Consider the following 288,358-nt stretch of genomic DNA (forward strand, 5'->3'; position numbering starts at 1 on the left):
TCTTTCTGTAACAAAACAGCAGCAATAGTATGCTGGGAGGCAAAAGAAAAAATGATAAATTCTCTGTCAAATTGAGGATTGGTCAAAACTGGGGTTTGGGTAAGGGCCAGCTTTATACCTTCAAAGGCTTGATTGGCTTCAACAGTCCATTTTACTTTTGAATCTTTCTTTAGCATGTTATTTAGCAATCTGATCAATTCTGCTAAGTTTGGGATAAACCTTCTCAAGAAATTGATTTTTCCCAAAAGTCCCTGCAATTCTTTGATATTTCTTGGGTGGGGCATTTGTAGGATAGCTTGTATCCTGTCTGGGTCAATTCTAATGCCATCCTTTGAAATGATATGTCCCAATAGTTTACCTTCCTCTAAACCAAATAGGGATTTCTTGGGGTTCAAGGAGATTCCATATTTCCTACATGTTAAGAAAATCTGCCTTAAATGTTTCAAATGTTCTTGGTCTGATTTTGAAAAAGGTGTGAGGTCATCTAAGTAAATGACAAGAAAGTCATGAATCTCTTTGGCAAAAGCAATATCCATTTCTCTTTGAAAAGTTGCCCCTGCATTTTTCAATCCAAAAGGCATTTTTACATATTTGAAAGTTCCCCTTGGGGTTGTGAATGCAGTTTTGTCTTGATCATCAGGGTGTACTAAGATTTGATTAAAGCCTGAGAATCCATCAAGTAATGAGATCCTTGAGGCCCCTACCACTCTTTGGAGAATGTGATCCATCTTGGGTAAGGGATAATTGTCTTTGAGGGATACTTGATTCAAGTTCCTAAGATCCACACACAACCTTATTTCACCAGTTTTCTTTCTTGTAGGGACTAAGTTTGAAATCCACTCAGAGAATCTGATTGGTGCTATGATGCCTGCCTTGAACATTTTCTGTACCTCTTGTTCCATTGCTAGGAGAAGCATAGGATTGATTCTCCTCAATTTTTGTTTAAAGGGTTTTTTATCAGGCTTGAGAGGGATAGTATGCTGGATAACAGAGGTATCATAGGACTTTAGGTCCTCATAACTCCATGCAAAAACATCCTGGAACTCTTTAAAGAGGTCAATGTATTTAGGCTTTTGATCAGGAGGTAGAGATGCAGACAATTTAATTATTTTGGGCTTGTCAATGGTACCAATGTTGCATTCTTCAATGGCTGCATTTAAGGGCTGCATTTTTGGTTTTCTGGGAATATCGTTTGAATCAAAGATGTCCTCTAGTGGAGTTAGGCCTGTTGGTAGGAAATTGTCTTTCAGCTCTATGATGTCAGTTTCAGCATTGGTCACTTCTTCACAACTGATTGGTTGAATTTGCTGAATGTTTTCCTTGTTGAAAATAGTTGGATTTAGCATTTGTTTTGCTGTTCTAGGTGATATTGGGTGAGTAATCTTTTGAAACTGTATTTGTGATGGACTTGCTCCTTCAAATATTTGTGATTGACTTGCTTTGTCAAGTATTTGTGATTGACTTGCTTTGTCAGTGTCAATATTTAATCCTGCAAACTCTTGTTGCAGCGTTAAAAAATTGTTTATTTTCATATCATCCTCAAATACTTGCCAATCTTTAACATTGTTTGGAATGGAGGGTCTGTGTTTTATCTCAGCTGTGAAACAATTGTTAGGTTCCAATGGTAATTTGCAAGTACTAGCAAATGTGGCCAAACTATGAGCATGTAGATTATGGGTTCTAGGAATTTTGGTGATTTGGAATTCAGAGAAAAAGTTTAGTACCTCAGCAACAGCAGACCTATAAGACCTTAGTCTTTTGTCATTTGTGACAAAATTTCCCTTCACTTGTTGGATAACTAAATCTGAATCACCCATGATTGAAACCCTGGCAGCTTGCAAGAACTTTACTAACTTGAGGCCTAGTAAAAGAGCTTCATATTCTGCCATGTTATTAGTACATCTGAAGTTTAATCTATAGGCTCTGCCTTCTGCATGACTGTTTTCTTTATTGTGTACCCAAACTCCAGCTCCTGCCCCTAATTTGTTGACTGAGCCATCAAATTCAAGGAACCATAGAATATCTTGTTGTGAAGGAGATTTAACAATCTGTTCATGGGCTGGCAAAGTAAGTTGAAGTTCTGGTTTTTCATCTGGCCTGTCTTCTAGAACAGTCTCATCATTTGATTGAATATGTCTTACAACTAGAGCAGCAGTAGTGTCTAGTGATTGATTGGCTTTTGTTTCATGGGTGGTAATTCTTTCATTAGGGTCTTCCTCTTGTATGAGTATCTCAGTTTCAACATCATTTTTTGAGAGGGTTGTGCTGTCATTGAAGAGAATGTATGAGTCTATGTCTGAATGGACAGCATATATGGGAAAGTTTTGAGGCTTTTCTTCACTGCTGACCATGTATTTCATGAGTGTTTCTCTGTATAATCTTTTTGGTTGCCCAAAAACAGAGATGGTGGCATATGACATATCTAATTGTAGGGAGCCTTGGAGCTTAGCTCCCCATGATCTTGATAACAGCATCCCATACTTAGGTGGGATATCAGCAACTACAACATCCATTAGAATTGTTTTGTTTGGGTATTGAACCAGAGACACACATAAATCTTTTATAAGACCTAAACACTTGACTTGGCTGGAGTCAAAGGAAAACAGGTCCTTGTATGGTCTTGTTATATCTAGATTCAATCTCTCCATGACTGCTTTTGGCATGAGATTGTGAGAGGCACCTGAGTCAAACATTGCATTATGTAATATTTTATCATGAATATGTAGGCTGACATAAAAAGGTAATACCCCTGTGACTACTGTTTTTCCATCCACTTCTGGGCCAAACAGTAATTCTGGGGTGTCGTCCAACACATTGACATCATCCTTGTTGCTAGTGAGTTGAAGGGACTTCTTGATCTGTAGTTTATAGGTGTCATGCTTGGCTAGTTCTGAGAGAGGAATTGCTATTTTTAGTTTGCCAATTTCAGTTTCTAGGTCAAAGGGTTTTTCAGATTGGGTCTTAGGGTTGTGGATAACAGTCCTTTCCTTGTTCACTAGATCTTCTTCTTGATTTTTATCTTGATTTTGGGACTTGTCCTTTTTACTCATCTCTTGAGGAGTAATATTTAAATTAAGGTGGGAGGATGAAGTAGCCACAGGCTGCTGTTTTAAGGACAATGGTTCAGTAATCTCTTCAATAATTACTTCTTCTGTAGGTAAATTTGTTTTGTCATTAGGCTCTGTGACTATGGATCTTTTGGGCTGCTGATTATCCTTTACCTTTTCAGGCTGATTTACATTCACAGTTCTGCTCCTTAGCTTGTATTGTTTATGGACTTCATAAACAACAGTGTCATAGCCTTGTTTAAAGTCAAAGGATTCACCTGATTTGGTTTGGAACAGTTTGATTTCCTCATCCTCATGGTCTTCTTGTGTTAAAAAGACTTGACTTTCACCATCTAGACCCATTAAATTAATCTGAGAATCTTCATTGGGTTCAGTTGATGTGGAAGTTTCAGCATAGTTTTCCTGGAAAGGGGGTCTTATGTCTTGGTCAGCACTGGCCTTGCCAATGCCTAGATTTTGAGTTCTCCTGAAATTTGGATTCCTAGGAGGGTTGTTTTGTGGTGCTTCCCATGATGATTTTCTCTCAACCGATTCCACTCTATCACCCAATCTTTTCATTCCATTGAGTATTGCATCCAGCTTTTGATCAAAAGCAGAGGGTTCCTCTTTGAAAACAGTTCTCTTTTCCAACCTTGCTCTGTTTCTTTGGGCAATCAGGTTAGCTTCCACTGTGACAGCAACCCTTTGGGCCTCTGCAAGGGTTTGAGGGTCTCTTTCCTTTAACTGATAGGCCATGTCAGGGTCAAAACCATCAGGGAATTTGTACAAAGCTAGATCAGGAGGGGGTCTTAAATTTTGTGGGATTGCGTTATATACATTGTTAAATATTGCACAATACTCCAAAACAGTCTCTTGGGGACCTCTTCTGATAGTGTCATATTCACCAAGTATGTGCAGAGGATCCTTCTTCTTCTCCCATCTGCTAGTAAAGGCTTGATACAGTTCATCAGGAGTCGTGATGGAATTTGCATTCAGGGATCTAAACCAAGTTCTTACATCCCTAGTTAGGCTTTGAACAAACATCCTCATTCTGACACTGTCATCATCTATTTCATAGGTCTCAAAATGGTCTTGCATCCTTTTGGCATGCTGAACAGCTGTCAGAGGGCCATTGGAGTCAAAATATGAGATTTTGGTTTGGTAATCTTGGGGTAGAGCTGCAGCATTAGCTGGTATTTGCAAGGGTGCATATCTGTTAGCCATATTCACAAGGTTTGGGGGATTTACAGGGGCAGCTAGGATAATAGGAACAGTGGGTACCACAGGGGTAATAGGTAAGGGTGAACCTAGAGTGTTGGTCAAGGGGATATGTGCAGTGGATGAAGATGTGAGAGGAGGACTTTGAGATGTGGATGGTGAACTAGGGGAACTAGGGGTAGACTGGAAAAGGACCTTGCATGGAGTAGAGATAAGGCTGGGGTGATCCGAATCTGAGGTTAAATCAGCAGGCTGCTCCTGCCTTTGCTGCCTCCTAATGTTTCTAGGGATGGTATTTGGATTATCAACAATGATGGGTGGATTAGGGTCAGGATTTGCCCTAGTATGCCGTGGATTTTTCTTGGGAGCCAGCTTCTAACTATTTTTTAGGATTTTATAAGAAGTTTTTATATCAGCAAGGACTGGATAAAGATTTTGGAATGGCTATATATATTTCAAAACTGAGATGAAGATTCACTGAAAAAGCTCTTCCCTAAAGCTGTCAATGTGACACAGAAACAACTTTGAAGGCCTCCTGACTGATTTCAGGCTCGATCTGTAGCTTTGAGAGATGTATAGAAATTGGAAAATCCTAAGAAGTCCCCAGTGGAGTCGCCATTTATGTTAACACCCAGGTTTTTCCCTTTGACTCCAAGGGAATACGGCCGGGGTAACCACTAACCAATCTTTGGATTACAGCTTCTAGCCAGGGTGTAATCAGAGAGGGCTCTCTCTTTAATATTTATCTCTGTTTTGCGCTGATTTTAGGCTAGATATAAGGTCAGGTTTGTTTAAGGTTTTGGTTGGATGATAATTTCAGTCAAGGTGCTTATGCATTCTCCAAAGTGTTCTAGTCCATTGGGCTATGGAGTTAGGGGTCCTTTAGTTATTTTGAGGTGCTGAGTGATTTGCTGTAGTGATGCTGCAGAGCCAGTTTAGTGTCTGAGAAAAAACGTTTATAATAGTGATTGGGTGGGGGTATCCAGTTTAGGCAAGGCAATTAAGAATCTTACGGTAAACTGCTAAAGAAGGACAACGAGAATATTAATCTAGAAGCACTGAAGAATTTCTAGTTAACATTCACATATAGCATTAACAGACACATGAGCAGTTAAGAATTCATGTACATCATTAAGCTTGAAGATAAACATTTACAGCAGTAAAAATTGAGCACAAGGTGTAATGAAACAAATCCTGTACTAGTCTTTTTCTTCACTGCTAGCTTAGTACAATATGAGTATGGTTTGGAAAACATAAGGAAATGATAAACACAATAAACAGAGATTTGAGGAAAACTTGTTATTTCATCAGACAGCACAGGAATTCTGCATTAGCACATGTAGCATCATCCAGACATCAAAGATTTCAAGAAATCACTGAGCTCATCCGGCCCTTTGTATTAGATAATTCTGAAAGTGTACAACACATTTGTCTCATAGAGAAAATTACCAACCCCTTACGAGTTACTCAGGGGAGTATATATACAAAATTTACAAAAAATATCAGCGAATGAGTTAATATCTCATTTATGATATGCTAATCTCTGGAAGGCAGTAGCTGAAGGAGTGGATGCTGCAGTAATTCCTTAATGCCTCAGCTGTCAAAATAGTCAGAAGATATTTGGACTTTATGGCTGTTAGAGTCGGCCGGAGATGTGCTGTCTGAAACTTGGATAGCTGTCATTGTCTATGTGATGAGTCACTTTTTTAACTGCTTTAACTGCTGATATTTGTCATGTTATTTGTCTTGTAGTGACCTGGAGCTGGCAGTGGCCGAATGACTGAAGCTACCTGGCAAAATCTGAAGCATAAATTGCCACCAATCCTCTTTAGGAATTTGATGTCTGCGCATCTTTATCAATGTTTCCTCGGCCTCTGTATGTCTATAAAGATTGGGAGGGGTTTCAAACAGGTGATTCACTTCATTCTCAATAAAGAACAGGCCTTCAAGTTTGTCGTATAAGCTCTGCCCTGTGGGAGGCCCTGCTTGTTCAGATGAACTGCCAGATGCAATAATCTGATTTTCAATAGTGGTTGCCATTCTGTTGGCCATTTGATCTAGAGAGATCAGTTTTCCTGCACCACTTAGTAAGCTGGGAAGGCCTTTTGCTTGCAGCACTCCCATTTTAACTTTGTATTCCTCCACATCTGCTTGCATCTCATAGTACTTCCTCTCCACTGTTTGTATATAGTTCCTGAGAGTTAGTACCTTTTTGGTAGAGAGGACAGCCTCTGTTCTTTTGGGAATGCCTATAGCTGCCAATTCCTCCCTTTCTTTCCTGTTCAGGAAGTCTATCATTCTGTTTGCCTGCTCTGCTCTGTTCCCTAGCACTGTCTTGGCCTTCTGAATTTCTACTTGAGCTTGGCCCATTAAATCCATCTGCTCATGCATTATTTTTATTGACCTCCATTGCTGTTTGATGGATTGGCCAATTTTGGCCCATAGGATTCTCTTTATGTCGGCCATAGCAGTCTCTAGATTCAACTGTTTCTCTAAGGCATTTATCTTTTCTTTTTGGGCCTTTATTTCTCTACCCTGTTCTGCTACAGTCACTTTGGACTTGTCATACTTGGCATCCAGTTCTGCCAATTTTTCCTTGGCCTTCTTTATTTCATCTGCCTGGAGCTCCATTGCTTTGACGGCCTTGGTCAATTCCTCTACACTTGGGCTGGTATCTAGAGCTGTTGCTATTCCTGCTGCTTCTGTTGTGGCGGCCACTGCTGCCCCTGAAGTTGCTGTTGTTGTTGAAGTAGCTGGAGGAGCTTGGGAAGTGGATTCTGCCTATTTATCTTGTAGTGCTCCTTCCAGCTCTTTCTCCAATTCTCTGATCCTCTGGTCTTGCTGCATTAGGAGGTCTAGTTGGTCCTCAGCCTGTTTTTGCTTTTGAAGTTCTGTTGTTTGAGGATGCTCTGTGGGCTGCAGCTTCAACCTCTTCTTCAATGCATTCAGGTCATCATCTTTCTTCTTCATGAGGGCCTTCACACCCGTTGGATCACTAGGATCATGTCCTAGATCAATGATGATCTCCTCAAGAGACTTTATTCTATTGTCTTTGGCCTGAGAGGACATTCTCTCAAAATCCAACTGGGTGTTGGTGTTTTTTAGGGACTCTTTCAGCTCATGTGCCATGGTGGCCTTCTCCACCAAGGTTGCATAGACCATCTCCCAGCTTGCTTATGGAGTTCAATCTGGTCCATGGGATGTATATCTCTGGCTAGGACCTCCACCCTTGTCTTTACAAAATCTGCAGTTGTCGTAGGCTGCGGCCCTTTGGGCTTAAAGTGGCTGAAGATTATCTTTTCCTGTTGAATGTCATATACCGACATTAGCCTTTCTTGCTGGGCTGGTGTTGCATCTATGAATTTCTTGTAGACCTCAGCCCTCAGCAGCTCATTCTGAGCTTTTATTTGTTTGAAAGAAGCCTTGGTGCTCTTGGGCTTCTTGCTTTGTTGGGAAGAAGAGGACACCTCCAAACCGAGCTGTAAAGTTTGCTCCTGCTGAAAGGAGCTTGTACCTGTATGCTGACTGCCCTCCCTGTCTTTTCTTGCACTGTCCAAGACATCTTCAGTAATGTCTTCTACCTCTGGGGAGTCTGCTCTTTGCCTTTTGGCTTTTGGCTGGTGGGAGGATCCACTAAGAGGAGTGGACTCTTCTCTATCTCTTTTTGTACCCCTTTCCTCATGTGCTGGGGTCTGCAAAATTGGGGCAGTCAATGGCTCAGTTTGAGGTGGTGGTGTTTGCATTATTGGAGCTGCTGGCAGCTCAGTTTGTGGTAGGACAGTTTGCCCTTGCTGCTGTTCTGGCTGCTGCCCTGTTTGCTGCCCTGTTTGCTGCCCTGTTTTCTGCCCTGTTTGCTGCTCTGTTATAGGGGCAGACTTTTCCTTCACTGCTTCCTCCTCTGCACCCATTATGCCTTTGCCTTTGTCTGTCACCGGTGCTGATGTAGAGGGTGCCTGTGGTGTAGTCCTTGTGGCCGAGGTCCCTTCTCCCACTGAATAAGGCGGTCTGAAAGGTACCTGCTGCACATAGTCTAGGTCAATAGTTTTTTCAAGCTCCCTCCTATTCTTTAGCATTGTCTCTTCCTCAGTTAAATTTTCAACTAGAGTATCCATCTGCCATTCTTGTAGGTTGGCATATTTTTCAATGTGTGGGTACTGGCAATGCTTAATGCCTATCAGCCTATACTTGTTTCTCCTAGCAGTGATGAAACCTTCAGGGTCATAATGGACCCACCGAAAACTATAGGACAGCTTGTATTTATCCTTAAGGATTAGGTCTGCATCTTCCCACCCTTCTTTCTTGTTCATGATGAAGGGGCCCAACTGGTGTTTAAAATTGAGGTGGGCCTTCTTTTTGGCGCTGTGGAAATGGGTGAGGTCGGACTGAATCAACTGCCTGTAATACTCCAAGGCAAATAACCTCATAGGTACATATTTTGGGAGCCTGTATGGACAGAGCTCACAGCCGTAGATCCTAATGACAATATGGTTCTCATATAGGTACCAGTCACCTATTTTATATTTTTTGGAAAGCTGCAGAGCTTTCTTTATCTCATTTGATATTCTGGGAGGAGGGGACCTCATCAACAGGCAAGAGACTGGGTATACAAATTGGTCAACAAATTCACAGTAGGTATAGGGTGAATTTGTGACTTTGTGATAGACAGAGGTCCAGAAGATGACAGATCTTCTTTCCCCTCTGTGATCCAGCTTTCTGATGTAGCATGGGAAGGCTTCAGAATGATAGTACATGAATAGGTGGTAAATATAGGCCGAGTATTTGAAGACCCCTGTCTATCCACTCTGCTCAACTGATCATGAATCTTGTTAGCTATGAACTTAGCAAAGTTATATTTGCGGGCAGGGGGTTGGCGTGGGCTGTAAGCAGATAGCAATACCAGCATTGTTTTATCCACATGCTCACTCTTTTTGTATCCCAACACATAGGCAATCATGTCCAGTAAAAGCCTGCCTACATCATTGAAATGGACATGCAGGTAGGGAGGTGGCCCTGTAGGCTGGCACTCAGGTTTCATGAAATTCCTGGTAACCTTTTGAATCTCCTCACTGGTCATCTTGGCACCAGTGTCTAGCAAATAGTTCATGGAAAATGGGATTAGCAACTCTGTCTGATCAAAATGTAACATTTTTTTGATGGAATCAACATTAATGTAGAAAAGGATCCTCCCAGATGGAGTGCTAATAGCTCTGTGCTGCACATCATAGTTTTCAGCACATAGGTGAATGATTTCAGGGAAGACATTTATAGCTGGGAGACAATAGTATGTCAGGTTTGACTCCCATATCCCATGTGTACGATGACCATCCTTATAGTCCTTTCTTAATTGGTAGAAGGTCTGCAAGAAGTCCCTGTCACCCTCAAAGTCTTCAATAAGATAGTCCTTGTCAGCAAATGCCAAGGCCTCCAGCTCTTTATTTGGTGGATTTAATGGAGCCACACTGAGGGATGAGGATGCAGAAGCAGCCATTATATGATTTGATTTTGAGTAAAAAGGAGTTAAATGGCTTGCAAAGTTTTAAGAGCTCAAAATGCCAGGTCAATTGTGGTCAATATCTGAACTGTGTCTTATAATGAAAAACACACAGTCTTGTTTTTGCAGTTTTTTTAGCAAGTTCAGAGGGATTGTGAACTGCTCAGGGAAATTTGCAGAGGGTATGAGGAATTATTTAGGTGAAAGGTTGCAGCTGGTGTGTACACCCGGCAAAAGGGAACAATGTCGGGCGCTTCAAAGGTAATTTCACAGTTTTTACCCGCAAATTGACTGTTTCTATGTCGAATTACAGAGCTGGGGCAATGCAGATTGCCTTGGCTTACTTTAGGTAATAGGTGTAGAGATTATATGAATTTCAACAGGTATTCTAATGGCAATATACAGAGAATTGGTAAGCATGGGCCAAACAGAGGAATTACGGTGAATACCTGGACAGAACGCTTAGACAGCTTGCGGGCCGAACTCTGAAGGTTGAAGTGATGAATCTGAGCGGTTGCAATTTGAATTTGGAGGTCTGGAGTCACTTTGGTAGCTACAACGGCTATCTCCTTCTTCACGCAAAAATGACATTGAAAATGCCTCAAAACATGACTTTAACGATAAAATTTGGAAAAATAGGGTAATTGGCACCTTTCCGCCGATGACGTCAGCATGACGTCATGGCAGGCCCGGGTAAGGAGGTGACGTGGCAGCTGAGGTGTAGGCCAGGGTGGCAGGACACGGTGGCAGGTGGATAGGGTGGCAGGGTTACGTGGAGGGCCACACGGCGCAGGGGCGGGGAAGGGCGCTACGTCAGGATGACGCAAGCATGACGCAAGGGGGAGGCGGTAACGGGATGGTGGTAAGCGGGTTCCCCGCACCACCTTTGGGCAAAGGCGGTATCGGGGAGGGGGGCTCCGAACAACCCCAGCGCCTGCCACACGTCCCTCGTACGGGGCAGAAAACCGCTTTCCCCGGACGCTAAAGGTCGGCAGGTCGGGGAGTGAAAATGACCACCCACCGTTAGATCTGGGCGGCAGAGATCGGACGGCTGGCGGGTCCTCCGACGGATCGTGCAGGTTGGGGGGTCCCGCTGGTTTATTTAAATATTCAATTAAATACTTTTGGCGGAAAACTTTAGGATTGAGGGTTTTCGTGAGTTTTTTGGGGTTTTTGGGTTAATTTGTGAAAAAAGGGTTTATGGAGGGTTTTAGCAGAGGTGAGGTTAGGGCTTATGGAGAGGTTATTACTCCTAACGAGGGGTTAGAGTAATCCCTTGACAGGGTTGAGCATAGTCCCAGGTGGACTAAAGTCTCCCTTAGACAAACCTATTTAGCTATAATGCTAAAAGGAGGATATTTATAGAATGCTTGGGGGTTTATACACCATGGTGTTATAATAATAGGGAAAGGGCAACATAGGGGAATTATACAATAGAGTTAGGGGTTAATATGGATAGAAGAGGAGTGGATGAGGGGAGATACCACTAAGTTTGTTTGAAAATAACTTAGCTTAGGGAGTAGAGCAAAATGAAAAGAGTTTTAGACAAGAAATGTGGCTTTTAAATGAATAAGAACCACCATGAAACCTCAGATCCTTTCATCAATCTCCATGGATGAAGGGATGTTAGTAATAAGAGTGGAAGGGGAAATTTGGGAAGTTAGACATGCTTCCTTTCTTTGCTACAACCTAATGGAGGAAAGGAGCTTCTCAACCATTGATTTTCCTTTGTGGACATTTCAGCCCACATATATTTGCAAGGAATGATATTTCTGCAACCCCAGCTGCCTACCCATCTACTTGCCTAGCATTTTTATTTCTTCTTGGAGGGTGCACTTAGGCTTGCAGACCCTTACTTGCCTTTTCTTTTTTCTGGCTTTTTCTTTTGTTTTTCTATCTACTTCTACCCTTATTGCTTCCAAGGTCCCAGATTAAGCAGTTGGGAGCCTTTCTTCTCTACCTAAACTACTTGTCTGCCAAGATTTAAACAGTTTGGACAGACTTCTTTCTCTATTCTACAACTGGAAATTCAAAACTTGGCATGATCCAGATTAGGCTGTTGGACCATCCATCAAAATTTAGACAATCATCAAGCTATATACACAGATTGTTTTCTTTTGGAAATATGTGATCTTTGCATGACCAAAGCAGAACATATTTGGATCTCTTCATTATCAATCATGAAATATGAAACCTATTGGTATAGGTAGCTAACACGCGGGACTAGATCATATATCGCTCATCGAAATAGGGTAGGAATCTACTAACTTGGAGGAAGGATTACCTAACACGCAACTCTTTGTTATGTGCATCGCGTATGGTCATTTTGAGGATATATTACACTTCCTAACAATAAGAACTGCACTGGAAGGATACTTTGTCCAGGAAAAGAAGCAATTAGTAGTGCGCGCAATAGATTTCTCTGTCATTGTTGGGCATCTTTACAAGATGGGGACTGATGAGATACTGCAAAGGTATGTACGTGAGTTTGAATGAAGCAGCATCCTCACAGACACTCATGGGGGTGCTGCGGGAGGACATTATGCAAGGAGAGCAACTGCGCAGAAAATTCTACGTGATGGGTTGTGGTGGCCAACCCTTCATCAAGATTCAAAAGCATATTGCAAGGCGTGTGATGTATGTCAAAGAATAGGCATGCCATCGTGGAGGGATGAAATTCCTTTGAATCCACAAATAATGTTGCAACCCTTCAAAAAGTGGGCAATATATTTTCTAGCACCTATTTAGCCCCAAGAAAAGATAGGTGCGAGGTACATTATCACTGCGACAGAGTACTTGACTCGTTGGGCAGAAGTGAAACCAGTGAAGGATTGCATAGGCATGACTATCGCAAAGTTCCTATTTGAACATGTATTGATGTGATTTGGATGTCCAAGGATCATGATGAGTGATCATGGTACACACTTCCTGAATGAGATGATCAGTGCACTAACGGAGGAATTTTAGGTGTATCACCAGAAGAACACACCTTATCACCCACAAGCTAACAAGACAATGGAGGCATTCAACAAAGTGCTTGAAAACGCATTGACCAAGGTTTGCAATGCTCAACGAAGTGATTAGGACCTACGCATACCTGCAATATTATGGGTTTATCGAACAACATGCAAAACGCTGACGGGACAAACCCCATTTAGGCTCGTCTATGGTGTGGAAGTTGTAATGCCTATGGAATGCATCGTGCCTAGTCTGCGCATAGAAGCGCTCACAGGTATGATGGATCGTGGAGCCCTGGAAGAGAGGTTTGCGTAGTTGGATGAGCTTGAAGAAGAGATATTTTTGGTTGGATTTCATTAACAGGTCCAAAAGCAGTGCAAAAAAGTATCGCATGACCGACATATTAAGCTGCGCAACTTTAAGGTGAATGACTTGGTGCTGTTGTATGATAGTAAGTTTGATAAATTCCCCGGAAAAGTTAGGATGCACCAGTTAGGGCCATATGTTATTAAGAAGATTACCGGCGGAGGCACGGTACAGATGGTCAAGTTAAATGGATAACCCTTCCCAAGAAAGGTAAATGGCAGTCGCTTGAAGCCATACACCAGCGATCCCACCATGTGACTAAATGAAAGTAGCACAGTCTTAGTGCTTCAGGCAGCTAAAAGGAGGTGCAAGACTATAAACTACACTACCCGGGTTGGGAAGCTACGTGATTTCAAGACTGCGCGCAACAGCGAAGTGTCACAGGATAAGCGACAATGCGAAGAAAGTTGTGCTAGCACATAGATCCACCGGCAAGTCACCGTTAAAATCACTATTCACAATTTGATGGTCCATTTGAGGCCAAACGGAATGGGCGACAGGCATTTAAGGCAAAATTTATGGGTCAGATTCTTGAAAATCTGCCACCAATCTAGCATTAATGGGCCGAATGTGGGGGGAACGGTCGGACTTGAATTCAAAAAGCCCTATAAATCAGAGGTGGTCGTCTAGCGAAAAACACTTGCCATTTCGAAAATTCAGTTGTTGCACTATCAGGTGTGTATGGATCTTACGAAATTTGAGGATTTGAGAGCAAGTTCAATGTTTGAGAGATTGCCAAAAGAAATGCAGGACCTCTTGGTTAGAATGATATCGACACCCGAGGAAGCCGCACAGGAAATTGTGGTAGTAGAAACCCCAGAGAGTGTCGGAGTGATAGTGGAGGTCCCTAAATCACCCAGAACACCAAGACGAAAGAAGGATAAGCATGCTATGATCTCGGTGCGTGTCTCACCAAGAAACCCACAGAGAAGCAATCTCACCTTGCAGGAAAAGGGGAAGGCCATTAATCTGGAGGCAGAAGAGGAAAAATATGAAGAAATCCTGGTGGATGAGGAGGATTTGGAAATGGAAGTCGAAACCCAGGGTGCGGACCCTATTACTCGGTTACTAGAATATATTCCTCCACACAAGGGCGAAGCCAAGGTGTTGAAGGACATAGATGAGAGCAATAGCTCCCTGCAAACTTTGTTGCTCCCAGAGGACATTTTTTTAGGGGTCCCACTTAGGGCAAGTTCCTGTACTGAAATTCAAAGATTGGGACCTCGCAGATCACACGAAATTCCCGCATTTAGTGACTGAGCAGCTAATGCACCGACGGATTGACGCAACTGCTGGAACGATTGAATTGGAGTCGCGGACATGGCTCAAGGGTGTAGAGAAAACCGGGTTGCTCAACCTGCTCTGGGTGTCGCATTACCACCGTGCCCCAGTGACCGTCTTCGTCATTAGTTAGCTGCTCTGCTTGGTGCATGATGAGTGTTTGTGGTTGGAGGAGCCCATTCCTATCACAGACCACTTGATCCATCAGATCACATAGCTGCCTTACTCAAGGGAGGATGCAGCCAATATATCAAAGGGAAAAAGTGGCGAGTTGGCCCTCGCGGAAGCTATGAAGAAGAAATTCAAGTTGGAGAAGAAGAAAAGGGGATATTCCTTCTCCAACATTAACAACCATGTCGTCAAGGTTGCAACACAAATATTAGCAAGAAAATTGATGCGGAAGTGTCGCACGGATGAGGTGCATGCGCTTGTGATTGCACTAGCAGCCCAATGCGCTAAAGGAGTCTAGTTCAACTGGGTGAATTATCTATGCAGCGAGTTCCTTGAAAACTGTCGCGAGGCATAGGAGCAGGGCAAGATGTTCCACTATGCGTGGCTCTTGCTCTCGATTGTACTGGTGTTATAGACAATTTTGTGCCTTACAGCAATAAGCATGAATTGTCAATAATCCAAGGGATCCAAAGTTCCCTAAACATGATGTTCCTACCCCTAGAGGAACAAGGTCAGCAAACCAACAGCTCTCAGATCAGTTCTCCACCTGAAAACACTCAAAAACAAGCAATCCTGAAATCAAAGCAGGTGCTCCACTAGGCTTTTGCGCTGAAACACAACTGCTCCATGGTGTACCTGCGTTGCAAAGCAGGTAGAACAAAGCCCACCTGCGTTGGGCGAGTTTGGACATGTGGCACAGTGAGTCATTGCTTTGGAATCTTCCAAAAATGACACTTGGATCAGGTATTTCGCCTTGTGATGAGTCAGAGGCTTTGTTTCTCCAAGTGGAAGCAAGGTTCACCAAGTGGACTCAAGAACTGAAGATCAACTAAAGATTAACTGAAGAGAGAGAGGACACAAGGCAGCTACACATCAGTTGCAAGCTGACTCATCCTTTCTCAATTCATCTATATATTGAGCTCTCTCCTATGAGCTCGGAGGCTGGAATTTTGTGCAAAGTAATGATATGCTGTTGGTTTCATTCTTGAGTTATTGGGTGATTGTTTGAGAGAGGTGAAGAAGAGCAATTCTTTCTGCTGGGAGGTGTTGCTGGGTTGGAGCCTGCGATGGTTGTAATCCTCTCAGAACCTTTATTTCTTCATTAATAAAAGCTATTGGGGTTCTTCTATGTGCTCTTGTTTCAATTATGTATTGTGATGATTGCATGTTTGGTTTACACTAATCCATGAACCAGTTATGATTGCATGCCTCTTGTAGTTTCCTTCTTTGTCATTGTGCAGGATCTCATTGCAGCTGGGCGAGCAGAAGGACTAAGAGCTAGGAGCAAGCGGCCAAAGAGGAGAGTTTGGATTCGACATTAAGCGCAAGGCAACGGTTAGTGCTTTCTCCATCCTCTTTTGCTTTCATAAAGAAGTAAACCTTCAGTAGTTTGTTTTACAGTTGTTGCTAAGGAACTGTCACCCTTAGAGTGGGTTAGGGTCATCCGAGTCGGATACTTTTCCCTACAACAAACTGGCGACTCCGCTGGGGATCGTATCCGTTTGATTGTGTTTGTAGTATCTTTGCTATTCATTTCCTGAAGAAAAGAGTACCAAATCGAAAAGCTTTTGACTATATCAAAAGCGAAGTAGAGGGGTTGCTACTCTTGCTCATTGTCTGAGCAGATTCATGATTTGAAGAGCTGATCTACAAAGATCCTTGTAAGCTCTTAGTGATAGCTTTGCACCTTCTAAATCATCCCTTTGATTATGCTTGACTGAATGCTTCTGATTTGAGCAAAAACCGTGCATTTTTGAGAAAATTATGACCCGGAAACTGTGAAAACGCAATTCTCGTTTTCCAAAGCAGGTAGTACACAGGCTACCTGCTTTGCAACGCAGGTCCCGAACTGGCTACCTGCGCTGAGAGCCAGTTTGACTGTGCAGAGCCTGCGTTGGCCCAAATTTGCTTAGTGCATTTGGGGTTTCCTCCTTTCTCTTGCCTGTTTTCACTTAGTTTTGCTGCTAGGTGTCAGTCTTGTGCCTGTTTTGAAACCAATATTACTTGCCATCATTCTGCCTCTGTTATATAACGAAATTGTACTTGTTCTTTGTATTTCTTACTCATTTACAATTTCCCATAACGAAAAGTAAACTAGTCATGATTTTGGCCTCTTAGATCTGAACCTGTGTTAGGCGTTTTGCTGGTCTAAAGAGTTAGCTTGTTTGCTGTCCATAGCTGGTTAGTCATTTTACTTTCGTTCGTATGGTTTGATTTCATGTATTTCCAGTGATTAAGCAAGTGAATCTTAAGGTGTCTTTTGATTTTAGACAAGCTTGTTTACTTTCGCTTTAAATCGAAATCAAAGTTATATAACCACTTTCTTTTTGTATCCATCCACATTAAGAAAGGGAAAAGAAAATGCATGCATTGTGCATTTTGCATTTGACTGTGTGCTTGACGATTTAGAAAAATTTTCATTTTAGTGTGTGCTCTATGATCTGTGTGAAAAGATTTGCCTTTCTTTTCCCTCAGTAGTTAAGGTTTTCAAAGTTGAAAGATTGAAAAGTTTGCTTCTCATCTTAGACTGCATTCAGGAATTTGTTATATACATCTCGTGGTGATCCTTAAAGGCAAACTGATAAGCAAGATCAACATTAAAATAAATCCAATTTACATAACAACGCTTTGTAACATAACGTAAACATCTAGAGGTCTAGGTAGAGACGTGTTCCGGCGTCGTTAAACATAGTGACTGTCGATCTCTACGAAGGTGGGTGATTCCTCCTGAGAGTCGGTGGCACTAATACGGACTTGTGCTCCCACGTACCGTCGAGTATATATTGGGAGACCCCTATAGGCAATTATCCTTTATCCATAGGAAGCCGTGTCGGCCGCCCTACTGATCGCGATGCAGTGAACACAACATTCACGAAGATCGACCACCCGTACCGTAAAACGTATTCTGTGGTTTCGCGAAAAGTTTGGCACACCCTCTGCCTAGAACTCCAGAGCAGTTTCTTTTGGCCTTTTTCAAACTCTATAACTGAAAAAGTCCATCCGAGCATTTGTCACTTCGGGCTCGTTAAAACATCGAAGGCGACTAGAGTCATCTTTAGCTTTTTCTCGACTCTTAAAACATGAAAAAGCAAGTTTGTGTCTAAAAGCGTCGTTAATAAAATTTATTTTAAGCGGAACAAAATCACCTGTTATTCCCACGTTGATCTTTCAGTTGAAAAGTATGGAGCCCACCAACCAAGGAGGCAACCTTGGCGGAAGTCCAAATCCCTTCTCCTCTTGGGGAGATGTTGGTGCGCCTCATATGGCGACATTGTCACTTCCAGGATTGACAATTGGCCTACCTGTATGGCTCTTTTCAACTAATGTAGTCCAGATCGCCACTAATCCTGAGCAGTCGAATCAACAGTCAGACCAGTCTAGGACTACCCATCAGCCTTCCACTTCTTACAATACATCCTCTGATCTTTCATCTTCGCAAGGTAGAGCTGGCAAAAGTCAGCCTCCCAAGGAGAAGAAGGAAAGGAAGAAGAGAGAAAAGAAGCAGAAGGAGCCTATGGCGAAGGCGACTGGGGGCAAGCAAAAGACAGCTGACAAAAACCCACACACTGCACCGACCGGGCCTAAATCGCCGTGTGTCATTTGCGAAGGGGCCCACTTCCATCGTGATTGTCCTTGTATTCCCCGGATACTAAGGGACTGGTCCCCAAGATTGCACAATTCAGTAGCATCAACCTCTGGCAGTCATGTTGAGTGCAGTCCGTCAACTAGCGAGAGTGAAGGACAAAGAGGGAGACCAAGATCACCCTGTATATTGTGTGAAGGTGAGCATGCCATCCACAGATGTCCATTCTTAGATGAGGCAAAGAGAGTTTTGGAAGATCGTCCGGTTTCGCCGTTACGACTTCCTCCTGGATACCAAAAACTCGCGCCTAATCCCTCGATAGTTGAAAATCCAGTTGACCCGCCCAAGTGGTCAGCTGAAGTGTCGGTCATTGATAATGAACCTACTGAATCTAGACCAGACGAAAGTCTAAAGGTCGAAACGGCAGTTGACCCAGTTCTTCCTTCAGAGGTTTCATCGTCCAATGACTCCGTCATTGAAGACCCATCTTCAAATGACACCCTCACTGAAGAAGATAAGGATGACACCGTCCATATTCTTTTCATCAACACAGACTCTGATGAGCATCAGGGCAATGCGCCCATTCCTTTATCGCAGGAAGGAACATTGTCAGGGTCGTATCCGGCCGTATATTTGGTCCCACCACCAAGCAACCTAGTTGTATTCTTTGATTGGAATCAACTAGGCAGACCCCGGTTACCAGCCAGTATCCCATTCAGAATCATAGTCCAAATCTACAGAATGGTGATGGCTGGAACTATCATTGATGAAGGGGCATCTGTGAGTATCCTTTCCTCTGTTGCTTGGAAAGCACTGGGTTGCCCAGCGCTTTTACCTGAGATGAGAAATCTATCAGGTTTTGATAAAGGAACCAGTCACCCGTTAGGGATTCTCCCCAATGTTCCGGTTACATTGAAAGGGAAAACAGTTCGCATGAACATCATGGTCGTCCAGGGACCCTTGGCATATAACTTACTCCTTGGACGAGACTATATATATTGCATGGAGGCAATAGTGTCCTCACTCTTTAGAGTCATGTGTTTTCCGCATGAAGGAAGAATGGTCCAGCTAGTAGACCAACTTTCATTTCCAGGATCACGCATTGCAAATAGTCAAATACCATCCCTTAACGGTTTATTTGCTCAAGGAATGCCACCGCCCCCGGTTCTACTTCCCGATGAATGCGAGTAATTCGGAAAGAAAGAACTGGGACCCAGGGGGCATGCACCCTGGCCTGCCTCGGGCAGAGAAAACCTTAGGTATAAAGTTAATTTCAGCAGAAGGATGGACTAGTCCGTACCCCGTCCGACAGAGGAAGAGAGGGTTGTTCTAGAGTAAAATTCTTTTGTCAAAGTTATGTGAGCGAAGCAATCGCTCCCTTTGTCTAAAGAAGTGGGCTCTCCTAAGGAGGGGGTCTATTTGTGGCAGCAAGAAGCCACCATCTTTGAATGTCAAGCCTCACCCATTAAAACAAGCTGTTTTGAAGGATAAGTAGGGGCAGTCTTCAAAGAAAGAGATGAAATTGCTGCAACAAGTAGTCACCATCCTTAGCAAAGAGGGTTTAGTTTGCGGCAGCAAACAAAACCATTTTTCGGATAATAAGTAAGAGATGGCAGAATCTCGAAATTATACTTTATACCTGGGGGCATGCAAACCTTTTGGAGTGCAAGCACGGGACGACTATTTATTTTTTTAAATTTTTAGGTCCTCCCTTTAAACCTGTAGGTCTAACCCGTTAAACTCGTAGGATTAGCCGTTTCTAGCTTGCATAAAGAAAGGATGAAGGGCAAAAGTTAAAACCTGCCAATTTGGAGTAATTAGTGAGGTATCGCTCCTTAAATAAGATTACCTGACCTAAAGCATTCCTTGTATTAAGACTGGTATAATTCGAGCAGTTTTAGCAATGTTCATGCTCGTTAAAAAATAAACACAAGAATCGAGCAGTTTTTGTGCAGAAGTTCATGCTCGTTAAAAAATAAACGTAAATTGTGAGCAATCTTTCCCTAGCAGTTCAAGCTCATCCAGAAAAATGAACCGGTAAACAACCTCGAGAAATGTAACCTTTGAAAGCCATATTAAAAGCCCTTGGTCGTGTTTTTATGCCATCACCTCCATCTGTTCATTTGGCCAATCGTTCACCTCCATATGTTTGTTTACCCATTTTGAGGAACAGCTGCGAAGAGTGATTTCACTTAGCCATCCTTGTGACACTGCCGTGATTGGAGAATTCCAACCTGTACCTGGAATCTGCTGCTATCCCTGTTCATCACTCGTTCCTCAAAAGACGAGTCTTCTTTGAGCTCTTTTCACTGACTCGTAAAATATGAAAAGTTTGCCGAGTTTTGGCCTTCCAGCTCGTTAAAGCGACCGGAAAGCTATCCCTCCTCTAGATTTTAATCTTTTTGGACCTGAGGGATTATTGCACAAAAAGATCGAGCGCTTGTTTGTTCGGCTTGTTAAAGCAACCGAAAATTCATCCCTTCTGTATTGTTTTAAACTTTTTCGGACTTAAGGGATTAGATGATGAAAAAGGAATTTTGGAGTTAACTTTTCGTACCTTTTCAGACTCTCTAAAAATGAAAAGGACCGAGTTTTCCTTGTCGTTAGACTCGTTAAAATGATTAAATAGCGACAAACTTGTCTTTAGACGAGAACGAGTTTCCCTATCGCTAGGCTCGTTAAAACATAGCGATGGGCTTGCCCGAAGGGCAGGTTATAGAACAAGCATATGTTATCCTCCTCAAGCTTGACAAAAATAAAGAGGTACTGGTCAGCAATGACTGGGGAAAAATTGGGAGAACCTCACAGTATTAATGGTAGCAAGTCGCTCTTGAACATGACACTTTGTCCTCCGTACCGCATCGGGTTGGGTTGTTTCATTCACCGGTCGCAGAACCATGGTCCTCGCCACACCATCCACAATTGGGGTAATGCTACCAATCCATCACATCAGTGTCATTATATGTTCAAGAGATGTGGTTCTGTAAAGAGTCAACCGTGTTCCACCCACTGCCATACATTATCCTTCATCCACTTCATGACCGCCACCCTGAATCATACATCACAGTTTGTTTTCACCTCATCATAATCACTAGCTCCGTTCTGTGTCACTGATGTGGGATTCATTAAGGCCCTCCTTTGACGGATCGCTCCTTGTCCACATCAGCTCATTATCCAAGGAGTTGATCTAGGAACACCCCCCTCAGTACTTTGAAGCTTGCATGCCTCAATGGCAAGTTTCTCACTTCCGGCGACAGGTATACATCAATGACCTTCGACCAGAAGATTTTGCATGGTGGTCGACGCCAAGTCCTTTATTCCCACCATGTAGATTGTACTGCCGTACCTTGAGGGTCATCATCCTTATCGATGATTCCTCTCGCGCTTGTTAACGGTTTACATCATTGACCGGTAATCAAGCGATGTCTTTCCATGTTCGACTTCAAGAAATTCTCACATGGATCGACTTGTACATCGAGTGAAGATCGGAAGAGACTGAAGACCCCGGATCAAGTTTCATCCATCCGGGCTGCGATATATATTCAGGACATAAAGACATTTGATATGTACATCATTGCAACAGATGATCATCCTTTTCAAAGGATGATAAAATTCGGCAGAGAATTATCAGTCTAGCATCAGACGATCGTCTGTTCTATGTACCAAAATGTATTTATAAAGCTGAGCATGGGAATGCCCGCCTCAGCTAGATCATGAAAAATGTATGAAAAATAATGTATTGTATTGTATCTTATTACAGGACACTTCTTAGTAGATTGAATGAACTTCGGATCCTCTCAATAAAGCATTTCACCCGATAAACGACCTCATACTTTAGGGGGCATCTGTTATAGACAATTTTGTGCCTTACAGCAATAAGCATGAATTGTCAATAATCCAAGGGATCCAAAGTTCCCTAAACATGATGTTCCTACCCCTAGAGGAACAAGGTCAGCAAACCAACAGCTCTCAGATCAGTTCTCCACCTGAAAACACTCAAAAACAAGCAATCCTGAAATCAAAGCAGGTGCTCCACTAGGCTTCTGCGCTGAAACACAACTGCTCCATGGTGTACCTGCGTTGCAAAGCAGGTAGAACAAAGCCCACCTGCGTTGGGCGAGTTTGGACATGTGGCATAGTGAGTCATTGCTTTGGAATCTTCCAAAAATGACACTTGGATCAGGTATTTCGCCTTGTGATGAGTCAGAGGCTTTGTTTCTCCAAGTGGAAGCAAGGTTCACCAAGTGGACTCAAGAACTGAAGATCAACTAAAGATTAACTGAAGAGAGAGAGGACACAAGGCAGCTACACATCAGTTGCAAGCTGACTCATCCTTTCTCAATTCATCTATATATTGAGCTCTCTCCTATGAGCTCGGAGGCTGGAATTTTGTGCAAAGTAATGATATGCTGTTGGTTTCATTCTTGAGTTATTGGGTGATTGTTTGAGAGAGGTGAAGAAGAGCAATTCTTTCTGCTGGGAGGTGTTGCTGGGTTGGAGCCTGCGATGGTTGTAATCCTCTCAGAACCTTTATTTCTTCATTAATAAAAGCTATTGGGGTTCTTCTATGTGCTCTTGTTTCAATTATGTATTGTGATGATTGCATGTTTGGTTTACACTAATCCATGAACCAGTTATGATTGCATGCCTCTTGTAGTTTCCTTCTTTGTCATTGTGCAGGATCTCATTGCAGTTGGGCGAGCAGAAGGACAAAGAGCTAGGAGCAAGCGGCCAAAGAGGAGAGTTTGGATTCGACATTAAGCGCAAGGCAACGGTTAGTGCTTTCTCCATCCTCTTTTGCTTTCATAAAGAAGTAAACCTTCAGTAGTTTGTTTTACAGTTGTTGCTAAGGAACTGTCACCCTTAGAGTGGGTTAGGGTCATCCGAGTTGGATACTTTTCCCTACAACAACTGGTGCCATGGGAGATGCTAGAAGATAACCAATTCCCTTCGGTCACACTGGACCTTCCAGAGGCAGCAAAATATGCTTCGTTGTGGGTGACCAAGGACGTGCAGCGCGTAAAAGAAAAAAAGGTCTTTTGGGTCTTGATGGAGATGAGTATCCATATGGGGATCAATCGCAAGCCATGGTTGTCACCCATTGTATATGCTAGTTTGCAGAGCTTTGCAGAGTTCAAAGCAGATTTCTACCATGTTTTTATCAGGGCACAAAAGGACCCCATGAAGACATGGCATAACTTACCATATCTTGTAGAAATTTTGGATAATAAACACTTATTCATAGAGATTATCCTGATTATACACTATTGCGGAATGCATGCATAATACATAACCTCCTCTACGTTGATCATCAATTTAGCAGCATCAAAAACAATGAAACATTAATCGCATGCACACATTAACACAGTATGTAACCCGGGGAAAGCTTATAGCTGAAAACACCACACTATCTGTATATTAATGATTGAGAACATGTAACATTACATAGTACAATACTCCTCACAAGTATCCAGCACTATCTCCACCTGTTACACACAATACAACTTATATATGATCTCCAAATCTCCCCCACTACTTTGCCTGCCTCCACTACACAATCCTGCAAGAGAATGAATGAATCCAAACTCGTTCCAAGTTCTATTTACCTTGGAGAATCAATCACACTGGAAATAACGTGAGCATAGGCTATATCACTGGGCATATGCAATTCTCATGGGCATACTCAATCCTTTGATTGTGCAAGATCTCATGCACAACTATAGTCACAACTGATAGCAATCTCAACCTCTAACACCTATCTCCACTAAACTGTACATGCACTGAGTTAACTGATGTATTCTTCAGTTGCATTATGAGTTATTAATTAGTGAATTAATTAATAACTAATTCACACAACTCATCACTTAGTCTATTGGCCAGTTAGACTAAATACAACTAGTTCAACTAAGTAAAACTGAACACAACTCCATTAACTGCTCATCCAACTCCACAGAACTCAACCACATGAGTTCTAACTAATGTCCTGCATGCAATAGCTCAACTAACCCACAAATAAAGCGTATTTCCTTCTGACAGCTGCATGTGCCACATCTGTAGCTCAAACTGAAGTGCTCCAAGAGGATAAGATAAAGTTTATAGTCTAAATATTATTATGAGACAATAATATTGGACTTTTCTATTTTTGACTAGCAGTCTAAAAATAGACTCTGATCACTCCTACTGTGATCCAAAAATATAAGTCCATCTATTTTTCCCAACATGACCAATCATCCATAAACAATAAACTGCAACTCATAGACCGTGATCCATATGTCTAAAAATAGACATAGTCTAAAAATAGACTTTGCTCCAAAACTTTCCTGCGGGACCACTTAGTGAAGGCGACTCATTTCCACTAAGCTCCATCATCTTGTTGCATTCTCAACAAGCATTTCTTTTTGCACACTTTTTGCACACTCCCTCTCAACAAGAAAGGATTCCTCTCAAACCTGATCCTGTAACTCTGGAATGTTCTGCATGCAACACATCTGCCCAGTCCACTTTGCTCCAACAACACTTGGAACAAAAACACTCCCAACTGACCACTCTATTGGGCTAGGAACATACTCTGATGTTGAAGCTCTACCTACTGCTGACAATTTGCTCCCTCTCTGACATCTGCACTACTGCAACATCTCCATGCATCTCGTACCATTTCACACCTCTCTGTGCCACCTAGCACTGTGCAAAACACTTGTGCCTCTCTCATTGCTGCAGCCTACATGCTATGCATTGACCTAGGATTCCCTACACTATCGCTCTCTCTGCCGCTCCATCCGCATCTGTCTCTACCTAATCAGTCAGTTCCTGCTACTACACATTGGGGCTCCCGTAGCAAGGTCTCATCCAAGAGGTTGGGTACCTCAAGGATCCTGCCCCTCCTTCTTGGGACGATCAATCCACATCACCCCACCTCCTACCTGGAGGTATGGATGCATGTGATCCCTCAACCCACCTGGCTCGAAGTTTCCCCCTACTGGATGTCTTTGCATGAGTAGATGTCTCTACTTGATCTCCACTCAACTTCCCCTGTTGTGCCTGCTCCACAATCTCCTGAAGCTGTTGCACCAATCGTGGCTCCTCCACAATCGTCTGAGACTTCTTCTGGCTCTGCATGTTGAGAGGTAATATATGCTCCCTCTCAACCACCAAGTCTCCATCAGTTGCCTTGCTACTCAAGGCTTTGCATGCATCTTGAACCTCAAGAGCATACAGGTTCTTGACCCGTGAACCAATCTGCTTCACCTGTCTAGTGATGATGTGTCTAAGGAAAACCTTTCCCTTACTGAAGACTACATCATAGCATCTGTCTTCCAGCATCACGATCGACATCAAGTTTCTCTTCAATCCTGGTACATACTTGACATCAGTCAAGGTAAGGCGAGCTCCATGCTCCCTCTGAAAAATAACCATGCCTACACCTGAGACACTATACTTCTCATCATTATCCATGCCTATGAGTATCTGGAGATCTTTCTCCTCCAAAGTACTGAACGAACCTTTGTCACCAGTCATGTGGAAAGAAGCTCCACTGTCAAGAAACCAACCACTTCCCACCATGGATGAAACCATGCATGTGAAGAGTGTGAAATCCAACTCGAACTATGAAGCAAGTGCCTCACCTTCAGATCCTTCCCCGGATCCCTTCTTGGACTTCTTCTTTGGGCAATTAGTAGCATAATGGCCCAACTCATGACAACGAAAGCATCGCACCTTCAACTTGTCAACCTTCTTCCCATCATTGGAAGAACTGGATTCAGAAAGAGAAACCTTCCCCTTCCCCTTCTTCGCCTTACTCGCTATGGCACAGTTCTCCTCATCATGCATAGATGAAGAACTGTATCTGGTGCGCCGTCTAATCTCCTCTTGCACAAGATCCGACCAAAGTCTCTCCCATCCTGGCAATTTCTCCCTTCCATTCACCGAGTCCTGGTAGCTATTCCAACTCTTAGGAAGGCCAAGGAGTGCTAGACTCACCATATCCTCATCCTCAACAGTTACCCCCACACTTCCCAGCTCATCCCGGCATTGGGTGAACTTCGTGAGATACTGGGGCATACTGTCTCCATTCTCACACCTAATGTTTCTGAGTTTATCCTTGAGCGCCAACTTCATTTGGTCACTCTTGCTTTGGAATAATTATGTCAATGTTTTCCACATCAAATATGGAGAATCCTTTCCATGGAGGCTGGACACAATGTGATCTCTCACGCCCTCCAACAGAATCCTTCGACACTTTGTTGTCTTCTTTTTCCAATCCCCGACTTGAGCAGCATTAGTAGGTTTTGGGGCATCCGCATCTATGAACTCCTTCAACCCATTATCATCTAACATCACCTCCATCCTATCCTTCCATGCAATATAGTTCGATCTTCCCTCAAGGGCATACTCCAACCACAATCCGTTGAAAGACATTTCAACTTTGACACCAAGAAAACACTGCTGCAAATTCGAATTCCACCAGCTCAAAAAACTCAACTGCTTCTGATCTAGTATTCATGAGAACAAAGTATTTCTCGTACAGAGATTGACTGTATGGGATTTTACTGGATATCTCACCTTCCAAAGAAGGATGAATCCAGAGGCTACCTGGCTCGATTACAGACTCTACCTGAAGAAATAAAATGTAAACACTTTCTGAATAATAGAACTGATGATCAATCCCGCTTTGATATCCTGTAGAACTTTTTCTACAAATCAACCAGCTCTGATACCATGTAGAAACTTTTTCTACAAATCATATAGCTCCGATACCATGTACAAATTTTGAATAATAAACACTTATTCACAAAGACTATCCTAATTATACACTATTTCAGAATGCATGCATAATATATAACCTCCTCTATGTTGATCATCAATTTAGCAGCATCAAAAACAATGAAACATCAATCGCATGCACACATTAACAAAATATGTAACCCGGGGAAAGCTTACCGCTGAAAACCCCACACTATCTATATATTAATGATTGAGAACATGTAACATTACATAGTACAATACTCCTCACAAGTATCCAACACTATCTCCACCTGTTACATACAATACAGCTCAGATCTGATCTCCAAATCTCCCCCGCTGCTTTGCCTACCTCCACTGCACAATCCTGCAAGAGAATGAATGAATCCAAACTCGTTCCAAGTTCTATTTACCTTGGAGAATCACTCACACTGGAAATCACGTTAGCACAGGCTATATCACTGGGCATATGCAATTCTCATGGGCATACTCAATCCTTTGATTGTGCAAGATCTCATGCACAACTATAGTCACAACTGATAACAATCTCAACCTCTAACACCTGTCTCCATTGAACTGTACATGCACTGAGTTAACTGATGTATTCTTCAGTTTCATTATGAGTTAATAATTACTGAATTAATTAATAACTAATTCACACAACTCATCACTTAGTCTATTGGCCAGTTAGACTAAATACAACTAGTTCAACTAAGTCAAACTGAACACAACTCCATTAACTGCTCATCCAACTCCACAAAACTCAACCACATGAGTTCTAACTGATGTCCTGAATGAAATAGCTCAACTGACCCACAAAGAAAGTGTATTTCCTTCTGACAGCTGCATGTGCCACATCTGTAGCTCAAACTGAAGTGCTCTAGGAGGATAAGATAAAGTTTATAGTCTAAATATTATTATGAGACAATAATATTTGACTTTTCTATTTTTGACTAGCAGTCTAAAAATAGACTCGGATCACTCCTGTTGTGATCCAAAAATAGAAGTCCATATATTTTTCCCAACATGACCAATCATCCATAAACAACAAACTGCAACTCATAGACCACTTAGTGAAGGTGACTCCTTTCCACTAAGCTCCATCATCTTGTTGCATTCTCAACAAGCATTTCTTGTTGCACACTTTTAAACCTATCTGGCAACTGATGATGTTATTTTTGCAGTCCTCAAGTATTGGCCACCGTAGTGGCGCGCTCTAGCAAGGTCCGCGGTGGAAACAGACAAGTTTGCTATGCAGCGTAAGAAGGAAGAAACAAAGCTCTGAATGGTGCAGCTGGCTGAGAAGCACAGGAAAGAGGAAGCAGAGGCTAAGGCCCAGGCAGCGCGCGTCGCCATGAAATTGGTCGAACAACAAAAGACATGAGGAGAAGAGTGCGAATGCCAAAAGTCACCTTCGCCCAGGACTGAAGCAGAAGTAGAGGATCCAACAGAACATGGTGGTGTGGACCCACAAATGATGTCCACCAAACTCAAGCGTCAATGCCCAAAAGAGAAGGTAGTGCCACAAAAGAAAACCAAGGCATCAAAGACATCCTTCGACCCAATCACCCTCACTTAGGGGGATTTTCACGACATCAGAGAAACCATGAGGGATGTCACTGCGAAGGTCCTCCATAAGTTCGAATAATAGCAGCAATTGGTATTGGGGGCTCTCTGGACAGAGCTGCAGGAGTTGCAGGTTCGCACTCCACAGACTGGCATAGTGTCCACCAACCTCGCGATTGACACTTTAGCTGCCAAGGAGATGTTGCACACAAGGGTGACAAATGCGGTACTCCTACTTGATGGGTCACTCACTACAGAAAATGAGGCCGACAGGCCCATGGTTAGTAGTCTAAAAGGGGCAGGATTAAATATGGCTATGCTCCCTTGAGAGACGCTTTACCTCTTGCAGGATGGAGTCACCGGAGAACTCAGGGCCTGGGAGAGTCGCACTTTGTAGGTGATGAGACAATAGTTCATCAACATTGAGTAGTTGGGTTTGCAGTGCAATGAGGCAATGGAACAAAATAAGAATATCATGTAGGTTATGGAGGAGGCCTGTTAGATGGTCCCAGAGTTGGACATTCAGGCAGAAGAATTAGTTGAGGCGCACGTCCGCAAGTTGGCCATAGGGGTGCACGACACTCGAATAGAGATGTTGAGGGTTCAGTTGGAGCTGGACCTACAGATCACAGAATTGCAGTTGAGGGCTCAACCTTCAACTCCAACAAAAATCAGGGAATAGCATACCACTGTTGTTACAACAGCAATAGTGGCAGTCGGCAGTGCCGTAGCAGACTACACGTGACTTTTTGAACAAACATTCGAGGTCTTGACCACCTTGCAAGAGGACCCAAATGTAGAGCACCTAGAGACAAAGGCACGCGAGATACAACAAAGGTATGATGAGGTCAAAGGGACCACGCAGACAGTCTCCCTTACATAGAGGCTCGCACAGATGCATGAGGCAAAGGCGCTTAAGGAACAAGTGGATGCCGCTCGGCACAACGAAGCGGTCTTAAAAGTGTGCCTACAGCCATGGATAGACGAGGCATACACGATCACAGCTTCCATTGAAGAGAAGCTCGAGACACTGCAGGAAACTTAGCAAAAGATTCAGGGTAGCAGCTCAGTAGCAGTCACAAAACAACGTGTGGAAGAAGTCCAACAAGTGGTCACTCAGTGCGCTGCAGAAGTTGCGGTGGTCCAAAAGGAGCTGAGAGGTCTTCACGCTAAGATCTCGTCACCTGTAGAGTGACTCGACGGTGAGTCATGATGTTTGTGTTGGGGGCCTGTTGGGCGCAAGATCCCCCAAGGGCAGTTTTGGGGCTAAAAGCCCATATTTTGGTCAAATTTTGTAATCCAAATGTAAACACTCTGAATTTTGTGGTCACGGAGTGCGTATGTGTTAAAATTTCATAGGGTTGTCCGCCCTTATTTTGGAAATGTAATGTCAGTTGTAAAAGATCTACCCATGGTCCGTGGACCATGGGATTATATAAATAGAGTGAAGCTCTAAGTAGCTAGAATAAAGAAAAGAGATAATCAATGAAGGATTGAGTCATAGCTTTAGAGCAGAAGTCTAAGTTTTTGTTGTAGCATAGGTAGAGGTTCTACAGCTGAGTGCGTAGAGGCCTAGAAGTCCACAGCTGAGTGCACGGACAGCTACAGCTGAGTGCGTAGGGCAGGTTGAATCTATAATTGTCTGGAGTTATCAATAAAAAGAAGGATTCTATAATTTCTGCGTCTTTATTTCCTATTTATGCATCTTGTTATGTGGGTATGAATTCCACTTATAATGCTCTTATGATGCACAAATATATGTAAATGTATTGGTAAGCACAAGTAAGAACATCTATTTACGTGAAGCTAACTAAGATCAGTTAATAAGGTAGGTAAGACACTTAGCCTAGTTTAGGAGATATCGTAGTTCGCTGCCCTAGTAGTGCAAAAGTCCCTAAGCCACAAGTTAGGGCTGAGTGAAATCCAATTGTACCCTTTTGCGAAGGTACTAAAGAGTGGAACAAAGGACTAAGCAACCTGCATGAAGGCAGGTATAGCTGGAATAAACCGGCATCACATCCATCTCAAGGGTGTGGAAACTTGGCTCCACCATCCCCCCATACTGCTTCGAGTGAGACTTTAGTCTGCGCTCCGTGGCCTAATGCCAAAAGGGCCACTAGTGTAGGGATTTTTTTGGCTAACTAATGCTAAACCTGGGTCAGTCCCCCTCAAGCCAATAGCCTTCCTCTGACTGCATGCACCACCTGTATAATTTGGATGATTATACAACTGATAGTACACTACCCTTGAACTCCAATCTCAACTGGATAACTCATATATCACACATGCATGAGTTATTTATGGTTGAATTATCAGTTAACTAGTTGAACACTGGAGTTTCACACCATTATTATACATCCTACTAGTTCCTCCAATAGTTGGAACTAGTTTAACTGACTTTAACTCAGTAAAATTGAATTAATTAATTACAACTCAAAATAAACTCAACTAGGGCTCCTATAAAGTAGGAGACACTCTACCCGACTCTAGTTAGACCCTCAACTCGAATTAATTGAGTCAACTAAGTGAAATCAACTTAGTTAACTCTTACAAGTTGTCTTGTGATGTGGAATTATAATTTTTCTCCTAATTTAATTCAAGGGAAAATGAAATCATGAATTTTCTTGTTGCATTTTCAACAGGTCACAACAAAAATAAAGGAAATGAAGTTTTTGGAAAATAGTAGTAGCGACAAAAGCATCAGGAACAAGAGAAGAAGAAGTAGCATAATTTCAAACAATGGTAAAGGCAAGAGGGTAGTATCCCTAAGGTAGGATCGGTAGAGGGATTAATTCAAACAACCATGGAATTTTGAGAAATATAAATAGTATCATTCTTCATAATTGTATTTGAGTCTTGATAAAGAAAAAGGAAAATTATTATAAAAAGAAATTATTTTATAAGCATGAGTTTCATGCTTTATTTACTTTATTTCTAGGTCAAATCATCCTTTGAGTGTTCCTAGGGTTTGTGTCACACGTCATAGTCTTTGTCATCATGTAATAGACCCTTCTTGGGCTTTGTATATCAATAAATAAATTTGTAATTGAGTCAAAATGGCAAGTATAGCTTCCTCCACCAAGTCGGTCTTCCTATTCTTCATGTCAGCCTCATTAAGGAGCTTCAACCACTATATATACCTAACAATTCCACCTTTGTGACATCATCCATCCATGAAATTTGATCTATAATTATAGAAATAAAGAGGAAGTGTGAAATGCCTAAAGAAGAACCTATCTAATTGCAAGAAGTAAAGAAATCACAGTGAAGAAGAAAAGGCCTAAAATTTGTAATATTTTTCTAGATGTGCGAGAAGACTGAGGTAATGTGGTACTAAAGGTGTAAGACAAAATTAGAAAGACGAAATTTCATAAGTGAAAGAGAGGGTCGAGACCTTGGTTAACTTATTTTTACGTGCTTTAATCATATTGACTATTGAAGGGATTGACTATATTTTTCCTAGTATTTTCTTGGAAGGATGACTTGCAGGTTGGAGGAAAATTCTTGGTATAGTGGTATTATTTGTCTCATTTGATTTGGTTCTAAAATAAGACAAGATAATTTTTTGGGTTTTCTCCTAGAAGAGGGTTTTTCCTTGGCTGAGAGCCTACATCCTTTGTCCTTGTTGTTTTGATCTTCATGCATTTATGTTTTGGTAGTTGCTTGATGATAAAAAGATAAAAGAAGATAAGAAGAATACAAAGACATCACAAGTAATTATCAAGATAAGAAAATATTTCTACATTTGTGATAATCTAATATCGTATCTAAGGTTAAGAAGAGAAAAAGGAAACTTGAAGATCATTTGTTCACCAAGAAAGATTCAAGAAAGGATTTTGAACTTTTGTTTGGGCTAGTAGGACAAAGAAGTTAAAGGAACCAAGAAACATATTTTTGGATATTCAAAAGACTAGACTATAAAGCCAAGAATCTTGAAAGGAAGATATAAGTTTTGTGCATAAAGAATAGGGTCTAAAATCATCTCAAAGATCTAAAATTCTTAAGGCTTTGTGAGGGTTACAGAAGTAGATAAAAATAAATATGATCTAGAGATATAGTCATCTTCAAAAATATATATCATTCTTTTCCTAGGAACCAAGGGAGTAAAAGAAAAAATCATCTATAAGCACTGAGTATCTATAGAACTCTAACCTAAAGAAGAGAAATATATCATCTTGAGAAGAGCTTGTTTATAAAATAAGATCTCATTGTCATCAATAGGAAATTGCAATCTCTCATAAGGCATGTTTGAAAGGTTTATGAAGTTTTGTTCTAATAACCTAAGTAATATTCGAAGGAGAACCTAATTCTGTTCTGTGGTTATGAAAAGGATGCCCAATCCTTAAAAAAAGGATATTTGAGTTCTAAAGAAGGCATAAAATTTTGTTATAGAGAAGGATATCTTGCTTTGAGCATAATCATGTGTGAGAGGCATAATCAAGACATGGAAACACAAGAAGTAATACAGAAGTATAAAAAGAGCATCTTGACTTGGAATCCTTGAAGGAAGAACTAAAGAAGGTACAACTTTATACTTGAAAAGAACTGACTTGGAAGATAGGATGGGGTAAGACTGATATAAGGTACGTATAATTATTTCTATTCATGCAAGGTCTAATACATATTAGATTAGGGTTTTGAAAACTCATTTTTGTTTTTGTAGCCTTAATAAATTTGTCGGCATCTAAGTTCTTGTAAAATCTAGTTGAGAAACTGTAACCCTATTATATTTTGTTCTATCATAGAAACACTAGCTTTTGGTATCTAGGGTTTGTAGGTAGTCTAGGGAGAAATTGGAAACCCTAGTAAGTATAGAATTGGATTGAAAACCTTATAATTGATGTTTTGAAAGATAACATCTCGAAACTTAGGGTTTGGATTAGAAAACCCTAGGAATTTCTCCCTCTCTAAAGAGTCTATGAAATCCCTAGTTTGCAATTATACTCTTGTACTTGTATAGTTTTGGTACTCGTCAAGTAAATTTTGTACGTACATAAACTAAATGTTGATATTATGCAAAAGGAATCCCTTCAAGAAGAATCTTTCACGTTCTCAAAAAAGATAAGTAGTCTTTATCTCCTTCATTATTTTGATTTATTTAGCTTTATTATTGTTGCTCAAACATTATCCTTTCTCTTGTATTTTCCTTTGAAGGAAAGCTTGCAGGTATATTTTAAAGAATAAGGAGTGTGACTAGATTCAGAGGGAGTCTTTAGAGGGAGACTTGTAAGAAGCTTTGTTGCAGAGGGAGTCATGTAATAGGAAACCCTACAAGGTTTGTAAAAATAGAAACTCAAGGTATCTAAAATTGCAATATTTGTAGTAGATAAGAAGGTACGATAATTTTGAAATTTGCTTTATATTGTTAACTCCGTAATGTTTAGGGTTTTGCTATATAATCATAAAGATTTGTATTTTTTAGGGTGACTTATATTTAGATTAAATCAACCCTTATCATACTATCTATCTTTTGTTCACTTTGGTAAAACATTAACCTTAGGGTTCACTATAGAAACCCTAGCTTTTTAGGGTTTGTTGATTATATCTAGAACATATGATGAAACACTAGCTATTTACAATTTGATGAATTAGGGTTTATGAAAAAACCCTTATAATAATTAATGTAATATCCTAGGAATGAAACCCTAGGTGTATATGTTTTCATATTGTTGAAACCCTAAATTGGTCTATTTTTTGTATATCTAATGTTTAATATTAAAGTTTTGATGATGGTATCTTGGGTTTGTCACAAAACCCTAGCAAAGGTTATTATAAGAATCTAGGGCATGAAAGCCTAACCCCAGTTGATTGCTAACTAGGTCTATGATTTGAATATCTAAGTTTTGATAACCCTATATGATATCTTTGTGATAACATGCTAAATCTATATTGATAAAGTTTATTTAATGCTCTTTTGTGCTTAGTTATACTTCTTTTTTAGATTTGCAGGCACATAGTTTGCAAGAGGTTGTAAAGTTGTAGGTCTACCTCATGTTTGAGGATGACCTAGTAGAGAGCATGATGGAAAGAGGGAGTTGTAAGAACCTTGATCACATTGAAGTTTATATTGTACATTGAAAGAAGACTTTGTTTTTATATGAAAATTGATGTTTTGGAAGATTGAAGTTCTCTAATGATGAGATGATGCAAAAGAAGGAGTCTTATAGCTAGAAGAATATAGTTGTTGATGATAGACTTATTTCCCTTAGTTGAAAGGGAGCTTGGATAAAGGAAAGTGTATATCCTCGTTAATCAAGAACATAAAGAAAGAATGAGATCGAATAATTCTAATGCACTATTGATTTTAGTATTGATGTGTCGTTAACAAAGACTCAGATAAGTGTTGAAGTTGAGTTTAGTACTGCTGGAGAAATTAAATAAGGAAGCTTCAATGGAGATTTGTTTGGATGATATGATGAAATAAGTAGTACCATAATGGTTGAGGACTCAAGTTTTTATGCTAACATATTTATGATAAAGTACTAGTACTAGTTGGGGTCGTGAAGCTACTAGATGTTCTAATGGTTGAATGGGCAGTTGATGTGTGGATCTCTCCCTAAGAAGTTTGAAAAATTGATAAGCATGATTGGATTGGTGGATATCTCTCATTTGGTTGCATTAGAGAAATTTTGAGGTAAAAAATGTGCCTCAAAACAAAAATGTACAAAAATAAACTTTATAAGAACCAATAGAATTCAATATGATGATGTCAACCATGGTGGATGATTCACCATTTTTGGAGTACAAAGGTAAAAAGACAAAAAAAAAAAAAAAATACTTTTTCAACTTGTATTTTCAACTTATATCCCTATGATTTTAGTCAAATTTTGAGTGAGATCACTCATTAGATGCAAAATTTAATTTTGAACCCAAGGAGTACCCATGTTGTATACTTTTGATGGACCCTACTACATGAAAAATGTGAATTACATGAAAACATGTGATTGCAATCATGTTTTTTCATGCATTTCACACTTTTTATGTAGTAGGGTCCATCAAAAGTATGCAACATGGTACTCCTTGGATGAAAAATTAAATTCTGCATCCAATGAGTGCTCTTGCTCTAAATTTGAGTAAAATCATAGGGAGATAAGTTAAAACTACAAGTTGAAAATGTAGTTTTTTATTTTTCCCCTCCAAAACTTGATGAAATAAACTAATCTTATTTGATTATTTCCACTATTATTTTATATTATTTCTTAGGAGGCCCATTTTAAACCTCAAAATATCTCTAATGAGTGGGAGAGGTGAGTACCATAAAACTGCCTGTATGATGGTACTTGGATGGACATCTTGGTCTCATTAGTATTGAGATCTTAGTTGTTGTTTGGCATTGATTATGTCTGGATCTTGGTGTGGGAGGGTATCTTGGTCTTGTGGACCTTTGTTTTAGTGTTTGACCTTGATGATACCTAGATCCCTAAGGGTTGGTGTCTTGGCATCAAGGCCTAGATGGTATCTATATCCAGTTGGATTGATACCAGTGTTGTAGCCCAATGGTACCTATACTGGCAAGTTTTCTTAATTACACCTTATTCCTTGTTAGTGTCTTAGATCATTGTATTAGTGTCACGAAAATGACACTTATATCCTTGAGTCAGTGGATCTTTGAAATAGTGTCTTGACACTTGGATCTTTGATGTGATACCTTAACAGTTTGGTATCTAGCATTGCGTGTGTTGTTGTACTCTTCTTGGAACATTTCAAATTGAGGCCAACCTTGTTTCGATTGAACAATTATGGATACCTCCATATTTAAGAGGGAGTGTTGAGAAATGTAACTAGTATCGATCTTCATAATTGTATTTGAGCCTTGATATAGAAAAATGAAAATTATTATAAAAGGAAATCATTTTATAAGCATGGGTTTCATGCTTTATTTATTTTGTTTCTAGGTCAAATCACACATTGAGTGCTTCTAAGGTTTGTGTCATGATTCATAGTCTTTATCATCATGCAATAGACCCTTCTTGGGATTTTTATATCAAGAAATAAATTTGTAATTGAGTCAAAATTGCATGTATAACCTCCTCCGCCAAGTCAGTCTTCATGTTGGCCTCATTAATTAGATTCAACCACTATATATACCTATGAATTTCACCTATTGTGACATCATCCATCCATGAAATTGGATCTATAGTTATAGAAGTAAAGAGGAAGTGTGAAATACATAGAGAAGAGCCTATCTCATTGCAAGAAGTGAAAAAAGCTCAACGAAGAAGAAAAGGTCTGAAATTTGTAATATGTGTCCACACATGCAAGAAGACTAAGGTATTGTATGATTGAAGGTGTAGGACTAAAGTAGTAGGAAGAAAATTTTAGAAGTGAAAGAGAGGGCCGAGACCCTGGTTAACTTATTTGAAATGCTTGAATTATGTTGACTATTAAAGGGCTTGGCTAGATTTTGATTAGTCTTTCCCTGGGAGGCTGACTTCGTGGTTGGAGGAAAATTATTGGTATACTGATCTTAGTTTTCTCATTTGATTTGGTTCTAAAAGAAGAGAATATAATTTTTTGGGTTTCCCCTAGAAGAGGGATTTCTCCCTAGCTAAGAACCCACATCTTGTGCCCTTGTTGTTTTTATCTTCATGCATTTATGTTTTGGTAGTTTCTTGATGATAAAAAGATAAAAAATGGCATAAAAGAAGATAAGAAAAATACAAAGACATCACAAGTGATTATCAAGATAAGAAAATACTTCCACCTTTATGATTTTCTAACATGGAAGGCACATCAAGAACCAATAGAGGTCCTTTACCCTTAAGCACAAATTTCTCAAGGACAGGGTATCTTTAGGTTTAAAAAATTCTTCCATGGCTATTGTTTCTCTTCCAACATTTATGGTCATAAAGTCATAGATTGTAGATGGCATGCAAGAACGTAAAATGTGTTGGGTAGAAGTGACCCAATAATTTAAAAGATGCCCAAAAGTGGGTATGATAGTAGCAATAGAAGGAATGATTTTAATGTTCTTAGGTATAGCAATTCCTTTGCCCCATTCCTAAGTCATATTGAATGCTACACTGGTGGAAATGTTGGGCATAAGACAATGAGCTACATATATGAGAAGACAAGGAATCCTTCTCAAAATATGCATGCAAATGTAGTAGCTCAGTCTTTGAATATAAGAAGAAATAATAGTGTTGAAAAATGCAACAATAAATTCTCAATTTGATTTTGCATTGATTAAGGTGAGAAGATTTGAATTTCCATATCAGCAAACAACTTGGATGATGTTAACTTGTGTGACATGGCTTGTATCACCCAAATTACTTAGTAAATTTGAGTCAAAGGAGTTAGAGTTCAGTTCAACATGTGTGATTGCTAATTTTTATCAATCAAGGTTAGTTATCTTAGGTTTTTTTCAGTTAAACTAGTTCTAACTTTTGGAGGAACTAGTAGAAGGGTAGTGAAGAAGTGGGACTTCATTCAAACTTAGCGATCATCCAGTTAACTGATCAATCACCCCAAAATATCTAGTGCATGTAGAAAATTAGAGTTACCTAGTTGAAGTGGAGATTCCAAGGTAGTGTAACATCAGTGATAGACTATTCTTGAGTGTACAGGTGTTGCATGTAGTCAGAGGATCAACCTAAAGGAATTGTGCAATCAATTTTAGGAATTTCCTAAATAATAGGGGCATAATTTCTCAAGGAAAAATGCAAAGAAATAGGATCTCAAGTAGACGCACAATTTGACTAAGTCTAGGTCAGAGCCTTTCAATGAGTAGAGAGATAGGTTATGCACTTGCAGGGTGTACTTAGTTGAGCAAAAAATTTGTAATACATCTCTATTCTTCTAATTTAATGCAAGCATGTATTAGGGTTTTTAGAATTTTTTTCCCTAGGAAAATACTTGTTGTGTGCTTGTTATTTCTTATTGCATGTCTAAAACTTTTGTTCTAGATTGTGAATTAATGTTTGCAGAGTAGTAGAGTAGGCTAGTGTCTTGTGTTTTTGATTAATACTTTAAGGGAAGTTGCAAATATACATCATAATTTCTACATGGTATTATAGTAGGATTCACATTAGAGCAGGAATTTGAAGTTGTTCTCAAGAGGTTCAATTTTGGAGCTCAGTGCAGCAGGATTTCTTTAGAGTTGAGAAGATGGCCTTCAATGGACTAAGGCTAGAGTACGCCTTGGAAGGCACATCTAAATTGTTTGCATGGAAGGATCATATGGATGAAATATTGGATAAAAATGGATTACTATAACACATCAAGTCATATGTTGCAAAACCATAAGCATCTGATGCCCAAAACCTTGCTCAATGGAAGAAATATGTAGCCAAGGCAAGTAGAATAATTTTGGAGGGAGTACGAGATCCCATTGTCTCAGATATCCATTAAAAAAAACCTTTGTTCGCAATGTGGAAAGCACTAAAATAATTGTTTGAGAATAATAGTGACCACAAGAAGCTAACGCTCAGGGATAAACTTCGAAGTATCAAGAAGCAAAAGAATGACACAATTCTACAGTATCTGAGAAATGTTACATAGTGTTGTAATGAACTTGGCAAGGTCGGTGTTACATTTCTTGAAGAAGACTTGGTAAGCCTAGCCATTTTGGGCCTTCCCAAGAGTTAGAATAGCTACTAAGATCTGGTGAATGGGAGGAAGAAATTGTCAAATTGGGAGCACTTATGGTCCATTTGGTATAGGAGGAGATAAGGTGGAATACCAGAGATGGGACTTCATACAAGCACGAGGATGATGAAAATGTGTCTTTGGTTAGAAAGGAAAAGAAGGGAAAAGGGAAGAAATATTTATCCAAACCAAAATCCAGCCAAGGGGGCAAGAAGAAATATTTTTCCAAAATTAAATGCTTCCATTGTCATGAATTTTGGCACTATGCCACGAAGTGTCCACAAAATAAGGAAAGCAAGAAGACCTCAAGAGGAGCAGAAGGTGAAGCCTTGGCTTCACAATTCAAGCTTAAATCTATCCTCATTGCATGCATGGCCAACACAATGATGGGAAGAATGTAGTACTTGGACGCAGGTGCAACATTCCACATGACAGGGTTGAGAGACTATTTCAGTGACCTGGAAGAAAAATATTTGCAGACGCACATCATGATGGGGGATGACAGAAGCTATAGTGCAACCGTGATTAGTATAGTCACCTTTTAGATGGAATTGGGCTCCCCCCTAGGCTCAAGGATGTCTTGTTCATTCTGGACCTAAAGAAAAAACACGTTTCTAGTTTTAGGAGACCATGGTTATGATGTGATCTTCAACAAAGGAAAAGCATTCTTGAGACACTTAGCCATGAGACAGGATCAAGGTTTGTGTGAAGAACCCATATAAGCTAGATGTGGAAGATTTTTTTGAATTAAGAAAAAATGCAGAGAAGATTCAGATCCACGATTTCGATGAAATTTGGCACAAAAGATTTAGCCAGTTGCATCATGGCGTCCTAAAGATCATGCAACAAATAACCATAGGCCTTCCTAAAGGATCACTTGAGCAGGAGGATGTATGAAAAGGATGTACTTTGGGGAATTACACAAAATCCACATTCTGTGATGTTTGTGGACCTTTCTCGACAACTTCCACTATCAGGCACAAATATTTTGTCATTTTTATTTATGAATTCTCATATAAATGGTTGGATCTCTTCATGCGGAAGAAATATGAGACATTCTCCAGGATCATAGAATTCAAGGCATTGGTTGAGACAGAAACTGGAAAGAAGATGAAGGCTCTAAGCAACGATAATGGAGGTGAGTACATATTGAATGAATTTAAAAATTTATATATAAAATCAGGCATTCGATGAGAGTTGAAAGAACCCCACAACCCACTACAGAATGGGGTGGCTAAGAGAAATAACCATAGCATTGTGGGAGAAGCAAGGGTATTGTTTCATGACCAAGGCCTACCTCTATATTTGTGGGTTGAGGCATTCAACACAATAATATATTTACAGAACCAGATTCCTCATTGGATTCTTGGCATGATTACACTATAGGAGGCTTTTTCGGTGAGAAATTCATATGTGTTGCACTTCAAGATTTTTTGAGCCTATGTTTATTGCCATGTCTCCAAAGAATTAAGGAAGAAGCTAGAGCCGACAACAGAATTGGGGGTATTTGTGGGTTACACAAAAACTCCACACATCTATCATGTGTACTTTTCATCCCTCAGAGTGAGAGTTGTGTGAAGGGATGTAAAATTTAATGAGGAGAAAGCCACATGGTACTCTCTTGAGAGGGAGCTTCATATCCCACCAGAAGAGGATCTTTTAGCTCCAAAGGAGGAACCTTAAGAAGTTGTAGAGCAACCACAAATTGAGGAGAAGAGAGTGGAGATAGCCACTCAAGAATAACCATCGAGAGAAGGGAGAAGAAGGACTAGAGAAGCTAAGAGACTTGTGCAGGATGTAAGGGAGAATGTGGGTTCTCCTTCAAAACAATGCAGGTAGAGAAGGTCACCAAATCGGTACATTGGCTACATGGCTATAATGACTGGTCTTGTAGAGATTGTGCCATCCTTCTTCGAGGAAGCAGTAGATCAATCCGTATGGGTTGATGTAATGGTGGAGGAATACGAATCCATTGTAAAGAATAGTGTTTTGGAAGTAGTCCCAAGACTGGGAGATAAATCAGTTGTGGGTTCAAGATGGATCTTCAAGGTGAAGTAGGTAGCAAACGCAAGAATAGAGAAGTACAAGGCTAGATTTGTGGCTAAGGGATACTCTCAAGTTGAAGGGATTGACTATGAGGATATATTTTCTGGTGTGGCAAGGTACTTATCCATTAGATCAATTCTTTATCTTTTGGAGAGATGGGTTGGAAGATACACCATATGGATGTAAAAACATCATTTCTCAATGGATTTATTGAGGAGGAGGTGTACATCGAGTAACTAGAAGGCTTTGATACTTTTGATCGAGAGTCTCATTTGTGCAGACTCAAGCGAGCATTATAAGGTCTCAAGCAAGCACCCTATGCTTGGTACACCAAGATCAATAGTTATCTCACCAGTTTGGGCTTCACCAAAAGGGAGCTGAATGCAAACATCTATCATGTTTTGATAGAAGGTAAATTGTTGATTATTTTCTTAAATGTTGATGATTTGATTTTAACTGGTGATGAGCAGCTCATTAGATCTTGAAAGGAGGACCTTGCAAGGGAGTTTGAAATGAAGGACATGCGTCTTATGCACTACTTCCTCGACTTGGAAGTATGTCAAGGTGATAGAGAACATGGCCTAGTGGTCCCTGAATCGGACTTTGGATCATGGTAAAGCCACTGACCTAGTGACCCTTGAGCCATACTGCGGGTTACAGTAAAGCCATGATTGTGTTGCATTGGTGGGCCTAGGAATCCTTGCCGGTGAATGGTACGATATATGGTAAATCCAAGAGGTGGATTTCTCTCCGTTGGGCCTATTAATCCTAGGTTTGGTATATGTGGTAAAGTCTAGAGAGTGGGTCACAGTTTAGGGCCTAGTGATCTGGTGTGGATTGTGGTAAAGCCTGAGAGACTAGGAGACAGGAAAATTCCTCATGGTGTAAGTGGAGAAATCAGGTGGCATCCATGCTTGTTCGGCCTAGTGATTGGGTGGAGATCATGGTAAATCCTATTATGACATGTTGATTGTGTTGGCCCAGTGATACAGGATGGATCATGGTAAAGCTTGGTTTCTATTAATGAGGGTGAGGTGGTTTAGCCTTGGGATATCCTAGTTCGTTCTTTTGGTTTGAGTCCAAAATTCATGCTTGGAATATGGCATGGGGGTGAATGGTTAAAATTATATTTTGCTATGCCATTCTATGGTCGGGTGGAACGTGGTAGTCCCATCCCAAGTTTGGATTTTGCATCATCAATATAAGGTTATTTCTCCTTCTATTTCTATGAGTATTATAATGATTTATATGTGGATCATATGGTTGTGATTTCATTAATTAGGTGCATCTTTAGGTCTAAAATGGGCCTTGAAGGAAATTATAAAATAATAGTAGAAATAATAAAACAAGATTAGATTACATCATCAAATTGTAGAGGGAAAAAAAGAAAAAACTATTTTTTCAACTCCTATTTTCAAATTATATCCCTATGGGTTTACTCAAATTATGAGCGGAAACACATTCGATGAAGAATTTGATTCCTAATCCAAGGAGTACCCATGTTGCATACTTTTACATGAGAAATTAAAAATACATGAAAAATCTGATTGCAATCACATGTTTTCATTTATTTCTCATTTTTCGTGTAGCAGGGTCCATCGAAAGTATGCAACATGGGCACTCCTTGGATGAGGAATTAAATTTTGCATCCAACGAGTACTCCCACTCTAAATTTGAGTAAAACCTTAGGGAAATAAGTTGAAAAAGTAGATTTATTATTTTATTATTTTTTAATATTTTAACTTTTTTACGCCAAAAATGGTGAATTGTCCTCCATGGTTGGCATCATTATATTGAATCATATTGGTTCTTATAAATTTTATTTTGGTTGTACATTTTTCTTGGGAGGCCCATTTTAGACTTCAAAATTCCCTTAATGGGTATTCCTGCTGCTATTACGTTGGTTATGTATGTGTTTTATGACAATGGATATGTATGTCTCTCATCATGCTTTTACTTGTAAATGAATGGACAATGTATCTATGACCTAATAGATGATAATGCAGCAAATGATATGAGGGAACAATGTTTCTTAGAAATTCTCAGACAAGTATGAGACCCTTATCCTTAAATCTATTGTTTACACTTGTATATTACATATTTGTGATATGTTTGATGAAATTCCTTTCATGGCTAGTCAGGGTGTGGTTAAGGGCTTGTTCAAGTATTTACATTTTCATCATTGTTTCCCTATTATCTTGTTGTTTTGAAGATGTCATTCAATTCTGGGCAGTGACATGGACTCCGGGCCTGAAAAAGTGGCTTAAATCCCAAGGATGTTGGCACATAAATAAGCAAAATAGTCCCTGGACGTTGGCATGCCTATAGCATGAGAGCATCCAGAGCCTGTTGGACACTGGAAGGCCTCTAGCATGAGAGTGTCTAGAGGTCAAGTGGTAAAAAAATTTAGTGGGACCTAGGGGCAAGTTGCTTGAAGTGTTGGGATGGTTTTCAGGGGTCCTGTAGTTGATGTGGAAGGTATATATGTTTTGTTTCCATTGAATCCATTTCCTTAAGGTCACATAGGAGGTTGAATCTGATCATAGTATCTTCTCGTCGCATGTTTACCCCGGTTGGTTGGTTACTTGGGTAGATGTGGGAGGAGGGTGTTACAGAGTCACGTCAGATCATAGTTCACCCCTTGGACTAGATGGGTGGTGTTTTGGTCATAAATTCATGTTGGTAGCATATGTGTTCCTTATGCTTGTAGTCCACATGCTTGTTTCATTTGCATGGTGTTGATTATGGTTGTAGTGATGTCACCATGTGAAGGTTGATGGCATTGTTGTGGGATTTGTCATGATGAGTGCATGGTTGTTTATGCATTTGTTATGCATGTTAGTGTCCATATGGTGTTATGCATGCATTTTCATGGTTATGGTCATGCATGTATAGTAGGTCAAGCATGCATTGTGAGGTCATTGTATGAAATTAGGTCATCATTATGTTATTGGTATGTTATAATGCTAATGAGTTGGCTGAGATAGTGCAGAAGATTCATATCATTAAAGTGAAGTTGCAACATTGGATCTCGAGGCAAGAGCATGTCGTCATATGGGTATGTATGTTGGGCATGCATGTAGGTAGGTTAAGGATTTTTTTATGAAATAGGGTTATATACATTAGGTTTATGTACATGTCTATTGATGGTGTGGTTACATGCATGGTAGGTACCAGTTGGTTAGTGTAGTCATATACATATGTGTCAGATAGTCATTAATGGTAGTAACATGTGGTTGTATGCATTTCTATTGTTATTTTAGATTAGATAAATTGATGATTATGTTATATGTTGTTGATGAGTATGTTATATGTTAACTTGTTGTTGTTATATGCTATAACTTGATGATTAGGTTTATTACATTAAGATCTTGATGTTATATGTATCATACTAAGTTGGATTGGTCTATTCGAATGGTTAGGGTTATGACATTCAGGTATGAGTTAATATGATGTGATATTATGTCATACTAATCTAGACTGACAGTGCAGATGTGATTATTATGTGTGAATGAAAGTTGTTTATGGGTTTATGATGTGAACATTTTAGCTAGTGACTATTATGGATATCATGATCTTATTTATGTTTGAGTTGATCTATTGTGAATTTATATCATGCTAATCTAGACTGATTGTGCAGACAAGATAGCCTCCCCTGAGATACATTAACGTATGTGTTTTCTTATGTCGTCTATTTGGTGTTTGAATGTTTGACTATGTTGTTTATTTGGTGTTTGAGTGTTTGGTGTCTATTATGTCATCTATCTATTGTCTGAATGTTTGATTACTTGAATGATGTGAGTATGTGTCTATAATATTTCTTATCGAAATGATCTTGTTTTAAGATGGTTTTAGTCACGCATATGTGTTGAGATAAATGACATGTACTTAAGTGTAGTAGGTGACAGTTGTAGCATTACGTCTTATGACTATTAGTTGATTATTACCTAGTTGCTAGACTTAGTAAAGGTTGATTTCAAATTTATTGATATGATGTCTTGATTTGTGGAACATGTGACTAACATGTGTAAACAGTTGCAGGGAAACATGCTTGGTATTAGCATGACAAGTAACAATTGGTTTTCTTATATATACTTAATAGACAGATGAAGTCATAACATATAGTAAGACTCAGTTGTAGCAAGCTAAAAGGGTAAAAGAAGGGAATTGGGAAAGAATTCTTTGGCTATGTTTGGAAACTCTATTTCCAAACGAATGAGTGATTTTCATATAGGAAGTCTTCTTAGCCTTCATTTATCTGACATTATGAGGATATGTGTTGTATTCACAAATATGTATTTGACAGGTATAACAACGAGTTCTAGTTATGGCTAGATTGGTCAGAGGATTGAAGTCCCTTTCGAGATGGTGTGGATGTGTTCAGTTGCAAGGACCATGCTTGGAACAACAAGGTAAGGTAGAGAGTTTATTGTTATGTTTATTTATGCATTGACAGTTATGTGTTGATGGCAATATGATGCAGGGGATTGCATAGAAAAGAGGCATCCATGAAATATTAAAGAATGCTCGGGTTGATATTTCCTTGGGAATCATGGGATTGAGTCATGGTTTCAATTGTTAGTCTCATGTTTTTGGTCTTTTGTGATTTTTTGTGTTTGATTGTGACTTGTTTATGTCTGGTGCATAGTTATGCCACTTTGGTTATGATGTCGTATCATAGTTGGTTCTTCATGTTTCTTCTTGTTTGTTTCTTGTCCTTGTCTTTTTTGTTTGAGTCTCAAGAATTGGTTGGGAAAGAGGAAGGTTAATGGAGTTCGATAAGATTTTAATGAAACCCAATAGGTAATGTAAGGCATGGATGAAGCTCAGAGCATGATTAAAGGGCATTTGAAGGAAATAATATGACAACCAGTTAGATTGGTTTGGTCCATTGGGATAATGGACGGTGGCAGGACAATCATGAGAAAGGTAACAAGAAAGGTAAAGTAAATGGGCTTAAGGTAGCAAATGCTTTGTCTATCTTGGGAATTGTTGTCCTCAATGTTGTGCATGTTTTGTATGAATTAAGGAATTTCTCTTAACCTTGAACTTATGGTATCTAGTAATTATGTTATGATCGTGATTATGCTGATGTTTATATATGTTTACATGTATGTATATATGTCATGTCTTACGGGGTCATCATGGATCATGATTATTAATGCTAATATTTATATGTATATATGTGTATGTATGTATGTTTTTGTCTAACAGTGTCGTTAGGAATCATTCTTGTGGAGGAATGATTGCTTGCACATGTGAATGACATGAAGAGGTTCCTGGTTTATGAGGAATCGAGTGGGAAGAGTAGTCTGATAGATCTATGAGGTCAGTATCGTGTGGATAAAAATTGATATTATGTGATTAGAATATGTTTATGTTTATGTTATGGACAAGCCAATTCCGAGGGATACATCAACGAAATGAAAGCAATATGGTCCGTGACATGTTGGGATAAGCATGGATGGAGGAGAGACAAAGAAAGCAAGGTTGCTTGGTAGAGACATTGTGGTTTTGGATGCGTGGTACTACAATTGTGCATATGTTGTATATGTTGTACATGTTTCATCTATGATGTTGTGTATATATAGTGTGTGTACATGTTTTTTTTGCAATAATTATGTACAAGGTGGTATAGATAGTATTGTGTGAATGTTGCATATGCAGTGTCAGGTATAGATGGTGCTATGTACATGTTGGATATGCAGTGATGTGAACATATCATATTGTGCACATGCTAGATATGCAATGTTGTTTACATAAGGTGCTATGTACATGTTGTATATGCAGTGCTATGTACATATGGTGATTGTGTACATGTTGCACATATGGTGCTATGTACATATGGTGTCATGTGCATGATTGTATAAGTGGTGTTGTGATCATGTGGTGTCGTGTACATGTTGTACATATCGTGTTGTGTGCAGGTGGTGATGTGTACATGTCATGCATATGGTGTTGTGTACATGTGGTGTCATGTACATGTCGTGCATGTGGTGTTGTGTACATATGGCATTGTGTACATGTTGTACAGGTGGTACGATGTACATGTGGCATTGTGTACACGTTGTGCAGGTGGTGTCATGTACATGTGATGTTGTGCACATGTTGTGCATGTGGCTCTTTGTACAGGTGGTACTGTGTACATGTTGAACATATGGTACTTATGTACATGTGGTATTGTGTGCATGTCATATATTTTGTGTTGTGGGCATGTGGTACTATGTATGTGCATTGTGTAGTTGTGGTATCATGACATGTATATTCATTGTGTGGTACTCTGTGTATGTACATGTATTGTGTGGTGTTGTACATCAAGTATAGGTGTATGGTTTTATGTCATACACCGGTCTAGGTGTATGTGTGTGTTGTGTTGTACATTAGGAATTAGGTGAATTTTGAGGTCTAAAATGGGCCTTCTAAGGAAATTATAAAATAATTGTGGAAATAATAAAATAAGATTAGATTACATCATCAAATTTTAGAGGGAAAAAAGAAAAAACTAATTTTTCAACTCGTATTTTCAACTTATCTCCCTATGGGTTTACTCAAATTTCGAGCGAAAACACTTGTTGGATGAAAACGTTGATTCCTCATCCAAGGAGTACCCATCTTGCATACTTTCAATTGACCCTACTACATGAAAAATGAGAAATACATGAAAAATGTGATTCCAATCACTTTTTTTTTCATGTATTTCTCATTTTTCATGTAGCAAGGTCCATCGAAAGTATGCAACATGGGTACTCCTTGGATGAGGAATTAAATTTTGTAGCCAACAAGTACTCCCATTCGAAATTTGAATAAAACCTTAGGGAGATAAGTTGAAAATACGAGTTGAAAAAATAGTTTTATTGTTCTATTATTTTTTAATCTTTTTACTTTTTTACTCCAAAATGGTGAATCATCCCCCATGGTTGACATCATCATATTGAATCCTATTGGTTCTTATAATGTTTATTTTCATTGTACATTTTTCTTAGGAGGCCCATTTTAGACCTCAAAATTCCCCTAATGTCTAGGTGTACAGGTTGTATGTCAGGTGTAGGCACATGTATTGCATGGTGTTGTATGTCGTTTGTGGTTATATTTGTGTGATGCACATTATGTGTATGTTCACATGGTTGAGGAGAAGACACTGGGTATTTCTTGGGTGTGGAATCCAAACCAGAGTGCGTACGAAATAAGGACAAATGTAGAAGCTAAGGATTGATTAAAGGATAAGTACCCATATTTTATTTCAATTTTATTATGCATGTGATTTATGATTCTGGTCTATGATGATTACATGTGATCTATGATTCTGTTTTATGATGGTTACATGTGATTTATAATTTGATCTATGAGGGTTGTGTTTTGAGCTAACCTGGTGTGATATGTTTATACATGATTATTTGGTCAAATTTGCTAGTTTGACTTATTGTGATAGGAAGTGAATAGGATTGTAAGTGTACTTTATTGACAAGATACCAATGAGGTATGATGGGAATTTATTTCAATTTATTTTAAATCTAATGGAAATTATGTACTTGGTACAGAAATTCATGAGCATGCCTGATTGGGTGGTTGAAATCAACTGCAAGAATTTGCAACAACAAAAGGAATTGGAAAATGCAACAGTATGTTGTTAAAGTATTCAGGAGCAGGGCCATTGTGGGACACTAGTACCCAATAGTGTCCATTTATTTCCATGAGCATGCTCTGGTCAGTATGATGGTTTGAGGCAGGGATATGCCTTGGTTTTTGTATCTTCCAATGCGAGGAAGCCTTGCCAAGAGATGGATTACCTGGGATGGAGATGCTAGCAAAACTTGGAAGGTGTGTGACGACACGGAAGCGGATGACCTAATTGCATGAAGGACTATGTAGCAAATATGGGAAGGTTGGGGATATATTTTCTTTGGTCATTAGTATTTCCAAATGGAATCAAATGCACATTGGGAGTCTGCCCTAGAACAATGAGCCGGTAATTGTTCACTGAGAGAAAAAGTGGTGTAGGATAGGATTATAGCACTAGAAATTGGATGCATATTTGACTTTGTAGTGGATTCTGGACTTCCTGGGAAGGAGGTGAATCCGGTTATTACTTTGACGGTGGAGATGTGAACCTTTGGATTCCCTTCTTGATTGATAAGGGCATCGTATCCTTTTATTTGTTGGTTAAGAAAATGTGCATATGTGCATATCATTGTAAATATTGTATCGAGCTAGATTTATAAAGCTCCATAAACAGTATGGTTATTTATGTGGTTATTGTAAATATCATAATGAGTTGTGTTATAAAGCTCTAGTAAATGGTATGTTTGTCATGATTTAGCATATGGTAATTGTAAATACTGCAATGAGGTATGTTATAAAGCTCCATGGGTAGTATGTTTGGTTTTCAGAAGTCTTCCTAGTTATAGGTGTCATTGAACACTAAGGACAGCGTTCCCCCAAGGGGGAGGGTTCTGTAATAGCCCTTGTAAAAACTCCATGTAAAAATATATAAGACCACATTTTATGGGACACGTATTCCAAGTTGAATGGTGGGCAAGACATCCTAGTAGGTGTTCATTTGGTTTATTATAGATAAGGAAATTGGCAAAGGCAATGGCAAAGGATTTGAAAAGGAAAAATGGCATTTTTGGCACATTTACTTATGAAAATAATGGAAATTAGGAGAAAAGGAAGGTGAAAGGTCACATGTTACATGTGAGGTGGAAAATGAAGAAAATAGACGCCTTATTAATAAAAAGGCTTTTGAGGATCAATTGGTACATTTTTCCAGTTTAGTTTTGGAGCTCTCTCATTATTCTCTCTCTCTCTCTCACTCACTCTTGGACACATAGATTTTTCTTGGAGCATTTTGGCATTGGATAAAAACAGGAAAAGAAGGAAAGAGGAAGCAAATATCATGTAGGGAAAGGTAGGATCAAGTAGCTATAGTAGGATTCTTTGCAAGTATCGATTTATATGTGTGTTTTCCTTGCTATATTTGGCATGCATGGTATTGCGTGTGGTTATTTTTCTATTATGCCATGGGTTTTTCAAGGTGTGAGTGTTTTTAGACTAGCCTTGCCATTTATGGATAGCCATGGTGTTATGGGGTTCTCATGTTTTGGTTGAGTTGGATTCCCGGATGGATTCAAAGTTGAGTGAGTTGGATCTCTGAATGATAGAGAACATGGCTCAGTGGTCTCTAAACCAGACTATGGATCACGGCAAAGCCACTGGCCAAGTGACCCTTGAGCTAAACTATGGGTTGCAGTAAAGCCCAGATTGTGTAGCCTCAGTGGGCCTAGGAATCCTTGCTAGTGAATGATAGGATATATGGTAAATCCAAGAGGTGGGTTGCTCTCCATTGGGCCTAGTAATGATGGGTTTGGGATATATATTAAATCTTGGAGAGTGGGCCTCATTTTAGGTTCTAGTGATCTGGTGTGGATTGCGGTAAAACCTTAGAGACTAAGAGACAAGAAAATTCCTCACGGTGTAGGTGGAGAAATCTGGTGGAATCCATGCTTGTTTGATCGGGTGGAGATCATGGTAAATATTGTTATGACATGTTTATTGTGTTGGCCTAGTGATCCAGGATGGATCAAGGTAAATCCTAGTTTCTATTGATGACGGTGAGGTGGTTTAGCCTCAGGATGCCTTGGTTGATTCTTTTGGTTTGAGTCCCACATTCATGCTTGGAATATGGCACGGGGCTAAATGACTGAAGAGAGATTTGGCTCAGCCATTCTATGGTTGGGTGGAACCTGGTAGTCCCATCCCAGGTTTAGATTTTGCATCATCAATATGAGGTTATTTCTCCTTTTATTTCTATGAGTATTATATCAATTTATATGTTGATCATATGGTTATGATTTCATTAGTATTTCTGCTACTATTGTGCTAGTTATGTATGTGTTTTATGACAGTGGCTATGTATGGCTCTCATCATGTTTTTACTTGTAAATGAATGGACAATGTATCTGTGACCTAATAGATGATAATGCAGCATATGATATGAGCGAACAATGGTTCTTAGCGATTCTCATATAAGTATGAGACCCCTATGCTTAAATTTGTTGTTTACACCTATAGATTACATATTTGTGATATGTTTGATGAAATGCCTATCATGGATAGTCAAAGTTTGGTTAAGGGCTTACTCAAGTATTTACATTTGCATCGTTATTTTCTTATTATCTTACTATTTTGAAGATGTCATTCAATTCTGGGCAATGACCTGGGCTCTGGGCCTGAAAAAGCAGCTTAAATCTCAGGGATGCTGGCACAAAACTAGGAAAAATAATCCCTGGACACTAGCATGCCTATAGCATGAGAGTGTCTAGAGCCTCATGGATATTGGCAAGCCTATAGCATGACAGTGTCAAGAGGTCAAGTGTTCAAAAAATTTAGTGGGACCCAAGGGAAAGCTTCCTGAAGTGTTGGGATGGATCACAGGGGTCCTGTAGATGATGTGCAAGGTATGTATGTTGTGTTTCCATTGATTCCATTTCCTTAAGTTCACATAGGAGGTTGAATCTGATCATAGTAGCCTCTTGTCGCATCTTTGCCCCGGTTGGCTGGTTACTTGGGTGGATGTAGGAGGAGGGTGTTACACTCTCAAGGCAGGTATGCAAATGAGATACTACAAATATTCTGAATGGAAAGTTGCAAACCGATGGAGACACTTCTAGTGACCAACTAGAGGAAGGAGGATGCCCTTTCAGGTGAGAAAGTGTATGCTACCATCTATCAGTAGCTAATGGGTTCACTAATGTACCTTCTCAACACATAACAAGGTATGTGTTATGCAGTAAACCAATTGAGTCAATATAAGGTTAGGCCAACCAGATTATTTTCAAGGGAACTTAAGCATGTTCTACGGTACCTAAAGAGGCAATACCTATTTTGGACTATGGTACAAACAGATAAAGGGAGTGAAGATGTGCGACTTCATAGATGCGGATTGGGCAAGAATTCAATCAATATGAAAGAGTACATTAGGTGGAATTTTCAATGTTGGGTCTGCAGTGGTTTTCTGGTACATCAAGAAGTAAATATCTGTGGCGCTCAACTTGGCAGAAGCAGAATACATGGTTGCAATTCAAGAAACATGTGAGGCAATCTAGATGTGAAAGATACTTGTTAGATTGTTTGGTCAGATGATGGATCCAAATGTGATCTACTATGATCATCAGATTTGCATCAAGCTCTTTGAGAATATTTATTTCCACGATCGATCCAAGCATATAGATATTATGTATCACCATTTACGATACTATGTCTAGAGGCGGATAATGTTGTTGCAATACATTCTGATGGAGGAATAGGATGCTGATATTTTGACAAAGTACTTTTCAAGAGGAAAGTTCAAATTCTGGAAGTGAAGAATAGGAGTCATTTATAATCCCTTTCTTGCTGAGAGGGAGTGTTGAAAAATGTAGAAAGAAATTATCAATTTGATTTTTCCTTGATTAAATTGAGAAAACTCAAATGTCCACATCAATAGAAAACTTGGATGATGTTAAGTTGTGTGACATGGCTTGTGTCACCCAGTTTACTTAGTAAATTCAAGTTGGATTTAGAGTTTAGTTAAGCATGTGTGATTGCTAATTTGCAACAACCAAGGTCATTTATCTCAGGTTGTTTTCATTTAAACTAGTTCCAACTTTTGGAGGCACTAGTGGAAGTTCAATTAAGTAGTGGGACTTCAGTCTGTTGAAAATAGCAATAAGAAATCTTAAAAATAGAATCCATAAATTAAAATTTAATTTGTCCTTGAATTAAATTGAGAATTAAATTGTAATTCTTTTCACATAGTAGCTTGCAAATAGTTAATAATTTTAATTAACTTAATTAGCTTAGGAATTTCGAGTTGGAAGCCTTTTTTTATTCATGTATATGTTCTCCCTATGTTTTAGGGGTCCAGGATGAGTTTATTTGAGTTGTAATTAGATTAACTCAGTTTACTGAGTTATGGTCGGTTAAATTTATTCTAACTATTTGCGGAACTAATAGAGGACTAACATTTAGTTGGTGCACTCGTGCATCCACAAATGTTACTACAGTTAACTTAAGATTCCCTCATGAGAAACTCATGCATGTTAGTTCAGAGAAAGACCTAGTTGAGAGTAGAGTTCAAGGATAGTGTACTATCAGTTGTATGATTTACTGAGTTGTAAATATCATGCATGCAATCAAATAAGGACCTATGTTTGGATTGCGCAGTTTTGGAAGCATTAATTCCCTTTAGATATGGCTTATTCATCCTAGTAATTGCACAAAGAAATAGGGGCTTGGAGAGTTGCATAATAGGCTAAGGATTTGGGTTGAGCTAGCTTATGAGTTGTGAGTTGATTATACTTGTGACTGGATTGTTCTTGTGACAACAAGCATTGTATTTTCATCTTGGATTTCTAATTAATTCAATATAGATAGTAGGGGTTTTGAGTTGTGGCTTTCCCCAAGAAATATTGTGTTATGTGCCATTAATTATCTTCCTCTTATAGATTAATTTTTTCATTGATATTTATGAGCTTCCACTGTAAAGAGTAGAGTAGATTATTGCATTGTATTTATGGAATTACATGAGTTGTGAATCTACATGAAAATCTACACAGTCAAACTCAATGATCATCCAGTTAACTGATCAATCAGCCAAAAATAGCTAGTGCATGTAGAGAATTCAAGTTACCCAGTTGAGGTGGAGATTCCAAGGCAGTTTAAAATCAGTGGTATACTAGTATTAAGTGTACAAGTGTTGCATGAAGTTAGAGGATTACCCTAAAGGAATTGATCAATTTGAGGAATTTCCTAAATAATAGGGGCCTAAGAAGGCATTGGGGTTTTTAGTAGTTTTCTTTCCCCTCGAAAAATAATTATTGCATTTGTGTTATTTCTTATTACATGTCTAAAATGTTTCTTCTAGATTATGAATTAATGTCCGTGGAGAGGTAGAGTAGGTTTGTGTCTTGTGATTTTAATTAAAGCTTCATGAGCAGTTGCAAATATACATTGCAATTTCTACAAATAGAGAAATTGAATGTGAGTTTTTCCTCGGTGCTCTGTGTCAAGGTGACACATGCATTAAACATGAGTTTCAGGCAAGCAACATTAGCAACAACCCTATTATTTATTCCTTACTTAGAATGCAAAAGGGTAGCAAGAATATTCAGGTAAAGAAAGAAGAAATAAAGGAGGAGTGCCTTCTAAACGTGTGCAATTAATTTAAAAATCAAAGCTAAATGAACAAGAAGGTAAAAATTATTACTCTTTTCAAGAATCAACCCACAAAAATATGGAAAAAAAAATGATGAAAATCTATGCATCGAGAGTAGATGTACATTTTCTCTTCATTAAAAGAAGAGAATGGATTCAAGTGAAGCTCAATAAATCTGATGTAGGAATTAAGAATGATTAGACAGAAAGGTGCATCTGAATGTTGGAGCTAGCATGGTCTAAGGGGAAGAGTTTATATATTAGCAAGTTTTTATTGCATAAAGAAGATGGTCTATGACAGAAGTATGGAGTGATAAAAGGTTGAAAATTAAATCCAATCCACGGGATCAATTCCCAAGCACAAGCTAGAAGGCATATGTCAAGATATCGAGGAATAAAAAGAGAGCATGTGCTCATGGGGAGCTACAAAATTAGCAGAATCAGGCATCATCCATTGGTCTAACGAAGAGTGATTTCTCAAGAAATGAAAGGTTTGCATCTTATATGAAGTACCCTTATTTCATCTAAGTAGCAAATTTTATTATTTCTAGTAATCTTGAGTTCATGAAAACAAGTGGTTTGTTCTACATGTTCCTTGGTTATCATTTGGGATTTCTATGTCAAGTGCTAGCCCTTGGTTCAGTTGGAGTAACATTTTGTGTTATGGACATCTCTTTTTGAGAAAAAGTAATGGGAGTTTTCCTAGTGCATTGTCCAATTGTTACCAAGTTGTTGGTGTAGTTGGTGTAATTTAAGCAGCAATCTCTTTTTGAAGAAAAATGATCTCAGGGGGAGAAGAGTTGTAGGCCGGAATGGTTGATAAGATCAGTAGTAATGAGCACAGTAACTCAAGTAGAACTAGTGGAGAAGTATAAAGGCATCATCAACTATGGTAATTTCAATAGAAGTAGTACCACTTGTAGTTTTGATAAGTACATTTATGTAGTGGCAAAAGAGGGTGTCAATAGCCATAAAGTGTATAAAAATGGATAAACATTCAAAGAGGAGATGTTATATGTTTAGGGGGAGCATATCACAGAAACACACACACACACAATAATATAGAGTGGAGCAACAACTACAAGCAACCATAAAAGACACTTGTTCTTGATAGTAAGCATTGTCCCTTGCCATTGATGTCATAAAGGGAAGTTGTTCCTCCTTGGAGAAATAAAATGAAAATAAAAATCATGTGGTTTCTTCATTAATTTTCGTCTTGTAGGTAGCTTTAGCCATATATCATCTCTTGAAGAATGCACATTAGCAACTTGACCCTAAGACAATAACTAAAAAGGGAGGAGAAAGCAGTTGTAACCCTTTTCCTTTGATGTCAAAGGGGGAGGGAAACTTATTGGTGTCCCAAGCAGGGGAGAGAAATCTTAATGATATTTATTGATAGGAATGCTCATGTTGTCTGGATGAACCATGAGGAGTGGCCATCAATGTGGAGTAATGGCCAACAATGTGGAGTAACGAGGTGTTGTCATCAATTCCAAAGGGGGAGATTGTTTGACATTTGGTATCATTAGGATGGAAGGTAGCATCAAGTGTGTTGGCATTGATGTAAACTAGGTTAGGATGGAATATGCATAGTGTTATTGGCATTGATGTGGTGTGTTCCTATTGAGTTGAAGTTGAAGCCTTGGCCAGAGCTAAAAGGGGAGTTATAACTTTCAAGGCATTTTTTGCCTCAAAATATTAGTTCAGATGCTCCTGGAAATGGTGTAGTTGGATGGTGCTCAAAAATAACTTTTCAGTAGTATGCTAAAGTATATAAATGACCCCATGGATCAAAACCTATTACAGATCAAAGGTGGTAAATCAAAATTTCAAAGTTTGTAGAGATAAGTTTGGTGACAAGGGCTAAACTGGTGCTAGTTTGGAAAAGTTGTGTTTGTTGGTGGTAGTGGTAGAAGTTAGTGGAGAAGATGGATTGCCACATCACCCTAGTGATTTCAATTTGTAATAGTGACTGGTGACATATAGTGAGTGAGGGAATCCCATCGACACATAACCCTGGCATCTTCTCCCTAGCGGGATCCAAGGCCACTTGAAGTTTTATTTCAGGGGATATGGGACAGAGGAGAAAAAAATATTCATGTTTGTTGTTGCAAAAACTTCCCATCCTGAACAAAGGCATTTGACAACATGGACCAATCAATAGAAGACACATGACATATTCACATTAGCATACAAAGATGACGAGGAGCACAAGTGGCAACCAAAGTGGTGTGTGACATCAACATGATGTAAGCCACACAAAGGCCTGGGATGATGTCAATATGACATTAGAAGTTGAAGTTTTAGCAATACATGGCACTAGTCAGACAATTCTACATGGCATGCTAGTTTTTCATTTTTGAGTGATTAAGTGGGCCAAAAATGAGTGACACGTGACACCACTCAAGAAGCAACATGTGGCAGTGAGCAAACATGGTGGTGACTAGGTCAGTAGTGGCGAGCACATCACACCAACGATCGCAGACACAAAGTAGTGGGGTGACGTGTCAACATGTTTGAAATGATAGGTAATCCTAGCGATTTTTCTATTGGTCTGTGTCTTTAGTGGATAGTCCCATAAGTACGCATCACCTCGGTGGGTATGAAGGAGTAACAAGATTTATCCCCAGGCTAATGAAGCACCAGGAAGAGCTAGCAATATGAGTTGGAAATGTGAGGTGGGAAGCACAATATGCATGTAAAAATGAAAAAATCTTAGGAGATGCAACATGGTGATCCCCGCAGCACTTGTAATCCCAGAGGATTGACCCTAGTGGTATTCCCAACAGGTCTAAGTTTTATTTCAAGGGAAATGGGAATGAGATCTAAAGGAAAGCATGGGACTTTGTTTTGTTTATGTTAAGTTACCAAGGGCACAAAGGATTGTGCATGTTGTTTAAGGCCCTTAAGGCTTAGCGAAAGGGGCTCCCACGACTGGTTTTGTGGTGGTTTTTGTGTGTTATGTGATCGAGGGATTTCAGGCCAATTATAATGAAAAACAACTAAGGGAAAAACAGTCTAGGAATTTAGGTTGTATATAAAGCATTGTAGGATGAGAGCTAAATATAAATCAATGTGATTGTAAAAGAAATGAACGATTCGACAACGCATTAAGTTTAACGTGCTATATTTGGCAGTTCTACCAAATGTTGCATTGTTCTATATCGTGGTTAAAATGACATGAATGGATTAGCATCAATTTCAAGACTATGGGATATATTTAGCATTTTTTCTAAATAGGTTTGTTCAATAGAGAGGTAGCTACAGTCAATGGCGATGGTTCAGAACATGGAAATGAGGTAGAAGGACCATGATTTATAGAGTGAAATAATGTAGCTTGGTTCAAACAAAATGACTCAAACCTTAGTGCTTCTCACACCATGAATAACTTAATGATAATATGGACCGAGGATTAATGTGATTAGAAAATGCTCAGAGAATCCATGCTAAAGTACATTTTGAGCTCTATGAGCCTTATTTAATAAGCATTGAATGTCACATAGATGTTCAAAGAATTAAACAAGAATAATTTAATCGTGCTACTCGAATGTGTCGGTTGACTGAGATTTTATTCTTAGCATAGAAAAACACCAAACACCATTATCTGATTGAATATAGCTACAGCGGTTGAGTAATTGGATGTAACAACAAAATGGTTTGCGTTATAGGAGTACACTCTCGGGAAGAATGTGAATGACAGCAGAATGTCCTACATCAATCATTGCGTTACAAAGGAGAACAAAAGTAAAAAAAAGCATGAGTGCAAATAGGGTTATAATACATTTTTTAGGGTGTATAGTGTAGCATAGGGTAAAGAGTGATATGTGTGTGTGTGTGGGAAGCTAAGAAGGGTTGTATGTTGCAATGAGTATGTGTTTCTAAAGAGAGAGATGTGTGTGAGGATGTTGTTATAGATAAGTTAGAAGAGAGTAGAGGATTTTAAGGGTTGAGTATGTGTGAGTGTTGTTGAAGAGAACAAAGGGTCAAGAGTTGGAAAATGCAAAGTTGAGATTAGGAAGAGTGAGTTCTAGAACAAAGGGCCAAAATTTGGCTAATGCAAATTTGAAACAAGGCTAAGTGAGAGCCAATAATAGTGAATAGTAATTATTATTAGAATTTGGGTTGAAGCCTACAAAACAAGGAGTTGGTGCTTCTATCTTAGTGGATGTTTGAAGGAGATCTTAGAGGTCAATGCCTCTTGTAAGTGGGTGCTTGTATAAATCCATGAATTCGGTTCTTCATGGTAAGTTGATCAAGTGTCTGGATAAGAGGGAGTTGGTGCTTCTTGCTAACAATATAAGGGAGTTGGTGATTTTTGTGAGTGGTGGCTCACAAACAGATTGATGTAAATAGAGTAGGAGATCATATTTCTACATCATAATACAAATATGGCTTTGGTGGTTTTTCTCCCGAAAATGTTTCCACATTAAACCTTTGTGTCTCATGTGTATGTTTCTCATGGTGTGTGTTCATGTGTTGATTTATGATTGCTCTACATGTTTTTGTTGTTGATGACTTACATGAATGATTACTATGGTTAAATCAAAGTATAAAATGGCATTAAAATAAAAATTATCCTTAATATTGATTCATCCTCCTCTCAGTATTAATATTGTTTCCGACACTAGAGAGGAACACAACATCCCAAAGAGAGAGAAGATAAGGCTAGCAAAAAGGGAAAAGGAAAACGTTTTGCTTCAAGAGGAATAAAAACTAGAAGAGATGATGAGGCTCTAGTTCCTACTAATCTTCCAATCATCGTTTATGTTCAGACTTCCCTCTCTTTTTTCAATCTCAATGGCTTCTTTGAAATTCCTATGATGATAGTGTTGGATTTCATCTAGGATCTTGTAGTCTTCAATGCAAATGTGGTGCTTTGTTTTTCAGCGTGCTAGGCTAGAGTTGAGGAACAACACTGACTATGCTTAACTCCAACTATTATTTCCTGAATCCTTTGTTTAACAAATCGGCTTGCTTCACCAACATAGGGAGACCCACACGAGCAAGGGATTAAGTAGACCCCTTTCATTTCCAAAGGGTTAACAAGATCCTTGACAAACCTCATGATACTATGAACGTTGTTTAATGGCTTGAAAGTGGCCAAAACTTATTTTTTTCTTAAAATGCTAGTGATCCTATCAATGGTTCCTTAGATAAAGGGAATTTGAACCTTGGGGAGAGAATCAACAAGATCGATTTTTGATCTAGAACCCTAGCTAGCTTTCTAGAAATACTTGATGCCTTGGTATTTCTTATAGCCAGTTTTCACACAAAAAATACAAGAGGTGGTCTTTTTCCTCATCAATATGGTCTTCATCATAGATCATAAATTCCCAAGTGGTCAAGGTGTTTAATACCCCAAGCTTTTGGGCTAGATGATGTTCCATAAAAAGAGTCACATGAAGCAATATTTCCACCCTAAGTCCCATCATCATCCCACCCAAAAAAATGGGGTATTAAACACCTTGGCCACCCAAGAATTTAGGATCTTTGATGCAGCCCACCTTAATGAGGAAAAATCCCACCTATTGGATGTTTTTGTGAAAAATGGCTATAATAAATACTAATGCATCAAGGATTTCTATAAATATACTCAAGGTCATATATAAAAAATGGACCTTGTTGATTCTACCTTCAGTTTTGAGCTTCCCTTTATGCAAGGAACCATGAATAAGATTGCTCACATTTTAAGAAAAAAATAGTTTTTCAAGCCATTAAACCCTATTCATAGTATCTTGACATCATTCAAGGATCATCTTGACCCTTCAAACATGAAATGGGTCTACTTAATCCTAAGCTCATGTGGGGCTCCCTATGTTGGTGAAACCATTTGACATGTTAAACAAAGGATTTAGGAAGATATATCTCCTTGTATTTCTATGAGTATTATGATGATTTATATGTGGATCATATGGTTTTGATTTCATTCATTAGGGGAATCTTGAGCTATAAAATGGGCCTCCAAGGAAATTATAAAATAATAGTAGAAATAATAAAATAAGATTACATTACATCATCAAAACTTAGAGGGAAAAAAGGAAAAACTATTTTTTCAACTCATATTTTCAACTTATTTCCCTATGGGTTTACTCAAATTTCGAGCGGAAACACTCATTGGATGAAGAATTTGGTTCCTAATCCAAGGAGTACCCATGTTGCATACTTTTGATGGACCCCATTACATGAAAAATGAAAAATACATGAAACATGTGATTGCAATCATGTTTTTTCATGTATTTCTCATTTTTCGTGTACCAAGGTCCATTGAAAGTATGCAACATGGGTACTCCTTGGATGAGGAATTAAATTTTTCATCCAACGAGTTCTACTGCTCGAAATTCGAGTAAAACCTTAGGGAGATAAATTGAAAATATGAGTCCAAAAAGTAGTTTTACTATTTTATTATTTTTTAATATTTTTACCTTTTTACTCCAAAAATGGTGAATCATCCCCCATGGTTGACATCATCATTTTGAATCCTATTGGTTCTTATAAATTTTATTTTGGTTGCACATGGAGGCCCATTTTAGACGTCAAACCTTAGTGGGTATTCCTGCTGCTATTATGCTAGTTATGTATGTGTTTTATCATAGTGGCTATGTATGGCTCTCATCATGTTTTTACTTGTAAATGAATGGACAATGTATCTATGACATAATAAATGATAATGAAGCAAATGATATGAGGGAACAATGGTTCTTAGCAATTATTAGATAAGTATGAGACCCCTATGCTTAAATTTTTTGTTTACACCTGTAGATTAAATATTTGTGATATGTTTAAAGAAATTCATTTCATGGCTAATTGGGATCCAATTAAGGGTTTGTTCAAGTATTTACGTTTGCATCATTGTTTCAATATTATCTTGTTTTTCTGAAGATATCATTCAATTTTGGGTACTGACTTGGGCTCTGGGCCTGAAAAAGTGGCTTAAATCCCAAGGACGCTAGCACAGAAATGAGCAAAATAGTCCCTGGACATTGGCATACCTATAGCATGAAAGTGTATAGAGCCTCCTGGATGCTGGAAGGCCTATAGCATGAGAGCATCTAGAGGTCAAGTGGTCAAAAACTTTAGTGGGGCCTATGGGCAAGTTGCCTGAAGTGTTAGGATGGTTTTTAGGGGTCCTGTAGCTAATGTGGAAAAGGTATGTATGTTGTGTTTCTGTTGATTCCATTTCCTTAATGTCACATAGGAGGCCGAATCTGATCATAGTAGCATCTCATCACATGTTTACCTTGGTTGGAAAGTTACTTGGGTAGATGTGGGAAGAGGGTGTTACAGAGTGGTGTCAGAGCATGGTTCACCCTTCAGACTAGTTGGGCAGTGTTTTGGTCATGCATTCATGTTGATGGGATATGTGTTCCTTATCCTTGTAGTCCACATGGTTGTTGCATTTGTATGGTTTTGATCATGGTTGTAGTGATGTCTCCATGTGAAGGTTGATGGTGTTGTCGTGGGATGTGTTGTCATGAGTGCATGGTTTTATATGCATTTGTTATGCATGTTAGTTTCTATATGTTGTTATGCATACAGTGTCATGGTTATGGTAATGATTGTATAGTAGGTCAAGCATGCATTGTGAGGTCATTGTATGCAATTATGTCATTATGATGTTATTGGTATGTTATGATGTTAATGAGTTGGCTGATATAGTGTAGAAGATGCATATCGTTAAAGTGAAGTTGCAGCATTGGACCTGTTAGCGCTCAAATCTGCCTCAGGCTGAGGAAGGCAAAACTCAAGGCCACATCAAACCACGCTCAGCCTCGTAGCTAGCCCTACGAGGACAGGAGAGGGCTCTCTCCGGGTCTATCTCGGCAAAAGGTCTTCAAAGGAGCTGAGATGACTTATAATGGATATTGATTTTAGGATAGTAAATGGATAGGGAGGTTTGATTTAAAAAATTTTGGGGGTTTTTGTTGGAGAAACGGGAAAACCAATTTTGGGTCCAAGGATAAGGCCAGATCTTTGCAGAATTCGAGTTGGGGCGAGGTAGGCAGTAGTCTTGATGCCTTTGATCAGGTGTATGGATGGATCATAACGACAAGGAGCTGAAGAGGGCAAGGGAGAACATGGATCCTCTCCAAACTGGTGAAAACATGTAAAACTAAACAATTTTAAAGGAAGAGCACTGTAAACAATGAATTCAACCTCATTTACTCATTCATTTAGTTTCAGAAGCATAAGAAAGGAATGGCATACATTAAACATGAATAAACTTACAATAACTGAGAGATAACACCATCAAGAACTGAAAGCCACAAGAATCCCAACAGGTGCTGCAAAACCTCTGATCTTTCCTTAGCTAAAATATGAAAAATATGTACAATAGTGTGCCAAAATCTTCCCAAGAGTCCAACCCTTGCTACTGACTGAAAATTTACATAATATAGAGCAAGCCAACCCATTACCTAACCTCTAGGGGTCAAGATCCTCCTTCTAGGAGCTATTTCAACCAATTCTAAACAAGGAACTGAAATCTAGGTAGTCAAACAACTAACCCCTATATGCTAGGAAACTGATTCATTACATTAAATTTTTGCTATTTTGTGAATGAATCAACTAGAATAAGGTAAATAAGTGCCAAGTTACCTCATACACATCAAATTACATCAAGCTGGGTGAAAAATCACATCAATAAGTGAAACTGGTGAAAACTAGCCAAATTCCTGAGCTGGAGGATGAAAATTTGACCAAAAACCTCTATGCGTAGCGCCCTGATCTCTATGCATAGTGCACCTTTCAGCCTGTTTTTGGGGCACTTCCCGACATCAAAATCAAGCTCACAATAGCTGGTTGGAAAGCCCTGGATGTCTGCTATCCAGCCCAAGTGGAATTTCCCAATTTGGAGCTCATTTGCCCCCTCAAAATTGCATTCTCCCAGAAGTACTTCCTGCTGTTGCAAAAGGTGGCAGCAAGGTGGGTTTCATGGTGTTTTTGGGCCTTTTGATAATCTAGAACTTGATGAAATGCTTCGGCAATAACTGAGCATGCATAAATTACCATGAAAAAACCAAAAACATAAAGGTTTCCTCCAGCAAGTGTCCCAATCATAAGCGAGCGTGTCGATGCGCTACTCGTATAGCTAAAAAATCTGTTTTGGGACCAAAAAATTTCAAAATGACAAAAATTTCTTTGAATTTGCTCAAATTCGGAGCGAAGACCCTCCATCATGTATCATGCCCAGCCAGCGAAGCCTCGGCCAAAATCAGGAATGGATCAGGTGTTTCACGGCGCTTCAGTGTCCGCCTGGTGTATGCAGTTCAGTGGTGCAATCTTTGTCTTGGTTGTATGATGTGTTGTTGTCCACCTCCATGATGTTGCAAAATCTGTGTTGGCTTAAATGAGATGAAGAATGAGGATTTGGTGCTTTTGTTTCAAATGCAAAATGTGGGAGGAACTGTGGGAAATAGGGCCGTGTGAATAGTGGACAGCAAGAGAGTAGGGTTTAGGTTTTTTAACATTCATACTCTTACAACCGATCTTCAAACAACTCCAAACACTGACCAAAGATAATAGCAAGATGATTTAAACTTACAGGAGGCAAAGGAGACGAAGAGAATTTGAATTTTGAAGAGCAGTGGCAAAAATTTTGTGTTCTGGCCCAATGCGTAGCACTCCTTATATGCGTAGCACCAGTGTTATTTTACAAAGGCAGGGGAAGCTATATGCGTAGCGCTAGTGTTATTTTACAAAGGCAGGGGAAGCTATATGCGTAGCTCCATTTTGCAGGAGGCTTTTAGAGGCCTTCTCGGTGTCCAAATTGCACACAGGATAGCGTGTTGGAAAGGTAATTGAGTCTACATTCCAAACCAATTGGAATTGTTCAATTTGGAGTTCATTTGCCTTGTCAAAAATCAAATCTCCCAAGACTGGTCAAAATGTGCCAAATGAGGCTGCCTCAAGGCAGAGTGCTGTTGTAGTCAACTTTTGAATGCCTTCCTCAACTCCAAATTGAGCTCATGATAGCTCATTGGAAAGATATTTTTGTTTAGTTATCCTTTGACTCATCCAGAAATTTATTTGGCCAACAAAGCTAGGAGAAAAATTGATTTTCCCAAGGTCACGTCAGAGGTGCATCAATTCTCCCGAGGCGATTGTATTTTTGACATTTCTCCAAAAACATTATACTTGTGTAAAAAGTGAAGGAGGTTTTTCTTCCTTGGAATGTTTTGAACAAAAATCTCTCTCTGGTTTCCAAAATTCATCCTTTATTTCTCTGAAACATCATTTGAGTGAAACCTATCCCGATGTGTGAAACAAGGGATTTTGTCGAAATGAAGCGAAATGAAGGGGATAAGGGGCTTCTAAATTCTTGGGGAAATTTTTGGAAGTAGGGAGGGATGTTAGGAAGTAGGGGAAAGTGTAATCTCAGAGATCGAGTGAGGGGAAGGGGTCCAAAAGGGAAAAACACAGGCCTAGCCTAGAAAATTGCCAAGTTGTGTAAGAAACTAGGGTTTGTGCGAAAATGATGAATTTGGGGGATCTCAGTGATGGGAAGTGTTTAATAAGGTACATGAAGGATAGGGGAAGGTGTATGAACATCTGGATACAAGTTTTGCTAATGATTTGACCATTCAAGAGAAATTGCCTTCAAAACCCTATGAGAGGGAAATGAACCTTGCCTAGGCGCAACTGAAGCATGAACAAGGTGTAACATGACCCAATGGAACCTGATATGATGATAACAAACATATTAATGATGATAGACTCAGCTGAATAGTGACATAGACTGACATTTGGACAACTTTGAAAAGAGTCAAAACAAAGCCTAGACCTAATGCCTAGTGACCAAATTTTGCTTGAAGACTCTTTGAAATGACAAAATTTGACCTTGACACCTTAAAATCACTTTGTGAGAGAATGTTTGATCACTAGAGGAAGGCTGCAAAGTCTGACACTAACATTGGCTCCAATGGGGATGGTAGCTCCTTGGAGGTGCCAAGAACGACAGAACTTTGGGAGAGAAGACCAGTGCCTTCATCCATTGGGAAATGGAGTCAAAAACTCAAGCTGAAATGCATGACTGAAAACCGAGACAAACTAACTTAACAACAAGACTAAAAATTGATTCACAAATGACTCATGACTCAACTAAAAACTGACGCGATACTTAAACACTACTGACAAACTGAAAATGATGCTCAAAGGGGAGCTTATTCATCACAACCTACTCTAACAATTTCATTCATCACCTGATCAAGTGAAATGAAACAAGCAGTGCAACCAAGTAAGTATTCCATCTACTGTTTGAATTCTCTGCAAGTGCTCACTTATGAACAACAAGAGAGAACTACTGAAAGGAAACTCCCATGATAACTTAGAAACAGATCCGTTGAATGATATGAATTCTCTATCCACCTCCAAAAACACTGCATAAGGATCTTGAAATTCAAGCACACTGGAACTTAGCTCATCCAATGGATTACTTCTCTTTTCCTCATACCATGAATGCAAACTTTGATCTGAGCCTTGTGATGAGACCTCTGCTGAAAATGACAAAGAAACCGACTGCCTTGATCAAGTTTGTATCAATACACGTTTCAAGCTCACATATAGTCAATGGAGAAAGACTTTGACTTGCAAACCTCATACAAAACATCAGCTATTGGATCATGAAAAACTTGAAAAGACTGCTGCAAACCATTTTCTATTGGTTCCAATGTGATTACATGTTTGCCTACATGCTGCTCATTCCTCACTGAAGATGTACTATGCAAATTTCCCTTCAAAAACTGAAATGATTCAAAATAGAAAGGTAGGGAACCTTCTTGTATCATTTGATCATATGTGTCAGATTCCATGCCTTCATCTGCAACTTGAAAATCAATGGCATTCGGGGGCTGTAAAGCTGAATATGAGAAGTCTTGAACAAGGTTTTCATTGCCCTCAATATGGTCCAAATCAAGACTTGTTGACAGCTGATTTCTGATTGCATGGAAATTGGCTCTAATGAACTGACATGAATCAAAGCAAAAAGGTAAAGATCTGTCACTTACTTCAAAATTTGCTGCACTTTCCTCGTCACTGTCATAGTTGATATGTGATGGCTGAACATTGTACTCGAGCTGCTGTAAGTGAACTTCCTCCTCCCACAAACTAGTTGCTTGTTTGTCTGTAAGATTAGCTTTTGTTTGGAGAACATAATCATCATCATACTGATCAAACTGAGGCAAATCATCAGTATAAAACATATCGTCAAACATGCAGGTCATATCAACAGTTCTTTCTTTGCCAAGGTGATCTACAAAACAATCACTATGACAACTGGGATAAGAAACTAAATGTTTTGGATCAACAACTTGTTCTTCTTCAATTAGCGAGCCATGAGCTTGAACATCATAATCATTCCTTGCGTTGATGTTGTCCATCATCTCTTCTACTGCACTTACCAAAATGTCAAGCTTCACCTCTAGAGATGTTGATTCGACCGGATCTATGTTTTTCATCTCTTCTTCTTTCAACCTAGCCTGTCGGATCAGCAGATGCGCCTCTACATTTACTGCACTGTTTTGCATCTCGTGAAGTGTTGCAATATCCCTTTCTCTCAGCTAAAACTCCATCTCCGGATCAAAGGCACCCGGATAGTGCAAGAGAGCAGATCTAGGAGTAGGCCTTATCTCAACTAGCATTGAATAATAAACTTGATTAAATCTGGCCGAAAACTGTTGTACTGTCTCCCCTGGTAGTCTTTTCAGCTGGTTATACTCTTCTACAATCAAGAAAAGGTTCTACCCGATCATCCACCTGTCGAGAAAAACTTTGACGAACTGCCGGAAATCTAAGATGCTTGTATCAGGCAGGGCTTTGAACCAACTCTTCACTTTAGCTTGCAAAGAAAGAAAAAAAAGCCTTATACTGACATCTTCTTCATCAACTTCAAAAATATCTAGAAAAGACTCAAAATTCTACACATGTTTCTCAACATTGACATTCTTACTTTCACCATCAAACCTCGGCAAGTATAGATCATAGTTTTTGGGGAAAGCATGGAGTAAAGAAGGTAAAACAAGAGGTTTATACCGATCTGGAAATTTACAAGGTGTAAGGGTATGTACAGTAGGTATAGAATCAGTCTTGGTCTCTTGAGATTCATCAATTTGAAGATGGTCATCACAAAATTTAGAAGAAAGGTCTTGATCAAGCTCAAAGGTATGCAAATATTTGGTATTCACAATCTTCAAAGGGAAAGAATCAAATGCAGGCTTGGGATCTTTTCTCAAATATAATATACTTTGCAAAGCCTTCTTGACATTCTTGGGAAAAGAGAAGAAATAATTTATGACAAAGAACAAAATGTCTTGGATGAAATTCCAACTTGAATACCTGATCTGTCCAAGTTGTCCTTTCATGTTTTTGCTGGTCGGGATCATCCTCCAGTGGAGTCTTTGGTTTTGATCTCAAAACTGATTTAGAGTCGCCAGGTGAATGATTTCAGCCTTTCCAGTGTCTGATTGTTGTCCACCATCAACAATCAGATCTGAACTTGATACATGTACTGGGGCAATTAACAAGTTAGATGTCACGTTTACAAGATAGTCTGGAGATTGACTGAAGCGGCGTTTATCTACTTCCGCTAATGCAAAGCAAAAGCGTTTCGAAGGCTACCTGGCATAACTTCAGGCTCTGTCTGTAGCTATAAAACAAATGACATAAACAAGCAAACCATTTTCTTCCCCAGTATGGTTGCCACTATGTTAGCGCTCAAATCTGCCTCAGGCTGAGGAAGGAAAAACTCGAGGCCACATCAAACCGCACTCAGCCTCGTAGCTAGCCCTACGAGGACAGGAGAGGGCTCTCTCTGGGTCTATCTCAGCAAAAGGTCTTCAAAGGAGCTAAGATGACTTATAATGGATATTGATTTTAGGCTAGTAAATGGATAGCGAGGTTTGATTTAAAATTTTTTGGGGTTTTTTGTTGGAGAAACGGGAAAACCAATTTTGGGTCCAGGGATAAGGCCAGATCTTTGCAAAATTCGAGTTGGGGCGAGGTAGGCAGTAGTCTTGATGCCTTTGATCAGGTGTATTGATGGATCATAACGACAAGGAGCCGAAGAGGGAAAGGGATAACATGGATCCTCTCCAAACTGGTGAAAACATGTAAAACTAAACAAATTTAAAGGAAGAGCACTGTAAACAATGAATTCAACCTCATTTACTCATTCATTTAGTTTCAGAAGCATAAGAATGGAATGGCATACATTAAACATGAATAAACTTACAATAATTGATAGATAACACCATCAAGAACTGAAAGCCACAAGAATCCCAACAGGTGCTGCAAAACCTCTGATCTTTCCTTAGCTAAAATATGAAAAATATGTACAATAGTGTGCCAAAATCTTCCCAAGAGTCCAACCCTTGCTACTGACTGAAAATTTACATAATATAGACCAAGCCAACCCATTCCCTAACCTCTAGGGGTCGAGCTCCTCCTTCTAGGAGCTGTTTCAACCAATTCTAAACAAGGAACTGAAATCTAGGTAGTCAAACAACTAACCCCTATATGCTAGGAAATTGATTCATTACATTAAATTTTTGCTATTTTGTGAATGAATCAACTAGAATAACGTAAATAAGTGCCAAGTTACCTCATACACATCAAATTACATCAAGCTGGGTGAAAAATCACATCAAGAAGTGAAACTGGTGAAAACTAGCCGCATTCATGAGCTGGAGGATGAAAATTTGACCAAAAACCTCTATGCGTAGCGCCCTGATCTCTATGCATAGCGCACCTTTCAGCCTATTTTTGGGGCACTTCCTGACATCAAAATCAAGCTCACAATAGCTGGTTGGAAAGCCCTTGATGTCTGCTATCCAACCCAAGTGAAATTTCCCAATTTGGAGCTCATTTCCCCCCTCAAAATTGCATTCTCCCAGAAGTACTTCCTACTGTTGCAAAAGGTGGCAGCAAGGTGGTTTTCATGGTGTTTTTGGGCCTTTTGATCATCCAGAACTTGATGAAATGCTTCGGCAATAACTGAGCATGCATAACTTACCATGAAAAACCCAAAAATATAAAGTTTTTCTCCAGAAAGTGTCCCAATCATAAGCGAGCGCGTCGACGCGCTACTCGTATAGCTGAAAAATTTGTTTTGGGACCAAAAAATTTCAAAATGACAAATATTTCTCTGAATTTGCTCAAATTCGGAGCGAAGACCCTCCATCATGTATCATGCTCAGCCAGCGAAGCCTTGGCCAAAATCTAGAATGGATCAGGTGTTTCACAGCGCTTCAGTGTCCTCCATGTGTATGCAGTTCAGTGGTGCAATCTCTGTCTTGGTTGTATGATGTGTTGTTTTCCACCTCCATGATGTTGCAAAATCTGTGTTGGCTTAAATGAGATGAAGAATGAGGATTTGGTGCTTTTGTTTCAAACGCCAAATGTGGGAGGAACTGTGGGAAATAGGGCCGTGTGAATAGTGGACAGCAAGAGAGTAGGGTTTGTATTTTTAAACATTCATACTCTTACAACCGATCTTCAAACAACTCCAAACACTGACCAAAGATAATAGCAAGATGATTTAAACTTACAGGAGGCAAAGGAGACTAAAAGAATTTGAATTTTGAAGAGCAGTGGCAAAAATTTTGTGTTCTGGCCCAATGCGTAGCACTCCTTATATGCGTAGTGCCAGTGTTATTTTACAAAGGCAGGGGAAGCTATATGCGTAGCGCTCCTTATATGCGTAGTGCCAGTGTTATTTTACAAAGGCAGACGAAGCTATATGCGTAGCATTCCTTATATGCGTAGCACCATTTTATAGGAGGCTTTTGGAGGCCTTCCCGATGTCCAAATTGGGCGGAGGATAGCTCGTTGGAAAGGTATTCAAGTCTACTTTCCAAAACAATCGGAATTTGTCAATTTGGAGTTCATTTGCCATGTAAAAATTAAAATATTCCAAGACTAGTCAAAATGTATCAAATGAGGCTGCCTCAAGGAAGAGTCCCGTTGCAGTCAACTTTTGAATGCCTTCCTCAACTCCAAATTGAGCTCATGATAGCTCCTTGGAAATATATTTTTGTGTAGTTATCCTTTGACTCATCAAGAAAGTTATTTGGCCAACCAAGCTAAGAGAAACATGGATTTTCCCAAGGTCACTTCAGAGGTGCATCAATTCTCCCGAGGCGATTGTATTTTTGACATTTCTCCAAAACCATTATACCAGTGTAAAAATTGAAGGAGGTTTTTCTTCCTTGGCATGTTTTGAACAAAAAACTCTATCTGTTTTCCAAAATTCATCTTTTATTGCTTTGAAACATCATTTGAGTGAAACCTATCCCGCTGTGTGAAACAAGGGATTTTGTCGAAATGAAGGGGATAAGGGGCTTATAAATTCTTGGGGAAATTTTTGGAAGTAGGGAGGGATGTTAGGAAGTAGGGGAAAGTGGAATCTCAGAGATCAAGTGAGGGGAAGGGGTCCAAAAGGGCAAAACACAGGCCTAGCCTAGAAAATTGCCAAGTTGTGGCAAGAAACTAGGGTTTGTGCGAAAATGAGGAATTTGGGGGATCTCAGTGATGGGAAGTGTTTAGTAAGGTACATGAAGGATAGGGGAAGGTGTATGAACATCTGGATACAAGTTTTGCTAATGATTTGACCATTCAAGAGAAATTGCCTTCAAAACCCTAGGAGAGGGAAATGAACCTTGCCTAGGCGCAACTGAAGCATGAACAAGGTGTAACATGACCCAATGGAACCTGATATGATGATAACAACCATATGAATGATGATAGACTCAGCTGAATAGTGACATAGACTGACATTTGGACAAATTTGAAAAGAGTGAAAACAAACCCTAGACCTAATGCCTAGTGACCAAATTTTGCTTGAAGACTCTTTGAAATGACAAAATTTTACCTTGACACCTTAAAATCACTTTGTAAGAGCATGTTTGATCACTGGAGGAAGGTTTCAAAGAATGACACTAACATTTATGCATGTCAGTGTCTATATGTTGTTATGCATACAGTGTCATGGTTGTGGTAATGCATGTATAGTAGGTCAAGCATGCATTGTGAGGTCATTGTATGCAATTATGTCATTATGAAGTTATTGGTATGTTATGATGTTAATGATTTGGCTGATATAGTGTAGAAGATGCGTATCGTTAAAGTGAAGTTGCAGCATTGGACCTTGAGGCAAGAGCATGTAGTCATACAGGTTTGTATGATGGGCGTGCATGTATGTAGGTTAAGGATTTTTATATGTATTAGGGTTATATACATTAGGTTTATGTACACATCTATTAATGTTGTGGTTACATGCATGGTAGGTACTAGTTGATTAGTGTAGTCATATACATATGTGTCAGATAGTCATGAATGGTAGTAACATGTGGTTGTATGCACTGCTATTGTTATTTTAGATTAGATAACTTGATGATTACATTATATGTTGTTGATGAGTATGTTATAGGTTAACTTGTTGTTGTTATATGATATAACTTGATGATTAGGGTTATTACATTGAGATCTTGATGTTATATGTATCATACTAAGTTGGATTGGTCTATTTGAATGGTTAGGGTTATGACATTCAGGTATGAGTTAATATGATGTGATATTATGTCTTACTAATCTAGACTGATAGTGTAGATGTGATTATTATGTGTGAATGAAAATTGTTTATGAGTTTATGACGTGAACGGAAGTCATTGCTAGTTGGTTAGCCAATAGCCATGCATCAACAGGAGGCGGTCATTAACTAGAAATGACATACATAGCCCTTGACCCTCTACCTCCAACTCTAACCTCGAACCTCACCTCACACTCGCTGACTGAGCACATGGTATCTAAACTGGTCAGGTATAACATCGTCCTGATCACGTATCGGTACTGCCCACTGAACTAACAGATAACTAGTGACTATTATGGATATCATGATCTTATTTATGTTTGATTTTATATGATGTGAAGTTATATCATGCTAATCTAGATTGATTGTGCAGACAAGATAGCCTCCCCTGAGATAGATTACGGTATGAGTTTTCTTATTGCTCCTATTTGGAATTTGAATGTTTGACTATGTCGTTTATTTGGTGTTTGAGTGTTTGGTGTCTAGTATGTCGTCTATCTATTGTCTAAATGTTTGATTACTTGAATGATATGAGTATGTCTCTATAATATTTCTTTCTGAAATGATCTTGTTTTAATATGGTTTTACTCATGCATATGTGTTGAGATAGATGACATGTACTTGAGTGTAGTAGGTGACAGTTATAACATTATTTCTAATGATTGTTATTTGATTATTACTTGGTTGATATAATTGGTAAAGGTTGAATTCAAATTTATAGATATGATGTCTTGATTTGTGGAACCTGTGACTAAAATGTGTGAATAGTTGCAGGGAAACATTCATAGTATCATCACGACAAGGTAACAATTTATTTTTTTATATATACTTAACAAATAGATGAAGTGATAACACATAGTAAGACTCAATTGTAGCAAGATAAAAAGGTAAAATAAAGGAATTGGGCAAGAATTCCTTTGGCTATGTTTGGAAGCCCTAATTCCAAACGAATGAGTGCTTTGCATACTGGAAGTCTTCCTAACCTTGATTTTCTCTGACATTATGAGTATATTATTGAATTAAGGCTTCTGTGATCCATATCAAGTTTATTGAGACGTGTCTTCGGTGATAATCACATCAAAATTCATTTGTTGATGCATTTCGAACCAACAAGTGTGGTTCATCATCAAGACAAGATGAATAACTAGATCATGGCAATAAGTTAAATAGAGAGACCGATCATTCAACGACTAGAATAAAACAGCTGCTTTTGACCAAGGAAATGACTACATTTGACTGGGCAACAGATACATTTCACTGGACCAAGAAATAGGGAAATTTTATTAGGATATGTGTTGTATTCATAAATATGTATTTGACAGGTGTAGCAATTGGTTCTAGTTATGTCTAGATTCGTTAAAGGATTGAAGTCCCTTGAGAGATGGTGTGGATGTGTTCAGTTGCAAGAACCATGCTTGGCACAACAAGGTAAGGTAGGCAATATATAGTTATGTTTATTTAGGCACTGACAATTATGTGTTGATGGTAATATGGTGTAGGGTGATGGGCCTCAGTATTGCAACAAGAATATTAAAACTTCCAAGGCTACCGAATTTAATTATCAACCTGGGGTTCGTACAAACTTAAGAGGTATCAGCACTATATGTGTGGCATACAATGTGTCCTTCCTTTGCTGAGTGCATGTATCGAAGCCAAATCCTAAACTAATTGCAGAAAATGAAATGTTCGAAATGGAACCCTAACCTATTGCAAGAAAGAAAGTACAAGGAAAGAAATTGAAATCAAATACTAAAACACACCATTTTCTAACTAACTGCCAAAAAGCTTTTAAATAATGCTAAATTATCATGAACCAAATGCTACTATCTAAGCGTGGAAGTAAGAATCATCAAACATCACTAATGTGCAAGTAAAGGGACTGAAATAAATTTGTTTTTGTCTTTTTGTCTTTTCATGCAAAATCAAGTATGCAAACTAATTTCCTTTGGTGATGTGGCAAGTGAATTTAAGGATGTTGAAGGTTGGATGGAAGGGTTAGGAGATGTTTGGATGGTGTGGAAGACCCTTGGGATTATTTTGGTGACTTCCTAGAAGTTTTCCATCAATTCAGCCTCAAAACTGGCTGTTTCAGGAAAACCTACTGGATGTACTAGAAACCTACAGGATGATCTTGTAGGAATCACAAGAAACCTACAGGATACAACTGAGAGAAAAATGTGAGGTGTTGGATGTGATTGGAGGCTTAGGAAAGGTGTGTGATGGGTGGAATGGAGTGGGAAAATTCCTAGGATCACTCAAAACTCAAAACCAAAGTCAGTAGATGGATGGATTCGCTCAAAAAGCTTGGAGACGTTTCCTTGTGAAATGATGAAATTGGTGAGGGTTTAATGACAAAGAAAATCAAATCCAAATTGGATGGGATAAATTTTTTTATTAAATAGGATGTCTTAGTCCCCTATTCCAATTGGAATCACTGAAAAAGACCTATGTTAACCCATGCAAAAAAAAATAAAAAACATTACTAGTCGAAAATCTAGAAATTTGAGAATTAGTAAGCTAGTAAATCTAAGAAATGCCTAACCAAATCAAGTGAAAATGAAATGGGGTCATTTTTGTTATGAACTAGAACGTGTTTGTGATCAAATGCAAGTGGAATCAATTCTATTGAATCTCGTTAGCATGCTCTAAAAAATAGAAGAAATTTATTGTTCTTTGCTAAAAAGGAGGTCCAGCAATCTAGATTTGGGAATAAGAAGATTAATCCAAGCAGCTCAATGATTACTACGAACTTCCAAAGATTTTCCAAGGATGAAATAATTCTTTTGATCCTACAAAAGAACTTACAACAACCATTTAACTCTATCCTACAACAAGAAATCATTAATACTAAATGCAGAAATAGAAAGAAATAAAAACTAGAGATGCATGTGAATAAGCAATGAAAAGAAGGAAAGAGAATGATACAAAAGGGCTCTAAGGTTCCTGGGATGTCAAAGACCAAGGAAACTCAGAGATCTATGGAGGATAACAAGATTTAGAAGCTGAACATGACACCAATATTCATTATTTTCATCAATAGGATTACATCCCTGCAAGAAAATACAATGGAGCTACAAGAATACAAGCTCTCTCCACAATAACACTAATGAAAATCTCCCCCTAGAGGAAAATTTGACTTTTTACTTATACAAAATGATTAGGAATCATTCCCCATAAATGGAGGAAGCTTTCCCCAACAAAATCCCTTGATTAGTGGATCTAGTCCCCAATACTAGGAATTTGCTTTAAATGGCAAGGAACACATTCCTAGATTTTATCAATCATTCCCTAGAGGAAAATTCAACTTGGTACTTATAAAAAATGATTAAGAATTGTTATCACCCCAAGAAACTCTCCTAGGTTGTATCTCAGAGATGCTCGAGAACATTACAAACTCAACAAAAATGTTGGAAATAGGTGGATGAATGGAAGGAATGATGCATATTCAAGCTAGATAACCACTTTTACTATGCTTAACCCTAGACATGGGTGAACACCCCCAGACTACAAGGCTTTAAACCACCAATTACTCACAGTTTGAGTATTAAGTGAAGATGGAGAATACTGACCACACCAGCAGATGCACAAGACCATGTGATGGCCGGCTGCAACCAGTAAAGAGGTCTGCAAATCTATTTCCTAATGCACAGACAGGATGACAGCTCTCTAGCACTAAGTAAACAGAAACCTGCATAGCACATTCAATGATACATACTAGATTCTAACACAGAGGTGGGATGACAGCCCCTCTAATGCTAAACATCAAGAGCACATGAAAAATGTATAACAGGCACAGCCTAGAACATAGCAGAAATGGAAAGTGAGCAATTAACAGCAAAAGAAGCTTGTATTAGATGAAAATAAAGACCAGACGCTGCAGGTATCACAGTAGTTACAGTCTCCAAAAGTTGAACCTTACATCAAAACTACAACCATCAACCCTCATTACCTCTTGTTTTTGAGTATATATAGAGGTTGATTACTAAACTTGCTCTGCTATCCTATGCGTGGAGGGGTCATCACTGACCACCAACCACATTAAATATCTAAAATGGGCCACTGCTATGATCTACTGCTTCAATGAAGGAATTTTATATTCTCTGGTACTATGTTGTCCTTCTTGAGCAGGTGGAATGCAATATGGAAGACATTCCATAACTGATAAATTCTCAAATCTACTCGAAGTTGTCCTTTTTTCTCCTTGGCCATGCTTTCTTTTAAATGAGGTTATTGATGGTTAACTGTGCAGAGTACTGGTGGATGATCACCTTCGTCCTTCGGCAACGCAGAGGATTCAAGGGTGGCATAGACAGTATGGCGGAGGCATGACTATAACGGGGACAAAACTCAGCCGTTGGATTGCGTGGATCAACGGTGGGGATTGTTTGATAAGGAGTATCGGGAGCGTATGATATAGGGATGGATGAGGGCCATCAGATCCTATACAGCCAGATCCAACGGTGATTGGGGGTTAAAAGTATGTGGGGGTTAACAAGCGGGGATGGGTGGGATGGCAGTAAGTGGTTTCCCCGCACCGCTTATGGAGCTGCGGCAGCATTCCTATGCGGGCATGCGATGCGAATAATCATCCGACACATGGCATATGGGACCAGTGGAAAACTGCTTTCCCCGTTGGTTAACGAGTGTGCAGGTTATGGGAGCGGGAGGCGCGAATGTCGTCAGATCGCGGAGAGGGCTTGATCAGATGGCGAGGACTAAATGCACATGTTTATGACTAATGTAACAGGGAAATGGTAGGTTATGGTGCGTGGTCACGTGAATATAGTCATATGGTTTTAGACTTTAGCGCTGAGGGGATAGACGGAATAGGGGCTTACACAGGGTTTTGGAGGCAAAACAGAGTAAAACAGGGGTAGCGGGAGTTATAAGAGTGTAGGAAAAATGAAGGAGGAGGAGGAGACAGAATGCTATGGGCTCCTTTCTGAGCATAACACACGGCTAAGCCTATTCTATTCTTTAGAAAAACTTCGTCTTATAGCAGAGCTAACACTAGCTCCTTCTAGGGATGAGATCCTCCCTGTGAGGTCTCAAGAACTACAAACCAATGCCTTCATACAAAACCATCTTAACAATATTGCCTAGTATCCATTGGGCATGTAGTCTAATTAAGTCTATACTAAAGAGAACACAATTACAATATTAAGGCTTAAAAATAGCATAAATCTTCAAAAACTGGCCATCTGCTGGGCCATCAAAACTGTTTCCCTTCTTCTCGACCAGTTCATCATAGATCAAAAAAACTAGATTTATTTGATCCTCTACCTCAAAGAGTTTAGGGCATTTGACCTTATTTGGCAGATATGGATCAAATTTCATCCCCTCTCTGTTTGCTCTCCTCCTTAGATGTTCTTCATGGGAGCCTCTGTACACCTGCTGAATAACAATGGTTGTTGTGTACTTCTCTTTGTCATCTGTGGCCTGCACAATTAATATAAAAGGTGTACCAATGTGTTCATGTGTGGAGGACACAAAGACATCATCTGCTCCTGCATCTTGCTTAGAACAGTCCTCATCCAAGGAGGGGTCCCAAAACTGTGCACCCTCTTCCTCTGTCATCTGGCAAGCTACCTTTTCAATCTCTGTGGAGGCTACTTGAGCAAGTTTTAGAATATCAAAACAGATATTATGCATATCAACCTTGAGCATTGAATTTTGTCCTGCCTCAATATTCAAGGGTCAACTATGAGGGCTTGTTTCTTGAGCAGACAGAGGGACAAAAGATGATGGGGAGCTTTCCTCTCCCTTATTGATCACTGGGCTGGGGACAAAAGCAAGCTGGTCGATTGGCATATCTGCATAGTCATGGGAAGCTGGGTTGGCTTCCGGCTCAGACTCTTTGAGAATGAAGGGATCTGCTGCTACATGCTTCTACTGATGAGCTTATTGTTCTGCAGCTACAACAAACTGATGAGCAATGCCTTTAGATCATGCTTCTTCATAGGCAGCTCTAGTTAGGAAAGGGGCATTGCCCTTGTCTTCCAAACCATGGACCTCCTCCTCTTCTTCAGGCTGCTTTTCTCCCATGACTATATTCTAAAAAAGGGTCTTCACCCTTTGATCTTCGTTTGCATCTTTGCTTTTCTGCAAAATCTGCAACTACTCCTGAGAATACTGCTCAGCCTCCAATCTGGAAACTTCAGAGGCCAATAACTCTATCATCCTGGCCAATTTATCAATCTTAGGATCAGAGGATGATGAGGACTCACCTCCCTGTCTTCTTCTTTCAGTATCACCTTCAAGTCTTTCTACAGCAATGATGTTTGCTTCTACTTCAAGCGCTCCATTTTTCATATCAGCTAAAGAAGCACATCTTCTTTCTCTTAACAGTAGGCAGAACTGAGAATCGAAGGCATTGGCATAAATAATCATAGCAGAAGTAGGGGTAGGCTTTATTTGACATGGTATTCTGTTGTACATATGGTTGAATCTCTTGTTGAAATCAGATAGCAGCTCACCATCTTCTCTCTGCAAGTTCTCAAATTCAGTATGATAATAGAGCAGATCTTTATTATCTCCCCAGTTCTTTAGGAACACATCATCTAGGGCCTCAATGCTTCCAATATACCTAGGGGGTAATTCTCTGAACCATTTTCTAGCTTCCCCATCTAGGCATTGGACAAAACCCTCATCCACACATCCTCTTCATTGATATCCAGGTTATCAGCATAGCTATAAAAATCCTCAAGGTGCCCTTCAGCTGTTACTCCTTCTGTACCAGTAAACTTAGGCATATGTTCTTGATAATCCCCTGCAGGCATGGCATGCAAAGGAGTAGGTAAGACTAGGATGGACCAGTTCATCATAGATCAAAAAAACTAGATTTATTTGATCCTCTACCTCAAAGAGTTTAGGGCATTTGACCTTATTTGGCAGATATGGATCAAATTTCATCCCCTCTCTGTTTGCTCTCCTCCTTAGATGTTCTTCATGGGAGCCTCTGTACACCTGCTGAATAACAATGGTTGTTGTGTACTTATCTTTGTCATCTTTGGCCTGCACAATTACTATAAAAGGTGTACCAATGTGTTCATGTGTGGAGGACACAAAGACATCATCTTCTCCTGCATCTTACTTAGAACAGTCCTCATCCAAGGAGGGGTCCCAAAACTGTGCACCCTCTTCCTCTGTCATCTGGCAAGCTTCCTCTGTCATCTGGCAAGCTACCTTTTCAATCTGTGTGGAGGCTACTTGAGCAAGTTTTAGAATATCAAAACAGATATTATGCATATCAACCTTGAGCATTGAATTTTGTCCTGCCTCAATATTCAAGGGTCAACTATGAGGGCTTGTTTCTTGAGCAGACAGAGGGACAAAAGATGATGGGGAGCTTTCCTCTCCCTTATTGATCACTGGGCTGGGGACAAAAGCAAGCTGGTCGATTGGCATATCTGCATAGTCATGGGAAGCTGGGTTGGCTTCCGGCTCAGACTCTTTGAGAATGAAGGGATCTGCTGCTACATGCTTCTACTGATGAGCTTATTGTTCTGCAGCTACAACAAACTGATGAGCAATGCCTTTAGATCATGCTTCTTCATAGGCAGCTCTAGTTAGGAAAGGGGCATTGCCCTTGTCTTCCAAACCATGGACCTCCTCCTCTTCTTCAGGCTGCTTTTCTCCCATGACTATATTCTAAAAAAGGGTCTTCACCCTTTGATCTTCGTTTGCATCTTTGCTTTTCTGCAAAATCTGCAGCTACTCCTGAGAATACTGCTCAGCCTCCAATCTGGAAACTTCAGAGGCCAATAACTCTATCATCCTGGCCAATTTATCAATCTTAGGATCAGAGGATGATGAGGACTCACCTCCCTGTCTTCTTCTTTCAATATCACCTTCAAGTCTTTCTACAGCAATGATGTTTGCTTCTACTTCAAGCACTCCATTTTTCATATCAGCTAAAGAAGCACATCTTCTTTCTCTTAACAGTAGGCAGAACTGAGAATCGAAGGCATTGGCATAAATAATCATAGCAGAAGTAGGGGTAGGCTTTATTTGACATGGTATTCTGTTGTACATATGGTTGAATCTCTTGTTGAAATCAGATAGCAGCTCACCATCTTCTCTCTGCAAGTTCTCAAATTCAGTATGATAATAGAGCAGATCTTTATTATCTCCCCAGTTCTTTAGGAACACATCATCTAGGGCCTCAATGCTTCCAATATACCTAGGGGGTAATTCTCTGAACCATTTTCTAGCTTCCCCATCTAGGCATTGGACAAAACCCTCATCCACACATCCTCTTCATTGATATCCAGGTTATCAGCATAGCTATAAAAATCCTCAAGGTGCCCTTCAGCTGTTACTCCTTCTGTACCAGTAAACTTAGGCATATGTTCTTGATAATCCCCTGCAGGCATGGCATGCAAAGGAGTAGGTAAGACTAGGGGTCCATACCTGGCAGCTACAATTCTTTCTATCTTTGTAAGAGCTTGCTAACCTGCCATGATTGGGGTATATGAAAGGATACTAGTAGGCTGAGTGCTATGGATAAATGAAAAGGATAACAGAGACAGAGAAATATGATGGTCAGCATGGATGGCTTTCTTTGGACTGAGATCCGAAAGGGGAATGAATGAACAAGGAGCTTTATGAACCTCTGAAGGTGACTTCTTCACTTGTAGAGATACATGGGACTTCGAAGGCTTACCTGGTCTTGATGCTCCTTTCTACGATACTTTATTCTGCTTAACGATCTTCTTAGGATTAGGCACTGGTTCAGCTGGTGATTTCTAAAGATTTCTCCGAGCATGCCTCACAAACTGAGCCAGAACTGCAATGTGGAAACACTAAAGGTTGGCCTTCCTCTAGTGGAGTCGCCAAATAGATGATTACAGCCAAAAATGTGCCCAGACCTTGTCTATCATCAAAATCTGGAACTCTGTCATTCTCCCAGGGAAGCTGAGCTTCAATCTCCTCTCCTCAGCAACAACACCAATTAATGTTATCACCCCAAGAAACTCTCCTAGGTTGTATCTCAGAGATGCTCGATGTGGAGTACTAAAAAGGTATGTTTTTGATGATCATTTCAATGGTTTTTCAATGGAACTTGTGAACCTTTTTGCATCATGAACGTGGAAAACAATAAAGAATTATAACAAAACATGTGGGATTAGTATGCAAGACTTAATCGCTGATAGTTGTCATTCTCCTGTGCAGGAAGGGGTGAAAACGAGGAGCTGTTGCTCCAAAGAAAAAGACAAGAACAGGGTAATTGTTGTCCCTTTGACGAAGGACCGAGTGAAAACGAGGCTAAGCAGGTTGAAGAAAACCGGTCCGGAAAAGGAGGAAAAGGCACTAGCTCAGCGGAGGAGAAAAGAAGTGATTAAGGATTAACAGTTTGGCGAATCCCTCAGGATCTTTGATCCTGAGGGATCGCTGTTTATTTATCTTATTGCTTAGACATCTCCGCCATCACCCTTATATAAGGGACGACACTGTTAGATTTGGGGGATTATGCTTTTATGTAACTTTCTGTTAAAGATTGAACTTTGATCATCGAGTCTCGTTGAACTTGGCTCGTTGTACTTTTTGTTTTATGCATTAATATAAACTTGGTGATTATCTTATCTCTGCGTCTGGATTAACTTAAAACGGTGTACCCTTGAGGCTAAGGGCCCGGCCCCGGAGGACACTTGCTTCTGTATCACTACGATTTGATTTCCGCGTGGTTTGCTTATCGTCATTATTTGGTAATCTGATATGCTTTATAAGTTACATCATATGCTCTGGGTTTTTACAGACAATAACTGTTGTATTGACTCTGCATTATATCATTAATCCTTCCAGAGTTGATTGAATATCATTAGACTTAACTGAACATTGTTACTATTTTGTTACAGAGCTCTTATGCTGTATATTCGTGTTGTGGAAGTTATCTGAAAGTTGTGTTCTTTATGATTCAGGAGTAATGCTGTTCCATTTTGAAACACAGTGTATTCCTATTGATGATGATTGGTGCTAAATCAGATTACTCTTCAAGTGTGTTGTGTGTGTGTATGATTTCAAAACGCTATTCCATAAATTATTAGTAATTAATGATGTTCCATTAGTGTGTGCTGCTTGATTTGCCTGGAGAATTAAAGATTGATGCTTGATTACAACGAGTGCATTTGAGTTGGTAGGATAAAGCTTGATTACTGCTCGCGAAATTTAGTTGTTCGATTGCTGTTCCATTTCAGAATTGTTGTTCCATTTTAGCATTGCTGTTCCATTCTAGATTTGCTGTTCGATTTCTTATTTGTTGTTCCATTTTTCTACCTGCCGTTTCATTTACTCGCATTTGTTATTTTGGTGTGAGAGATGATCTGTGGCTGTAGTGAGCCTCGGTATTTACTGCCTAGCTCCGAGACCCGTGGTCCATGCTCTAATTTCCTTTCCATCAGTTTCCAAAGGGATGGGCTATTGCTGTTGAACCCTTGACTGATAAAGTTGCCTAGTTTTAGAGTGTGTGATTTATTCATTTGAAGTAACTTAGTTATAGACAAGCATCTGTTTACTCTTGTATTTTTGTTAAACTCTGTACTACGAGCATTACTCTGACAAGTGATACCCTCAGACTGAGTCACTCTTTGAAATAACAAAACACTCTCGGATTGACATATTAATGTGAGACAATTAGAGGTGAAAGAGACCCTTTTTATAGCTCTACATTTTGGCGCCGTTTCCGGGGAAAGAGTGTAGCCATTTGTCTTTTTCAGAGTAGTGTACGAACCTGCTAGGGAATAGTTGGATCTTAAAAATGGAAGGTAAGAACCTGCGTGCGGAGCATGTAAAAGCCATGCTCCACTGTCCGCTTTCCTAACAGATTTGCGGTTGCTTTGTTTGAATAGAATTTAGTAGTTCATTTGAGTGCATGACTAAGCAGAAAACCAGAAAAGAATATTAAGCTTCCATCCAAACCCGAAAAAGCTAAGGGGCCGGTGACCCTTGGCCAAACAATTTTCATAGACGAAATCTATAAGAAAATAGAATCTCAGCCATCAGTAGGCCCCAGGAAAATCATTTATAAACAACCTACTAGTTCCCTTCAGGCCACAGGATCACCATCTATAGCCTTTGCTGAGGTGCATAGTCAAATTGAAGAGCAGGACTTTCAAGAAATTGAAAATTCTACTCCAGAACTATTGCAGGAAGGGAATTTCAACAACTTTTGTGAAGGAGAAGGAGAAACAAGGGAAACCGAGGAACCAAAATATCCCATTGGAACAAATCAGCCATTAAACAGCCTAGATAAGGGAAGCGCTGCAAAAATCATTGTTGAAGGAGTCCAATCTCCTCAAACATCAGGTATTCCCCTTATCCCAGATAAAGGAAGTGCCATTAAAACTATCCCTACCAAAACCATTCCCTCTCAACCTAGGAATACCCTCCTAGATATCCCAGAAGGTTATTGGCATATATTTGATCCTATGGCTCAGAACCAGTGTCACAGTAATTAAAACTAACAAGTATCCTGTATCATACCTTACTGATAACATTAGATCTCCATTGACTATACAAGAGGCACTTGATTTTAAAGATCAAATAGAAGATGATGCCATTAACAACTTCATTAGTCAAACTGAATCCAGATCCTGCACACAATGTCACATGATAGAAGCAGCATTTGATAATGAATTAGAAGAAGATCCTCTGAAAGACACACATGATCAAACAATACCTGTTACTTCTGTCGCAAATAGTAAAATTGTGGAAATTGAACTGGGAAAAACTTTAAATATCAATGCCAACCTCACACCTGAACAAGAAACGAAGCTCATCCATCTGTTAAGAAAATATCAAGAAGCATTTGCATGGGATTACCCTGATATGAAAGGAATCGATCCACAATTGTGTACACACCACATTTATATAGAAAAAGATGCTAGACCTGTCCGTCAACCGCAAAGAAGACTTAATCCTCATCTAAAGGATGTGGTAAAAGCTGAACTTCAGAAACTTTTAGATGTCAATTTTATTTATCTTATTTCCGACAGTAAATGGGTCTCTCCACTTGTGGTGGTACCAAAAAAGAATGGGAAATGGAGAATTTGTGTGGATTACAGGGAACTCAATAAAGCAACACAAAAATACCACTTTCCTCTCCCGTTCATAGACCAAGTGCTAGATACTTTGGCAGGAAAGAAATTATTTTCTTTCCTGGATGGCTTCAATGGATACAATCAGATTCAGATTGCCCTTGAAGACTAGGAAAAAACTACTTTTACTTGTCCTTGGGGAACATTTGCCTACCGAGTTCTACCTTTTGGCCTATGTAATGCTCCTGCCACATTCTGAAGGGCTATCCTTAGCATTTTTGCAGATTTAATAAATGATGGACTTGAAGTATATATGGATGACTTTACACCATATGGAGATGATATCAAGCACTAAACACCCTAGAAAAAGTCCTACAACGCTGCATATCTACCAGGCTTTGTTTAAGCGACGAAAAATGTACATGATGATGACTGAAGGACTTATTCTAGGACACTATGTTTCAGCAGCCGGCATTCAAGTAGACCCGGCCAAAATCCAAATACTTTTGCTTATTCCCACTCCTACTACTCAAACAGAGGTACACAGCTTTCTTGGATTTTCTGGTTATTATAGACGATTTATAGAACATTATTCACACATTGCTGCACCTTTATATGCACTAACTGGTAACGTTGATTTTCTTTGGACAGAAAAAATTGAACGTGCTTTCAAGGATTTAAAGAAGCTCGTATCCACAGCCCCAGTCCTTCGAGGACCAAACTGGGATTTGTCAATTCAAATATCATCTGATGCCTCAGATACAGCCATTGGTGCAGTCCTTGGGCAGGAAGAGGATAAAAAACCATACGCTATCTATTACATCAGCAAAAATTTATCCCATGCTAAATTAAATTACACTGTTACTGAAAAAGAATTCCTAGCTGTAATACATGCTGTCAATAAGTTTAGACATTATATTACAGGCTATCCTGTTATCTTGTATATGGATTATTCCGCCATAAAATATTTAGCAAATAAGCCTGTCACAAATGCCAGAATAACTAGATGGTTGATCTTATTGCAGGAATTCGATATCACAATCAAGGATCGGCCTGGCAAAGAAAATCCTATAGCCGATTTTCTCTCAAGAATGCCAAAGCCAATTGATGCAGCAGCAGTTGAAGATCAATTTCCGGACGAACATATATTTTCTGTTGTCATTCAAACACCCTGGTAAGCTGATGTTTCCAATTACCTTGCAGTAGGTGAACTACCAAAACACCTAACCCCTAATGAAGGAAAATAGATTGTTCAAAAGAGTACTCGATTCTCCTGGATTGGGGGCTTTTTGTTTCACACATGGGCAAACATGCATATCAGGAGATGTGTTCGAGAAGATGAAGTCTTTGACATCCTAAAAGCCTGTCATGACGGACCATGTGGGGGACACTTCGCTGAGCGTAGAACTAGACACAAAGTATTACAGACAGGATATTATTGGCCCACAATTTTCAGAGATGCAAAGAAATTTTCCCAAGCCTGTGACAGCTGCCAGCGAGCAGGACGTCCTAGTCAAGATGACGAGATGCCTCTGAAACCACAATTAGTCATCGAACCATTTGAGCGATGGGCTCTTGATTTCGTTGGACCCATCAACCCCTCATCAAATCAGAAAACATATATCTTGGTGGCAACAGAATATGTCACCAAATGGGTTGAAACAGAAGCATTGCCAAGAGCCACAGAGGACTATGTCATACAGTTCCTGTTCCATCTATTTGTACGTTATGGCCTTCCAAGGGAAATAATTACAGACGGAGGACCACAATTTTCTGGCAATAGATTAGCTGCAACACTTAATAATTATCATGTCCAGCATAAAATCACTACTCCATATCACCCACAGGCGAATGGACAAGTAGAAAGCAGCAATAAGGTAATAGAATCAATCCTAACGAAAACCATTGCGTCACATAGGCGTGATTGGGCTGCCCGACTACCTGAAGCACTCTGGGCCTATAGAACAACATGGAGAAGCACCACTGGTTACTCACCTTATCAATTAGTGTTTGGAAAACAACCCATTTTTCCTATAGAATTTGAAATCCAAACATTACGAACAACACAGGAAGTTGGCTTAGATCTAACCGAGGCACAGATTAATCGACTACAACAGATCAATGAATTGGACGAAATTAGGCTCTCTGCACTACAAAATACAACACTGATTCAACAGCAGCGAGCTAAATGGCATGACGTGCTCATCAAAAACAAAGTCTTCCACGAGGGAGACTGGGCTCTGTTATATGACTCTCGGTTTCAGGACTTCCCTGGGAAACTCCAGACTCGTTGGTTGGGACCATACGAAATCCAGAAGGTACATGACAATGGGACCATCACTTTAATCACCATTGATGGTTCTGGATATGCCTTCAAAGTAAATGGCCACCGATTTCATCTCTATCGTAAACCACTCACTAGGGAATCCTTCTGCCAGCAGCTACACAGAGACACTGATATGGAGATTTTAGGAGAGGAAGAGAAGTCTTCCTCACCTGTAATTCATTAAGGAATTCATTTCTTTTTACAATTTGTACATAAGTTCTTTTCTTTAAGTCGTTCGTGTACATATGCTTGAACTAAATGTGTTCTTGTCATTTTTCTGCTCAAAGATTTCGATTTTTTCCGTTCCGTTTCTAAACGAATGGCATTTGCGTGTTTCTGCTGTTCCTTTTCAAAAGGAACAACATTCTTGATTTTTCTGCTGTTCCTTTTCAAAAGGAACAACATTCTTGATTTTTCTGCTGTTCCTTTTCAAAAGGAACAACATTCTTGATTTTTCTGCTGTTCCTTTTCAAAAGGAACAACATTCTTGATTTTTCTGTTGTTCCTTTTCAAAAGGAACAGCACTCTTGATTTTTCTGCTGTTCCTTTCCAAAAGGAACAGCACTCTTGATTTTTCTATTGTTCCTTTTCAAAAGGAACAACACTCTTGATTTTTGTTGTTCCTTTTTCAAAGGAACGACATTTTGATTTTTGTTGTTACTTTTTCAAAAGGAATGACACTGCGGTGTGTTTGCTGTCCCTTTTCCAAAGGCGCAACATATTTTTGATTTCTGTTGTTCCTTTTTCAAAAGAACGACACTTTTGTGTCTTTTGCTGTTCCTTTTTCAAAAGGAGCGCCATTTCGAGTGTTTTGCTGCCCTCTTTTTTTCAAGAAAGGTGGCATTTTTTTTATTTATTTTCTGTTGTTCCTTTTTCAAAAGGCACGGCATTGGTGTGTTCTGCTGTCCCTTTTTCAAAAGGAACGACATTTTCACTTTTTGAGACCTATGCTCCTCTGTTGTTCCTCTTCCCAAAAGGAACACTTCTAGCATACTTTTTCCCTCCTTGTGAAACAGCTTATCCCTTTTGCTTATCTAAATTGAGGATGCTTCTTGCTCCTGTTCTTTCAAAGTCTTTTAGAGATAGCTATGCACTTATGCAATGAACACAAAATTGCAACATACTAAAATCAGAAAATTATAAATCGCTATCTTTATAAGGCTCTGTATTGGTAAGAGGACAGAAGGAAGGACATACTTATTCATCATCTTTTGTTGTCATTGTCTTACTAATTTTGCCTTGATTGGTTATCTTTATCATGACATTCTCTTTAATCCTCTTTGATTATTGTTTAGGAATAAGGGCAAAGGGTTTATATCTTCCTATTGGGATGATAAGACTTCTTCCACCATTCCTACTCTTAAGGAGTGTTGAACCACCCTTTGTGTATAAATAAGGAAAAGTGCTTTATGAAAAAAGAAAGTAAAAAAATGAATTATAAGTTGTCAAATGCAGGATAGGGGGTCTCATCAAGAGCCAGCCTACCATGATCATGAGGATGGAAGTGAAGTGGCATTCCCACTATGGCCACCACACCAGGGATATGGTCCAAAAGGTATATCAAATAAACAAACCTTGGAACATGAGGTCTCATCACGAGCCAGCCTGCCCACTCTTCGCCCCCTCCTCGTGAATGGCATTATGGCTAACTGGTTACCAAGCCAGCATAATGGCCTACACTTTGACATTACATTCCTTAATATGCACATAAAGGATCATGGTTCCAGGGGTGAAATAAACAACTCTGCCAAGGTTATGGACACCTGTCGGCAGCAGAGCACTGTTAATGGTATTGAAGTCACATTGATTACACCAATAGGTAGGATACTAATACTCTTTTGTTTCTTATATCCTAGGCACTAATCATACATTATTTCCCGACTTATATATCGCATGAACATTTATTACCACCAATCATGGCAAAGGAGGTGACAATGACCACTTGAGATTTGGCAAGTACGATAGACGTCCTATCCCCAACCTCGCATCATATCACAGCAGCCTCTTACGTAATACGCAATCCAACTTTATGCCTCGATTTGGGTAACTCGTTGTTTTTCTAAACATGACATATTTTCATATGCTGTTCCTTTATGACTTGGTTGCAGATCGGGTGTTGCTCCTTTCTTTGATGGCTGGGACAACCTATTGCATTGAGGGGGGTAGGTTAACCTCATTATTCCCCGGGTTATGTGTCAGCTCACTATTCGGGAAAGATAGTGTACTAGGGAATGGCACGGCTTAACGGCATGATATTTCTATTTTTTACACAAGTTGTTGTTCATAAACCATTTATGTTTCATACACTGTGTTTTTTCAAAATCTTGCGATTATTACCCCCTCTGTATTTCAAACAGCACAAGCAGTTGCTATTCCATTGAGAATCCACAGTCAAACCATGGGAGGCAGGGCAATTCGAAGCGAACCTCAGGAGTTGACAGTCTCCGCTGCTGCCCAGAAGATCCTGGAAAGAGCAAGGTGGCTGACTTATCTCAGTCGCTTGCAGGAGTCTAATGAAACAATGGCGATGGAATTCCTACAGAACCTGCAGGAGGATCACTCCACAGTAAGGGGGAAGCAGATAGTGGTCACCGAAAATATAATCACAGAAGTCTCGGGACTACCAGCCACCAAACCTGTATGGGCACTAAAGAAGGAAAGATTACAGAAGATCATGGAAATTTTCTAGGATGAAGGCCAGAGCTTGACGATTAAGGGGAAGGGAGTTCTGCCAGCAACGCCAGGAAAACCCTGGGCAAAATTAGCAAGAACAGTGCAAAGCTACATCACCTGCGAGGGGAGAAAAGACGTGGTAAGACCACGACATATTAAACTCTTAGCTGTTCTAAAGCAGAAATGCTCTGTAAATCTGCCTGCACTTTTGAATTCATTACTTCATGACGTTGCATGGAGACTAAAAAAGGCACAGCATGTAGAGTCAGTTGTCAGCTACCATGGGTTAATTCGATTAATAGTTAGTCATAGCCTCACCCAGCAACAAAGCAGCTGGGAATAGCTAATTGCAATAATTGAGGGGAGGGCGACAGCACCATCCTTAAAACGTAAACATACTACAAGCACACCAGAACGTCTGGAAAAACGCAGAGAATTAGTAAAACAAAAACATGTTGCGATCACATCTGAATGACCAGAAACACACCAGGAATCAGCAAAGCATAAGCATGACACCGGTACACCTGAATAGCCAGAGAAACACAGAAAATCAGTCCGGTTAGCCCGGATAAGAGGAAGGCTGGAAAAGCTCCAGGAAAGCACTAGCCAGGCAGTGGTAATTGAGGACGAGCAATCCTCACGACCAGAACTAGAAGAAGAACAAGCTGAAGGAGAAAAGAAAGGAGAGGCCAAGGAGGCCGAGTAATCCGAAGAGGAAAATGAGGAAGAAGTTGAGCATTCTGAAACAAAAGCTGAGCATCCTGAAACAGAAGCTGAGCATCTTGAAACAGAAGCTGAGCATCTTAAAACAGAAGCTAAGCATTCTGAGGCAGAAGCTAGACAATCCAAGCAGGAGGAGGAAATGGGACAGCAGTTAGGTAGCCCACCACAGGACCCAGTGGGAGAAGCTGAATTGGCCGCAGTCTTGGCCAATATGGGTGATTATGGCCAACCTTCCACTCCATCAGACCTCCACGGCAAACCCCAGGAAGAAGATGCATCTGAAAAACCACATGCAGAAGAGGCAGAAGAAGGAAATCTGCTTGTTCATGATGAAGAGGAGATAGGAGACACTGAACGGGAACAATCTGTTCCCAAGGCACCAGAGGAAATTCTGGAGGAAGTAGGAATAGAAAAAGAAGTCGCCCAAGAAGTGACGAAACCAGTTAGGGTTCCTACCCCAAAACAGCCAGCACAAAACAGTGAAGAAGCACCCTAGGAGAAAGATCCAGGGACTAGTCACGGCCCAAAACGCAGCAGAAAGCTTGCTGTTCCTTCTAATAAAACGCTGGAAATTAGGGAATTACGAAAGGAACTGCGGAGATTATTGAACATAATAGCCCAGCTCCACCAGCAGATCAGGATCCAGAAAGCGAGGCAGAGGGTAAGGAAGACCGCAGGGAAGAAAAAGATGGCCATTGCAGTAAAAATCCGCAAGATAAAAAGGCGGAGGACCAAAAATCACCCTGCTGTTCAAAACCCTATTGAAGATCCAGCTGTTGTTCCAAATGATGCTGAAGATCCAGCTGCTGTTCCAAATGATGCTGAGGAACAGACTGCTGTTCCATTTGAAAAGGAATAGCAGCAAGCTAATATTCGTGTTAAAAAAGAAACGGACAATAAGAAAATTCAGACGGGGGCACCACCTTCAGGGGTGATAAGGGTTCTGAACTCGAAACAACGCAATAAGAAAGTTCGGGTAAAACTCCTGGCCTCCACTACTGCGAGAAGAGATCCAAAGATAGTGACCTTGCGCAAGGGATTGAAACAGGCTCAGCAAGAAGCAGAACGGCTTAGAGAGCAAACGGTCCCTCGCGAGAAGTATGAAGAACTACAACAACAACTAAGGAACGTCAATCAATCCGAAAGCCAGGCCTTTGAAGGGTGGCGAAAGGAACAAGGGAAAGTTGCAAAGGTAACTCGTAGGCTAGATACTGTTATCAAGCAGATGGATACCTTGTGTTCTTTATACAATGACGTTTTAGCATGTAGGGCCCCTGCCAAAAATTATGCTCTGTTTTTACTGGAACGGTACTTACAATTAAAAATAAAAGTTGTTAAAGCAGGCGCCCCGATACAAATTAACACTATCAATGACTTTATAGACTGTTGTAAATATTATGGGGTGAAGGTCCAGAGGTTGCTGTGTGAATTCTATTTGCATAACCTCGTGCTAGATCAGGAGACTGAACTGAACCCTGGCCCTTTTGTTGGAGACATCCAATTGCAAGCATTTATCTCATTCGGAGTTAATCAGATTAAATGGCTCAAAGCCTATAATACTTTCCAGAGGCAGGAAAATGGCCTAGACTTGTGGGTAAGGGCTGAGCCTAGGGACCCAGTACGGTTGTGGAAAGCACATAGAAACCTCATGCGAACTCCGGGTGTCATCGAAAAGTTAGGACCCATGCATGAGGCACTCATTCGACAAAGTTTAGAATATTTTCTTTCTATCAAAGACCTCGCCATTGATGCAGCCAAATTTTGGTACCGAATCTCTAATCCAAACATCCAGCTCAGGGAGCCATTTAAGTATGAGAATTTTCAATTAGCTGCCAACCGTTTGAACCTCTATGGTGAAAGCATTTTGAGGGCAGGGCCATCCTGGTTAGGATATAGATTCTGCAGTCCAATTATCTGGCACCCTGCACCCGGATATCAAGCCCTATATGAGATGCCTGAGGGTCAAACAGGCCAGTTCTTTGACTACCTAGTCACTCACCATGGTTGTAGGCCTCCGCATGAGATTCCTTCTCCAACCTATTCTCTCACTGCTTTGCATGTCAACTACAACGTTTTCATGAGGGCATGAAATAGGGTAAGCAGGGGGGTGTGTGGAGTACTAAAAAGGTATGTTTTTGATGATCATTTCAATGGTTTTTCAGTGGAACTTGTGAACCTTTTTACATCATGAACGTGGAAAACAATAAAGAATTATAACAAAACATGTGGGATTAGTATGCAAGACTTAACCGCTGATAGTTGTCATTCTCCTGTGCAGGAAGGGGTAAAAACGAGGAGCTGCTGTTCCAAAGAAAAAGACAAGAACAGGGTAACTGTTGTCCCTTTGATGAAGGACCGAGTGCAAATGAGGCTAAGCAGGTTGAAGCAAACTGGTCTGGAAAAGGAGGAGAAGGCACCAGCTCGGCGGAGGAGAAAAGAAGTGATTAAGGATTAACAGTTTGGCGAATCCCTCAGGATCTTTGATCCTGAGGGATCGCTGCTTTATTTATCTTATTGCTTAGACATCTCCGCCGTCACCCTTATATAAAGGGACGACACTGTTAGACTTGGGGGATTATGCTTTTATGTAACTTTCTGTTAAAGATTGAACTTTGATCATCAAGTCTCGTTGAAATTGGCTCGTTGTACTTTTTGTTTTATCCATTAATATAAACTTGGTGATTATCTTATCTTTGCGTCTGGATTAACTTAAAGTGGTGTACCCTTGAGGCTAAGGGCCCAACCCCAGAGGACACTTGCTTCTGTATCACTATGATTTGATTTCAGTGTGGTTTGCTTATCGTCATTATTTGGTAATCTGATATGCTTTATAAGTTACATCATATGCTTTGTTAAGATTCGTTCATTAAGGTTTTTACAGACAATAACTGTTGTATTGACTCTGCATTATATCACTAATCCTTTCAGAGTTGACTGAATATCATTAGACTTAACTGAACATTGTTACTATTTTGTTACAAAGCTCTTATGTTGTATATTCGTGTTGTGGAATTTATCTGAAAGTTGTGTTCTTTATGATTCAGGAGTAATGCTGTTCCATTTTGAAACGCAGTGTATCCCTGTTGATGATGATTGGTGCTAAATCAAATTACTATTCAAGTGTGTTGTGTGTGTGTATGATTTCCAAACGTTGTTCCATAACTTATTAGTAATTAATGTTGTTCCATTAGTGCGTGCTGCTTGATTTGCCTGGAGAATGAAATATTGATGCTTGATTACAACGAGTGCATTTGAGTTGGTAGGATAAAGCTTGATTACTGCTCGCGAGATTTAGTTGTTCGATTGTTGTTCCATTTCAGAATTGCTGTTCCATTTTAGCATTGCTGTTCCATTCTAGATTTGCTGTTCGATTTCTTATTTGCTGTTCCATTTTTCTACCTACTGTTTCATTTACTCGCATTTTTTATTTTGGTGTGAGAGACGATCTGTGGCTGTAGTGAGCCTCGGTATTTACTGCCTAGCTCCCAGACCCATGGTCCATGCTCTAATTTCCTTTCCATCAGTTTGCAAAGGGATGGGCTATTGCTGTCGAACCCTTGACTAATAAAGTTGCCTAGTTTTAGAGTGTGTGATTTATTCATTTGAAGTAACTTAGTTATAGACAAGCATCTGCTTACACTTGTATTTTTGTTAAACATTGTACTACTAGCATTACTCTGACAAGTGATAGCCTCAGACTGAGTCACTCTTTGAAATAACAAAACGCTCCCGGATTGACATATTAACATGAGATAATTAGAGGTGAAAGAGACCCTTTTTTATAGCTCTACACTCGAGAACATTACAAACTCAACAAAAATGTTGGAAATAAGTGGATGAATGGAAGGAATGATGCATATTCAAGCCAGATAACCACTTCTGCTATCCTTAACCCCAGACATGGGTGAACACCCCTAGACTATAAGGCCTTAGACCTCCAATTACTCACAGTTTGAATATTAAGTGAAGATGGAGAATACTGACCACGCCAGCAGATGCACAAGACCATGTGATGGCCGGCTACAACTAGTAAAGAGGTCTGCAAATCTATTTCTTAATGCACAGACAAGATGATAGCTCTCTAGCACTAACTAAATAGAAACCTGCATAGCAAATTCAATGATACATACTAGATTCTAACACAGAGGTGGGATGACAAACCCTCTAATTCTAAACATCAAGAGCACATGAAAAATGTATAACAGGCACAACCTAGAACATAGCAGAAATGGAAAGTGAGCAATTAACAGCAAAAGAAGCTTGTATTAGCTGAAAATGAAGACCAGATGTTGCAGGTATCACAGTAGTTACAGTCTCCAGAAGTTGAACCTTATATCAAAACTACAACCATCAACCCTCATTACCTATTGTTTTTGAGTATATATAGAGGTTGATTACAAAACTTGCTTTGCTATCCTATGCATGGAGGGGTCATAAGTGACCACCAACCACATTAACTATCTAAAATGGGCCACTGCTATGATCTGCTGCTTCAATGAATGAATTTTATATTCTCTGGTACTCTGTTGTCCTTCTTGAGCAGGTGGAGTGCAATATGGAAGACATTCCATAACTGATAAATGCTCAAATCTGCTCGAAGTTGTCCTTTTTTCTCCTTGGCCATGCTTTCTTTTAAATGCGGTTGTTGATGGTTAACTACGCAGAGTACTGGTGGATGATCGCCTTCATCCTTCGGCAGCGCAGAGCATTCAAGGGTGGCACGGACAATATGGCAGATGCATGACTATAACGGGGACAAAACTCAGTTGTTGGATTGCGTGGATCGACGGCGGGGATCATTTGATAAGGAGTATCGAGAGGGTATGAGATCGGGATGGACGAGGGCCCCTAGATCCTATACAGGCAGATCCAACAATGATCGGAGGTTGAAAGTACGCGGGGGTTAACGAGCGGGGACGGGCGGGACAACGGTAAGTGGTTTCCCCGCACCACTTATGGAGCTGTGGCGGTATTTGTACGCGGGTGCGTGATGCGAATAATCGGCCGACACATGGCAGATGGGACCGATGGAAAACCGCTTTCCCCGTTGGTTAATGAGAGTGCAGGTTACGGGAGCGGGAGGCGCGAATGCCATCGGATTGCGGCGGGGGTTTGATCGGACAGCGCAGACTAAATGCACACGTTTATGATTGATGTGACAGGGAAACGGCGGGTTATGGTGTGCGGTCACATGAATATAGTCGTATGGGTTTAGACTTTAGCGCTAAGGGGATAGATGGAATAGGGGCTTACACAAGGTTTTGGAGGCAAAACAAAGGAAAACAGGGGTAGCGAGAGTTATAAGAGTGTAGGAAAAATGAAGGAGGAGGAGGAGACGGAATGCTGTGCGCTCCTTTCCGAGCATAACACATGGCCAAACCTGTTATGTTCTTTAGAAAAACTTCCTCTTATAGCAAAGCTAACAAGAATCATTCCCCATGGATGGAGGAAGCTTTCCCCACTGAAATCCCTTGATTAGTGGATCTTCTCCCCTGATTGGTGGATCTGCTCTCTTAATTAGTGTAACACATTCCTAGATTTTCTCAATCAATGGAGTTCCACAATTTGTGCCATAATTCCATAATATCTTGTTGACTTATTATTTATTATTGATCCTCTAGTAGTGGGGAACAGGTCCCTAAATTATCTCCTCCTCCAACTCTTCATAGTCTGCCCAATATTCTCATAATATTCCATAAAAAATAAATAATATTAGGTACAAATATTCAATTATTCATAAACCTTCCTAATGAATATATTAAAGTTAAAAATAAATTATCTAATGCAAAAAGAGAGGTTTAATGTGTTGAAGGATGGTCATAGGCCTTAATTTATGTCTAATTTAGAGGCCCATCATACCCCCCTGTTGAAAGTGTTTCTCATCCTCTGAGAAACTTAGTGACCTAATTGTGCCTCATCCATGGCCCTTGTGGCCTCTCTCTTGTGCATTAAGAATCTTGGTTGTAAGCTCTACAAGGACAAGCCAAAAAACATATTTTTGCAAAGAAAAATCCTTGTTTCTTGAGACCATTAGTTTGCCTTCTTCCCCTTATTCAATATGGTTCTTGATTGTTTTTTTCTAGTTTGGCAAGGTCTTCCACACCCTTATCAACATTTTGCTACCTTGTTCCACCATTTATTTTCCTTAGGACTGCCTTCTGTAGGATTTTTGGGTCACTATAATTCCTACAGGATCATCCTATAGAAAACACAGTGCCAGTTTGTAAAATGAAGTAAAGGAGTGGAAAAAATGGCATAAATGGTGGAGGAATGAATGATAATGAGTGGTAAAATAAAAATGTGAGTGACGGGGGTCTCTTTGTGATCCTCCTTTGCTCTTTGACTGTCCTTCTTCCTGACTTGCAAATGGAAATTTCATGAAAATGGAGAGGATGCTCTCTTTGTTTTTTTTTTTTTCCAAGAATGAAATGGGATGGATGAATGATGAATAGATAGTGAATATGAAGTGGATGGAGGGGTTGGAGTGTTGTGGTGACCTTGGCCTTTGCAAAATTTTCTTCTTTTAACTGTTGTCCTCATTCCTTGAAATGATCACCCTTCATAATTTGACTTTTCAACATTGCATGAGTGAAGAAATGAGTTGCAATTAACTAGTTGAAGGCGGCTAAGACTGCTGACCCATCCTTAGCTTATAAAACCTCATCTCTCATGCACTGACAACAAATTTCTAACTATAATATGCTCAAGAGAAGAGGTCAAGAATATTGCATACCTGTACCTACCTGATGGTTGTTGGAGAGACATGCATGTTGTTGCTAAGCTCTGGAGGAGCTTCTTTGACCTCTAGATCTCCTTTAAAACTGATCACTGCCAATCTTGTAGGTGTTGTTCTGTATCATGTAGGTTTGCAGGACAGTGACTTGTTTTATCCATATGTCCCAAATGATAGAATGGATTGAGCTGAAACTTTTTGAGCATGTTGCCATCATCATTATGCACCTCCCCATAGAAACCGTTTGGTCAATGGATGCACGGATCTAGAGAAAAACTAAAAATGGCTGAAGATGATGGAGGACAATTTCTTGGAAACTGTGCACTAGAATTTGATGAAATAGATTGGGCATGTTACCATCATCCATATGCATCTCCTCATGAATAAATTTTTAAATGGATGCACGGATATTGAGAAAATGTAAAAATGTCTGAAGGTAATGGAGGCAAATTCCTTGGAAACCGTGAACTAGAATTTTTTGAAATTTCTTGCCTATGTTACCATCACCCATATGCATCTCCCCCTAAAAAATCTTGCCAAATGGATGCATGGTTTTCAAGTTATGGCAAAAAAAAATTCTGCTCTATGTATTTTTGTATCCTGTAGTAAAACAGAGCATCCTGTAGTTTTTTAAGATAGCAAGCAAACTGAACGGTAGAAGCTTGAGAATGATGGATGCGTAGTGAAAATAGATGAGGGTGATGGATTGACATGGCCTTGGCCTTCTTGGAGCATTTGATCAAAGGAGGAGAAAGGAAAAATTTGACTTCTTTTCACTAGGCTTGACCAATTTTCCTTTTGGTACAAACTTGTTCTTGTTGCTTGCAGATGTTGGAGAGTACATTCATTTATGAATGAGATGCATGGAGCAAGGATTTATTTTATTTATTTTCTCTTTTTTCTTCTAGGCCTACTAGCCGCCTCAATGAGGTTTTCAACTAGTAGGTCTTCCTAGGCACCTCAAAGGAGGTTTTCACCTAAGACCTTTTCTTTTTTCTCTTTTTTTTCTTTCTTCCCAACCCATTGACTGCCTCATGGAGGTTTTCAATCAATGAGCCAATCTGAGGCGCCTCAAAGGAGGTTTTCACCTGAGGTTTTTTTTGTTCTCTTATTTTTCATTTTTTTCCTACCCTACCCTACTTGAAAAACAAAATCACTTTAAGTATAAGAATATTTCCAATGGAGCCATGTGTACATCACGATGACAAAAAAAATGATGTGTAGGCTTGAGATGTGTGCTTTGACATTTACCTGAATTTGAGAGATAAAATGGTTTGACTTTGATGATATCAAGCACAATTGAAGAAGAGGGTATTGTTGCAACTTAATGACCATTTGGAACCATATTTAAATATAGTTGTGATGCCCATGGTCCACTTGTTGATTTGGATCATTCTTCATGTCTTCTTCTACCATGACCTTCAAATCTTCCTCTTTTTGCTAATTGTTCTCTTGAATACATGGAGTATTTGATGGTAGCCATGAGGGAGTTCTCTCGATCTCTGATTTTGATGTCTACTCTTCATCAATCGCAGCCCATGGTTCTGTGGTCTTCTTATTTGAATCTTCTTCTTTTGCATGTGGTCCTTCAATGATATCAAGATGATGTATTTTTTGCAATACTCTTCCTGAGCTATGGTGAATATCATTGATCTCAAGAGGAGATGTTTGGAAGTGTTGTACCTTAGCATTGTAAGTGGGTTGAGCTACTTCAATGTGTGGGTTTGGGAATGGTGGTACAGGTAGTTGAGTGGGAGTGTATATTTGAGATGGATGTGGATGGGGTTGTGATTGTGGTGGAGGTGAATGGTAAGGATAACATGGATTTTGGTATGGAGGATATTGATGAATATATCGAGGATATTGTGGATGGCTCCCATAAGTTCCTTGCCATCCTTCTTGCCAAGATTGGTTTTGGGGTTGAGATCACCAATGTTGCCAAGGAAAAGGTGTGTTCCAATTACTTTGAGGTGGATGTGCATAAGCTTGAAATTGTGAATTAGGCTCTTGCATCATATCAGGCTGAATAGGCTACCATGGTCCTCTTGGAGCTACATAACATTGTTGCATTGGCAATGGACTTGCTCCATTGTCCTCCTCGTGAACTTCCTTCAACCTTGGTAATGAGGAGCAACATTTAACATCATGTGATTCTACATGGACAACACAAACATCTTCTTTTTGCTCATTTTGTATTCTTAACATTTCTACTTTTTTGGTTAGATTTCTAAGAATTTTTGTTTTAATTAAAGTCATCAAACAAATTTCCATGTTTAGCTTGACTTACCGATCTTGATGCTGATTTACCTACTCTTGATTTTCCTCTTGATATTTGTTTGCATGTTTCACAAATTTTCTCAAATGATAATTGATATACATCACCTCTACTCATGAGATTAAGGAGATGAATCCACTCATCCCTAATTGTTCTAAGTAAGAGGGTCTTTAGTGTGTCGGATCCTAAATGATGTAGTTTTGCCCTCTTAACATTATACATAAACCTCTCTATTAGATACTCTAGACTCTCATATTCTCTTTGATTCAGTTTAAATATTTCTTCTTTAAGATTTTGATCTTTATATTTTTCTATAAATATCTTTTGCATATCATTCCATGATCTTATTGAATTAGTTCTTAAACTCATGAACCATTTAAGAGCTCTATCATTCAATGTTTCCGGAAACAATCTCAATTTTTGAGTTTTTAATAAGTAACCATAAGATCTACAAACAATTTCAAATTCAAAGAGAAAGGTTTTTGGATCCTCTGACCTTAGACCATGAAATTTTGGAAGAAAAGATGGAGGGATGTTCTTCATGTGCACACTATTGTCAATATCTTGAATGGGAAATCTGAGAGGATCTTCCTCATTGTCATCATCTCCATCAATTTCTTCTACATTCTTTGTCATTTTCTTCTTCTACCTACAAAAGTGAATGGCGATGTGGCTCTTACTACACCATGTGATCAATTAGGGGGGTGGGTTGGTGTTGGAGATTTATTTTTTTTGTTTTTATGATTGATGAAAACTATAATGCAATGAAATTTTCTATTTTTTAAATTAAATATGCCTAATGAAAATAATTTTTTTTGTTTTTGCAAAAAGTAAAAGGAAATGAATCAACTAGGGAAGAAAACAATGCATACTTTGACACCTCCCCAAAAACGGCGCCAAAAAGTGATGGGCCTCGGTATTGCAACAAGAATGTTGTAACTTCCAAGGCTACCAACTTTAATTATCAACCCGGGGTTCGTACAAACTTAAGAGGTATCAACACTATATGGGCGGCATACAATATGTCCTTCTTTGCTGTCATGATGTAATTGAGTGCATGTATTAAAGTCAAATCCTAAACTAATTGAAAAAAAGGAAATGTTAGAAATGGAACCTTAACCTATTGCAAGAAAGAAAGTACAAAGAAAGAAATTGAAATCAAATGCCAAAACACACCATTTTCTAGCTAACTGCCAAGAAACTATGCTTTGCAGTAATGCTAAATTATCATGAACCAAATGCTACTATCTAAGCATGGAAGTAAGAAGCATAAAGAAAACACACTTGTTGAAAATAACTGATAGTACATGAATTCACTTTACAAAGTACCCAAACATCACTAATGTGCAAGTGAAGGGACTGAAATAAATCTGTTTTTGTCTTTTTGTCTTTTCATGCAAAATCAAGTATGCAAACTAATTTCCTTTGGTGATGTGACAAGTGAATTTAAGGATATTGAAGGTTTGATGGAAGGGTTAGGAGATGGTTGGATGGTGTGGAAGACCCTTTTGAGGCTTTTGGTGACTTCTTAGAGGTTTTCCATCAATTCGGCCTCAAAACAAGTCGTTTCAGGAAAACCGACAGGATGTACTAGAAACCTATAGGATGATCATGTAGGAATTATAGGAAACCTACAGGATACAGCCGAGAGAAAAATGTGAGCTGTTGGAGGTGATGGGAGGCTTAGGAAAGGTGTGTGATGGGTGGAATGGAGTGGGAAAATTCCTAGGATCACTCAGAACTCAAAACCAAAGTCCGAAGATGGATCGATTCGCTCGAAACGCTTGCAGAAGCTTCCTTGTGAAATGATGAAATTTGTGATGGTTTAATGACCAAGAAAATCAAATCCAAATTGGATGGGACAATATTTTTTATTAAATAGGATTTCTTAGGTCCCTATTCCAATTGGAATCACTCAAAAAGGCCTATGTTAACCCATGAAAAAAAAAAAAAAAACATTACTAGTCGAAAATCTAGAAATTTGAGAACTAGTGAGCTAGTAAATCTAAGAAATGCCGAACCAAATCAAGTGAAAATGAAACAGGGTAATTTTTTCTTCAAAATATAATTTTTTTTTGATATAATTCAAGTGTAATAAATTATATTGAAGCTCGTTAGCATGCTCTTAAAAATAGCAGAAATTTACTGTTCTTTGCTAAAAAGGAGGTCCAACAATCTAGATTTGGGAATAAGAAGACTAATCCAAGCAGCTCAATGATTACTATGAACTTCCAAAGCTTTTACAAGGATGAAATAATTCTTTTGATCCTGCAAAAGAACTTACATCAACCATTTAACTCAATCCTACAACAAGAAATCATTAATACTAAATGCAGAAATAGAAAGAAATAAAAGCTAGAGATGCATGTGAATAAGCAATGAAAAGAAGGAAAGAGAATGATACAAAAGGGATTTGACGTTCTTGGGATGGCCAATCCCAAGGAAACTCAGAGACCTATGGAGGAGAACAAGATTTAGAAGCTGAACTTGACACCAATCTTCATTATTTTCATCAATAGAATTACTTCCCTACAAGAAAATACAATGGAGCTGCAAGAATACAAGCTCTCTCCACAATAACACTAATGAAAATATCCCCTTAGAGGAAAATTCAAATTAGTACTTATAAAAAATGATTAGGAATCATTCCCCATGAATGGATGAATCTTTCCCCACCAAAATCCCTTGATTAGTGGATCTAGTCCCCAATATTAGGAATTTTCTTTAAATGACAGGGAACACATTCCTAGATTTTCTCAATCATTCCCTAGAGGAAAATTCAACTTGGTACTTATAAAGAATGATTAAGAATTATTCCCCATGGATGGAGGAAGCTTTCCCCACCGTAATCCCTTGATTAGTGGATCTACTCCCTTGATTGGTGGATCTGCTCCCTTGATTAGTGGAACACATTCCTAGATTTTCTCAATCATTGGAGTTCCACAATTTGTGCCATAATCCATAATATCTTGTTGACTTATTATTTATTATTGATCCTCCAGTAGTAGGGAATAGGTCCCTAAATATATCCTCCTCCAACTCTTCATAATCTGCCCAATATTCTCATAATATTCCACAAAAAATAAATAATATTAGGCACAAATATTTAACTATTCATAAACCTTCCTAATGAATATATTAAAGTTAAAAATAAATTATCTAATGCAAAAATAGAGGTTTAATGTGCTGAAGGATGGTCATAGGCCTTAATTTATGTTTTAAATTAGAGGCATGGGCCTTAATTTATGTCTAGTTTAGAGGCCCATCACAGGGGATTGCATGGAAAAGAGGCTTCAATGAAATATTAAAGAATGCTTAGGTTGAGCTTTCCTGGGGAAACATGGGGATTGAGTCATGGTGTCATTTGTTAGTCTCGTGATTTTGGTATTTTATGATTTGTTGTGTTTGATTGTAACTTGTTTATGACTGGTGCATAGCTATGCCACATTGGATTCGGTGTCGTATCATTGTTGGTTCTTCATGTTTTTTCTTGTTTATTTCTTGTTCTTGTATTTTATGTTTGATTCTGAAGAATTGGTTGGGAAAGAGGAAGGTTAATGGAGTTCAAGAAGAGCTAAATGAAACCCAATAGGTAATGTAAGGCCTAGATGAAGCCGAGAGCATGAGTAAAGGGCAATTGAAGGAAATAATATGACAACCAGTTAGATTGGTTTGGTCCTTTGGGATAATGGACGATGGCAGGACAATCATGAGAAAGGTAACAAGAAAGGTAAATTAAATGGGCTTAAGGTAGCAAATGCCTTGGCTCTCTTGGGAATTGATGTCCTCAATGTTGTGCATGTTTTTCACTAATAAAGGAATTTCTCTTAACCTTGAACTTATGGTATCTGGTAATTATGTTATGATCATGATTATGTTGATGTTTATATATGTATACATGTATGTATGTATCTATGTATCTATGTATGCATGTCATGTCTGACGGGGTCATCATGGATCATGATTATCAATGATAATATTTATATGTATATATATGTATTTATGTATGTTTTTGTCTGACTATGTCATTAGGAAACATTCTTGTGGAGGAATGATTTCTTGCGCAGGTGAATGACATGAAGAGGTTTCGGGTTTATGAGGAATCGAGTGGGAAGAGTAGTCTGACAGATCTCTGAGGTCAGTATCGTGTAGATACGAATTGATATTATGTGATTATACTATGTCTATGTTTATGTTTATGTTATGGACAGGCCAATGTCGAGGGATACATCAATGAAATGAATGCAGTATGGTCCGTGACATGTTGGGATAAGCATGGATGGAGGAGAGACACATGAAGAAAGGGTGCTTGGTAGAGACAATGTGGTTTTGGATGTGTGGTACTACGATTATTCATATGTTGTATATGTTGTGCATGTTTCATCTGTGATGTTGTGTGCATCAAATGTTTTGTATATATAGTTTGTGTACATGTTTTTCTTGCAATGATTATGTACAAGGTGGTATAGATAGTGTTGTGCGAATGTTTCATATGTAGTGTCGGGTATAGATGGTACTATGTACATGTTGGATATGCAGTGATGTGTACATATCGTATTGTGCACATTCTAGATATGAAGTGTTTTGTAAATAAGGTGCAATGTACATGTTGTATGTGCATTGCTATGTACATATGGTGATTGTGTGCATGTTGTACATATGGCGCTATGTACATATGGTGTTATGTGCATGATTGTATAAATGGTGTTGTGAGCATGTGGCGTCGTTTACATGTTGTACATATCGTGTTGTGTGCAGGTGGTGTTGTGTACATGTTGTTCATATGGTGTTTTGTACATGTGTTGTCGTGTACATGTCGTGCATGTGGTGTTGTGTACATATGGCATTGTGTACACGTTGTACAGGTGGTACGATTTAAATGTGGTGTTGTGTGCACGTTGTGTAGGTGGTGTCATGTACATGTGATGTTGTGCACACGTTTCACAGGTGGTTCTTTGTACAAGTGGTACTATGTACATGTTATACATATGGTACTTGTTTACATATGGTATTGTGTGCATGTTGTATATGTTGTGTTGCAGGCATGTGGTACTATGTATGTGCATTGTGTAGTTGTGGTATAATGACATGTGTATTTGTTGTGTGGTACTCTGTATACGTACATGTATTGTGTGGTGGTATACATCAAGTATAGATGTATGATTTTATGTCATACATCGGGTGAAGTTTTATGTATGTGTTGTGTTGTACACTAGGTCTAGGTGTACAGGTTGTATGTTAGGTGTAGGTGAATTTATTGCATGGTGGTGTATGTCATGTGTGGTTGTATGTATGTGATGTGCACTATGTGTATGTGCACATGGTTGAGGAGAGAAAATTGGGTGTTTGTTGCATGTGGAAACCAATCTAGACTGCATACGAAATAAGGACAAATGTAGAAGCTAAGGATTGATTAAAGGATATGTATTCGTAATTTATTTCAGTTTTATTACGCATGTGATTTATGATTCTGGTCTATGATGATTACATGTGATCTATGATTATGGTTTATGATGGTTACATGTGATTTATGATTTGATCTATGAGAGTTGTGTTTTGAGCTAACTTGATGTGATATGTTTATACATGATGATTTGGTCAAAATTTATAGTTTGACTTATTGTGACAGGGAGCGAACAGGATTACAAGTGTACCTTATGGACGAGATACCAATGAGGTATGATGGAATTTATTTCAATTTATTTTAAATCTAATGGAAATTATGTGCTTGGTAACGAAATGCTTGAACATGCCTAGTTGGGTGGTTGAAATCAACTACAATAATTTACAACAACAAAAGGAATTCAAAAATGTAGCAGTATGTTGCTAAAGTATTCAGGAGTAGGGTTATTGTGAGACATTGGTACCCAATAGTGTCCATTGATTTCCATGAATATTCTCTGACCTGTATGATGATTTGAGGTAGGAATATGCCTTGGTTTGTGTATCTTCCAATGTGAGGAATCCTTGCCAAGAGATGGACTACCTGGGATGGGGATGCTAGTGGAACTTGGAAGGTGTGAGACTACATGAAAGGGGATGATTGAATTGCACAAAGCACTATGTAGCAAAGGAGGGAAGGTCAAAGATATATTTTCTTTGGTCATTATCATTTCCAGATGGAATAAAATTCACATTGGGAGTGTGCCCTAGGACAATTAGCTGGTAATTTTTCACTGAGAGGACAAGTGGAGTAGGATTATAGCGCTGGACATTGGATGCAAATTTGACTTTGGAGTGGATTCTAGACTTCCTAGAAAGGAGGTGAATTCGGCTTCCTACAACGAGCTATGTTATAAAGCTCCATGGGTAGTATGTTTTGTTTGCAGTGGTCTTGTTGGTTATATTTATTATTGAACACCAAGGACAGTGTTCCCCCAAAGGGGAGGGTTCTATAATAGCCCTGGTTAAAACTCCATTTAAAAATATATAAGACCACGATTGATGGGACACATATTCCAAGCTGAATGGTGGGCAAGACATCCTAGTAGGTGTTCATTTGGTTTATTATGGCTAAGGAAATTAGCAAAGGCAATGGAAAAGGCTTTGAAAAGGAAAAATGGAATTTTTGGCACATTTATTTATGAAAATAATGGAAATTAGGAGAAAAGGAAGGTGAAAGGTCATTGGTTGCATGTGAGGAGGAAAATGAAGGAAAATAATAGAAAATGGAGAAAATAGAGGCCTCATTAATAAAAAGGCTTTTGAGGATGAGTTGGTAACGTTTTTCCAGTTTTGTTTTGGATCTCTCTCATTATTCTCCCTCTCTCACTAACTCTTGGACACTTAGAGTTTTCTTCGATCATTTTGGCATGGGATCAAGAGAGGCAAAGAAGGAAAGAGGAACAGAAGATCAAGTAGGGAAAGGTAGGATCACGTAGCTGCAATAGGATTCTTTGCAGCTATCAATTTCTGTGTGTATTCTCCTTGCTATATTTGGCATGTATCGTATTACATGTGGTTCTTTTACTATTATGGCATGGGTTTTTTCCAAGTGTGAGTGTTTTTAGACTAGTCTTTTCATTTCCAGATAGCAATGGTGTGATGGGATTCTCATGTTTTGGTTTATCTGGATTACCGGATCGAATTGACATTGAGTGAGGTGGATCTATGAATGATAGAGAACATGGCCTAGTGGTCTCTCAACCAGAGTGTGGATCACGGTAAAGCCACTGGCCAAGTGACCCCTAAGTTAAAATATGGGTTACAGTAAAGCCCAAATTGTGTCGTCTCAGTGGGCCTAGGAATCCTTGTCGGTGAATGGCAGGATATATGGTAAATCCAATAGGTGGGTTACTATACGTTGGGCCTATTAATCTTGGGTTTGTGATATACATTAAAGCCTGGAGAGTGGGTCTCATTTTAGGTCCTAGTGATCCGATGTGGATTGCAATAAATCCTGAGAGACTAGGAGATAGGAAAATTCCCCACATTGTAGGTGGAGAAATCTGGTGGCATCCATGCTTGTTTGGCCTAGTGATCGAGTGGAGATCATGGTATATTCAACTATGACATGTTTATTGTGGTGGCCTAGTGATACGGGATGGATCAAGGTAAAGAATAGTTTCTATTGATGAGGGTGAGGGGGTTTAGCCTCAAGATGCCTTGGTTGGGTCTTTTGGTTCGAGTCCCACATTCATGCTTGGAGAATGGCACTGGGGTTGAATAGCTGAAGAGAGATTTGGCTCAACCATTCTATGGTCGGGTGGAACCTGGTAGTCCCATCACGGGTTTAGATTTTGCGTCATCAATATGAGGTTATTTCTCCTTTTATTTCTATGAGTGTTATATCGATTTATATGTGTATCATATGGTTGTTATTTTATCAGTATTTTTGCTTATATTATGTTGGTTATGTATGTGTTTTATGATAGTGGCAATGTATGGCTCTCATTATGTGTTTACTTATAAATGAATGGACAATGTATCTATGACCTAATAAATGATAATGCAGCAAATGATATGAGGGAACAATGGTTCTTTGCGATTCTTAGATATGTATGAGACCCCTATGCTTAAATTTGTTGTTTACACCTGTAGATTAAATATTTGTGATATGTTTGATGAAATTACTATCATGGCTAGTCGAGGTCTGGTTAAGGGATTATTCAAGTATTTAAATTTGCATCGTTGTTTCCCTGATATCTTACTATTATGAAGATTTCATTCAATTCTGGCCAATGACCTAGGCTCTGGGCCTAAAAAAGTGGCTTGAAACTCAAGGATGCTGGCAAAAAACTGGGAAAAATAATCCCTGGACACTGGCATCGTTATAGCATGAGAGCATCCAGAGCATCCTGGATGTTGGCAAGCCTATAGCATGAGAGCATCCACAGGTCAAGTGTTCAAAAACTTTAGTGGGACCCAGGGGCAAGCTGCATGAAGTGCTGTGATGGTTTGTAGGGGTCATGTAGATGATGTGGAAGGTATGTATGTTGTGTTTCCATTGATTCCGTTTCCTTAAGTTCACATAGGAGGTTGAATCTGATCATAGTAGCCTCTTGTCGCATGTTTACTCCAGTTGGTTGGTTACTTGGGTAGATTTGGGAGGAGGGTGTTACACTCTTAAGGAAAGTATGCAAATGAGATACTACACAGATTCTTCATGGAGAGTTTCAAACCCATGGAGACACCTCTAGGTACCAAGTAGAGGAAGGAGGATGCCACTTTAGGTGAGACAGTGTATGCTACCATTTATTGATAGCTAGTGGGTTCACTGATGTACCTTCTCAACACATAACAAGATATGTGTTATGCAATCAACCAGCTGAGTCAATTTATGGTTAGGACAACAAAATTATTTTGAATGGAAGTTAAGCATGTTGTACGATACCTAAAAAGGCAATACCTATTTTGGACTATGGTACAACAGACAAAAAGAGTGAAGATGTGCGGCTTCACAGATGCAGATTGGGCAAGAATTCATTTAGTATGAAAGAGTACACCAGGTGGAGTTTTCAATGTTGGTTCCATAGTGATTTCCCGATAAATAAAGAAGAAAATATCTCTAGTTCTCAACTCGGTAGAAGCAGAATACATGGATGCAATTCAAGCAACATGTGAGGCGATCTGGATGAGAAAGATACTCGTTGGATTGTTTGGTCAGATGATGGATCCAAATGTTATCTACTGTGATCATCAGATTTGCATCAACCTCTTTGATAATATTTATTTCCACGATCGATCCAAGCGTATAGATATTCGGTATCACCATTTATGGTACTATGTGCAGAGGCAGATAATGTTGTTGCAATACATTCTAACAGAGGAAAAAGATGCTGACATTTTGACAAAGTACTTGTCAAGAGGAAAGTTTGAGTTCCACAAGTGCGTAAAAGGAGTCATTTATAATCCCTTTCTTGCTGAGATGGAAAGTTGAAAAAGGTAGAAAGAAATTGTCAATTTTATCTTTCCTTGATTAAATTGAGAAAAATCAAATTTCCACATCAATAGAAAACTTGGATGATGTTAACTTGTGTGACATGGCTTGTGTCACCTAGTTTACTTAGCAAATTCAAGTTGGAGGAGTTATAGTTTAGTTAAGCATGTGTGATTTCCAATTTCTACCAATCAAGGTCATTTATCTCTGGTTGTTTTCATTTAAACTAGTTTCAACTTTTGGAGGAACTAGTGGAAGGTCAATTAAGCAGTGGGACTTAGTCTATTTAAAATAGCAACAAGAAATGTTAAAAATAGAATCCAAAAATTCCAATTTAATTTGTCATTGAATTAAATTGTAATTATTTTCTCATAGTAACTTGTAAATAGTTAATAAGTTTAATTAACTTAATTAGATTAGGAATTTCAATTTTGAAGTCTTTCTATAGTCATGTATATGTTCTCCCTAAGTTTTAGGGGTCTAAGATGAGTTTATTTGAGTTGTAATTAGATTAACTCAGGCTACTAAGTTATGGTCAGTTAAATTAGTTCTAACTGTTTGTGGAACTAATAAAGGACTAACAGTTAGTTGGTGCACTAGTGCATCCACAAGTGTTACTCCAGTTAACTAAAGATTCCCTCATGAGAAACTCATGCATGTCAGTTCAAAGAAAGACCCAATTGAGCCTAGAGTGTAGGGACAGTGTACTATCATTTGTATGATTTAATGAGTTGTAAATATCATGCATGCAATCAAAGAAGGAACTATGTTTGGATTGTGCAGTTTTGGAAGCATGAATTCCCTTTAAATACGGGCTTTTCATCCTAGGAATTACACAAAGAAATAGGGGCTTGGAGAGCTATAGAATAGCCTAAGGAATTGGCTTGAGCTAGCTTGTGAGCTGTGAGCTTTTTTATAGTTGTGCAGGGATTGTTCTTGTGAGAATAAGAATTGTATTTTCATCTTGGATTTATGATTAATGTAATATATATAGTAGGGGTTTTGAGTTGTGTATTTCCCTGCATAAATATTGTGTTATGTGCGATTAATTATCTTCCTCTTGTCGATTACTCTTTTCATTGATATTTATGGGCTTTGGCTATAGAGAATAGAGTATATTCTTGTCTAGTGTTTTAAGAAATTACATCAGTTGTGATTAGATTCTTGTCTAGTGGTTGGTTGTGTTATATTTTTGTCTAGTGTCCATGGTTTTGTGCATGGTTTTGTGCATGGTTTTCGCACATGGTTTTAGGCGCGATGCTTTTCGGTCCATGGTATTGGATGCTTCGGCATGTATATATATGTATTTTAATATTGAAAAGAACATAATGAAAAATCAATTTTGTAGTATCGATTTTGGAATCCAGGGGAAATCTTCGTGTATATTTGTTTTATGTGTTATGCTATCGTTATTGTTTATTTTCTATTTTTAGAATTCGAATGCAGGTAATTTTTGTATGGGGTTAAAACCTACATTCGGTATCAGAGTTGTTTTGGCTTCAAGGGGATGCCTTTGTTGCTGAGGGGTTTCGTTCGGGCCTGTGGTAGACCCTATTCAATGGGAGATCTACGTGATCGATTCTGGTGGTGAAAGAAGATGGTGAGCAGTGGAAAGCTAGAGATTGAGAAATTCAATGGTGAGAGTTTTGAGTTGTGGAAACTCAAGATGGAGGATCTATTGGTGGATAAATATCAGCTGATCACGGTAGATCCGAGTACTAAACCAACGGAAGTATCCGATGAAGAATGGAAGAAGTTGGATCGAAAGGCAAAGAGCACAATACGATTGTGTGTTTCAGATTCAATATTTCTGAATGTATCAGGGGAAGCTACAACGAAGGATTTATGGGACAAGTTAGGGACTTTGAACCAATCTAATTCTCTGGTGAATAAACTGTTCCTATGAAAAACGATGTATAACCTCAAGATGAAAGATGGAGACTCAGTGACAGAGCATCTGAATGAATTTAATACTATGGTAAGTTAGTTATTAAATGTTTATATTAAAATTTCAGATGAAGATAAGTGCATCAGTTTATTGTGTTCTCTACCAGATTCATGGGATAGTCTGGTTAATGCAATAGGTAGCAATGCAACTTCCTTGCAATTGGATGAAATAGTCTCATCTTTGCTGACGGAGGAGATGAGATGGAAAAATATGTAGAGATAGAATGGTGATGCCTTGTCTGTACGAGGACAGTCCCAGAATAGAAACAAAAATAAGTCATCGAGTGGGAGATCTAAATCTAGAGGAAGCTATAAATCTCCAAGAAAACCTATAAAGGTGTGCTGGAAATTCGGAAAGGAAGGGAACTACAAAAGGGATTGTAAATCTAAAGCTCCTAAAAAAGGAAAGGGTTCTGATGATGCTCCTTCTGCAGAAGCGAAAACCACCTCAGACGAAGGTGGGAATGTTTACTTGGCTTCTTCTTCAAGTAAACATGTAGATCATGAGGCATGGTCGATTGACTCGGGTGCATCCCTTCACTTCACTCCCCATAGAGAGTGATTCTACGAGTATGAGAAATACGATGGTGGTGATGTCTTCTTAGGGGATGATAGGAAGGCCAGAATCATTGGTCGCAGAAAAGTAAGGTTGAAGTTGCAAGGTGGAAGGATTAGAACACTTTCGGGTGTTCTCCATATTCCTGCATTAGCCAAAAGTCTGATTTCTATAAGCAATCTCGATAATGCAGGTGTAAAAACAGTGTTCGAGAAAGATACCCGCAAGATGGTTCAGGGAGCACTAATATTGATGCAGGGATATCGGATTGGAACTCTGACAAGATGCAAGGTAGCACTATTGTTGATGGCTGAAACAATTTTGTGGTTCCTAAAAGTGGAGTAGAAAATCTAGTGGTCTCTGGAGAAAAGACCATGCTATGGCATCAAAGGGCCTTCGAATACTTCATGGTAAAGGTATGGTAGAAGGTATGACTAATGGCTCTTTGTATTTTGATTTCTATGAAAATTATGTATATGGGAAGCAGAATGTTGGCATTATGGCACAGGTTTGGAGCTATGGCACACGTGTTGTCCTTGATGGCAAATCTCTTTGGTAACAGATCTCAGTTCAGGCTTTCAGAATGAAGGAAAAGACATATACGCAGGTTCATCTAGACGAAGACGCGTATACACGCGGGTTAGACGTTTCAAAGGCGCGTGTGCATATACACGCACTTTCATGCAAGGAAAAGCGCGTATATGTTGGAGAACTTACCTTTGGTCCGTGGTAGTTAGTCCTTGGTATTTGAACCTATGGTTTTGGACCATGGTACCTCGTCAGACGTGTTGATCCCAAGTATTGGGTCCATGGTATTAGTTTATTATGGTTTTGGACCGTGGTATTGTGGAAGGCCTAAAACTATAAAAGAGGAAGGAGATCATGTGGAAAGGGATCATCTGAATTGTTATTGAATATCTGATAAAGTGCTAGATCTGGAATATTGGTAATTGGGTTATGGTGCAGATCTGGATTTGAATGAAGGAGGAACCTTAGCACAAAGAGATGGATAAGTTCTATTGATGGATCATAATCCTTAAGCTTGAATGATAGTATCTTTGTATGATTTTGATCTATTATATGTGGTGCTTGCTTGATCTATAAAAATGATAATCTGGGTTAATTAGTGTTTGAATATTTGAAAGAGCGAATTATCCTTTATAGATATGTATGCAGGTTCAGTGAAGCGAAGGCACGTATACACGCTGGCTCAGTGAAGTAAAACAACTTATACGCAGGTTGTTCCATACGCAGAAGCGTATGCATGCAGGTTTCAAGCTATTAAAGTAGCATATATATTTGAGTTGTGATCTTGCTGCTTCTGTTTATTGCTGCAATGTTCTGGGTTCAGATTTGGTGTGTGGTTACTGTTACTGTGATCTGGGTACAGTCATCAGAGAAGTGTTTATTTTGATTCAGTTTTGATTGGTGAAAAGATGATTGGTTGATGCAGAAATTCTTGATGTTTGATTGATGCTATTTGTGGATCCAGTCTGAAAATTCATGAAACGTGGTCCCTGAAAGAAAGAGAAGGTTGTAGCCTTCTGTAGGCCAGCACCTACGTACTAGTATCTTGGCTAGTGCAAGAGCTAAGGGGGTTGTAGCTCCCTTCCAGGAGAAGCTGGAAAACGAGAGAGGGTTGTATCTCTCTGCAGGTTGCAGCCTACGTACTGGGAAAGGACTGCACTAGTACAATTGTAAAAATAAGTTTCTAATTAAAGAGAAGATAGAGACGAATTGCAGCAGGTGGTTTTCACCCACATTGGGTTTCCACATTAGATCTTGTGTTCTTGTGTGCGATTGTCTTTCTGCTCTGTTTTACTGTTTCTGGTTACTGGTTATTTGATTCTCAAACAGAGATTAATAATCATCATCAGAAAGATAAATTCATTTAAAAGTTTGCATTGTATACGCGGGTTTCCTTCTGCATAGTTGCGTATATATGCGGGTTTAATTAACTGAAGTAGCATATATCATTTGATTTTGAAAAAGGAATATTTGACTTGATAATACTGATTCACCCCCCCTCTCAGTATTATTTCCAACAATTGGTATCAGAGTAGGTCCTTCAGAAGAAGCTTGATCACTTGAAGGAAGATCTTTCATCATGAGCAACTACGAGAGGGAAGCATCAATCAGGCCACCGATTTTTGATGGGACAAACTTCGTTTATTGGAAGGTAAGAGTTACTGCCTATCTTCAATCTCTTGGTACAGAAGTCTAGGATATCATAGATACAGGGTATACTTTTCCATCAGCAACTCCTACAGATTCGACTGAGAAGAAGAAATATGAAACAAATGCAAAGGCGGTCAATACTCTATTAAGATGCCTATCTCAATCAGAATTTGTCAAGGTAATGCAGTTTAAATCCGCAAAAGAGATATGGGACAAGATTGTTCTGAGCTATGAAGGAGATGATCAGTTAAAACGAGCAAAACTTCAAACCCTCAGGATTCAGTATGAAAATCTCAGGATGTATAATGATGAAAGTGTGGCTAACTATTTTCTTCGTGTAGATGAGATTGTTAATTGTATGAAAAAATTGGGTGAAGAAATAAAAGAGGCCGTTGTGGTTGAAAAATTTCTAAGATCTTCGTCCCCTAGGTTTGAATCTAAAGTTTTTGCAATAGAAGAAAAAGAGAATCTACAAAACCTTAAAATGTCACAACTGCACGGAATTCTAACTGCTTATGAAATGAGGAAAGGAGGTCCATCAGACAAGAGAGAAGCTGCCTTCAAGGCTTCAGGCAAAGGAGAGTACTATGAGTCAGGACACGTGTTAGAAGAAGAAGAAGAATCAAATTTTGTCAGAAATCTTCAACAGCGTACTGGACGGTTCCGAGGTAAGTTACCTTTCAAATGCTTTGCTTGTGGAATAGTTGGTCACTATGCTATCAAATGTCCACATAAGTATAAGGTTGACAAAGGAAAGGAACCTGTTAGATGGAAGAAGAAACAGAATGCAACTAAGAAAAGTTACTACACTCATGAAGACAGTGATGGCCTATCAAATAGTGATGAAGATGAACGAGGTAATGATTATAAACTTTGAATGGCTTTCGAAGATGATGATTACATGGATGCTATAGATGTAGATGGTTTTTATGAAGAGATTTATAGACTCAAAACATGTTTATAAGAAAAGAATATGATCATTGATACTCTGCAATTCCAACTTGATGAAAAAGAAAAATTTCTTGAGAAGTTAGAATGTGAAATTGTTGGCCTTAGAAAAGAAATTGAGAAAACAAAGGCTCTTAATCTTAAATTTGTTAAAGGATCTGAAACTCTGGATGAGATTATCAATGTACAACGTTCTCCACTAATCAAGACAGGTCTGGGGTATAATGGATAAGCATCTCAAGCATCCACCTCAAAGAGTTATCTTGATGCAACAAGGAGGAATGAGCAAAAACCCAATGGAGATCACCTTGTAAAACAGGGACGAAATACATCAAGAATAAACAAAGACCACCAGGTAAATCAAGGGAAATCCATCTTAAGGGTGAACAAAAGCTACAACCAGCCATAAGTAAAAACTTCTCAATTTGCTTCAAGAATGGATGACAATCGAAACTACAATCATTTGGCTGGTAGATTTGATAATCGCAGAAGTTTCTTCAATGGCCAATGTTTCTCTTGCCATAACTTTGGTCACAAAGCAGCTCAATGTGTTTCCTATAAGACAATCATGACTAGAGAAGCTCAAAAACAAAGAAGTATGACTGGAATCACAAAAAGGACTTATAACAACTTTTCTGCCCTTGAAAATGAAATTGAATGTTCTATTTGTAATAACTTCGGTCATGAAGATTCTGAATGCAGGAGCAGGTTTTGGAAGACAACTCAGAAGGAACAAACCTCAAGTGCCAGAACATGGAGAATAAAGGAACCGCAACCAGAAAGATGTGGGATAGCTTTTTATGCAGAAGGACAGGAAAATCTATGGTACATTGACAGTGGATGTTCGAAGCATATGACAGGTGATAAAGAAAAACTTGAATCATATACTGCTTTAGAAAAGGGAAAGAAAGTTTCTTTTGGAAATGATACTCCTGCAGCCATAAAAGGAAAAGGCACTGCTCAGTTGAAAGAAAAGGTCAAAGCTGGAAATGTTTTGTATGTTGATGGCTTGAAGCATAATCTACTGAGTGTCAGTCAGATGTGCGATCAAGGAACCGAGGTAATTTTTCGATCAAATGGATGTAGTGTTCGTGATCTTGATACAGGAAAAATAGTGATCAATGGCAGAAGAACTCCAAATAATCTATACATATTTGAAGAAGGACAACAACAATGCTATTTGAGCAAGGATGATGAAGACTGGTTATGGCACCAGAGGTTGGGGCATCTAAGCTTTTCACAAATAAGGAAAGCATGCAAATACCAGGCAGTTCGTGGTCTTCCAGATATCAAAATTCCAGACAAAACCATATGCAAATCATGTCAGTTTGGTAAGAAAACCAGAACTAACTTCCCTGAGAAGGAAGGATCAGCCAGCAGGCCTCTTGAACTAGTCCATACAGATGTATGTGGTCCATTTAGGACAAGGTCACCTTGAGTAGAAGAATACTTTATATTATTGATTGACGACTTCTCGAGGATGGTTTGGTTAGGACTTATGAAGCACAAAGATGAAGCATTCGAAAAATTCAAATCCTTCAAAGCCTTGGCCGAAAACAAATCAGATCACAAAATTAAGTGCCTCACATCCGACAGAGGTGGGGAGTTTACCTCAAACGAATTTTTCGATTTCTGTGAAGAACATGGAATAAGAAGGGAATTCTCTACAGCTAGGACTCCTCAGCAAAATGGAGTGGTGGAAAGGATGAATAGAACAGTCCAACAAATGGCTCATGCTATGCTTGATGAGTCTGGAACTCCTGCAACCTTCTGGGGTGAAGCTCCATTTTTTGCGATTGTTATTCTCAACAAAACAAATGTCCGAGTGAACAGCACTCAAACACCTCATGAGCTCTGGTATGGTGAGACTCCTTCGGTAAAGCATTTCAAAATTTTTGGAAGCAAATGCTATATTAAGAACAATGATGAACAGCTTGGCAAACTTGAACCTAGAGTAGATGAAGGCATTCTCCTTGGTTATTCCCCCCACAGCAAGGCATATAAGTGTTACAATAAAAGACTTGGAAGAATTGTTGACAGCATTGATGTAGTGATTGATGAAAAAGGATACATTCCTAGGCAAGTAAATTATGGAAATATCGAAGAGGATGAAGACTACTCTCCAAATAAGACTGATGATGAAGAAGAACCTCAAGAGGCATCAGAGGAACAGATAAGGATAGAAGAAAAGACTCCATCTAGGTACGTTCAAAAGAATCATCCAGAATCTCAGATTTTGGGACAGAAAGAGGCAGGTGTACAAACAAGAAGAAAAATTGCAGAAGCCTCAAGCTATTTGGCATTGCTCTCCTCCACTGAGCCACAAAATGTAAAAGAGGCATGCAAAGATGAATGCTGGGTCAAGGCAATGGATGAAGAACTTGAGCAGATCGAAAAGAGAAACACTTGGGAGTTGGTTCCTAGACCAAAAGATAAGAATGTCATAGGGGCAAACTGGATCTTTAAAAATAAGTTGAATGAAAATGGAGAAGTAATCAGAAACCAGGCCAGACTTGTGTGTAAAGGGTATGCTCAACAAGAAGGAATAGACTTTGAAGAAACTTTTGCTCCCGTTGCTAGACTTGAGGCCATCCGAATGTTCCTTGCTCTCTCAAGCTTTCAGAAGTTCAAAGTATTTCAAATGGACGTGAAATCAGCCTTTCTGAATGGAGACTTAGAAGAAGAAGTGTACATTGAGCAACTAGATGGTTTCATTCTTGGGAATGATCCAAATCTTGTATGCAGACTAAAAAATTCTCTCTGTGGTCTTAAATAGGCTCCAAGGGCTTGGTACTGCTGGTTGGACAAATATCTTCATCAACAAGGTTTTTCAAAAGGATCAGAAGATAGCAATCTCTATATAAAAATTGAAAATGACAAATTGCTAATACTTCTTGTGTATGTAGATGATATTATCTTTGGAAGCAATGAAGAAGCTATGAGTCAAAGCTTTGCCTTGGTGATGCAGAAAGAATTTGAAATGTCCTTGCTTGGAGAACTGACATACTTTCTTGGATTGCAAATCCAACAAAATGAAGGCGGTATCTTCTTGTCTCAAACCAAGTACCTCAAGCAGATTCTGAAGAAGTATGGCATGGAAGATTAGAAACCAGTATGTACTCCCATGGTTACAGGATGCATCCTCAGTGCAAATGATGAATCAGCAGCAGTGCATCAACCAACCTACAGATCTATGATTGGAAGTCTACTTTATTTGATAGGTACCCGACCAGACATAATGCATGCAGTGGGAATAGTTGGAAGATTTCAGGCAAATCCAAAGGAAACTCATCTTCAGGTAGTGAAGAGAATTTTCAAGTATCTTCAAGGAACTCAAAATTATGGCTTATGGTATCCTAGAGATACAGATCTCACTCTTCATGCGTATACAGATGCAGATTGGGATGGAAGCGTGGATGACAGGAAGAGCACAAGTGGTGGTGCATTCTTTATGGGTTCCAGATTAGTATCTTGGTTCAGCAAGAAACAGAGTTTGATTGCTTTATCTACAGCTGAAGTGGAATATGTGGCTGCTGCATCTTAATGCACTCAACTTCTTTGGATGATGCAAACCTTGTAGGATTTTCAAATCACTTGTACACCACCTATCTCCATCTTATGTGATAATACAAGTGCAATCATCATTTCAAAGAACCCAGTCATGCATTCAAAGACCAAGCACATACCGATCAAGTATCACTTTCTCCGGGAACAAGTGTTGGAACAAAAGGTCAAATTGGAGTATTTTCCTTCTAAGGAACAAGTTGCTGATATTCTCACCAAACCACTGCCCAGGGAGACATTTGAATACCTCAGATAGAAGCTGGGAGTAGTTGATGCATCATATTGCTGGTGAATCTTGTCTGTTTCAGAGAAAAATGGGTGTACGCGAGTTGCTTAAGGAGGATCCGCGTACATACGCCAGTTTGTGTAGAGACAGTCGCGTATATGGAGTTTTGATGGATATCAGTAGGGACAGGTTGTGGTTGAAGATATTCTGATATGGGTCTGACAGAGACCATCTGGCACAGGTTCAGGGGGAACAGATAATCTTCTAATAATGCATTGTTGGCATTATCTTAGAAGCTTTTGGTTCTAGTTCACAGCTGTTGTGTGGTTTCAGGTGGAACAGAGGCAGAGGGAGGACAGAAGGAAATCTTGGTTGCTGATCTGAATGGTGATTGACAGATGCTGCTGCTATCAGTTATTGGTGACTTTCATAAGTCTTGTTCTAGATATTTCGTCTCTATGTCATATATCTCGTTTGTGGTATCTCCTTTATGGTATCAAGGTCATGTAACGGCCTATTTTGGTTTCCCCACTATGCCTGGGATGAACATGTAATGAACTTGGTTGTCATATGTAAATTTCTGACGTATCCCCACTTGGTTGGGTGATGGATGTATGTATTGAGTCTTTTGGTGATAGGAAGGTCTTTTATGATGTATAAGTCATGGTTCTTCTTGAAGAACATCTTTTGCAGATCTTGCCTATAGTCAGGGGGAGCATGGTCAGCATAGCAGGGCAGAAATTTCAGCATGTACTCAGGGGGAGCACAACCCTTTGCCCTTGATGACAAAGGGGGAGAATGAATTTGAGGATGTTGGGTTGCCATCAAGTCCAAAGGGGGAGATTGTTGGCATTATGGCACAGGTTTGGAGCTATGGCACAGGTGTTGTCCTTGATGGCAACTCTCTTTGGTAATAGATCTCAGTTCAGGCTTTCAGAATGAAGGAAAAGACATATACGCAGGTTCATCTAGACGAAGACGCGTATACACACGGGTTAGACGTTTCAAAGGTGCGTGTGCGTATACACGCACATTCATGCAAGGAAAAGCGCGTATATGTTGGAGAACTTACCCTTGGTCCGTGGTAGTTAGTCCTTGGTATTTGAACCTATGGTTTCGGACCATGGTACCTTGTCAGCCATGTTGATCCCAAGTATTGGGTCCATGGTATTGGTTTATTATGGTTTTGGACCGTGGTATTGTGGAAGGCCTAAAACTATAAAAGAGGAAGGAGATCATGTGGCAAGGGATCATCTAAATTGTTATTGAATATCTGATAAAGTGCTAGATTTGGAATACTGGTAATTGGGTTATGGTGCAGATCTGGATCTGAATGAAGGAGGAACCTTAGCACAAAGAGATGGATAAGTTCTATTGACAGATCATAATCCTTAAGCTTGAATGATAGTATCTTTGTATGATTTTGATCTGTTATATGTGGCGCTTGCTTGATCTATAAAACTGATAATCTGGGTTAATTAGTGTTTGAATATCTGAAAGAGCGAATTATCCTTTATAGATCTGTACGCAGGTTCAGTGAAGCGAAGGTGCGTATACACGCTGGCTCAGTGAAGTAAAACAATGTATACGCAGGTTGTTCCATACGCAGAAGCGTATGCACGCAGGTTTCAGGCTATTAAAGTAGCATATATATTTTGAGTTGTGATCTTGCTGCTTCTGTTTATTGCTGCAGTGTTCTAGGTTCAGATTTGGTGTGTGGTTACTGTTACTGTGATCTGGGTACAGTCGTCAGAGAAGTGTTTATTTTTATTCAGTTTTGATTGGTGAAAAGGTGATTGGTTGATGCAGAAATTCTTGATGTTTGATTGATGCTATTTGTGGATCTAGTCTGAAAATTCATGAAACATGGTCCCTGAAAGAAAGAGAAGGTTGTAGCCTTCTATAGGCCAGCACCTACGTACTAGTATCTTGGCTAGTGTAAGAGCTAAGGGGGTTGTAGCTCCCTTCCAGGAGAAGCTAGAAAACGAGAGAGGGTTGTAGCTCTCTGCAGGTTGCAGCCTGCATACTGGTAAAGGACTGCACCAGTAAAATTGTAAAAAAAAGTTTCTAACTAAAGAGAAGATAGAGACGAATTGCAGTAGGTGGTTTTCACCCACATTGGGTTTCCACCTTATATCTTGTGTTCTTGTGTGCAATTTTCTTTCTGCTCTGTTTTACTAATCCTGGTTACTGGTTATTTGATTCTCAAACACAAATTAATAATCATCATCAGAAAGATAAAGTCATTTAAAAGTTTGCATTGTATACGCGGGTTTCCTTCTGCATAGTTGGGTATATACGCGAGTTTAATTAACTGAAGTAGCGTATATCATTTGATTTTGAAAAAGGAATATTTGACTTGATAATACTGATTCACCCCCCCTCTCAGTATTATTTCCAACACAGAATCAGGTGAGTTTCCCCTCTGGTGGTAAGAGGGCGAAATAGATATTAGAGCTTGTGCATAGTGATGTGTTTAGACCTGTGAAGGTTCCATCACTGGGTAAGTTTGTGTACTATGTATCATTTATAAATGACTTCTCAAGGAATACATGGATATATTTCCTCAAGAAGAAATCTGAATTCTTTGACAAGTTTAAGGAATTTAAGGCTCTGGTGGAAAACCAGACAAAAAAGAAGATAAAGGTGCTAAGGACAAATAACGGTGGAGAGTTTTACAAGAAGGAATTTGAAGAGTTCTCCAAGAAGTGTGGTATAGCAGGACAGAATACTACTCAATACACACCTCAACAAAATGGAGTTGCAGAAGGAATGAACAAGACGTTGATGGAAAGGGCAAGAAGCATGCTCAGTGGTGTCAGGTTAGGATAGGAATTCTGGGCAGAGGAAGTATAAACTGCATGTTACCTAGTCAACAAATCACCTTCATCAATGTTGGAGGATAAGACTCCACATGAGGTATGGACTGGTAAGAAACCCTCTCTTTCACATCTGAGGGTATTTGGATGTAATGCATATGTACATGTTCTAAAGGACAAAAGAAAAAAGTTGGATAGTAAATCTGAAAAGTGCATATTTATTGGGTATAAGGATGGTTTAAAGGGTTATAAGCTTTGGAACCCAGTAACAAGGAATGTTGTGTACAACCGAGATGTGGTGTTCAGAGAGGTGAAAGAAGTTATTAAACATGAAGTCCAACCAAAGGAACCTGAGAAGATAGAGTTTGAGCTTAAGGAGGAAAAATTAGACTCTACAGCAGAAGAGGAGTCAGAAGATGACGAGCCACAAACTCTGGTTGTGAGAAGGTCGGTTCGAGAAAGAAGGCAACTAGAAAGGTATAGTCCATCTAATTTCTATTCAAATTTTGCTTTGTCTATTACTGATGATGATCCCAAAACTGTGAAGGAAGTAGTAAACTCAAAGAATGGAAAACTTTGGAAAGAGGCCATGGTTGATGAAATGGCATCTTTGCACAAAAATGAGACTTGGGATTTGGTGGAGTTGTCAGCTAGAAGGAAACCCATTGGCAACAAATGGGTGTTCAAGAAGAAGATGAATGTAGAAGGAAAGGTGGAGAAACACAATCTCGGTTGGTAGCAAAAGGTTATTCCCAGGTGTCGATAATTGATTTTGGTGATATTTTTTCTCCTGTTGCCAAGGTAGCTTCTATTAGATTACTTTTATATGTTGCTGTTGCTTTTGATTTTGAGGTAGAACAAATGGATGTGAAGAAAAAATTTCTTCACGGGGATCTGGAAGAAGAGATCTACATGAAGCGACCTGAAAGCTTTACAGTGAAGGGTAAGAAAGAACTGGTATGCAAGTTAAAAAGTTCTTTGTATGGGTTAAAACAATCACCAAGGATGTGGTATCAGAAATTTGATACATTTATACAGGGACATGGCTTCATTAGAAGCAAAGAAAATCACTATGTGTATTTTATATTAATTGGTGACCGTGTTATTTATCTAGTCTTGTATGTGGATGATATGTTGTTGGTTAGAAATGACAAAGAAATTATCCAGGATTTGAAGACCCAATTGTCCTCCAAATTCGACATGAAAGATCTTGGTGCTGCAAACTATATTTTGGGCATGGAAATTAAAAGAGATCGGGCAAAGAGGAAGGTCTGGTTAAACCAGAGGAAGTATGTTGAGACAATACTGCAGAGGTTTAATATGCAAGATAGTAAACCGGTCAAGATTCCTATTCCTATAGGTGTAAAGTTATCTACTGAATAGTGTTGCAAGACACAAAAAGAGGAAGAGGACATGCCCTGTGTTCCATATGCAAGTACAATTGATAGCCTGATGTATACGATGGTCTATACTAGACTAGACATTTCACATGTAGTGAGATTATTGAGAAGGTTTATGTCAAAACTAGGGAAGGAGCATTGGACAACAGTGAAGCGGGTTTTTAGGTATTTGCGTGGCACTAGTGATTATGGTTTGTGCTACCAAGGAAGACCAGGATTGGACAGAGTTTTAGATATTCGTGGCTTTGTTGATGTAGACTGGGCTGGAGATCTGGATTAGAGAAGATCTACAGATGGGTATGTGTTTAACCTATTTGGAGGTGCAATCAGTTGGATGAGAAAGAAACAATCTGTAGTGGCACTATCAACTACAAAGGTAGAATACATGGCAGCCACTCATTCAAGAAAGGAAACAGTTTGGTTGCAGAGATTGTGTTGAAGTATGGGGTTAGTACAGGGAGCTATAAGGATATTCTATGACATCCAAAATGCAATTTTCTTGGCAAAGAACTCTTCTTATCATTCAAAGACAAAGTACATTGATGTTTAGTATCAGTTTTTGAGGGATATGATAAAAGAAAAAAAGGTGTTCTGGTAAAGGTGGAGACTTTGAAGAATAATGCAGATGCATTGACAAAATCTGTGAGCTCTAAGAAGTTCTCTTGGTGTAGAGAAACAATAGGCATTGCAGGGCTGGATAAATGACTAAGCTCTCCTGTGGCCTCCTGTGGAAAGAAAACAACAAGTGGGAGAATGTTGGGTTGTGTTATATTCTTTCCATGGTTTTGTGCATGGTTTTCGCACATGGTTTTGGGTGCGATGGTTTTTGGTCCATAGTATTGGATGCTTCAGCATGTATATATATATATATATATATATATATATATATATATATATATATATATATATATATATATGTATGTATTGTAACATTGAAAGGAACATAATGAAAAATCAATCTAGTAGTCCCGGTTTTGGGATCCAGGGGAAATCTCTGTGTATATTTGTTTTATGTGTTACGCTCCCGCTATTGTTTATTTTCTGTTTTTAGAATTCGTATGCAGGTAATTTCTGTACAGGGTTAAAACCTGCAGAATAGGCTAGGGAATTGGCTTGAGCTACCTTGTGAGTGTGAGTTTTTTATAGTTGTGTAGGAATTTTTCTTGTGAGAACAAGAATTGTATTTTCATCTTGGATTTCTGATTAATGCAATATAGATAGTAGGGGTTTTGAGCTGTGTATTTCCCTGCATAAATATTTTGTTATGTGTGATTAATTATATTCCTCTTGTTGATTACTCTTTTCATTGTTCTTTATGGGCTTCGACTGTAAAGAGTAGAGTAGATTATTGTCTAGTGTTTTAGGAAATTACATCAGTTGTGAATCTATAGGAAAATCTACATGGTATCGGAGCTTATTATAGTACATTATAGGAGATTTAAAAGCTTTTGATTTCAGGTTTATAGGTGAAATTTGAATTTACAATACATACTTCAGGATTGACAGATGATGTTCTACAGTTTACGGCTCGAGTATGCCTTGGATGGAAGCTCAAATTACATAGCCTAGAAGGATAGAATGGAGGCCGTGTTGTAGGATAATGGCTTGAAGGAATTCATTGATCAAGGCATTTCTAAGCCACCAATATCCGATGCAAAAGATCTAGCCGAATGTAAGAAGTGTGTGGCAAGGGCAAGGTGGATAATCCTTTAGGGAGTTTGAGACCACATTGTCTTGAGTCTCCATGGGAAGGAAACTCCACATGCTATGTGGAAAGAATTGAAGGACATTTTCCAGAACAACAGTGACCATAGGAAGTTGGCAATGAAAGATAAACTTCGAAAATTCAAGATGGAGACGGGCAACTTAATTCCAAATTACTTGACGAAGTTCACTCATTGTCCGGATGAACTTACAAGTGTTGGAATCATTGTTGACAAGGATGAGATGGTGAGCCTAGATCTTCTAGGACTTCCCAAGAGTTGGCATTGTTATCAAGACCTTTTAAATGGGAAGGAGAAGCTTCTAGATTGGGAATGACTATTGTTGGATTTGGTACAACAAGAGTTTTGATGGAACACCAGAAATGGGGCCTCTTCCAAGGAAGTGGAAGAGGATTTTGCCTTAGCGAGTAAGGAAAAGAAGGCAAAGGGAAAGAATTCCCAAGGCAAGGAGGGCGGAAAGAAGATGGACTTGAAGAAAGTGAAGTGTTTTCACTATCATGAGCACGGGCACTATTCCAAGAACTAGCCACAGAAGAAAGCAAAAAAGAAGGATCCAACAGTAGTGGTAGCAGGTCAAGGTCTAGCTTCACAATTCAAACTTGATTTCACTCTCATTACATGAATGGCTAGCACTATCATGGGAGGTGTTTGGTATCTTGATAGCGGCTCCTCATTCCATATGATGGGGAATAAAGATCTCTTTAGTGATTTTGAGGAGAATACCTCAAGCAGAACATAGATTTTGGAGATGACGGGAGGTATAGTGCTACTAGATTGGGCACAATTACTTTTAAGAGGTAGTCTGGATCCCCTCTCAGGATCACAAATGTGATGCATTTTCCAAGACTAAATAAGAATTTTGTTCCGATTACAGTATTGGAATACCATGGCTATGATGTGATTTTTAGTAAGGGAAAGTTTTCCTTAGACACATCGCCAGAGGACAAGGGAAACAGATCGGTGCACAGCTCAAGAACCTATATGATCTTGAGGTACAAGATGCATACAAAGCCTTGAGGAGCAAGGAAAAGATTAGAGACTTGGTGGTTGAGAGGGAGAGTGAATTACCTCTCAACATGCAGCCCCAGAAGAAGCCTCAGAAGAAGTCTCACACAATTGTGGAGCAGCCACAATTGGAGAAGCAGAGAGGAGACCAAGTGGAGGCATCCACTCATGCAGAGACCTCTAGTAGGTGGAAATTCCAAGCCCAGTGGGAAAAGGGAGCACATGCAGCCATACCTCAAGGTGTGAGATGTGTTGATGTGAAGTGATAGTCCCAAGAGGGCTAAAATTGGGCAGGGTCCATTGAGATGTTGTCTGATGGATCGTGCATTGCTACAGTAGCCCAAAGTACATAGTAGCAGGAGGAATCAATGGTGATTGATGCAGTCAGAGATCAAAGTGACAGAGTATAGAGAAGTCAGATACTAAAGAGCAAAGAGATGGTTTGAGAATAGTGTAGAAAGGCAGAGTCAACAAAATCACAAAGTTTTCAGTCGACAGAGGTAGTCGCATTCAAAGACATTGATGACAGATGCATCATACTAATTCAGGTTGGATGTTTTTTTGTTTCTGGAGTTATTGTAGCAACAACACTAAAGAGAAGTGTTTCATGCAAAACATTCCAAAGCTTCAGTATCATATCGAGTTGAATTCCTTTCTTGTTGAGAGGGAGTGTTGAAAATAGCAACAAGAAATGTTAAAAATAGAATCCAGAAATTCCAATTTAATTTGTCCTTGGATTAAATTGAGAATTAAATTGTAATTAATTTCTCATAGAAACTTGTAAATAGTTAATAAGTTTAATTAGCTTAGCTAGCTTAGGAATTTCGAGTTAGAAGTCTTTCTATAGTCATGTATATGTTCTCCCTAAGTTTTAGGGTTCAAGGATGAGTTTATTTAAGTTGTAATTAGATTAACTCAGTTTATTGATTTATGGTTAGTTAAATTAGTTCTAACTATTTGTGGAACTTGTTAGCACTCAGAATGAACCTCAAGGCTGAGAAGAGGCAATTTCGAGGTAACCACAGACCAAGTTTTTGATCTGGCATCTAGCCCTACTAGACTAGAGAGGGCTCTCTCTTTGCCAACAAAACATGGCTACGATAACTGAATTTTAGGATAGCTATGAAGAATACTGATTTGGTTGAAAATTGTGGGTTGAAAACAACAAGAGAAGGGACTATTGGGCTATGGATTTGGGGCAAGTTTCTGCCGACAAACATGGGGCAAAGTAAGCACAATGTACAGCCAGATTAAAAGGTATAATGAGAGAAGAAAAGAGGGAAAATACCACTGCCCTGTAGGCATCAATCAAGGGATGGATCTACAATGGAAACTTTAGAAGAAAGAGAAGCACAGGATTACTCCACAGAGCATCTAACAGAGGATGGATTCTAAAAAGATAACCACTACATCAAACAAAATAATCATTGTGAAAGGAGCATCATACATGGATGGATTCCTAACACTTCCCTTAGAGAATTCTATAACCAAATTAGCAGAAAAAACAAAACATGGAAATGAATTTACAAGAAAAACATGTTGCACATTAAACACCATGATGAATCCCAAATTTAAAGAGCAGAAAAAGCTTCATTATAATAATATTAAAAGAAAACTTTACACAATCCAATGCAACCTCCCTCTGCCGCAAAAATCCAAGCATTACACTCTATAATTCATCAAATATATACAATTAGCTCATCCCTGTACTAAGGGAGCTGAGCTCAACCATCTCTCTCAAGATAGAATCAGTTACATTAATTTTGGACCGAATTTCTAAAAATAGGGCTCAAAGATGAACTCGTTTCGCTTGAACTAGAACACCTGTTAAAAAACTGAAAGAGGTTTTTGTAGATAAGGTCATGTGTGAGAAAAACCTCTCTTAAATTTTAGAAATTTGTTTCCAGTTGCTCGGAATCCGTGTCACACAATAATCTCTAAAACAGAAAATCACTAAATATTTAAAACTGTAAAAATAGCCTGTAAAGATCTAGTCAAATATTCCAACTCAGGACACCTAGGAATAAACTGAAAGAGGTTTTTGTTATATGGCGCGTGGTTGAAAAAAATATCTTTGGGTTTCTCAAACTTACTTTCCATATGTTTTAAAATGGCGCCGCACTATAATGACTAAAACAGTAAAACAAATGCAAAATTTGTTTTGTTTTAATGTAGGCTTAAAATACCACTGCATATCTCCCACATAGTAACACCTGTGCATAAACTGAACAAGGTTTTTTTATTTGGTATGTGATTGAAAAAACCCTCTTTCACTTTTGTAAACCCCTGTTCATTACTTCAAAAAATGATTTTGTAGTAAACTTGTCCCTGTGTGTAGCAAATGGCCTTAAAACATGCATAACCAAGAATCAATCATTCATTTCGATCATATCTTCTGATCCAAAAACTGGTTACGGGAGTGCAATATACCATTGGAAAGATATTTCCAAGCTTCTTCTAATAAACATACTTAGGATATGATTTGTGCTGAAACTCATGTGCAAAACATCTCTGAAAACTAGACATAGTAAGAGCCCATTTTGATCCCTGGTGACAGGCTCCGAAGACTGGAACTGACATTGGCCTTATTGGGGATGGTAGCTCCTTGGAGGTGTCAAGAACACCGTAGACCAAGTGCCTCATCCATTGGGCAATATGGTCACAAACAATTGCAAACCCGAACAACTTATACCAACCAAAAACATATACATACTATAATTTGTACATAAACAAATACCAAAAACTGAAATGTTGCCTCAGGAAGCTTATTTATATACAAATCTACCCTACTTTGTAGCAAAATCAATAGATCAAGTGATGTTGTAATGTTAGATCAACCAATCAAGTAACTATGACAAGGATATGGCTTGGAAGTGCTTGAACCAGGACACAACTGGAAATGTTGACAGCCATACATGCACAAAATGAGTGTGGTTGTGTAAAAGGAAATCAGGCTTGTTATTCAAACTGAATTTTTTTTCCATATATGCCGCAATAGGATTAAATAAACCAGTCTCTGGTTTTTGGCCCAACTCCTCAATACATGCTTCTAGCAGCAAATTATTAATGCAAACATCCAAGGGCAGCCTTACCTTTCCTTCCTTTTGCTGAAAAAGGTCCCCAAAGAATGGGACTTGACAGTCTAGATCCTGGGACTGTATTTGGGTCTCCAATTCAATTATATCCTCTTCAATTTTAATGGAAAACTCTTGCAAAAAATTGAGCTTAACTTCGTGGCCACATAGACAGGATTTCAAATAAGAAGAAAGAGTTGAAGACAAGTTCTCATCTACCTCATCGTTTTTTCACATATCTTCCCATTCTCTAAAGCCTTGAATAGAGGGCACCTCTATTTTGAATTCTTCCTCTTTCTCCATCCATGTTTCAAGAAAGATATGCCAAAAATCTACAAATGACTTAATAGATCTGATAGGAAAACCTTTAATCCATCTTCTACATTTGCCTTGAAATGAATCAAAGAACAATCTGATGAAGACATCTTCCTTTTTTACTCTAAGAATTTTCACAAAAGTTTTGAAATTTTCTATATGTTCGAGAGTCAAAGTCAGATCTTCCCAACTGAATTTAGGGCCATTGCTCAAAATATATGCATCCTTTGGTAATTGATTAGGAAAACCAGGAAGATTAGAAAAATCAATACATGAATACCTTGAACAAATAGAAACAACATCTAAGTCCTTCATTTAGCCAGTGGAGCCACCATCAATACTTTGAAACTCGGGATTTCGAACAGTGGAGTTGCCAGGCAGATGTTTTAGCCTTCATATGTGTCTAACTATTTTCCACCATCAGCAATCAGATCTGTAACTTGAACGATCTTTCCCGGAGAAGATCTGTCACCTCATCCTCGGCAGCGGCGCTAATATGTTAGCACTCAGAATGAACCTCAAGGCTGAGAAGAGGCAATTCCGAGGTAACCACAGACCAAGCTTTTGATCTGGCATCTAGCCCTGCTAGACCAGATATGGCTCTCTCTTTGCCAACAAAATGTGGCTGCGATAACTAAATTTTAGGCTAGCTATGAAGAATAAGGATTTGGTTGAAAATTGTGGGTTGAAAACAGCAAGAGAAGGGACTATTGGGCTATGGATTTGGGGCTAGTTTCTGCCGGCAAACTTGGGGCTAAGTAAGCGCAATGTACAGCCAGATTAAAAGATATAATGAGAGAAGAAAAGAGGCAAAAGACCACTGCCCTCCAAGAATCAACCGGGGGAAGGATCTACAGTGGCAACTTTAGAAGAAAGAGAAGCACAGGGTTACCCCACAGAGCATCTAACAAAGGATGGATTCTAAAAATATAACCACTACATCAAACAACATAATCACTATGAAAGTAGAATCATGCATGGATGGATTCCTAACACTTCCCTTAGAGAATGCTGTAACCAAATTAGCAGAAAAAACAAAGCATGGAAATTAATTTACAAGAAAAACATGCTGCACATTAAACACCGCGATGAATCCCAAATTTAAAAAGCAGAAAAAGCTTCATTATAATAATATTCAAAGAAAACTTTACACAATCCAATGCAGCCTCCATCTGCCACAAAAATCCAACGATTACACTCTGAAATTAGCTAATCCCTGTACTAAGGGAGTTGAGCTCAACCATCTCTCTCAAGATAGAATCAGTTACATTAATTTTGGACCGAATTTCTGAAAATAGGGCTCAAAGATGAACTCGTTTCTCTTGAACCAGAACACTTGTTAAAAACTGAAAGAGGTTTTTGTAGATAAGGTCATGTGTGAGAAAAACCTCTCTTAAATTTTAGGAATTTGTTTCCAGTTGCTCGGAATCCGTGTCACACAATAATCTCTAAAACAGAAAATCACTAAATATTTAAAACTGTAAAAATAGCCAGTAAAAATCTAATCAAATATTCCAACTCAGGACGCTTGGGAATACACTGAAAGAGGTTTTTTTTTATATGGTGTGTGGTTGACAAAAACCTCTTTTTGTTTCTCAAAATTACTTTCCATATGTTGTAAAATGGTGCCGCACTATAATGACTAAAACAGTGAAACAAATGCAAAATTTGTTTTGTTTTAATGTAGGCTTAAAATATCACTGCATATCTCCAACATAGTAACACCTGTGCATAAACTGAAGGAGGTTTTTGTTATTTGGTATGTGACTGAAAAAAACCTCTTTCACTTTTGTAAAATCGCTGTCCATTACTTCAGAAACTGATTTTGTAGTAAACTTGTCCCTGTGTGCAGCAAATGACCTCAAAACATGCATAACCAAGAATCAATCATTCATTTTGTTCATATCTTCTGATCCAGAAACTAGTTACGGGAGTGAAATATACCATTGGAAAGATATTTCCAAGATTCTTCTAATGAACATACTTAGGATATGATTTGCACTGAAACTCATGTGCAAAACATCTTTGAAAACTAGACATAGTAAGAGCCCATTTTGATCCCTGGTGATAGGCCTCAAAGACTAGAACTAACAGAACTAATAGAGGACTAGCAATCACTTGGTGCACTAGTGCATCCACAAGTGTTACTCTAGTTAATTTAAGATTCCCTCATGAGAAACTCATGCATGTCAGTTCAGAGAAAGACCAAGTTGAGACTAGTGTGCAGGGACAGTTTACTATCAGTTGTATGATTTACTGCATTGCAAATATCATGCATGAAATAATAGAAGGGCCTATGTTTGGATTGCGCAGTTTTGGAAGCATGAATTTCCTTTAAATTTTGGATATTAATCCTAGGAATTGCGCAAAGAAATAAGGGCTTGGAGAGCTACAAAATAGGCTAAGGATTTAGCTTGAGCTAGCTTCTAAGCTATGATTTGATTATACTTGTGCAGGTATTGTTCTTGTGAGAACAAGAATTGTATTTTCATCTTGGATTTTTGATTAATGCAATATAGATAGTAGGGGTTTTGAGTTGTGGCTTTCCCTGGAGAAATATTGTGTTATGTGCCATTAATTATTTTCCTCTTGTCAATTACTATTTTCATTTATATTTATGGGCTTCCACTGTAAAGAGTAGAGTAGATTCTTGTCTTGTATTTTAGGAAATTACATGAGTTGCGAATCTACAAGAAAATATAAATATTCAAACTCAATGCTCATCCAATTAACTGATCAATTGGCCCAAAATAGCTAGTGCATGTAGAGAATTCAAGTTACCCAATTGAGGTGGAGATTGCAAGGTAATTTAACATTAGTTCTAGACTAGTATTAAGTGTACAAGTGTTCCATGCAATAAAAGGATTACCCTAAAGGAATTGTGAAATCAATTTGAGGAATTTCCTAAATAATAGGGACCTAATTTCTCAGGGAATATCGCAAGGAAATAGCAGCTCAAGTAGAGGAAAATTTTGACTAAGTCTAGGTCAGAGCCTTTCAGGGAGCAGAGAGATAAGTTATGCACTTGCAAGGTGTGCTCAATTGAGCAAAGCAATTGTAATACATCTTTATTCTTTTGATTTAATGCAAGAAGGCATTAGGGTTTTTAGTAGTTTTCTTTTCGTGGGAATAATTCTTGTTGCATGTGTGCTATTTCTTATTACATGTCTAAAATTTTTGTTCTAGATTATGAAATAATGTCCGTGGAGTGGTAGAGTAGGTTTTTTTCTTGTGATTTTAATTAAATCTTCATGAGCAGTTGTGAATCTACATCTTAATTTCTAGAAATAGAGCAATGGAATGTGATTTTCTCCTCAGTGCTCTCTGTGAAGGTGACAAATGCATTAAACATGCATTTCAGGAAAGCAACACTAGCAACAGCCATGTTATTTATTCCTTACTTACAATGCAAAGGGGAAGCAAAAAGATTCAGGTAAAGAAAGAAGAAATAAAGGAGTGCCTTATAAACTTGTGAAATTAATTTAAAACTCAAAGCTAAATGAACAAGAAGGTAAAAATTATTACTCTTTTCAAGACTCAACCCACCAAGATATGGAAGAAAAATGGTGAAAATCTACTTAGCGAGAGTAGATGCACATTTTCTCTTCATTAAAAGAAGAGAATGGCTTGAAGTGAAGTTAAATAAATCTGATGCAGGAATTAAAAATGATTGGATACAAAGGTGCATCTGAATATTTGAGCTAGCATGGTCTGAGGGGTAGAGTTGATATATCAACAAGTTTGTATTGCATAAAGAATATGGTCTGCAATAGAATTATGGAGTGATAAAAGGTTGAAAGTTAAATCAGGTCCACAGGATCAGTTCCCAAACATAAGCTAGAAGGCATATGTAAAGATATCAGAGAATAAAAAGAGAGCATAGGCTCAAGGGGAGCTACAAAATTAGAAGCATCAAGCATTATCCATTGGTCTAAGGAAGAGTTATTTCTCAAGAAATGAAAGGTTTTAATATTAGATGAAGTACCCTTATTTCTTTAAATAGCAAATTTGATTATGTCTTGTAATCTTGAGATCATGAAAACAAATGGTTTGTTATACAGGTTCCTTGGTTATCATTTGGGATTTCTATGTCAAGTGCTATCCCTTGGTTCAGATGGAGTGACATTGTGTGTTATGGACATCTCCTTTTGAGAAAAAGTCATGGTATTTTTCATAGTGCATTGTCCAATTGTTACCAAATCATTGGTTTAGTTGGTGTAATTTAAGCAGAAATCTCAATTTGAAGAAGAATGATCTCAGGGGGAGAAGAGTTGTAGGTGAGGATGGTTGATAAGATCAGGAGGAGCAAGCACATTCATTCAAGTAGCACTAGTGGAGAAGTATAAATGCATCATTAACTATGGTATTTTTAATAGAAGTAGTACCACTTGCAGTTTTGATTAGTACATATATGCAGTGGCAAAAGAGAGTGTCAATAGCCATAAAGTGTATAGAAATGGATAAACATTCAAAGAGGAGATATTATATGTTTAGGGGGAGCATATCACACACACACACACACACACACACACACACACACACACACACACACACATATGATAATATAGAGTGGAGTAGAAACTACAAGTTCTTGTGGTGTTTTCTCCTCAAAGATGTATGAAAAGAAAACACTTGAGACTGTGGATGACAAATAGTCTCAACAACATAAATGCCTGCTAAACATTGTAGATCAGTAGCAACTGATAGAAACAAAACCTGCCAAAGTCCTGATCTATGCCACAATCAGAGTTAAACATCAAAATGAACTAGTAATAATAACTCCAATAATCCAATGGAAACTAGATATACAAAGAATATATTTTATTATAACACCTATCAAGGGAAAAAATAAATGTTACTAGCCCCCCTTTATGGGATGGGTTCTTGGCTATTGACCCTATAATGTGTAAACCCAACAAATAAGATGTTTGAGCTCAATGGGAACTCAAATTGAAGAAAAATGGTGTGCAACAATGATAATAATCAGAGTCATAGCAGTGAGTGCAACAATGAAAATAATCAAAAGTGAATAATGAATGGAAAACCCTTCTATTTGTAACAAAATATTGAGTTATCCTCTAATAATGAGCAATAATAAAATATTATTAACCCCATTCTAGGAATAGCCACTTGGAATATTTTATTGTATTTGATTAGGAGGGAAAAAGTATTTAAACTTTTATTTAGAAATAATAAATAAATAAATGATTTATTTATCATCTCAAGAAATATGGTTAAGGAATAATAAACAAATAATGATTTATTTAATTATCCCTGAGGGATTTAGTCAAACATGACAAGGAATAATAATTAATTATTCCTAGAGAAAAATAAGATAATTAATAATTTATCTGTTTATTTTTCATAACTAGGTCAAATATGACAAGGATTATTAATTAATAAATGGTTTAATTAATTATTCCTAGAAGAAAATTAAATAAATAGTGATTTATTTAATTATTCTTCATGGGTTTAATTATAAATTACTTAATAAATGTGGCTTCTTAAGTAATTTCTCACAGTGAAAGCAATTTTACTATGGTAAAATTGGCCTTAAGTGGTGTACTTCACCCCATCTACTAATTTAACACTAGATGATCAATTTTTTGGTGATAAAATATTGACCCCCAACATATGAGTGTTAGGAGAAAAATGTATGGTTGAAGTACATTGTAAAGAAATAAACACTAAACAACAAAGTGGAGAGGGAGAGAGAGAAATCGATAGAGCTTAAGTGAAAGAGCATAGGGATAGAGGGGGTGAGACCAATGCAAGTCTCCTTTTACATTGTGGTGCCAAATCTCAGTGAGGTGGGGGAGGCATACCTATACCTGTCGAGATAACTTAGTACAAAAATAATGATGCACCGAGAAACATAAAACTGAGCAATGAAGTACATGTTGAATGGTACATGACACGTTGGCATAACTCAGCCAGAAAATAATACAATGTGTCCCATATACATAATGCACCTAGAAAAACATGAGCCAGGACTAAATACAATAATATCTAAGTACATGAGATATAATGGCCATTCCCTCAAAAAATGGGTGGGAGGGAGGGTAGAAAAATTGAAAAATCCCTGCTAAATTGGGAAGGGCTCTGCAAAACTGAATGGATCATCTGAAGGAGATGTGCATGCTATGAACACTGCAATTGGTAGGAACTGAACCCATCAAATCTACAGAACTGCATCTGAGGTTGTAGAATAATATGAAGGCATCCTGGCATGTGGGGGGTTACCAGAAGGGTCGCCCCCTCATAAGGTCTGAAACATCTCACACATACTCGGGAATCACTAGTACAATCTGTTGTATCACTGGACCATCAAGTGTATGAATCAGGAACATGAAACAACCAAGTCAAAGGGAAATAATGAGTCCTTCTGCTCGATCTGAGGTATTGTTGAAGCCTCAGCTTTCTGCTGCTACAACATGGGGGATAACCACCCCGTCCGGACCTTAGAAAGAAGCTTCTTTTCTGTTTGGTATTGTGGCTCCGACTAGGGATGATGGGACCAGTTTCCCAATGTGGGTTTGAAAATGATGATGGGTGGTTTTCAAGTGATTGCAATAAGAATAATGATAACTAAATGACCTATTCTAACATGAAAATTTCTAATTAACTTAATCTAATATAAACCCGGGGTATTATGTGTGATATGCGATCTAAAAATATATTTTTTTGTTATGTGGTGATAAAGATCATTCACGTGTTAAACAGAGATGATAGCATGTAAAGATAATTTCTTTGACTAAATAGTTAGTTAAAGAAATGTGGAAATTATATCGCATATATTTAATGATCATATATGAAATTAAGCACTTTCATCTAAGTATTATACAATAGTGCAATTAACACATAATAGAAAGAACATACTCCATATATAATTCATGAAATGAAATGTTATCACTAATTTAGTAAAACAGAATTGATCATACAAGATAAAAGTACCATATGTGTGAGGTTCTTCTCATTTTACTAGTGACATAGATCAACTCCTTTCATCAGTCAAATTATTCTCCAAGCATACAGTAGTGCATCAACAATAGACAGTAGTTTGATATTAAAAAGTAATGACCACATTCCATAATTCAATCAAGGCATCTACAAACCTACAAAAGTGCATTCTTTGTAAATGTTTTTTGATAAAATCGTGGACCCTTCTCTAAATGCATGAGAAGGGTATAAATACTATCTAACTAAAGTTTCAAAATAGACTATACAAAATATCTGAGGAGGTTTCAAACAACATTCCTCTTAACTAGTAATTAACTCTAAAAATAAAATAAATTTGATGACTTGAGGTTATGAAAATGTCTTGTTGTCTGCCAGCTTTTCCTTGAGGTTGCATATGTTGGACATTGGTTTTACTTGAGGAGGTGCTCCGAATTGTGTTTTGACCTGTCCTGCAAAGATGGAATTTGTAAGAGGTGGCAACATTCTTTGCGTTGAATTGAGTGAACAATTCAGTGTCATAATTTGGTTGTGAGGTTTGACAAGAAATTGTCAATATGCCTCTCAGTTGGTCTTTGATAATTTTGTGATTGCCTCTCTTTGGATTTTCATCTTTTCTTTCCAGTTTTTTCCAAGTCTTTCATATCTGGCAGTGAATTTTGATCACCTTCTTTTATCACATTGGTTGTGTGAAAAGTATGATTGAATGCCTTTATTATATTCTTTCCCACTCTTATTGCTTTTGCTACTGCCAATTTTGCTTGCTTAATCCAGGCATCCCAATCTGTGAATAATATGTCTTTGTGTGTGTTAGGCCCCTATACTACTAGTGTAACCCCTTATTGTTATTAGTACAACCCACTTATTATATTGATGTACCCATGTAGTGCCCATATTGTTACTAATGTGCCCCATTGAAGCCCACTATTGTTATTATTGTGCCCTTACATTATTATTGTTATGTCGGCTCTGATTATGTTATGACCCCTTAGACTCCTATATATAGAAAGGAGGTCTTTTCATTTGTATCATCCAAGAATTGTTCATTTATGTAATGTAAAGGAGGTTACCCCCTCGAAGAGGCTGAATTCTAAGGCGTTGATCTATCTTTTCTATCTTTTCTTGAGCTGGTTTCATAACATTTGGTATCAGAGCTTTGGATTCTAGGGTTTCGCTGCTCCAAACAGGTCATCGTGGCATTTTCGCTATAACGTTTTTTCTGTGATGCTTCAGAAGCCACAAAAAGACCCCATTTGAGAAGAAATTGCGCGGAACCTTGGGTCCGAATTTCAGAGCTTTTCGCGCGATATTTGAGGAGATATGATCTGAGGAAGTTGGTCTTTTTGCAGACTCCTGAATTACATTCAAAACAGGTGACCTGGGGAAAATCGTCATAACTTTCTCTCTGGGGATCGGATTGAAATTTTTTAAGAAGGTACAAAAAGAGGACGGACTGTAGTTTCTTATATATCTTTTTTAGAGTCAAAATTCAAAAAATTGACACGTGGCACTTCATACAAGTTCGCTCTTCTGGAAAGGTCTATAATCAGGTCATCTTGGGAGATTGTGCATAACTCTTTTTTGGAGAATCCAATTTGGATCAGAATGGTGGCATTAGAAAGAGGACACAGAGGGCTACTACAGGTAGCAATGTCAGAACTTAAATATCTGCAAGTGCAGAGTTACAGTCATTTCAAGATCGAGGTCCTAAAATCAAGAAAAAGCAAGATGAGGAAGTTTGATGGCAAGGATCCGATAAATTGGATACTTCAGATGGAGCAATATTTTGATCTACATGGTGTACCACTGTTACAAAAGGTATGTATTGCATCTTCATATTTAGAACCGGATCAATTTTTATGGTATAAAGGGCTTTTTTCTCGGAAACAACTTGTTACGTGGTCAATTCTCACGGAGGAAATGTTAGCACATTATGAGGATACAAAGAGCAACACCTTCTTTAGAGCAACACCACAACAATTGGAAAGAGTAAAAGGGATTTGTGACATATTTGAAAGTAAAATTATGGCAACAAGGAATTCTACCCCTCACAACTTTAAAGATGGACGTGTTGTTTCTCCTAGCCTTCCACAACCTACAAGGGTTACACCACAACAATTGGAAGAAAAAAGAGAAAAAGGGCTTTGTTACAATTGTGACAGCAAATGCACTAAAGGTCATAAGTGTGCTGAGAAGAAATTATTTTACATAGAGTATGAAGAGGAGGAATAAAAGGATCAAGAAACATCAAAAGAAGAGGATATATGCTAGGACCCGACCCCAGAGAAAGAAGAAATGAATCAGAACATATCTTTTAAACTATTGGAAAGAATGACCACTCCTCAAACTCTCAAGATAGAAGGACATATCAAGAAGAAAAAGGTGCAAGAAGTGAAAGATCACATCAAGAAAGAAGAAATGAATCTAGCCATATCTTGTAATTCACTGGTCAGAATTACCACTCCTCAAACTATCAAGATAGAAGGACATATCAAGAAGAAAAATGTTCAAGAAGTTAAAGATCACATCGAGCATCAAGAAATGAATCCGACCATATCTTGTAAAGGATTGGAAGAAATTACCACTCCTCAAACTCTAAAGATAGAAGGACATATCAAGAAAAAAAAGGTTCAAGCAGTGAAAGATCACATCAAGCATCAACAACAGGTTCTCCAACTTTTAAAGGATAACGCCACTTTGGTGCAAAATCAAATGAAACAATAGGTAGATCAACATCATAGTGAAAAATGTTTTGATGTAGGCGACTGGGTATTTTTACTTCTACATCTAAAGCAAGCTATTTATGAGAAGGAAATGTTGGCAATACTACATGCACTTAAAAAATGGCAACCTTACCGAATGGGAAGACTCTTCAAGGATGAGGATGTGGAAGCATTGTTTTGTGCTATTTCTATTATCCAACCAGACTGGATAAACGAAGCAAGGGATGAATGGAAGAAGGACAAAGAAGTATGGCCACTTATTCAAAAGTTGCAAAAGATCCCAATTCAAACAATATTGCCAGATATTGAAAAGGAAGGAAAAATCATATTGGAACCTGAAGCAGTCACAGAAACAAGAACCCGATAGCTACGAAATCAATCAATTTCAGAGTATCTCATCAAGTGGAAGAACTTACCCGCTGAATATTCCACATGGGAGGAAAAGAATTTTATACAGAAGCATCAAGAACTACTCAAGCATTGAGGACAATGCTTTTTGAAGGAGAGGGGCATGTTAGGCCCCTATACTACTAGTGTAACCCCTTATTGTTATTAGTACAACCCACTTATTATATTGATGTACCCATGTAGTGCCCATATTGTTACTAATGTGCCCCATAGAAGCCCACTATTATTATTATTGTGCCCTTACATTATTATTGTTATGTTGGCTCTGATTATGCTGTGACCCCTTAGACTCCTATATATAGAAAGGAGGTCTTTTCATTTGTATCATCCAAGAATTGTTAATTTATGTAATGTAAAGGAGGTTGCCCCCTTGAAGAGGCTGAATTCTAAGGCGTTTATCTACCCTTTCTATCTTTTCTTGAGCTGGTTTCATAACAGTGTGTTTCTTCAATATCTCTAAGAATATTAGCACTTCTTCCTTCTTCAGATTCTTTCCATTCAATATAGTCAAAGATCTTAGTATTTAAGTCATTAAACTTAGTTCCCTAATCAATTTCCTTATCTGTTAATTGATCACAGGTATTGAAATAAGGGGTGATATTGGACATTTTCTAGTAGAATAGATCTTACTGTTTTGACATAATGGAGTTTAGCTCCAATTCCTCTTTGATGAACTCATCAATAGTGGGGACATCTTTATATTTCTCCATATTCTCTTGCAACTCTTGGATTTTCATATTCTTTGCTGAGATATCTGCTTTGTGGCTTATCCTAAGTACTTCCATACTTTGTTGTAATTGGACTGTTCATTTTGTGGCTTGCTTGTTCACATTTGTTTTCTTGATTTCCATTTGTTGTTCAAGTTGTGATGTCCCTTATTCTCTTTCTATTAAAAAAAAATATACTTCAGTGGCTTTATCAATGGTGGCAGTAGCATATGCCCCTGCAAATTGTGATAGCCTGGTTAAATTTTCAGTTGGATTTGAAGGAATATCCTTCCAGACTATATCCATTGGTTCATTCCCTGGTGGGATTTCAAGTGTTTCCACTCTCCTTCTCTTCCTCTGTATTCTTACTACAGCCTTATGTAGTGGGCTATAGAATACATCTAAAGGAGGTATTTATGTAACCTTTAGGATAATCTCAGATGTCGGAAATGTAGGTATGATTTCTGCATTCTATGAATTTGTCCCTTGTTCGTTCATTGGCTTAGACTCTGAAACATTCTGAGTTTGTTGTGGAGTATGATATCCTATAGTTTCTTGAACATATGTTTCCTTTTCATTATCTTGGAGTTTTTTTATTAAATTGGTCCCATTCCTGCTCCAAATCATTGATTTTTCCTTTGGGACCGGTATCTTGAGTTAGGTCACTTTTGGCCTATTTCTTGGCTGATTTTTTGCTAGATTCCATCATAACCTCTGTTTCCTGTGTCATCCCTATGTTCTGGGTTGCATTCACCTGAGATTATGTTCGAGAATTTGGTTCCTCATTGTTAATGGTCACACTAGGCATAGGTTTGTTATCAGTTCTTAACAAATCCAAAGGGATTGTTTCAAGCCTCTGATTTCTAAATTCCTGAAACCTTTCGAAGTCCTCAGGATTAAAATTCACCTTTGCCAAATTGAATGCTTTTTCAAATGACTCAGTTGATTGTGATATATCTTCAAATTCATGAACTTCATGGATAAAGGGTTTGACCTTTAATGACACAGTAAACCTATGTGCTACTTTCTCTAGGTCAAATTGCCTAGTTGGTAGAGTAGCCATCCTGAGCCTCTCTAAGTTTTGTAATTCTTTGTTTGAATGGTTGAAGTTCACTAATGAAAAAGCACCACACTGGATGGGAAAGGGTGGCCATAGTTATTTTTTCATATCTTTCAAAGTCTTGGTTAAGCCTTTTCCAACAGTTTGGTGAGCTATTTCTCTGGCTAACAGCTTATCAGGGACATACAAAGGAGGTGCATGTGGTTCTGTTGTACTACCGTAAACTTTGATATATGTGAACCATTCCTCAGAAAAGTGCTTGCCTACTACAAGAAGGCCTGTAGCAGCTTCCTTAGAAAATCTCAAGGCCTTTATATCAAAAGTAATTTGATGTAATGGTAGCATAACACCATTGCATATGTTGTAAAAATGGGGTATAAAATGGGATTCCCACATTTGTTTGTGACTGATATGGATGGGGTATGGGTCCTGCAAGGTCCATTTCCAACCCATAATTGGAAACTTAGTACAGAAATAGATAGAGTCCATGATATAGGTACCCATAAAAAATGGAGGAAATATTTCTTTGGAGGTGGATCTCCTTTGATGATATTCAGAAATAGCCATAGCTGAGTTGTCGGATAGGATAGTAGCCCAATTCATTATATGAGAATTCATACATGCATCAATTAAAGGGACCCATTCTATAGAGAACTTGGTATTATCAGGCATTCCATACAATCTACATAACATGGAGGCTACATAGTTATGGGGATTTTCTAAAGAAGCTATGGGGTACATATCCATCTTGTTATATTTGAATTTGTTTTCTTTGACTCTCCACCCCTGAATCATCTTAAAGGGTTCTTCATTCTCTTTCGCGAACTTGGCTAGGAATGATCTATCATATATATCCTGAGGGTTGGGAAGATGTTACATTTGTTTCAAATCTTTGGTTTTAAATGATCCCATCAACTCCATCGTTGAATTCTTGAATTGTATGTCTTCAATATTAAAATTCTTGACTACCCATCTAACCATATCCGTGTATGGTAGTATCTTGGCTCTTGCTCCTATTGTGTGAAGAAAAGAGCAAGGAACACCTCTAAATTGAGCTGTCGAGGGTAGTATTGAATTTTTTGTTGCCTTGGTAACAGTAACTTCAGGCTGCTCATTTTCAAGTCTATTATAGATAACTTCCCACGTTGTTGCTCCTCCATCAGCATTACAAACTGTATCAGAAAATATGGGTAGCATCTCTATAACCTCAGATTCCAAAACACTCTGTTGCTTCTGTTTTTGCATTACTTTCCATAAGGACATCTCTTTTGAAGCTTTCTTGAAATGAAAGAGAGATATATCAGAGTAAATACTAGAGGGAAATTAAGGCTGAAGATCGCTTTAAAATGACTTGAATCATGGCAATGTTTGAATGCGATCTCTATATTAACTAGCCATAACTTGAAAATATTAACTTCTCTCCTCGAACTGCTAAAGAATAATTGCTCTATCAACCCACTTGATATTTCATTAAAAACTCAATAACTTCCCACACTTTATGTCTAATTCGCCACATCGCTACTTTCAAACATTGCAACATAGCGATGTTCGTAGATAATAGGAAATGTAATTGTGAAACATCGCAATATCACATTTCACAATTTTTAAGCAATAACATAGTGGCATGCCTTGGTAAATTGCGATCTGTGAAATGCGATCGTATATTGTTAGAGTGTCACAATCGAAAAATCGCAGTGGAGACTTTATTGCATATTGCATTTCAAGATTTTCTTTAGGATGTTAATAATTGTCACATGGAAAACTGTGAGATGTGATTTGCGATGATAAAAGTTTTAAGTTTGGGTTCTATTCTAAAGGTTTAAGGAAAACTTTAGAGTTAGTGCTTATTTTCAAAAGCTAAAAATTTAAAAGGGTCCCCCTTTATATGTCAAATACTAACTATTAATCCCTATAAATGGGGGTGTTGTTACATAGTACAACAACTGGAGTTTCACTTGGGAGAACCAACTATCTACGATTGGTCTTTTGAAATCTCCAAAACTTTCAAAATTAGAAGAGTTATAGGAATAATAATTACATGAGTTACAAACTAGACAACATTTCTCTAAACTCATAATCAACTTAATTTAATTACTAAACTACTTTACTCTTGTAATGATAAAAATATAAGTGTTTACATCAGTCTATACTAAGATTTAAAGATATATAGTAGTTGCTTTCTATAGATTAGTTTTTATTGTTTACTCGTTTATCATAGATAGAGCCTCTGCTACAAGAAGGCATTCATAGCCTTGATAGGGTTATCTTTTAACCAACAATGATTCATTGTCCCATTCGAAGCAATTTTCAAAATTCAAAATGATATTCATTTGTTTTCTTTTTTATTTTGCATCTTGTTTTTTCTTTTTATGTAATTTTTCTTTTTAAGTTTCTTAAAAGACATTATCTAGGCTTGGTAACCCAATAATGACAATGTCATTCACTGGTTGTAATTAAACTGAACAAGATGGCTCTTGATGAGACCCATTTTCCTTTGATTGATTAGATCATTGGCTATTACCCTGTTTTGATATGAAGTATTGGTAATATCAGTTTAATTATTCCCCTATGATCATGGTAAACAAGCTCGTAATGCGACTTATTATCTTTTAAGTTTTGCATATTTTTGAATTACACTCTGAAAAAAAAAGGAAATTTTATCAGATGGGGTGAAGCACTAGCTCTTTTTAAGAGTTTTTGGATGATAATAATAGAGTTTTGAGATACTCATCTGTAGAGAGTCCTTACTAGGTTAAAGATTATTTTCTTCACTAATAACAGAACATCTATACTTTATAAAGATAAGAGTTTGTTCATAGAATAAGTTTTTTTAGCAAGGTCAAGTTTTTCCAAAGAAATAGGGTTCATTTTGATACTCAAATGCTCTAATTATTTCTTTAACTTTTCCTATTTATAAAAGTGAAAAATCAAAATATTCTCAGAGACTTTATTTTGAGAAGCCAAAAGTAAATACTATTTAACTTTTATTTTCCTAAGAATCTTAAAGGCAATATGTTACAAAATTAGAAAAGGTTGTTTTCTAAGAAAAGTATTTTTTCAAAATTTTCCCGTTAACGGGAAAATAATCTATTCTACTTGACAGGTCTTGTAAAAGAAATGTTGATGGACCAATTTTCTCAATGATTTGGAATGGTTCAAGACACGGTCTTTGGAATTTGGTGTGTTTTACCTTTTCCTCATGTGCTTTGTCCCATTTCAAAACCAAATCACCTACTTCAAAGGTTTTATGATTGGCAAAGGTTGTATCAAAAGAGGCTTTGACTAACTATTGATGATGGGAATCGATGGCTTTAGCTTTTTCTCTTTCTTCTTCAATATTAAGGATTTGAAATTGTCTTGTTTGAAGAGAAGAGAAAGGATTTTCATTAGTAAATTTCACTAGGGCGAGAGATGGGATTGTTATGTTTGTGGGGAGAACTAATTCTTTTCCACAAACTAAAGCAAAAGGAGAAGAACTGATTGAGGCCTTCTGTGTTATTTTATCTGCCCAAAGAGAAAATTTCAATGCCTTGTTCCAATTCCTGTGATTTTGGTCTATAGTCCGCTTGATGATTCTTATATGGTTTTTCTTTGTTGATTCGGCTAATCCATTACCTTGTGGATAATAGTTAGCTAAATACTTCAATTTGAAACCTCTTTTTAAGGCAAATTCTACCATAGTATTTCCAGAAAAATAAGATGCATTATCAAACATTAAAGCTGTAGGTAAGCCAAACCTAATGATTATGTACTGATCAATAAAAGCTGTAATACTTTCTGTGTTAGCTACCTTTAGTGGGGCAACTTCTACCCATTTCGTGAAATAATCAGTAGTTGTAAGGATGTACTTTTGTTGCTTGGAAGAGTTAGGAACAATCTCACCAATTATATTTAATCCCCATTGTTAAAATGGTTATTGAATATCCACTGGTTGTAATGGGAATGTCTTTTCTCTTCCAGCTATAGTTTGACAAATTTTGAATTTTCTTGCATAGACATGTGCATCCTTAAACAATGTTGGCCAATAATAACCTACGTGCAGGATTTTTTGAGTTGTGGTATTTCCTCTGAAATGACCTCCAGCTGGTCCATCATGTAACTCCTGCATAACCTTTTCAGCTTCAGGTTTATCTAGGCATCTTAATAATACTGAATCATAATTTTTTCTAAATAATACATCATCAATTAATTCATACTGATTTGATTTCAACCTTAAAGCACACTTTGTTTTATAATTGATATGCATAGGATCATATCCATTCTTTAAATAAATATTCAAATCATCATACTATAATTGTGCATCGTTGAGGCTTACCTCTAATATTTGCAATTCATTACCTTGGTCTTATTCTATTGATAAATGGGAAGCTCCAGTTAGCATTCTGCAAAAAAATTGGCCCCTAACAATTTTCGCTAGTCGGATTTCTACATCGTACTCTTGAAGTGCAGTGACCCAATTTTCTCTTTTCTCCCCCATTTCTCTTTGAATCAATAATTTCCTTACTACAGGGTAAGGTACTACTATTTTTGTATGAGTTTGGAGGAAAAAGGGTCTGAAATGTTTTAAGGCTTTAACGATAGCAAAATCTTGTTTATTAACAACTGAGTAGTTTAGCTCGGAACCCTGTAAATTGAAACTGAAAAAAAGAGATAGGTGCCTCGATGTTTTGATCGTTTAGCTATGTTAAAACTATTGCATATGATGTCTCATATGAAAATGTGTATAATACAAAAGGTTTAAGAAAGTTTGGAGTTGTTAAAGAAGGAGCATTGATAATAGATTTTTTTTTTAACTCAAATGACTCTCTTTTATTTTTACCCCATTTGAAGACTGCATTCGTTCTTATCATTGATTGAAGGGGTAAAACAATCTAAGAAAAATCATGAACAAATCTTTTTACAAAATTAATCTAGCCTAGGAATGATTGCATGGCCATTTTGTTATGTGGGGGAGGACTCTTTTCAATTTCTTGTATTCTATCAGGATCAATATAAATTCCTTTCTTGGACACTACGAATCCGAGAGGTTTTCCTTCTGCTAACGCAAAGTATGAATTTTTGGGATTTAGAGAAATGTCATATTTCTTGCATCTTTAAAAAATATGCTTTAGGTCATTCAAATGATCATTTATGTTCTTAGAGTAGACTGTGATGTCATCTAGGTAAATAACAACTAATTTATTAATCAGACCTTTAAAAGCAATAGCCATGGTGCATTGAAATGTAGCACCAGCATTGATAAGTCCAAAAGGCATCTTCTGATAAGCGTATGTCCCCCACTTGGTCCTAAATGTTTTCTTTAGTCTGTCATATGGATGTACAAGAATAAGATTGTATCCTGAAAATCCATCTAGAAAAGACATTAACTCAGAGCTTGCAAGTGATTGCAATATTTTCTCCATGGTAGGCAAAGTAAAGTTATCCTTTTGACCAACACTATTTAAATTCCTAAAGTCAATACAAATCCTAATATATCCATTCTTTTTCCTAACAGGAACCATATTTGATACCCATTTTGAGTGTCTAATAGGAAAGATTATCTTTTCTTTCAGAAGTTTGTTTAATTCATATTTGATTTGGCTTTCAAGGTTTGGATGAATCTTTCTAAGCTTCTATTGAACTGGTTTCTCATTAGAGGTCATCGGTATAGTGTGTTGAATTACAGAGGTATCATAGGTCTTGAGATCTGAATAATCCCAAGAAAAGACACCTTTATATGTTTTCAACAATTTGATGAATGATATCCTTTCTTTGGATGATAAACCAAGACCTAGGTTGACGTTTTGAGGCTTTTCAGATGTGCCTAGGTTTACCACTTCAAATCTCAAAGTAGAACTCTGAGTCTTGGAGTTGGTAATATTTTTAAATATGTCTTTCAAATCATAGAGATCTTCCATTTTGACTACAAACTTTGGAATTGGATTTTGATCTTGTTTATGGTTGATTTGCAATTCATGTCCATGTTCATCTATGATTTGTTCTTCATAAGATCCTTATGATGTAAGGAAATCAATTATATCAGCATCATTATTAAACACTCTCCAATTTGTTACATTATCTGGGATGGATGGTCTAAAAATTAACTCTATAGAAAATCTATCTGGACTAAATTCCTCTGAAGGTGTAAGCTTAGATGCTACATTGACAAGTAAATCAACACTTACATTTTGTAACCTGGGGACTGAAGAAATGTTAAAAGCAGTGAAGTAAGAAGTAAGACTCTGGGATAGGGATTGATAATGTTTGAGATGCCCAGACACACAATGGATTGTGTTTCTTACCTATTTAATAACTATCTCAAAGTCTCCATAAAATTTCAAATACTTGACATCAAGGCCAATGGCTTTATATAGCCCTTGAATTAATGCTTACTATTCTGAAGTATTGTTAGTGCATTGAAATTAAAGCTTGTAGGCTAACATGGTTTTCTCTCCTTGCAGGTTGATTAAGATACATCCAACACCTGCACCATCTTTAGACTTGGAACCATCAAAATAAAGAGTCTAGAATAATGAATTATCTACAAGTTTATCGACTACATCTATACATTTGGAAGCATCTGTTTGCGAAAATTTTTCTATCTGAGATACTATATCATTATCCAAAAAGGGATATATGTGTGTGTTAAAGGATCCCAAGAATGATTCAGCTGAGTAGTTTCCGATGATATTATTGGTGAAAGCTACTGGTTCATTTCTCCCCTCGAGATCAATGACTGTGTACTTCATGAATTTCTCACGGTCTACTCTGATTTGGTTAGGTTTACCATTGTATGGAAACCACATATGAGACTGATCAGTTGCAAAGTATCTGTGTAACTTTTCAGGACAATCCCTACTTAAAATTAAACCATAGAATTTAGGGATATCAGCCACTAGAATATTGATTACCTGTGAAACTTTGGGGTTGAAGGAAAGCCTGATTGAAACTGATATCAATTCTTTGAGTAATTATACTTTTGTCCTATCTAGTTGAACTATGTGTACAATAGATTTTTGAGGTGTGATATTTAATTTAGAGCATAGAGTTCTCGGCATAATGTTTGAAGAGGCTATTGAATTAATAAGGCAATTATGGACGTTTTTGTTAAAAATCTCATAAGTAAGAAGAAATGGATGAGTATGAGAGATAGATTTGTCACCTATTAGAACTAGATCTGTGGGATTTACTTTGTTTGAAGATTGAGGAGGCTTTCCCATATCTTTAGCAGTTTGAGTAACTACAACAGCTGGTAAAGGAGCTACAGGAACTCCTTTTAATTCTCTAAGTAAGATTTTTTTGTTGTTGTTTGAGTTTAGTCAATTCATGTAATGAAATATTTGCTCTCTTATTTTTCATATCTTCTACTATATTGTATTCCATTATATCCAAGATTACTAAAGTTTTAGAAGCAGTAGAAGGATCTAATGGAATAGCATCGGTTTGAGTAGTCTTGGATTTCTTGCTTACTGTTTTCTCCTTTATAGGAGTGGCAACGTTTTGTTTCTGATTTGATGTTGACATATCAGTAGAGCTTTTACTTGTTGTAGTTACTGGCATAGCTTCTCCTTCCTCTTCAGTTGGAAAAATAAAATCCCAGATTCCATTTAACTCAACTTCTTCCTTGATTTTTGCTTCTTCTTCAACTGATGAAGGTTCTTCTGGTTCTTGATCGGATTCATCATTTGAAATAGTATTTGCTGGCTGGGATGCATAAGAATGATTTCTTTTAAATGAGCAAAAATCTTTCTTAGGTGTAGATGATTCTGCAACATGTTTCTTGATTTCGACCATTTCATTTGACATGGTCTTTAGCACCTTTTAAAGGCCTTAAAGGTCGAAAGGGTCCTTTGGAGCTTTCTTTTTTGAATCTTCCTTGAATGTCACTTTCTTTGATTTCCTTTCTTCTATCTTTAATCTCTTTTCTAAGGCAATAATTTTCCTTTCTATAGACAACACCTCTTTCATGTTTTCTACAAGGGTAGCCTTATTGGCTCTATCTACAAAAAATGTGATATTAGAGGGAAGGGAGGATATGTACCACTCTATTTGTACATCTACTAGAATTCTAGAGGCAGCTAGGATTTTTTTCAATAACTTGTTCAATCTGGAGTTGAGTTCTTTGATCCTTTCATTTGAACTTGCTTTTAGGTTGGAAAGATCATTAATTAAATATGCCACGGTTCTATCATCACCAAATTTTGCAAGAAATATTTCTTCAAAAGCGTCCCAGGTTCTTATTGAGCCTGCTGGAAGGGAAAAATACCAGGATCCTGCAGATCCCTGGAGAGTATAAAGAAACAATCTGATAACAACATCTTCATGCGCAACTCCATTAAGGTTCATGGCTAACATAAAGTTATTTAGATATTCTTCAGTAGGAAGACCATCATCAAGATTATACTTAGGTAACCATTTTTCTAGGTTTCTTGGAAGAGCATTTGGATTAGCAACCAGTACAGCACCAGGGTTTGTCCAAGGTTGAACAAGTTGATTGGCCATAACTTGTGTTAAGGGTTGTGAAGATGAGGAGGCAGGTCCAGAAGTAAATAGGTATGGTGAAGAACTTACTACTAGACAAGTACTACTGGTAGCAACACTAATTGTTTGAGTCGAAAAAATGGATAGTTGAGAAGAGGCGGATTGAGTAGAAGTGAATGGGGGAGTATATGGAGGGAAGATGATGTGATCGCGCTAGTATCTGATTCTAATTTTGATGTGGCAGCTTTCTTACGTCATGAATGAATGGGAAACTCAAAAGGGGTTACTCTAAGATTTTCAGTTTGTAATCAATTTAATACACCAATATCTCATAATAGGCAAGTGAAACTTTCTTCAAAAGCTTTGGTTTTTCCAGGTTTCTCAGCAGAAATGGATATCTGTTCCAATTTTTGTATTAAGGCGTGAACTTCGGGAGACTCAGGAGTGTAATCTGGAGAAGTACGTGTCTTAATACTTCAGGAGACAAGGGAGAAGTTTCTACACCTTCAGATTTTTGATTTGGAGATTTTGAACGAGATCTAGAAAATGTAGAAGTTCTAGAGGGGGTTTAACTCTTATGAATGCTTTTCATTTGATCTTTAGATTTATATTCCATTCATAGCTAGATTTGCCCTCCTTCTATTGTCAAAATGTTGAAGCCTCAGATTTTTGTTGCTCCAACATGGGGGATAACCACCCGGTTCGGACCTTAGAAACAAGCTTCTTTTTCATTTGGTATGGTGCTCCGACTGGGGATGATGGGACCAATTTCCCAATGTGGATTTGAAAATGATGTTGGGTGGTTTTCAAGTGATTGCAATAAGAATAATGATAAGTAAATGACCTATTCTAACATGCAAACCTCTAATTAACTTAATCTAATTCTGTGTGATATGTAATCTAAAAAGATATTTGTTTGGTACGTGGTGATAAAGATCATTCACATGTTAAACATAGATGATAGCATGTAAAGATAATTTGTTTGACTAAATAGTTAGTTAAATAAATGTGGAAATTATATCGCATATATTTAATGATCATATATGAAATTAAATGCTTTCAGCTAAGTATTATACAATAGTGCAATTAACACATAAGAGAAAGAACATACTCCATATATAATTCATGAAATGAAATGTTATCATTAATTTAGTAAAACAAAACTGATCATACAAGATAAAAGTACCATATGTGTGAGGTTATTCTCATTTGACTAGTGACATAGATCAGCTCCTTTCTTCAATCAAATCATTCTCCAAGAATACAATAGTGCATCAATAATAGACAGTAGTTTGATATTCAAAAGTAATGACCATGTTCCATAATTCCATCAAGGAATCTACAAACTTACAAAAGTGCATTCTTTGTAAATATTTTTTTATAAAATCATGGACCCTTCTCTAAATGCATGGGAAGGGTATAAATAATATCTAACTAAAGTTCAAAATTAGATTATACAAAATATCTGAGGAGGTTTCAACCAACCTTCCTCTTAACTAGTAACTAACTCTAAAAATAAAATCGATTTGATGACTCAAGGTTATGAAAATGTCTTGCTATCTCCTAGCTTTTCCTTGAGGTCGCATATGTCGGACATTGGTTTTACTTGAGGAGGTGCTCTAAATTTCATTCTGACATGTACTGCAAAGATGGCATCTGTAACAGGTGGCAACATTCTTTGTATTGAATTGAGTGAACAATTCAATGTCATAATTTGGCTGTGAGGTTTGACAAGAAACTGTCAATATGCCTTCCAGTCGGTCTTTGATAATTTCATGATTGCCTCTCTTTGGATTTTCATCTTTGCTTTCCAGTTTTTATCCAAGTCTTTCATATCTGACAGTGACTTTGAATCACCTTCTTTTATCAAGTTCGTAGTGTGCAAAGTATGTGTTATCACTGAAAATTCTATTGCTAAAAATTTTTTTAGCCTAGCTTAAAGACAGGGTGTTTTCGCAGCGCATGAATTCTTTTTAGCAGTTTCGCAGCGCTACATGTTTAGGTGTTTTCGTAGCATGCTACGAAATGGGGGATTTGTTCGAATCCATAGTAGCTATCATGCAAAATAGTTCTGGGCGGATACATTTTACAGGTGGCATGTTCTCAAGAAGTCATTATCAATGCTTGTCATTAAGTTGTTGATGGTGGTTTTAATGTCTCTCAGTTAAGCTCTGTAGTCAATGTCTTGCGCCAAAGAAGCCCAAAGAAGAAATGGCCTCTCATTTTATAAAAAACAGAGAAATAAACATAATAAACAGCTGATTGAGGATTGGAGAAAAGCTGGTGCCTTGTGTACAACACCAGCTGGGTCCGGATGATTATTATGACAGATACTTCTCTATGAACCAGGCAAAATCTATCAGGTGGAATGTGTTTGCCGGGGTTGCGAGGCTCAATCCACAGGGGTTTTTCAAATGGATCTATCAATGCCACTCTGGTCTTTGTGTTGAAAAACAAGCCACTAGAATTGGTCAATGGGAAACGACGTTGCACTTTGAATGGGATTTCCTACCAAGCTCCTGCAACTCCACTCAAGCTTGCTGATCATTTTAATTTAACCGGAGACTTCAAACTTGATTTCCCAGACAGACAAATGAACAGGACATCAAAGCTTGATATGTCAATAATTAACGGCACCTATAAAGGATTCATGGAAATCATTCTACAGAATAATGATACAACTGTGCAAAGTTATTACATGGATGGCTATGCCTTTTTCGTTCTCAGGATGGACTATGGAGATTGGATCGAAGACAGCTGAGGAACATACAATAAATGGGATGGAGTTGCTCGTGCCACAGCACAGGTTTTCCCCAATGCCTGGACAGCAATTCTAGTATCTCTAGATAATGTTGGCATGTGGAATCTCCGAGCTTAAAATCTAGATACCTGGTATCTGGGTCAGGAAACATATGTAAGGGTTGTGAATTCAGAGATAAAACAACAAAACTGAGTTGCCTCTGCCTAGCAATGCTCTTTACTGTGGCGCCTTCTCGCGCATACAGAAACCACAATCCCATACAAATGATTAAAAAAGCGTCGTTGTCATCTATCAATGTTGGCATGGTTACATTGCTTGGCTTCTCAAGCTGTGTAGAGAACATATCACCAAATAAACTCAACTAAGCTGTGACGATGCTACACCTTTGGACGCTGTCACCATGATATATGTCTCAACTATGGAGGCCTTCAATCATCTAGTGACTGCTGTACAGTGGCATTCAGAGAAAAATACAGTTGAATGGGAAATACCAACAATTCCTCACTCTGCAGACGCAATTCAAGTAACTCAAAGCGTTATATATATATCTGCAATGATTCAGCAAGAGAGAGATGACAAGATGTACTGTTGTTTCTTTGATTTACTTTGGCATGAAACTGAGGGATATTAAAGTTGAGCTACTAAAGGGTTTTGAGGAATGACGGCCTGAACATAAACCACCAACACAAGATGAGGAATTTTATTCGCTTACTAGAGAAAGTGAAGAGAGTCTTTGTGAAGGGAAGGTTGTACAAGCAAAGGTTGTGGTGGTAATAAAGTGGACATAATGCACTTTTCAATAGGAACCGAAATTTCAGGTCGTTTGTTTGGCACCAACATAAGTGATAATACAGATGGCGCTGAAGGAGATAGGCTTTGGCCATTTGGTTGATCTATATGCGTCCACATAATCGGTATCATGATAGATCAGATCCTCATGACCGTGAACGGTGTACGAGAGCTAAATTCTTAGACTTTACAACAGATAATATGTTTATTTATTCATCACCCACTGGTGTTATGATTGCAATCGATCTTGCTTACAATTTACATTCTGCATTTGGTAATTGCTTTCTTGTTTCAAAGCCGCCTCTTTCGGCCCAAGCTATGAAAAAAATAATGAAGTCAGATCCTGCTTTGTATGGGTTAAGGAGCGCATAAGAAAGGGCCTGCAATTTTATTCTCCAAAGCCTACAGAATCGTATTTGTCAACTCCAAATTTTGGAGAGGGTTTACAAGTAACTGTTAGTGTGTTTGAGGGCTCTTCGATTCATATCCGGGACGCTTGAGCGTTGCTCACAAGATGATTCTCGAAAAAATCAGAGTTGTCTATGAGTTGCAGTTACCGGGGATCCTAATGAAGTTGTTTCAGATTTTCTGAATTTGGTCTCATATGGTGCTAAAGGTGTTGTCAAGCTTTGCGACTTTTGGATTTGCAAGAGCTATGTCTTGCAATACGATGGTGCTTCGTTCAATCAAAGGGACCCTGCTTTATATGACTCCTGAACTAATACGCGAGCAACCATACAATTATACAGTAGATGTCTTGAATTTGTCTGTTGCTGCGCGCCCAGGAGATAATAGATAGGATCCCGAGAACTCATTTCATCAAGTGTTTTGCAAAGTTGGGTTGTATTTTTATGCACATAGAGTAGGATGGGGGAGAGTTCAAGTAGCAGACAACAGAGGTGGTCGCTGCAAGGCATGACGGCCCTAGTCACTGGCGGTACAAAAGAAATTGGACGTGCTGTTGTGGAGAAATTGACTAGTTTAAGAGCTGCTGTTTATACATGTTCGCATGCAGAGAAGGGGCATGTCATAGTTCAGCAGAGTCTCGAGGATACTCCAAATTTGTAAAACAAGGTAAAAACAGAGTATATGACCAAATTTCAGAGTATACTTTGGGTAAAACAATTTTGTCGAGGATATGACCAAATTTCAGGACTTTGTGCATTGGCCCTCATACCGGCGCTCCTCTGCATTACAAAGGGCTTCCTTTCCATAGAGTTATCAAAGGTTTTATAATACAAGGTGGAGACATTTCAGTTCAAAATGGTACAGGGGGTGAATCAATATATGGATTAAAGTTTGATGATGAAAACGTTCAACTGAAACATGAGCGCAGAGGAATGTTGTCAATGGCAAACTCTGGACCTAATCCATATAATTTTGTGAAGGATCAGATGATGGAATAGCTAATTTTTTCAAAGATGGAGATTTGTATCCAGACTGGTCAGCTGATCTTGATGAGAAATCTGCAGAAATTTCATGGTGGATGAATGTAGTAGATTCTGCGAAATGTTTTGGGAATGAAAATTACAAGAAAGGGGATTATAAGATGGCTTTAAGAAAATACAGAAAGGCATTGCGCTATCTGGACATTTGCTGGGAGAACACCAAATGTTGAACGGATCACTGTATAGGTCCTTCTATTGGTTCTGTTTGTTGCCTGTCATTAGAATTCATGTTGGGTTTTCATTAGTGGCTGTTTGGAGGACACTGACATGAATACAGTCATCAATTATAACTACAGGATACCAATCATATTCATAAGCAGAGCTATGATTTTATGATGTTCGATCTTCTTTAAAATGATGATGATGATGGATCAATGATAATGCGACAGTACATGACATCATTACAACACCCATACTACAACTGCAATGAAATTAAGTGAAAGTTATGTTTTGCAAGAACCTGTACCAGCCCCAGTGTTATGCAGAAGATAGTAATGTTGTAAAGAGGAGGTTCAGTAATGAAGACTGTGAAGTGGAGCGAGCCCTGTTGTTGTAGGCCTGGGAAGTAGATCAAGATAAGAAAATCAGAGTGTTACCTTCTTCAAGCCACATTCTAGGATGTGTTTCAAGGTCCACGTTCTTCATAGTAGCATTGATATTGAACAAATAACAAGAGAAACTACAGGTCAATTTGTTTTCTTTCTATTGAAAGTTGCAGCTTTAGAGGTGGTATGAAGGACTTCTGAAGCAAAATTTCCAGTAGTATGGAGGGGTATACAAGGACTTGGGTTGCTTAAATGCCCACCTTTTAGCTGTTTAGCTGTTTGTTAAGAGCACACAGGAATTCTCAAGATTCTCAAGCAAATCATTTACCAACTACAGATTCATTTGCTATGGAACAAATAGAGGTTGTTAACAGCAGTTTCGTAGCGCGCTACGAAACTGCTGTAGGTGATGATTTTAGGCGCAGAGCAGCTATTGTGATACTGTGAGCGGGAGTTAAGGAAGAGAAACACCTGTCTATCAATACCACCTACAGCACATCAGAAACATGGCAGCATTCCATGCCTGGGGTTATTAAAAGATTTGGGAACATGCTGCTATACTTTTGGAGAATGTGGGAGACAGAGACCGTTAAAATAGAGCACATCTTTTGGTCAATTAATGAGCCATCAGCGCTTTCAAGCATCCAAAGTCAGCATTCCTTGCATCTTTAGCTCAGCCATCTCAGCCTAGCAGCAAAAGGACATGTGTCAAGAGCCAGAAAAGCATCATGCTACGAGGAGCAAAGATTTTGGATTTTGATTAAATGAAAACCATTTGTAATTTCAGTTTAGCCATTATGTAATTAATAAATTAGTTATGCACTAGATAGGGATAGTCAATAGCCACCTTCGAGGCTCCCCTCATGCTGGAGGAGGAAGCTCGAGGTGGTTAAGTTTGTTTGCCTATATATGGATCAAGGTTGGATGTAGAAAGGGTTGGATATTTTATACAAAAACAGAGTTTATTTGGGCCAATGTAAAGACTTATTACAGTAATAGTAAAACAGTGGTTGTTTCTTCTCAAGATTCTCAATGGATTATTTTGTTCAAATGTGATGGTGGTGTATTCTCTCAATGTTCTTTTACAGCCTTGTTATAGCATAATCACTCAGAATTCATTTTTAATGCTCTGACTTCCTGTATGTTTAACAAGCTGTGGTTTATGTGAAATATGTTTGAACATCTGATGCAAAGAGCCTTGACTTCCATGAAATGACTGTACTTTTGTTCATTAAATGTGTGAGACTCCATAGCCCAATGAAGACCAGATTTGATGTGTGTCCAACCAGCTTTGTTTTTATAAATTTGTAAAAAGTTAGCCATCTGTTGTTGTGATTGATTTCTATCAAAAGTCTGTGAGAGAGCCCTCTCTGACTAGGAAGGCTAATTCCTAGTCTAAAGTCTGGTTGAAAGAGTTACATAAAATCTTACTTGGTTGCAGCCCTTAGTACTGATTTTGTGATAACATTTTGGTGCGTCTGCCGGGAGCCTGAAGCTTATTCTTTCCCGAAGTTTTAAGATTGGATTTCTGAAGGTAGCAGGAGTTCAAAATGATTTTCGAGGCTGCAAAACTACCTTGGCGACTCCATTGTTGAAGAATTCAAGGTTTATATATTCATGGTGATTCCACTGGAGTTATGAAGGACCCAGAAGCTGCCATTCTTTGTTCAAGGTATGCATGCATAGATTTCTCAGGAATTCATGGTTTCCCAAATCATTTTCCCAAGGATGCATATTTTCTAAGGAATGGTCCCAAATTTAATGGAGAAGATTTGAGTTTAACTCTGAAGCATATCACAGATTTCTGTCAATTTTCAGAGCTTCTTAGGGTTAAACATGAGGATGTTTGCATAAGGTTATTTTATGATTCATTTCAAGGGAAATGCAAACAATGGATTGAAAGTTTTCCTATCAAATCCGTTAAGTCATTTCAAGACTTATGGCTTATGTTCTTGGAGGAATGGATAGATAGGTCAGAGGTGGTGGTGAACTCTCCTTCAGTTGAGGGTTTCAAACAATGGAATGATGATCATAGTAAAGAAGAAACAAATGAATCTTTTTCTTTGTCCTTATCCTCATATCTAAAATCCTTTGACTGCAAGTCAGAAGATAAGATGAAATTTTTTGATGAATTTGCCAAAGACATTGAGAAAGAAATTGAAGGTTTAGAAGGAAAAATTCAGGCATATAGTTTTCATGATTATGATCATTATTCTCAGAAGTTTTCTATGGCAGAACACAAGGAGACTATGCTGGTTCCTTTCTCTTTTACGATGGAGGAGCTGAACACTGTGGTTGAAGATCAGTTTGCACAGCTGGAAAGTTACAACGAAAACCAAGCTGATCATGTATTCTGGGATCCTGTAGCTGATTACATGGAAGAGTTTTACTCTCCAGTATTTCAGTTTTTCGAAGAAGATCAGAGGCAAATTCAGTGGCAGTGGTCATCAAACTATCATATTAGCTCTGAACTCCGATGTGGTCAACGGACTCAAATGTCAGATAAGATAAATGATTGGCTACATTGGAAATATCATGTTGCTTGAGCTACAAGTGGAGCTTGTAGCTGATAGGGTAGGTAGGTATAGGTAAATGCAAATAAGCTCAAGGTTAACTGAGCATTTTTCAATAAATGTAGTTTTCTTTCTCCTACAGTCATGCTTGTCAAGCAAATTTCTTAGAGTACCACAAGGCACTGGACCTGCGAGTTCTTAGAGTACCACAAGGGCACACTATCCCAAGTGGAGCCACTGTTATCACTGAAAATTCTGTTGCTAAAATTTTTTTTAGCCTAGCTTAAAGACAGGGTGTTTTCGCAGCGCATGAATTCTTTTTAGCAGTTTCGCAGCGCTACATGTTTAGGTGTTTTCGTAGCATGCTACGAAATGGGGGATTTGTTCGAATCCATAGTAGCTGTCATGCAAAATAGTTCTGGGCGGATACATTTTACAGGTGGCATGTTCTCAAGAAGTCATTATCAATGCTTGTCATTAAGTTGTTGATGGTGGTTTTAATGTCTCTCAGTTAAGCTCTGTAGTCAATGTCTTGCGCCAAAGAAGCCCGAAGAAGAAATGGCCTCTCATTTTATAAAAAACAGAGAAATAAACATAATAAACAGCTGATTGAGGATTGGAGAAAAGCTGGTGCCTTGTGTACAACACCAGCTGGGTCCGGATGATTATTATGACAGATACTTCTCTATGAACCAGGCAAAATCTATCAGGTGGAATGTGTTTGCCGGGGCTGCGAGGCTTAATCCACAGGGGTTTTTCAAATGGATCTATCAATGCCACTCTGGTCTTTGTGTTGAAAAACAAGCCACTAGAATTGGTCAATGGGAAACGACGTTGCACTTTGAATGGGATTTCCTACCAAGCTCCTGCAACTCCACTCAAGCTTGCTGATCATTTTAATTTAACCGGAGACTTCAAACTTGATTTCCCAGACAGACAAATGAACAGGACATCAAAGCTTGATATGTCAATAATTAACGGCACCTATAAAGGATTCATGGAAATCATTCTACAGAATAATGATACAACTGTGCAAAGTTATTACATGGATGGCTATGCCTTTTTCGTTCTCGGGATGGACTATGGAGATTGGATCGAAGACAGCTGAGGAACATACAATAAATGGGTTGGAGTTGCTCGTGCCACAACACAGGTTTTCCCCAATGCCTGGACAGCAATTCTAGTATCTCTAGATAATGTTGGCATGTGGAATCTCCGAGCTTAAAATCTAGATACCTAGTATCTGGGTCAGGAAACATATGTAAGGGTTGTGAATTCAGAGATAAAACAACAAAACTGAGTTGCCTCTGCCTAGCAATGCTCTTTACTGTGGCGCCTTCTCGCGCATACAGAAACCACAATCCCATACAAATGATTAAAAAAGCGTCGTTGTCATCTATCAATGTTGGCATGGTTACATTGCTTGGCTTCTCAAGCTGTGTGGAGAACATATCACCAAATAAACTCAACTAAGCTGTGACGATGCTACACCTTTGGACGCTGTCACCATGACATATGTCTCAACTATGGAGGCCTTCAATCATCCAGTGACTGCTATACAGTGGCATTCAGAGAAAAATACAGTTGAATGGGAAATACCAACAATTCCTCACTCTGCAGACGCAATTCAAGTAACTCAAAGCGTTATATATATATCTGCAATGATTCAGCAAGAGAGAGATGACAAGATGTACTGTTGTTTCTTTGATTAACTTTGGCATGAAACTGAGGGATATTAAAGTTGAGCTACTAAAGGGTTTTGAGGAATGACGGCCTGAACATAAACCACCAACACAAGATGAGGAATTTTATTCGCTTACTGGAGAAAGTGAAGAGAGTCTTTCTGAAGGGAAGGTTGTACAAGCAAAGGTTGCGGTGGTAATAAAGTGGACATAATGCACTTTTCAATAGGAACCGAAATTTCAGGTCGTTTGTTTGGCACCAACATAAGTGATAATACAGATGGCGCTGAAGGAGATAGGTTTTGGCCATTTGGTTGATCTATATGCGTCCACATAATCGGTATCATGATAGATCAGATCCTCATGACCGTAAACGGTGTACGAGAGCTAAATTCTTAGACTTTACAACAGATAATATGTTTATTTATTCATCACCCACTGGTGTTATGATTGCAATCGATCTTGCTTACAATTTACATTCTGCATTTGGTAATTGCTTTCTTGTTTCAAAGCCGCCTCTTTCGGCCCAAGCTATGAACAAAATAATGAAGTCAGATCCTGCTTTGTATGGGTTAAGGAGCGCATAAGAAAGGGCCTGCAATTTTATTCTCCGGAGCCTACAGAATCGTATTTGTCAACTCCAAACTTTGGAGAGGGTTTACAAGTAACTGTTAGTGTGTTTGAGGGCTCTTCGATTCATATGCGGGACGCTTGAGCGTTGCTCACAAGATGATTCTCGAAAAAATCAGAGTTGTCTATGAGTTGCAGTTACCGGGGATCCTAATGAAGTTGTTTCAGATTTTCTGAATTTGGTCTCATATGGTGCTGAAGGTGTTGTCAAGCTTTGCGACTTTTGGATTTGCAAGAGCTATGTCTTGCAATACGATGGTGCTTCGTTCAATCAAAGGGACCCTGCTTTATATGACTCCTGAACTAATACGCGAGCAACCATACAATTATACAGTAGATGTCTTGAATTTGTCTGTTGCTGCGTGCCCAGGAGATAATAGATAGGATCCCGAGAACTCATTTCATCAAGTGTTTTGCAAAGTTGGGTTGTATTTTTATGCACATAGAGTAGGATGGGGGAGAGTTCAAGTAGCAGACAATAGAGGTGGTCGCTGCAAGGCATGACGGCCCTAGTCACTGGCGGTACAAAAGAAATTGGACGTGCTGTTGTGGAGAAATTGACTAGTTTAAGAGCTACTGTTTATACATGTTCGCATGTAGAGAAGGGGCATGTCATAGTTCAGCAGAGTCTCGAGGATACTCGAAATTTGTAAAACAAGGTAAAAACAGAGTATATGACCAAATTTCAGAGTATACTTTGGGTAAAACAATTTTGTCGAGGATATGACCAAATTTCAGGACTTTGTGCATTGGCCCTCATACCGGCGCTCCTCTGCATTACAAAGGGCTTCCTTTCCATAGAGTTATCAAAGGTTTTATAATACAAGGTGGAGACATTTCAGTTCAAAATGGTACAGGGGGTGAATCAATATATGGATTAAAGTTTGATGATGAAAACGTTCAACTAAAACATGAGCGCAGAGGAATGTTGTCAATGGCAAACTCTGGACCTAATCCATATAATTTTGTGAAGGATCAGATGATGGAATAGCTAATTTTTTCAAAGATGGAGATTTGTATCCAGACTGGTCAGCTGATCTTGATGAGAAATCTGCAGAAATTTCATGGTGGATGAATGTAGTAGATTCTGCGAAATGTTTTGGGAATGAAAATTACAAGAAAGGGGATTATAAGATGGCTTTAAGAAAATACAGAAAGGCATTGCGCTATCTGGACATTTGCTGGGAGAACACCAAATGTTGAACAGATCACTGTATAGGTCCTTCTATTGGTTCTGTTTGTTGCCTGTCGTTAGAATTCATGTTGGGTTTTCATTAGTGGCTGTTTGGAGGACACTGACATGAATACAGTCATCAATTATAACTACAGGATACCAATCATATTCATAAGCAGAGCTATGATTTTATGATGTTCGATCTTCTTTAAAATGATGATGATGATGGATCAATGATAATGCGGCAGTACATGACATCATTACAACACCCATACTACAACTGCAATGAAATTAAGTGAAAGTTATGTTTTGCAAGAACCTGTACCAGCCCCAGTGTTATGCAGAAGATAGTAATGTTGTAAAGAGGAGGTTCAGTAATGAAGACTTTGAAGTGGAGCGAGCCCTGTTGTTGTAGGCCTGGGAAGTAGATCAAGATAAGAAAATCAGAGTGTTACCTTCTTCAAGCCACATTCTAGGATGTGTTTCAAGGTCCACGTTCTTCATAGTAGCATTGATATTGAACAAATAACAAGAGAAACTACAGGTCAATTTGTTTTCTTTCTATTGAAAGTTGCAGCTTTAGAGGTGGTATGAAGGACTTCTGAAGCAAAATTTCCAGTAGTATGGAGGGGTATACAAGGACTTGGGTTGCTTAAATGCCCACCTTTTAGCTGTTTAGCTGTTTGTTAAGAGCACACAGGAATTCTCAAGATTCTCAAGCAAATCATTTACCAACTACAGATTCATTTGCTACGGAACAAATAGAGGTTGTTAACAGCAGTTTCGTAGCGCGCTACGAAACTGCTGTAGGTGATGATTTTAGGCGCAGAGCAGCTATTGTGATACTGTGAGCGGGAGTTGAGGAAGAGAAACACCTGTCTATCAATACCACCTACAGCACATCAGAAACATGGCAGCATTCCATGCCTGGGGTTATTAAAAGATTTGGGAACATGCTGCTATACTTTCGGAGAATGTGGGAGACAGAGACCGTTAAAATAGAGCACATCTTTTGGTCAATTAATGAGCCATCAGCGCTTTCAAGCATCCAAAGTCAGCGTTCCTTGCATCTTTAGCTCAGCCATCTCAGCCTAGCAGCAAAAGGACATGTGTCAAGAGCCAGAAAAGCATCATGCTACGAGGAGCAAAGATTTTGGATTTTGATTAAATGAAAACCATTTGTAATTTCAGTTTAGCCATTATGTAATTAATAAATTAGTTATGCACTAGATAGGGATAGTCAATAGCCACCTTCGAGGCTCCCCTCATGCTGGAGGAGGAAGCTCGAGGTGGTTAAGTTTGTTTGCCTATATATGGATCAAGGTTGGATGTAGAAAGGGTTGGAGATTTTATACAAAAACAGAGTTTATTTGGGCCAATGTAAAGACTTATTACAGTAATAGTAAAACAGTGGTTGTTTCTTCTCAAGATTCTCAATGGATTATTTTGTTCAAATGTGATGGTGGTGTATTCTCTCAATGTTCTTTTACAGCCTTGTTATAGCATAATCACTCAGAATTCATTTTTAATGCTCTGACTTCCTGTATGTTTAACAAGCTGTGGTTTAGGTGAAATATGTTTGAACATCTTATGCAAAGAGCCTTGACTTCCATGAAATGACTGTACTTTTGTTCATTAAATGTGTGAGACTCCATAGCCCAATGAAGACCAGATTTGATGTGTGTCCAACCAGCTTTGTTTTTATAAATTTGTAAAGAGTTAGCCATCTGTTGTTGTGATTGATTTCTATCAAAAGTCTGTGAGAGAGCCCTCTCTGACTAGAAAGGCTAATTCCTAGTCTAAAGTCTGGTTGAAAGAGTTACATAAAATCTTACTTGGTTGCAACCCTTAGTACTGATTTTGTGATAACAATATGATTGAATGCCTTTATTATATTCTTTCCCACTCATGCTCCTCTTGCTACTGCCAATTATTCTTTCTTATTCTTTGCATCCCAATCTGTGAATAATATGTCTTTGTGTGTTTCTTCAACCTTTGGAATATTAGCGCTTCTTCTTTCTTCATATTCTTGTCATTCAATATAGTTAGAGATATTAGTATTTAATTCATTAAACTTAGTTCTTTGATCAATTTCCTTATCTATTAATTAGTCACTGGTATTCAAATAAGGGATGATATTGGACATTTTCTAGTAGAATAGATCTTGTTGTTTTGACAGAATTGCGTTTAGCTCCAATGCCTCTTTAATGAAATCATCAATAGTGGGGACATCTTTATATTTCGTCATAGTCTCTTGCAACTGTTGGATTTTCATATTCTTTACTAAGATATCTACTTTGTGGCTTATCCTAAGTACTTCCATACTTTGCTGCAATTGGACTATTTGTTATGTGGCTTGTTTGTTCCCATTTGTTTTCTCGATTTCCAATTGTTGTTCAAGATGTTCTATCCTTTCTTCTCTTTCTCTTAAAAAAATAGATACTTCAGTGGCCTTATCAATCGTGGCAGTAGCATATGCCCCTGCAAATTGTGACAGCATGGTTAAACTTTCAATTGGATTTAAAGGAATATCCTTCCAGACTATATCCATTTGTTCATTCCCTGGTGGGATTTCAGGTGTTTCCACTCTCCTTCTCTTCCTCTGTCTTCTTAACACATACTTATGTAGTTGGTTGTAGAATACATCTAAAGGAGGCATTTCTATAACCTTTAGGATAATCTCAAATGTTGGAAATGTAAGTATGATTTCTGCATTCTATGAATTTGTCCCTTATTCATTCATTGGCCTGGACTCTGAAACTTTCTGAGTTTGTTGTGGAGTATGATATCCTATAGTTTCTTGGACATCTGTTTCTTTGGAAGTATCTTGGAGTTTTTTATTAAATTGGTCCCATTCTTTCTCCATATCACTGTTTTTGCCTTTGGGACCGATATCCTAAGTTAGGTCATTTTTGACCTATTTCTCGACTGATTTTTTGCTAGATTATGTTGTAGCCTCTGTTTCCTATGTCTTCCCTATGTTCTGGGCTGCATTCACCTTAGATTCTACTCAAGAATTTGGTTCCTCATTGTTAATGATCACAATGGGCATAGGTCTAAGGTTTGTTATCAGTTCTTAACAAATCCAAAGGGATTGTTTCAAGCCTCTGATTTCTAAATTCCTGAAACCTTTCAAAGTCATCAGGATTCAAATTCACCTTTTCCCAATTGAATGCTTGTTCAAATGACAACTGATTGTAATAAAACTTCAAATTCATGAACTTCATGGATAAAGGGTTTGACCTTTACTGACATAGTAAACCTGTATGCTACTTTCTCTCGTTCAAATTGCCTGGTTGGCAAAGTAGCCAGCCTGAGCCTCTCTAAGTTCTATAATTCTTTGTTCGCATGGTTGACGTTTGCCAATGAAAAAGCACCACACTGGATGGGAAAGGGTGGCCATAGTGATTTTTTAATATCTTTCAAAGTCTTGGTTAAGCCTTTTGCAATAGTTTGGTGAGCTATTTCTCTGGCTAACAGCTTGTCGGGGACATACAAAGGAAGTAAATGGGGTTCTGTTGTACTGCCATAAAATTTGATATATGTGAACCATTGCTCAGAAAAGTGCTTGCCTACTACAAGAAGTTTTGTAGCGGCTTCCTTAGAAAATCTAGAGGCTTTTTTATCAAAAATCATTTGATGTAATGGTAGCATAACACCATTGCATATCTTGTAAAAATGGGGTATAAAATGGGATTCCCACATTTGTTTGTGACTGAGATGGATGGCGTATGGGTCTTGCAAGGTCCATTTCCAACCCATAATTGGAAACTTAATACAGAAACAGGGAGAGTCCATGATATAAATACTCATAACAAATGGAGGAAAGATTTTTGTGGAGGTGGATCTCTTTTGACGATATTCAAAAATAGTTGTAGCTAAGTTGTCGGATAGGATAGTAGCCCAATTCATTATATGAGAATTGATACATGTATCAATTAAAGGGACCCATTCTAAATAGACCTTGGTATTATCGGGCATTCCATACAATCTACATAACATGGAGGTTGCATAGTTATGGGGATTTGCTAAAGAAGCTATGGCATACATAACCATCTTGTCATATTTGAATTTGTTTTCTTTGACTCTCCACCCCTGAATTATCTTAAAGGGTTCTTCATTCTCTTTCGCGAACTTAGCCAAGAATGATCTATCATATATATCCTGAGGATCGGGAAGATGATACATTTGTTTCAAATCTTTGGTTTTAAATGATCCCATCAACTCCATCTTTGAATTCTTGAATTGTCTGTCTTAAATATTGGAATTCTCCACTACCCATCTAACCATATCCGTGTATGGTAGTATCTTGGTTGTCACTCCTATTCTGTGAAGAAAAGAGCAACCAGCATCTCTAAATTGAGCTGCTGAGGGTAGTATTGAATCTGTTGTTGCCTTGGTAACAGTAACTTTAGGCTGCTCATTTTCAAGTCTATTATAGATAACTTCCCACGCCATTACTCCTCCATCAGCACTGCAAACCATATCAGAAAATATATGCGGCATCTCTGTAACCTCAGATTCTAAAACACTTTGTTGCTTCTGTTTTTGAATTACTTTCCATAAGGTCAACTCTTTTGAAGCTTTCATGAAATGAAAGAGAGATATATTAGAGTAAACATTAGATGACAATTAAGGCTGGAGAGCTCTTTGAAATGACTTGAATCATGGGAAGATTTGAACACAATCTCTATATTAACTATCCATAACTTGAAAATCTTAACTTCTCTCCTCGAGCTACTAAACAATAATTGCTTTGTCAACCCACTTGATATTTCATTAAAAACTCAATAACTTCCCACACATTACGTCTAATTCGTTGCATCGCTACTTTCAAACGCTGCAAAATAGCGATGTTCATTGATAATGCGAAATGCAATTGTGAAACATCAAAATATCACATTTCACAATTTTTAAGGGATAACACAGTGGCATGCCTTGTTAAATTGTGATCTGCGAAATGTGATCTCATATTCTTAGAGTGTTGCAATCAGAAAATCGCAGTGGAGACTTTATCGCATATCGCATTTCGGGATTTTCTTTAGGATGTTAATAATTGTCACATGGAAAACCACGAGATGTGATTTGCGATGATAAAAGTTTTTAGTCTGGGCTCTATTCCAAAGGTTTAAGGAAAATTTTAGAGTTAGCACTTATTTTCAAAAGCTAAAAATTTAAAAGGGTCCCCATTTATATGTCAACTACTAACTATTAATCCCTATAAATGGGAGTGTTATTACATAGTACAACTAGTACCGAACAAGAATGGAAGATGGAACTAAGATACATTGTCCTCTAGGTCATTCTTTGGGAATAAAAGAGTTGATGTCGATAGAATAGGACCCATGATAGGTGAGGCAATGAGGATCCTCAACTAAGCCACGAGGGAAAATAATAATGTGGCTGATGGACTGACACCAAGGACAATGGAAAATGATGGGACTGTGGGACAAAGAGACGACTTCCCTTGTCAAACCATAAAGTGCATGCTTGACCTAGGAGAGACTAACTCAACTCTGAAGGGGATGGGAGACAGTATGACTTGATGCCAAAATGGGAAACACAGGATGAAATGAAAAAATGGATGGAATAATGTGACATGATATAATGGGACATGAAATAGACTCCATGGATGCAAAGATGACTCATCGCGGATGCTCTGAACAAGGGTGACTCAATGATGCTACCACACAGAATAGGCCCGGTGGGGACCATGAAAGCATGAGTAAATGATGGTTACTTATGACGAAAATTGACACGTGAGATGAAAAGTGCCAAGGGAAGGTGGTCCCCAAAGTACAAGTGTCGCATATGAAGAAATTCAATTTTAAGAGGCAACAAAGTGACCCTTCTTGGAAAAACGACTTCTGAGTGAAGTTTCAAATCATCAAAAACAAAGAAAGACCCATTATAGTACTCAATGAGATATTTCCAACAGTTCTGATGGTTAATCAAATGGAGCTACGATCTGTTCGTAATGTGCGACAGAAGCCCTATGGGTTTTTCTATGAAAGGATATTTTCCCTCCAATTTGAGAGGAGGAGAAGGCCCTAAACCTTATGGAGATCGTAGTGGAAAAACCAACCATCAGAATCGGGATCTGTGATTTTCAAGAAAGTTTCCTTACTTGTCTAAAGATGGCCTGAATGCTTCTTGGAACGATGGTTCCTGCTGAAGAATCAAGGGAAGAGGAAAACAAGAATAAACTATTAGATGAGGTCTAGAATCATTCTCACCCACTAAGTCAAGCATGGGTACTATGTTGACATAGAGTAGAAATTTGAAGATATACTATCAAACATCTACAATATGTGATGTGCATATGGCTCGCCAGAGAGGCCGGTAGGACAAACTATCTAAGGAATGGGAGGATAATCGACCATACCTAGGTCCAGTGGGATCTAGGCTAAGACTTATGTTAATCAATTAAGAAGATGGCAAGGGGAAAACCATCATTCCCCCAAGCATGTGATACTTCCCAGAAGCATATGTGATTGAGGGGATTGATCTGGTATGCAAAAGTGGGAATGATGCCCCTTAACAAGAGGATTTTGTGGAGCTCCATTGTGTTCCGAGTGCTTGAAAAAGGGATTCAAGCATCTTGGCCCAACTTGGCATGAGATCCTCCAAAGGATGATAAGGAGATATAGGAGCCTATGTGCTCCCTAGTATGCTATGGGCATACCAGATGTATTTAGAGTGGTGGACTCCAAACACATTTATTTTTATATGATACATAATGTGAGTATGCATCTTTATATGACAATGATGGTTCACCATGTGTTTTGTTTTATGGTTGTATTTTGTGGTATACATGTGATAAATGCCAATCTAGAATGTTATTTGCAATGGTATCTACATATTTATTTTGGGCTCTAGGAACATGACTGAAAGTAATGGTTTCAAATTCACGTACAAATAGCTTAACTCATAGGTATTTTTTAAATAAGACTTGATTATGCACATGATACACACCATTCAATTACATGACAAGTAGCAAGGAATCTAAACGAACATGAATATGAAGGATACAATGAGCGAGGGCATCGACTAACAAACCTATCACTGAATTATATTCGTCCTACTTGTTGGTGTAAGATCCAATGCACAAGTCATTCAAAAGGACTAACGTATGAAAGGGGGTAAAAATGGCCTAGGTTTCTGAGGCTAGATTCCTGGAGAAGTGACTTGCACCATCGCCATGACCAATATACGGCATGGATGATGGATCCATCTGAAAGGTGCAAAAGACAGTGGATGAGATGATGCAATCTACGTAACTCCATGATAGAAATAAAGACCCGCAAATCAAAGGGATATGCTATGAACAACATCTTGAGGTAGAGTGCACTAGGAGGATTAGGAAGGAAATGGCCTTTATAATCCTCCAAAAAATATTCCCCCTTGCCTAAGTGCAAGGGTAATCAGGGGTAGATGTATCTTCCATGATGTCCTTATTAGAATGGAAGATGGGTGGACTAGAGGAATACTAACTACATGATGCGGCGGTGGTACCTAGTGCATCAACCTAAGAGATAAGTTTCACATACGCATCATCTGGAATGGTAGACAACGAGCGAGTAGATGGAGGATATACGGATGTTGATACCTGGGATCATGTTGAAAGGGGTTTGATAGAAGTGCGCACAGAAACCTCAGAAAGGTTTTCCTGCGAGGAACTCAAGGATGACGACAGGTAAAGGATATGGCTCGTGGAGTCCGTCATCTCAGGATCGGGGGGAGTGACCATGATGGTGAGACCAGAGTCCCTGTGTTTTGGTTTACTAGTGGTACCAAAATCCAAGGGTAGAGTAGTAGGTGATCCACTATGAGTGGTTTCGTATTCGCGAAGCACCTCAAGGCAATCACAAAATTTGTCAAGATGAGGGAAATAATGGGAATAGTGACCATGACGATCGCACAAGGCACAAGGGTGATTTGTGTGTAACGTTCTGAGTTTCTTGGCTGGACCCGGTAAGGTAACATGGACTTCATGGATATTTGACTCATTGAACATTTCATGAACCAAATGTTTGAGGTGAGGGAGTTCAAGACAATTATTGGTGGTGTGCCCAACAACTTTACGTAAAGAGAATAGAGGTGACAGCTTTGGGGCCTTGGGGACTAGAGGAGCTTGGGGAGCCGTGTCCTTAGGTTCTTACCTCTTGGCTTTTCTCCCTTATCTGGATGCTTTTGCAACAAGAGCGGGTTCCTGTTGAGGTTGTGATGGAACTGAAGCAACGGCAAGGGCCCTAGGGACTGGTTGAACTGGGGTCAAAGTATGATAAGGTCTTAGCTGACCACGGGGAGTGCTTGCAAGGGGATCAACATACCATACTAGGATCCCCAAAGTCATGTTAAGAAGGACCAACAAAGCCATGACAGGGATAGAAAATATTCCTCGGGGAGGAAATAAGAAAGGCATTTAGCTTGTAGGGTAATGTCCTGGCGAAGCAACTCCTAGATGGTTGAGACCTGGAGAAACAGTTCCTGGTGGGAACATAGGAGAGGCACCCATAAATGGAGGAGTTCCTGGGGGGGTTGATCTGGATGGATCCGATGAGAGGGTAGAATCAGGGTGTTGAGGAGTTGGTTGTTGATCAGATGTACCAAACCGCTTTAGGGCAGCCCATGACGCTTGTAACATGCAAACACTCAAAGAGTTAGGCTCTGAGATGAGAGGGGAAGGACCAGGGAAAGCACCTAATAATGAGGAATCTTTGTAGACTACGGGTGAAACACCGATGACAAGAGTTGAAGACTTCTTATCTCACATTGATGAGATAATGGACTTAGGGGAGCTCACAGATGCTGGCTCGTAGTAAGTCAATTGATCGATGGTGACGATCTTCCCCTTGTGGGGGAAGCACATCTTGCAGAAAATCGTAGATACGATGGCTAACATGGCATATGTGTAACTACAACCCAAGAGAATGTTGTAATCTAAAGGGGCATTGATAACCTTGATGTCTACATGGACAATCTTGCCCGAAAGAGTCACTGGATAGTTGCGGTACATGCCAAGAGGCTGGGAGGAGTGTTTGTCCCAAGCACGCAAAGTTATGGTGGAGGGGGACAACTCAGGTGACTCGAGTTGTTTCCAAATGGCAGTGGACATCACATAGGTGGATGCACCTTTGTCAATAATGCATCAGGAGATGATGGCATTATGGACTCAGACTAGTATCTGGAAAGAAACATATGAATGTAATGGGGGATGTTCTGATGTATCAACTGGGAAGACAATCAAATGATCGTCAGAAGGATCTACTGCATCCAAATAAGTTAGTAGAGATTTATTTTGAGATGGGCATGAGTGGAGTATCTCCAGCATCGACATGGTAGTGGGTGATTGTACCAAGTCGTCTACTATACTGTATGTATGGGTAGCTCAATTAGAAGTCGTGTTACACGGTAATGGTCCTTTTGGGATCTTGGGAATTGCCTCAACTTTAGGTTGAGGGATTTGTAGTGGACCATTTGGTGTCATAAGAGGTTCAGTAGATTCTTTGGTTTTTGACTCAATGGCAGATGAAGTCCATGGCTTTTCATATTGACATGACCGAGTTTGCAGTTTGATATCGAAGGGATTAACCTCATCAGAATTCATCATGAGGATCTGGTAGTCACCATGACTAGAAGGTTGGGGGCATGGGCTTCTTGACCTTGTTGAGGTTGAGTAGCAACAAATATTTTCTAAGGGAAAGGATTTGTAAGCAATATCCGTTGAGATGGCACAAGATTCTGAAGTGATTGTTGACCTCTAGAAGCTGCTTGAGCTTCCTATATTTGGCACATCTGGGGTAAGAGACGACACTCATGTGTATAATGGCCATATACGCCACAAAATGCACAAGGCTTGTTTGTACAAATAGCCTTGTTCTTCTTGGGCTGACTACCCTGTTACTGGTTGTTGGTGTTAGGTTGGTTCCCCTGGGGTTCACTAGGTTGATTACCTTGATTACCCTAGTTATCCTTGTAACCTTTTCCCTTATTCTTTTTCTTCAAATTTTGGGGATTGGTCGCACTCTGTTGCACAAACACTTGACCTTGAGGGGGCATGGTTTTTGGGGCTAAGGATGCATGGGAGGCTGCGATGTTAATGCTTGAGGGACTGGAGCACTTAGCTGTGCATAAGGAGGAGCAACGGTATGGTATATAGGTTGAGAATTGGCTAGCCCTAAAAATATGTTGCTAGTAGGATGGGCATAAGTGTTTGAGGAACTGGTGCCCCCCTATAGATAGCCATAACTTTGTTTAGTATATGGCGAAGGGTGTGAAAGGGTTCCAACGATATTGTCAGTGGTGTGAGATGCCCCCAGTGCATTGGCACCTCTAGGACGAGGGAGGTGTCGAATGACGTTATAGACATAATTGGATTGTGCATAAATTAGGTCATATCTTAGAGCGATTTGGAGATCTTCTTCCTCTGTCTGAGGAAAATGGGACGTGAAATATTTTCCAATGGGTGATAAAAGGATCCTAAGAAACCAATCTAGATAGACACGGTCTTGGAAGGGTGGGGCATGACATGTGCTCCTCCTTCTACGCCACTCCTGAACATGATCAGAAAGGCGAGTGAAGGAGGATTGATGGAATGAGGTCAATAGATCTGTACTAGTGTCATATCGGAGAGGTAAACGAAAATATGAGAGCAACGCTTTAGCAAGCATTGCGAAAATGGAATGAGATGCAACAGGCTGGTCTACATACCATTTTGTAGTGTCTCCAGTGAGCGTGCATTGGAACATCCGAAGACGAATGGAGTCATCAGTAATGGAATTGCATGAACACCACATGTGGAAGGAGCAGACATGATTGGTAGGGTCCTCTCCAGAATTACCCTCAAACATTGGGATATCTGATGGAAGCTTACTCAGCATAGCAGGTCAACAAACATCGTGGTGTATAGGGTTATTTATGAACTGGATAAAATACAGGAGACTTAAACCATCCATAAAATGGAGCATGGGGGTTGTTTGAATGGTTCTTGAGACTGTTCCCCAAGATTTGACCACCGAGGTAGAATCGGAGTCAACACCAGGTTGGATTCATACACTAGCTATAGGACCATACATGGTGACAATATGTGGTGAAGGAGGCTCAGAATCAGATGAGGAATTAGATGAACCAGGAGAAGAGTCGATATGGGGACTCAGGGGACTACGAACTCGAACCCTGTGGGGAGGATTAATATGCCCAAGCGGAAACTAGGGATGAAGGCCTAAGAGTCTCCACGACAAACGCCTTGGTGGTACAATGGTGTTAAGACATAAGTGACATGGAAATGGTGAAGCGAGATCAACAATATGCCTTTGTCTCTATGAGGGGAGATAAATTTATTATGTTAAGTGTTGGCTTGGAAATGTAAACCAAGTGCCCTTCGCTTAAGGTGTGCTTATGTGTGTAAGTGTGTTTATTAATTAAGCCCAAATCGTGTTTGAAAAAAGAAAAGAAAAATATTATTCAAAATAGACTGAAATTAACAACAAAAAATAAACAAAAAATCATTTAACTAAACCCCACCCAAAATGGGTTTGAAAACACTATGCTGGTTGGTGGAGAAATCAACTGAAAACACACTAAAAAGTTCAAGAGATCTAAGTGTTGGTGTCATTGGGATCAAATGACACTAGGTTGTTGGAAAGTGGTGCAGCAACAACAAAAAACTAGAGAGGAAGATCGCTGCAAAAAGATAGGGAGATGGGTGTAAAACCTACGGCAACCGATGGGACCCTAAAGCAAATGACTAAACAAGGTTTGAAATGAAACTTTGGATGGAAACAACCTATCTTTGAAGATCTGAATCAAAAGGGTATAGATCTGGAAAATATGGTTGAAAGTGTTGCAGAAACTCAGACTTATTACTCAGCTAAACTCCTCCAATAAAGGTGGAAGCATACTAGAACCCCTAAGGGGCTAAATTCCACTTCGACGAGTAAATCAGAGTAGATAAAGGCCTAATCAGGATGAGACAAAGGTCAACCAACCTAGCAGACAACTCTCGGAAAAACCTCGAAACAGATCTGGCAAAAACCTAGAAACCCTAAAAATCGTATGTACTGACCTATTTTCATGTCGATTGCACTTTTTGGGCTGAAAGGTGCTCTCTAGACCTCCAGATCTCACTTTTTGGGTAGAAAAGTGAGATTTCTTCTCCTTGAGTCCCGGTCGGCAAGTCTCAGAAAAATTTATCGTCTCTATCATGGTTCGTTCCTATGACCTGCAGAAAAGACTAGAAAACTTCCAAAAGTTAGAAATTTGATAGATTTATGGTTAAAAAGCTAGTAAAAAACATTAAGAGACTGAAAAAAAAAAAAAACCCTAAGCTGAAAACTGAAGGTCACCCAAGTTTCTGGATCTGAAGTAAAAAACCAGCAGAGTCGCCAACTTTTTGGCAACAATCAGAAAATCCCCAACTGAGTCGCCAATTTTGTTGTAGTGTTTTCTCCTCAAAGATGTATGAAAAGAAAACACTTAATACTATGGATGATGAACAATATCAACAATATAAATGGCTGCTAAAAATTGTAGATCGGTAGCAACTAATAAAAACAAAAACCTGCCAAATTCCTGATCTAAGCCACAATGATAGTTAAACAAAAAAATGAACAAGTAATAATAAATCCAATAATCCAATGGAAACCAGATATACAAAGAATATATTTTATTATAAGACCTATCAAGGGAACAAATAAATGTTACCAGTCCCCCCATGCGATGGGTTCTTGGCAATCCTCAAACTTCTTCAGCTTGTGTAGAGTCTCTCTCCTTTATAATGTGTAAACCCAAAAAATAAAATGTTTGAGCTCAATGAGAACTCAAAAGGAAGAAAAATGGTGTGTGACAATGATAATAATCAGAGTCATAGCAGTGAGTGCAACAATGAAAATAATCAAAAGTGAATAATGAATGGAAAACCTTCTATTTATAACAAAATATTGTGTTATCCTCGAATAATGAGAAATAATAAAATATTATTAACCCCATTCTAGGAATAACCACTTGGAATATTTTATTATATTTGATTAGGAGGGAAAAAGTATTTAAAATTTTATTTAGAAATAATAAATAAATAAATGATTTATTTATCACCCCAAGAAATATGGTTAAGGAATAACAAACAAATAATGATTTATTTAATTATACCTGAGGGATTTAGTCAAACTTAATAAGGAATAATAATTAATTAGTGATTAGTTAATTATTCCTAGAGAAAAATAAGATAATTAATAATTTATCTATTTATTTTTCATAACTTGGTCAAATATGACAAGGAATATTAATTAATCAATGATTTAATTAATTATTCCTAGAAGACAATTAAAAAAATAGTGATTTATTTAATTATTCTTCATGGGTTTAATTATAAATTACTTAACAAATGTGGTTTATTAAGTAATTTCTCATAGTGAAAGCAATTTTACTATGGTAAAATTGGCCTTACATGGTGTACTACGATCCATCTAGTAAATTAATGCTAGATGATCAATTTTTTTGGTGATAACACAAGAAACCACAAAAGACACTTGTTCTTGATAGGAAGCATTGTCCCTTGCCATTGATGTCATAAAGGGAAGTTGTTCCTCCTTGGAGAAATAAAAGGAAAATAAAAATCAGGTGGTCTTTTCATTAATTTTTGTCTTGTAGGTATCTTTAGCCATATATCAGCCCTCGAAGAATGCACATTAGCAACTCGACCCTAAGGCAATAAATAAAAATGGAGGAGAAAGAAAGTTGTAACCCTTTTCCTTTGATGTCAAATGGGGAGAGAAAGTTATTGGTGTCCCAAGCAAGGGAGAGAAATCTTAATTGTATTTATTGATAGGAAGGCTCATGTTGTCTAGATGAAGCATGAGGAGTGGCCATCAATGTGGAGTAATGGCCAACAAGGTGGAGTAATGAGGTGTTGTCATCAATTCCAAAGGGGGAGATTGTTTGACAGTTGGTATCATTAGGATGGTAGGTGGCATCAAGTGTGTTGGCATTGATGTCAACTAGGTTAGGATGGAATATGAATAATGTTATTGGCATTGATGTGGTGTGTGCCTATTCAGTTGAAGTTGGAGCCTTGGCTAAATCTAAAGGGGGAGTTATAGCTTTCAAGGCATTTTTTGCCTCAGAAGATTAGTTCAGATGCTCCTAGAAATTATGTAGTTGGAGAGTGCTCGGAAATAAATGACCCCATGGATCAAAATCTATTACAGATCAAAGGTGGTAAACCAAAATTTCAAAGTTTATAGAGATAAGTTTGGTGACAAGGGCTAAACTAGTGCTAGTTTGGAAAAGTTTGCGCTAGTTGGTGCTAGTGGTAGAAGTTGGTGGAGAATATAGCTCGCCACATCACCTTGGTGGTTTCAATACGTAAAAGTGATTGGTGAAATATAGCCAGCAGGATAACCCCATCAACACACAACCCTAGCAGTTTCTCCCTAGCGGGATCCAAGGCAACTTGACATTTTATTTCCGGGGAGATGGGACCGAGGAGACAGAAGTATTCACTTTTGTTGTAGCGAAAACTTCCCATCCCGAAAAAAGGCATTTGACAGCATTGACCAATCAACAAAGGACGCATGGCATATTCACATTAGCATACAAAGATGACAAGCAGCACAAGTGGCAACCACAGTGGTGTGTGACATCAACGTGATGTAAGCCACACATGTCATGCTGGTTTTGCATTTTTGAGTGATTAAGTGGGCCAAAAATGATTGACATGTGGCACCACTCAAGAAGCAACACGTGGTAGTGAGAAAACATGGTGGTGACTAGGTCAGTAATGGTGAGCACATCACACCAACGATTGCAAGCATAAAGTAGTGGGGTGACATGTCAACACGTTGGAAGTGGTAGGTAATCCTAGCTATTTTTCTATTGGTTTGTGTGTTCAATGGATAGTCCCATAGCGAAGCAATTTTACTGTGGAAAAATTGGCCTTACATGGTGTACTTTGATCCATCTAGTAAATTAAGGCTAGGTGATAAATTTTTTGGTGATAACACAAGCAACCTCAAAAGACACTTGTTCTTGATAGCAATCATTGTCCCTTTCCATTGATGTCATAAAGGGAAGTTGTTCCTCCTTGGAGAAATAAAAGGAAAATAAAAATCAGGTGGTTTTTTCATTAATTTTTGTCTTGTAGGTATCTTTAGCCATATATTAGCCCTTGAAGAATGCACATTAGCAACTCAACCCTAAGACAATAACTAAAAAGGGAGGAGAAAGCAAGTTGTAACCATTTTCCTTTGATGTCAAAGGGGGAGGGAGAGTTATTGGTGTCCCAAGTAGGGGAGAGAAATATTAATGATAGTTATTAATAGGAAGTCTCATGTTGTATGGATGAAGCATGAGAAGTGGCCATCAATTTGGAGTAATGGCCAACAATGTGGAGTAATGGGGTGTTGTCATCAATTCCAAAGGGGGAGAATGTTTGATAGTTGGTATCATTAGGATGGCAGGTGGCATCAAGTGTGTTGGAATTGATGTCAAATGGTTTAGGATGGAATATTCATAGTGTTATTGGAATTGATGTGGTGTGCTCCTATTTAGTTGAAGTTGGAGCCTTGGCCAAAGAAAAAGGGGGAGTTATAGCTTTCAAGGCATTTTTCGCCTTAGAAGATTAGTTCATCTGCTCCTAGCAATTGTGTAGTTTTATAGTGCTCGGAAATAACATTCTAGTAGTATGCTAAAGTATATAAATGATCCCATGGATAAAAATCTATTACAGATCAAAGGTGGTAAACCAAAATTTCAAATTTTATAGAGATAAGTTTGGTGACAAGGGCTAAATTGGTGCTAGTTTTGAAAAGTTTGCACTAGTTGGTGGTAGTGGTAGAAGTTGGTGGAGAAGATGGCTCACCACATCTCCCTGGTAGTTTCAATACGTAACTGTTATTGGTGAAATATAGTGAACGGGGGAATCCCATCGACATATAAGCCTAGTAGTTTCTCCCTAGCGGGATCCAAGGAAACTTGAAGTTTTATTTCTGGGGAGATGGGACCGAGGAGACAAAAATATTCATGTTTGTTGTAGTGAAAACTTCCCATCCTGAACAAAGGCATTTGACAACATTGACCAATCAACAAAGGACACACGGTATATTCGAATTAGCATAAAAAGATGACGAGGAGCACAAGTGACAACCACAATGGTGTGTGACATCAACATGATTTAAGCCACACAAAGGCCTGGGATGATGTCAATATGACATTAGAAGTTGAAATTTTAGGCACACGTGGCACCAATTAGACAATTCCACATGACATACTGGTTTTTCATTTTTGAGTGATTGAGTGGGCCAAAAATGAGGGACACATGGCACCACTTGAGAAGCAACACGTGGTTGTTAGAAAACATGGTGGTGACTAGGTCAATAGCGGCAAGCACTTCACACCAACGATCATAGGCACAAAGTAGTGGGGTGACGTGTCAACACATTGGCAGTGATAGTTAATCCTAGAATTTTTTCGATTGTTCTGTGTGTTCAATGGATAGTCCCATAGGGACGCATCACCTCTGCGGGCATGAAGGAGAAGCAAGATTTATCCTCGAGCGAATGATGCACTGGGAAGACCTAGCAATATGAGTTCAAAATGTGAGGTGGGAAGCACAATATGCATGGAAAAATGAAAAAATGTTAAGAGATAAAACGTGGTGATGCCCAAAACACTTGTAATCCCAGAGGATTGACCCCTAGCGGTATTCCCAACAGGTCTAAGTTTTATTTCAAGGGAAATGGGAACGAGGGATAAAGGAAAGCATAGGACTTGGTTTTGTTAATGTTAAGTTACTAAGGGCGTAAAGGATTGCGCATGTTTTTTAAGCCCCTTAAGTCTTAGCGAAAGCGGCTCCCATGACTAGTTTTGTGGTGGTTTTTGTGTGTTAAGTGACTGAGGGCCTTCGTGCCAATTATAATGAAAAAAAACTATGGGAAAAACAATCTAGGAATTTAGGTTGTATATAAAGCATTGTAGGATAAGGGTTAAATATAAATCAATGTGATTGTAAAAGAAATGAACAAGTTCACAACGCATTAAGTATAATGTGCTATATTTGGATGTTCTACCAGATTTGGCATTGTACTATAATCGTGGTTAAAATGACATGAACGGATTAGCATCAATTTCAAGGCTATGGGCTATATTTAGCATTTTTTATAAATAGGGTTGTTCAATAGAGAGGTAGCTATAGTCAATGGCGATGGTCCAAAACATGGAAATGAGGTAGAAGGACCATGATTTATAGAGTGAAATAATGGAGCTTGTTTCAAACAAAATGATTCAAACCTTAGTGCTTCTCATGCCATGAATAACTTAATGAGAATATGGACCTAGGAGTAATGTGATTAGACAATGCTCAGAGAATCCATGCTAAAGTACATTTTGAGCTCTATGAGCCTTAGTTAATAAGCATCAAATGTCACATAGATGTTCAAAGAATTAAACAAGAAGAATTTAATTGTGCTACTCCTTGAATTTGTAGGTTGAATGAGATTTTATTCTTAGCATGGAAAAACACCAAAGACCATTCTCTGATTTAATATAGCTACAATGGTTGAGTAACTAGATGTAACAACAAAATGTTGTGTGTTACAGGAGTACACTCTCGGGAAGAATGTGAATGACAACAGAATGTCCAGCATCGCTCATTATGTTACAAAGGAGAACAAAATTAAAAAAAGCATGAGTGAAAATAGGGTTATAATGCAACATTTTTAGGGTGTGTAGTGCAGCATAGGGTAAAGAGTGATATCTGTGTGTGTGTGTGAGCAGCTAAGAGGGGTTGTATGTTGCAATGAGTATGTGTTGCTAAAGAGAGAGATGTGTGTGAGCATGTTCCTATAGAGAAGTTAGAAATGAATAAAGGATTTTCTGGGCTGAGTATGTGTGAGGGTTGTTGAAGAGAACAAAAGGTCAAGAGCTGAAAAATGAAAAGTTAAGATTAGGCAGAGTGAGTTCTAGAACAAATTGAAAAAAATTAGCTAATGAAAAATTGAAACCAGGCTGAGTGAGAGCCAATAATAGTGAGTAGTAATTATTATTATAATTTGAGTTGGTGCCTACAAAACTATTGTAGCTCTGATACCAATTGTTGTAGATCTAACCCGGAATATATGAGAAATAACAAATATACCCAATAATAACAAGATAAAATATAGATAAAATCTTCTTTATTGATCAACACCCTTAAGGTAGGGCAACACCATACATTCACTCCTTAAGGAAGGAGAACACTCCATAAGCCATATGCCTGTTCATACAAAAATACTTCTCTTCATCTTCATATGTGGAGTCTCTAGCCTTTATATAGGCCTCATACATACAATACCATGCATCATTACCATGGTTTCCTCATACCATCAACTAATACCATGGGCCCATTACATTATTATTAACTACTTGTGGTCCCTTACATGACATGGGTTAACCACCTTATTTATTACTATGGCCCACCTCATTATTACATTATTACCTTGGGTACCTCCCTTGGTACCCCATATTATCCCCCTAGGTATATAACATTCCACCCCCCTAAGCATGTTTCGTCCCCGAAACATGGGAAGAACACAAATAATAAGATCTACTCAAAAGAGTAGTCCATTGATACCATGCACGTGCATCTAGCCATCCAAGAGAAAGGTGAACCCTCGATCTCGCTGGTGCCTCGTTCGCTTGAGATGGAAGTTGACCGTGGCCGCTCTTCTGTGTTGATGTGTAGTGGGTGGATCTTCTCTCCTCACGATCCGTCATGTGACGACTTGGTTTCCATCTTGATGGTTGTCTCGCTGGGTGATGTGGGTGACTTCACCCTGTTGTGGTGCCTGTTGTGGTGTCTTCTTTGTCAATATGACTTCAACCACTGAGCCCTCCTCTGATGTATCATCACCTATAACCTTTTCTTCTGCAGCCTCTGTTTGTGTTTGATTGTCGATCATCAAAGGCTCATCATCTGATATGTCAGTCCCTTGAACATCTTCTGCTTCAGCCTCCATGTGCTCTACCTGTTTATGGATGGAAATATCCTGTAATGTAATTTTCTTCTTTTTATACCATAGCTTTAGGAATTTCTTCTGCACATTAATATTGATAGTACCCACAGATTCCATCCAAGGGTATCCCAAAACAACATCCATGTTATCCATATCTGAAGCATAAAAATCACCATGAAACACATACTTATCCATAGAAATCTTCAAATCCTTATACACTTGAACATCCTCATTATCAATCTGTGCAGTTTCAATGTGTTTTGCTGGAACTTGCAATCTTTTTGCCAAATTAATACTTATAAGATTTTGTTTGCAACTAGGATTTATAGACACAACGATTTTCTCCTTCTGAATCAATCCATGAACCTGCAATAAGGAGACACCCGTAGAAATTAACCCCTTATGTGTCTCATTCTCCTTTTTTCTAGCACGAGACCATTTGTCTAAAAGGACTTTTTCAAATTCTGCATCTGAGAGTTTGGTCAACTGTTTGTCATCAAGTGAGAGACACCATTTGTAAGCCTCATCTTTGAAACCCAACCGCCAATAATCCCTCCCAAATTTTTTCCATACCCACTTCTGTTGTTTTATGTATTCTTCAATAGTAGGACCATCATCTTTTCCAGTAAAGTATAGAACCTTGCTAGAAGCCATGAAGAAAAAATTCACTTACTTAGAGAAAATTTGCAATTGTCACAGTTTCGTCAATATTGCTCAGAATCTCTATTATAACCTATTTTTGGAAATGGAACAATCATTCTGCATCTGCCCATGTGATAGAAATTTTGATCCAGGCACTAGAATTCCAGATCTGTGCTGCAACTTTCCCGCCGTCACCCCAAAATGTCGGCAAAAAGAGCTGATTTTAAATCAGTGATATCTCCCTCATCCAGACTCCGATTTGACCGATTGTTTTTTTGAAATCGGGTGTTTTTTCCCAAAGAATATAGATCTACAATTAGATTTTGCAGATCTTGCACCAGGGCTTCTATATCTGCGCCGCAAACTCGCTGCCCTGAAAATTGTCTGCAACCCCACTGATTTTTAGATCAGCGATATCTCCTTCATCCGGACTCCGATTCAACTGATTTTTTTTTTTGAATTTGGGTATTTTTTCACAAGGAATACAGATCAGCAATTAGATTCTACAAATCTTGCACCAAAACGTACAGATATGATCTGCCAATTCGCCACCCAAAAAAAATCCTTGCAAAAATAAAAAAAAAAAATTCTCCACGGTTTGCCCAAGAAAGAGCTCTGATACCAATTGTTGTAGCTCTGATACCAATTGTTGTAGATCTAACCCGGAATATATGAGAAATAACAAATATACCCAATAATAACAAGATAAAATATAGATAAAAGCTTCTTTATTGATCAACACCCTTAAGGTAGGGCAACACCATACATTCACTCCTTAAGGAAGGAGAACACTCCACAAGCCATATGTCTGTTCATACAAGAATACTTCTCTTCATCTTCATATGTGGAGTCTCTAGCCTTTATATAGGCCTCATACATACAATACCATGCATCATTACCATGGTTTCCTCATACCATCAACTAATACCATGGGCCCATTACATTATTATTAACTACTTGTGGTCCCTTACATGACATGGGTTAACCACCTTATTTATTACTATGGCCCACCCCATTATTACATTATTACCTTGGGTACCTCCCTTGGTACCCCATATTATCCCCCCTAGGTATATAACAAAAACAAGGAGTTTGTGCTTCTATCTTAGTGGATGTTTGAAGGAGATCTGAGAGGTTGATGCCTCTTATAAGTGGGTGCTTGCATAAATCCATGACTTTGGTGCTTCATGGTAAGATGATCAAGTGTCTGGATAAGAGGGAGTTGGTGCTTCCTCCTAGCAATCTAAGGGAGTTGGTGATTTATGTGAGTGGTGGCTCACAAATAGATTGATGTAAATAGAGTAGGCGCTCATATTTTTACGTCATAATACAAATAAGGCTTTGGTGGTTTTTATCCCGAAAGGGTATCCACATTATACCTTTGTGTCTCATATGTAAGTTTATCATGGTGTGTGTTCATGTGTTGATTTATGATTTCTCTACATGTTTTTGTTGTTGATGACTTACATCAATGATTTTTGTGGTTAAATGAAAGTATAAAATGGCATTAAAATAGAAATTATACTTAATACTGATTCATCCCTCTTTCAGTATTAATATTGTTTCCAACACTAGAGAGGAACACAACATCCCAAAAAGAGAGAATATAAGGCTAGCAAAACTAGAAGAGAGGAAAAGGAAAAGGTTTTGCTTTAAGAGGAAGAAAAACTAGAAGAGAGGATGAGACTCTAGTTCCTACTAATCTTCCAATCATCATCTATGTTCATATTTCCCTCTCTTTTTTCAATCTTAATGTCTTATTTGAACTTCCTATGATGATAGTATTTGATTTTGGCTAGGATCTTGTACTCTTCAATGCAAAGGTGGTGCTTGGTTTTTTAGCATGCTTAGCAAGAGTTGAGGAATGACACCAACTATGCTTAATGCCAACTATAATTTCCTAAATCCTTTGTTTAACAAATCGAATTGTTTCACCAGCATAGGGAGCCCCACATGAGCATGGGATTAAGTAGACCCCTTTCATTTCCAAAGGGTTAACAAGATCCTTGACAAACCTCGTGATACTACGAATGGTGTTTAATGGCTTGAAAGTGCCCAAAAACTATTTTTTCATAAAATGCAAGTGATCCTAACAATTGTCCCTTAGATAAAGGGAATTTGAACCTTGCGGATAGAATCAACAATATCCCTTTTTTATCTAGGACCATGGCTAGCTTTCTTGAAATCCTTGATGCCTTGGTACTTCTTCTAGCCATTTTTCACAAAAAAATACAAGAGGTGGGTTTTTTCCTCATTAAGATGGTCTTCATCATAGATCATAAATTCCCAAGTGGTCAAGGTGTTTAATACCCCAAGATTTTGGGTTAGATGATGTCCATAAAAAGACTCACACGAAACAATATCTACACCCTAAGTCCCATCATCATCTAGCCCAAAATCTTGGGGTATTAAACACCTTATCCACACAAGAGTTTAGGATCTATGATGAAGCCCATATTAATAATGAAAAATCCCACCTCTTGGATGTTTTTTGAAAAATGGCTATAAGAAATACTAATGCATCAAGGCCTTCTAAAAAATGGGACCTTGTTTATTCTACCTTCATGTTTGAGCTTCCCCTTATCCAAGGAACCACCGATAAGATCACTCACATTTTAAGAAAAAAATAGTTTTTGGCCACTTTCAAGTCATTAAACACCATTCATAGTATCTTGACATCATTCAAGGGTCATGTTGACCCTTCAGACATGAAATGGGTCTACTTAATCCTAAGCTCATGCGGACCTCCCTATGTTGGTGAAACCTTTTGACATGCTAAACAAAAGATTCAGGAACATAAAGTTGACATTAAGCATAGCTAGTCATGTTCCTCAACTCTAGCTAAACATGCTGGAAAAACCAATCACCACATTTTCATTGAAGACTACAAGATCCTAGTCAAAATCAAACACTATCATCATAGGAATTCAGAGAATCCATTGAGATTGAAAAATGAGATAGAAATCTGAACAGAGATTACGGGTGGAAAATTAGTTAAAACTAGATCCCCACCCTCTATTTTAGTTTTTGCTTCCTCATAAATAAAACCCTTTTCCTTTTTCCCTTTTTGTTAACCTTCTTTTTTCCTCTCTAGCTCCTTTCCTTTATTCTTCCTCCTCTATTGTTTTTGTTATTATTCTCTCAATTTTACCCTAATAAGCCTTTATCTATTTTTATGGTCTATTACATTAATATATATTATATATACCTTTATATATTAATATATTAATAGTATCATTCTGTAATTTTATTAATATATATATAATTATAATTTTGCATTAATTAATATTTTTGACTTCAATATATATTTGTTCAATTATATTTAGTCATATATAATTTTGGTATTTTAATGATATAATAATTATTTATTTAATTGTTATATTTAGTATTTAATTTTTATAATGACCGTTTTAATTTTTTATTTTAATTAATTAATTTATCTTTAACTATTAATTAATTAACCTATTTATTGTTTAGTTTGTTTGACCTTTGATTTTTTTTTACTTTGACCACCTTATATTAAGGATTTTATTACTACTTATTGTTATTTAATTTTTAATTTTAGTATTTATGTTCTTATATTATTATAATACTTATATCCTTATATTTATATATTTGAGCATTTAATTTTTATATTAATTAATGTAACCATTTAATTCTTGATGTTATTTAATTATTCTTTTCTGTTATTCTTTTTAACCATTTAATTTTTACTTAACATTTTTTTTCCATTTATTGACCTTGCATCTTTCACCTTTTTATCTTCAACGCTTGATCATATTTCTTATTAGTGTCCTAATGATGAGCCATATTTTCTAGCTCGAAATGTCGAGAAAAAAAAACTTTAATGTGATGGATCCGGAAATAACAGATCAAAATCACTTAAGGAATTGATCAATTATCTTTCCATGTCCACTATTTCTTCTTCCTCATAATATACTTTATTTGTATCATGATCATCACCATAATCTTCTTCAAAGTAACCTGCATGCTTATTTAAGTATATATTTTGAATCTTCTCTCAAATATGCTTAGCTTATGAGCATTGACTTACATTGGATTTTACAGACTCTACACGGCTCTTAAAATGAAATTCATGGATTTTGAATTGTACCTTATTAATTCATTGGTATGTGTATTTCTAGAAATAAGAGAATGTCATACATCATATCCAAGAGCTCTCAAATAGGACTCCATTCTACCTTTTCAAAATTAAAAGCATGATTCATCGAATAGAGGAATTGGACAAACTTGTTTCTCTTCATTGGTTGGAATAGGTCCTAAAACTGGTGCAGTGCTGGAGACATCCTTTGAATGTTTGGATGTGTGCTTCATTGATTTTCCCATCTCTAATATCCTAAGTTTTTCCTCCCAACTGTTAAGATGCAACTAAAGGAACCGACTCTGATACTAATTGTTGGAATATTCAACAATACTTAGAAGGGGGGTGAGTCATTATTGCACACTTTTTAATATTTTTAATCATATCATGTAAAAATTAAATAGTTAGAAACACCATTCAGTAATTCCCAACATCAAAAGACAGTACACAAGATATTTTCAGGTGGAAACCCTTTTGGGAGAAAAACTATTAAACACTTTTGATTTGTCTTAAAGAGTACATCAATATGAAGCTTTGAACTTCAATATTATCTAGCAACAATTGGAAGGAGCCTTCAATTCCCTAATTTATCAAGTCCAACTGAAAGGATGCTCCAACACCCTAGATTTATTAACTCCATCTGAAAAGATGCTCAAACACCCTCCAAGCTCCAACTTGCCCTAGCACCACCCTACCACCCTTCTCAGCAAGCCATCGCGTGCTCTTAAGGATTTGACCTTCAATTCACTACAATGGACCACATTTCATATATTTTGACACTGGATCCACCTCCGCTCAATACCAACATAAACAACATCAAATCAATCTATTGATTTTATCAATATGAAATACTGGTATAAGCTCGTTAGCATCAATATCAACTCTCTCTGCTCAAAATATCAAACCCTATCTCGGTATTAGCAACATATTCTCTCTGGAAAATCCCACATAAATAAATCTTGTTAAAGCAAACCTTATCTCAAAATCTCTTCTCAAGATATATATATATCTATATCTATATATATATATATATATATATATATATATATATATATATATATATATATATATATATATATATATATATATATATATATATATATATATATATGCCTTTATCAAACCCTAGGAGTGACAAGAAACAATAACACTCTTCAGAATATGTTTGAAAACTCTAGAAACTCTCCATTGTTTCTTCTCAACATGTAAACCTTGTAGAGCATCCTCTCTCCAAACCCTAGCAGTACCAAGGCTCTCAAAATTACTCTGATCACTAGAATATACTTTAAGTACTCAACAAAATATAACAACCTTTCTGCTCACAAACCCATGCAATCATGCATCAACTAATTCTTGCTTAGTATTAGCACCAACAACTTTGATCTAAATAATAATAACCCTTAGCAACAAACTCATAAAATGGGTAACAGTTGCAACAATACAAATTTTTAGCAACTAGAGCATGGCAATGATGAAGTTTCACTAGAATGTGAACCCTAGATATCAGATGGAGCAATTGACATAAGTCTTTAGATGATAATTCTTCAAGTCATCAAGTAGTATAATAAACTCAATAGAACCATGTTATTAGCCTTGCAATACTTTTAATATTCTAATTAATTTTGGTCTCAAAAATACCCTTGGAAGGCTTCAATGGTAAGTAATCATCATGAGTAATCAACTCTGCTATAGTTAATCATATTTTTGTCTCTTATATAGAAATATATTCATAATGGATTCACATAGCCTTCCCTTTTTAGAAAAGCGTTAGAAATTCTTATTTTTTTCTACCAAATCTAGTCCTAAATAGGCCTAAAAAAATCTACCATCAGATGATCCTTAAATGGCTAAAACTAACGTAGACTTTGTTACAAAATTCCCTATAATTTTACTTAACGAATAACCATAAGAGAGATATGACAGTGGATCCTTAACGCCTTATATGTTGTCTCAATGAAGGTTTGAATTTGACTTAATATATCGTTCAAAATGGCCTGAGATCCTTCCTCAAGTTATTATGCTAAACGTAGCCATAAAATTTCCCTTAGAATAGCCCTAGTTCGTTTATTTGATTAAGGCTCATAAACCCTTCTTTTTGTTGCCAACACAAGCCTTGACAAGACTTATAATTATGTGTCCTAAAGGAGATCCGTTCCTTCAATGTAGACCTCAAATAGTTGTTAGTTTCATAGCAGACTCAACCATAAGTATACCTCAAATTAGGCCTTAGACAGACTTCAACACAACTCGGATTAGTCTTCCAAATGAAACCTAGGGATGACAATGATTGACTTCAAAAAAAACATGGAATAAGCTTTATTGTAGGCCCTAAATACTCATTTAGAATAGTCCAAAGTATGCCTCAGGATGAGGCTGAAATCAACTACATAAATCCATCAATATAGACCTAAAATGAGCCTCATACCTTGCTTCAAAGGGAGGCTGGAATTATGTTTCAATGGGGGGGGCGGGCGGTGGGTGTGGTGGTTGGGGGCAGGGGGTGGAGGGGTGGGGGAACAAACCTTGAAGAAACCATGGATAACCTCAAAAAGCCAAACTATTTCTTGGAAAATATCCTCAAGAGCAGGGTCAATGTATCTCCCTAGAAATCCCTAGAAGAAGGCCGAAATTCAGCCTTGGAATAGGCCTAACTTCCTCAAAAACTTTTCCACAAAGAGCCTCAGGAAGATAGAGGATGTGCTCAGAAAAGATACCTTAGTCCCAATGAAAAGCCATAAAATAATAAACAATAAACCCAATTATCCTGAACAAAAAATTGGTCACTCTCTTGATGTTTCATTCTTCCCTAGGCTTAAGAATTCACACGAAATTTTCTTGGAAGATAATCATAGAAGTCATGAATTAGGATGAAACTGATTCATCTTATTTATACTAAACAAGGGGGTTTCTAAAGCGGGGTGGGGGGGGAACATACCCAATAGGCCATGAAATCAACCTTAATCAAGTCTAAAAAAAAAAAAATTTTGAGTGTCGAATTGAACTCCAATAGAAAATATTTCAGGAGGTCGACATGACAATAATCATAACTTAAAATATAAAATCTTATCCTTCTTTGAGACACAATCTGCAAGGAAAAATAATTCTTTCTTTGGGTTTGATTTGTATCAGCCAAGATCAATAAATGTTTATTCAAATTTCGTTAAATAAAAATCCAAATATTGACCAATAACAAGGCTTCCTTTTACCATGTAATTTGGGAATCTTGACTACAAATTTGGGGCTTCATCTTTGAAGGAGCATATCTCCTCAAATGTGAGAATTTATGGGTAGTGCCACCTACAATTAGAATCAATTTGATGAGATATATCAATTAATGATGGTCACCCTTGCAATTTCATTGATTTTCTATCCAAATTCTTCATCAAAAGTGGCGTCATGACCACACCGCAAGGGCATGCTTCCTTCTCTTCCTTCTAGGGTTTATTCTTATTGGAGCATCCAATCAATGCAATCCATAGACGTGTATTAATAGTATTCAAATACTAACGTTGGAATCAATGACAACACCATTCAATACTAGTCTCACCCTTTAGATTTGATTGGTTGAGAATTACATAGTGCGATTGGATGAAGAGAGTGGGGTAGCATGAGATATGTTTTTATTTTCAAGGACAAAGATGTACTTAAAAATTTAACTCAAAAGTATTTCCCCTCAGCTACCAATATAGATTATTTAATGTGGTGGGATTCAAAAAGAAATACTAATATAGATTCTTTCCTCTATAAGATAGAACCATAGTATCTAAAACATGTTCCAGTGTTCCTCAATAGTTATTGTCTAATGTAGGAAAAAGGAAATCAAGAAATGCAAATCTAAATTAAAAAAAAAAATAACGAGGTGAAAAAATTGTACAAAGTACAAACATAATATTATGTAGATCAAAGGAAAGAAAACAACAAACCCGAAAGCAAAGAAAATAATAGGCCATGAATAAAGGAAAACCCCAACAAGACAAGATATGAAAAAAATACCTTAACATAACGGAAAAGTGCTAGATTAATGTATGTTTTTCAATTTATGTTAAGTTCATTTTTGGCTTGTATTGTATGGTGGTTATTGACGAGGCTTTTATTCAAAAACAAAACGCTAAACCTAAGGAATATTTATGATTAAAAGTTTAAATATGAGTGTCTTATCAAGATGTGTTTTTCCTTTCATAGATCTTGCTTGTAATAACATTAAAAAATAACTAAATAAGCCTTGATGATTAGTTAATAAATATAAGACTCGAAATAAGTATTTAATGAAAATAAATATGAGCAAGATGATAAGTAAAGGCGAGAAGAAAGGTTATAGTGTCTTCCCTAAAGGTGACTCATTTCCAGCATAAAATTCTTCATAACTACTTTATTCAAATATAAAACACACAAAAAAACTTAGGTATACATAAACCTAATTTAATCTTACCGGAAAGATTAGAACTAAGTAAATTCAAATTTCCAGTGGATCCATGCATGTTGTTTAAGATTACCAAGAAGAGAAGGATATGGTTTCATAAGGATTTGTCCATAGCAAGTATCCAATGGAGAATTAGAATGAATCTTGTTGAATACTTGAAATAAAATCTACGGAACCAAGTTTTTCTAAAAATTGACATAGTGATCATAGTTTGTTACTGTTTCATAGCCCCCTTTTACACTAAATTTTTGGAGCATTTAACTTATATATTTTCCAAAATAAACCATATCATGTTGTTATCATCAATTAAAGATTTCCAAAGAGGTATCATGGGCCTAATTTTGTGACTAGTAGCTCGAGATATGACCTTTGAAAGACATGGTCTTGAAAAACTTCTTTGTCAAATATTTAAGCTTAATCCCACATGCATGGGATGGAATAACATTTTTGTCTTTATATTTTTTCACTCTGGCACTATTGTATGTAAATGATGTGAGGAAATCATAGAGGAAAGAACCCAAGATGAAATTTTGACTCGAAAGAATGAGAAATGAAATATGTTAAATTGAGCCAAACTATGGTGAGATTTATTTGTGAATTAGGTTTTCATGTTCGTATACATGAAGTTTTTTTTTTTCCGGAGAAAAAAGCGAACTTTTTATATATAAAATAGATAAAAAGTTACAAGCAGATGCTAACGCATTCAGTTGCAGTGAGGAGAGAACCCTCAACTGACTCAGAGAGAAATGACTCTACTCTAAAACTGTCCGAAGACACCCAAATAAAACATCCCCTGCAAGAGGGAGCAATACTGATCTCTCAACAAAAAGAAACCAACAGTCCACAGCAGATTCTCTGCCTGTAGCCAAAACACCATACACAAAAACCGTCTGTATAGTACAGTGGACCTCCATGAAGGAAAACAGCCCACTGTTTACAAATAAACGTCGCCCAAAACACTTGGGCCGTGATGAAAAAGTCACTGTCTCAGCAGAAACACAGAGAGATGATATTCAAAAGACATCTTTCCGTGACCCAAAAGGAACAAAAACTGATGAAAGACGTAACAGGAGGCACAAGATTAGACATAAGGAGGCTGGAGAGACTCCTGTAGCTGGTCATTTTGCTTCTCTGTCACTTTCCAAAAGCCCAAAGCCTGCTGCAAAGCATCTTTAGATAGTTTATCCGCGTCCTCATTCCGGCTCCTGTATATGTGTTCAATAGAAAAGACATTAAAAGACTGTTTTAAATGCATAATTTCTTCAAGAAGAGGTCTCAACATATAGTTCTGACATCTACTGTTTCCGTTAACCCATTTAATCACATTTAAAGAGTCCCCAAAGATCTGAATTGCGAAGATGTGTCTGTGAATAAGCCAACAGAGAAGTAACTTGAGGGCTGACAATTCAGCGAAATTGTTTGAACCAGTACCAATGCCCATCGAAGCCAAGAGAGAATGAGAATCATTAAGATGAATGACTATGCCTGCCCCTGCTGAGTTGTTTTGTGAGGCCCCATCGAAGTAGGCCCACGGAATGTTTGGCCTTATTTGTTCTTCCCGGTTTTTGCATTTATTGCTTGGTTCCTCCGGTTCAGGAATACTTAAATAAATGGCTGTACTTTGGATGGCAATTGTTTCAGCTGAGATAGATGCATCTTGAAAAATGGATTTTTTTCTGGCCAACCAAACTCCCCAAGAGATGATGGGAGGGAGGTTCCTCAGATTCCCCCCTGGATTCTGGTTCCACCATAGCTCCCAAGCTTCTATAATGGAAACCCCTTCCCATCTGAGATGCTTTCTCAATAAGCTTTGCACTTCTTCCCACACCTTTTTAGTGAAAGGGCAATTCAGGAACAGATGATGGATGGACTCTGAATCGTTTTTGCAAAGAGGGCACCTGCCTGGGCCGAGCATGAATCTAGCTTGTAAAATATCCCAAGTTGGGGCCTTCTTCTTTAGTACACACCAGAAAAACAACCAAGATTTTTTTGGGCATTTTAACTTCCACAGGTGTTTTGCCCACCAAACAGGTTCTTCCCATCCTTTCTTTGACATTATGAAGCTGTACCCTGCTTTTGGGACATATGAGCCTGAGTCAGCATGGGCCCATACCAGCTGATCAGGTCTATCAGCAATCCTTACATTGGATCTTGATAATTCCTGAGTGAAGATTTGCCACTCATCCCACCATTCAGGAGCTAGATCAAGCTCTTCCCCAGATTTCCACGCTTGCCCCCATATGGAAGAATGACCAATCTTCTCTATCTGATTCAGATGAAGAATACCTTTTGAATCCAAATGTCGAATGAGACCCGGAGAAAGAGCATAAAGCTCATTGCACCCCACCCAAGGGTCCCTGCCTATTTTGACATTTTCACCATTGCCCACCTGCCAGGACAACCCTTGTTCGATGATTTTGAAGGCTTCAATGGTAGCTTTCCATATTACTGAGATATTTCTCCCTTTTTTATTTGGATCCCGGATCCAATTTTCCAGAGACATTGGATCTATATATTTGCGCTTGACTACTCTTGTCCAAAGGTTCTCCGATGAAATAATCCTCCACCCAGATTTGGCTGCCAATGAGGTGCTAAAGTCATTTAGCTTCTTTATGCCCCAACCACCCCATTCTTTTGGTCTGGCGATCTTGTCCCAAGCAACCCAGGGGAGAACCGAGTCTTCCTTGGCCCCAGACCAAAGAAACCTGCAGCAGATTCTCTTTATCTTATGCAAAATGCCTTTAGGTATCCAGGTCAAGGCTGCCCAGAACACTGGCATGGCCTGTAGCACAGAGTTTACCAGTGTCAACCTTCCAGCTCTAGATAGCCACTTGAAACTCCAATGGGCTATCTTAGCTTCAATTTTAGCCACCAGCCAGTTCCAATCTTGCTTTTTATAGGAGTTTGGTTTAAGCTAGAACCCCAAGTATTTGAAGGGCGCTTCCATGGTGTAAACTTCAAAAGGTAAGATGGCAGTGATCTGAGAGCATTCATTCCTGTTGAAACCTTCCATAATAAAATGGGATTTTCTGAGATTGATTTGCATTCCTGTGGCTTTCATGAACAGATCCAAGATGTTCTTTAGTTCCTTCACTTCACTCAGACTTCCATTAGTAAAAAGCAAAATATCGTCTACAAAAAGAAGATGTGAAATGAACAGATTTACAGCTACTTCCAAACCTTTAATCAAACCTATCCTTCTTGCTTCCATAATCAGCCTGCTAAGACCCTCTGCCACAAGGAGGAAAAGCAAGGGAGAAAGGGGGCATCCCTGTCTCAGTCCCCTTTGACCTTTGAATAAAGGGGACGCTGCTCCATTGATTAGGACAGCAAAGCTTACACTGGTGACACATCCCATTATCCAATTGATGAACTCTAGCTTGAAGCCCAGGTGTGTTAGCAGCATCCTGAGATAAGTCCAGCAAATTCTATCATATGCTTTTGATAGATCAATTTTTATCACAGCCCCTTTCTTGATTGTTTGTCTGATACTATGGATCGTCTCCTGCGCTACCCCTATAGCTTCATGAATCTGCCTTCCATCCAAAAAACCAAATTGTTCACTTGAGATGTTGTTTGACAAAATTGGTTTCAAGTGCACAGCTATAATTTTTGCTATGATTTTGTAGACACAGTTGCAGAGGGAGATTGGTCTAAAGTCTTCAAAGGAGTCAGGGTCCTCCTTCTTTGGAATGAGGGCGATGAAGGTAGAATTGAAAGGGGGAAACATCTCACCCTTCCTTCTAGATTCTTCCACCACTTCAGTTAGCTCATCACCAATTGAATCAAAAAAATGGTTGAAAAGTTCAATGGTCCACCCGTCTGGACCTGGGCTTTTATCTTTTGCCATGGATTTGATAATATGCTCAACTTCTTCCTCGGTCACGACATCCATTAAATTTTCAGCTTCCTCTTCTTCGACAAATCTGGGGAAACATTGGGCAGTTCTGATAATTTCTGCTAAAGTAATCCCTCCTTGAGCTGTAAAGAGATTTTGGAAATGGGCTTTACCCATTCTTGAAAGTTCCTCAAAAGAGGAGGCTTCTCTTCCATTTTGATCCCTGAGCTTCCAGATTGTGTTAGCATTTTTCCTACCTTTAGCATAATTGTGAAAAAACTTTGTGTTCTCATCACCAGCTTTCAGCCAAATAGCCCTGCTTTTTTGCCTCCACTCCTCTTCCCTCTCGAGAAGGATCTTGCTTCTTTGTTTTTCTAACATCATAATCTTGTCCTTTGAGGCTTGATTTACATATCCATCAGCCTCAGGCTCCTCAAGATCTCGGAGTTCAGCATCTATGAGGGAGAGCTCCTCATTCTGGGATATCTTCCGAGCTTTGGCCCACTCTATAGTTGCTTTTTTGAGTCTTTTAAGATTGTCCCAAAAAAGAGCTCCTTTGCTTTCTGATGAAGAGCTGCCCGGATGTATCCAAGTGTCCCTGAAGAGGATATTGAAAGACTCCTCCTGTAACCAGGCCGCATTGAATTTGAAAGGAGTAGCGGGTTTAGGAGGAGGCTTTTGAAAATCCAATAGGATTGGAAAGTGATCAGAATTTCCCCCTTCTCCGACCCACTGCCGGAACATAGGGATGCTGTTAATCAAATCTTCACTTATTAGGAAACGGTCCAACCGCTTCGCCACCCTTCCCTCCCCAATTCTTCTGTTCCTCCATGTGGGCTTGACTTTGATTAGATTGACATCAATCAAATTATGTGATAGGAGAGAGTTTGAAAAGAAATCAGAGAGCGGGTCTTCCCTGGCTGATGGACCCCATGACTCCGCAATCCCAATAGAGAAATTTAGGTCTCCTCCCATGATAACACTCCTGTCTTTAACAAGATCTTTTGAGAGCAAATTGTTCCAGAAAATCTCTCGCCCTTGACATGGCCCGTAAATATTTAGGATTAGAAAAGAAAGCCCCATGTCAAGAGAGGTGGCCTCTAAGCCAAGAGCATGGTCCATGCCCCAAGTGCTATTGATCGTCATCCTTCCATTTTTAACACCAATGGCCAGCCCCCCGAAATGGCCTACAGCATCTAAAGCATAAAATGTCCAACCTGGGAGGGAGGATCTGAGCATAGATTCCACCTCAAGGCTCTTCCCAAGGGTTTCTTGAAGAAAGAAAATGTCTGGATTGTAACGAGTAATCAACTCTTTTAAGGCCAATTTTTTGGGTTTACTGGCTAACCCCCTACAATTCCAGGACAGAAGGATCATTTTACAACTTGGTCAGGGGTATTCTCTGCTCTAAGCACCCCAGTAATGGACATTTGCTTCCCATCAGCAACGTCAAACTTTGCTTTGACCTGAGCTTTTGACAAATTCGATTTCCTACCCCTACCCTTTCTTTTGGAAGCTTGGGAAGAAGAAGGGCCTAAACCACCTATCGGATCAGGAGTCTCTAAAGACCTATCCTGCCTTTTGTCCAGGGATCTCAGATTATAATGACAGCTCATGGTGGAGGAAGAAGGAATTTGTTTAGCAATAGACACATCTTCGCAATTCAAATCTATATTGGGAATGGCATCAATAAGCTTTTCAGTAGAAATACAATCAATATTCCTATAAGAGTTTTGAGCTTCGATTTTATGGTTAACATTAAGATCATGGGAAAAAGAAATAGAACAATGATCATGAGTCATACCGAGATGATCCTCCATCACAGTGTTGGGGCCATCTGCTATCGGCTCCTGAGATTCCTTCGCCGGGGTTTCTTTGGCCTTTGGTTCTTCAGACATAGGCTTGTCGCTTCCTCTGATTGGCTCCTCTATATTACTGTTCCTCTCCGCCACAGCCGCATCCTTCTGTGCTCCCTTAGCCTCAGAGGCCTGTTCCCTTCTCACCTTTTTCTCCCTCTGCTCATCTGGTCTCTGCGGCCTTCTTCTACGATTACCCAAAGGGCATTCCTTTGCCAAGTTCCCGTATACGTGGCACCTATAGCATCGAAAAGGAAGGTGCTCATAATCCAATGGCTGCTCAAACACGAATTCTCCATACTCCAGCTTTATAGACTCCGCTAATCCCTCCTTAGGATTTAAACGAACCAGAATCCTTGCCATTGTTCTTTCGAAGGTATGGAGGAAAGACATATCCGCTTCAAGATAAGTGCCCAGCAGGTCCCCTATGGATTTAAAAACTGATTCAACCCACAAGAACGGAGGAAGTCCTGGTGCTCTGACCCATACTGGGAACTCATCCGCCTTCTCCCTATTTGCATCAAAATTTGGCGTCCATCTCTGAAACAGGGCCAGGCGGTTTCCAATGATCCAGTTCCTCTCAAAGACCCAATCAGCATCTTCTTTATTGGCAAAACTAACCATGAACCATCCCTTTACTAATAGGGCCACTCTGAAGGAATTTGAAAGGGAATTTTTCCATTGGGTCTCCGCCCACTGGTTTAATGATTTACCTGATGGAGTCCTCCCTCTGGTTCTTCCTACCAGACTGCATTCCGCCACAGTCAGCGCATCCTGAACTTGGACATCCATGCCGAGGACCAGGTTTCCTTCGAAGGTCTTCTTTTTCAGAGAAAAATCCTTCTTTCGGGTCGCCTCAGACTTGTCTTGACCCCGATCTAAAGGCCCTCCCAGGGGATTAGGGTTTGCACTGTCTTGATTGCCCTGAGGATTCCCACAGTTTACTATAGGAATTTGTGGCTCCGAAACTCCCCATGCATGCTGTCCATCTGCTTCCAAAGCCACCTTTTCGCCGACCCCCTGTCCTGGATTCCCAGAAGTACTTGCACTTAGTGGGGTTTTCCCCACCTTCTCGAGGCTTACCTTCTCTCTTCCTTCAGATAACAACCCTTCTTGACTAGGGTTTTGGGAGAGCTTTAAGGGAGAGCGCCCCACAGAATGCCGGTTGCTCCTTTCTAGATCCGCATTCCCTGTCTTCGAACCCCCGCCAACTGATCTCCAAATTCCATGCTTGGTCGGGAAGTTTATGATGTCTTCAAGCCCTCTGGAAATCCTAGCTGGGGCTGAGAGGGGTTTCAACTTGCTGCCATGAAAACCTAGAGAAACCTCGAATGGGTTCTTTCCCGGTAGAAGAAGTGGGGAGGTGTCCTTCTTTCCTTTGGCGCATGGTCCGTCCACACCTGCCTTAACCTCTAACTGTTCGGGTTTCCACTTAGGGTTCCACGCGTCCTCCGAAAATGGCTCCGAATCACCATGACTACCAAAAAACTTAACCAAGTTTTGGGCGGTTACCTCTTGTCCCCAAACTGAAAGCAGATCCTCTGGCGCCGGCTCCAGGTCAACCGACTCGGAAGATTGAACCATGGTGAAAGAAAAAACAGTAAAAAAAAAACCCCAAAACCTGACACTCCACACTGTGCTTAGCTGTAGGTGTCGATGCCGCTTCGGAACGGGAAAAGCCGGTTCCCCAAACCAGCTGCTGTCTCTCCGTAGATTAGCTTAACTTTGCCGTTCCCCGTTTAGCCTTCAGATTAGCCCTTAACAAAAGTCACTACCAGATAAGTCCTGCTACCTCTCTGGTTAAAGTTGCAAGCCGTTTTTACTGATAAACTTCCAGGTTAAAACAAAACGCCTTCCCACCCGTGACCGATTTGACCAGCCCGCCTCGAAACTTCCGCTAAAACGTCTACCCCGTATAGTAGCTGTTACCTTCTGCCATAAACTACCTAAACCCAGTACTGTAGCTACCTAGGCTGGCTTCCTAGGTGATCCCAGGTCGAACCCTGCCGCCTCCGTTCGCCGCCATGGTCTCCTTCCTTAGCAGTCTTACCACCACATCGTATACATGAAGTTTTACGTGAGAAATAAAATATATTAATTCGAGTCACCCCTTGGTGATATTTGCTTGTGACAGGGTTACATGTTGGCATTTGTGAAGTATTATATGAAGTTTTACGTGAGAAATAAAATATATTAAATCGAGTCACCCCTTGTGATATTTGCTTGTGACAGGGTTACATGTTGGCATTTGTGAAGTATTATGTGGGGTCTACGCTTAGGTGGATGCTTAGGTACTTTCTTAGGTGGAGGCCCACATGTTATAATAAGTGGACCTAAATGGAGTCACGTGAAGTCTGAAATTGAATTATAACAAACTATAACAAAAGTTTCAATCTTAAGTGGACCGTGAAAATGTCGCTTCTTGAACTATGGCTAAACCAAAGTGAGACATTGAATAAGTTTGGCATAATGAGATGAGAAAATTCCTATATCGGGATGTGAAAATCTCAGCTTCACGACAAGAAAATCCCAGTTTCACGACAACAAAAATTTTGTCCCAAGACAATTTTGGTATAACGTGATGAGAAAATTCCCATCTCAAGGTGTGAATTTTTGTCATCTCATATTTGTTAATTAATAGATCCCTAGACGGAAAAATATCCATAAACGTCAAGCTCATCTTTTCAATTGTCGGGACCTGGGATAGGAAAATCTCAGTTTCGCGACAAGAAAAATGGTCATCTTAGGATGGAAAAATTGACACTCACACCTTCTGTCATCATGCCCATGCCCATATTTAGAAGTGGAAAAAAATAACTACCACAAACACACTGACAAGTCCCACCTATTGTTGGTTTGATGGGCATTGCCCCAAGTTCAATGTTAATTAACCAAGCAAATCTCTATATTACTGGCCCTTTCGGCATCAATCCGCAGAGCGCGGATTGAAATCTCACCCGAAGCAGTATGAGAGGATGCAGGAACAAATTTTCCGCACCTTGAGATGGTCATGATGTTGTCTTATACCCTAACCCTTCCTTCGTGCAGACCTATAATCCCTTTAGGGCTTATCAATGTACTTCTCTTATTCATCATTGAAGCCTCCGCGAAAGTCTTTGATCATCCTTTGCGGACCCTAAATATTCAATTCAGGGGCTTACGCCTTTGTAATTATCCTTACTTCTGTGTCTACCTTGATTAGCTTAAGTATTGGTTAACTTCAACATGCATTATGATTATCTTCACATAAACAGATATTCTTGCTTGTGTTCATATGACAAAGTACAATACATAGATTCACGCATCAATATAGCATTAAATCATAAACCCAGTGTTTAACGTAACATAATTGCAAACATTCATAACGGAAGTAAAATAACTCATACACAGATATCTCCACAATAATTATTGTTATCGATCATTCAGATCTCAAGTACAAACTCTAACTTCCCTGCACACATAGCTATAGGGGTCTGCGCACTCAACTATGGACTTCTACCCTAGCCCTCTACGCAGTCAGCTGTAGAGCCTCTTCCTACGCTAAGAATCTCTGCTCTTAGCTCTCACAAACCCAAAAACTACCTTACACTCCCTTTTTATACATTCCCATGCCCTGCAGACCAAGGGCGGATCTCATCAAACCAACACAAACTATTTACACTAAGGGTGGAAACCCTTTTTAACTGTTTACATCATCGCACTCCGCGACCACAAAATGCAGATATTTTATATTATTTATACAAAACTCAGGCCTTTAACCCCAAAACTTGGGCTTTTAACCCCAAAATTGACCCCAGGGGGCCCGTTCCCAACAAGCCCCCAACACAAATTTGGTGACTTACCTCGAGTCACTTGGTTAGTGTGGAGATCTTGTCGTGAAGACCTCCCAGCTCCACCTATACGACTGTAACCTCGGTGGTACATTGTGTCGCTGCCTACTTAACCTGCTCGACCAACTGCTCCGTCACTAGTTCTATGTTGTCTGCCTATATTTTCTGCTGTGTCGCCTGCAGACTAGAAAATTTCCCTTCGATGGAGGTAGTGAGTACATAGGCTTCCTCCAGCCAAGGCCCCAATCTGGCCTTCAGTACTGCCTCCTTACGCTGAGCTACATCCACCTATTCCTTTAATGTCTTCACTTCCTACAACTTTGCCAATTTCTGCGTGATGGCGATGGTGCGCGTCGTCGCTTTGACCTCATCATACCTCTATTGCAGCTCCTGTGACTCAACTTCTGGTCTTTGCAGGTTGGGATCTTGCTGCAGATTGGTCACTACTTCAAGTGCCTACTCAAAGAGCGCAATGTAATCCTTCACTACGGTGTCGATAGCTGCAACGACATCTTTTGCACGTTGCTCTCTGAATTTTGGTGGATTCAAATGTTGGGCCCTCAACTCATGTTCTGTGATCTTAAGGTTCAGTTGAAACTGAACCTTAGCCAGCTTTGTTCATGCCTCGTGCACATCTACAGCGAGCTTCTGGATCCTTGCATCTATTGGCGCATTTTCGGGGATGTCCAGCTCTAGAACAATCTAACATGCCTCAGAAAATACAACTATTATGTGCTCATTCTTTTTTGTGATCTTCTTAAGAAGATCAATCGTGAATGATTTTTTGGCAAACATTTGTGCATTGCTCACCTTTTGTTCATTGATAACGTTCAAGGTGCGTTGTTCCCAGGCCCGTATTTTTGTGACCACACCATCCAGTAGGGTGTGAAGGGCTTCACTTGGAAGCGTGTCCAAGTTTAACCCGACTTTCTTGATGGCGCTAACAGTGGCCCTGTCATCCTCTGCTTCTCTGCTCAATGCTCCATCCAGCAGTGCAACAGCTCGGGGATCCATTGTATGGACCATCTCTGCTGCATCTGAGGTTCCCGGTGCCAAGCTGCTCGATGCTGCGTTACCTTACCCTACAATGATCTGCACTTGAGTGGCGTGGATTTGCAGCTCACACAGACCCATTTGAATGGCGACCAAGGCCTGTTTCTGCTGCTACTCGAACTGCTGCAACTGTTCCGCAGTCGCGTCCCTCACTGTATCACTAATATCGTTCAAATCACCCTCTGTCAAGGTGATTGGGTTCAGAGACGATTTGCTGGCCTTGGAATTCTTCCGTAGCCCTATTGTCTCCTGGTCCCTTATGCGCTTAATCCGGAATGGAGTAGTCTCTGGATCTGCTCCTCCCTGCTCGGAGCGATTCTCCTCCTCATCTGTCTGTGGAGAAGTCAACTTCTGACTCCTATCAGAGTCACGATCGTCCTCTTCCTCCTCCTCTTCTGCCTGTGTTTTGACCACGCGCTCTGCTGTGGCTTTATCCTTAGCTTCCTTCCTTCGTTTTTCGGCCAACTGCTCCATGTTTAACTTGGCCTCTTCCTTCTTCTGCTTTGTGGGAGACTTACTAGCCCTAGATGATAATTCTAAGGCCTTGCACCACTCTGCGGGCAAACCCTCCAGAACCATGGCGATTGCATCATCCGTTGCTAGGTATGGAAGATCATACCATTTGTGTGCGGGGTCCTTCCACGCTCTGATGGACATAGAGTGGAAGTTCGCCTTGAACTCCACATACTCAGATAACTGCTCAAATACAGTCGGCAAAAGCCGCAACTTGTGGTTGATTGCGGTGCGGATGCTTGATTCCATGAGAATCCATAATATTTTGTTTTCCTTGATCCTTTGGGGGTCCTTCATGGCCAAGAGCGAAGTGAACTTCATTGCTTCTGGCAGCTTTGGTTCAATCAGAGGAAACTGACTGTCCTCCGGCAAGTCCCATGCAACCAATACAATTGAAAGCAACATCCATGCATAGTGGAAAGTCTTTCTTTGATCTTGCGCATCTTTGCAGTTCATGAGGAACTTGTTGCAGAGGTAGCGCACCCAGTGAAATTGTACGCCTTCTACGCACTACGCTGTCGAAGATACCACTGGCACTGACACTTCATCTATGCGACACTTCCTCATAATTTTCCCTACCAAGATCTAAGTGGCTACTTTAACCATAGGGTAGGTGATGTTGGAGATGCAATAGCTGTGTGACTTCTTAGCAAGATTGAACTTGTCCTTCATTAGCTTGAAGAGGCCGCGCTCACCCGATTTTCCCCCAAATGCCATGGCCGGATTCAAGCATGAATGTGGGAGAAAGGTGATCCTGTGGATCATCATGTTAGTGATTGGTATTGGATCTCCTAACCACAGGCACCCATCGTGCACCAAGCATAACAACTACTTGATCACTATCAAAGTTATGGGCGCATGGTTGTAATGCGACACCCATAGCAGGTTCAACAATCCTACCTTCTCCACCCCTTTTATCCACTTTCTTGGCTCCAGCACGACCACACCAGAGTCTTTATAGAAGACGTGGTGCATGAATGTATCAATCATTAAGTGGGTAAAGCGCTTTTTATTTGCTAAATCCCAGTCCTTGAGCTTCAAAAGGGGGATGCGCGCCAAGCACAGTCCTTCGAATGTAATTTTGTCTGGCAGCAATGGGGTGAACAGTGTGATTTTGTTCTTGTCGATGTCCTTTGGTACCTTTGCCTTGCCTCGGCACGGAGGGACATATGGTGGTAGTTTGAAGATAGGGTCTGCCCCCTCAACTTCAACATCTTCTATCCCCATGTCAACATCTTCTATGCCCACACTGACGTCCTCTACGTCCTTCTCAGGTTCTAGGTCTACTGCCTTAGCCTTCCCCTGTGCAGTAGGCTTTTCTTTCTTCTGGTTTTTCCTTGGTGACTCATGTACTGGGTGTGTTGCTTTTTGATTATCCTTCTTCAGCTTGGTACCTTCTTTGGGCAGCATAGGCCTCAGCCTGGGCGACCTTGGTGATTTGGGTACTTCTGCAGGTACCTCTACACTTGCTACCTCTGAGGCAGCTCCCTTAGTTGCCATTGCTTCTCCAACACTTGCAATCTCCACGGGTGCCAACATAATGCCAGTTAAAAGCTCCTGAGTTTCCTTCGGCAACTTCTCAAACACTAAACTTGCTACCAAAGCCTCGAAATAATCAAGGTTCATGCACACCTGATATCTCAACACCTCAATTCTCAAAATGCCAAGTGTTTTTCGTTGGTCGGCCATCTGTAATTTATAGGCAATTTCGAATTTGAATCCGACTATTCCCCCCAAAATCGGTTCATAAATGCTAGAGTGGCAGCAGATTTTCAAAGATCTTACTCTTAAATTCCGACTTAATTGCCACCCTCCCACTCCATTTAGCCATTTTTCCACTATCATGTCATGAACAGTGACCATAACGGTCACTTTCCAGCTGCCCGTGTGGTCTCTCCTTCAATAGCATAGTGCCCCTCGTAGTTCTGCTGACACTGTGACAATCCTCTATTCCGCGAAATACCCCAACCGTGTAGCTCTACAACCCGAGCAGTGTAGTTTATAGTCTCGTGCCTCCTTTTAGCTGCCTAGAGCGCTAAGATTGTTCTTCCATCATGTATTCATCTGGTAGGATACCCGGTGTATGGCTTCAATCAGCTACCATTCACCCTCCCTGGGAATGGCTCTCCATTCAACTTTACCAACTGAATAGCTCCACCATCAGTAATCTCCTTGTTGACATAGGGCCCCAGCCAATCCATCCAAAATTTTCCTTAAAAGTTATCAAACTTGATGTCATATAATAACACTAAATCATTTACCTTGAAGGTGCACAGTTTGATGTGCCGATCGTGCAACGCATTTTCGCGTTCCTTTTGAACTTGCTGATGGAATCTAGCCAGAAGCCTATCTTCTTCCATGGCTCCACAATTAGCCATTCCTGTGAATGCTGCTATGCACAGACTAGGTACAATGTATTCCACTGGCATCACAGTTTCAATGCCATAAACTAGCCTGAAAGACATTTGTCCCATCAGCTTCTTAAAAGTTATTTTGTCAGCCCATAGCACCGCAGATATGTGCACATCCCAGTCATTTCTTTATGTATTGCCGTCAGCACGTTCTCTAGTATCTTATTAAATCCTTCTACCGTGCCATTAGCCTGCAGGTGATATGGCATGCTCTTTTGATGGTAAACCTAAAATCCCTCCGTCATCGTGTTGTTCATCTCATTAAGAAAATGTGTATTGCGATCGCTCATTAAAATTTTTGGACAGCCAAACCTTGTCAGCGTGTACTCAAAGATGAATTTTGTTGATGTCGCACTTGTATAGTCCTTCACAAGCTGCGCCTCCACCCATATGGTTAAATACTCAATCACGGTGATGATGTACTGCGCACCCATTTTCTTTCCTCGAGGCTGAATTGGTCCCACAAAGTCAATCACCCACTTCTCAAAGGGATGTAATGATATCTATGGATTCAGCGATAGCTCATCCCTCCGCGATGGTCTACCAGTCCTTTTCCATGCATCGCATGCCCTACAATATGCTTTTGAATCCTTATGCAGTGTCCGCCACCACAACCCAACGCGTAGAATCTTCTGCGCTATTGCTTTTCCATCATGGTGTACTCTTGTAGCTCCTCCACAAACCTCAACAAGGATGTTGTTTTGTTCAAATTCTGGCACATATTGCTGCAATATTTCGTCTTATCCCATTTTATACAAGTGCCCTGCCCTGCAATGACAGAAAAGTCGAACGCGCATACCACCAATTCATTCTTTTGATGGCTAGTATATCCTTCTAGAGCCATTCCTGTCATCAGGAAGTGTATAATATCTTCAAAGTGATTGTCTGAAATGCACACCATAGATAGCTGCGCGTAAGGTAGTTCTTCCTCCAAATTAGCAGGCTCCTCTCTTGTTTCAATGTGCAACAAATGATCTGGTCCAAAATTCAATCGTCCTGGTTTCAAAATAACTTCAAAATCATATTCTTGGAACAACAAAATCCATCTACATATTCCCGCCCCCCCAACATGGCCTTGTTCACCAAGTACTTTAATGTTGAATGGTCTGTATACATCTTGAAGTGTCCGCCTAGCAAGTAGTGCCTAAACTCCTGGAGGACGTATACCATTCCCAGACCTTCGCGCTCTATCGTTGAATAATTATTCTCAGCTTTAGATAGCTTCCTACTTGCGAATACTATGGGATGATCCAATTCTCCCTCAATAGCATGTGTTAGTACTACTCCTAGAATAATACATGATGTATCCACATGCACATGAAATTCCTTCTTCTAATCTGGGAAGACTAGGATCAACGCTTGACCATTTTCTCTTTAAGCACGTCCAAGCTCTTCTGACATTCCTCATTCCAGCAGAATGTAGCATATTTTTTTAACAGTTTCTCCATTGACACAGTGATCTGGGCATATCTTTTGATGAACTTTCTATAGTACCATGTATGCCATAATGTTGTGCGTAGCTGTTTCACACTTCTTGGTGCCTCCAAATTGATTATAACTACGATCTTCGTAGGGTCTACCATCAAGCCTTGTCTGCATACCACGTGACCTAGCAAGATCCCAAAAGGGACGCAGAACAAACATTTCTTTAGATTGAGTGCGATCTAGTACCTCTGGCATGTATCTAGTGTCAAGCGCAAAATTTCTACGTGGTGCTTTACCAGTCCAAACACTGTCCATTCGTAAAAGTATACATCCAGAAATTTGTGAATGAAATCTTTGAACGCTGCGATGACTATGTGCAAGAAGATCGTCAGCACGTTCTTCAGCCCAAAAGGCATCACAGTATACTGGAAGCATCCCCATTCAGTCACGAAGGTCGTCTTACTCCTATCCTCCGGTGTGATCTTGATCTGATGGTACCCTGAGAACCCATCAGTAAATGAATATTCTTCTTGGCTGCGAACATTATCCAGCACCTCATCAGTAAACGGAGTTGGGAAGGGATCATGTACACAGGTGTCATTCAACTTCCTGAGATCTACGCATATATGTATCTCATCCTTCTGTTTTTTGTCCTGAACTACCATTGGGCTTACCCAATTAGACTCCTTGACCGGTTCAATGATGCCTGCTACAAGCATTTTATCCAACTCCAAACGGACCCGTTCTTTATACCTCAGATTGAGGTGGTAAGGTCTTTGCTTAACTCGCTTTGTGTCTGGTTTTAGAGTGATCTTCATGACACCCAAGTCTCCTATTATCCCTTTCAGATCTTAAGACTTTGTGGGAAACAGATCCTGATATTTTCAGAGTAATTCGATGACCTTATCTACTATCACGTCATCCTATTAGTCCCAAATCTTTGCAAACTTCAGCTCTACCTCCATGTGTTATACGGAAAAGTGTCTATATAGAACTGCTCTATCCCACTAAGGTGTGACAGCTGCCTTAGAAACAAACAGAGAAAAACTACTTTTGTTTTTCCTTTACGAATTATAGATAGAGAGGAACAGAAAGACCAACCTCTGTCTTGCGCTAATCCTTCGATTCGATCCCTCTCTTCTTTGATAGTCCTTAGCTACCTGCTCCCTTGCACGCCCAGCTTCACAAAGTACCTGTAAGATCACAGAAGCATAGCACTATACAAAGACATGGATCTATATTCATAAACAACTTAGGATCAGATTTAAATTGACCATACAAATGTAACAAGCATCAATGATACAAAAGCATGGAGGAAAACTCAAATAGTTTTTATTGATAAACAAGAAAAGATCCAGGAGGAGTTACAACCAGTTTTTCTGACCCAGCATCAACCTCCCAGCAAAGAAGCCCCTCTTCACCTCAAACAAAGCTTAGATCACCAAACAATCTGATGTTTGTCTCTAGAAACCAACAGCAATTCCTTACAATATGCAAAATTCCAACCTTTGGATCTCTGGGATGAGGGATCCATATATAGATATCTGTAAGGGGGATGAGTCAGCTTGTGATTTGATTAGTGTCTTCTCTCTGTCAGTTCTTGCTTCCACTTGGAGACTGAGGGCCTCTTACTCATCCTTGGTCGAATTCAGTGAGGCAAGTGTCACAGGGGAAGATTCTGGAAGCTTCCATTGCCTCTCCACCTCGTGGAATGACACTGCCATTTGTCATTTCTCACCCATCTCACCCCACAGAAGGGAATTTTGAAATGCAACGCACCCTCACAGTGTATTTAGGTGAGATGCAACGCACTTAGCCAATGGAGCAGCTGCAATGATCCTGTTTTGACCAATTTTGAGCAGTTTCTGGTGGAGAACTTCTGGGAGAAGCTGTAATATGTTGACCTTGTTCCTTTAGGGGTTAGAACAACACTTTTAGGGACTTAGAAGCCCTTGGTTTATGGACATTTCATGCTTGGAATTGTAGGGCACAAAAATGTCTATAACAGTTGCCCCCTAAAGTATGAGGCCGTTAACCTTTTGGTGTCGGGTGAAATGCTTTATTATGAGGGTCCGAAGTTCTTTCAATGTTGGGAGGAGACCTGTAATAAGATACAATACAGTACATTATCTTCATATTGTTTTCATGATCTAGCCGAGGCAGGCATTCCCATGCTCAGCTTATAAATTCATTTTTATGTACATAGGACAGACAATCGTCTGAGTGTAGACGGATGATTCTGATAGAGCCATCATCCTTTTGTAGGATGATTATCTTTGCAGCAATGATGTACATTTAATGTCTTTATTTTCCCTGAATATATATCACAGCCCGGATGGATGAAACTAGATCCGGGGTCTTCAATCTCGTCCGATCTTCACTCGAAGTACAAGTCGATCCATGTGAGAAATGTTCTGAAGTCGAACATGGAAAGACATCACTTGATTACCAGTCAATGATGTAAACTGTTAACAAGCGCGAGGGGAATCACCGATAATGATAATGACCCTCAAGGTACGGTAGTACAATTCACGTGGTGTGAATAAAGGACTTGGTGTCGAACACCACGCAAAATCTTTCGGTCGAAGGCCATTGATGTATACCTGTTGCCGGAAGTGAGAAACTTGCCATTGAGGCATGCAAGCTTAAAATTACTGAATGGGGTGTTCCTAGATCAACTTCTTGGATAATGAGCTGATGTCGACAAGAAGTGATCCGTCACAGGAGGGCCTTAATGAATCCCACATCAATGACATGGAACGGAGCAAATGATTTTGATGGAGGTGAAAACGATCTGGTGATATAAGGTTCAGGGTGGCGGTCATGAAAGAATGGAGTATAATGTATGGTAGTGGGTGAGACATAGGTGAATTCTCTGAATGACTTCTCTTGAACATATCGGCGACACTGATGTGATGGATTGGTAGCATTAACCCCAAATGTGGATGGTATCGCGTGACCATGGTGATGTGACCGGTGAATGAAACAACCCAACCCGACTCGGACACGAAGTGGAAGTGTCATGTTCAAGAGCGACTTGCTACCAATAAAGTTTCTTTGAGTTTTCTTCTCAATTTTCCCCAGCCATTGCTGACCAGTACCTCTTTATTTTTGTCAAGCTTGAGGAGGATAACATATGCTTGTTCTATAATTTGCCCTTCGGGCAAACCCATCGCTATGTTTTAACGAGCCTAGCGATAGTGAAACTCGTTCTCGTCTAAAGACAAGTTTGTTGCTATTAATCTTTTTAACGATTCTAACGACAAAGACAACTCGGTCATTTTCAATTTTAGAGAGTCTGAAAAGGAACGTAAAGATAACTCCAAAATTCCTTTTTCGTCATCTAATCCCTTAAGTCCGAAAAAGTATAAAACAATACAGAAGGGATGAATTTTCGATAGTTTTAACGAGCCGAACAAAACAAGCGCTCGATCTTTTTGTGTAATAATCCCTCAGGTCCAAAAAGATTAAAATCTAGAGGAGGGATAACACTTCCTGTCCCTTTAACGAGCTGGAGAGGCCAATGGCTCGGAAATCTTTTCATATTTTACGAGTCAGCTAAAAAGAGCTTAAAGGAGACTCGTCTTTTGAGGAACGAGTGATAAAATGGGTAGCATCTGATTCCAGGTAAGGTTTGGAATTTTCCAATCACAGCAGTGTCACAAGGATGGCTAGTGAAATCACTCTTCGCAGCTATTCCTCAAAATGGGTAAACAATCAAATGGAGGTGAATGATCGGCTAATGAAAAAGTGGAGGTGACGGTGCAAACACGACCAAGGCTTTAATGGCTGAAGTACTACATTCACGATGGTTATTTACCGGGGAATAGTTCATTTTTTAACGAGCTTAAACGCGGGTGGAAACATTTTCTCATGTCTTATGTTTATTTTTTAACGAGCTTGAACTATGTGCTAAAACTGCTCGATTAATCCAGTCGTGTGATAAGAATGTCTCATATAAAACAGCAACTTTTAGAGATTTTCCCCACATCCTTTCTTTATGCAAGTTAGGAAATGACTAATCCTACGAGTTTAAAGGGTTAGAGGACCTACAAATTTAAAAAATAAATAGTCGTTCTTTGCTTGCACTCCAAAGGGCTTGCATGCCCCCAGGTATAAAATAGAGTTTCAAGGTCACCTTCTATTCGAGCTGACAAAACATTTGTTTTATCAGGAAAGGTATACCTCTTTCAGGTTACCCAAAGATTGTTCTATCTAGTGCGTAAACAGAACATTTCTTCGATGATGTCTACCGAAATAAACAAAGGTGAGCGGCGATGCCCACCAACCCACATAACCTTGACAAGAGGATCTTATTCCAGTCCAACTCCCTCTTCCAATCACGGATGGGAGTACGAAGGTCATATTCTTTCGCAGAAACCTACCCTATACCCGAAGTTTTCCTGCCGAAGTAGACGAGGGTGCATGCCCCCTGGGTTTCATTCATGTCCCCCTTAATCACTCGCGCTCATCAGGTGGATGGACTGGGGATTGAGACATTTCTTGCGTGAAAAGACCATTCAGGGATGGTATATGACTATTTGCTCTGTATGATCTGGGAAATGAAAGCTGGTCCACGAGCTTGACCACTCTTCCTTCATGTGGAAAACACATTACTCTAAAGAGTGAGGAGACAATTGCTCCCATGCAATAAATATAGTCTCGTCCAAGGAGTAGATTGTAATCCAGGGGTCCTACCATTACGTTCATGTGAACAGTTTTCCCTCTCAATGTTATGGGCACATTGGGAAGGATCCCTAATGGTCGACTGGTTCCTTTATCAAAGCCTGTCAGATTTCTCATCTCAGGCAAAAGCGATGGTGAGCCAAGCGCTTTCCAAGCAGTTGAGGAAAGGATACTCACAGAAGCCCCCTCATCTATGATGGTACCAGCCATAACCATTCTATATATTTGAACAATAATTCGGTATGGTATACTAGTTGGTAAACGGGGTCTGCCTAGTTGATTCCAGTCGAAGGAGACAACTAGGTTGCTTGGAGGTGGGATCAAATAGACGGCCGGGTACGACTCTGACGAACTTCCTTCCTGCGGTAAAGGAATGGATAAATTGCCCCCATGTTCGTTGGAGTCTGTGCTTATGAAGAGAATTTGGACGGTGTCATGCTTGTTCTATTCAGTGACTGTATCATCTGAAGATGAAAACTCTGAAGGAAAGACCGGGTCAACTGCCACCTCGACCTTTTGACTTTCGTCTGGTATGGATTCAAATGGTTTATCTTCAATGATAGATGCTTCAGCCGACCACCTGAGCGGGCCAGCCAGATTTTCAACTGGTGACGGACTCGGCAAGATTTTTTTATATCCAGGAGGAAGTCGTAACGGTGAAACCGGACGATCATCCAAAACTCTTTTAGCTTCATCTAAGAAGGGACAACGGCGGACGGCGTGATCGCCTTCGCACAGTTTACAAGGAAATCTATATTTTCCTTTTCGTCCTGGGGCTTCACTTTCACTAGTTGACAGTGTGTTTTCAACATGATCATCAGAGGTTGACGACACTGAGTTGTGCAAACAGGGAGACCAGTCCCTTAAGATCCGAGGGATACAAGGACAATCTCTGTGATAGTGGTCTCCCTTGCAAATGACACATGGCGATTTAGGCCTGGTCGGTGCAGTGTGTGGATTTTCGTTAGACGACACTCGTTTTCCCCCATTCACTTTTGGCTCCTTCTTCTTCTTCTCTTTCTTCTTCTTTTCCTTCTTCTCCTTAGGTACTTGACTTTTGGCTTTACCAGCCCCATCAAGCGGAGAGGAAGGGGGAGAGGAAGAATTAGAGGAAGTAGAAGGTTGGTGGGTAACTCTGGACTCATCTATTTGCTGATTTGATTGTTCAAGAATAGTGGTGTTCTGAACGACAGAGGTTGAGAAGAGCCATATAGGCAAACCAATTGTCAGTCCTAGAAGCGACAATGTGGCCATATGGGGTGCACCAACATCTCCCCAAGAGGAGAAGGGAATAGGATTTCCTCCAAGGGGAATTCCTTGGTTGGTGGACTCCATTTTCTCAACCCAAGATCAACGTAGGAAAGGGGTAATGAATATTCCGTTTAAAATAAATTTTAGACGCTTTGACACAACTTGTTTTTTCATTTTTTAAGAGTCGAGAAAAAACAAAAGATGACTCTAGTCTCCTTCGATTTTTAATGAGCCTGAAGTGACAAGTGCTCAGATGGACCTTTTCCGTTAAGGAATCTCAAAAGGAACGAAAGGGACTGCTCTGGAAGTCTAGGTAGAGGGAGTACCAAACCAATCGCAAAACTGCAGAATACTTTTTACGGTACGGCAGTCAATCTTCCCGAATGTTGTGTTCAGTGCATTGCGATCGATAGGGCGGCAGAAACGACTTCCTATGGATAAAGGATTTAAGCCTATAGGGGTCTCCCAAAATATACTCGACGGTACGTGGGAGCACAAGTCCGTACTGGCACTTATCGTCTCAAAGTGGAGGAATCACCCAACCATCAGTGAGAACAACAGTTACCAGGCTTTACGACGCCGGAATACGTCTCTAGCCTAGACCTCTAAATGTTGTGCGTTAAGTTCCAAAGCATTGTTAGATTCATTGAATTTATTTTAAGTTGATCTTGCTTATGAAGTTTTCCTTTCGGGTTCACCACGAGATGTAGATGTAATTCCTAAAATGCAATCTAAAGATGATAAACAAACTTTTTATCTCTTTTATGCAATGAAAATCCTAGCTACTAGGGAAAAGAAAGACAGAACCTTTTCACAAAGAGCAAAGAGCACACTGTAAATGCACTTTCCTAAATCAAGCCAAACAGACTGTCTATATGCAAATGCACATGCATGTATTTGTTTTCGACTTTCTTAGTATATGGATGCTAAAAATAAAGTTGATGTACAAATCTGAAATTCTTTTCAAGCGACAAATATAAACAAGTTTCTTTTCGAAATCAAAAAATGGAGACGCTTACAACACCTTACGATTTTGAAATGAATACTTGTTCTTGACACTAGAAAATTACAAATTCAGACCAAAAGCAATAGTAATAGGATAATCGACCATCAACAGCAATCAAACTCTTTCCTGCGATTGAAATCGAAACTTGCGACATATTCAAATCAAAGGACGACAATATGACTATGCTACTTTTGCAAAGCAGAACTGTAAATGACTCAACAAACACACAAAAACATCTACAGTTATTTTGTACAAAGGAGGTGGAATAAAAGCAAGGAAAAGGAGTTTCAAATAGACATATATTGATCACAGGTAGCAAAATAAAGGAATAGAACTGGAAAGAATGAAGCACATAAGCCACAGCTGCACAGAGCTAGTCTGATCAGTGCACTTGCAACACAGGGATTCTGAATGCAGCGCAGGTTGTCCACTCAGGAAGTGCGCTGAAATTCGGAATCTCTAAATAGTACTTGCGCTGGGCCAGAAACGAGACTCTGTTCGGGTTCAGGGTCATAGTTTGCAGTTCAGTTCTTGGTTTTTGGCCGAGTAAAAAGCAATCAGTAATGCAACAATCAGGGGTAGATCTAAGGAGGATCTAAGAGCTATCACAAGGGCAATCAGATAGTTTGTGAATCAGTTGTTTAAATCATAAACAGATCCGGTAGATGGATTGAAGTAGCAGTTATCTACTTTGCATTTGTTATGGAAAATGCAGTTCGAATGCTACTTGTAATTTTATGAAACAAACAAAAAAGAATGATAAACAAACAAACTAATTAGCTCCCCAGCAGAGTCGCCATTTTGTTACAGGGAAAAGTGTCTATATAGAATTGCTCTATCCCACTAAGGTGTGACAGCTGCCTTAGAAACAAACAGAGAAAAACTACTTTTGTTTTTCCTTTACGAATTATAGATAGAGAGGAACAGAAAGACCAACCTCTGTCTTGCGCTAATCCTTCGATTCGATCCCTCTCTTCTTTGATAGTCGTCAGCTACCTGCTCCCTTGCACACCCAGCTTCACAAAGTACCTGTAAGATCACAGAAGCATAGCACTATACAAAGACATGGATCTATATTCATAAACAACTTAGGATCAGATTTAAATTGACCATACAAATGTAACAAGCATCAATGATACAAAAGCATGGAGGAAAACTCAAATAGTTTTTATTGATAAACAATAAAAGATCCAGGAGGAGTTACAACCAGTTGTTCCGACCCAGCATCAACCTCCCAGCAAAGAAGCCCCTCTTCACCTCAAACAAAGATTAGATCACCCAACAATTTGATGTTTGTCTCTAGAAACCAACAGCAATTCCTTACAATATGCAAAATTCCAGCCTCTGGATCTCTGGGATGAGGGATCCATATATAGATATCTGTAAGGGGGATGATTCAGCTTGTGATTTGATTAGTGTCTTCTCTCTGTCAGTTCTTGCTTCCACTTGGAGACTGAGGGCCTCTTACTCATCCTTGGTCGAATTCAGTGAGGCAAGTGTCATAGGGGAAGATTCTGGAAGCTTCCATTGCCTCTCCACCTCGCGGAATGACACTGCCATTTGTCATTTCTTGCCCATCGCACCCCATAGAAGGGACTTTTGAAATGCAATGCACCCTCACAGTGTATTTAGGTGAGATGCAACGCACCCTCACAGTGTATTTAGGTGAGATGCAACGCACTTAGCCAATGGAGCAGCTGCAATGATCCTGTTTTGATCAATTCTGAGCAGTTTCTGGTGGAGAACTTCTGGGTGAAGCTGTAATCTGTTGACCTTGTTCCTTTAGGGGTTAGAACAACACTTTTAGGGACTTAGGAGCCCTTGGTTTATGGACATTTCATGCTTGGAGTTGTAGGGCACAAAAATGTCTATAACACCATGTCAATGTTCACCTATCTAGTTTTGAGCGGCTCGGTTATGTCTGGATTCTCTAGTTGCAGTCCTTCAACTTCGCGGTGACCTTCAGTCTCTAGAATATTAATCTTCCTCGGGTCTTTGTCTTCTTCTTCAACTGTTACATTGTAGCACTCCAGGGCATGGCTCATATGGGTATTCCAATCAGGTTGAATCAAATCTAGAGGGTCATGCGATATCCTGAAGATCACTGCCTTAACGTCCTGCAATGCTTTGTCGATACATTCAAACCCATCCTCAAAGTTGAACGTCATCAGAAATCCTCGGCGCAAAACATCCCACTCTTCATTGTCATGGCGGAGTTTTGTCTCCAAGTACCAATTCATCGATATAACATCCAAGGTATGACAAAACAGATGTACCCACTCCAACTGGGGCTTCGCTCCATGCACTTCAATCCATTTGGCTAAATGGTCATGTGGATCATTCCTCCCATCATACTTTTCCATTATTCGTACTTGTGGGTGACCAAACCACACTCTCATCATTTTTCTATATATGCGCCAATCATCAATATTGTCCTTGTGTGTGCCCCACCACCTCGCAGGCATAGCGCACAGTGCCTAGTGTAGGGCCTAGAAGTGATGCTTCTCTGGCACTTCTCTCTCAAATACATCCAAAAAGTCATCAACATTAGTTAAACCATCATAGTAAGGCAGATTTCTTACCTCTGATTATACACAGCGCAATGACTTGGTCATCATTTTATAGCGTAGCATAGATACTTCATGCAGTCAATTATGCCATTGCTCCAATTATTCATCTAAATCTGATGTGTGGGAACTTTCGTGCTTCCATGCAATACATCCATCTTTTGTCAGATTCACCCAATCTTGATCTCGCGTCATTATCTTATAAATCTGGTCCAAATCTTCATCACATTCATAATCGCAGACTCATTTAGTATAGCGTGGTCCTTCTGTAGGGTCTAGTGGCACCACTACACGGAGCGATTTGTTCTCAAATATCATCTTTCTTTTCTTCAAATTGATTACCCCATTCATGTCAGTGACCCAATCGATCCCAAGGAGTGCGGGGTAGGGATTGTTTTCATCCACAATCTCTATCATTGCAAAATCAGTTAGTGCACTCGCACCTTTGATATCAACTGTCACCCCCTGCAACCTCCCCATTGGGATGAATTTTTATTGAATCGCCATCCTTAATAGAATCGGAGACCACTATAGCGTAGGTTTCCCCATTCTCTCCCATGTCTATTTCGGTAATACATTCGTGCCCGACCCCAAATCTAAAATAACTTGATCCATCTCATATTCTCCTGTTTGCGTAGTAAGCCTCATCTCACACCCCGTTCTCTTCTTATGCCTGCCAATCTTTCTGACTACGCGTGGTTCATCGGTAGCATTTTCCTTTCCAACACACCTATTGATCAACTCCTCTAGTCCTTCACAGCCTTGCTATTGCGCGACAGTTTCATGCAGGTTTCCAAGAATGTGGTAATCATGGGCAAGTCCATTTCTTCAGCCGACTTCTCCTAAATCCCTTAGGTAGAGGCCTCAACGAAGCTTTTCTTCGCTTCCATAAATGTTTCTTTTTTGTGTTCTAGATCAAACCCGGTCTATTTTTGTGGTGCTTTGTGGACCCACTCACCTTCTTCAAGATGCTTCCCCTTATCTTTAGCAGTCATCGCTCCACTCAGGAGCATAATATTTACCTTAGGATCTTCCTCACGAGGCTCGTCCCTCATAATCTATAGTTTTGAGTTGGCTGCTGAGGTTGCACCCGCTTTTCGCATATCTTAGCTAGCAATATAGGGAATTCCTTCGTCGCATGGTCAAACTGAGTACAATAGTGGCATGACAGATGCATCGAATTTGGGTAGTCTCGCGTGTAGTGTCATGGTCCCCCACAATTGTAACAAATGACCTACCCTTGACCTTTACTGGTTCCTCCTCCACCTCGGCCTCATCCGCCCCCTAATACTCGCCTCGTACTCCTCCAGTGCCTTGGTCTGGAGGCTGGGTTTCTATCTGCACCCTGTATGTAGGTGTTATATCCATCATTAATTTGTAACTAGGGCAGTTGCACTCATCATGACCCACTGATTGACAGAAGTTGCAGAAGAGCTGTTGCGGTGTCTGTATGAATTTCTATGGCAAATGGAAATTGTCTGTCGCATGATTTCCAGCTACGTAATAGATAGCACACCATAGCGCGGGCCCTATACTTGGCCTTATTGGAGCTTCCAGCCTCAGAGGTATTGGCCCCCTTGCTGCAACATAATTTGTGAAAACTGGACAGTGATGTTTGTCATGCCCCTAGCTCTTGCACTTCAGGCACAAACTTCTTCATGCACCTCGAGCTGAGTTGTTCTATCTTTCTTCAAACTCTACATTTATAGGCATAGGTTCTTCAACTGTGCATGAATCTACTGAACTGCCAAATTAACATCTTGCATTGGTGTCTCATGCAATCTCGTCGTGATTTCCGTAGCTTCCACCTGGGTCCCAATCTTCTGTTATGACAGCGCAACCCTTAGATGAGGCAGGATCAAAGCCACAAACCATTTGTGGTGCTGCCCATCAGTCATATTCATGTTAGCCTCACGGATCATACACTTCAGTCTATGATGTAGATCCCAAGGTATCTCACTAGCCTTCATCATGATATCTTTGAATCTACAATTGATTGCGCTTCATACATAGGTCTACTGAATTCCTTATTCAGCGTGGTTTGGATATCTGCCAACACAGACATCGGATTATCAGTGTAGTACTTAATGTACCATGTTAGCGTGCGATCCTACAAATCACTAACCAATGTTGCTTTCTTCATTTGATCATCTGTGATACCTTGAGCTTCCCATACAGCCCTCACGACGAACTAAAATTGGTCTGGATCTTCATTTCCCATGCCCTTGAACACATGTAGCTTTACGGAGTTTGCCATATTGAACGGTGGCGAAGGTGGTGGTGGTGTAGGTGAAGGTGTATGCGACAGAGGTGAAGATGGAGGTGGTGTGGGTGGATGGGGTATTCACAGGAACCCTTGCTTTATCAACTGAACAGCACTCTGCGGAGATCCTTGTGTTGCTTCCTCGTTGTCACTCGGAGGGGGTTCAATTAACGAGCTATACTAAGGGTCTGTTCTTCCCTTTTTTTTGAATGTCCTTTGTTTCAGGGAAAGCTAGTGTCAATTTGAAGTACTAGTCCCACTAAGATGGGTAGCTATCTTAGAAACAAACAATCAAAGCAATTCAAGATTTCCTTTTGGGTGTAATAGATAAGAGGGAAGAAAAGAGGACCAACCTGGATCTTCCGCTTTGATCCTTACTTGGTTTCTCTTTCCCTTGATAGAATTCGCCACTCTTCTCCTACTTGTCCCACTTCAAAGAGTACCTGTAGAGTCAAAGTAACATAAAACCATCAAAGCATCTCTATCTAAAACATCATAAACAATGCAGAATCAGAAACACATTGACCATACAATTGCATTCATAAACAATAAGATTCACAAATACACGATTATATGGAGGAAAACTCAAATAACTTTATTAATAGTAGAAGAGAGGATTACAACCTAGTTGTCTGATCCAGCATCATCCTCCCAACATAGAAGCCCTCTTCACCTCATGAAAAGCAAGATCACCCAACAACACTTCCTTAAAAATTACAAAATTCCAGCCTCCAGATCTCTCAGATGAGGGATCCATTTATAGATGTCTTGCAAGGGTGTGAGTCAGCTCTGGGTTTTTGATTAGTGTCATTCCACTGATAGTTCTTGGTTCCACTTGGAGATTTCATTGATCTCTTACTCATCCCTGGGTGAATTCGGAGAGGCAAGTGTCATAGGAGAAGTTTCTGGGAGATTCCATGAGCTTCCACTTAGCAAATTGTCTCTGCCATTTGTCTATTTTTGCTCATCACACCCTACGGAAGGCCATTTCAATATGCATTGCACCTTGGCCATGGAGCAGTTAGTATGGTCCAGTTTTGGCCAGTTCTGGGTAGTTTTTAAGGTGGAACTTCTGGAAATGATGTAATAAGTTGACCATGATCCTTTAGGGTATGAACCAACACTTTTAGGGACTAAAGAGCCCTTGGTTTATGGACATATGAGTTTGGGGTTGCAGTGCCCAAAGATGTCTATAACAGTTACCCCCTAAAGCATGAGGTCGTAAATCTTCTGATGTCGGGTAAAATGCTTTATCATGAGGATCCAAGGTATTCGAACTGGAAGGTGACCTGTATAAGATACAATACGATACATCATCATCATATTATTTTCATGATCTAGCTGAGGCAGGCATTCCCATGCTCAGCTTCATAAATTCATTTTCATGTACATAGGACAGAGTGATTCTTCATATGAAGAGTCATCTTCTTTTGCTTAGATGACTGTCTGTGTATATTCTATGCACATTTGATGTCTTTATGTTCCTGAATATATCGCAACTCGGATGGATGAAACTAGACCCTTGGTCTTCAAACTCATTCAATCTTCGCCCGATTGTACAAGTCAATCCATGTGAAAAGATGTTATGAACTCGAACACGAAAAGACATCGCCTCATTACCAGCCAATAATGTAAGCTGTTAACAGGCACGAGAGGAATCACCGATAATGATAATGACCCTCAGGGTACTATAGTACAATTCACGTTGTGCGAATATATGAGCCGATGTCGAACACCATGCAAAATATTTCAGTCAAAGGCCATTGATGTAACCCTGTCGCCGGAAGTGAGAAACTTGCCATTAAGGCATGCAAGCTTCAAAGTACTGAAAGGGTTGTTTCTAAGTCAACTTCTTGGATAATGAGCTGATGTCGACAAGAAGTGACCTATCGTAGGAGGTCCTTGATGTATCCCACATCTGCGATGCGAAACGAAACAAATGATTTTTCTAGAGGTGAAAATGATCTGATGATATAAGGTTCAGGAATGGCAGTCATGAAAAATTAAGGGTGAAGGTATTGCAGTGGATAAGGCGTTTGCTGGATGGTGAATTCTCTAACTGACTTCTCTTGAACATGTCGACGACACTGATATGGATTGGTAACGTTAACCCCATGGATGGTACGAACGACCAATGGTGATATGGTGAACGGAAAAACCCAACCCGACTCAATCATGGTGATGGAGTGAAAGTGTCATGTTCAAGAGCGACTTGCTACCAATAAAATTATTCAAGTTTTCTTCCCTTTTTCCCAAATCATTGCTAACCAGTACCTTTTATTTTTGTCAAGATTGAGGAGGATAACATATGCTTGGTCTATAATTTTTCCTTCGAGCAAACCTGTTCCTATGTTTTTAGTGAGCCTAGCATCAGTGAGACTCATTCTTGTCTGGGTGGACAAGTTTGTCACTATTGTTTTAACAAGTTTAACGCCAAAGATAACTCGGTCCTTTTCTTGTTTAGAGAGTTTGAAAAGGGACAAAAAGGAAACTCCAACAATCCTTTTTCATAGCATAATCCCTTAAGTTTGAAAAGTATAAAATAATACAAAAGGGATGACTTTTCGATCGCTTTAGCGAGATGAAAAAGACAAGCACTCGATCTTTTTGTTTGATAATCCCTCAGGTCCAAAAAGATTAAAATATATGGGAGGGATGGCGTTCCCCTTACTTTAACAAACTGGAAAGGCCAATGGCTTGACAATATTTTTATATTTAACGAGTCTAAAAAGAGTTTAAAAGGGACTCATTGTTTAGGAACGAGTAGTATTTTCGGGAAGCAACTGGTTTCAGGTAAGTTTAGAACTTCTCAAAACATGGTAGTGTGAAGAGGGTGGCAATCAGAATCACTCGTTGCAGCTGTTCCTTCAAAAGGGTAAACAATCAAGTGGAAGTGTATGATCAGCCAAATGAATGGAGGTGACGGTAGGAATACAACCAAGGTTCAAAAAGGCTGATAGCATGGCGATTACAAAGGTTATTTACCAAAGGTTGTCTCATTTTTTAATGAGCTTGAACCTTGCAGGAAAATTTCTCTTCAGGTATTGGTCAAAGATATTCAGTTTTACCATTTAACACGTTACATTTTTCATCGGTCGTTCAACCTCCTCAATTGCTCCATCAAATTGATTAGAAATACACATATACATGCCTGAAAAATGAATTAAAACTAACATTTTACTTGGACTACATGAATAGTAACATAAAAGTAGTTTTACCTCTAATTTTTACCATTTCATTTCAAATTTTCTATTTTGGAGCTATGGAGTGGTTTTCCCCCTCAAATTTCATCAGCTGATTTTGGGAAATCCAGTGGACTATTCTCCACACCGTCAGGACCAGGTAGGAGCTAAACCCGAGCTTTTCATTTTCATTCCATATTTTTTTGATTTTGGGCAACCTTGGTTCTGGGCCCTTAGGGTTTTAAGAACTCGTTCTCTGTCCATCGCATCTGGTCTGCATCGAAAGGTGCGATGCATACTGAGCTAGACACTAGCCAGTCAATATGCATCTCACCTTGCTAACTGGCAGGGTGCGATGGGCGCAGAAAGGAAACTTCACACAATGATTTTTTCATGAAATTTTTGCCTGTTTTTGCTCAAATTTGGATCTTAATTCATCTTTTGTTTGTGACTCACATATTTTTTGGATCAAAATGGTCGTTACATGGCGTGAACGTGAACATGAAGAAGAAGACATGATTGCCTTACATGATCAGGGTATTGTTACTGCATTGCGAAACTGTGGTTTGCTCAGCTTCTTCCGTATATCTAGCATGAGGCAACAAATTAGTTTGTTGCAGTATTTTCTTGATGCTTGGGATATGATCAACCAGGAATTCCAGATTAGAGGCAAATCTATTCCACTGACAATCGAGGATATCTACTTTTTGAAGGGATTATCGAGGCGTGGTGCCCCTCTTTCACTGTTGGGATCTGCCCGTGGGGGAGAATCGGTGAGAGATATCTGTCAGCTTTGTAGAGATGGATCTCAGCCTAGCAGAGATGGCAAGATCAGTATCTGGTATGTCACTGATTGGTCTCTGAAGACCATTTTATTCACCTTTGCTAGATTGGCTGGTAGCGCGACTCTTCATTTAGCAAACAGGTCTTATGTGTAGTATGCTCTGGAATGCCTGGAACCAAAGGTATTCAACTGGTGTGAGGCGGTACTTCCAGTAATAAAAGAACAACTCTCTAAGCTAAAGAATGGAAGATCCAAGAACTTTGGGTACGGTTCCATTTTGACTGCTTTTGCCTTGGAGAGGATCCCACTGATGCAGCCTCAGCATATTTCACTATAATTGCCAGCATCGAGGGAACCTAGGATGCAGAGATGGATTGATCTCATGGCCAGACATGCTGGTCAGCCACAGATTTCTTTCTCTAATGCCTTCTTTGAGTGGTTCAACCGTCATAGAGTATCCATATGTCGGGATGGATTTTCGTGGCGACTCGGATTTGGCGTTATTGGCTGGCAAGTAGTGGAGTGTGATAGGTAAAGATGATTTGACCATATCTTTTTTTATCAATTTTATAATATTTTTGTGATTTATCGAGACTAATTGAACCCATGTACTTGTGCAGATGTTGGGTCGGTGTAACCAGCGGCATGCCCAAGGGCGGCAGCTGACATTCCAGTAGGAGAGGCTGTAGGGAGGGCTATCCTTCACGATCTAGACATAGCTGAGACCCTGGCACTATTATAGGATCAAATCGAGGGTCTTACCCTCGGTATTCAGGATGTAAGGACTGAAAAGTTACCTCTGAGGCTACAATGCCATAATACTGGCGTGCCGAGTCGATGGACTAGGCTCTTTGTTATAGACATTTTTGTGCCTTACAACATTGAGCATGAAATGTCCATAATCTAAGGGATCCAAAGTCCCTAAACATGTTGTTCCTACCCCTAGAGGAACAAGGCTAACAAACCACAGCAATTCACAGAAGTTCTCCACCTGAAAACTGCTCAAAACAAGTCAATTCAGGATCATTTCAGTGGCTACACTAGCTGTCTGCGCTGAATGTCAAATCCAACACTGGCTACCTGCATTGAATGTCAACTGGAACACTGGCTACCTGCATTGAACGAGAGTGGACAAGTGGTAGGCTCATTTCTCAAGGTGTCAAAACCCAGGAAGCTTCCAAAATGACACTTGCCTCAGGGAATTCGACTGGTGATGAGTAAGAGGTTCCAAATCTCCAAGTGGAAGCAAGAACCTCCAAGTGGACTCAAGAACTGACAGAGGGAGAGGACACTAGTCACATCTCAAGCTGACTCATCCTCTCTCCAAACATCTATATATGGATCTCTCTTCCATGAGATCTGGAGGCTGGAATTTTGTTATTACAAAGAATTGCTGTTGGTTTGAGATTGGAACTATTGGGTGCTTAATGCTTTGAAAGGGGTGAAGATAGGAATTCCATTTGCTGGGAAGGAGATGCTGGATTGGAGCCCTCTAGGTTGTATCTCTTCCTGAACCTTGTTATTCATCAATAAAGCTATCTTCGTTTCTCCTATATGCTGATGTTTTCTTGATGTATGATTGCATTAGTGTATTTGATTTATTTCTAATCCTGAGTCATTTATGAATATGAATATTTGCCTTTGTGTTGTGTTCTTCTCTTGTCGCAAGTAGCTGTTCTCTTGTGATCTCGCAGGAATCAAGTAGCTGTTCTCTTGGGCGAGCGAGGAGGCAAGTAGCTGTGAACACCCAAAGAGAAGAGGATCAGGATCGAGGGACAAATGAAAGACACCGGTAAGTCTATTGATCTCTCCTCTTTCGCATTTCATAAAGGAAGAAACCAGAATAGTTGTCTCTGTTTGTTGCTAAGGCACTGTCACACCTTAGGTGGATAGGATCGTCCTGCATAGGCATTTTTCCCCACAAAGGAAAATATTCATATTCATAAATGATTTAGGATTAGAAATAAATCAAATACACTAATGCAATCATACATCAAGAAAACATCAGCATATAGGAGAAACCAAGATAGCTTTATTGATGAATAACAAGGTTCAGGAAGAGATACAACCCAGAGGGCTCCAATCCAGCATCTCCATCCCAGCAAATGGAATTCCTATCTTCACCCCTTTCAAAGCATTAAGCACCCAATAGCTCCAGTCTCAAACCAACAGCAATTCTTTGCAATAACAAAATTCTAGCCTGTACCTGGAATCAGCTGCTAACCCTGTTTATCACTCGTTCCTCGAAAGACGAGTCTTCTTTAAGCTCTTTTCATCTGACTCGTAAAATATGAAAAGATTGCCGAGTTTTGGCCTTCCAGCTCGTTAAAGCGACCGGAAGAGCTATCCCTCCTCTAGATTTTAATCTTTTTGGACCCGAGGGATTATTGCACAAAAAGATCGAGCGCTTGTTTTATTCGGCTCGTTAAAACTATCGAAAACTCATCCCTTCTGTATTGTTTTATACTTTTTCAGACTTAAGGGATTAGATGACGAAAAAGGACTTTTGGAGTTAACTTTATGTACCTTTTCAGACTCTCTAAAAATGAAAAGGACCGAGTTATCTTTGTCGTTAGACTCGTTAAAATCATTAAATAGCGACAAACTTGTCTTTAGACGAGAACGAGTTTCACTATCGCTAGGCTCGTTAAAACATAGCGATGGGCTTGCCCGAAGGGCAGGTTATAGAACAAGCATATGTTATCCTCCTCAAGCTTGAAAAAAATAAAGAGGTACTAGTTAGCAATGACTGGGGAAAAATTGGGAGAAACTAAAGAAAACTTTGATGGTAGCAAGTCGCTCTTGAACATGACACTTTTCCTCCGTGCCACAATCGGGTTGGGTTGTTTCATTCACCGGTCACATCCATGGTCTCGCTGTACCATCCATATTTGGGGTAATGCTACCAATCCATCGCATCAGTGTCGCCATATGTTCAAGAGAAGTCGTTCAGAAAAGTCAACCGTGTCCCATCCACTGCCATACATTATCCTTCATCCTTTCATGACCGCCACCCTGAATCATATGTCACAGATCGTTTTCACCTCCATTAAAATCATTAGCTCCGTTCCGTGTCATTGATGTGGGATTCATTAAGGCCCTCCTTTGACGGATCGCTTCTTGTTGACATTAGCTCATTATCCAAGAAGTTGATCTAGGAACAACCCCTTCAGTACTTTGAAGCTTGCATGCCACAATGGCAAGTTTCTCACTTCCGGCGACAGGTATACATCAATGACCTTCGACCGAAAGATTTTGCGTGGTGTTCGACGCCAAGTCCTTTATTCACACCAGGTGAATTGTACTGCAGTACCTTGAGGGTCATTATCATTATCGGTGATTCCTCTCGCGCTTGTTAACGGTTTACATCATTGACCGGTAATCAAGCGATGTCTTTCCATGTTCGACTTCAGAACAATTCTCACATGGATCGACTTGTACTTAGAGTGAAGATCGAATGAGTTTGAAGACCCCGGATCTAGTTTCATCCATCCGGGCTGCGATATATATTCAGGAAATATAAAGACATTGACATGTACATCATTGCAGCAGATAGTCATCCTACTCAAAGGATGATAATTTCATCAAAATTATCAGTCTACCATCAGACGATTGTCTGTTCTATGTACAGAAAAATGAATTTATAAAGCTGAGCATGGGAATGCCCGCCTCAGCTAGATCATGAAAGCAGCATGAAAAATAATGTATTGTATTGTATTGTATTACAGGTCTCCTCCCAGCATTGGATGAACTTCAGATCCCCCTAATAAAGCATTTCACCCGATAAACAGCCTCATACTTTAGGGGGCAACTGTTATAGACATTTTTGTGCCTTACAGCATTGAGCATGAAATGTCCATAATCTAAGGGATCCAAAATCCCTAAACATGTTGTTCCTACCCCTAGAGGAACAAGGCTAACAAACCACAACAATTCACAGAAGTTCTCCACCTGAAAACTGCTCAAAACAAGTCAATTCAGGATCATTTCAGTGGCTACACTAGCTGTCTGCGCTGAATGTCAAAGCCAACACTGGCTACCTGCGTTGAATGTCAACTGGAACACTGGCTACCTGCGCTGAACGAGAGTGGACAAGTGGCAGGCTCATTTCTCAAGGTGTCAAAACCCAGGAAGCTTCCAAAATGACACTTGCCTCAGGGAATTCGACTGGTGATGAGTAAGAGGTTCCAAATCTCCAAGTGGAAGCAAGAACCTCCAAGTGGACTCAAGAACTGACAGAGGGAGAGGACACTAGTCACATCTCAAGCTGACTCATCCTCTCTCCAAACATCTATATATGGATCTCTCTTCCATGAGATCTGGAGGCTGGAATTTTGTTATTGCAAAGAATTGCTGTTGGTTTGAGACTGGAACTATTGGGTGCTTAATGCTTTGAAAGGGGTGAAGATAGGAATTCCATTTGCTGGGAAGGAGATGCTGGATTGGAGCCCTCTGGGTTGTATCTCTTCCTGAACCTTGTTATTCATCAATAAAGTTATCTTGGTTTCTCCTATATGCTGATGTTTTCTTGATGTATGATTGCATTAGTGTATTTGATTTATTTCTAATCCTGAGTCATTTATGAATATGAATATTTGCCTTTGTGTTGTGTTCTTCTCTTGTCGCAAGTAGCTGTTCTCTTGTGATCTCACAAGAATCAAGTAGCTGTTCTCTTGGGCGAGCGAGGAGGCAAGTAGCTGTGAACACCCAAAGAGAAGAGGATCAGGATCGAGGGACAAACGGAAGACACCGGTAAGTCTATTGATCTCTCCTCTTTTGCATTTCATAAAGGAAGAAACCAGAATAGCTGTCTCTGTTTGTTGCTAAGGCACTGTCACACCTTAGGTGGATAGGATCGTCCTGCATAGGCATTTTTCCCCACAACACTCTTGCGTATGATCGCACAGGCAGTGACATGTTATCACCAGCATCATTAGTATAGGATGCTTTTCTGCATTTTCTTTTGAGTTTCTTGGTCGCATGACCGATTTTGCCTTGTACACAAAACATTATGTGAAACTATAAACAGTTATATATTTTTTATTTTTGGAGTTTATTTTGGTCAAGTTATGTGATCCAGATGCAAGTGTTGATATGAAATGCTTTTCTCTATGAATGCTGCAAATTTTTGTCTAACACATAATTCGCTAATGAATCAATTAATGTGTTTAAGTTTCTGGAAATGTGTTGATATTGAATAGAATCAAATTTCCTTTCCAAAATCCTGACCCTTAGGAACATATGATAGATAGCTGGGTTTTGAACTGAATAGACGCCAGTAAGATGTAGAATGACAAGTTGCAAATCCAGCCTGACAACAAGTCAGCATATGCCATGTGAAATGGCATCAGAGAAAAGCTCCATCAATGCATTGTGCTCAGTGATGTTGTTCATTGATTGACCAATACATATCCCTCTGAAACTCACTAACTCACCACTTGGAGAAAAGATGGCCCAGGCTGCAGAAGATAGGTTCTGCGTTCTACGACTAGCCCCGTCAGCGTACCTAACAAATGTTTCCGAAAAGTCTGAAATTTGTAACAAATGCAAAGTGGAATACCTAACCAAAATGACAACTCTTGACGAAAACAAAAATGAAACAAAAGCATATCTATAAAGAGATTACTATACTTGATCAAGCATAGTACCACTTAAGATACAACCCATTTCGGGGTTGTGATAGTGGAATTCCATTATAATCTACCAGCTCATAGGCTCCTTTCGCTAATACTCATTTAACAATGTAGGGGCCCATCCATAATGGTTCAACTTACCTACTCCCAATTTATCTGAGTCCTGATCATAGAGCAAGACCAGGTCACCTTCCGAGAAGACACGAGGCTTGACATTTTTGTCAAATTGCAGATTGACACATTTCTTATGTGCTTTGTTAGCTAGCACGGTGTCATGACGGGTTTCATCCAAGTGGATTAGTTCCAAGGAACCAACCTCTTCCTCTGAAGTTTCGGGAAGTAGATCAATCACGAGCTTGAGAGATGAAATTTCACACTGAATTAGCAAGACAACTTCTAGACTGTACACCAACTAAAAAGGCGTAAATCCGGTTGCATTTCTCACTGAAGTCCTATATGCCCACAGAGCTGAGTACATGATCAAATGCCAATTCCGTTTGTGGACTCCAATCATTCTCTGCATTATGCACTTAAGGACTTTGTTGATTGCTTCAACCTATTCGTTAGCCTGTGGATAATATGGAGTAGAACTATCATGGGACAGTCCTAATTTGACAGTCAATTCAACCATCATGTGACTGCAAAAATACGATCCATAATCTGTGACTATGGCTTGTGGAACACCAAACCTAGAGACTACATGATTGAAAAAAGAAAACAACAATGGTTTCGCCGCTGTTGTTGAATGTAGGCATCGCCTTGGCCAATTTTGTAAAATAGTCGACAGCAACTATGATATACCCATGCTCCCCAGCTGAGGTGGGGTTACATGTCATGAAATCTATGCCCCATTTAGCGAATGGCCCAACAGCAACTATTGGATGCAGTGGTGTAGGTGGTAATCTGGTTTTACGATCAAAAATCTGACAAGCATGGCAACTTCTGACTGCAATTATGCAATATTTGAAGATAGTGGACCAAAAGTAACCAGCTCATAGGATCTTTTGTGTAGTAGCGTAACCAGATAGATGCCCCCCACATGCCCCTGAATGACAGTCATTCAGGACCTTTTCGGCCTCCTCATGCATGAGGCACCTTCGCAAAACTGTATCAATGCTATGACAGTAAAGTGTATCATCGACGATCATGTAGTCTTTTGCTTGGTATTGAGTACATCGCTATTCTGAGCGAGAGGTGTTAGGCCTACAGGTTTTGGTTTGGAGATAGATTAGTATATCTCCATACCATGGGTCGCTTGATGATATCAGAAACAGAGTTTCATCCATGATTGATGCTTTAGATGTTAAATTGTTGAACGGTGATGGGAGGTCACAAAGTAACTCCGTGAAGACTAGAGATTTTTTTGATTTGGATCTGGTTAATTCCAGATCAAACTCTTGCAAAATGGCTATCCATTTGGAATATTTTCCCCCTAGTAATTGACGTGACAGAATGTAGGTCATAGGGTTGCAATCTGACAAAATGGTAGTTTTGTGAAAGAGTATGTAGTGTTGAAATCTTTGTATTGCTTGAACAGCTACTAAAGCCAGCTTTTTAACATAGGAGTACTTGCTTTCTGTATCATTTAAGTTGCGACTTAAATAATACACTGGATGTTCTATTCCATTACCTTCTTGTACTAAAACCATTGTGATGGTTGTATCTATAGCGGCAAGATACAAGTTAAAATCTTTTTGATAGTCAGGAGCGTACATTAATGATGCTTTTACTAGGGAATCTTTCAAAGCATCAAAGGAAGCTTGCGCAACCTGATCCCAGTTGAAGGGTACTTCTCTTTTCAAAAGATGCGTATAACCTTTAGCAAGTTCTACGTAATTTGGAATGAACCTCCTTAGAAGGTTTTCTTTCCCTTGGAGTTTCTATATTTGAAGCAAATTTGAAGGTGGAGGCATGTCGATGATTGCCTAAGCCTTACATGGTTCAAGTCGGATTCCATCCTTAGAAACTACGAAACTAAGTAACCGACCAGAACCAACACAAAACACACACTTGTGTGGATTGAGTCGTATCTTGTAGTGTCAGCAATGTAGAAATATAGCTCTCAAATGTTGCGGGTGATCAGTCCGCTTTCGTGAATGAGCCGATAGATCATCGAGATACGGTTGAACGATGTGTTTGATGTCGTGGAAGGCGTAGTTCATTGCCCTTTGAAATGTTGCCCCTGTGTTCTTCAAACCGAACGGTAGTTTGCGGTACACGAATGTGCCCCATGGACATATAAATGCAGTCTTCGACTGGTCCTATGGGCGGATATTGATTTGATTGTATCTAGAAAATCCATCCATAAATGAAAAGACTTCGCATCCGGCACATTCATCAATTATCTGGTCGATGAAGGGTGTAGGGTAGTTGTCCTTTGGACAAGCTTGATTTACATCCCTGTAATTGACACACACTCTAATCGTTCCTTGCTTTTTCATCACAGGAACAATATTCGATACCCAATCAGTTAGAGGAACAGGGTAAATGAAACTAGCATGTAAAAGTTTTTCAACTTCTGCCTTAATGGCAGCGGCTTTCTTCGGGTGAATTGGTCGAAGCCATTGTCGTACTGGTTTGACATCTGGATACATCTTGATTTCATGTTCAACGATACTTGAGTCAATGCCTGGCATTTCTTCATATGACCATGCAAATACATCTCTGAATTCACGAAAGAGAGCGCAGTATATTTCCAGTTCTGAAGGAGAACAAGATTTGCCAACATGAATATTCTCTACAACATTAGGTTTGGTCGAGATATTAATGGCAATAGTTTCTTCAATATTGGACAGATTTCACTCAGAATCCACCGTATTTACAGTATTTGATAGAAAATAAAAAACTGAAGGATGATTAAGGTCGTTAGAATAATCTTCGTTGTTATCTTGAAGCTGGGAACGATGGTGGTGATCTTCCCATGGTGCCTCTCCTATCATCATTGACTGAATGATTCCTTCGTCTGTAGAATGTACATGAGACCAAGGATCAGAAGAGGTGCCATACTCTAGAGACCTATCTATCCAAACACTTGTCGAGCATTGATTTGGGTTTGCCACCCATACCCAAAAAACTGATTGCTACAACAATTCTATAAGGCTTGGGGGCAACACCTAGCGATGATCCACACTATCAAAATGCTCAAATTTCTTCTTAATCTTTGTCGATGTAGAAGATATCATGTGACAGGTTTCCATTGTGTCCACTTCCGCTAGATTACTCGGAGGTGGAAGGGAAAAAGTACCCATTAAGGAAGGGTCTTTTAGGAGACCTACTCTGATATTTTGAAGCGATTGAGAGCTTCCATGGATCAATGGAATGCTTCCGGTAACTTGCAAACTGTTGGGGAGCAAGGTTAGTTGGTCAATGATCGTAATTCTGCCTTGAAAGGGGAATGTAATCTTTCTAAAATATGTTGACACAACTGCAGCCATAACATAAATCCAGGGCCTGCCCAGTAGGATATTGTAGTCAAGGTTTCCATTAATGACCTCAACTTCAATTTCTACAGTCTTGTCCCCCAGTTCGATTTGCGAGTTTCTTAATATCCCATATGGCATGTATGTTCTTCCATCGAATGCTTTTAATGTCATTGATGATCATGACAAGGATGGAGAGCCTAAAGTTTTCCAGCAACTCATTGACATAATAAAGGTAGATTCCCCCTCATCAATGATTGTTCGATGAACAATTTTGTTGAGGGATTTTACCTATATGAGGAAAGCGAGTTGGGCTGGTAACTGAGGTTCGTATCCTTTATGATTAAAGGCCACTATATTGGAACCCGCTGGATCAATCCCACCTATCGCTGATAACAAAGCCTACTTTTAGGAGGGGCAATTCTGCAGTAATTCAAGTGTCGACATAGCAGATGGCGATTGGGCCAGATCCTCCACTATATTATAATTCTGTGCCACTCGAGCACGAGGATTAAACGTCGATTTATGTACTACTCCCTTAGGTGGTTTTATTGTTAATTTAGGAATGATTGGTGGAACAACTTCTGGTGAAGTTGTTGTCAAACTACCAGGTTGATCTGTAGCCTTGTTGTTCAATGACTGTGGATTCCCATAATATTTATTCCTTGTTGATATCAAAGCATCATTTTGTTGTTTTGAGATGGATAGCATAAGCACTTGGGATGGGGAAGCATGATCACTAGCAACCAGATTAGTTTCTGGGTTTGGAAACGGATCAGTCAATATCACTGAGGTACTTGAAGTCTTTAAGAACTTCATGACCTCAGCTTGATGTGGACAATCTTTCGTGTAATGGTCCTCATCACATATGAAACATGGTTGATTAGGTTTCTTTCGTCCAGTAGGTTTCTAGAAGATTTCTCAGGAGTCGAATCTTCCTATTTCTTCTTTTTATTTGTCCCTTTCTTCTTGCCCTCTGGTTGCTTATGATTTTTTCCCTTGTCGGTTGACACGGCATTAATCTCCAAGGCAAGAGGTTCTTCATCTTCTTTCTTTTTGACTAGAAACTGCATGACTTTTTTAGATGTAGCCTTTGCGGCTTTTGTGCTTGTGGTACCAATCATTGCATCACCAGGATGAGAGTCCTTGTTTGATTTAGGAGGGGGAGGAATGGAAAATTCTAATCTAGGAGCATCAGGAATTTTGTCGTAGAGCATGCCAGACTGAGTATAGATCAAGTCTAAATATTGTGCATGAGCAATGACTTGCTCTTCAGTGACAACTCCTCCTTTAGCCACATCCTCTGTAATAGAGGGTAATAATGACTTTATAAACCATTTATCTAAAAGTTGATCAGGAACATACGTCTTTACCATTCTTCGATGGCGCCGCAACTCATGAGTATGATCAGATATCTGAGTGGCTGTTTTTTGTTTAAAGTTGGTAAGGAGTTCTGTCCCTGTTTCGTACCTTATGGGTAACTGAAAATGGGTTAAAAAGGTAGTGGCAAGGGTGTTGAAGTTATCAAACAAAGCTCTAGGCAATTCAATATACCATTTTGTTGCCGAACCAGTTAATGTTCATTGAAAAAGGCAAAGCCTAATCGAATCATCATTTAGGGTGTTAGATGAGCACCACAAATGGAATGTCATTACATGATTCAATGGTTCTTCACCTAGATTTCCGTTGAATCTAGGAATATCAGAGGGAAGTTTATGAGGAATCGCTAGCCAACAAGGGGCATAAGCAATTGGATCATTCGTTAGCCGGTTTAGATCTAGTAATTCTAGAGTTGCTACAAAAGGCAGCTGTTGATTCAGGTTAGGCGAAGCATACCCAGGATAAGATGGAATCGCCTAAGCAGTAGGTCTTTGCATACCAGCATAATGTATCTGAGGTTGGAAACTTTGATAAGGTTGATGGGCATAACCATTATAGTATGGTTTTTGATAACCATTTTGGAAATGTGGTTTCCCGTTACTTACAAAGCCTTGTTTCTCAGGTCCTTGGTATGATTGCTGGAACTGCGGTTGTTGATATTGTACCAGCCATGGTTGTTGTACCATTTGCTGTTGTCCAATACTAGATGATTCACCAAGATGCAGAGTGATAGTCCCTGTTTGAGCCTGAGTCATTCCAGGTAAAGAGGCACTAACCTGAGATTGTGATTGAATCATGGAGACGAGAGGCTATTGTATTGCAACCTGAGAGACTTGAGGTTGACACACAACAGGTAGTGCTTATACTTGTGATACAATCACAATAGCAGGTGTAGTGGGAATATTCGACATAGGTTAGACTGGTTGCATTGAATATACAACCCTTGGTTGTTGAGGCAGTATTGGTACCCATCTGCTGGATGTAATTCCAGTTTGGCCTGGATTTTGTTATAAACTCTCATATGGTTGTTCTCCAGGAGGGAACAATGAAAAGGCATACTGCCCCCCATATGGTGGCAATTGAGTGCTTAAAGGGTAGATCGGCCTTTGAAGACATATTGGATCAACTTGTTGAGTTTCAACATAAGAAATAGTAGATGAGATTCCGAATGAAGAAATAGGAACATACCATGTTGTCAAAACAGTCCCTGAGTGGACTCCGGCTTGTTGTTGATTACTAGTCGGGACAGATGGTATACCAGCAAACATTGTAGGAATCGTAGTAGGAAGTTCTGTCGTAGTCATGTCAGTTGACACAGTCCTAGATGTTGATTGTTGCTCAGATATATTTAGTCTATCCAAAATATTTCCTCGCAATTCGACAGGAACTTGCAATGAAGGATGATTAAAAGAACTAATTTCTGTAGTAGAAGGATATAAGTGGATTCCAATTCCAAAATGCAGTGGAGTACTGGATGGAAGATCCTCTACTATCTCTTCTATGGCAATCAGTCCAGGTGGAAGAGGTAGACCGTCAGGTCCGTAAAATATTTTTGGAGCCGAAGAAGGTATAGATTCTATAGTAACAGATACTGGAGGAGTGGCACTTTCTGAATTCTGGAATTCAACTTCCAGATGTTTAGGTAAGTGAACTTTAGTCTCTATTTCAACTCTAGATGGAGCTGTCTCAGGTATAAAAGTGCCTATCGTTACATTAGGATCAGTTCTAATGTCCTCTTGCAACCTTGGCGCTTCTTCTATAAAGGCAGATGTACCATAAATGATTGGAGTAACTGTAGCCTCTGACGATGTTGAAACACAAGTTTCAAATAAATCAGGTGAATTGGAATTAGTCAAATGAGACCATTTTGCTCGGGATGGTTTCGTCTCCAGGGTCAAAGACAGTTGACTCACTAGTCTCTGCGAACGATGGGGTTTTGATTGACTTTCTTCCACAATTGCGGATTACTTGATCAACTCAAAATTAAAGGGGAAAAAATTATTCCGATTCAAATAAAATTTAAAGATGCTTTGACACAACTCGCTTTTTCAATTTTTAAGAGTCGAGAAAAAGCTAAAGGTGACTCTAGTTGCCTTCGATTTTTAATGAGCCTGAAGTGACAAGTGCTCAGATGGACCTTTTTCTTTTAACGAGTTGAAAAGGAATGAAAGTGACTACTCTGGAAATCTAGATAGAGGGATTACAAAACCAATCACAAAACTGTAAAATACACCTGGTGATAAATGATAGAGAAATTACCAAGGACTTATGTATGGTAGTCAATCTTCCCGAATGCTGTGTTCAGTGCATTGCGATCGATAGGGCAGTAGACACGGCTTCCTAAGGATAAAGGGTATCAGCCTATTGTGGTCTCCCAATATATACTTGATTGTACAGGGAGCACAAGTCCGTACTGGCACTTGTCTTATCAAAGAGGAGGAATCACCCAACCTTTGATGAAAACGATAGTTACCAGGTTTTACGACACCGAAACACATCTCTAGCCTAGACTTCTAGATGTGTTGCGTTAGGTTCCAAAGCGTTTTTATGTTCATTGAGATTTATTTTAGAGTTGATCTTGCTTAGAAGTTTGTCTTTCAAGGTTCACCGCATGATGTAGATGTACAATTCCTAAATATGCAATCTAAAATGATAAACAATCATTTATTTTCTTTTGACAATGAAAATCCTAGCTACAATGGAAAGAAGATTATGATTTTTTTCTTTTAGCAGAGAGCATAAAGCACACACTAAATGCACTTTCCTAAATCATATTCCGCATGCAGTCAAAATGCAAATGTACATGCATGTATTTGTTTTTCGTCTCCTTAAAGTGTGAATGCCAAAAAGGAAAACTAAGTAGAGATCTGAACTATTTTCTTTTAAGTGACATTTTAAACAATTTCTTTTCAAAACGAAAGGAAGACTAAAATGACACTTTTCAATTTCGAATTGAAAACTGATTTCAACACTTCAAATGCTAATAATTCAAATCAAGTACAATGACAAAAGTACAATCAACTATCTAGAAGAGGAAGACTTTGCGACACTCTTCTTTTGATTCAAAATGACAATTACGAAACTTGCATCAAAAACGACAATTCGATTAAGCTACTCTTGACAAAGGAAGACTATAAATGATTTACAAATACACAAAAACATTTACAATTCCTAACTAATGTAGGCTGAATAATGTAAAGGAAGGGGGCTAAAGTAATGAGATACTGATCATGAACAGAAAAACTACTGAATAGAGTTGAAAACAAGGAGGAAAAACCAAATTTCAAAGAGAGAAACAATATCACTCAATCATCACACCTCCAACACAGGGAAACAGGGATGCATCTCACCTGTAACACACGAGAGGTGTGATGCATATAGGTTGCCCAGTTACAGACAGTGCGATGGACCAGGGAGTGAAACTGAGCTTGGTTTTTGCTCAAAATTTGCAGCTAAGTTCAGTGATTTCGACTGAGTTATGATGGATAGTAGAAACAAAGTATAGGGGTATGATCTTATGAGGTTATTGAGCTACCACAAGGGCACTTAGAATGCTTGTAAGTCAGATTTTTAGCTCATAAACCAACCCGAAGATTGACTGAAGAAACATTCATCTACTGCGCAATTGGATAGCAAAGGCGATTCAAAGGCTAGCTGGCTAACTTCAGGCTCCATTTGTAGTTTATAAAGCAAAAAATAAACAAGAAAAACAAACTATTCGATCCCCAGTGGAGTCGCCATTTTGTTTTAGGGAAAACTAGTGTCGATTTGAATTGCTAGTCCCACTAAGATGGGTAGCTATCTTAGAAACAAACAATCAAAGCAATTCGATATTTCCTTTTAGGGGTAATAGATAAGAGGGAAGAAAAGAGGACCAACCTGGATCTTCCACTTTGATCCTTGCTTGGTTTCTCTTTCCCTTGATATAATTCGCCACTCTTCTGCTACTTGTCCTGCTTCAAAGAGTATCTATAGAGTCAAAGTAACAGAAAACCATCAAAGCATCTCTATCTAAAACATCATAAACAATGCAAAATCAGAAACACATTGACCATACAATTGCATTCATAAACAATAAGATTCACAAATACACGATTATATGGAGGAAAACTCAAAGAACTTTATTAATAGTAGAAGAGAGGATTACAACCCAACTGTCTGATCCAGCATCATCCTCCCAACATAGAAGCCCTCTTCACCTCATGAAAAGCAATATCACCGAACAATACAATGTCTCTTCTCACAGATAAGCCAACAACACTTCCTTACAAATTACAAAATTCCAGCCTCCAGATCTCTCAGATGAGGGATCCATTTATAGATGTCTTGCAAGGGTATGAGTCAGCTCTAGGTTTTTTATTAGTGTCATTCCACTAATAGTTCTTGGTTCCACTTGGAGATTTCATTGATCTCTTACTCATCCCTAGGTGAATTCAGAGAGGCAAGTGTCATAGGAGAAGTTTCTGGAAGATTCCATGAGCTTCCACTTAGAAAATTGTCTCTGCCATTTGTCTATTCTCACTCATTGTACCCTACAGAAGGCCATTTCAGTATGTATCGTACCTAGCTAGTGTGGCAGCCAATATGCATTGCACCTTGACCATGGAGCAGTCAGTATGGTCCAATTTTGGCCAGTTCTAGGTATTTTTTTAGGTTGAACTTTTGGGAAATGATGTAATCAGTTGATCATGATCCTTTAGGGTACGAAACAACACTTTTAGGGTCTAAAGAGCCCTTGGTTTATGGACATATGAGTTTGGGGTTGAAGTTCCCAAATATGTCTATAACATCCTTCCACTTCGTGTAGCCCCAAACATCAAGGTAGCTGCATAACTCGATTTTCACACAAGAGCATCTTAATCCAAGTATTTAACGACTTGAAATACTTACCTCGTGGCCCCTTGAAGAAGCGGCACTCTGCTTCACTGTAATTGACCAAGGTATCGACCACGAACTCTGTCACGAACCCTCCTATGATACAATCGATCCAATGATCGATAGCGCACGCGATCTTATCTTCAGAGGCTTCTAATCTCCGCACTAACTTGGGGTCTAGACTATTGGACCCTCAAGCCTCTACCTTCCTTGGCTATCTGCCAGCTTTGCGATCCACTTGTACAACTCGACCAGGAAGGAACATAAGAAGATCTTGTGTATTTCTGTGCACAGGTATCTGTCCAACCACTTTCTTTCATCAATCACGGATTCCTATTTTCTTGCACCGTGAATTCGTGGATCTTTATATCCTATCAATCTTCGATCTCTTTCTTATTTAGATTCCAATGATGTGACATCACACATCTCATTATGCAGACCTCGGTCCCAGAAATGAAACCATTTTTTGGCTTGATGGGCCCTAACCCAAGTTCAACATTAATTAGCCAAGAAATTCCTTACACTATTGGCCCTTTCGGCATCAATCAGCGGAGCGCAAACTGAAGTCTCACCCGACGTAGTATGGGAGGATGCAGGAACAAATTTACTGCAACCTTAGATGGTCATGATGTCATCTTATACCCTAACACTTCCTTCGTACAGACCTATAAGCCCTTTAGGCCTTATCAATGTACTTCTCTTATTCGTCCTTGAGGCCTCCGTGAAAGTCTCTAATCGTCCTTCACGGACCCTATATAGTCAATTCAGGTGCTTACGCGCCTCTATAATTATCCTTACTTTTGTGTCTACCCCGATTAGATTAAGTGTTGGTTAACTTCAACATGCATTATGATTATCTTCGCGTGAACATATATTCTTACTTGCGTTCATATGACAAAGTACAATACATAGATTCGCGCATTAATATAGCATTAAATCATAAACCTAGTATTCAACATAACATATTTGCAAACATTCATAACAGAATTAAAATAACTCATACACAGATATCTCGAAAATAATTATCTTTAATGATGGTTCAAATCTCAAGTATAAACTCTAACTTCCCTGCGCACACAGCTGCAAGGGCCTGTGCACTCACCTGCGGACTTCTACCCTAGGCCTTTGTGCAATCAGCTAGAGAGCCTCTTCTTATGCTAATACTCTCCTCTCTTAGCTCTCACAAACCCAAAAACTTACTTAGACTCTTCTAAGACTCCATTTTTATACATTCCCATGGCCTATGGACCAAGGGCATATTTCATCAAGCCGACACAAACTATCTAAACTAAGGTCAGAAACCCTTTTTGGCTATTTACATCTTAATACTCCGCGACGACAAAATTCAGAGATTTTACATTATTTATACATAACTTGGGCCTTTAGCCCCAAAACTTGCGTTTTTAAACCTAAAATTGACTCGAAGGGGCCCGTTCCTAACACCTATTGATGTGGTGCCCTCGTATAGGTTCCACATGTCATGTGCAGATCTTGTCAATTGTCGGATCTTGGGATAGGAAAATCCTAGTTTCGCGACAAGAAAAATTTTGTCCCAAGACATGAAATATGGCATCAAAATTGTCATCCTAGGATGGAAAAATTGACATTCACACATTTTGTCATCGCGCCCATATTTAGAAGTGGAAAAACAATAACTACCACATACACAATGCAAATTCCCACCTATTGAAAGGGTGCCCTCGTATAGGTTCCACATGTCATGTGATGTGGAAAATAGTGTCGATGTGGAAACCACATGGAAGTGCCATGTGGCATGCGGGAAAATGTGCTTCGGTGCTAATGTGGTAAGGATGTGGTGACACATAGAGGAAACACCCATAATTTTTCCAAGTCAATACTACCATGTTATCATGCTATGTAGGTTTCCATGTGTCATGCCACCACATCAAAATAGTGAAAAAAAAAACAAAACTTCAAAAGGCCATAACTTTTGATCCAAGGTTTGAAATGAGGAAAATTTTATATTTTTGAAAAGGTCTTGATGAGATGGAGATGATGGGATTTTCAAAAGGGAAACTATGAAACCTTAAAATCACTAAAAATAGGAAATCAAAAGCAATCGAAAGAAATATATCCCAAATTTTATATGGGGGTCCCTTTATTTTCGAAAAAAATTAAGGAGGGGTGTTGAGACCTCAACAGGGTACCAAGGATTTTAGTCTTCAAATTTTCTAATAAATTTCCTAATTTATCCCTTGTTACTCCTCGTGTAGAAAATTTATTTATCCTAGAGAAAGGGTCCCTTATTCCTTTACCAATCTTAGCTTTTCTTCATGAATGCCTCTTGCACAAATTGCAAATGTCATTAAATGTTATAGAAGAAATGTCATGAGAATCCATTAAATTTAACATATCTATATATTCATCATGTATCCCTCTTTGAAAAACAATCTTAATTGCATCATCACTAAGAGCACTATGTTTATTCTTTTTAAGGTTATAAAATAATATTTCAAGATAGTCCTCAAGGCTCTCTTCTTCTTATTGCTGCATCTTAAAAAAATCATTTTCTATGTTCTTAGATAAACAATAATCTTGGTATTTTTTAAGAAAAGTATCCTTCATATCATCCCAATATCTAATGCTATGTTCTCTTAGTCCCATGAACCATCTCAATGAAGAGTCTTTAAAAGTTGCAAGATGTAAATCTAGTTTATGAGCAACACCCACATATTTCTAAATATGACACAAAATGTCAAATTCAAACAAAAATGTACTGGGTCTTCTATGGGAATACCTTGAAAATTGGCTATGATATAAGGAGAGATGTTCTTCTTATTGACATCTATCTCCTTGATGAGCCTCATAAATGGGTAATTATATGGGCTCATTTGACCTCCTAACCTAGTCAAATCAACCATTCTCTTAGCTTATTGTATGATTTTATGATTATATTTATGCTTATAGAGTGAGTTGAGTTAGTTATTGTGCCATGTGGTCTAACATGTACTTAATGAAGATTATTGATGAATTTTGAGGTCAAAGTCAAGGATCCAGTGGACAAATGGGAGAAATAACTCGAAGTGGATATAGGAGAGGACTTATAGGAGGGAATCCCCCTAATTTATTTCTCCTCACTTCAAATTCCCCTACATTCAGCTTGGAGTACAAGCAGTCGAATCATGCACTAGAGGGCAACTAAGCAAGTGGAGGATGACTAATGATTATCTCGAGTTTTGGGAGCCAAGCCTCCCTGGTTTTAAGGAAGTTGTTCGTAGCTTCATTTGTATAAATAGAGGGGCCTAGGGCCTCACTAGGGTTGGATTTTTGTTGGATTTTTGCTTATGTAAACTCTTCTCCAACTTCGAGCCTATTATTTTGTGATAATTTCATGTAATCTTTCTATTGGTTTAAAAATAAAGATGGAATCCTTTTTGAGCTAGCACTGAGTTACCTCAGAGGGCTGAAGCTCTTGGATTAGGGCCCAATCCAAGTAGCCAAGCTCCTCTTTACTTGTATTTGTATGTTTTATTTCAGTTTTTAGATTAGGTTGCTATTAGATGTATTTCTTTTATGGTTAAGAATAGGTTGCTTTTGATGATTCAGTAGTTTGCTTCCATTTGTGCTTTCTGTAGTAGACTAAAAAATAATCAACAAAGATTAAAAAGGCTAGAAACAATGCCTTGGCCTCCCTTCCTCCCTTTGGGACCATGATTTGAGGCAAAGACTCTCTTGCTGCTCCAAAAACATAGATTTTCCTCATTCATAGGACTTCTAGTGTTTGTAACTTTTTAGTAGGTTAATAGTCCAACTTTGCTTTTCTTTAGATCTTCTTCATCACATATAGAGCTTCTTCTAGAATCCATAGAAGTTGGCTCAAGCTCCTAGTGATCTTGTGCCGGCTGACCAAGTGACAACCTATAGTGAGAACTAGTACTTGTACATACAGCACCTACGCTTCCAAGTTTGTTACGAACTACCAGGTTGATAAGAGTAAAGTAGGTAGCCCAAGAGTTGCAACATTATTGTTGCAATACTGGTGCTCACCACTTTTTGGCGCCGTTGTTGAGGAAGCGTCAGAGTATTCTGTGATTACTGCTTTCTTCTGTTTCCTATTGCAACATTATGCTAATAGTTCATTTCAGCAAAAGTAGACTAGTCATTTATTTTCCTTTCAAGTTTTGCATTTCCTTGCTTTCCTTTTCAATTCTGCAAATTTCCATTTTAGCAAGTTCATTTCAAATTAGTTGCAATTTGTTTTGTTCAATCAATTTCAGTTTTGCAAGTACTATCAATGTGGGGAAAAAGAAACAAAAACCAACCAACAACATTTCCTTTCATGCCTCATAGGAATACAGACAACTCAGGGAAAATTTTGCCCAACACCCCCACTGCTTCACACAGCCAACCTTCTCTCTTCTTCGATGGCTGCGATCAAGAAGAACCCTTAGGTGAATAGCCAGACATATTTGAAGAACCTATAGGGGAAGAAGAAGAATAAAACATTCCTTTGGAGCCAATGGCTGAAAATAGAAATGCTAGGGGGAATGGAGAGAGAATAGAGGGTACATTTCCCATTCAGGAGACCAATGGGGGCACCAAATGAAGAATATAAGCCCTTCCACCCTACCTCATTTCCATGGTCTGACTACAGAAGATCCTAACACCTTCTTGTTTGAGTTTGTTGTCATCTGTCGAACTTATGACTATGTAGAAGATGAGAAAAAGTTGAAACTATTCCCTTCTACTCTCAAGGATGCAGCACTGTGATGGTTCATGGGATTACCTAGCAATAGCATCACAAATTGGGCTCAGATGCAGCAAGCCTTTAACAACAAGTATTGAGACTATTGTAAGTCAAAAGATACTAAAGAAAAAAATTCCAAATGACCATAGGAAGTGATGAGTCCCTGGAAGACTATGAAGAGAGGTTCTAGCTCAGTTACAAAAGGGTCGGGTGTACAATTGACCCTGAGTCTCTGAAGTTGGTCCTGATCAGGGGAATTCGGGAAGACCTTTTAGACACCCTCCATCTACTAGCTGGGGAAGACATCTACCAACTATCCTATGAGGACATAAAGACTATTTTTAGAAACCATTCTAGAGCAACCAGAAAGAAAGGTAGGGGGAGTCAACCCATAGTGAGTACCTCTTCCTCCAACTCATCCATTAAAGGTGAAATTGGAAACATGCTAGAAGACTTCAAGAGTGAGATGCTGCAGACTCTTGCCATGCAAATGGATACCTTAGAAATCAAGAGAAAACAAGAGGAAGCAGAGAGGGTTTTGGCCATTTTTTGCCTTAGATGCACCAGGAGGCATCCTAGGAATGAATGCCCATTGAACTCTATAGAGGTTTGTTCAATCTGTGAAGAAAATCATTCTGCAAATAAGTGCCCTTTCCTTGCCGGGACTTAAAGCTGTATATCAAAGGGCTGAGGGAGTCACTGAATAGCTCTATTACATAAACCAAAGAAGGCCGCATGGACCTAGACCATACCAGCAGGGGATGCAAGGGACATCTCAGGCATACTACAACCCCAACCAAGTGCCCTCCATACCTTGTTAGGGTCCCCCTGCTCATCCTTCCTGGTCCACACCACCTCCTTAGTCCTTCACACATCAATATCATGCTCAACCAGCCACCCATTCATTTCAATCATATGCTCAGCCGTAGCCTCAGTGGAATGCATCTCATCAGGGGTGGAGGCCCCAATACAACTCTCTTCCTGCTCTTATGCCTCCACCACCTACCCAACCACAACCGTTACCTTCTACTCCACCAAGGCAACCCCAAATGCCTGCCCAGCCAAATCTGAACCCGAACAATAGACAGGCTCAGCAAGTGTATAGTGGGGAACCATTGTGCCTAACTTATGCTGTGGAGATTCAAGAAATTAACTTGAGATCTGGGAAAGTCCTCCCAGATAGCCAGTCTCCACCCAGGCAGGTTGAGGAAGATAAAGAGGAAAGCAAACTTAAAGCAAATCAACCCTTTCATGAGAGACTATTCGCAATAGTCTAGCCTACCCTAGAAGAGACTAAACTCTTGGGAGAATTGAAACATTTAAGATACCACTTCTCCAAGCCATAAAAGACGTGCCTATCTACAATATGTTGATCAAAGAGAAGTGCTTTAAGCATCCAGGAAGGCGCAAGAGAGATGCCCCAAACATCAATGTCATAGGACAACTGTCCGACCTAATGTTGGGGTAGGTAATCTATCCAAAATATTTGGACCCTGGAAGCCCAGTAGTTGATTTCCACATCAATGGCACAATGATCCCGCATACCTTGATTGATCTGGGAGTTGCCATTAATGTGATGAAAAAGGACACAATGCTCAAACTTAACCTCTAGGGCTCCTTGAGGAAGACCATGACAGTGCTACAGCTTGTAGATTGCTCCACAGTGACCCCTGAGGGGATTGTGGAAGATGTGATGGTCTCCATTGATTCTTGGGAGTAGCCTGTTGATTTCTTAGTTCTCCAGCCAAAGGAAAAACTCACTGGGTATCCTCTCATTCTAGGAGGACCCTAGTTGGCTACAGTAGATGCCTACATTAGCTGTCGAGCTAGGAACATGATCATAAAGAATAGGCATACATCTAATCAGTTAGTCCTATATCCTCCTGCCCAACCCTTGCTAGAAAATGATCTACCTCTCTAGTTGGAGGAGGAAGATGAGGATGAAGTTTATTCTGCACCACTTTGTGCATTAGAAACTGCCATGGGGGGAAACCGCAAGATGAGGATGATATGATCGAAAATTTGATTCAGAATCCACATCCCAGTGTATCACCATTAGAAGACATAGTAAGAGAAACCCAAAACAACCCCTGAACTGATCTCTATGTGGTTGATCCTACTTCTCTCCCTATTAATAATATAGAGTTCGGCCTAGAAATAACCTTGAAAATTAATCCATCCCTATCCACTTCCCAGGAGAAGGAACTGTGCAACCTACTGAGAAAACATCTAGATGCCTTCGCCTGGAGTTATAAGGAGATGAAGTGAGTGCACCCTTCAGTATGTACTCATCATATATACATCATGAAACATTGAAAACCAGTCAAGCAACTCAAAGGAGGATGAATCCAGCACTTAAATATATTGTTAAGGATGAACTATAGAAATTGCTTAATGAAGGATTCATCTATCCCATCTCTGACAGTGAATGGGTCTCTCCTTTGGTGCTATCGCCAAAGAAAAATGGTAAGTGGAGAATCTGTGTCGACCATCGGGAATTGAACAAAGCCACTAAAAAGGACCATTTTCCTTTACCTTTCATAGATCAAGTGTTAGACAGTCTGGGAGGGAAAAAGTTTTTCTCCCTCCTAGATGGGTTTAGCAGGTACAATCAGATTCAAATCAACATGGAAGACCAAGATAAGACCACTTTCCCTTGTCCTTGGGGACCTTTGCATATCGGGTCCTTCCTTTTGGTTTGTTCAATGCTCCAGCCACTTTCCAAATAACGGTATTGAGTATATTTTCTGAATTGATTCATGATACAGTAGAAATATACATGGATGATTTTACTCCTTATGGCTCAGACTTTCAGGAAGCTTTATCTAACCTAGGAAAAGTTATAGACAAGTGTATTGAGATGAACCTATCCCTTAGTCTAGAAAAATGTGAATTTTTTATGACTAAAGGGACCGTTCTAGGTCTTGCAATATCTCAACAAGGACTGCAGGTGGACCCCAACATAATTGCCATCATCCAAAGGGTCCCACCTCCTCAAAAGGTGAGAGATATCAGAAGTTTCCTAGGCTTAGTTGGATATTACAGAAGATTCATTAAATATTTTAGCAAGCTAGCCTCTCCTTTGTTTGGCCACTTTTGAGTTCATATGGTCAAAAAACTATCAAGAAGCCTTAGATACCTTAAAGAGCAAGCTAGTAACTGCCCCAATTCTCAGAGGCCCAAACTGGGCCCTACCTTTCCACATTCACACAGATGCCTCAAACAAAGCAATAGGAGCAACCTTGGGACAAATTGATGAAAATTTACCTTATGCCATATACTTTATAAGAAAGAACTTGTCAAAGGCAGAGTTAAACTATACAGTGACGGAGAAGGAACTCCTAGTTGTCGTGCATTCCTTAAACAAATTCAGACATTATATCACAGGCTATCAAACCTTTGTGAACACTAATCATGCTACAATTAGATATTACATTAACAAACCAGATGTAAATGCTTGCATTATTAGATGGTTTCTTTTACTGCAGTAGTTTGATTTGATCATTATTGATAAGCCTGGTAATGAAAATGTCGTTGTTGACTTTTTGTCTAGAGTAAATTTTCTTGCAAGTAAATAAGGAATGGTAGATGACCAAATGCCAGACGAACATCTATTTTCTATTTCAATACTCTCTCCATGGTTTGCTAATATAGCAAACTACTTGGTTTCAGCACAGTTCCCACCACACCTTTCCTTAAAAGAGAAGAGAAAGATAGTAAGGAAATGCACCCCTTTCAACTGGATTGGGGGCAATCTCTTCAAACTTGGCCCAAATCAGACCTTGAGAAGATATGTCAGGGAGGAGGAAGTCTTTAACATCCTCTTGACTTGTCATGACGGACCTTGTGGAGGTCATTTTGCAGCAAAAAAAATTGCCTTCAAGATATTGCAAGCAAGCTACTACTGGCCCACTCATCATCAGGATGTGAGGAGATATACCAGCCAGTGTGACCAGTGTTAGAGGATGGGGAAACCTACTCCAAAGGATGAGATTCCCATGCAACCTCAAGTGACCTTTGAGCCATTTAAGAAGTAGGGCATCGACTTTGTGGGTCCTATCAGCCCTCCTTCAAAGCATAAACAATACATCATTGTGTGCACTGATTACCTGACAAAGTGGGCAGAGAAAAAAGCAATCAAAGCAACGACAGAGGAAAAAGTAGCTATGTTTTTGAGAGAAAACATATTCTATAAGTTCGGGTATCTGAGACAGTTGGTCATAGATCAAGGCAGTCTGTTCACTTCCAATTTGATTGAAGACCTGCTCACACATCATAAAATCAAGCATATGACTTCCACCCCTTACCATCCACAAGCCAATGGGCAGGTTGAGGTCACTAACAGAGCATTGGAAGGGATCCTAACCAACGTACTGGGCAGTAGCAAAAAATACTAGGCAGATAGATTAGTTGAGGCCACTTGGGCCTACAACACCACATGGAACACCACCACAGGGTTCACACCCTATGAACTGGTCTATGGGAAGAAGGCTTTGTTGTCAATAGAATTTGAGTTCAATACACTAAGGATGGCAGCTCAGTTGGACCTAGACCTCAGCCATGCACAGAAGGAGAGATTACTTTAGCTCAATGGATTGGATGAATATAGATTGCAAGCCCTTCTCCATACAAAGGTAGTTTAGCTTTAGAGAAAGATATGGCATGAAAAAAATATCAAGGAGAAGCAATTCCAAGAGGGAGATTGGACAGTACTCTATGATTCAAGATACAAATATTTCAAAGGCAAGCTAAGGACAATATGGCTGGGACCCTACACTATGGAGAAATGTAATGACAATGGTTCAGTTCTAATCAGAACCATTGATGATGAAGCCATCCCCATGCTTGTCAATGGACATCAGTTGAAATTTTACAAGAAACCCCTCTCCAAGCGAAAATTTATTGAAGATTTGAATAAAACAGTGATGGGAGTGGAGCATGTCTCAGCTTCCACTTCATCCACTGACTGAAGAAAAGAAATAAAAAAAATAATGACTCAAGTGAAAACCTCCATGAGGTGCTTGAATCCCATCATTGGGTTGAAAACCTCTTTTGAGGCGACCCAGTGATGACAAAAAAAAGGAAAAGAGAAAAACAAGATCCCTGGGTGAAAAACTCCCTTGGAGGTGCCCAGGATAGGCAATTAGGGTGAAAACCTCTCTGAGGCACCCTAGTTGTTTTCAGAAAAAAAAAGGGGGGGGGGGGAAGGAAAAAGGAGAAAGAAAATGATTTTTTTGTTGCATTGCAGGTTTGCAGGAGGACTACAGGGAGTCGGAGAAGGTACCAAGGGGACCCTGACATTCATACCAGCACCCATCTCACCTTCTCCACACCTTCTTCCATCATATTTTTCATTTCTTTCACCCCACTGTACCTCTTTTTCAAAAACTGTGTTTTCTACAGGAGGCTTCTGTAGGAATTACAGAGAGCTAGAAGTGGCTAAAGAAGGTAGTTGGACAAAGAAGCTTCATGAAGGACCTGTAATTCCCCCTACAATCTTCAAACCTCCTTTTCATCATTTCCAAACTTGTATCACACCCCAAGCATCATTTTTCTTCCTGTCCAAGAAAAACATAGAAAACCAAATTTTCAGTTTTTTAAGAGAAAAACAACCAAATAAATGAGAGGAAAAAACACCATCCACCTCACCTGAAGCCTACCTACTACCTCTCCATATTTATCTACATCTCTGGCATCATCCTCGAGCCCTAAGCATAGAAAGAAGCTGAAGTTTCAAGGGGAGAAGCAGCAACAGGAGCTCCTATAGGAATTCATGTAGCAGCTGATCCCATCAAAACCCAGCACCAACAGCAAGAGAGTGAAAACATGAGGGTTGAGGAGGTACTTGAAGCTTCGATCTAGCTAGAGAAGAACTTGCCCAAGACATAGCCACAAATCAGTAAGCAGACAGCGTGCATCAAAAGAAATAAAGGCATGCAGCAGAGAGAGCCACAACACCTCACAACAAATACATTCGAATCACATGTAAGTAACTAAATTGCTCCTCTGTTTGCATTTGTGTAATTAGAAGTCATGCAAAAGCAACGAGATGTTTGAGGTTGAATGAGGGAAAGGTGGCCAGTTAACTTTTCCACCTTCATCTAGTTGGCTCCACGCATCCAAGATGTCACCCACACATGCGCACATTCAACTCTAGCACAAGATGCCAAGGACAGGTAGTGGAGGAAGTGTGAACTACAATGCAATGATGGGAGATGATTACAGGAGAAGCCATGATGACCAAGTAGGTGGGGACCAACGGTCCGAATATGGCCAATGTATACCTATCCAGCTCACCCCTCATCACTGGAAATATCCATAAAGGGTAATAAGTACTCCTCCCCGAGCATTCTCCCCACCTTTTCCTTCATTCTCTCCTCGTAACTCAGCTACAGTAGTCTCCTTATGCCCCCACAGCCTAGTAACCATCATTCTCCATCGATCTCTCCCATATTCCTGCTCTCAGTGTTTTCTACAAGAGAACCTACATGTTCTACAGGAGCACCTACAGGAATTCTATAGGAGGGACAGCAGGCTTCTACAGGAGGGGCAGTGAGTTGTTTTGAAGGGAGAAAACATGAGTTTTAGCATGATTTTTTATCTGAAGAGGTAGGGTTCATGCATGCCCCCATTGAATATCAATATATGCAAGAAGTGGTTTCAATTTGAGGAGGAAATAAAATCTTTAGGAGAGGAGAAAATACAAAAAAAAATATGCTTTCAAAAAAAAAAAAAACATAGTCTCCTTTGTTTCTCTGTTTTTCTCAAAATTTGTTGTCTCCATCTCCACATTTGGTTTCCCAAAAGAGTATAAACAAAATGACAGGAGGTTTTATGAGAAAGGAGCCCACTAACTCCATTAGGCTCCATGCACATCCACAAGTGGTCGACATCTTCACAAGGGAAAATTGGATGAATTTCTTTGAGAAATTCCAAGGGTTTTATGAGGAAATTGCCCAAGAGTTTTCTCTCTCTTTGGAACCCCACACAAGAACTCATGCCACTGTCACCTCTAGAGGTCTTTCCATGGAGATAAACCCAAAATTTATCAGTAGGGTCACTGCCCTTCCTCTTAGGCTGCCTTGGAGTAAGGATGAGAAACCAATTGGCCAGGCTGCCAAGAAAAACTTTTTCCAAAACAATGAAACCCCTGTAGAGGATAAAAATGGCATTAGAAGGGATAGCATACCATATCCTTGGGATGATATTAGCTATCAAATAATGACATACATTTCCTGTGAGGGGAGGTACAACATTGTCTATGGTTATGACTTTAGAATCCTCCATGAATTAAGGTATGGAATGGATGCTCCAGCACCTCAGAAGCTCTCTATCCCCTACTTCCTCCTGTAGTCCCTCATTGACTCCAGCACTAAGGTTCAAGAAGGAAGAGACAAAAAAGGGACAAAAAAAGAGACAAAAGGAGGAGAAAAAAGAGTTAAAAAAGGTAGAACAAGGAGAAGAGTCCCCTAAGACTCTAGAAAGGGAGGTAGTAGTTGCCCTCATTGCCCTCAGTACACTAATCAAGCTAAAGAAAAAGAGGAAAAAACAGGCCTCCATGTATTTCAGGGCTAGGAAGAGCACAAGAATCAAAACAGGAAAACCTCAATCCTCTTCAAAAGTGCCAATTACAATTGAAGATTCACCCTCTGCCAAGGGGAAAGAAACCCCTTCCAAGGCACCTATAACATATGAAAGGGGGACTCCTACATATTCCACATGGAAGGAAAAGGTAGTACTACAGGACCCAAAAACAGTCCTACAGGAGGCTTAGGCAGTTCTACAGGAGACACTATCCAAACTACAGGAGACCCAAAAGCTTGAGCAAATGATAGAAGGACAGCCGTAGGTAAAGGAGGAAGCAACAGAGATACAAGAACCTGATCCCCAACCTAGTATTGCCTCCTATTACAATCTACTTGAATGAGGAAGGATAATCCCACAAAAATTTGCAATACCACTATTCTTTGAATTGGAGAAAGAAAGAGTAAGAACACATAGGTGGATGCAAATAGCCAAATCCAAAGGAGTTGAGGATGTTGGCCATATAGAAAACAAACTCAGAGAAATGGGCAGAGAGTTGAGTGCTATCAGAGACAGGGAAGCTGGTGAGCTCTAGTATTGTAGCAATAATGCTACAACTCCTGGGGCTTCCTATCTCTAATTTTATCAACCCGGTAGTTCGTACAAACTTGGAAGCGACGGTGTTGTATGCACAAGTACTAGCTCTTGTCGCAGCTGTCACTTGGTCAGCTAGCACAAGTCCACTAGGGCTCAAGCCAACTTCTATATGCTCTCAGAAGAAGCTTTCTAAATGATGGACAAAGGCTATTTCAAAGGAAATTAATCTACTTTGCAAAAATGAACTGAAAGCCAACCAAAACGTGGAAACCCTAGTAAACCCTAATCTGACTAGTTTAACCTCTATGATGCAATAGTGAGAGTGCAAATGTCTAAAAATGATGCCATTACTTCTAGTGATGTGAAATGCATGAACTCAAACTACTTCCATTGAAAAGAACCTTGTTTTTGTATTTTTGCTTAAGTGGATGGAGTGATTATGATTTTGTTTCTTATTAGGGTTTGGCTGTGCAGAGGTGGTGCGAAGGGAGAGAAAGCTTAGGAAAGGTAAGGAGGGCTAGGAGAGGTCCCAGGGGGTCCCTAGCATCAGTCCACAGAAGTCCACAACGTTCAGGTGCTCGACAACCGAGTTTGCAGGCTCCTACAGGATGTCTACAGGGGATCCTACAGGAAACACAGGAATTCTACAGGAAGTCTGCTAGCTTCCACAGGATGTTCTACAGTGGGAGTTTTGGGTGATGGTGAGGTGATGGAGCAGTATGGGTGGATATGTAAGATGGAGATGGAGCTTGTGATGGCTCAGGAGAAGAGAAATAAGATGGAGAAAGAGTGCACGAAGTGGTTGGTGGATAGAAGGATGGGAGCAACGAAAGGTCAAGGAAATGGAGCTACGTGGGCAATGGAAGAGTTGGAAGGTAAACAAACTGAACAGAGGTCGAGTAGGTGGCTTTAGGCATGGGTAAGAAGAAGAAGAAGGAAATGGAATGATACTGAGTAGTGTAAATAAAACAAATTGCTTATGTCTTGCACCAAAAACGAGAATCCATTAACCTGGGCTACCTGTGCTATTTAACCAATGAACAGCAATGTAAATTGTGAAGAGAAGTCGTGCATGGAGTTAGAATGAAGAAGTACGGCTCTAGAGAAAAATGCATGGAAAGATCTACGATTGCAATGACTGTGTGGCAGCTTGCATGAAAGCATAAGACTGCGTTTTTGGTGGTTGGTACAGCCCACACCCCCAATCTCTAGACAGAGATGGCAGCGAGTGCACTATCAACCTTTTTTGAGCTCTAATGAATTACAATCCTCCTACTCTAATCTACGCAACTGAAAGCACTTTAACTGTAAACGAATCCTACTCAATCACATACAAGAAATCAAATCAGCAGACTGTAAATTCTAAGTGCATATCAAAACAGAGGAAATAAAGTGCTGCAAGGAAACAAGTAACAATACAACGAAGAGGAGGTCTATTGCTCTCAGGTTGGGCCCTAACCTGAGACCTATAGCTCCCTTAAAAGCTCAGAATTAGATCCAAATCTGCTTGCCTTTATTCATAATCAAAAGTCTAATGTCATGCCAAAACTGGCTTACAAAAACAAACACCGAGCTGTAGCTCGTACTCAGAAAGTACAATAATAGTTCAAAGGTTCAAAAAGCCCCTATCAAAGGCTACGGCCTTCATATTTATACACAATGAAGATCAAGCTGGCTTCCTCCATTCGTGGAGTTTGGCTGTCCAACTGAAAGTCAAACTGCTGATCCTGTAGAATCTGTTGGCTGCCTCTAAGCTCGGTGGGGAGAGCTGTTGGAGCTCGGAGTTATGGTGAAAATCACGAGGGAGGTTATTTAAGGCTGTAGACAACCCCCCTATAAACTTGCAATGCCACCTTTGCTGTCTCCTTGTCTCCTTCTGCGTGGTCTTTTGCTCTCTTTAATGCCAAAAACCTGAAATCATCATGTATTAGCCACATAGATATAATGCCTGCCCTTCTTCCTACAAATAACACAAATATACTAAGAAATGAATGCATAAGTGATAAAAGATGAATGGTTGAGCAAGGTAAGTAGGCCAAATGAGCCCAAATTGTACCAAAAATTGGGGCTCATCATCAACCCCCAGCTAAAATATTTGCTCATCCCTGAGCAACTTTGCTCCAGCTCCTTGTCCTCGGCCGAGAACTAGGGCCAGGCACATGCTCTTCCTTTCCTGTTCTTGGTGGCCCTGCCTCTTCTGCCCCTGGCGGTGACGAGGGTGGCGCTTCTTCCCTCTTTCCTGTTTCCTTGAGCCGGGCTTCGGAAGCCGGTTGGCCTATCCTTCGTGTCCAGGAAGTTATTTTTGGGCTTCCCCTCTCGGGGGTGGCCGATGCTTTAGAGGGGGATCTTTCACTGGGTGAAGTAGGGACACCCCCTGAAATGGTTTGGCTGCTGGGTGGAGGTTGCGGCTTTCCCGTCTTTATTCTCTTACTTCTCCTAGCTTCAAAAGGTAGAGGGATCTCCCTCTCTCTCTTCTCCTTTGGCTTTGGAGGTGTACTGAGACCAGCTAGTACAGCTGCTGCCTCCCTTGCCAGAATGTCCACCTTCTTCTCCTTGGGTTTCACCTTTTCACGGCTTCCTGTAGAAGACCCTGTTTTAGCCAATTTCGGGCTTCTTGTAGAAGCCCCTGCTTTGGTAATTTTCGGGCTTCCTGTAGAAGCCCCTTTTTCAATGATTTTCGGGCTTCCTGTAGAAGACCCTTTTACTGTTTTCGGGCTTCCTGTAGAAGCCTATTTCTGCTTTCCTGTAGACACAGGTGTCACCACCTTTGCTTGCTTTGCTGCATGGGTTTTGCTTTTTGGTTTGGCTGCAGGTGCTGATGAGGTACTTGGGCTGACGTGGACCACCTCAGCTTTTTCCGTTCTGCTCTACAACCTCTTTTCTCTTGCTGACAAGATGGGTGTGTCACCTTTTTCTTTGTCATCCTTTTCCTCATGCTTCTTCTTTTGTTCTTTCTTCTGCACTGTGGTCGGGGTCTTCCGGCCTGTTTCCTTCTTTCCCTCAGCCACTGATTCTTTTTCCTCACTGCTGGAGGAACCCGTTTCTTCAATCAACATCCTTATGTCTCCATCTCTTGTCAGTTTCTGTTCTACAGGAAGATCAATCCGGTGCCTCAATTCAGTCAGCAACCGAAAGTGATACGCGTACACGATGCTAAAATGGCCTTCACAGGTTATATACTTCATGATTTGTAGGCTAACTTCATTCCATGGTGGCAACAAACTGGTTCTACGCACCCCATTTTTGTCCTCTGAGAATTCCTCCTCAGGTGGAAAGAATTCTTTCTTGGTCTGCTGGCTCAACTTCCTTTCTTCCTTATCCCATGGCAAACCCATTGGAAGTTCAGTGATTCGACTGATATATTGCGGGGTGAGCTTGAGGCTTAGGCCTCTGAAGTTCACTGTGGCCAGTGTCTTGGATTTTGGCCTCAGAGCCTGCAAAAATTCTTCTGCCACTTCATCGTCGTAACCTTGCAATTTTTCACAAAAAGATATCCATTGAACCCGTGTGAAGAGCTCCACCACCTCCTGGTTTTCCCTTAACTTGGTTGAATCAGTGGGTTCTCGTCTAATAAATCCACCCGGCATGATGAAACAGTTTCTTTAACCAGAGGTGGTGATTGTGGAAGAAATTTGGTCTACTGAGACAGAGCGTAGAATTACGCTTCTATCATGCACATAATCCACAAAACTTATCCTTGAGGAACTTAACACAGTTTAATTACCCTGACATCCTGTAGAATGACAGTATAGGCACAGCAGACAACAATTTCACCACTTTTCTATGACCAGACTATGGACGACTATTCTGCCACCTTTAAAAACCAGTTGCATGAAGAGTTCAGGGTTACCTTTTTAATCTTCCACCTTTTTACGTGAGGCACCCACCTTCCTGTAGAAACTGCGTTCCTGTAGAAGCAGCGCGTGATTTTCGGGAAAGACTGCAGTTGGTCTGCGCTCTGGGTGTGCTTCACAAGCGTTCTGATAGCCAAAGGCTTGGCGTATCAAACTGCAGAAAGATCAGGATAGCCACTCGAGTTCAAAACGGTGGTTGATAAATGCATGAGGGCAATCTAGCTGATTAGATTTTGAATCAGCGGAATCCGTGGCGCGGGGGTGAGCTGTCCCCGCCAGACTGTTGGGTGACGTCATCCCATCATTCAACTACGCATTCACTTGCTACCGCATCAATTCCCGCAGATCTGCCGCCACCTCTTTTGTTAAACTCGTTTTTTTTTCCCCGACGGGATTGCTCTCACGTGCGTGCTGCCCATTCTTTTTTTCATGGCCGCCACCCAAACATCCAACTAGACCATTAACTGGCCGACGTGGCCAGCCAAATGGCCATACGGCCACTCAACCCATTCACCTTTACACTTTGCAATCAAATCAAAGTAAAATTCATGCAATCTGAGGGAAGGAAGGGTCGAGACACTTACCTACGCGGCTGCACACGATGTTTCGGTTTTGTGGACGCTGATGAGTGGATTTACCTGCTGCTGGCGAACTTACACAGGCCCGGATGTCCATGTTTATAGGCTGCCGTCGATGGATTGGATGCTTTGGTTTCATGTGCCCACGTTTCATTGCATATGGCCGGCGCTGTGAATGGTATCCACTCTAGCGGGCTTAACTGTTACAGGACTCCCGCGGGATGTCTTGTAACAGTTCTTCCTCCTTGGGTGCATGCTGCACGACGAAGGATCTGGCCTCACGATCACGCTCCCGGAGCTTCTTGATGACTGGAATGAATATGGTGTGAGATCTCCAGCGTTTTTTCATTTAAAATTTGCTTTTTCTTGAGAACTCATCGATCTGCTTTGCTGGTGCAGGTAACTTCGTTGCATGTCGACAAGGATGGTGGAACAAGATAACAGCAATGTGCAAGGGTGACAACAGTGGCTTGCATGTGTCCAAATCGATCCTTAGACGTTAGATCTCCTCATGAAATGAATTCTGGGCCGTTCTGAGCTTCTACAGGAAGTTTCCTATAGAAATACAGAGCTTCCTGTAGAAAGGTTGCATTTCCTGTAGAGAGTCTGCACCTTCCTGTAGAAAATCTGCATCTTCCTGTAGAAAATCTGCGTCTTCCTGTAGAAGACTCAAGCTGTAATAAAATTGCACATACCTTGGAGAAAATGAGTATTCTTGGAGGAGGTGCTGGTGAGGTGTCCTGACTGCATGATAAGGACCCTTGGCTTTGAGTTGAGAGGCTTCCTCTCCTCCATAGAACACCTGCAATCTGCATGCAATTTCACATGATAAACTTGTTGTCTTTGTTTTTCTTGTTGTTTTTTTCTCTTTTTTCTCTTTTTTCTTTTTTCTCTTTTTTTTTGAAAGATAACAGGGGCACCTCATTGAGGTTTTCACCCTTGCCATCTGCCTTAAGCGCCTCAAAGAGGTTTTCACTCAAGGATCTTTTCCAATCTCTTTTTTTTTTTTGAAAGACAATAGGGGCGCCTCAAATGAGGTTTTCACCCCTACCACCTGCCTTGGGCGCCTCAGAGAGGTTTTCACCCAAGGATCTTTATTATTTATTTATTTATTTATTTATTTTTTAGATTCTTCAGGGTATGCCCAAAGCAGAGGCAGAACCCTTCTCTATGACTAACACTGATTTCTCCATAGTTTTGATGAACTCTTGTCTTGAGAGAGGCTTCCTGTAGATCTTCAATCTATGCCCATTGACAAGCATGGGGATGGCTTCCTCATCAATGGTCCGGATAAGCACAGATCCATTGTCATGACATTTTTCCACTGTATATGGTCCTAGCCATCTGGTTCTCAGTTTTCCCTTGAAATCTTTGTATCTGGAGTCATACAACAAAGCCCAATCTCCCGGCTGAAATTGCTTGTCATGGAGATGTTGGCCATGCCACACCTCTCTCTGAAGTTGAACCACTTCTGAGTGAAGGAAGGCCTGCATCCGGTGCTCATCCAGTCCATTCAGCTACAATAACCTTTCTTGTTGTGCATGGCTGAGATCTAGATCTAGCTGAGCTGCCATCCTCAAAGTGTTGTATTCCAACTCGATGGACAACAAAGCTTTCTTCCCATAGACCAGCTCATAAGGTGTGAAGCCGGTGGTGGTCTTCCAAGTGGTGTTGTAAGCCCATGTGGCTTCAACCAGGCGATCTGCCCAGTCCTTTCTGCTGCTGCTCACCACTTTAGTCAAGATCCCTTCTAGTGCTCTATTGGTGACTTCCACCTGCCCATTTGCTTGAGGGTGATAGGGGGTGGAAGTCCTATGCTTGATCTTGTGATGAGCTAGTAGATCTTCAACCAGGTTGGAGGTGAACTGGCTCCCTTGATCGGTGACCAGCTCTCTTGGATAGCCAAACTTATAGAAGATGTTTTCTCTTAGGAACTCGGCCACCTTTTCTTCTGTTGCTGCTTTGATTGCTTTGGTCTCTGCCCACTTTGTTAGGTAGTCAGTGCACACAATGATGTAAGACCTTTGCCTCGAAGGAGGGTTGATTGGGCCCACAAAGTCCATACCCCACTTCTCAAATGGCTCAAGAGTCACCTGAGGTTGGAGAGGCATCTCGTCCCTTTGGGTCGGTTTCCCCATTCTTTGGCATTGGTCACACTGGCTGACATATCTTCTGACATCTTGATGAAGTGTGGGCCAATAGTAGCCTGCCTGCAGGATCTTGAAGGCAGTTCTCTTTGCTGCAAAATGTCCTCCACAAGGCCCATCATGACAGGTGAGGAGGATATCAAAGACTTCCTCCTCCCTTACACAACGCCTTAAGATCTGATCGGGGCCAAGCTTGAACAGATTGCTCCCGATCCAAGTAAATGAGGCACTTTTTCTGATGATTCTGCTCTTCTCTCTTGAAGATAGGTGTGGAGGGAACTGTGTTGAAACAAGGTAGTTTGCTATATCAACAAACCATGGAGAGAGTGCTGAGATAGCAAACAGATGTTCATCAGGCATCTGGTCATCCACCGTTCCATCCTCATCTGCAGACAAATCCAATCTAGATAAAAAGTCAGCAACAACATTTTCTTTACCTGGTTTGTCAACAATGGTCAAATCAAACTGCTGCAACAAAAGTAACCATCTAATAATACGAGCATTCACATCTGGTTTATTCATTAAATATCTAATGGCAGCATGGTCTGTATGTACAAATGTTTGATAGCCAGTGATATAGTGTCGGAACTTGTTCAATGCATGGACCACAGCCAAGAATTCCTTCTCGGTTATAGTGTAATTCATCTCAGCTTTGGACAAGTTTTTACTAACAAAGTAAATGGCATATGGAAGTTTTTGTTCGACTTGTCCTAAAGCTGCACTTATGGCTTTGTTCGAGGCATCAGTGTGGATGTGGAAAGGTAGGGCCCAGTTTGGACCTCTCAGGATTGGGGCTGACACCAACTTGTCCTTCAATTCATTCAAAGCCCTCTGACAATCGTCAGTCCATTTAAACTCCACATCTTTTGCCAACAGGCCAAACAATGGCGAGGCTAGCTTCCTGAAGTCTTTAATGAATCTCCGGTAATATCCTGCTAATCCCAAGAAACTCCGAACATCCCTTACCTTTTGAGGAGGTGGAACCTTCTTGATGAGAGAAATTTTGTTAGGATCCACCTGTAACCCCTGGCAAGAAATGGTATGGCCTAACACGGTCCCTTCAGTCATCAGGAATTCACATTTTTCAGGACTAAGGGACAGGTTCATCTCAATGCATTTGGTTAGGACTTTTCCCATATTGGACAATGCTTCCTGGAAGTTGGCCCCATAAGGAGTAAAGTCATCCATATAGATTTCCACTGCATCATGGACCAGCTCCGAGAAGATGCTTAAGACAGCTCTTTGGAAGGTAGCAGGAGCATTGCATAGCCCAAAGGGAAGAACTCGGTAGGCAAAGGTACCCCAAGGGCAAGTGAAGGTGGTCTTATCTTGGTCTTCTGGGCTGATTTGAATCTGGTTGTACTCGCTAAACCCATCCAGGAAAGAGAAGAACTTCTTTCCTGCCAGTCCATCCAACACTTGATCTATGAAAGGTAGATGGAAATGGTCTTTCTTGGTAGCTTTGTTCAGTTCTCGGTAGTCCACACAGATTCTCCACTTCCCATTCTTCTTGGGAACCAACACCAGAGGGGACACCCATTCACTATCTGAGATGGGGTAAATGAATCCGGCATCCAACAGTTTTTGCAGTTCTTCCTTGACAATGTCCTTAAGGGCTGGATTCATTCTCCTCTGAGGTTGCCTAACCGGTTTACAACCCTCTTTGATGTATATGTGATGGGTACAGACTGAGGGATGGACTCCTTTCATCTCCTTATAGCTCCAAGCAAAAGCATCTAGGTGACTGGCCAACAGGTTACACAACTCCTTTTCTTGGGAAGAAGATAGGGAGGAGCTGATCTTTAACGTTCTCTCAGGGCCAAACTCCACATTCTTGACTCTGGGAGTGACAGGGTTGGTCGTACAAAGATCCGCTAGGGTGCTGGCTTGGGCATCCTCCACCAATTTCTCTAAGGATAGTGCACTGGAAGGTGGATTCTGGATCAGGCTCTCAATCAAGTCATCCTCGGTTGGAGGGTCTCGTCCGGTGGTATCTAGGGTGCACAGAGGTGCTGAGTACACCTCGTCTTCCTCTCCTTCCTCCAACCAGAGTGGTAAGTCATGCTCTAAGGAGGGTTGGGCAGGAGGGTATAAGACTAGCTGCTTGGACATAGGACCATTTTTGATGGTCATATTTCCTGCTCGGCAACTTATGTAAGCATCTGCAGTGGCTAACCAAGGCCTTCCCAAAATGAGAGGATATCCAGTAAGCTTTGCCTTGGGTTGCAGAACCAAGAAATCTGCAGGGTATTCCCAAGAGTCGATAGAGACCAAGACATCCTCCACAATCCCTTTGGGAGTCACCATGGAGCGATCTGCTAATTGCAGTACTGTCGAGGTCTTCCTCAAGGAACCCTGAAGATTGAGTTTGAGCATGGTATCCCTGGTCATCACATTAATGGCAACCCCCAGATCAATCAAGGTGTGTGGTATGATGGTGCCATTGATGTGGACATCTACTACAGGACTTCCAGGATCTAGGTACTTTGGGCAGATGACTTGTCCTAACATAAGGTCAGACAGTTGTCCTATGACATTGATGGTTGAAGCATCTTTCTTCCGCCTGCCTGGGTGTTTGAAACACTTTTCCTTAACCAGTTTGTTGTATATTGGCACATCCTTGATGGCTTGGAGAAGTGGTATTTTTACACACAACTGCTTGAGCTCACCCAGAAGCTCATCCTCCTCTAGGTTGGGTTGTGTGGTGGCTGTTAGTCTCTCAGGAAAGGGTGGAATAGCCTTTGGTTCACTTTCCTGTTTATCTTCCTCATCCTCTGGGGGAGGAGGTTGGCGATCTGGAAGAGTCTTGCCAGATCGAAGATTGATCTCCTGGATCTCCACAGCATAGGTAGGGCATGATGTTTCCCCAGCGTATACCTGCTGGGCCTGTCTATTGTTGGGGTTCGGGTTCGGTTGAGCAGGTATTTGGGGTTGCCTTGGAGGAGCAGGAGGTAATGGTTGAGGTTGAACTGGTGGTGGAGGCAAAATGGCAGGAGGAGTGTTGTATTGGGGCCTCCACCCCGACTGAGGTGCATTCCACTGAGGCTGTGGCTGGGCATGTGAATGATATGAATGAGAAGTAGGTTGAGTAGGGTACTGAGGTGGATAAGACCATGGAGGAGGCATAGACCAGGAAGGATGAGCAGGGGGACCCCAGGAAGGCATAGGAGTCGATTGGTTGGGGTTGTAATAAGCTTGAGGTGCCCCTTGCATCCCTTGCTGGTAAGTTCTAGGTCCTTGTGGCCTCCTTTGGTTGAGGTAATAGAGAGGTTCAGTGGGAGCTTCTGTCCCTTGGTACATGGCTTTAAATCTAGGTAAGGTTGGACATTGGTTTGTGGGATGGTCCTCCTCAGAAACGAAACACACCTCAACCGACTGCAATGGGCATTCGTTCTTAGGGTGTCTCCTTGTGCACCTAGGGCAGAAGATAGCCAAGGCTCTCTCAGCTTCTTCTTTCTTCTGCTGGATCCTGAATGTGTCCAGCTGCATGGCAATGGTCTGTCTCACCTCACTCTTAAGATCTTCTAATTGATTTGCAAGCTCATGTTTGGAGAAAGGGACACTAGTTGAGAGGAGGTTTCCTCTACCTCGTTTCCGAGCTGCCCTGGAGTGGTTTCTAAACACAGTCTTGATGTCCTCATAAGGCAGTTGGTAAATGTCCCCCCCAGCTAACATGTGAAGGGTATCTAAGAGGTCTTCAGGGACTCCTCGGAGCAGGACCAACTTGAGGGATTCAGGGTCAAGTGTGCACCTGGCCTACTTATAGCTAAGTTGGAACCTCTCCTCATAATCCTCTAAGGACTCATCATTTCCCATGGTCATCCGAAAGATTTCTCCCTTGGTTTCCTTAGACCTACAGTAATCCCTGTACTTGGTATTGAAAGCTTGCTGCATCTGAGCCCAAGTGGTGATACTATTCCCAGGTAATCCCATGAACCAGCGTAATGCTACATCCTTAAGAGTGGAAGGGAAGAGTTTCAGCTTTTGCTCATCTTCAGTATAGTCATAGGTTCTACAAAGGACAACAAACTCAAACAGGAAGGTATCAGGATCTTCAGTAGTCAGTCCATGGAAGTGAGGTAAGGCGGATGGGATAATGTTCTTCATTTTCATCTCTCCATTGGTCTCTCGGATGGGGAACGCACCTTCTATTCTCTCATCTTCTCTTCTATTGTCAGCCATAGTTTCAGATGGGATGGTCTCTAATTCTTCTTCTGCTATAGGATCTTCATATATCTCAGGAGGTTCACCTATAGGTTCTTCTGGATCACTGTCACCGAAGAAGAGAGAAGGGTGACTCAGTGATGTGGTGGGGGTGTTGGGTAGGAATTTGCTTGATTTATCTCGGTTTCTACGAGGCATGAAATGGAAAAGACTTTCTTTTTTTTTGATTGCTTTTGCTTTTTCTGTGGTACCTGCAAGACTGAAACAGATTGGTCTACAACTAACTATAAAGATGCATAATTAAACTGAAAGCAGGAAAGAACTAATCTACTTTGCTCAAATGAAATTGCAGGAATGGAAGTGCTAGTCTACGCTTGCAGAATTGAAACACTAATCTATGAAAGCAGGAAATGCTAGTCTATGAAAGCAGGAAATGCTAATCTATGAAAGCAGGAAATGCTAATCTATGAAAGCAGGAAAGGCTAATCTATGAAAGCAGGAAATGCTAATCTATGAAAGCAGGAAATGCTAATCTATGCTACTTTTGCAGAATGGAAATGAAATAAACTACTTAGCAGAAGGCAAGAGTAAGAAAATAGAAGAAAAGCAACAATTACTAATACTCTGACGCTTCCCTGGCAACGGCGCCAAAAAGATGGTGAGCTCCATTATTGTAGCAATAATGCTACAACTCCTGGGGTTTCCTATCTCTAATTTTATCAACCCGGTAGTTCGTACAAACTTGGAAGCGACGGTGCTGTATGCACAAGTACTAGCTCTTGTCGCAGCTGTCACTTGGTCAGCTGGCACAAGTCTGCTAGGGCTCAAGCCAACTTCTATATGCTCTCAGAAGAAGCTTTCTAAATGATGGACGAAGGCTATTTCAAAGGAAATTAATCTACTTTGCAAAAATGAACTGAAAGCCAACCAAAACATGGAAACCCTAGTAAACCCTAATCTGACTAGTTTAACCTCTATGATGCAATAGTGAGAGTGCAAATGTCTAAAAATGATGCCATTACTTCTAGTGATGTGAAATGCATGAACTCAAACTACTTCCATTGAAAAGAACCTTGTTTTTGTATTTTTGCTTAAGTGGATGGAGTGATTATGATTTTGTTTCTTATTAGGGTTTGGCTGTGCAGAGGTGGTGCGAAGGGAGAGAAAGCTTAGGAAAGGTCAGGAGGGCTAGGAGAGGTCCCAGGGGGTCCCTAGCATCAGTCCACAGAAGTCCACAATGTTCAGGTGCTCGGCAACCGAGTTTGCAGGCTCCTACAGGATGTCTGCAGGGGATCCTACAGGAAACTCAGGAATTCTACAGGAAGTCTGCTAGCTTCTACAGGATGTTCTACCGTGGGAGTTTTGGGTGATGGTGAGGTGATGGAGCGGTATGGGTGGATATGTAAGATGGATATGGAGCTTGTGATGGCTCAGGAGCAGAGAAATAAGATGGAGAAAGAGTGCACGGAGTGGTTGGGGGATAGAAGGATGGGAGCAACGAAAGGTCAAGGAAATGGAGCTACGTGGGCAATGGAAGAGTTGGAAGGTAAACAAACTGAACAGAGGTTGATTAGGTGGCTTTAGGCATGGGTAAGAAGAAGAAGAAGGAAATGGAATGATACTGAGCAGTGTAAATAAAACAAATTGCTTATGTCTTGCACCAAAAACGAGAATCCATTAACCTGGGCTACCTGTGCTATTTAACCAATGAACAACAATGTAAATCGTGAAGAGAAGTCGTGCATGGAGTTAGAATGAAGAAGTACGGCTCTAGAGCAAAATGCATGGAAAGATCTACGATTGCAATGACTGTGTGGCAGCTTGCATGAAAGCATAAGACTGCGTTTTTGGTGGTTGGTACAACCCACACCCCCAATCTCTAGACAGAGATGGCAGCGAGTGCACTATCAACCTTTTTTGAGCTCTAATGAATTACAATCCTCCTACTCTAATCTACGCAACTGAAAGCACTTTAACTGTAAATGAATCCTACTCAATCACATACAAGAAATCAAATCAGCAGATTGTAAATTCTAAGTGCATATCAAAACAGAGGAAATAAAGTGCTGCAAGGAAACAAGTAACAATACAACGAAGAGGAGGTCTATTGCTCTCAGGTTGGGCCCTAACCTGAGAGCTATAGCTCCCTTAAAAGCTCAGAATTAGATCCAAATCTGCTTGCCTTTATTCATAATCAAAAGTCTGATGTCATGCCAAAACTGGCTTACAAAAACAAACACTGAGCTGTAGCTCGTACTCAGAAAGTACAATAATAGTTCAAAGGTTCAAAAAGCCCTATCAAAGGCTACGGCCTTCATATTTATACACAATGAAGATCAAGCTGGCTTCCTCCATTCGTGGAGCTTGGCTGTCCAACTGAAAGTCAAACTGCTGATCCTGTAGAATCTGTTGGCTGCCTCTAAGCTCGGTGGGGAGAGCTGTTGGAGCTCGGAGTTAAGGTGAAAATCACGAGGGAGGTTATTTAAGGCTGTAGACAACCCCCCTATAAACTTGCAATGCCACCTTTGCTGTCTCCTTGTCTCCTTCTGCGTGGTCTTTTGCTCTCTTTAATGCCAAAAACCTGAAATCATCATGTATTAGCCACATAGATATAATGCCTGCCCTTCTTACTACAAATAACACAAATATACTAAGAAATGAATGCATAAGTGATAAAAGATGAATGGTTGTGCAAGGTAAGTAGGCCAAATGAGCCCAAATTGTACCAAAAATTGGGGCTCATCAGAGGCAATTACAAGAATCCACCTTGAAACTAAAAATGATTTGCTAAGGAGGTAGCTGCAAGAGAAAGAGACTCAGTTGGCATGCATGGCTAGCTTATCCATGGATGCATTGCAATGCAGAACACCAACCAAATGCTATGGCCTCTATCTCAAGGACCAATGGTTACAATTCTAGATAAAGACTTTGGCACAAATAGGCACATTGCCTTTCCAAGATTACAGGCAATTTATGGATTCGTGTGATCAAAGCACCTCAGAGGATAAGGCAAAGATGGTAGAATTCTACCTACATAACATGGCCCTTACAGACATGAATGTGTGGGACCCCAATGCCAAGCTAGGGGACCTGTAATTAATGGCCATGGCCTCATGGATGAACCATGAAGAATTGAGGGCAACAGAAATAAAAATATTGATGATAAAGGAGTAGAATGAGCCACTAATGATAAGAGACGAGCCGTCAGATCCTACAGCACTCATCAACACACACAACTCGCTTGCCAATGACCCTTAGATTGCCCCCAGATATCTGATCAATCAAGCACAAGACATTTCACACTTTGAGGATATGCAAAGGCTACTTGGGGATCACTGTGTGCTTGCATGCATGAGGATATGGAACACCTTATCACACAGTTTGTAGATCAAAGAATATCATTCCCCCATGAGGCTAAAGGAGGCATTGAAAAGAGTGCCAATGTACAAGCACTCCATGCAGAGGCTGAAGGTCAACTAGATTAGCCTCAAATTGAGTCCCCCATTGTTGTTAGGCATGTTGGAAGGCAAAAGGGATGAAGAAGAGGAAGAGCAATAGAAGGAGATAGAAAAGAAGGCAGGATTCTATGTCAACGAAGAGCAGACCACATCAGAAGCTTGGGATGCTAGGGAGGCCACCAGGGCCATAAAAGATGAGGAGATTGACTAAGTTGCTCAGAGGATGAGCAACACTTTCAGTAGGGGTGATGATGAGCCTCATAAATGGGTAATTATATGGGCTCATTTTACCTCCAAACCTAGTCAAATCAACCATTCTCTTAGCTTATTGTATGATTTTATGATTATATTGATGCTTATAGAGTGAGTTGAGTTAGTTCTTGTGCCATGTAGTCTAACATGTATTTAATGCAGATTATTGATGGATTTTGAGGTCAAAGTTAAGGATCCAGTGGACAAATGGCAGCAATAACTTGAAATGGATAGAGGAGAGGACTTATAGGAGGGAATACCCCTCATTTATTACTCGTTACTTCAAATTCCCCTTCATTCAGCTCAGAGTACAAGCAGTTGAATCATGCACTAGAAGGCAACTGAGCAAGTGGATGATGACTGATGATTATCTCGAGTTTTGGGAGCCAAGCCTCCCTAATTTTAAGGAAGATGTTGGTAGCTTAATTTGTATAAGTAGAGGGGCCTAGGGCCTCACTAGGGTCGGATTTTTGTTGGATTTTTTCTTATGTAAACTGTGCTCCAACTTTGAGCCTATTATTTTGTGACAGTTTCATGTAATCTTGCTATTGGTTTGAAAATAAAGATGGAATCCTTTTTGAGCTAGCACTGAGTTACCTCAGAGGGCTGAAGCTCTTGGGTTAAGGCCCAATCCAAGCAACCAAGCTCCTCTTTACTTGTATTTGTATGTTTCATTTTAGTTTGTAGATTAGGTTGTCGTTAGATGTATTTCTTTTATGGTTAAGAATAGGTTGCTTTTAATGATTCAATACTTTGCTTCCATTTGTGCTTTCCATAGCAGGTTAAATAGTGATCAAAAAGATTCAAAAGGCTAGCAACAGTTCCTTGGCCTCCCTTCCTCCCTTTGGGACCATGATTTGCGGAAAAGACTCTCTTGCTACCCCAAAAACACAAATTTTCCTCATTCGTAGGACTTCTAGTGTTTGCAGCTTTTTAGTAGGTTAATAGTCTAGCTTTTCTTTTCTTTAGATCTTCTTCATCATGCTCAGTTCCTGATTTACAATAGTCTTCTTTCATGCTTTCCTTTCCTACATCATTTCTCAGCATTTCCTTTCATAGATCATAGTCTAGACCATTTTCTGCAAAACTCTGTTTTTCCTAAATGCATTCATTTCACTTGTCGCTTGATTTCCTTGGTTGACTGTTAGTTTCTATGTAGTATATCTCTTCCAGTAGTAGGCAAGCTTGTCAGAAATCACACCCTCCATCTGATCCATACCCTATAGGTCTCCCAAATCTCACCTCAATTCTACCCTAGTTTTCTGCATTTTTCCATATAACTTCTTCCTCTCTCCTTGAGAAAATCCAATCATCTATCTCTCTCCTAGTGATTCATGGTAGACATTAGGCACCCTAATACCTCATTCCAACCTTCATCCACCTTTTTCACCCACTCTCACACCCTCAAAATAGTAAAAACTGCTCTCGACCTCCTCCTGTAGGACTCCTGTAGATTCCTTGTTTTCCTCCTGTATATTTTCCTGTAGGCTTTCTTTTGAAGGCTGAATGTGGAAAAATCCTCCAGAAGGCCACCTGAGACCTCCTAAGACCCGTCCACACCATCCTACATCCTCTCAAGTCCCAAAACTACCCTTCAACACCACCTATTCGCTGCCACACTCACACACAATAAATTACATGCATGTCAAATTCACATAAAAACACATAAAAATCCAAAAATATGTTTTTTTCTTATTTACTTCTAGAAATAGCATAGTTAGATGTTGTTTACTTCCTTGAATAGGTAATGGCATTCCTTTCATGGTTTTCATAGTGCTTTCTGCAAAAGTAGAATTAGTTTCTTAACTAGGGTTCACTGGGTTTGCTTTACATTTCAGTCTTTCTCCTTTTTGTAGTTAGAATAACATCTATCTTTCTTTCCTTTCATCACATATAGAGATTATTCTGGAATCCATAGAAGTTGGCTAGAGCTTTTAGTAATATTGCGACGGCTGACCAAGTGACAACCTGCAGTGAGAACAAGTACTTGTGCATACAACACCGACGCTTCCAAGTTTGTTACGAACTACCGGGTTGATAAGAGTAAAGTAGGCAGCCCAGGAGTTGCAACATTATTGTTGCAATACTGGTGCTCACCACTCCTTATCAAGGATATGAAATCAGAAAGTGGTTTCACTGGTAGCTTCTTCATTTTTGTGTTCTTCTGCCATATTCCCAAATAAACTATACTCAATGTGCCTTGTTGATGGAGGTGGTTCGAAAAAATAATTTTGGTGGATTTTTAATTTGTCTTCAAATCATGTCTCTGGTATTTCTACTACAACAATAGCCTCTACTTACATACAATAACAACTCATGGAGTCTCAATAAATCTAGTAATGTGTTTTGAAGAAACCTCTCAATATAGTACCAAATTAATCACAAGGATTGTTTATTCAACCTATTCATATTTAGATTCCTTTCTCATTTTCTCTTTCTACCTCTCTTCCATTATGGATTAAGACCATAGTAAAATAGGAAGAAGAGACGATTGATGTGTGGAAGCTTCTCCATTTCAAGTTTTATCTGTGTAATACATATCTTTAAGCGGGTTTAGTAGGAGGGTTTTTTTGACCAAAAAATAAAGCAACTAAAATTTCAGAAGTTTATTTGAGAAACCTACCCTTAATATCTCTTGTCTTAACCATTTAACCACATCAAAAAGGGTTTATCAAGACTCACTAAAGTGAATGTGGCAGGCTAGAACCTTCCTTTCAAATTTATGAAAAGAGGTGTATTTGCATCTTACTATCTCTCCTCTACCGATATGAAATGTGATCAAAGTTAAGTGAAAAAAATTTAAAAAGAAAGGAAACTACTTACTTACCATTACCTTTCTAAAACTCTCCAACAATAATTCCAAAAATGTTAGGTTATTTTTTACGTCAGAATAAAAGCCTTTGATAATTCAATCCGAGACGTAAACTAATGAGACATAAAAACCATATCTACAAGTAAAAGAAAATTTATCTATTTCCTAAAACAACTAAATAGTTATCTTCTAATATGATTCAAAAGAATAGCTCAAACTTGTGTCAATTGTTAGAGATATGAAGCAAACTTGTGAAAATTGAAACAAAATGTGCACAGATCTAAGATCCTTCTAGCTATTATTTTATCTCAAATCCCATAGATTGGATCTAAAATACAATATTTCATTGCTTTGGGGCAACATTCATGTACTCATATAATATATTATAGTTCTAGTTATTAGCTTTTTGAACCAAATATGAAAATAAAATTAAAAAAACTAAGCATTGAATAAACAGTCTAGGAGCTGGAATGAGATTGAAATTAAAGTTATCTTTAAATATCTAGTAGTTTGTATGCTTAAGAAGTGGTTCTAATAAAATAATTTCTAAAGCAATCTCAAAGTAAAGAACACAAACAAATATCCCCCGTAGTCCACAAATACATTGATATCTAGATATATACTAAGCTAAAATCAACATGCATTAGAGTGAAATTTTGTAAAAATGATTTAAACCTGGACTATTACAACAAGAGTATTAATATATATGCATAGCATTAATCAATCTCAAATTTAACCATAAAGAAATTGAAACCAAACTTATATATTAATCTATCAATCTTTGAAACTATAAGCCAAGGGGTCAAATTAGTCCTTGGAATGTAGATTGCTTTCTGAAAGAATAAGTATAGGGAACAAATATCATTCATAAACTTGGTTCAATTCATATCATACCAAGGTTAGCTATCACATAGTGTAACATAGTGTGTTCTGTCAGATGTGGGTATTGTATTGATGTTAAATCATAGAGAAAACGTGGTTAGACTTTAGTGTAAACGAATGAGACTATCAATCTTAATATCTCAAGTTGATCATGATTTCCAGAGTATATAACCTACCCTAGTTATGAAATATTAACAAATTCTTGAAGAAAATGTAGAGTGGTCACAATATAGTCATATAATCACTAGCATGAAACAAATTAGAGTTTAATCTGAATTGAAGTAGTGATATATAATCACACAATGTTTTTCTGTATATATTGTTCCTCTGTAGTGATCTATATTCACAATGATTATTAATACATCAACCATTAAACATTATAAAGAACAATGTATCTGAAGAAAATAAGTATAGAAAATATGTGCATAAGGGGAAATAATACATTACAAATCAACAACACAATTGTGAGGCGTACTCCCACAAGTATCACCTAGATAGATTACTATCAAGAAAGGTGAAAAATCACAACGAAATCATGGATTGGACGAATCTTCCATTAATCACAAACAAAGTACAATAGGTTGCTAGTATATGGCTTATATAGAGTTATAGGGTTTGAGAAACAATATCAAAGTCACTATATCAACTAGCTAACTCGGCATCACAGTGCCTAGTTCTATATATAAGTGTTACATAAAATATTACATCTAGATCTCACCTACAAGAGGCCATGATATAGAGATAAGATCCAATCCTCTATTGTAGGAACAGAGCTCCTCACAATAGCTGAAAGAGTAAATATGATATCTCCTTTCGCCCATATAACCTTTTCCAAGTCCATTATTGGTGTGATGAGACAAACCAAACGCAGAGAGTGTGCTTCGTCGATATCAAAAAAGGGTTTTTTTTATGACTTCATAACTTGTAGGTGCACTATGATACCTTTTCCATTTCAATTTGACTTCAGGCCCAATCAAAGGGACTTAAATGTGCATCGAGAAGAAATATGTCATGCTTTTGTGTACTTGTCTAAGTTTACAAGTCAGACTCCTATGTGGATAGCCATGAATTCGATGCACAATGGCCTCGTGGTTCCTTTTTGTACCAGATTCTATGTGTTGGTGTTGGAAGTGAACTACATTACCATCATTAGTAACATAACCTCAAAATGCACTTAAATCTATATTAAAACACAAGATTTTAATAATTTAAGCAATTTGTACCTCATCATACTAATTATAAGTATTTGAGGCCAGTAGTATGGATTTTTAGGGAAAAAGAGATATGATAGGTAAGGAGATCATGTGGAAAGAGGGTAGTTAGAGATGTCAATGTCGGGAACTAACACTTTCTACTCATTTAATTTAAATATTTTAATAATAATGGGTTCTCAATGCTTAGGCTAGTGTAATATAGGCTTGGTTTCTCAATTGATAAAGCAACCTAAACTAGTTGGCATAGACCACGTGGAGACATCCTTCACAAGAGATAATATTTAAAATGTGGTGGGAAACCTCATTCTATGGTGGTGGTATACTTTCTCTTTCAATCCAATTTTTGTCTTCAACAAATTATTCATCTTGGAGGAAGAAGTTCTTCTTGGAAAGGGTAGACTCCTACCTTTCCTATATTTCCCAAGTTAGGGTTATAAGAATGCTTATTACCTTGTTGAGGACAATTTCATTAATACGTATCTATAGGCCCTTCACCATTGTGACTATTGCGTATTTGTTATCTTATTTCCACAATTAGCCCCAAATGTTGTTATGTTGCACCAGGTGCAATGGAGGCGTCGCAGGGGGTAGCAGCCCCCCCTACCAGGGGGTTTACAGGGTTTGGGGCAACGCCCCATGAAAATTATTTTTATGCCAACCAAATAATAGTTGGATAGACCCAAGGATGGAGGTGGACCCAAATATGGTGGGCATACCTACCCATGGTTTTTTGCACGGTTTTTTCACATGGTTTTGGGGATGATGGTTTTGTCACATGGTATTTTGTAGATCTAGTCAACGAAACTACAGTTATGTTCTAATCCATGGTTAATAAAATGGGGTTTATGAATTCTTAGGAAAGTACATAATGTATTCTAACATTGAACTGAATATAATGAAAAAATCAATCTGGTTTTCCTGGTTTGGGTTCCTGGAGATAATATGTGTATATTTTTTATGTTCTCACCATTGTTTATTTTTTTGTTTTAAGAATCTATTTGCAGGTAATTTATGAACAGGGTTAAAACCTACATTGACATACTATTGTTCTATACATATCTAAAAAATTTAATCAAATTCCATGGCCACCTCATAGACACTTAAGCTTTCAAAGAACACTAGCCACTAGCTCCTTTGAAAGATATTCACTACCTTAAGATTTCAATGGATCCTAGAAATATCATTTTTTTCTCTTTGACTAAACCCAGCCCCCATCGTGGAAAATTTTAGAGATTCAATTTGTTATGTATGAGTGTCTCAAATGTGTAAATGGTTGGGGATGATTATGATGATGAATTGCAAAAAAACAAGTGGCTCAATAAATAGAGTGAAATAGTGCTCAGGGTGGCAAACCTCAACGAAAGGGGGTGGTTTCCAAGTTCAGTTGCAGCTATATAATATCGTTTATTTCATAATCCTTGTGATCATGACTCCTATGTGAGAAAACGCTGTAGGTGTGCTTCTTGTAGAATCTTTAGACATTGCTCCTACAGTAAAACATATAGCAAAGTATTAGTATAAAATGCCATGTAGCAGAGTCTTAACGTTGATTTTTTTCGAGTTTTCTCATTTTCATGAAAATAGAGTTCCTTACTTTGGATTTATCTAAGTGTTAATAGAAGTTGATGTGAGGTGGGAATTATTTCAAAGTCAAGCAGGAACATCACACTAATTTTTGATGAGGCCACCTTCTTTTCTAAGTTAATTTGTGATCATTTTTGCACATGGTAGATCATGCATAAATTAATATAAATGTAAAATCATAAGACAATGATGCCTTAAGAATTCATACCCTAGAGTTATGTGTTTCTTATGGATCAATTGGTGATGTAATCGAGCATGGGTCGAAGGTGGTGTTGTACAATTCTATATGCAAAGAATCTTGTAGGTGAATAGAGCATCCTATAGGAGTTGAAGTTTAGCCTTATCTTCTTGTTAATGATTTTATTTTGTATAAAGAGAGTTGCCATTGATATTTTAAGGCCCAAATTGTGGATCCTTGTTTTAGTTGTGGCTTCTGATCAATGTTGGGACTTCATATAGATTTACAGGACTACTTGTGGCTTTCTTATAGATTTATAGGATTGGATGTTAGCTTCTTATAGAATTATGTTGGGTGAGAAATGTAAACTTGTAGGTGAGATTCAAAAGGTGAAAATTGGTACTTATGGATAGATTTTGATCTTGTGAGGAAAAGAGTGGAATGTGAATCTAAAATAGGGTGTTGTTCAATAAAAAATTATGACAGGTACAAAACTTTTCTTATTGATATGTTCGATAAGCCTAGGTATTTGTTGCATAAATATTTATTTTAAATTCATTGTATAGTTTTATGATTTGATCTAGTGATTGTTTTGTTGCAACTAGGCCTTAGACCTCTACACAGAAAGTGAAAAAATATTATCCTAAAAGTTTCTTCTTATTTTTTCCTTTTTCTTTTTTTTTCATCTTTTTTTTTCTCTTTTACACATAGAGTGATGGTTCCATTTTTTGTTTTCACGATTACCCTACCCTACCAAGCCTATAAACGTTTTCCTAGTGTGGGGATTTTATCTTACAAAATCAAAAACTACCTCATAGAGGTTTTCAATTTATGATTTTGTCGTAGGTGCTTCAAAGGAGGCTTTAACCTAAGAGTTTCTTTGTTCCCTTTTTTATCTCTCAATCATTGGATGGGTTGGAAGTATTCCTAATCTCAACCACATTCAAATAATATCTTATGAGTGTGTGAATGAACTCTTATTTTGATTATGGCCTCTTATAAATCTTAAGCCTAAAACTATTGAGTGGTAGAGGAAATTTATTTTCATCAATGCTTGTGATCCACACATATCCATTTCCATAATATTTTTCCACCAAATATGGCCCTAACCACTTGTTCATGAATTGTTTCTTGAAATTTTTTAATTTGGAGTCATAAAGTGAGGCCCAATCGCCTTCCTCGAATCCCTTGGTTCTAATAAATCTATCAACCCATATTTTCCTTTACATCTCAACCATATTAAAATGAAAGAGAGCCTATGTATTATGTTCTTCTAGTGCATTCATTTTTTGTCTTCTCTACTACATATGGGTGAAAAATATGATGCTTTACTCTAATAGTACTAATAAAATCAATCATACTATCAAATTTTATTTGGATTTTTTCTAATGCTTTAAGAAATCCCTAACCACCATTGGATATCTGACATTATGCATAAATACACTAGATATCCAATGAAAATTCTAGATATCTGACACTTTCATGTGTGTGTCAGGTATCTGACATTTGTGCTACGTGCGTCGAAGTCCCGACCTCTAACCAGATCAAACATATATATGTTGGAAGATCGACAATGGAGGAGGTCAATTTTTTTGGCCATTATAAAAATTCTCTCCATAATATTTGGATAGTGGAAATCCGACAAAAAAAAATATGATATATAATGGCATTACAAATTGTGTCAAAAATAGTTAAGTTGTGATTGATTTTTGAAGATGATCGATATTGAAAGTTAGGTAAGGAAAAATGGATGATGGAAAATGTTATTTCCCTTGTACAAAATGTAGGGGCTACAATAAGAGGATACTTTTAATAAAGACAACTAAACAAGATTGTAGAGAATTTGGACACCTTGAAAGTGGTCATGAATATCATACCTTGGTAAGTTATTCACTATATGTCTTTATATTGTAGATTTTTTTTGTAAATTATGGGTTTATATTTACGGATGAAGGGGTTATGTTGAATTAGGGGTTAATAGTTTAGGGGCTTAGGGGGTAAGTAGATATATCATATTGGTTAAGGGTTTGGGGGTTACAGTTTAAGGGCTTAAGGGTTAGGGGTTTAAGGGCTTAATTAGGAGGAATGGGGATAAGGTGTTAAGGATTGGGGGATAGGATCTAATGGGTTAGGGGTTAATAGTTTAGAGGTTACCTACGGGTGGGTTACTGATGTGTATATCTACACTAACAACTCCTAAGTACCCCTAATGCTTGGATTTTTAATTTTAAAATTTAATAAATCTATTTGATAAAAGTTACATTATAGTACACATTTTCTTAAATAATAAAATATTATTTTTAATAAATAAATAATATATATATATATATATATATATTTATATATATAATATAATAATATTTATTATATAGAAAATGTGTACTATAATGTAACTTTTATCAAATAGATTTACTAAATTTTAAAATTAAAAATCCAAGCATTATATATATATATATATATGTGTGTGTATATATGTATATATATATATATGTATATATATATATATATAGATATATATATATATATATATATATATATATATATATATATATATATATATATATATATATATATATATATATATATATATAGATATATTTGTTGGCAAAAATACTGAGAGGGGGGTGGTGAATCAGTATTTTCAAATCATTAAACTTTTCAATTTCATATCCTAATTTATGTATGTGACTTTACTAAAGATAAATCACGTGTGTATGTGACTGTTATTCATACAACTAGCGTATATCCAGTACAACATAATTTTCATTTAATTCATCTTTTTTTTTAATCTTAAGCCATATCATCAGTACTTTATTAAGCATTAAATAAATACTAACCATGTGCAGTAATAACAAAATAAACCATCACACATTAACACCAGGATTTAAGGCGGAAACCTGATGTGGGAAGAAACCACTATTGTTGTCATCTCTGTCTTCTTTTTAATATAAAGAAAAAATTCTCACAATCTTGTACTAGAACAGACTCATACTAGTACACAGATACCCACCTACAAAAGGCTACAACCTTCACTCATTCTCCAACACCCATTGGAAGGGAGCTCCAACCCCCTGATCCCGTTTACCGACACCCACTCGAAGGGAGCTCCAACCCCTTGATCTGATTTACCAGCTACCACTGGAAGGAAGATTCAACTCCCTCACTAAAGGCTCGAACCTTCAACACCTCGGTGGACCATGTTTGATAAATTTTCATATTGAATCCACTACCAATATTTAAGCTCAAAACCAATAATCAAAAATTGAGACTTACCACTGTAACTCAACCATTGAACTAACCAATCACTGAACCAACAGAACCAACCAATCACTGAATCAACTGAAACTCAACCAATCAACTAAAACCCAAATCAATTAACTTAAAAAACCAGAGCATGCAAATCATTGTAACCAGAATACCAATCAACATACTACACATCACATAAACCAAATTATGTTATTGCAAAACCTGATCAATCATATATAAAAATATATACGCTACTTTACAGTACAAAACTCGAATGTGTACATGTTGTCCATAAATCATACCCGTGTACAGATCTTAAATCATTGATTTCTAAAAATTGAACCATTGTCATTCTAAAATAAACATTGTGTCATACACAGAACCATTGCATGATTTTGAAATAATCAAAAAACCTTCTCTGAACTTCAATCACAAATAGCAAGTATCACCATCATTCTTCAGTGAATCAATTCATAATTAAAGCGTCATTGTTTAAGCCCAAATCATCAAGAAGACTTCGTTGACATACAACAGAAACATAGTAAGACTAAATAAATTGATCAAGCATCCTTCTCATCAAAATCTTACTTTTTTACACACTTTCCTTAAAGAATATTTGCGTGTATAGATGTTTTTCAAGAAACAAACCCATGTATATGCAGCTTACCAGTATCACACCCACGTGTATGCGCACCTTTTAGACTATAAAATGCACGTACATATCTGCAATTTCTTATTCAAACCTTTGTTGTAACACAGTACTTCAGACATACCCAAATCTCGACATACACAAAAAAATCACGCGTCATGACACTATCAACACAAATCAAATTACCTCATAATCAAGATTATCATCTCAGATCTATTGGATCTGATCCATGATCAAATTCCCATGTGTATACTTAGTTTTAGATCAAGCAAAACATCAATAGCCTGCATATTTTCTTCAGATCTAACCATTCATAAGATATTCATCACTTTCACACGTCTACCACTTTGATCTTCATCTCCCTATATAGATTAACCCTTATCCAATACCACAGGTCAAAACCATACTCTAGTTGATGGTTTTCTTAGATGAGATCAAAACATTTGTTGTTGGGCTCAATAGCATAGGGAAATGCCATGGTGAGGACCCTTGGTATTTAGAATACGATGGTGCAGATACTGTGTGCATCTTTGCTACTTCATACTCACGTGTGTACGTGGTTTTTCTTAATAGAACCCACGTATACTTCTTGAAATTTTAACTTTTTCATTCCTCTGCCTCGGAACTGCTATGTCTTTGATCAAATTCTTTGTCACATGTAGACACATCCTATTAATATCTTCATCAAGTAGGTTGTCATCAAATAAAAACTCATCAGGTAGGTTTCCATCAAGGGCAACACATCAGTCATAATGGTAACAATCTCCCCCTTTGGACTTGATGGCAAACACTTTGGTGTTTGGTCACCACCACCCATAGATACCTGTAAAACACATCAAGATAAGCACGAAGATTTTTGAAACTCTAAGTTAATATCCCCCTTTGACATCAAGGGAAAAGGGTGTATCAACTTTGAATGAAGGATTCTCTCTTGAGCGTTGTAGATCTGAACTACTGAGTACTGAATATTGAATATTGATCATGCTCCCCTTGAGCACATGCTAAAATTTCTGAAGGATGTAGAATGAAGTACATGACTCTATGACTCATATGACTTGTCCTATCACCAAGGAATAAAACTTACATCAATCACCCAATCACAATGGGTTTACATATTTGACATCATTATTACATCAACTTCCCAAGAACAGTGGGGTTACAAATTACATCACATGTCCAAAAAGACTTGACCATAATTGTCCATACAAGACTGAATTTTACAATGAGTACATCATAGGTATTTACATGACCTTTACATCAAATTATAGATATAAAATTTATAACCAAGACACAGAAGACCCCAATAAGACCATGATAGTTATTAGAAACTATACACCGTATATGATCTGCACCATAAGCATCTGTCAACAGTACCAAGAACAACAACCTATATATGTCCATCATCAATTCGTGAAATAAGACAATGTAGCTTCAATATCATAAACCTATTGATAAACATCATTAGTTATCAAGTAAACATATGCCAACAATGCATTATCTCTGTGTGTGTGTGTGTGTGTAATTTAAAATTTTTAAATTTATTTGTATAATTAAAATTTATAAATTTTTATTAATAAATATTAAATTTGAAATAATATCAACCAATAAAATTACCTAATATGTATCATAAAATTACATATTTAAAAATCTTAAAATATTCAAATTATACAAATTCAACTTCAAACTATAAGTTAGGGTTCTTAGCGGTTAATAGATTAATGGGTTAGGGGTTAATAGGTTACAGTTTAAGTTAGGTTAGGGGTTTGGGGTCTAGGCGATTTAGAGGTTAATGGAGCTTAGGGGTAAGGGGTTATTGGTTAAGGGTTTAAGGTTGAATGATTTAGGCATTAAGGGTTAAGGGCTTAGGGCTTAGAGATTTAAAGGCTTAATTAGGAGGGATGTGGTTAAGGGGTTAACAATTATAGGGATAGGGTCTAAGGGGTTAGGGTATATGCCAGATTAAAGGGTTAGGGGTGATTAATGGCTTATAGGTTAGGGGTGGGTTAACAGCTACAGATTAGACGGAAAGTTGTCATTGAATTAAAAGCCTGCATAGTCACCAAGAGAAATCAAGGAATAATATCGCGTGATGATGAAGGAAAAATAAGAATAGGTTATTTTTTGTGACTATATATCTCACAAAGTGTCTCTCTTTCTACATGTCAAGAAAAGTAACAATTTTCCTAAACTTTTTCAACATTTCCATAAACATCTTGATAAATTGTACAAGTTTCCTCATTGATGTTTTGTTCTTGTTTCTTGCCCACACCTAAGTTGATATATCCATCTAGACTACCAACTCATAAGTACCCCTAATGCTTGGATGTCAATCACCTCCTAACCCTTAATCCCTTAGCTCTGAACCCCTTCTAAATTAAACCATGGTCTCAAATTAGTTGTGTTGGGGATTGTTGCAATCAACACCAAACATACAGTCTCCAAGTTAAATCAAGAAAGAATATGACATAATGATGAAGACTAAATAACATAGGTTGATTTTCTTGGTTGTGGGTATATATCTCACGAAGTGGTTCTCTTTCTAAATGTCAAGAAAAATAACAATTTTCCTATATTTTTTTCAACATATTCATAAATTGCACAAGATTCATCATTGATTTGTTGTCTTTGTCATTGTGTTTGTTGCCTTTATTTTCCTATGTAATAGTTTAAAAAGTTTGTATCATATATATATATATATATATATATATATATATATATATATATATATATATATATATATGACTTGATTGCTTGTAATTATAAAGAAACAAAGACCTAGGGCATTGGCCATGGATCGAGATGGTGTGGGAATTATACAAGCACCTATTTAGGAACATGGAGTGAATATTGAACATCAAGTTAATGATCCTATTGAAGAAGATGATGATGCTAAGAACACAACTGAAGAAGAGGGGAAAAATACATTTATCTAGGAGACATTTAATAATGTTGGAATGGATGGTGATGATGACCAAGTAGATGGTTTTTTTGATAGACCTCTAATTCATAAGGCAATAGAACCTCTTTATTAAGGCTCCAAAACAAGTATTATCTCTGTAAAATTTGGATGTAATATCTATGATTAATATTCTTTATATTAAGCAACACTGATTTTTAAATTATGTTTTAGATTGTTAGGTGAATCTCTATTACCAAGGTAAAATGTTTTACCTCGCACATACGAAGATTTACATGTCATTATGAAAGATATTGGAATGGAGTATCAATCTATTCATGCATGTCCTAATGATCATATTATGTATTATGGAGAACATGCATTGAAAGAAGAGTGCCCAAAATGTCAAATTAGAAGATATCAAATCGATCAATCAACAAAAAATGTGTTTCGCAAGTTGGCAATTATGTTTTAATTAATTGACCCTGCATAGAGGGAGTCGTGAATGGGGACAACATTGAAATTGTTTCACTTTGTTCTTGTATGAAATGAAATTTTACATGGTTATAGTAGATGCATGTGTTGATAGTATGGGAGGGTTCTGAGACTCAAATATGACTCACTAGGAGAATTTAACAGAATTATAACATAAATGTTGAGGAGATGAAATTATGTAGGTAGAAATATGTGATCATAGAAGCAACAATCCTAGAAACTAATAGAAGAAACAACATATTGATCATCATCACATGGCTACCTCGCATCCTAAATTTCTCCATTCTTGTAATAAGGAAACACCAACACAAGATTCAAGTGGAAATAAAGACTAGTATAGATCCATTTTAAACATGGATCTAACAAGAGCCAAGAAGGATCAAATTTCATTATATGCAAACCTCTTTTTAGAATGCAAAACTTGAGAAAAGATTTACACATCAAGACATTTAATCACTTTTAGTGATTGATAAATCTATGATTTAGATGGATCTATAGTGTTTTTCTACCCCTCTCTATATATAAATCATGTGTAATTTTTCATTGTTTAAATTGTATTTTTTAATCATTTATTATTTTTAGTATTTTATATGAAAAAATTAATGAATTGCACATTTGTCTCTTAAGAAGTAACTAAATTATTTTATCTTTAATTACTTTTTACTTTTGAGTATTGAAATAGTAAGGTCAACATTAAAAAAAAATATATACACATGCATGCTTTATATATATCTATATATATATATATATATATATATATATATATATATATATATATATATATATATATATATATATATATATAAAGTTCATATTGAAATATATTAATTAATATTGATATTCAAACAATTTATTTAAGTTTTATATTGAGATATTTATAAAAGAAATATATTTATTTTTTAAATTTTTAATTACTTTATCTCTATAAAGTTATATAAAACTATATTATTTAACATAGACATGGAAATATTTTATGTGAAAGTGGAATATTTTTACTTAATCTTTTTCATAATTGATTGTAATTTTAATAACAATGAACCAATTAAGTGCAATGAGAATGAAAGACATTATGAAAGACATTATTGATGTTTTATAATAATTTTAATTAAAAATAACCAAAATTGTATAATCATTTACGTTTTTACTATAGCCAACATTTTTTAGTTAAAGTATTATTTTTAAGGTACCAAACCCTTCCAATTCTTCTGGAAAGGAGGCAAACAAAATGACAAGATATTTTCCCTAATCAATTGGGAAATAGTCACCAAACCAATTTTTGAAGGGGGATTGAATTTTAAAGACCTCAGAGCTCAAAATCTAGCCATGGGAGCCAAATTAATTTGGAAAATCATTGCTCCTAATCCAAATTGGGCACAGATTGCATTGTGGAGAAAATATTTCAGAGGAATGAGGCTCAGATGTTTGGATCAACCTAAAAACCAACTCAGAACTCCTTTCAACACGTTCATTAACAGAATTGGTCCGATGATAAAAAACTACTCTCACTGGATTCCTGGAAATGGCAAACGAATTCAGCTATGGAGTGACAGAATTCTGGATCGACCTCCGCTGGAAGAATTGAGAGATTTTACAAAGTTAAAGAACTGGCTAGCTGCAGCAAACGTCCACACCCTGTGGGACCTATTGATGTGGACGGAGGATACCTGGGCGGGTTGGAAACACCTCCCTGTGCCCATCGCCTTGCAACCTGAGTTGGCATCGCTCAGCAACCTCTTACACGGGCTGGCCCCTATCCACGCGCGCAGGCAGGACGTGAGAGGTTGGGGAAAAAACCGGGCAGGATATACAGTCTCTCAGGGATACTCTAAGTGTCTTGAACGTCCCCACGTGCCTCCCAACCCTGCCCCTTGGGTAGGCATATGGAATTTCCCCTCAATTCCTAAAATAGATCATTTCTGTTGGATTCTCTGCCACCAAAAAATCCTCACTGAGGACAGACTCCAGAAAAGAGGCATCAATGGGCCTTCCAGATGCATTCTTTGCAAGGAGAACTCAGAAACTGCCCTCCACCTCATGATCGAATGCAAATTTACAATCTCTATTTGGCAGGAGCTGTTGGATCCTTGGAATTATGATTTCATTTTTCCTACTTCTGTTCAGGATTTGTTCGCGGGCTGGATGGCCAGATATCCAGGCGCACAACCAAAAAACAAAACGGTCAGGATAGCTTGGAGTGCACTGCCAAAATTCATCAGTTGGCATGTTTGGTTGGAAAGGAACAGGAGGATATTCTGGAGCAAGGATCAGGACCATAGAATAGTAGCCAACTCAGTGAAATGCCAGCTAACCGAGTGGCTGGAAGACAAAGGAGATGACTCAAATCTCAGCCAGCAAGACAGAGACCTGGGATCTGTCCTTAAGTTTAATTTTCACAAGCCAAGAAGCTCTCCTCCGATTCTCGAAGATTGGAAAATTAGGAAAAATGAAGAAGATTTTCAGGAATGGCTGTCCAATCAACCAATTCCCTCCCTATTCTTTGATGGGGCAGCAAAAGGGAATCCAGGAAAGGTCGGTGCTGGTGGACACATTAATATGCCAGACAACACATCTCCACACAATTTCGCTTGGGGATTAGGCCATTCCTCTAGCATACAAGCCGAGGCGTTGGCCCTCTTCCAAGGTGTAAACTTCCTCAAAGAGCTGGGAATTCGGGAGGCAAATGTCTTTGGAGACTCCCAAGTAATCATAAGAGCAGTGGCGACCAACTCCAACCCAACAGATCTGCAGCTAGCAAGATTAATTACAAGGATCAAAAGCATGTCAAAGTCCCTACATCTGAATTATTTTCATGTATTGAGAACAAATAATAAAGCAACAGACATTGAGGCAAACAAGGCAGTACACTTAGAGGCTGGAACTATTCTCAAAAATAAGGAAATTCTGTGGGCACCTATCCCGTAAAGAGCCATGTTTTACTGCTTTCTTTTACATCAGTTCGTTTGTATCTTTCAGCTCGGACAATTAGCAGCAAAAGTGCACTTTAACAATTGTAAAAAGAGGAAGCTGATAAGAGCAGGTGCCATTTCCCTCTTGGTAAGAAGGCATGCTGAAAATTGCTCCTCCTTTTGTAACCGAATGGGTGGCCTTTAGCCAAGCAGTTAATGAAATCCTATAACCGTTCTTGTAAAAAAGACAGTAATTTTGTTTTCCCTCTTATCCTAATCATGTCCCCTCCTAATTGAAAATATGCCTTGGGTTTATGGTTTAATTCGTCAACCTAAATTTTGGGGGATAATCCTTAAACCTAATATCCACTCCATCTTGTAGTTTGTAATCACTACTTCCCGTTGAACCCTTTAACCCTATAACATTAGTAACATATGGTCTCTAACACTTAATAATTCCCCACACCCCTAACTCACATAATCCATATAACCCTGATAAATCTTGAACCCATAAGCCCCAAACCCTTTATAACCTAATATAAATCTACAACCCTCAATATTGAAATTTTAACCCTTGAAGCCTTTATCTCATAATATAACATTTAATGCACTTATTAGTTGATACTTATAATCACTTGTCACAATAACGCGTGACTATTAAACCATGTCACTTACGTCACATATAAAACTCAACTCCTGGTCCTTAAAATATAAGCACAATAAAAAATTTCAATTAATCACTAAACTCACATCCATATATCTCTATATTAGTAACCCATAACACTAATAATCCATAAATTGTATCACCCTTATCCACATAAATCCAAAACCATAACCAAAAATTTGCATATGTATTATCATTATAATACATATCACATATAATGCTTGAGATCAGTAACACTTATAATGAGTAATGATTATATCCCATATAATCCTTATAAAATATTTCAATTTTAACCCTTATACTTAACACCTGGAACTAAACATTATAGCTCTTAACATTTATATGTCTAATATAATCCCTAACTTAGACAACATAATCATAAGCATAAAACCTAACCAATATAAATCAAACCCTATCACCTACAATATGAACAATTATCTAACAAGAAATATAAATCCTAATATTTATAGCATATAGCTTAGAATTTCCATAACTCCTATAACCCCATCCTTACAACTTTATAACCTTTAAACCTTATATACCATATCAATCTAACCACCATAAATAACCTCAAAGTCTAATAATAATTACCCTATAAACCTTGTAATCCATATAAGATATATAATCCCTTAACACTATAGTCTCTACATCCTCCCCCCTTCCCTGTCATTCCTAACCATTATATCTCCTAATAATAACCATTTAAGGATAACTTATAATTATAAAAATAAAGTGAAAAATATTTTAAAAAAATTATAATATTTATTTAAATTTCAAATATAATAGGCATGGTGCAAGGGTGAATTTGGGTTTTCTAGACATCGCATAGGAAGGAACAAATTGGGTTTTCTAGGTACGCATAGCATATCAATGAAAAACTATCAGACAACCTTCTTACAAAGCATGAGCTATGAACAATCCTACATTTCACATGGAAAAAGGGTATCAGTCTCTCTTACCAGCCAGAAACAGGTGCAAGAGTAGCTCTCACCTTAACTACCAAGCCTTCTCATTGATGAAGACCTTCAGGAAGGTTGATTCCCTGAGTTAGCCATTAGGAATACAATGAAGGAGAAACGGTGTGAGAATTTGAGGTATTGTTCTCGATGAATTCATTAGTGTTTGGGGTTTTGTTCATGATGAAGGTGTGAGCATTTAGGGTTTTTTTCAGCAATTAAGGCATGAGCATTTGGGGTTTTTTTCCAGTGACGAAGGCATGATAATTTTGGGTTTTGTTCTAAATAAAGGCATTAATACAATCTTAAAAACCATCATGGTAGAGAGGTTATTTGGTAAATCGACCTAACGTTGCATCAAGCGGTGGAATTGGAAGTGATAATGGCGGTAATTTGTTTGATTTCTCCAACTACAATTTGAGTAATTTGAGGATTCCAACCCTCTTGGATCCTTATAGTTGATTACATTCACCGTTTTAAATTTCACATCATATTTCATAGTAAGAATATTCATAGTAATTCCACAAAGTCACAGACCATAGGCTCCAGGGATGGTGTCAAGTCACGGGATATGAAATGAGTTTTAAGCCACATGCAGGGTGTAGAATGTTGGACATGGCCACGATGCTATGAATCATCAAGCATAAGAATCATCAACAGTGGCAAGCCCATATTGGATGCAGAGATTCGAGTGGGTTAATGATAGTTGAATGATTTGATGGGAGGGTTTGGTCCCACCACTGGGTCGACATGGCATCATGCTATTAGTATTGGGCCTAGAATAATGCCTGAAAAACCACCCCTTGATTGGTCTGACACAACCTATTGAAGCCAGGGTATATCTCGTATATTTTCCATTGACATGGGCTATATGCATGTGAGTTTTTATATTTTTCACCCATAAAATAATGGAAATTTTGGCATACTCATCGATTCCTTATAACTGGAAGCAACAACATGAACATGCATTAAAGGAGGGTGTGAAAGAAAAAGGAAAAAATACATAGAAAGGACAACTTACTGAATTAAATATTAGATATGGTTTAATCTAGTGGCCACAACTTGCTACCAAACAAGCATTAAAATTTTTTCGTTCTTATGGATTTTTCCACACTACTATCAACAATTATTGGGATACATTGGGTTTCATAGTTTTTCATCATTCCATAACTAATTTATTAATGTATATTTCATATAGAACAAATAGTTATAGATAGTTTCTATTCATATTTTTCCTATATATCATTTTTATATTCATTGGATGTTGTTGGCATCTTTGGAGACTTTGTTTATGTAATTTTCCTTATATTATACTTTTTTCTCTCCTTACAAGAAAGGTTTTCATATAAAAGTTAATACTTAGTTATTTGGCCATGTACTCCCTTTTTTTCAATAGAAAAGGATGATATTTTCATTCTAGAAAAAAACTAGCGTTAAACTAATTTAATATCTCAACAGGTTTTCAATCAAATGCTCAAATTTCACCACTATTTTTTTTTCAACGAAATAGGTAGGTTCTTTCTATTTAATCTATTTGGTTTGAAGGCCAAAACATTTTACATTTGATATAAAATATTCATCTACTAAGTTCAAAAGGGACCAAAAAATCTTTGAAACTCTAGCAGTTGATGAGCCTCATCATTGGGTAACTATATGGACCATTAATACACCTCCTAGCTTATTCAAATCAACTGTTCTCATAATTTATTACATATTTTGATTGTATTTTTCTTAATGAGATGAGTCAAAGTGAGATATTATGCCTAGTGGAGTAATGCACATTGATTGAATCATGGAAATTTTGGCTAATTAAGGGCTGAAACTAGAATGAGACAAGGAGGAGAGATTGTAGGAGGTAGATCCTACTCATTTACTCCTCACTCATTTGAATATTCTTCCATCAATCACACTAGCTTTGAGTACAAGCAGCCAAGTCATGAAGATCAAAAGGTAGTCGAGCAAGTGACAGTTAAAGAGTCAGTGTATCTCGAGTTTGTGATCCAAGCCTCCCTAGATTTAGGAAAATCGTTGGAGACTTCATTTGAATAAATAAAGAGGCCTAGAGCCTCATTAGGATTCGATTTTTTGTTGTAAAAACACTAGTCATTTTCAAGTTCAAGACTTGTGGAAGACATTGTTATGTAATTTTTTGTTTTGATAATGAGAATGGGCATTTCCTTAATCCAGCACTAAATTGACTCAAAAGGCTAAAGCTATTGGGTTAGGGCCCAACCCTAGTAACAAAGGTTCCTCTTCTTGTATTTGTATGACTAGATTGATTTCATAGATTAATGGTTGAATTGTCTTTAGTATTATTTCATTGCAAGTAGTTGTGGATTTGATTAGTGTGCTTCCATTTGTGCTTTACTTCAGTGGTAGCTTAAAAGAGATAAAGGAACATCAAAAAGATATCATTAGGTGGATTTTTCCTCACTCCTCCCTTCAGGCATCATGGTTTGAGGAAAGAACTCCTATGGAACCCCAAAAAGACAGAATTCTAGTTTCTCATGGAATTTAGGGTTTTTTGTTACTTAGGTCAGCATTTTGCTAGCTTTCAAGAGTAGGATTTAATTTCCATTTTTGCTATCTTCAATCTTACTTTAGATCTCATCAAGGTTTCATATTATCCTACAAGTTGTCCCATGCATGAAATAGGCAGCTAGCTCATGAAATTTGTTTTTCCTTAGTTAATTGAAATCCTTCTTATTTACATGATTTATGGATAAATGTCAATGTTTGATGAAGTGCAGGAGTTTCAGTAGTACATATAGATGTCATGATCAGCAACCTCATCCCAACTTCATCCATCCATGGTCATAACTTTCTTTCACTAAAACCCTCACCAATTTTATCATTTCAAAAGAATACTTCTCCAAGATTGTTGAGAAAATCCAGCCATCTCACAACTTTGGTTTTGAGCTCTGTAGGATTCCTAGGTACCCCCTTGCCTCATTCCATCCACCATCCACCTTCCCTAAGCCTTACAGCAAGTTAAAAATCCCTCCTTTTTCTCTTCGTTGTATCCTATAGGAATACTGGGGTTCCTGTAGGAATTCAGGACATCCTGTAGGTTGACCTGTAGTGGCCTGTTTTGAGGCCGAATTGTGGAAAAATCCCCTAGGAAGCTAGAAAAGGACCCCTACTTGTCTCCCAAGCCTTCTGACCATTCACCATCATCCCTAAGCCACCTTCCACATCACCAAAAGAAGTTAGCTTTCACACTTTCACACAAAAAAAAGACAAAATGAAAAACAGAGTTATTTTATTCATTTACATGCATAGCAGTAGAATGTTTGATGTTTTAATTTGCATGCCTAGGATAGTAGGATTGCATACATGTTAATTTAGCATTCTTTTGAAGCAAAGCCTCTTAGTAGTTAATTAGAAGAATGGTGTGTTTAATCATTTGATTTCAATCTTTTTCCTTACTACAGTATACAAGATTGCTTTTAGTGTAGATTTCTCTTTCCTCATTGGTAATCAAGCTTCTTCTGAATCAATAGAAGTCTGGTTTGAAAAACCTTAGTGGTCTATCACCATCTTAGCATTGACAAAGAGGAGGCCCATCACATTTACTTGTGTATACAGAACTGTCACCTACAAGTTTGTATGAACCCCAGTTGATAAAGTAAAGTTGGTAGCCCCAAGAGTTGCAGAATTCTTGCTGCAATACTAGTGCTCATCAGCGGTCTACTTACATATGATTATTTTGATACAAATTCTCTTAAATATACGAGAAAATATGTTGGGTCCCTATAATACTAGTAATTACCCCATTACTATTGTAGTTGCATCCCTTATTAATATTGTTGTGCCCCTATTATCCCCATATTGTTATTACTGTGCCCCATAGAATCCCTCTATTGTTATTTTTGTGGCTTTATATTATTATTGTTAGATCAGCTAGGTTATATTGTGACTCCTTAGACTCCTATATATAGAAAGGAGGTTTTGTCATTTGTATCATCCAAGAATTTTTCATTTATGTAATGTAAAGGAGGTTTCCCCCTCGAAGAGGCTAAATTCTAAGGCATTGATCTATCTTTTCTATCTTTTCTTGAGCTGGTTTCATAACATTTGGTATCAGAGCTTTGGATTCTAGGGTTTCGCTGCTCCAAACAGGTCATCATGGAATTTTCACTATAACTTTTTTTCTGCGACGTTTCAGAAGTTGAAAAAAAAACCCATTGGAGAAGAAATCGCGTTGAACCTCAGGTCTGAATTTCAGAGCTTTTCGCACTATATTTGCGGAGATATGATCTGAGGAAGTTGGTCTTTTTGCAGACTCCTGAATTACATTCCAAAGAGGTGACCTAGGGAAAATCGTTATAACATTATCTCTGGGGATCAGATTGAAATTTCGTAAGAAGGTACAAAAAGAGGACAGGCTGTAGTTTCGTGTATGCATTTTTCAGATCCAAATGTCGAAACAATGATTCGTGGCACGTCATACAAGTTCGCTCTACTGAACTAGTCTATAATCAAGTCACTGTGGGAGATTTCACATAACTCTTCCTTGGAGAATCCAATTTAGGTCAGACTTGTGGCATTGGAAAGAGGACACAGAGGGCTCCTGCAGGTCACAAATTCAGAACTAGATGATTGGAAAGTACAGAGGTACATCAGAGGCAATATCGAGCTCCTACAAAGTGAAAAAAGGCGTGTAGATTTTCTTAAATTTTTGCTTAAGCTTGGTTTGAAAATTTATTTTGAAGGAATTCAAAGGGGATAGTAGAGCATTATTATCGGTAATTGATGCCCTGAGGAAAGAAAATGCAAACACCTAGTAAGGAACCTGAAAGCTCTAGCATGACTCTTGAAGAAGAGGAAGAAATGCTACATGATATATCAAAATTACAAGAACAAGTGCAACAAATGTCACTGTCACAAAAGCTAACAGAAGCTAAGATAAATGGCATGGAAGCTAAGATGAATGGCATGGAAGCTAAGATGGAAAAATTGAAGATAGATTTGAACACAAATTTGAAGACAGGCATCGCAGATTTGAAGACAGATTTGACAAATTTTCTACAAGAAATACTTACCAATTGTGAAAAGGTAGTAAAGGAAACTCATGATGCGAACAAAAGAAATGTTAATCATGATTTCTTAGACTCTAATGTGGGATTGAAAACCCACCATATTCAAAAAATCGATATGAGGAAGTTTGATGGCAAGGATCCCGCAACATGGATATTACAAATGGAGCAATTTTTCGATCTCAATAATGTGCAAAACACACAAAAGCTACGTATTGCAACATTATATTTGGAACCAAATCAGTTTGTATGGTATCAATGGCTTTGCTCTTGTAAACAAATTATCGCTTGGGCAATTTTTACAAAAGAATTGATAGCACATTATGAGGATACAAAAAGCAACACTTTTTTTAGCCAATTGATAAGTCTCAAACAAAAGGGTTCAATAATGGAGCACATTGAGGAGTTCCAAAAATTGAACATAAGGGTAAAAGATATTCTAGAGGAGCATAGGATTGATGTGTTCATAGGGACTTTAAAGGATAATATCCAACATGATGTTCACCTTTGGGAACCTGATTCATTAGAGAAGGCATTCAGGTTAGCAAGAAAAATGGAAAGCAAAATTATGGCAACCAGGAAGCATACCACTCACAACTATAAAGATGGAAGTGTGGCTGCTCCTAGTCTTCCACAACCTATAAGGTTGACACCACAACAATTGGAAGAAAAAAGAACAAAAGGGTTTTGTTACAGTTGTGATAGCAAATACACTAAAGGTCATAAATGTGCTGAGAAGAAATTATACTACATAGATTGTGAAGAGGAAGAAGAAAAGGAGCAAGAAAGGTCAAAAGAAGAGGATATACTCCAGGAACAAAGCCTAGATAAAGAAGAAATTAATCTGACCATATCTTGTAATGCATTGGCGGGAATTACCACTCCTCAAACCATCAAGATAGAAGGAAAAATCAAGAAGAAAAAGGTACTAGTGTTGTTCATTGTAAGGTAGCAAAAGAATTGAATTGCTTCTTATACCCAGCACCAGAGTGTCAAGTGATGGTTGCAAATGGAGGAACAATAAATTGCTCTGGAAAGTGCCATAATATCAAGCTATTGATGGGAGAATATGTATTGACTAGCCCAATGCTTTCCATTCCAATGGGAGGTGCGGATGTTGTACTAGGAGTACAATGGCTACAATCCTTGGGTACAATAGCTTTCAATTTTCAATAACTTTTCACGAAATTTTCCATGGAAGGAAAGGAAGTTGAATTAAGGGGTATTGAAAGGAAACCAGGAAAGATAATTAGCTCTAATGGTATGAAAAAGCTTCTAAAAAAGGAACAAAGGGGTGCAATTGCACAATTATGTTCGCTAGACGTTTCCACGTTGCAATCATCTATTTCTCCAGATCTCCAAAAAGTCTTGGACAATCATTCCAAGGTATTTGAGACTCCCAAAGGTATCCCACCTATTCGTGATCATGATCATGCTATTCATTTGATTCCAGGAAGTGTTCCTCCAAACATTAGGCCGTACAGATATCCCTATGCCCAAAAGAGTGAAATTGAACGTATGGTTGCAGAAATGCTAGAGGCTAGTATAATTCAACCGAGTCAAAGTTCTTTCTCTGCTACAGTAGTATTAGTGCACAAGAAGGATGGATCATGGCGCATGTGTCTGGATTATAGGGAGCTCAAAAAGCTCACTATTAAAGATAAGTTTCCCATTCCCGTCATTGATGAATTACTGGATGAATTGCATGGATCAATTTACTTCACCAAGTTGGATCTTCGTTCAGGATATCATCAAATCAGAATGAAGATTGAAGACATTCCGAAAACAGCATTTAGAACTCATGAGGGTCATTATGAATTTTTGGTCATGCCTTTTGACCTTACCAATACACCTTCAACATTTCAAGGTTTGATGAATTCCATTTTCAAACCATTCCTTAGAAAATTTGTGTTAGTATTTTTTGATGATATACTAATCTACAGCAAGTCTTGGAAGGATCATGTTGAACATGTTGACAGGGTGCTACAACTATTGGAGGAGAAACAATTATATGCAAAAAGATCCAAATGTTTCTTTGGAGTACGAGAGGTGGAATATTTGGGTCATATTGTATCTCATGAAGGAGTTAAGGTATACCCTAGCAAAATTAAAGCCATTAAGGAATGGAAAATCCCCACATCCATAAAGCATCTGCGAGGATTTCTCGGGTTAACAGGGTATTATAGCAAGTTTGTTAAGAATTATGGGAGAATAGCAACACCTCTAACAACATTATTGAAGAAAGATGAATTTTCATGGACTCCAGAAGCAACAAAGGCCTTCGAACATCTTAAAGAGGCAATGTGCCAAGCACCGGTCTTAGCTACACCGGACTTTACAAAAACCTTTATTGTCGAATGCGATGCTTCAGGAAATGGAATTGGTGCTATTTTAATGCAAGATGAAAGACCCATTGCTTTTGAAAGTCATCCAATCAAGGGAAAGTTTTTACACAAAGCTATTTATGAGAAGGAAATGTTGGCAATACTCCATGCACTTAAGAAATGGTGACCCTACCTAATGGGAAGACACTTCAAGGTAAAAACAGATCATGATAGCCTTAAATACTTTTTAGAACAATTATTATCCTCTGAAGAGCAACAAAAGTGGGTCACAAAGATGTTGGGTTATGACATTGAAATCATCTACAAAAAAGGGAAGCAAAATGTGGTGGCAGATGCACTCTCAAGAAAGGATGAGGATGTGGAAGCATTGTTGTGCGCCATTTCTGTTATCCAACCAGATTGGATAAATGAAGCAAGGGAGGAATGGAAGAATGACGAAGAAGTATGGGCACTTATTCAAAAGTTACAACAAGATTCTAGTATGTCTGATACATTTAGCTGGCAAAATGATTCTTTATGGTACAAAGATCGCTTATACCACTGTAAGAATTCCCAACTAAAACAAAATATTCTTATGGAATTGCACACTTCTCCCTTAGGAGGGCACTCAGGATTTTTAAAAACTTACCATAGGGTTAAGAAGGAATTTTTTTGGGATGGCCTTAAATCGGATATTCAAAAATTTGTGGCGGAATGTTTGGTTTGCCAACAAAATAAAGTTGAAACAATTAAGACATCGGGTCTATTACAACCTTTATCCATTCCAAACCAACGTTGGGAGGAGGTTTCAATGGATTTTATCACAGGTTTACCCAAGTCTAAGGGAAAGAGTGTCATCATGGTGGTAGTTGACAGACTTACCAAGTATGCACACTTTTGTGCATTATCACATCCATTTAAAGCTAGTACGGTTTCTACTGCATTTATGGAAACAATTCAAAAGCTACATGGAAACCCAAAGATTATTGTAAGTGATAGAGATCCCATTTTCACTGGAAATTTTTGGACAGAATTATTTTCTTGTCTTGGTACTCAATTAGCTCATAGCTCATCTTATCATCCTCAATCTGATGGGAAAACTGAGATAGTAAACAAATGTTTGGAAGGATATCTTCGTTGCTTTGTATCTAATAAACAAACACAATGGGACAAATGGTTGCCTCTGGCTAAATGGTGGTATAACACTTCCTTCCATACAGCAACAAAAATGACCCCATTTATGGCACTTTATGGATACCAGCCACCATCCATCACATCATATTTAAGAGAAAATTCTAAGGTTCAAGCAGTGGAACATCACATCGAACATCAACAACAAGTCCTCCAACTCTTAAAGGATAACCTCGTGTTGGCACAGAATAGAATGAAACAACAGGCAGATCAACATCGCAGCGAAAGAAGTTTTGATGTAGGTGATTGGGTATTCCTACGGCTACAACCATATAAGCAAATGTCCCTCAAGCAAGCTAAGAAGGATAATAAATTATCACCAAAGTATTATGG

The sequence above is a fragment of the Pinus tabuliformis genome, chromosome 7 (genome assembly GCF_031772625.1).
Source record: "Pinus tabuliformis cultivar Carrire ecotype Pingquan chromosome 7, CPIR1, whole genome shotgun sequence".
In the NCBI taxonomy this organism is placed as follows: domain Eukaryota; kingdom Viridiplantae; phylum Streptophyta; class Pinopsida; order Pinales; family Pinaceae; genus Pinus; species Pinus tabuliformis.